At 36.9% G+C, this 263,984-nt stretch overlaps 1 protein-coding gene across 3 annotated transcripts; it reads left to right on the forward strand.

Annotated features, from left to right (window-relative positions):
• Positions 1-9,971: 9,971 nt before the first annotated feature.
• Positions 9,972-196,523, forward strand: PARP8 (poly(ADP-ribose) polymerase family member 8). Of its 3 annotated transcripts, none has more exons than XM_032145541.2 (27): positions 9,972-10,561; positions 11,584-11,685; positions 12,600-12,654; positions 99,521-99,558; positions 109,372-109,461; positions 110,021-110,091; positions 111,556-111,633; positions 112,879-112,973; positions 126,110-126,170; positions 126,598-126,688; positions 136,477-136,543; positions 142,132-142,257; positions 142,763-143,327; positions 144,893-144,943; positions 145,049-145,144; positions 169,722-169,814; positions 175,614-175,739; positions 176,740-176,805; positions 179,330-179,397; positions 181,158-181,206; positions 182,330-182,442; positions 182,679-182,751; positions 184,273-184,342; positions 187,144-187,217; positions 188,348-188,417; positions 189,294-189,378; positions 196,319-196,523. In XM_032145541.2, exons 2-27 carry the CDS (start codon positions 11,595-11,597, stop codon positions 196,419-196,421), a joined length of 2,565 nt encoding a protein of 854 aa, XP_032001432.1. In that variant the 5' UTR covers positions 9,972-10,561; positions 11,584-11,594; the 3' UTR covers positions 196,422-196,523. The 3 variants fall into 3 exon arrangements, with proteins under 3 accessions (XP_032001432.1, XP_032001431.1, XP_032001433.1); XM_032145540.2 differs by lacking the exon at positions 9,972-10,561 and adding an exon at positions 11,246-11,496; XM_032145542.2 differs by lacking the exons at positions 9,972-10,561; positions 175,614-175,739 and adding an exon at positions 11,246-11,496.
• Positions 196,524-263,984: the final 67,461 nt, after the last annotated feature.

Below are 263,984 nucleotides of genomic sequence, written 5' to 3' on the forward strand. Positions count from 1 at the left end.
TTTCTTTCTTTCTTTCTTGCCTTCTCTCTCCTTCTTTCTCTTTCCCTCCCTCCTTCCTTCTTCCCTCCCTCCTTGGACTGACTTGACTTTCTTTCTCTCTTTTCTTTTCTTTTTCTTTTTTTTCTTTCTTTCTCTTTCCTTCCTTTCTTTCTCTTTCTTTCTTACTCATTTTCTTTCTGTCTTTCTCTTTCTTTTCCTTCCTTCCTTCCCTCCCTCCCTCCCTGGACTTACTTTCTTTCTCCTTCCTTCCTTCCTTTTTCTTTTTCTTTCCATTCTTTCCCTCCTTTCCTTCTTTCTTTCTTTCCTTTCTTCCTCCCTTCCTTCCTTCCTTCCTCATTTCCTTCCTCCCTTCTCTCTTTCATGAATAAACTTTTCTCTCTATATATTCATAGATTTGGAAGCAATGTGAAAACCTATTTAGTTCATGCCTCTGGTATTAAGCAGGACCACACCTAAAATAACCTAGACAGAAAAGAAAAAATATGGCTAGGGCTGCCAACCTTTTTGTTGGAAGCTTGCTAATGTCAACATTACGGAGGCTGGTGTGCCAGGTGGTATGAGGAAATAGACTTGTACTATATAAAATATATGAGCTACTGGCACAGATTTAAAGTGGTGCTGCTGTTGTGGCCACACCTGGCCCTGATGGAATCAAGCTTAGATTGGGCCTGGCATAATTCTAGGGTAAACTGTAGGATAAGATTGCTTTGCTAGGACAGTTAATAACTTCCCTAGAACTGCAAGCATTTAATATAAAGTGACTATGCCACCTTCTGCCAAGTTTGCCATGCAAAACTATTGTTGAAGAATGCTAGCCAGCAGATATTGATCAAGTCATGTCATGCCTTCCCTTTCAAAATCTTTCAGTGGCTAAGAAATTCGGATTACTGTGTTTAATTTTTTTTTTTTTCTTTTGAGACGGACTCTTGCTCTGTCGCTCAGGCTGGAGTGCAGAGGCACGATCTCAGTTCACTGCAACTTCTGCCTCCTAGGTTCAAGTGATTCTCCTGCCTCAGCCTCCCGAGTAGCTGGGACTACAGGCACACCACCATGCCCAGCTAATTTTTGTATTTTAAGTAGAGACGGGTTTTCGCCATGTTAGCCAGGCTTGTCTCAAACTCCTGACCTCAGGTGATCCACCCACCTCGGCCTCCCAAAGTGCTAGGATTACAGGGGTGAGCCACTGCGCCCAGCCTGTGCTTAACACTGTCCCTTCATGATTTGATTTCCAGGTACCTTTATAGCCTCATCTATGGCAATATTCCTGTCCCCTTCATGCTTTTATATGGTGGCATGGCAAATATTTAATGGTCAGCTCTCTGGCAACAGAACAGAAGCCTTGCTTTGTACTGGTTCCAATTTCTGTGGTGTAAATGCTCTCACCATGGCTGACACCCACCTACCAATGTGAAATCCCTGAGTGTGAGGTTGGGAAGGGAAGTGCATGTGTGTTCTTGCAAGTACATGTGAGCCAGCTGCAGCACACCACCGTCTCTATGCCTCCCCACTACCTAGAATGTTCTTTACTTTCTCCACACCTACTCTTCCTTCCATACTCAGCAACTCTGACACCCCCAGACCTCCAACCCCAATTCAATCTGAGTTCTACGCCTCTTGTCTGTGTTTTATTTTGCACCTTGGAAGGTTTTGATCTTTCTTTCTTTTAACAAGTACGTATTGGGTGCACTCTGTGTTTCACACATTGGCTTACGTCTGGGAGAAACACTGCTGAAGAGAGCAAATTACTCAGGCTTCAAGCACATTTGCTTAGCCTCTTACAAAGGCAGACAAACAGTAAATGTGGTAAGTGCTATAACTGGGCTAACAACAGAGGACGGGCACCAACATGGAGCATAGCCTGCAACTATAATTATTGCACTGAGAGAGTAAAATTAGAAGAAATCCGAACTGTGAGGAACAAAATCATCCTTTTTTTTAAATATGATTCACCCTCAAAAAGATGAGTGGCTATGCCAGATCCAGCCTAGGGAAATGCAGTGAATTGGTGTAACGAAGGACTTTTTAATCAGACTAGCAGTAGACCAGTGAGAGATATTGCCTTCACCTTTCCCACATGCTGCCCCTCGACACAGGAATGGGTACTTGACTTGGGCTCAGCAAATCTTACTACCTCATCCACTTGGCAACAGTGCTTGTCCCAAAGATAGGCCCTTGATCCAAAGTGGGTAGCGAATGGTATCATTTTTACCCTGAGATTAATATTTAGAGTATGGAGAAAAAAAAGTTATCCTTCCCCCGCTGAGTTTACTAAACTGGAATGTCACAGATTTGGGATTACCAAAGGACAATTTTCTCTGTTACTTAAAAGAAACTGCCTGCCAGGCAGGGTGGCTCACACCTGTAATCGCAGCACTTTGGGAGGCCGAGGCTGGCAGATCACAAGATCAAGAGATTGAGATCATCCTGGCCGACACGGTGAAACCCCATCTCTACTAACAATACAAAAATTAGCTGAGCACGGTGGCAGGTGCCTGTACTCCCAGCTACTCGGGAGGCTGAGGCAGGAGAATCGCTTGAACCCGGGAGGCAGAGGTTGCAGTCAGCCGAGATTGTGCCACTGCACTCCAGCCTGGTGACAGAGCAAGGCTCCATCCCAAAAAAAAAAAAAAGAAAAGAAACTGCCAAACAGAAATGGAAAAGAGAAAGTTCTGCTTGAGTTCCCTGTTCAGTTCCCTGAGTCCCTGGGTCCTCCAGCTCTTGCTTTGTCTGCTAGGCCATCCAAGCATGCTTTACCATTGTAGCAGTCAAGAAACTGTATCTTGTCTTTGTTGGTTTGAGTTACAGTTATGTCATGCAACCAAATGTTTTCTGACAAATACAGTGACCCTGGATGAGGCCTCAAGGAGGCAAGACTGGATTGTGACTGCCAATTAAGAAAATGTACCTCCTGGGAGGCACTTGTTCTGCTATTCCTTCAAGCTTCTCTCTCTGCCTTAAATCTGTCTGCATTCCCAGATGTCACCAAGCCCATGGGGCTTACAAGCAGAAATAAGAGGAAGTCCCTATGCAGGGACTTACCATTTACTTGAAACAAATGAATCCAAAAAACGTGATAGAAAACTACCAGCTAAACTGGGGAAACAAAGGAGGCATTAGTCAATTGTATAGAAGGGTAAGGAGAGAATAAAAGTGGCTCCTTAATAATAATTAATTCTTTTTATTTATTTATTTATTTTTTTTGAGACAGAGTCTTGCTCTGTCACCCAGGCTGTTGTGCAGTGGTGCGATCTCGGCTCACTGCAAGCTCCGCCTCCCAAGTTCACTCCATTCTCTTGCCTCAGCCTCCCGAGTAGCTGGGACTACAGGCACCCACCACCACGACCGGCTAATTTTTTGTATTTTTAGTAGAGACGGGTTTTCACCGTGTTAGCCAGGATGGTCTGAATCTCCTGACCTTGTGATCCGCCTGCCTCGGCCCCCCAAAGTGCTGGGATTACAGGCGTGAGCCACCGCGCCTGGCCAATAATAATTAATTCTTATTAAGCAACTTAGATATTTCTTTTTGTCTGTGTTTATCTCATTTAATTCTCTTCTACAACTATAAAGAGATAGAAGCCTTTGTTCTCCTCATTCTTCAGATGAGAAAACTGAGGTTTTATGTAGTAAGAAATTGTGTAGCTTGCCCAAGTTCACATATCTAGGAGTTGCAGTCCATTTTACTCCAGTAAAAGTCGGAAGTTGAGTCTGTTTACTCCAAATCCCAGTCTCCACAAGCCTTTCTTGAGATAAATGTTAAAATTGTTTGACAATTAATATCACAAAGAAAAATAATACAGAAGTTCTTACCTGAATTTTAAAAATATATTTTTGAAATTACATGGAATCCTATTCCTAAGTAAGCACTGCAAAAATCAACCAACCAACTAAACAAACTCAAATGTTTAGTCAATTAAAACTTTGTGGGGCCAGGCACAGAGGCTCACACCTATAATCCCAGCCCTTTGGGAAGCAAAGGCAGGAGGATCACTTGAGCCCAGGAGTTTGAGAACAGCCTGGGCAACATAGTTGGACCCTGTCTCTACAAAATTTTTTTTTAAAACTGGGCATGGTGGCCTGCGCCTGTAGCTATTTGGGAGGCTGAGGTGGGAAGATGACTTGAACCCAGGAGATAGAGGCTGCAGTGAGCCATGATTGTGCCACTGCACTCCAGCCTGGGTGACAGTAGGAGACCCTGTCTCAAAAAACAAAAACAAAAACCACCTTGTGAAATGTCATAGTAGGCATATTACAGGCTTAAAATTATTAAGAGAGAAATTTATTTAACTTTATTTAATCTATCTTCCTTCAAACTTACTTGGACCTAGATCCATTTTGGGAGAAAACCTCACTACATAATATGAAATTAACATCCTATAAAACACTCTTGGGGAAATGCTTCTCTTTTGTAAAGAAAACACGAAACTTTGAAAGTGAGTGCAAATTAAAATCAATCAATCAATGCATGTATACTATGTGCCTCCAACCTACTAAGCGTTGTTCTATGGGCTATTTAGGGGCAGTGAAAACAAAGAATTAGTAGCAGGCAGAATTCAAGTCTCAAGGAATTTAAAAACTACAGCAATAAAAGACAATAATTAAGACTCCCTCTTGTGCATTACAGATGCTCCTCAACTTATGATAGGGTCATGTCCCAGTAAACTCATCATAAGTTGAAAATATCAAAAGGAGAAAATGCATCTAATATACAAACGTACTGAGCATCGTTTAGCCTTGCCTACCTTAATTGTGCTCAGAATACTTCCATTTGCCTATAGTTGGGCAAAATCATCTAATACCAAGCCTATTTTATAATTAAGTGTTGAATATATCATGTAATTTTTGAATACTGTACTGAAAATGAAAAACAGAATGACCATATGGGCACTTGAAGTAAGGTTTTCACTGAATGTGTATTGCTTTGACACCACTGTAAAGTTATAAAATCTAAAGTCGAGCTATCATAAGTTGCGGACCATTCGTGTGTTAAGACAGTCTCTATGGTAACCTCTTCCATGGTTACAAAGATCAATAAAAACAGTTCCTGCCTGCAAGGAACTTATAGTCTAGAAATGGGGAGTTCAAGGATGAGGGAAGATTAGTGAGTTGGAAAAATCAAGACAGATTTTTTTGAATAAGGTGGCATTTGGTCTGGAGTTGGCTTAAAAATTTTTTTTCTTTTCTTTTTCTTTCTTTTTTTTCATTTTTATTTTTTGAGACGGAGTCTCCTCTGTCACCCAGGCTGGAGTGCAATGGCGTGATCTCGGTTCACTGCAAACTCCGTCTCCCGGGTTCAAGTGATTCTCCTGCCTCAGCCTCCCGAGTAACTGGGATTACAGTGGCCCACCACCAGGCCCAGCTAATTTTTGTATTTTTAGTAAAGACGGGGTCTCGTCACATTGACCAGGCTGGTCTCGAACTCCTGAACTCAGTGATTTGCCCGCCTCGGCCTTCCAAAGTGTATTTTTTTTATTTTCTAACAAATAAAAATGTAAGGCTTTTGTGTAAGTAAAGAGTATCTATAACAGAAAATGAATTGCTATCTAGGATATGTACAAACTTCCTACAAATAAATAATACAAACAAAAAAATTCAATTAAGAAATAGAGGAAATGACAGGCAATCATACAGAGGCTATACAAACTATCAATAAACACTTGAAAAAATGCTCAATATCACTAATAATCAGGGAACTACAGACAAAAACAAGATGAATACTTTACACCTAGCTGGTTAGAAAAAAAATTAAAGACGAATGGTATATACTGTTGGGAATGTTGCAGGGAATTAGGTATTCTCAAAAACAGTGGAGTATAAAATAATAAAGTAAATTTGAGAGCAATTTGCTTGTATCTATCAAATTTTTAAATTGCCAGTTCCCTGTGATCCAGTCAATTCACTTCCCAAAGAAACTGCTGAAACTGTGCAAAAAGTTGTGCATTTGTTGTAAATTGTTGTAATCACAAAACATTTTGCAAAAGCCATCATGACTGCAGAAGTATGGTTAACACTTATTATAGTGCATTCATTCAATATCATTCTCTGCAGTGGCTAAACAGAATGAGCTAGATCTCTTTCCATGACAAAGAAAAAAGCTCTTCAAGACAAGTAGAAAAATTAAGTTGTGGCCAGGCGCAGTGGCTCATGCGTGTAATCCCAGCACTTTGGGAGGCCGAGTGGGATGGATCACGAGGTCAGGAGATGGAGATCATCCTGGCAAACATGGTGAAACCCCGTCTCTACTAAAATACAAAAAAACTAGCAGGGTGTGGTGGTGCATGCCTGTAGTACCAGCTACTTGGGAGGCTGAGGCAAGGGAATTGCTTGAACCTGGGAGGTGGAGGTTGCAGTGAGCTGAGATCATGCCACTGCACTCCAGCCTGGCAACACAGCAAAACTCCATCTAAAAAAAAAAAAAAAATCAAGTTGTAAAACAATATATATTATGTAGTTCCATTAAATTATTATTTTTTGAGACAGAGTCACTGTGTCACCCAGGCTGGAGTGCAGTGGCCCGATCTTGGCTCACTGCAACCTCCACCTCCTGAGTTCAAGCAATTCTTATGTCCCAGCCTCCTGAGTAGCTGGGACTACAGGTATATGCCACCACACCCGGCTAATTTTTGTATTTTTAGTAGAAACGAGGTTTCGCCACATTACCCAGGCTGGTCTTGCACTCCTGACCTCAAGCAATCCACCCAACTTGGCCTCCCAAAGTGCTGGGATTACAGGCATGAGCTACCATGACCAGCCTAAATTAAAATTTATATATATAAATCTGTCAACATGTGTACATCTGTGTGAAGATATGAGAATGCAATAATGCAAGACATTCCCACACAATTATTAACACTAGTTACCTCTGCGATGAAGAGTGGAATTAGGGGTCAGGATAGGAAAGAATTTTCACATTTTACTTTATGTACTAATATATGTCTTAAATCATTTGCGCTGAGAATATATTCATATAGTATTTATGTACTTTCTAAGAAAAAGAAAAAGAGGTATTCAAAAGAAGGAATTAATATGAATGAGTACAAGCTAAGAATGAGTTTGCTTGCATGGCACAGTGAGGCACCTCATCTAATTCTGGTCTAGAATGCTTCTAGGTAGAAAGGGGAATTAAAATTTTACAGGAAAAATGGATCTAAATTAAAGTGAAATTTGGAACTAGAAAGAAGAGTTAAGGTTTCATGCTGTAGCTTTAGTATTACTTAGGTTAGTTAAGATCCTAGAAAGGGCCATAAAACCTCAACACCACCCCTGTGCTGTCACATTTGACCTTAGTAACCTAACGGGGGTATGGTAAGAACCAAAGTGTGACAAATTCCACAAAACATCACCTAAAGTTCTCCTTCAGCTTGTCAAGTTTATTCAAAGTTGACTTTGGTTTCTCACAGTAGACCTATCAGAAGAGGTCAGAAAAGTAGGATTAGTTTCCAAAGGCAGCTTTTTTTTTTTCTTTTTTAAGAAACAGGGTCTCCCTCTGTCATCTCAACTAGAGTGCAGTGGTGTAGTTACAGTACACTGCAGCCTCAAACTCCTGTGCTCAAGGGATCCTCCCAAGTAGCTAGCACTACAGGTATTCATCCACACGCCCAGCTAATTTTTATTTTATTTTTTGTAGAGACAGGGGTCTTGCAGTATTGCCAAGGCTGGTTTTGAACTCCTGACCTCAAGCAACCCTCCCACCTCAGCCTCCCAAAGTGCTGGGATTACAGGCATGAGCCACCACGCCGGCCAAGCAGCTTTATAAGGAAAGAATTGCACACGTCCCTTTACTTAGAAGAAGGTAGTTGGGCCCTTAGGAGGCATTTTGAATTTTATGGATTTCTTTCCATTACAGAACCACCGCAAGGAGAAGCTGTATCAATCTAATAATTAGAAAGAACTTTTCAGATCATCTTCCTTCCAGTGGCTCTCCATTTTTCTCAGATGAAATCCCACTTCCTCACCCTTGTTTAAAGGCCCTTTGTGGTGTCTTCTCACAGCAATGCCTCGGCCCCTACCTTGTCCCTCCTTCACTGATTCTGCCACAAAAGCAAACTGTCCCAGTGCTGTTTCCACATCCCAACAAGGATGGTAGGCATTCCCATGGGCATTTATCACAGATGACACTATCATGCATTTGGCAAAGAAGGCTGTTTCCCTTTTTGCTAATCCTGCCTCCCATCCTCTTCTTAAAAACCATGGAATAGCAGAGGCCAGGCTTGTACTTTTCTTAAGACTGTACTAATGGCTGGGTCATTTGGGAAAGGAAGTTGAATGCAAGAAAGGGAAATATAACTGCCACTAGCAGAGGCTATTTTGAGAGTCCATAGGCGTTAGCCCTCCTCAAAATCCATCACAGGGCTTCTTGTTGGCATCACTCCTGGCCTGCAGCCATTGGCGGGGCAGTTTACTTCCTAGTGTGGCTTCTGTACATATTTATTCCTTTAAGTTCAATTCAATTGCTGAAAGGTTTGGAGAGAGAAAAAAGTTTCTTGTAGTCCATGTCTCACCTTAGATGAATTAACCCCTTTGAGCCTGTTTCCTCTTTTGTAAAATAAGAAAAATAACAGCTAGTATATACTGTTATTGTGAATATTAAAAGAGTTACTATATGTAAAGCTTTTAGAACAGTTTCTACCAGTTCTGGATAAATGTTAATGAATTCTGGATAAGTTCTGGATAAATATTAATAATAGGTTCTGGATAAATGTTAGTTATTAATACCCACATCACATTATTGAACTTAATGCCGCATGTCCATTACCTTACACTTCCGCAGCTGGGCCTTTTGGCACAGGCAAAAAATTTATATTTTTCGCTAATAAATTATATCTGTTGGCTTAGAATCATTATTCTAAACTGGTGGAATTTTTTCAGTAGAGTCTATCATCCAACATGTAGATTATTATCTTCAATTTAGTTTGGGATACCACCTGAGTTCTCCCTCACTGTAAATATTGATTTTATTTATTTAACAAATTGGTGAAGGGCCTCTTATGTGCCACGTTCCTGAATGCATGTGTGTGTGTGTTGTATGCTCATGAGTGTTTAAGGAGAGAGAGAACTGTTTCATCTCAAAGGTGCATATAGTTTTTGATAAGGGAAGTATGTTGAGCACACGTAATATAAACGTAAATATTCGGAGATGGAGCAAGGTAAAGAAAGGATCCTGGATGTGGGCTGACTTACTTTGAGCAAATTGCTCCATAAGGATCTAGCCTGGAAGATCCTTGGAAGGATCTAGGTTGGTATAGTTTTTAATTAGAGAAATTTATCTTGCAGAAATACATACTAGATAGAAAGGTTAGTTTTTATTTTTTAATCTTACTCCTTCACATGTAAAAACATTTATTAAATATGTCACACCTTAAGGGCATGAACAGGGTGAGGTTAGCTTTGTTTAACCAAAACAGGGCAGCCCGCGAAGCTTAAAAAAAAATCAAATATAGGACAAGTCACAAGAAGGTCTATTTTAAGGAGTGAGTAGTAAACTAAGAGCTGATCCGGACAAAAAAATATTTGGTAGCTTTAAAACTATTTCACGTTTATTTGTAGTAAGGGTTCTACTTGGAAGATGCAAGCCTTGTGGCTAGATAACTATAAAATAAATTCTTGTGAGTTAATAGACTTTCAGCCTTTCAGAGAAGTTAAAACACATAATGGAAGAAGAAATACTCATGATTCTCAGTGGTGATGTGGAAGAGAAGAAAGCGTTTTTGGCAGCCAAAGGGCCTACACAAAGCAACATATCCAGGAGGGACACAGGGCTTGAACCTGTCCTCCCCTGAACAGGAAGCATTTCAGGAGAGGACTGAGCAGAAGATATAGCCTGTTGTGACTGGGACTTTACTACATCAAAGGCTGCAGTGGATCTCGATAATGCAGAATGTTTCCTTTTATAACTCATAGTGAATATGACTGGACAACGAAACTATTCTGTAATTTCTTTCCTGAAAGATAAAGGAGTTAGAACATAGAATCTTTCATTGATTCTACAGAATCTTAAGACTCCTTCAGGGATGGCAGTCATTCCTACCGTGCTGAACATCATGTTGTCCCGGTCAGAATCAGAACTAAATTGATTCAGGGTCTGAAACAGTGGGCACTTATGCTGATAAGAAAGCTGATGAGACAGGGTAATGAAAAGAGGCTGCAAGAAATGACCATTCATGCATTCAGCCAACATTTAGGCCACCCTCCTGTATTCCAGGCACTGTACATGGCACTGAGAATGCAAAGCAAAAGGAGTCATGGTCTCCTGGCGGGAGCCTTCTCAGCGGAGAAAAGATCAACAAGAAAAGTGTCTGCTGGAGACCTCTCCTAGGGCATAAACCACTACAGAGGTGGCGCAGCTACGTCAGCCTGAGGTGTCCTTAGGCAGAACAGAAAGTGAGAATCAGAGCAGTATCTCATTTCTCAACACCTGGATTGTAGCTTTCCCTTGACTGACTGTCAAAGGAGGTGGTTTTAAAAATCAAGCCAAACAGGTTTCCATCTTTTAGGAAGACCCTGGAACGTGCCAGTTGATTCTGACCATTTCTCATGAACAGAAACACCTAGGAAGGGAGAACTGGTGAGTCTTTTCAAGAGGAGGCAGTCCCTCAAAAGGGGCTGTGTTTCGTAAACGGCGCCCCAAAAGGGCTGAACTACTGCGATCTGGAGGAAAAAGAGCCACTGAGGGAAGTGGAGGGTGCACGTCTGGAGTAATTTCAAGGCTTTTTCCGTGTTATGTGATGTGGCAACAAGGAAAGATTTGTTCGCTTTATTATTTTTTTAATTTTTAAAGATTTTCTTTTCCCCCCTTTTTCCCCTCCCAGCCACTCCGGTTTGGGTTTGCCACAAGACTCCTAATTCCTTTAGAAAGTGGAGTCGAATTCATAAAAGTGATGGGGGAGGGGCGCGGAGAGGGAAGGCTGGGAGCCCCCAGGGAGTCTTCACTAGAACCCACACTGCCGCTCAGCTCCCGGCGCCAGTGGAGGTCGGGGTAGGGAGACGCCGCTCCCGCCCGGGATGGCCGATACTCTGCGAGCCCCGGCGGCCCGCGGCCGGGCCGGGTGACTAGGCGGCGGGCGCGGAGGGTCTGCGGCGGGCGGGCGGCGCTGCAGCAGCCTGGGCACGGCTGCCGCCGCCCGCGGGCGCGAGTGTGCGCGGGTGTGGAAGGCCGGCGTGCGGGCCGTGAGGGGTGTGCGCGCGTGAGCCGGAGCGGGGCTCGCCCCTCGCCGGCGCCCGCCGCCCAGCCGGTGATTGCTCTCCGGCCTTCCCCGGCACCCTCGGCCCCCCACGGCCGTTGGTCCGGGCGGGGGAGGGAGAAAGTGAGACTCGGTGTCATCACCATCCATTGTCAGAAGGGGAGGAAATTGGAATCCAGCAGCGGCGAGCAGCAGCTGGGCGGTCACATCTGGGAATGCAAAGCCGACCTCCCCCTCCTCCTCCTCCTCCTCCACCTCCTCCTCTCACCCAGGATCACTTCCGAAACCACTTCGCCTTCAGCCCCTGCCTCGGCCAGAGGTTTCATTTTTAACTGAATATTTACGAAAGCTGGAAGCGTGCGAGGGGGGTGGGGTGGGGTGGAAATAGCGGCTGCTTCTTTTCCAGGGATTTATTTAATGGGGATGTGTTCAAGGCAAGAGCGAATTCAGAAGGATATCGACGTCGTGATCCAGAAGTCCAGAGCTGAGAAGGACTGCCTGTTTGCAGGTGAGTTCTTGCTTTTCCAGAACCTCGGACCCAGCGCCCCCTTCCCAATTTTCTGACCGCGACGTGTGTGGCTGGGGGTGGGGTGGAGGGTTGCACGTCCCCATTCTGGGGTTCATTTGGCAACAGCTGCTGCAACGAGCGCGGGAGCCAAAAGGGGGAGGGGGCGCCAGCCTCTCCCCTTCCCCTCCCCCTGCCCCCAAGTCTGGGGCAGCCACCAGCTTTGAGGGCAGAACCCGCGTGGCCCGAGCGGGGGTCTAGGCGAAGGGGCAATGCGTGGTATTTCCAGCCCCGCGTAGTGCCCGAAGCCTCCAAGCACGCTTCCTGGGTTCCAGCAGCGGCGGCAGAGCGGGGTTGGTTGGACCCGCCGGGTTTGCGCAATGGGCTGAGTGGCGGCGGCCGGGAATGGAGCCCGCTGCGCTGCGCTGCGCTGCGTTCGTAAGCTGCGCCCGGCGCCGAGGACCCCCGGGGGTAGCGCTCGGCCCATCTCCGGCCCCTTCGGCTCCCTCTAGTCCCCTCCGACTGGCAAAGAGAAGGGATTCCTCGGATTCCCAAGGCACCCAGCGCTCCTGCCTAGGGGTCGCCTTTCGTCCATTTTGCTCCCCCGGGACAGAGATCGGATTTTGCTTTCGCTGCCGCGAGCCCGGCGGGGGCTGCTTCCGGCCTCCCCGACCGGGAAATTCCCGCCGTTGCCATGGCACCCGGCACTTGTTGCGGGGGGCGGCCTCTAGCTGCACCCAGTAGGGGGCGCGCCGCATCCCCTCGGACGCGGCGCGGAGGGACCTCGCGGCCCTCCAGCCCTCGCCTCCCGCCCGGCCTGGCCTCCCCTGACACCACCACACGGGGGGCCCAAGTCCTGATCGGGGTTAAAACAAATCCACTCCAGGGGTAGCTTTTGACAGGACTTTCTGTTTCAGATTTCAGATACTCAGACTCCACCTTTACTTTTACCTACGTTGGCGGCCCCAGAAGGTATTTATGTGTATAGAGTTGCTTCATTTCCTGTTCATACTCTTGTGTTTCCTTTGTTCTTAGCGTGTTCCGTGTTCGGGTATTTTGGTTGCTTGTTCGTTTGATTATTGTGGCTTTTCTTTACCTACTACCCAAGCCTGACGTCCTTTGGTTTTAAATAGCAGGGGGAGGGGAATCAATGTTTGATTCAGGTGTTTCGAAGACCACGCCACAGACAATGAGCAGAACTCTTCATGTTGAAACTGTTCTGCTACAGTACTAGATTGCTCTCAGGCGATTTGGGGTTGATACGGGCAAGCCGGTGCAAAACTGGAATACTGGATATGAAGTGAAATGTATAAAAGACATAAAATGTCACAAAATAGTTTGATCAGAAGTGTTGATTTTCCTGGTGAGTTGGGGCTGCGTGTTTCCATGTTTTCTGAAGGTTCACATAAGCATGCAGCCTGCCAATTCTCTGTACATTTTTTTTTCAGTGAGTGGTATTTCGGTTTTCACGTATAGTTTGTAAGAAAGAAATTGGAGACTTATATGTAGCTGGAGTGGATGACTTCTTTCTTTTGGGGGAAGAATGAGAGATGCACATTTCGTTAATAAATTGTGAACAACTTGAAACAAACCCAAATCCAATTTTGAATTTAGGAAGCAGAGTTAAAATGAAAGGTAGCCATTCAAATACCATGCCTTGCTGCCTTCACTTGTTAAGTTAGGATTTTCTTCCTTTTAGCCCTTTAGGGACACAGTAGTTTAGAAGAGCAGTAGCCACAAAGGAGAAGTATCAGATTTAGCTTAGAGGGAATTCCTTAGACCAGCCCTGCTGTTAAGACTTGACATTCAGTATTGTTTGATCACATTCCAAAATATATCTTAGCTAATGGAAACATTTATAAACATATAAATTGCAAAAGAAGCTTTGTTGTGTACATACATTTTTAAAAGCTTGAAATTGATGTAAACTTTTAAAAACACGTAGGATCTGTATTACATTTTACATCTCAAAACAAATTTAATTAAAGTGAATATCACTCCAGTATATACAGTATGCCTAAGCCCCAGAATTGGCACATTGATTTACTAGTTGAAAATATAACAGTGAATCACCAAACTTCAGTGTATACTTTTTTGGGAGAGAATGAAATTACAGTGTTTCTTAATTTACTGTAATGTCATCTTTGTAATTATGAATAATTCAATGAGAGGAGACTTGGTTGATTAACTTAACGCTGGTCCTACACATTATATCTAAAGGATCTTCGAATATGACTAATATCCTCTTGGATTATTTTAACAGTTAAAGTATACAAAGTGGCCCATTAAAAGCAGAGTTGACTTTTCACCATTGCTGTTTTTCTGGTGAGACATGTGGACAGGAAGGACAGGTGGGCTTTTCAACTAACTAGCTTTCTGATTTTTAATAAGATACCTCAGTTCTTTTACTTATCTGTAAAATCAAAGGGTAAATCATATGCTTAATCACTAAGATATGTTAGATACTGCAGTTAAGATTCTTTATCAGCAAATTATTGAACTCTAGTGTTAACATAGCTAGAGGTGGAAAAGGGAGCAAGGCCAGGTGTTGGGATAAGTAATTAACTAATCGAGATAGCATCAATTTTCACCATAGGAACAAGTACCATGGTTGCTCTTAAAGTAAGAGATGTTTCCTATTTTATGTAATTTTATTAAGGGATAGTGTTTTCTTTTGTCACTGATTTAAATGTACCTGGATGTTTCTCAGCCATTTGGCTAAGATCGAGCGCAAGTATACCTGGGCCTTTTATATCTAATCTAATGTAGACCAGCCTGTTAAAAGAGAAAGACAATTGGTTAAACTGCTGATGTGTTGCTTTGTCTTCTCAAAAGCTTGTTCTATAATACAATATGTAAAAAGTTGTTACAGTGTAGTAACCGTAGATAATCCCTTTATGATTTGGACCTAATGGGGAAGACCTTTTATTTTCTGAAAATAACGTATTTGTTTTCATTACTGACATTATAAACCAATATTTATTAATCTATTTCTCATCCTGACATTTCAGTCAGACTCTTAAAATAATCTTGCTGTATTTTGATTTAATGTGCTTATCAACTTGTAATATTGAATTAATAGTGTCATTTTAGGTGAACTAGACTTCACTGAAGGAGGTGGGAGCCTTATGGAGAGAGAGTATATGATTATCTCTATTTGTATTTAATTACCATTTCATCAAACCATTAAGAACATATTTCAAGAATAATTTTAATTCAAGTTGTAGATAAAACTTACTATACCATTTTCTTTTTGATGCTTTCCAAGAATGAGATACATGGTATTTTAAAGACAAAGATTGATCTTACATGTTACTATTAAAAAAAATACAATAATTTTGTCCTACATTTATACTTTTAATTTTTCTGTGGTAGAAAGGTTCATGGAATTATATCCTTGCTTTTGGATGTGCAAACTGAGGCTCAGAGAGTTTAAGACACATAGTCACTTTCACCAATTAAATGATGAAGCTACCATGTAAACCTGTTCCGTCACACTCCTGAGACCTCCTTCTCCATTAGTGTTTTCAAGCTTTTTGAGCATGCAGACAATTTACCATCAAAAAATTATGTAGAGACATACTTGAGAGTTACAGTTTAAAGAAAAACAAGGTGTAATTATTTGGTTATTAGTAGCATTTACATATGCTTGAAAACTTGTGCTGTATATACGGTAAGATTAATTTATTCTAACAATGATCTTGATAATCCCCCTGATTCCCAGACTCCTTGGAATAGCTCCACAGCTATCAGTGGTTCTGCCATAGGTTCAGAGCCTTCCCGGTACTGCCTTCTTATTTGAGAGGTGTGCTAAGAACTATAAAGTAGAGGCTTCAATTGTATACAATTTGGAAGTTTAGCCAAAAGTCATTTCTTCCCTATACTTTGTCATGCTTATCTCCTGTCTCTGTTTTACTGATTAGCAATAAACTCCTTAAAACCCAAAGGTTTGTGCTTCTGTTCCTTTCACTTGCAGTCAGACATGGAGTTAGTGGTAGAAGAAACAGAAGGGGTAACCTGCGTGGTGACAGCTACTGAGGGGATGGATAGGAAAGCAGGCTGAGTCCCTGGGGCCAGTGGTTACCAAAGCCAAGGAGAGAGCAAGGGGAGCCCAGTGGGCCTGGCCATGGACTGCTCTGGAATTCCGAGTGTGAACTTTCAGCCAGGAATGTATTGTGAAAATATTACTGTGAGGTTTTAAAAGTACACAAATAAGAATTGTTTTTTGTAACAAAAAAAAAGTTAGAAAAAGAAATATGCCAAAAAGAAGAAAGTAAAAAATACATGACTTCTGTCTTCTGTTAACATATTAAAATTTATTCTTTTAGATTTTTATGTGTCTATATACATATAAAATATATATGCATCCCCAAATTGTATTATACTCTTTTGAGACCTCACATTTTTTTCACCCAAGAATATAACATTAATTTCTTTCGTTTAGAAAAGACATGAGACTAAAGAATGTTCATTAAGTTGAGAGTTTCCCAATCAAGGAGTATGACTCTGTATAATAATAAAGCTAATGTTTTATTAGAAATTATTATAAAATTAGAAATTTAATATTTGGCAGGATGTGAGTTGCCTGCATATGTACACCTTTTATTATATGACACTCTTTTGTGTGGTCATGGATATATTGGCATCTTTTGAAGTGTATCCTTTTTGTTTCAGGAGCTTCTGTCTAGATAAATAGCAAGTGTGACACTGATAATAGTAATCGAATATTCCTCAAAGCACAGGCTCCTTCCTCTTTCTCCTGAGCCTTTGCACATGCTGCCTGGAAAACTCACCTATAACCTGCTTTCCATCCTCTCCTTTGGTTTATCCCTGCTCAGCCCTCTTTGTTGAGATATTTGCTAAGCCAGATTCTCTGAGAAGCCTTTCCTGGCATCTTCGTCTGTATAATTCTGCTAGGTGTTTCTAAAACCATGTTGTTACAGTATATTGTAATCGCCCATTTATGTCTGTCTGACTTTGAGCCTCTTGGAGATGGGAATTCTCTCCTATGCTTTGCAGTTTCCCCAGCCCCTAGCACACTGTCTAGCCCAGTATTCCTTCTCAGTAAGTAGGTGTTGAATGACTTACAAAATGAATGCTAAAAGATCTGGCAGACAAGAAGGAATTTCCTAGCCTAAATGACCAGATGTGGAGAAGATGCTCAAACACTTCGGGGTCCCCAATCTGGTGATGTCACTTGCAGTGGAATTTCATATGAATCCAGTGTGACAGAAGTTGCCTAGTCAAGTTATAAGTCCTCTTCTCTGGGTCACATGTTCAAATACTTTTAGGGGACAGATAATGCAATATTTAAGATAGTAGGGAGTGATGAGGACTGTGGCACACTGGAGAGTTTGGACTCCAGGAGTAATTAATTCAGTTGAAAAAATCAATAGCACTCTGTTGATCAAGCAAACTTTCTAGGGGCCCTAATCCACCTGGGCCCACAGTGTGTAACTCCACAGCTCATGGGATGCCATCAAGAGAGACAATCTACTTGATTGCTAAAGGGCCTTTGTTTTCTTTGGAGTTCCCCAGAAAGGAGAAGTGTATGTGTGTGCAGGGGTGAGGAGGGGGAGGGTGAAGAAGCAATACTATCCCCTTAGAAAGGTTTGTCAGTTTTCATTATGAAAGATCAAACGTGCCCACTCCAGAAATCTTGGCATATACAGTTATTTTGAAGCCATTCAGTGTTCTTCAAGATGTCACAATGAAAAGAAGGATGATTTTTTAAATAAAAAATTAACATGTTTCTCTTGGCAATGGGACTTTCTCACCATACTTTTATGTTACATCACTTATTATATATTCAAAATATTGATTTTTTTTTAAAGTGTGTTGCTTGGAGCCCTGGGAACCTGCCTCAGGAGCTGGGGTGGCTGTGGGGATGTAGTGTGAAGGGAGCTGAATGAGTTAGTGAGAATCTGGGTCTTCATATCTTTTTTAAAATTGCAGCTGCTTTTTTCTGTTCTGTATAACAACTCTTTTTGAAAACAGTTTCACTGTTGAGTTTTAAAACCACTGACCTAAAATAACCACCAATTTAACATAAGTATAACTTTATTGAGTTTTTTTTGTATTAAAAAAAATTAAACTCCATTTTCTTCATGGATTAAGGTGATCCTACCCGTGATATTTATTAAGCATCGTCTCTGCTGTTCTCTTTGCTTGCCTTGCTTTATCCCGTGTTTCCAAAAAACACAATTAGGTATTTTGTCAGCTGTTTTACGTTTTATAGCAGGAAAAACAGAGGCTTGGGTGATTTAAGTAAGTTACAGTTAGTAAGAGCCATAGGATACATTTCAGTGTAAGTCAATGTTTATGTAAGACTTAGGGACATTGGTTGAATTGGCATGACTAGAATAGTTGGGAATGTTTGGGAATGGGGAGACATTGCTAATGGGATGTCTGCCAGGGGCAATACTGAAAATCTACTGGTTGGCAAAGGTAGTGCCTGAGCCCAGTGCTAACCATAATAGTTGGAAAGTTATGTACGTTGGCTGTGGAATCCTTATGCAAATATTTGGCCAATCCATCTAAATTTCCCATCATTTCTCTCTGCAGCATTTTTAAAAAGACATATAGCTGAAATTTTATCAATCTTAAAAATATTTTGTAATTCTCTGCCCAGGTTTGCGTTTGGGTAGATTGTGCTGTAGAAGATATATCTTGCTTTAAGATAGCTGCCACTGATTAGTTTATTTTAGTCTATTTTAATCAACTTATTGCCTTGTAATCTTTCCTTTTTCATTCTCTAAATTTCTGAAATTCCATCTTTCATGTTCCCCAGGAAAGACTAGTAAGATGTGTTTTTATCAATAAGACTTACTATCCTCATTTCACCATGATGTAATTTGGGCTTTCTGTTCCAAGTTATCCTACTTGAATGTTAGACACTTCCACCTGAATATTTGTCATTTTCACCTCAACCCCAGCACATCAAAACAGTCCCTTCTCACCTCTTTAAAAGAAGCTTCTGTCTCCAGCCTTTTCCTAGTCAGTATCACATCTTTTGAGCCAGGTATGGGGAGGTTTCAGATTTCACCTCAAGTCTTCCTCTTCTGGTTGCTGAAGCTCCGCCAACCTCTACTTTGAAACATTGTTGGCCTCTTCATCCCATCCCATGTCAACATTTAGCCCATGCCCTGTTGGCTTTGACTTAGATCAATCACCTTAACCCAGTGTCTTAAAATTCTTGATTTTGAGTTTCTTATCCATCCAGTTTATTTACACCTGAACTCTTTAAGCATGAAATTAATCATTCATCTGTTCAGAAGCCTTCAAATGTGACCACAGCTTTTTCCATATAGACCTAAAACTTACATTCTTGGCCTTTGAGAGCTGCCTTCCCTATCCACTGATACATGTTTCTCATGCTTCCTAACACCTACATGCTTCTGTTTGCTTAGTGACCACCCCCCGCCCACTCATCAGCAGTTTGTATTAATTTAGTGTAAAGCTGTGTAAAGTTTATTGATTGATAACATCTGTGTCAAGATCATGGTTTTTATCACAAAGAGCAGTTCATTGTATTTTTTCCTTGCCCACGAATGGCATCTCTGTTCATTAGAATACATAACGTTTTATGCGTAGGAGAATAGAGTGAGAATATGAGTAGAACAAAGTAAGAATGAGAGGAGCGGATAGTGAAATTTGAGGATAGGATGAGAATGTAAATAGATTTGTATGTATCCAAGATTAATAACCATGACGATAAAAGTCTTGAATGTTATTTATTTGCATATGAGTGATATTTCAGTTTGTGGCTGATACCTTCTTGGTATTAAATGGAAGATGACAAATCATTCAATATTAATTTTAGAGGGAGACATCTATTGAAACCTTTGTGCAGTCAGGTCAAGTTTCTGTGTACAAAAATTAGCAGAGAGGTTGCTGCTGGTTGACTTCCCCTAGAATAGTGTCTTTCTGAACATTTTGAAATGTAGATTGAAAAGGTGGATTTGTCAACTAACTCTGAAGTGCTGTAGTTATTTGTGTTTTCATCATTGTTTTATTGTTTACTTTATTTTTGAGATGGAGTTTTCGCTTTTGTTGCCCAGGCTGGAGTGCAGTGGTGTGATCTTGGCTCACTGCAACCTCCGCCCCCGGGTTCAAGCGATTCTCCTGTCTCAGTCTCTCAAGTAACTGGGATTACAGGCACGCACCACCAGGGCCGGCTGATTTTTTTGTATTTTTAGTCGAGACGGGAATTCACCATATTGGCCAGGTTGATCTCGAACTCAGGTGACCTCAGGTGATCTGCCTGCCTCGGCCTCCCAAAGTGTTGGGATTACGGGCGTGAGCCAGCCACGGCGCCTGGCCTGTTATATTGTTTAAAAAACAAGTACAGGTTGTTATTATCCAAGAATTGTTGATAGAATATATACCGTATTTGAAGTGTAGAACTGAGGCAGACGCTGATTAATATAACTAGTTCACATTTGTTAGCCTTTCACATCAGTGAAGGAATAAAGTACAGACAAAAATGGAAAACAAACCAGGAAAAAAAAAATTGTTAAGCACAGAGCTGCTTAAAAGAGTGATGTCACATTAAAAAAAAAGTCGCAGAAATAAGTCAGTGTTTTGTTTAGAGACTAGAACTCCAACTCCTAGCCAACTGCCTAGAATATAGTAAATATTTTCTAGTTTCTTAAATGACTAGCAATATTCCTACATTATGTGATTGCATTTCCCAAACTGTTTAATTAGATGTTAGATTTGTAGCCAAATATGTCTAGGAAATGCTTAAACAATTTAAAACAGTTTTAATGATTGGCTTTTTAGAACGTTATATATTAGTGTGCTTTATGCATATCCAAGAGGTGAGTGAAGTATTTGGGGTTTTTCAGACTTACTTGATTACAGATCTGGAGTATCTCAAAACGGTTGTTTTGTGGAAAACACTTTGGCAAACTCTGAGTCTTATTCATTAAAAATAGTTTTTGGGTAAACAACAGTGTAATAGAAATGGAAATTACTGATTCATATTGAGCCATGAAGAATTTATTTTCAGCAATTTTTATAGAAGTTGCTTTATGACAAAGAAAGCTTTGGTTAACCGGCATTTGGCATTTCATGCCCCTAACTTTTCTACATAAGGATGTATTTCTCTGGTTCTCTCACTCTCTCACTAGTTACACTGAATTCATTTATGATAAGGGCTCTCAACCATTCTTATTCATCAAGGCCCTGAAGTTGGCAGAGCCCTCTCTGGTACCTGATTAGAAGTCCGTCTTCCATCTCATAGGGAAGTGTTAGAGGTGGATAATGATTCTGTGTAGCAGAAGTAGTCATTATGTCCTCTTAAATTCTGTCACATTGACTGCAGTAGAGCTTCTTAGTGAGCAGTTTATGATGGAGTGTACTTTCGGAGAAGCTCGTGGTGGGGGAAATCTGGAATTTATCTAAATATTTCATTTCTTTGATAAATTACATTAAAAAATCAATGAGAGTATCTATTTGGTGAAATCATTTTCCTCCATGTGACCAAATGAGAAATTTAGTGAAAGATTTAAAATCATTTCTCAGACTTTTTCCACATTAGTCGGGAAGCAAACCCCTTTTTTAAGGCAATGTCAGTTATTAAGCTTCAGGGAACCACATGCCACTTTAGGTAACACATGATTGGAGAGATAGAGGAGTGAAGTCCCTGCTTTAAAGTGTACTGCTGTGGACACCGTAATATATATATATTTAAAATGGTTCATGTTAAGAGTAGGTATATTTCTGTCTAAATACTCTGTAGCTTTTGTGATTCAGGGAAGTGAGTGGAGCCTCACAGGCACAAGAATCTAGTAAATTCTAGGTTTCTTGTGTGGAAATCAGTGTGCAAAATCTTAACTGAGTGAATTCTTGATTGTTGGTATCACATTTGTTGGTCTGTATGTATCTGTGTCATTGATCTCCTTAAGAAGAGACTCGTAGATATTGACTGGGAGACCCAAGCTGAATGCTAAAATCTGCTCCATGGATATAAGCTGATGCAGTCATCATTCCTCATTAAAATGCATCACAGCTAGATATGCAGCCAAAAAAAAAAAAAAAGTTAGTCCCTCCAGCTGAAAAGCGGTCATTACTTTATTATCACCACAGAATTTGAAATGATTTCTGTAGTTAACAGTCAGATTTTATTTTTAGTTAACTAAGACAAAGTTTGAATAATTCACTGTGAGACAAATTCTTTCTTGATTCTTCTTTTTGGAGCAGTCCATCTTTATGGGAAAACCAGCCTAGAATGGTGATTTCAGTTTCACTTAGGTGATTTCAATGAGAATTGTATTTGGCTCAGAAATGATGAGACTGGGGCCAAGAAAAATTTTAAACTTGTTTTTTTGTAATCATATTACTAGTTTGATTTCATATGAACTTCCTTTGTTGACTTTCTGTGCCATTAATTTAAAATTTGCAGTATCCTCAATATTTGATGTCTTATATGTACAGAATCCTTTCCAGCTGTAAGTCGTTGCCAAGTAAAAAATTTAGTATGGCAATAGTTTTCATAAGAGGTTTTTTAAAACAGAAAAATGTTGACATTGCCAGCCTCTGGGTTGCATTTAGGGATATGCTACATTTCAAAGGTATCTTTCTGAAAGCAAAGACTTTTTCAACATCTGAGTATTCTGATTTACAGAAATAAAAAAAAAAAACCCTGTACATTACACAAGCATACAAATTTGAATCAGGAAAATATAAAATTAGCTGATTGTTTTTATTCAGTAAAAGTGCCTTGGCACAGAACTAAAATTGATAACTTATGGTTTTAGCATGTAGATAAGTACATGAGAGTAAATCACATTTTTATATGAATAGAAATATCAACTTTACTCATATATAGATTATAAAACTATACTAAACAAAAGGTAATTATTTACTATTACAAAAATTATTAAGAACCATTACAAAAATTCTCTGCCTACTAATTTTCAATCACCATAGAAATACAATATTTAATAATGCTGCTGTAGTACTTACACAAAACATATTAAGGAATTGATATTATATTTCTGTGTTTGAATATTGAGCTTAAACATAAAACTTGTTTGAAATGTGTTTGTGTGTGTCTCTCTCACACACACATAACATGTACATACCTGAAACTCATACTATAATTGCAACACATCTTAAGCTTTTCCTTTTAAACATACCAAGATAACATTCTAAAATGAAGAATATCTATGTCTCTCTTCGTACTCTCTATGTATATACAATTGCTATAAACATATCTTCATATTCATATTTGATATATATATAGGTACATATATATGGATAGATAAATATAGATATATAAGAGAGAAATGGAGATTAGAGATCTATGTTTGCCATAAATCACACTTGTTAACATAAACTATCTGATTAAACTGATGTTTTGTGGCCCAAGACCTGAGACATGCAAAACTACTCTTACCAGATAGAATTTTCTAAAAGCTGAGAGCTCATTCTCCAGGAGCTGGCCAAGGACCAGTCCTAAAGGCAGACCTTTCTTGGAAATGTAGAGTCTGAAAAAACAAGGCCTGCTGAGTTAACCCTTTCCTATACATATGCAGACAGTGTTCAGCACAGGGCCTGACAGAAGTCAGTGTTTGTCATTATTATTCATAGCATTAGCCCAATTCTTGTTGTGAGCAACATGAACAAGGAGACTAAGGGGGAAAAAAATGCCCTTTTGTAGGGTGACCACCCTAACTGATTTGAAAGTCTACAATTTTTTCAGTTTAAAATGGTATTTATTTGTAACATGTACTATTATTGAATAACAATTTCTAATAAAAAACTACACTAGTTTTCTGCCCATGGAGAAGCCACCTTTTTATTCCTTTACTTTCTTAATAAACTTGCTTTCACTTAAAAAAAAAAATCTACCCTATATATACACAAAAGTTAAAAAGCAGCAATAGTGTACACTGATCAATATAAATGCATGCAGTTTTCTTTTCTTCAGTGTACAAAGTCCAAGTCTAAACCTTTATAATTTTTAGAGTCTAGCGATTCTCCAGGCTCCATACTTTTTGTTATTATCAGACGCCAGCATTAATTGCTTTTCCTTTCTCCTGTTTTGGGTTCCTGATCTTCGCTTGTGTCTTTAAAACAGATTATTTTCTTTAGATTTGAAAGTTTGGGTTTTTGTCTTCATTTCTTATGTGTTTAGCCTTGTATTTCCCTTTCTTTAGTTGAATTGTGTTATTGAAAATTAAATAATTTCTCTGTGAAGTCAAAAAAATCCTGTTTCAGGGTGAGCTCTAGAGCCTTTCTCTTGGGCCACCCTCCCATATCTTTAGAAAGCCTGTGTGTGTTCTGATACATTTGGCAATTTCTACTGGCTTTTCTTATATTGTCTGACCCTTTTTTATTTCAGTGGTGCATCCTGGTTTTACCCAACAGGCAAGTGGTGACTCCAATGCAGGTGACGCAGAGGTGACACTAGAATGAAGTGAAATATTCTGTTGAGGGCTAAGTTCATGTTTTTGCTGACAGTGGCAGATAAATGTCATGGCTTCCCCCTGCATAGTGCTTAGGAAGTTTCTTTTGATATGCGTTTTAGATAAAACATAAAACCGTAATCAAGAAAATGCAATAACGGAAGAAATGCTTACTTGAGTAACTAATGTGAGTTAGGCAAAGAAGATACAAATACTTCCCATTTCCTCCTTCTAAATTATGGTCAAATTGTCCTCAGCAAATCTCTCATTGTCTCCACGTAAAAGATATAGAGAACCCGTTAGAAAAATGTGGCTGGAACAACTGTATACATACAGCCTGAATGAACTGCTTTATGATTTATATGTTTGAGGAAGGTGTCTGTTTGATATTTTAAATTAAGTTTGAACTGTCATAAACAGAAAGCTGTGCAGATTCTGTGGGAGAGGATACTGGGGTACCAGATACTCATTGCTAGGCTCTCCACTCTGCCTTCTTCAGTACTCTGGATCGGTGCCCTTTATTCGTTTTTTTCACAACTTCCTCCCCTTTGCTCACGTTCTTTACAAGCTTCCAGGATTTTTAAATTTAATTTTATTTTTTTCCGCAATGGCTCTCATGGCTGTTGGTACAGTTGCTATAAAAGGCAAGGTGGGGAACAGACGGGTGAATGAGCACAGAGGTCATTTGTAAACCGTTTGTGGTTAATGCTCCTCTATTTACTATCTGTCTCTCTCAGTGTCTCTGGGTGTGTGTCTGCTTACAACATAAAATATATGCACACAAATCTCCAATTTTTCTAGAGAAACTATTAACACAGTTAAAATCTGAAGGAAATCTGTCTTTTAAAGGAAATACGAATTAGCAAATAAAAGAGTTGATACCCCCCAACTCTCATTCCCCAAAGCTTGCTTAAGTGTATGGTTTGCACACACCATAAATGAAAACATTGCTGGCTCATAAGTATGCTTCACTTTCATAAGCCTTCCAAACGTTAGTAACTTAGCCCTCTCCTTATTAAGGGTTAGTCTGTAAGTGATGCTGGAAGCCATGTGGTAAGAAAGAGGATAGAAGTATAAAATCAGACTAAAGTAAGAAAGTAAAATCTGGCATATTTGGCATAGATCCATTCAGCTTTGTATACTTTGTTAGGACCCGAGGGCATGCCTGATTTTCATAAAATCGATGCACTGTTATTAAAACAAACAGGTGAAAATCACTTTTGTTACCCTACTTGACAAGGCATCTGACTACCTTAAGTGTGTTAGAATTTTGCAAGTGGTTAAGATTTTATGCTTATGAATTCAAAAGGATAGACTTTAGTTATCTTAAAAACTAATTTATGTAGATATTTTCCCTAATAATGTAGCACAAATGGGTTTTATTTCCAACTAAAAAGAGTATTTATTACCATGGATATAACTAGAAGAATCATACAAATATATGTAATTCCATTAGAAAATATTTTTCTTAAAATTTTAAATGACAAGAACTTAATCTTAAATATCTGTTTTATTTTGAAAAATTGTTTTCATAAGATACAATTGAGCAATTGATATTTGTTCTCCCAGTATCTGAAGATTTTTTTGGTCTTCTTTTGTTTTTTGGCCCTAAAATTAGGTGAATTCAGCTTTGGGTCTATTTCATCCATTCTGGAAGGTTCCTTGGGTCACTGATCTGAGGCATTCTTGATGCGGTTAGGAATTCTAAGCATTATTTTTTTTTAGATCCTGTTTATTTAAAATGAAAAAGATTAGCATGAGGGATGGTAACATTCCTTTTTGATATCTGTAGCAGCAAGTTTTCTTATGATTCATTATTATTCTTCTTACGGCTTTAAATCATCTAGGAACTTCATATAAAATTTGATTCCAGTTTCAACTAGTTGTGGAGCATTTGATCCAAAATAAAATGGAAGTCCTCTCTGAAGTTGTAGAGGAGACTCAAGAATCAGAACACGGTTTCTTCCAACCTGAAGTTCTTTAAACTATGAGTTGAAGGACTAGGTAAAAAAGCAAATATCATTTAGTGTGATCATTAATGCACATGAGTCATTATTCCATGTGGTTGCTGTCGACTGCTCAGAGGCACTTCAAGCCCTAATCTCTACTTTGTCCTGTCTCCCTACACCCTGTTCTACTTTTTCAGCTTGTTGCTTGTAATATGTGAATGGAAATAAAATAATCAAGCTTGTTAGAATTGTGTTCATAATGACACAAAAGACCTGAGAGAGTGTAAGAACGTATAGAACATCCAAAATAAGATATATTTTTGGTTGGTTTAAAACCTTTTTGTTTGTTTCGTTTTCTCCTGTGCTTAATGTATAGTTACTATTATTTCATATCCTTTGACTTACAGGTTTGGCTACAATGCAGTGTGAATATTGCACATGGGACCATTTGTCATATTGGCAGATGGCAATACATAGATGGATAGAATTTTGCTGTTTGATCAAAGCTGTGCCATTGGAAACTTGTTTTCCCAAGTATGGGTACATTCTCCACTTTTCCTGAGTGGAGAAACCTAGATCTGAGCAAAAAGCGTGAATCAATACACCTTGGGAGGCAGGGTGTCAAATATTTGATGCCATTTCCTTTGCTTGTAAATCGTTCATTTCATTTGACTATAAATAAAAAGGACTTCTACCAAGAACATGAAACTAACATTTTGCCAAGCTAAATTTTAATGAATTCATTTGGACTTTTTTATAATCACTTAATATTTTCAGTTCATGTGCTAATATTAACTCTACTTACTGGAGAGAAAGCAATGGTATTCAATATGATAACTATCTTGTTACTGCAGAAATGTAGAAGTTTGACATTTTAAGTATCAAATATTTTAAGTTAAAAAAAATTACCAGTGTCCCACAGCACAGAGAGAGAATATATGCTTGCTTGCGTCCCTTTAATCTTTCCCCTGTAAAATTAAGCCTAGGGGCCTTACACTATTTTAAATTTTCAAAATTAGGTCATGTAAATGTTGTGTCAGATTTCCAATTCATAAGTAGTATCCTTATGAATACTGAATAGTGAAGATAGGGTACATTTATATCCTACTGATTGCTTAGCTGTGGACCAGAGGTGAACAGAGAATGAATGGTATTTTCACAGGTTAGTAAACTGTTTTCCTATGATCTCTTATATACAAGTGTGATTAACTTTTTTTTCCCCCTTCCTGAACTAATATAGGAACATATGGTCTAATAAGTATGAGTACATTTGGGGAGGGCAGGATAGAATGCTTGAAATTAGGACTGACTCAAAAAAATGCCTTGGTCTCGGTATTTGTGGATTAGGAGGAGGAAGGGCTGAAAAGGAACCTTAAAAGCATTAGAATGGTAGAATACAGATTAGCAGCAACACTCAGCTCCATCATGAAGAGAATGAGATGAGTTCCCATGGTTAATGCAGCAGGGGCTCTAATTGAAAGCCCTCTACCTAGGAAATGATTTAAATCCTTTTATCCTAACTGGATTGTGAGCGTTTTATTTACTTTGAGGAAGTTGTTTAACCCTTTTTGTAGATTCCATCAATATTCAGAGTAATGTAAATACATTTTCCCTTTGGCTATTTGACAAGGACATTGAGGATTAATTAAGTTTAAAAGAAAGTAGTGCAGTTAACTCCCAGGAGACAGAGGGAGATGTTTATCATTTTTCTCCTCATTCGTTCCTTATTCATTCATTTTACAAATGTTTGTTGAATAGTAATTATAATGAAGACACTGTACCAGCTTCCTGAATTGGGAATACAAAGATGAAGGATGAGCGTGACTTCTGCCCTCATTATGTTATGTGTTCATATTTTCTCTTTAAAATTCTCATTATAATATGAGTAATTGTGCAGGGATTTAATATTGCCCATCTCAGCAATAGTTGATCTTTGATTAACATCTCACTGACACATACTTTCACTGTGTATATTTATTTTTCCTTTCTAAATTTAGAACTACTCTTTATCTTCTACTGTAAGAGATATACAACATACTTTTGTTTTTTTCTATATTGTAATCAGTGCAGTTTTTTTAACCAAGAAAAAACACAAGTTCTAATAGCAAACAAATAAACTCCCTACACATTACCTTCTCCATTAAAGTATGTTTTATGCCACATGCAGAATTTTAACATTATATAGTTATTTGTGAAAATATAACTAAGTAGAAATTTTAAGAAAGAAAGCCTCTAATATTCATATCTTAGCACTTAAGAAGCACATATTATTCTGCAGATTGAATTAAAATGTCAGTTACCAAGATATGAACTTAGACATTTTCAGTAAGCATTTATAGGCTATTCTAGTAGAAAACTGTACACAATTTCCTATGAGGCTGGTGAAGGTTTCTTAGCTTAAGTGGCTTTGTCCTGATCCTTGGATTTTATTAAATAATATTTGAATGAACAGTTTTGACTAACAGCCTGAAAATATTAATCTTTCATCTCAGTCTGAGCAAGTGAAAGTAGATAAATTCATATTGTATGTCTGATTCTCTTTGGGTTTGAAAAGAAATAAAGACTCTACTTCTAAATTAGCATAGAAAAGAGGAGAATTTCTCTTGATTTATTTCTCAGTTTGGGTTTGTGCTTTTGAAAAAGGAAAATAATGGTCCTGAAATCAGTAGCCTTTGTCTTTGCCAAAAAATGAGGACATGTTGATCTTAGGGGGGCTGATTATATAAAACAATAGAAATGTAGTCTTAGATGAAAATCTGTAAAGATGTAAGAATGCTGAACTAACATGAAAATCAGGGGCTGAAAAAATGCTGGATTGAGAATAATGTGATAATGAAGGTTTTATATATATTCGTAGATATAAAATATATTCATATATTCTCTGCAACATACATAATGTCATAAAAAGGATAAAATGCCTAAGTCTAGTCTCGACAGAGCACCAGCTTAAATCACATGAGCCTATCAGAGAACTTATGACAATATTTAGGGCTAAACTGATGTTACTGGTGAACTAGTATCTGGAATGATTTCCATAACTCACTTAACTTGCATATTGATACTGTGGACTTTAAAAAATAATTATCAGGATGGCTACTCGGAAGCCAGGAGCTTAGGGAAGTGTCACAGCTGGTATATATTTGTATTCCTGCCTCATGTCCGTTTCCCCGAAGTGGTGTGTGGGGTATGAGGGATTACGGTGTATTTGTAGGTGATGTGCCTGAAAGGCTATCAGGGGACTTCTGGTTCTGCTTCAGTTCTGTTTTGTGGAGACGGTCAAGTGATTTAAGGTCTCTTGCTTCAGCCGTCCCGCTTAGAAAACAGTTGCTTGAGACTACTTCGCCGTAAGCTCCTTTTTTTTTTTTTTTTTTTTAAAGAAATGCAGATTTTATGATATTCCTGATCATTCTCTTTGCATTTAGTTTTAAAATGTTATTTGCAGGTGATAAGTAAGCCAGGATTTCTGGAATGCCAGGGCACTGTCCCCACACGTGGAAAACTGCACAAAAGCCTGTGTGTCTTGATATTCCCACATGTCAGGATGCCTTCATTTGCTAATGACAGAATACCCAACTCAGACTGGATTAAATAAAAGGGGATTTTCTTGCTTATTTAACTCTAGATTCAGTGGTAAATGGGTTTCTGGGTTCATTGGTTTGGGGCCTAACAATGTCTTCAAGGACATGGTTTCTTTTCAGCAGTCAGCTTTTGCCTTCCTGTGAGCTAGCATTGTTTCCCACGGGATTGCAAGGCAGCTGCATACAACTACTGCAGTTCTTCCTTTTCCATATCCAGAGAGGGGACATCCTTTCAGAAGCTGATTATTTTAGGTGTAAGTTCCATGTCCCATCCCCAGAGGCGGGTAAACTTAGTGATTCCCAAATGAACTATCCTGAGGAAGATATGGTATAGTATTGAATAGCAGGAACGTTTTTTATTTTTATAGAGATAGGGTCTCTTTCTGTAGCCCAAGCTGGAGTACTGTCTTAGTCTGTTTTCATGCTGCTGATAAAGACATACCCATGACTGGGCAATTTACAAAAGAAAGAGGTTTAATTGGACTTACAGTTCCATGTGGCTGGGGAAGCCTCACAATCATGGCAGAAGGCAAGGAGGAGCAAGTCACATCTTACATGGATGGCAGCAAACTCTCACAAGAACAGCATGGGAAAGACCTGCCCCCATGATTCAATTACTTCCCACTGGGTCCCTCCCACAACACATGGAAATTCAAGATGAGATTTGGATAGGGACACAGCCAAACCATTCTGCCCTGGGCCCCTCCCAAATCTCATGTCCTCACATTTCAAAACCAATCATGCCTTCCCAACAGTCCCCCAAAGTCTTAACTCATTTCAGCATTAACTCAAAAGTCCAGTCCAAAGTCTCATCCAAGACATGGAAAGTCCCTTCCACCTGTGAGCCTGTAAAATCAAAAGCAAATTAGTTACTTCCTAGATGCATTGCGGGTACAGGCGTTGAGTAAATACAGTCATTCCAAGTGGGAGACATTGGCCAAAGCAAACGGGCTACAGACCCCCCACAAGTCCAAAATTCAGCAGGACAATTAAATCTTAAAACTCCAAAATGATCTCCTTTGACTCCATGTCTCACATCCAGGTTACACTAATGCAAGAGGTGGGTTCCCATGGTCTTGGGCAGCTCCACCCCTGTGACTTTGCAGGGTGTAGCCCCCCTCCTGGCTGCTTTCACAGGCTGGTGTTTAGTGTCTGCACGGCTTTTCCAGGCACATGGTGCAAGCTGTCAGTGGATCTACCATTCTGGGGTCTGGAGGACAGTGGCCCACTTCTCACAACTCCACTAGGCGGTGCCCCAGTAAGGACTCTGTGTGGGGGCTCTGACTCCACATTTCCCTTCCACACTGCCCTAGCAGAGGTTCTCCATGAGAGCCCTGCCCTTTACAGCATACTTTTGCCTGGGCATCCAGGCATTTCCATACATCCTCTCAAATCTAGACAGAGGTTTCCAAACCTCAACTTGACTTCTGTGCACCTGCAGGCTCAACACTAGATGGAAGCCGCCAAGGCTTGGAGCTTCCACCTTCTGAAGTAACAGCCCAAGCTATACCTTGGGTCCTTTTAGTCGGGGCTGGAGTGGCTGGGACGCAGGGCATGGAGTCCCTAGGCTGCACACAGCATGGAGACCCTGGGCCTGGACCATGAAACCATTTTCTCCTAGGCTTCTGGGCCTGTGATGGGAGGGGCTGCCGTGAAGACCTCTGACATGCCCTGGAGACATTTTCCCCATTGTCTCCGGGATTAACATTCGGCTTCTAGTTACTTATGCAAATTTCTGCAGCCAGCTTGAATTTCTCCTCAGAAAATGGGTTTTTCTTTTCTATCACATTGTCAGGCAGCAAATTTTCTGAACTTTTATGCTCTGCTTCCCTTATAAAACTGAATGCCTTTAACAGTACCCAGGTCACATCTTGAATGCTTTGCTGCTTACAAATTTCTTCCATCAGATACCCTAAATCATCTCTCTCAAGTTTAAAGTTCCACAAACCTTTAGGGCAGGGGCAAAATGCTGCCAGTCCTTTGCTAAAACGTAACAAGAGTCACCTTCGCTCCAGTCCCCAACAAGTTTCTCATCTCCATCTCAGACCACCTTAGCCTGGACTTTATTGTCCATATTGCTATCAGGTTTTTGGTCAAAGCCATTCAACAAGTCTCTAGGAAGTTCCAAACTTTCCCACATTTTTCTATCTTCTTCTGAGCCCTCCAAACTGTTCCAGCCTCTGCCTGTTACCCAGTTTCAAAGTCGCTTCCACATTTTTGGGTATCTTTTCAGCAGCCCCCACTCTCTACTGGTACCAATTTACTGTAGTAGTCTGTTTTCACACTGCTGATAAAGACCACCCCAGACTGGGCAATTTACAAAAGAAAGAGGTTTAATTGAACTTACAGTTTCACGTGGCTAGGGAAGCCTCACAGTCATGGTGGAAGGCAAGGAGGAGCAAGTCACGTCTTACGTAGATGGCAGTAGGCAAAGAGACTTGTGCAGGAAAACTCCCCTGTGTAATAACTATCAGATCTCTTGAGAGTTACTCACTGTCACGAAAGCAGCACCGGAAAGAACTGCCCCCATGGTTCATTTACCTCCCACAGGGTCCCTCTCACAGCACGTGGAAATTCAAGATGAGATTTGGATAGGGACACAGCCAAACCATATCAAGTACAATCTTGCCTCATTGTAGCCTCCTGGGCTCAAATGATCATCCCACCTCAATCTTACAAGTAGCTGGGACTACAGGTGTGTGACACCACACTGGCTGTGTTTTAATTTATGTAGACATGATGTCTTGCTCTGTTGCCCAGGCTTGTCTGGAAGTCCTAGGCTCAAGGGATCCTCCTGCCTTGGCTTCCCAAAGCTCTAGATTACAGGTGTGAGCCACTGTACCTGGCTAGCAGGAAAATTTCTAAGAAATAGATATTGGTGCAATAACCACAAAGCCGACCAGAGAGAGTTTTTCCGTTTCCATTCTATAACTCATTTTTTTACTCGACCTTGGAAAACTAGGGAGTAGTTGGAGTTAAGTAAGTAAATGTACTTTACTGTATAAGAATACTTCACTCGGACACACAGCATCTGCAACACACAAGTCAGCTCAGACTTCAGTAACTGCTATTAGTATTTCTCTCATGAACCTCACAGATCCCTGGTGAGCAGGCATTGCATAAGAAGAAACTTCACAAGAGATAGAGATTCGCTGGGAAACATACCAGAATATGTCATAATGAATAATCTCCTTCCAATGCATATGGTGGGGATAATGATATATAAATATTTTAATTTTTTGGACAATATTCTATAATTCATTTAGAACTTATATGGTATTATTGATGTAGGTTTCAAACTCACATATATGGCTTAAAGTATATACTAATTTGATAGAAATTCAAAGTCAGATAATTCTCATCTTTGTATAAGAATTATGAAAGTTCTCAATTAACATTAACATAAGACCTAGAAAGTAAGTCTAGCTTGACTCTTGAAGTATTATAGTATTTAAATTCTTTACTGAAAGAAAACCTGCCACTTACCTATGATGAGTGGTTATATACATTTTGTGCCTTTTATTATATAGCCTTGTCAGTTTAGAAAATTAAGAACATTATGATGTATTATTGGTTGAGCGGTAGCCCAAGCTACTCAGATGAGAAAATGATGGTTTGAGCGCACTTGATCTTGGACAGATAGTATCACTGAGAACTGCTTGCTTGTTTGTGCCAGAAAATGGGCTGGCGTTTTGAGAAGATGTTTAAATATGAATGATTTTTTTTTTTTTTTTTGATGAGTTATTTAGGGCACGCTACAGTGTTCCTGGGGGCTCTTAAGCTGCTGTTTTGACCCTGTGGCTTTCTGGGAAAGAGATCCTTAATCCACCTGTTATTTGAGGTGTGATTTTCTAGGAATGGGCCCTTTGAAACTGTAAACTGTGTTCTCTGTCCTTTTTTCCACACCATCCACTCTTGTTAGCTGTCACAGCTTTGATTTTCTTGGCCAACATGGAAGTTTTCTACATTTACTAACTGTAGCCTAGGCTATGCTGCAAAAACCAAATAGCTGTGAAATTCTACTGAGGTTTATTTCTTATTCTTATTCTCTGTATCCATCTTCAGCTGGTTGAGGCCTCTGCCCCATTTAATCACTTGGGGAGTCAGATTGAAGAACCACCATCTTGTATGTACATCTGGAAACACTCCCTCTTTAATCTCCATTTCAGGGAAGGAGGGAAAATGGGGAATTCTATTTGGGTCTTTTACTACCTCAGCCCAAAAGTGACACACATCGCTTCCTCTCACGTTTCATGGACTCACGTTAGTCATGTATACCTGACTGTAAGGGTTGCAGTGAAGAGGAGTGAAAGGAATATTTGGTGAACATTATCACCCATGCTGTATTTTTCTATGACTCAGAAAATGTTGCAGTTTCTGAACACTTCGTGCGGTTGGTGGGATCTAATTCATTTTCTTGTCTTCCTCCTCAGTTGGTAGAAGGGTCTCTTGGAATCCACAGATCTAGGTAACTTCTAAATGAGGCATAGGTCCCACCATGCACCTGGATTGCAGATGTTTTCTATTGGAGGGCTCTTTTGGAAATACTATCATTCCAGCCCAAGGCTGCTGGGACTGGCATTTTTGGAAACATTCCACTGTACCTCACATCCATTCTTGGTTCCTACTCAATAGCTAAAGCTCTTTGATCATCCATCTATTTCTGTTCTCTCATTCCCTTGCTCTTCTACTTCTCTGTGAACCCAAAGGGACAAGGGAGACTTTTCTCTCCTCTGCAACATGGGAAACAATCCAGTAGACAAACTCCAGCTTTTTGGTTTGAGCCTTAGGTGAAGATTGGGCTGTGCTTGAGGCCATTCTTCTTCCTGCAGCTTCTCAGGAGGGCTCCTCCTAAGTTCATACCCCTTTTCCTTACAACTAGAAGCTAGGATCAGTGAATTATGTATGATAGTAAAAAGGTTAAGGGATTCCTACTGGATGGTCTCCATTTCTTTTTGGAAGAAGGTAGAGGAATTAGAGAACTTAAGAAGAGTAGAAAAAATTAGAAAAGCCACTGTGAAGAGGTATGGAGGAGGAAGAGAGATCCCTAGTGCTGCTTTATTTTTCATCCTGTGCAAAATTCTCTTTTAAAGTTCTATTTTGCTGTGCCACCGTCTCTCTCTTCCCTCTTGCTGGTCTTTACCAAACTCTTGGTTATTTTCCCTCCTTTTTTGAGGACTTTGATGCCGAGTTTGAAGTCTTCCAACTAACGCTATTAACTTCCTCTCAATTTTACCTCTTCCTTTTTTAGCTGTGTTCCATCATTTGCCAATGGCAGCTCGGCTTCTTTGTTCTTTTATTCTTTTATTGAACCCATCTAGCAAAACTATGCCTAAAGATCTATTCACCTAGTCCAATCCTATGCCAAGACTGATAGCATTTCTGGAGATAGAAACTCAACGGTGGCAATTGATATTCTTAAATGCATGATTTCCATCCCCAAACAAACGCTCATATATCAGACACTACGTACATGGTATAAATAATGTTAAATAGTGGGAAACAAACACTCTGTTTCTTTGTTCAGTTCTCTCCCCTATTATCCATAGTAGTTTTCTATGCTGTTTCTACTTCCCTTCTCTACATTTCTCAAATTTCTTATTTCTCTACCTTCTTCAAAATGACATCGAAATTCATATAGAAGTCAGTATCCAAAAGGTAGCAGCTCTTTCTACTTCTTGCCAGATACCTACAACCCTAACATGTCCTCATCATCGTTTCTTCCTTTATTCAAATCTCACTGGAAAGGAGGCTCTGGCTGAGGCCTGACACCGCAAATCCATTGCATGACTTACCTTTCACTTACTTTTTTCTCACTAACTTCTTTCTGTCTTGAAAAACATACAAAATTCGATAAACATACAAGTAAAACCTCTCTGGTTTCCCCATTTGCCCTTTGCTCCTCTTTTCCTCCCCTCCAAAACCAGATTCTCAGATGGAAGTGTTTAGGTTCTTTTCTGTCCATCCTCAGGTTTTCTCTTCAGCCTCACAGCAGTCTGCCAGTGCCTCCAGGACTCCACTGAAGCAGCTTTCATTTTACTTCACTAGTGGAATGTCATGCCCTCCTTTTGGAAGTGCGGTCCTCTCTTGGCTGCTGTGATGAAATCCTGGTTTTTGCCTCACATCTCTGATTCCTAGGCCCCTTTTATAGAACTCCACTTGCTATTTAAATAATTTAAATGACAGTGTAATTTAATGACACCTTCTGTTTCCTCGTCTTTACCCACTCCATACACCCGGAAATCTCTATCAACCTTGTGTTGGTTAGACCACATCCCAGAGATCCCCCAAATTCCTGACCCCTTGTAACTCTGTTGTTCTTCTGTAATCTGTGTTTCAGCTCAGATCTATGTTCTGTGTATCCACTGCCTACTAGACATCACAAACTGGACAGTTTAAGAATCTTCAAACTCAGCATATTAAAAATGAAACTCATCATCTACCGACCTTTCAAGTTTCTCATGCCAGTGCCTGACTCCACTAGTTCCCCATATTACCCATGTCAAAAACCTGGTGGCACCTAAGATGTCTTCATCTCCCACGGCCCTTACTTACAATTAATGACCACATTCTTAATGATTTTAACTATTTGTTATCATATCAGTCAAATGATACTGAATGGTGGCTACTTTCCATTCCAACTTCCTCTACCTTAATTCCAACCACCACCACCATTTCTTACTTTGACTATTCAAAAGCCTTTTCCAGATTAGTCTCTCTTTATCCAGTTTTGCTTCATTCTATTGCATTCAACCCATAGCAAAATTATCTTTATTGAATATAAATCTGATCATATTACTTCATCTGCTTAAAGCCCTTCCTTGTTATTCTGTTGACCGCAGAGTGAAATCTAAAATCTTTGTCATGTCATTCAAAAGTGTCTTTGTGATCTGGCATCTCTTGACCTTTCCTGCCTTAACTCACTAATCTCTATCATATTATTTATAATTTTTAATATATTTTTATTTTGCATTGTATATTCTTGTTTATTTCAGTGGAAGTCTTCCCTAAGACTCTTAAAATTAAACATCTCCTCTAGGAGCTATCATAGCCCCTAATACTTAGTCATCTGGGGATAGTGATCACATGATTAAAAGTTTCTGTTTATGACTTTGTCTTTTTTATTCTTTAAAGGCAGAAAGAAGCTTTTTTTTGTCTTCTTTCTTAGCACAGTGTTTTTTTTTTCTTCTTTCTTAGTACAGTGTCTGACTTAAAGAAGTACTCAGTCAAGGCTTTTGAATGAAGGAATGAATACTCTTGGGACTTCTTTTAGACAACCCTACCTGTGAGAATTCTCTTTGTCCCTATGGTTTCTTTTTCTTGATTTCATAGCCTGGTAAAAAAATAATAACTTTTTTCCCTCTAATCCGTTGGACTAAATCTTACTCTCTTAAATTTCAGCTTCAGTAGTCCCACCCGGCTCATCATTCCCCTGTCTTTGAGGCACTCTGTACCTCCTTGGCACTTGTGTTTTCTGTTACAGCACTTAAAACAATTATTTATGTATAATTATTGGTTTTCCTGCCTGTATTCATTCATCTCTTCACTGAGAGAAACTTCAACAGAGAGTTCTTTGAAGCAGGACTTTATATTTTTTTGTCTGTGTTTCCAAATGATGAGCTCAGGAAAGGAGCTCTTAACATTTTCATGGTAAGGGTGTTGAGGACCTCCCTTAGGAATTCTTCATATAAGTTAAACATCAAAGTTCTCAAAATGATTACCAAACTAAAATGCCAAAGGAAGATTTTTAAGCCAAGTTATCAGTTGATAACTGAAAGGAGTATTTTAAATGCTTTTTTTCTTGCCTTAATTATTTATACCAACTGGCCATAGATTCCCCTACCAATTTTTAAATGGCCTGCCTCAAGTAAAGTTTGAATTAGCATGGGAATTAGCTACTATGGCTCAGCCTTTTCTTACCCTTAATACTGCAGGTCAGAGGATTCCCAGGCATAGAATGAATGACATTTAGCCAGTGTTTTGAATCTAAGCCTTGTTCTGAAGCCCTTAGGAAATTAAACCTCTCCAGGTGTTGCTGGTTGTGTCCATTGTCTTAGGAGGTCAGACCCTATCTCAAGATAGAACATAACATTTATAGAAGCATAAGTTCAATTTAGCATCTAGGGCAATATAGACTAATTCTAAGGTTTTTAAATTATATTCATGTCTACATTGCCCGTGATTTCAGAGTTATGCATACTTGTTATGACAATGCAGAAGGATATAAAGAAAGTAAAACTGCCTATAATTTAAGCACTTTATATAATTTATGTTAATCTATTACATACATTAATTATATAATTAAATCACACAAATCAATCATGTAAATTAAATTATGTAAATTAATCATTTGAATTATATAATGTAATCGTATAATCACATCATATAAATTAATTATATAATTAAGCTATGTGGATTAATTATATGATTGAGTTATGTGGATTAATTGTATGATTAAATTATATAATCAATTATTAGTTTATATTAATTTATATAATTATAAGCACCCAAAGATAATGTGTTAACAATTTGATATATGTCCTTTCCCTTTTTTCTGTACACACACACACACACACACACACACACACACACACATTTGCTTTCTCTCACTCTCACACTTTTATTTATTATGTATAAAGAAGGATTATCCTAAACCCCTAAATGGTGTCTTGCAAGTAGACTTTTTACTTAACAGTAACAGTAAATAATTGTCTACACCCTCTTTCTGTACCATTCTTTATGTTTTAAACACCTATTTGTGAACATTTTATGTTGCTTCCAGTATCCTGCAATGAACAAGGATCCTTGTACTTATATATTTTTGTACTTGTCTATTTACTCATACTATATTACTAGAAGTGAAAATTCTGTGTTGTGACACATGTTGTGAAATTGCCCTTATGGAAGTGACATCAACTCCTGCCAGCACTCTCATGAGTTAGTGTGGGATATTAGAATTCTTTTTAATTCCTTGTCAGTTCCATAGTCACAAAGTTGAATTTCCTTATAGTTTTAAATTGCATTTATTTGATAATTGATTTGTTAATTTAATTTGCATTTATTTAATTTGCATGTATTTGATAATGGATTTAAACATGTTTTTATGTTTACTTTATTTTCCTAGGTTTAATTAACATTTACTAAAGGGGTCTTGTAACCACATTTCTTGTGAAAGGGTTTCAGCCCTGCTTTTATAAATTTTGTGGCATTTCCTTAGGGTGGCTTTAAGAACCTCAGTTTTAACTGAACCTGACAGTGCAAATTGAGATATTACCTTCTAGAAACTGGAATCACATGTACCTGGCTGCATTGGTCTGGGTTCTCTAGAAGGACGGAACTAATAGATGTATATATGAAGTGGAGTTTATTAAGGAATATTGACTCACACTATCACAAGGTGAAATCCCACAATAGGCTGTCTGCAAGCTGAGGAGCAAGGAAGCCAGTCTGAGTCTCAAAACCTCAAAAGTAAGGAAGCCAACAGTGCAGCCTTCAGTCTGTGCCTGAAAGCCTGAGAGCCCTTGGCATATCACTGGTGTAAGTCCAAGAGTCCAAAAGCTGAAGAACTCGGAGTCTAATGTTCTAGTCTGATGTTCGAGGGCAGGAAGCATCCAGCACAGGAGAAAGATGAAGGCTGGAAGACTCAGCAAGTCGGCTTTGTTCTAGCCGTGCTAGATGGTGATTAGATGGTGCCCACCCAGATTGAGTCAGGTGGGTCCGCCTCTCCCAGTCCACTGACTTAAATGTTCATCTCCTTTGACAACCCCCTCACAGACACACCCAAGAACAATACTTTGCATCCTTCAATCCAATCAAGTTGACACTTAATATTAACCATCATACTGGCTATGTAGAATCTATGAAGTAATCAGCTCCCAAGTGTAGAAATGGAGTGAGAATATTGCATTGTAGCAAGTGCCTTGGTAATAATACTGAACTGTCAGTCATCATGTAGATCTGAACCATAGGTGTCACCATTACCTGATGTAGCACACCCAATGCTTAGAAAATTACTAAAGTAACAACCTAGTGCAGGTTCATGCTTAGTCATTCAGGCCTCCTAAATTAATGAACTAGGTTGTAAATGATTGTTGGAGTCTGACCAGCTTACCTAATTGAGTATTTATTAGACACACTTCATAAAAGCCGTAATTTGTACTAATGTGCACTAATTAATGATTATTGTCAATAAAAGGGCAAAACAGTTATATAAACTAATCTTTTGTGGCTCTTTTAAAAAATAAATATGGTCATTTATATCCTGTGATTATTTTTCAATTTCATTCTAATATTTGCATCCTTGCTTCATTGTATAGTTCAGTAATGGACTATTTCTAAATTTTTTTCTAATAATAAATTATTTCAATTTAAAAATAACTCATCAGATGTGGAGTTATTATTCCTTGAAGCACTGCAATTTGATTTACATTTGGATATGCAAAGTTCAAGCTTTAGTGTACGTGAACAATGTTTTTGTGATTTAGAGCTGCTATGGGAATTATAAATTTCAAAATTTTTCACTTGGACGAATTCAAAATCATTCTCCACTATGCATATCTTGATATATTTGAGTTGAATTTACTGTTAATTTTTTAACAAAGACATGATTTTGAGGCTAAAGAAATATATGCTCTTTATTGTTAGGAATTATGTAAATCTTAAAATTTAAATCGGTACACCAACACTGTGAAATGTATAATTTAATGTATAATTTAATGCTTATAAAGGAGAGAGTAAACATTTTGCTTTTAATCAAGAAAAGAGAAACAGTTACATCTAATTAATCTTAGATACATAATGTAGCCTAGGATTAAGGCGAGTCAAACTATACCATAGCTCTTTCTGTGGGTTAATCTATCTTTCATTAGTGTATCATCACTTTTTAGACTGTTTGGGCTGTTTTACAGAAATAGCAAAAAGAAAATACATTAAATCAGAATTTATTTAATCTTTACCTAGGTGAAAGCTAAAAGTTTTATGCTAAGTTTAGTGTAAACTTGAGTAACTGAAAAATTGTCCCAAGTTTTAAATTAAATTTGGCCATCCAAGGTACCATAGTTTATTGTATGTGGAAGTATACATTAAATTTCTTGAATAATCCTCATTCAAGAAGCCCATAATCTTTGTTTGGAAAGATAAAAATGATAAGGCAGCCATAATTATATTATCTAAACACAAAGTAGGATCCTGTTACCCACCAGTAACTTCTCTTGCTCTTTCCCTCTGCAACAGCGTTTCATGCTCTTCATTTTCCCTTTGCTGTGATATCTGTCCTTTGTCCTTAATACTCTGATAGGCCACCTTCTATTTTGCATCTTCATTTTGAAAAGTCTTTTTTTCCTTTGACTTAACTGACATCACTTTCTCCTAGTTCTGTTTGTTTCACCCCACCCCTCATCACTTCTCAGGTTTCTGTGTTTCTCTATTTGTACTTCTTTATCTGCTTGCCCTCTAATCTGTTGCTTCTTTCTTAATTGACTGTAGCTTTTGGAATTTCCTTTTTTACAAATGTACCTGCCGTCAGCCCCTCAGGACTTAACCTTCTTATCTCTGTGCCCTTGGATTTAACTGTTCTTGCCTTGGGTGTTCTTATTCTCCTTTATGGTAGTGACACCCAACACCAGCTGCCACTCAGCTAGGACATTAAGAAGAATGAGTCTGTGCCGGGCGGGGTGGCTCATGCCTGTAATCCCAGCACTTTGGGAGGCCGAGGCGGGTGGATCACGAGGTCAGGAGATCGAGACCATCCTGGCCAACATAGTGAAACTCTGTCTCTATTCAAATGCAGAAATTAGCGGGGCATGCCTATAATCCCAGCTACTCAGGAGGCTGAGGCGGGAGAATCGCTTGAACCAGGGAGTTGGAGCTTGCAGTGAGCCGAGACTGTGCCACAGCACTCCAACCTGGCAACAGGGCGAGACTCCATCTCGAAAAAAAAAAAAAAAAGAATGAGTCTGAAAACAAGTTCATATCCTTCGGAATAGAAAATTCTCAAGTGTTTGGAAAGTTATTGAATGACTAGAATGCCAGAATCTTATCTGAAAATCCTATCTCATATTTTAAATCCTGCGCAGCAGGATTTTAAAGAACAAAATTAGTACTTAAATCAGTATGTTCATAAATTAAGAGGCTTATCAATTTCAGAAAGAATCCAAATTATATTTATCGTTATCTTTTCTTTTTCGTAAAATTATTTTCAGACAAGATCTTGCTCTGTCATCCAGGCAGGAGTGCAGTGGCACGATCATGGCTTACTGCAGTCTTGAACTCCTGGGCGTAAGCAATCCTCCTGCCTTGGCCTCCTGAGTAGCTGTGAGTGTAGGCACATGCCATCACGCCTGGCTCATTTTTAAATGTTTTGTAGAGGCAGGGTCTCCCTTTGTTGTCCAGGCTGGCCTTGAACTCATGGCCTTAAGAAGTCCTCCTACCTCGGCCTCCCAAAATGTTGATAGTAATAGATGGAGGATATTCAAAGCTATATCTTTTAAGTAAGTAATATTCTCATTTGTCTTCAATAATGTGTTTCAGCATATGGCATATACACTGTTGTTACTTTAGTCAACTTTACTAATAATGAAAATAACCCCTGTGCTGGTCCAGTGGCACCACTTCCTTTTTCATCTCCTTTGTATTCTTCAGGTTATATCTTCAGTGTCAGGAAGAAAAGCCTTCTGTCTCTTTCTCTCTCCTTGTGATTAGGTTAAATCTCCTTATTGGAGTTTTCTCAGACCATTGCAACTGCAGTTTTACACATTTAGATTCATGCGCATCCATGTGAAGAGACCACCAAACAGGCTTTGTGTGAGCAACATGGCTGTTTATTTCACCTGGGTGCAGGCGGGCTGAGTCCGAAAAGAGAGTCAGCGAAGGGAGATAAGGGTGGGGCCATTTTATAGGATTTGGGTAGATAAAGGAAAATTACAGTCAAAGGGGGTTTGTTCTCTGGCGGGCAGGAGTGGGGGTCGCAAGGTGCTCAGTGGGGGAGCTTTTTGAGCCAGGATGAGCCAGGAAAAGGACTTTCACAAGGTAATGTCATCACTTAAGGCAAGGACCGGCCTTTTTCACTTCTTTCATGGTGGAATATCATCAGTTAAGGCAAGGACCGGCCATTTACATTTCTTTCGTGGTGGAATGTCATCAGTTAAGGCGGGGCAGGGCATATTCACTTCTTTTGTGATTCTTCAGTTACTTCAGGCCATCTGGGCGTATATACCTGCAAGTCACAGGGGATGCGATGGCTTGGCTTGGGCTCAGAGGCCTGACAGATATATGACTATGGAAGATATGACCTTCATGAGGACTTTTGGTGTCATGGATGTAGATGGGTGCTCATGGAATATTTCTCAATTGAATGCACGAGTTAATAAATGAATGAGTTTGGGCTTCACAATTAAATTGGAGGTTTAGATAAGAAAACCTCAGAGAACAAAACATGTATAATATTTCCTAATTGATTTATGTGTCTACCACTCTGGCAGATGATGAATTCAACATGACCTTTGTACTTGAAGTGTTCATGTTAATCTAAAGCATTCCTTATTGTTTTCAGGGCTACCTGAGAATCCTAGAAGATTTATGAATATTATAATTTGAAATACTTAGGAATGAATTTCTCCCCCAGCAGTTTCTTCATATCCCCTTCTTATTCCTTAGCATCTTTTTACTTCTTATTACTGTGATAAAATGACCCTGTGCTTTATATAAAGCCAGAACTTATACCTGAGAGTTTTAAATGCAGCAGAATCTCAGTGGAAATAGGATGATACAATTTTTTTTTTCCCCCAAAGCACAGTGGAGAGCAGGAAAAAAGCCAAGGGCCACTACCCAATAAAAGAATAATCAGTCTTTTATCCTGATGAGATAGTACCTTTATCCCTTCTCTTAAGGGATTGAGAACCCACTGGAAAAATTAAAAGTGAACCAGAAAAATCTCAAAAGGAAGCCATGGGACCAGTGGTTCCTTGAAAGTGTTCAGGGAATGAAAAGGATTAGAAGAGTAGATGTTTAATAAACTATGCCAGCCAAAATGATCTTTAACTTTGAATTAGTTAGCAAAAATGTACCAAATAAATGTATTCAAGACCTGTTTCCCTTCCCCTATGGAAGAGTTAGAGCAGGATTTTACCTTGTTTTACAAAAAAGAAAAGTTTATTTTGAAAAAAATTCCAACCTTGCCTCCTCTGAACTATAGTGAAAAGATAATTTTCCGCATCCCTTTGTTCAGGAAATGAGGACACAGTGGTGTCATTGGGTTTTGATTGTCCTCTTGGAAAAGGTTCAAACCTGTCCTACAGTCATGATGACTTCAGTTCCATTTAAGTGGGGTCCTGTCTCTCTCACTCTCCACCGACTGTACCTTCACTATAACATGGCCTTATATAGATAGTTTTGAGTAAGTGTGTGTTAAATAACCGTCCAAGTGAATGGAAAATTGAGAAGGGCCTCCAGCACTGGAGCATGGAAAGGAGCACTGGGTTCATTGACTCTTTGGATTTCTCCCTTGTTACGTAAGTCCGTTCCCTAAAGGACGTGGATCTTGACAGTATTGGAATCTTCAGAAATAATCGCAATACCAGAAGTTATTTAAGATTTTACCATTTTCAAAGTACTTGTATGTAACACTTTCATATGTTTTTGTTTGCTAGCTACCTCAGTTTCCCTGTTGGCTTGAGCAGATTAGTGTAGAGAGGTGGTGAGATCAGAGGAAACAGGTTTACTCAGCCATCTTCATTACCATATTATCACTGGCTTGAGGCTCCTCCCACATGCATTCCTAAAGAGGCTATTGCGGGTCACCCAAATTATTTACAGCCATCTATATTATCAGTATATTGAAAACACAAGTGTGCTGTATGGAATAAATCTTAGGCTTGAATGTGATTATACGGGCCTCTTTTGAAATGCAGATTCAGATCTATTGAAAGATCTGAGATGGGCCAAGATGTGATGGACATATTTTTAGTAAGCTCCTAAAAGTGAGCTGATGCTGCGGCGGGACTATGGACCATATTTTGAGTATCAACATCAAGTTGCTAGGGCATAAGAGGTCTCGGTGCAGCTGAGGCCCATTGGTTTCTACTCTGCCTGACACATTGTTGACAGGATAACATCGTCACCCACTGGATGAGTAAAAGTTCCATTAACTTGCAAAAAGGATAGATAGCATGACTCATGGAACCTGTCTTCTTTTAAAGTTAGTGAAGTAAACTAGATTAAATAGTCATCCATTTTTAAAAGTCCAAATATTAGGCATTCTGGTGAGAAACATTAGTCTTTGATGGTTCACTTGTTCAAGAAAATAGTGGGATTTAAGTCTTAAATCATTACTTGTCCTCTTTCCCTTATACCAAGGCCCAGAAGTGCCAGAATCGACTTCTGGAAAAAGTAATTGCACTGGTTTAGGGGTGAAAAGGTAGTATTTTTTATCTGTTGCCACTATGCTGAAAAGTGAACTTATCTTTAAATGGTTTTCCTCTTTGAAATTCTCTGAGAGGATAAAGCTGCTCTGTAGCGAAAATCAAATTTCATCTAACTATTGATTATTCTGTAGATAACTTCATTTACAGTTGGGAGACAAGATAATAAGTTTAAAGATAAAAACTTCTTTCCTTGAGTAGCCTGTGGTTTCTAATCGTAAATTTTTGTTTGATCCCACTATTGTGGGTCACCCAAATTATTTACAGCCATCTATATTATCAATATAATGAAAACACAAGTGTGCTCTATGGAATAAATCTGTAATGCAGTGAAATTGGAGACTTGATTTGATCAACTACAAGGAAATAAACATACTGTGATCTAAATTTACTAAACAATGCTTTAAGGCAAGTATTTAAATTAGTAAGAATTGGATTGGTTTTCTCTTATTTTAACTGTGTTTGCAGTCTCTTGACTATTGCTTATATTTAATAACTGAATATTTGTGTTGGGGCATAATTACTCAAAATTACGTTTTCCTTCCTGTGAATACAATATTAATGTAGTAATGCTAACTCAGCTACTCTTTCATAAATTTCCATGTCTTTTTTTAATCTGGCAAAAGCCTTCTCTCAGGATAATCATTATGCTCGGTAATCGTCACCGTCATACTTGAAGTAGTTAATAGATAATCCTCCAAGCAGCACTCCAGATCCATCTGAGTACCCATTAAAACACTTCTTGATGCTATTGGAGTTTTCTGAATTTCTTTATCTGTGAGACAATGGAAATTCTACAGAGAATTTCTTCTATTAGAATGTATATTCAAATCTTACATTGTTTGAGTACCCTCTTCTAATTTGAAATATGGTTTCCAGATGTGAATTGACTTTACAGATTTTTAATCTTGGAGTCCTTAATGAACACAGATTAAAGATTTGACAGCCCACGTTGTTGACTCCCTCTCCACTCATTTCTTTTTCTTAAAAGAATGATAAAATGGAAGGGGTTTCATATAGTTATTGTTAATAATAGGAGACTGTTCTGGTAGTGGCTATAAGGATATGTATAAGTGGATGGATTGAAGAAACATTTACTGCAAAATTGTCAGGAATTGGTGTTGATTGGATGTGTGGGATACGGATCATGGTACATCAATAAAACAAAGCTCAAAGCATAGTGAATTTGGTAGTCTGGGAATAAAGTTTTTAATTCTTCAAACAAAAAGAAAATGCTTTTTATCTGGATTCTCTTTATAAATGTTTATTTGCTCTCCTTTGCATAGTTTTCATAAGTGGCATGCAATATATATGGATTTCTAATTATGTAACTCCATTTACAGTTTGAATAACTATTGTAGAAGTGACTTTGGCTAATAAGATTGGCTCTTTTAAAATCTGGAAAATTCATGAGGTTGTTAAAGAGATAAAGTTAGTTTGGAAAGGCCATTTAAAGAATGTTGATTAATATATACAAAATAAACTATTTGCTTTTCTGCATAGATATAGCTACATCCTCCAAAAATCTTGCTTCACTCAAGGGGCTTCAGATAGGGTACCTGCTGAGTTTTTTGTTGTTGTTCGTCAGTAACATGGTTATATACAAGCATTTAGAAATTCTTCGTTTCTTATTTAGAACCTAAGATCCTTTTGTATCATAATTTTGTTTTAAAAACTTCAAGAATTTGACCTAGTTCTTATAGTTCTGACTCACAAAAATAATGGGCGTAATTGGGGAGTTATGATTGTTTTAGCTTGGAAACATAAACTATTACATTCTTCTTGTTTTGACAACTGACCTTCTTAATAAAATGACATGAAGTTTTCCTGCAGAATATGTAATTTAAAAACTGATGAAAATGTATTCCTATTTCCTTGTACTATTTATGTAAGTATTCGTTTGCTTTTTCCTTAGAAATAAAAGGAACATCTTCTCTTAACTTTTAAAAAATAACATTTAACATCAATTAAATCTTTTTTAATTTCACTAAGAAAGGACAATAAATTAAGTTTTTTTAAAAAAAGATAAGTATTACATCACAGTTGATCACATAATTGCAGTTATTTACTTATCATGTGACAATAAATAACTTGATCTGTGATCCCTGATAAAGCATAACAGTAGAAAAATCCTTTGATGGGATAAATATGTTTCTGTTTTACAGGTGACCTCTGGAAACTACCACCTTTAAACTCACACCTGCCTGGAGAGTTGAAAGTAGTCTGAAATGACGATTTTCAGGGCTTCTCATTTTGTTATGTGATTTTCTAAGGCATTTTTATTTTCTAAAAAGTATTTTAAATTCATTCTAAGTCAAAATGCCCTGATTCACTCAAAACTTAGAACTTAGAAGATGAGGCTCTTGCTTTTGACATCTTAGTCTTAGCACTGCTAGAAAATGTATAAAATCTATAATTCCATTGCTGCAACACTGCTCTTTCCCTCCACTTAGATTCATTTTCTACTTACTTTAACAAACATAGTAGAAATTGTGTTTTTTAATTAGTGTAGTGTCAGCCTTCTTTAATTCTCCTGTAGAGGTAATTGAGGTATCACATAGTACTTAGTGCAAAAACAACCATTAGGTGAACACGTCCGTTACACAGAAGAGGAAGTGGTGAGGAAAATATCTGTCTTTAATTCTCCTATCGTTCCTTAAGTGCTTCCTCTGTGCTGGGCACATGGCCGTAGTGGTGACAGGGCTGCCTGGAACCCTGTCCTCATGGAGCTTGGCATCTAAGTGGGACCAGCAGACAGAGAGTTGTACAAACAGACCAGATAATTACAGAAGATAAAAAATGTTATAGGCCAGGTGATGTGGCTCATGCCTGTAATCCCAGCACTTTGGGAGGCTGAGGCGGGAGTATCACTTGAGCCCAAGAGCTTAAGACCAGCCTGGGCAACATGGCGAAACCTAATCTCTACAGAAAACACAAACAATAGAGGGGTGTGGCGGCCTGCACCGTAAGTCCCAGCTACTTGGGAGGCGGAGGCGGAGGCGGGGAGATCGCTTGAGCCCAAGAAATTGAGGCTAAATGAGCCATGATCACACCACTCCACTCCAGCCTGGCTGACAGAGTGAGACTGTGTCACACACACACACACACACACAAAAGTCTTATAAAGGCAGATTAACATGATGATATCATAAACACTGGTAAATGCTATTTCTGATTAAGAAATAATTTGTCTTTCATTTATTTTGTATGGATATGAGAGATGATATTTGAACTGTCCTGCTCGATGAGATCATTTCTTGGAGGTCTCCTTGGAGGGGTTTGATTTCTTCCTTGAAGGATTCATGATTATTATTACTGCCACAGCTTATTCATCATTCCACACATATTTATTGAGGGCCTGATATATTTCAGCCTCTATTCTCGCCTGGGAGAACAAAGCTGTGAAATCCCCTGATCTCAGTGAATTTGCCATGTGTTCTCTACTGTTTTAATAAAACCCACTTTCCAGGCCCTTCAGTTGTATAATGGTCTAACTTTATACATTCGTTTTCCAACCTGGGCAGCATAGGGAGACCCTATCCCTACAAAAAATTTAAAAGTTAGCCAGGTGTGGTGGTGTGCACCTGTGGTCCCAGCTACTCTGGAGGCTGAGGTGGGAGGATTGTTTGAGCCCAGGAGGTCGAGGCTGCAGTGATCACTGCACGCTAGCCTGGGTGATAAAATGAGACCCTGTTTTTTTGTTTTTGTTTTTGTTTTTTTAAATTTCATTCTTCCAACATGAATTTTCCATATTTAAACATGATTTGTAGGAGAAAGTACCTACTATATACAGCAAGATATAAAATTTAATTGATTACTTATTATGATCTATTTTATTGTTGCTAATCTTTTGAGGTGTATTTAACATTTGTTTAGCTTGTTTTCTTAATTCACATTCAGTCTTTTTTTGCAGTAAGAAATTGTCCAGCTTGTGCACTAGCAGAGAGTTTGCCAAATCTGCCTTAAGCTGGAGAGTTTAGCTTCCTTTACCCTTTGAAACTTGAGGCACATCTAAGTCCTGAGAGATGTGATATTTATTACTTCTTGTGGCTAGCTCTTGTGTATAGATATCCTCACAATTTTCCTTGGTATATGTAGATCCTGGTCACCAATCTGACAGTCAAAAAGGCCACTTAACTATCTTCTGTCAGGACATAATCAGAAAATGTTGTTGATTTTTCTGCCGTCTTTGAAAAACTGCTCTGACCAAAATATAATTACCTAAGTGAGCATGTGCTGACTTACCTTATTTGAATCTTCACTCCTTATATGCTCACCTCTAAACACTTGCAGTGATAATTTTAACATTTGATTTCTGAAAGTGATTTCTTTACTCTGCCCTCCCCCAAATGGTAGCCACTAGCCAAAAGGGGCTTTTGAGCAGTTAAAATGTGACTGGATTGAGATGTGCTGTAAGCGTTAAAGTACACACTGGATTTGAAAGACTTAGTGTAATAAAAAGAATGTAACATATCTCATGAACATTGTCATATTGATTGTATATTGGAATGATAGTGTTTTGGCTATATGGCACTAAATAAAGTAAATTATTAAAACTGATTTCATCTACTCTTTACCTTTTTAATGTGACAATTTAAAATTACCAATGTGGCTTGCAATATATTTCTTTTGGACAGTACTGCTTTAAAATAGGAATGCATATGGAATGTTCAAAATGGTTTTGGAAGCCTGGATTCGTTGATCTATTTGAAGAGTTGCAAGATTACTCTAGAGCAGTGTAATGTGTAAATTTAGAACTACTTCATGATCAATAATTTACTTCCTTGTAAAGCAAGTGAAAGCTTTAATATTGCATGTGGGAGGAATATGACATTTACAAATGGGCAAATTTCAAACTGGACAAAGCAGTGTCTTCATTGCCATCCAGATTATCTGCTCAATATAGATTGAAATTTTAAAAGTAAGTACTTTTATTACTTTCAAAAATAGTTTACTGTTTAAAACAGTTGCTCTGTCTTAGGCAGGATGGCTCAAGAGAATATGTGATTTTAGGAGTAAAAGATAAAAAGAACATGTTAATGCTTTTTGGTCAAACATCTAGAAACTATTTTCTGTAATATCTGGCTCTGCTATGAAGACAAGAGGTGAGCCAGGTTGCTGACAAAAGTTGGTGGACAAAAAAATGGGGATAGAAGTATATTATTTCAAGTCACCAAGGTGCAAAACAGTTGAAAGATTAAAAATAATAGTGTCTATATTATATATAAACAATGTGAAGGTGGTAAAATAAGAAGATATAAATGATATGGAGAAAACCAGAGAGGAGCTAAAACTAAATAAATTTAAAAGGAATTGATGGGGCCAGTGTGGTGGCTCACACCTGTAATCCCACTTTGGGAGGCCAAGGCATGTGAATCACTTGAGGCTAGGAGTTCGAGACCAGCCTGGCCAATATGGTGAAACCCCATCTTTACTAAAAATACAACAATTAGCTGGGCATGGTGGCGTGTGCCTGTAATCCCAGCTACTCGGGAGGCTGAGGCATGAGAGTCTCTTGAACTAGGAGGTGAAGGTTGCAGTGAGCCTGATTGAGCCACTGCACTCCAGCCTAGGTGACACAACAAGACTCTGTTTCCAAAAAAAAAAAAGGGGTTGATGGGTCTGGGCTAGGACTTGACTTTCATCATAAACTACTTATACAATTTGATTTGTTGCCAGTTGCCTGCATTTCCTTGATATATATTTTTAATTTGGTCTAGGGCAGTGTTTTTAAAAATCTGCTTCAGGATTAGGCTGCATTAGAATTATTGAAGTGCACAGAAAAATGCAAATTTCTAAATCCCACTGCAGAACAACTGAATCACATTTTCTGGGTGCAGTGCTTGGAAATCTGTGTTTTAACTTGCCTCTCAGTGGAATCTTGAGAACATTAAAGTGTGAGAACCTTTATAAGGTATGTCAGAATATATCTGGTTAAGTTTTTTTTATTTGACGTGTGATTACATGTAAAGTATTTCAGCAATGAGTAAAATGAATGTGCAGTACAAGTTCATAGCGATTGGTATAACATACAGCTCTAACCAGCCACGCACAGCATAATATTGGGATTTACAAAGTACTTTTTTATTGCTGATTGGGACCAACTATTTCTGTGTCAGTAGTTAAGATGTTGGCAATGTACTTTCCAGTCTTCAGGCTTAAGCGAGTCTTTTCTTCCTATTTTGTAATTGCAACATTATATACAGCACATAGGAATATTAACCCTAAATGAAACAGGTCTTTTTTTTTTTTTTTTTTTTACAGTGGTGGTGGAGTATGCAGTGATTCTATCAGTGATGGTATCTTTGTCTCAGCCAGGTTACACTGTGCTGCAAAATACACACTGTTTCTATTACATATATATATATATATATATATATATACACACACACACATATATATATATATTTTTTTTTTTTTTTGAGATGGAGTTTCGTTCTATCGCCCAGACTGGAGTGCAGTGGTGAGATTCTGGCTCACCACAACCTCCGCCTCCCGGGTTCAAGCAATTCTCCTGCCTCAGCCTCCTGAGTAGCTGGAACTACAGGCATGCGCCACCATGCTCAGCTAATTTTTGTATTTCTTTTAGTAGAGATGGGGTTTCACCATATTGGCCAGGCTGGTCTCGAACTCCTGACCTCAAGTGATCCACTTGCCTCGGCCTCCCAAAGTGCTGGGATTACAGGTGTGAGCCATCATGCCCGGCCTTTGCTTCTATGATATTTTGACAACAGATAATAGAAAACCTGGACTCAAGCTGGCTTAAATATGAAGGACATTTATTATCTCAAATGACTAGAAGACAGCAGCAGTAAGCTGTAGTCAGGGCAAAAATCAGGGGCTTAAGCGATGTCGTCAGGAACCTGGTTATGCAGGCCTTGTCCTAAGGCTTACTTTGCTCTTGTTTTCAAGATGACTGCGGTTCACAATAGACACTGTGTTTGCCTCCTTGTTCAGGTTCAACAGCAGGTATAAGAAGAAATCTGTCACCCAAGCCAGGAATTCAGATCCTCTCCTTTATTCTCATTGGACCTAGGGATGGGACTGTATTACTTTAAGTCCTGAAAAAGAGAGAAGTGTATACCTTTAAAAAAAAAAAAAAAACAGGATTTTGTTTCTTTCCAGAAAGGAAGAGGCACACTGTAGGCAACAACATTGCTTACCGTAAAAAAGTTTTAATATATTTCACTGACAGGTAGTACTGCTAACTTTTAAAATAAGTAAGGCAAACTTTATGCATAGACAAAATAGAAATGTGATAATGACATGTAATACTTGATGAGTACTTACTATATGTTGGCATCATTTTGAATTGTTCTACATATAAAAACTATTAAATTAGTACAGTATAAAAACTTTTAAAATTACTTAGTACATTAGTTAACTAAATTAAGTACTCTTGCTACCTCCACTTTATGGATTAGGAAACTGGCACACAGATTAAGTGACTTGTCTGAGGTAACATGGATAGGAAGTGGCAGACAGGGATTTGAACTGTCAGACCGGCTCCAGAGCCCACTCTCGTAACTGCTACCGTATGACTGACTCAGTTGATGCTCAGTGGGGTTGATCACTATGAGTGAGTGTGGCCTTTAAGAGGTGATTGTCATAGTGTTCATAATCAAGATTATTGTTATAATCCTTTGCTTGCTGGTGGTTGGAACAGCTTTCATAGATACTATATTAAATTTAAATCAGCTGGGTGTGGTTGGCTGATGCCTGTAATCCTAGTGTTTTGGGAAGCCAAGCCACGAAGATTGTTCAGGCTAGGAGTTTGAGACCAGCCTGGGGAACATATTGAGACCCTCATCTCTACAAAAAGTTAAAAAATTAGCCAGATGTGATGGTGCCTGCCTATAGTCTTAGCTACTCAGGAAGCTGAGGCCAGAGGATCACCTGGGCCCAGTATTCAGTGAACTGTGATCACACCACTGCACTCCAGCCTGGGTGACAGAGTGAGACTCTGTCCCCGAAAAAAAAAAAAGAAAAAAAAAAAGAAGAAACAGAGTGATTACTGGGCCATAGTACGGAGGTAATAATAGTAGTAGTAGTGGTGTGCAGGCAATAATAATAATAACACCAACCTATATTCCTATTATAAACCTGTTTGGATGGACTTATATTTATGGTTTCCACAGTATTAAGGTGATTATTTTAAATTTCCTGAGGCCATGTATTCATACATAAAATGATAAATAAAAACAGCATCTGTGCTTTTAATCATTTCATGGTCTGGTTAAAGAAATCAAACATGTAAACAGATAGCTGCAATAGAAAATAGTAACTACTGAAATAAAGGAAGAAGCTAGCCTCAACAGAGGAGTTCTGCTGGTTTTCGGGGGGGGGAAATGTTTGGGAAAGTTTTCAAGAAGAAAGATTTTGAAAGATGAGTGGGTAGACCTGAGCAGGAGAATTAGATACAACATTTCAGGAAAAGTGAACAACATATGCAAATGCACTGAAAACTGAAGAGCTTGTGTTGTGTGGGTAATGTAAGTACTTTATTATGTCCTAAAAAAAGGACCATGAAGAAGGTAGTAGGAGCTTAGGTTACGCAAATACTTCTGGAATATTTAAATTATTAAGATTTGCTGAATTTTAAATCTTTGAGATATATTTGTTTGGATTTGGGCAAGAGAAGTATTTTTAACCTTCAACATCTTGATTTTTAGTTTAGATATAGGACCTGTATTAATTCAAGGCCCTGATGCTCAGTAAAACAGATCAATTAGGAATCATTAGTTACATTGCGATTTCTTCACTGCATATACATAAAAGAACTCTTTAGTAATACTGGGTGTGTTTCAAAGTACTGGAGTGTGTTATTTGAAGAATTTCATTAATGAATTGGTTTTATATTTGAAATGAAGACCCAATTTAAACACATGTATTGAGTACAGCATACCAGAAACACAAATCTATTCCATAAAACATGATGTGTATCTACTCAAGCCATTGGATGACCTTATGTCAATTTCATTGTAGTAGAATTGTCCACCTTCTATGGTTGTTTCAAGTTAGGATAGGCACTTATCTTACTGTTTTATAACTACAACTCTTTGAGATAGTTTCTTTTTATTTTGTTTATTCTCAAAAAATTCAAGCATACAGAAAAATAATGTATTGAAAATAATATCCTCACTTTTGAGATTAAGTAGGTTTTTTTTTTCATATTTTAGATGTCTTTTTCTTTAAGAAGTGTTACAGATGTAGTAAAACCCACGCTCTCATCACTTCAGCTCCCTTTCTCTCTTCAGGATATCCCTGTCCTGAAGTTGTTAAAGACCATTTCTGAGTACATTTTTATGCTTTGATTACACATGTATTCATAAACAACACGTGATATTGCCTTGAGTGTGCATTTTAATTTTTACATCAACCCTTTTGCATTGTATATTTTCTTGCAAATTGCATTTTTACTACTTTTTTGAGATTTGTCTAAGACTTTCATGTAGATCTAGTTCATTCAATTTGCTACTTTTATGTATCCATTCTCCATATGGAGGGTCAGTTAGGTTTTCACCCATTTATCATGCACAGTCCTTCAGTAAGAATCTTTGTGTCTCCTTGTGTACTTGTGCTAGACTCTCTTGAGGGTAGGTTTTAAAATGGACTCGTTGGATTAAGATATACTCATGCTTAACAATTGCTTTCTAAATTGGTTCTATCAAATTATACTCGAGGCAGAAAGCTACTGTTTCCCCCATTCTTGCCAATAACTGATGTTATATTTTAAAATTGGTATCAGTGTTAAATGTTAAATCATATCCCATTGTTATTTTAATTTGTACCTACTGATTATTAGTGAGTTTGGGTTTTTTCAGTTTATTGAAAGTTTGGAATTTTATTTCTGTGACGTTTCATATGCTTTTACGTATATTTTATTGAGTTTTAAATATTTTTTTCTGAGTAATTTTTAGGAAACCTTTATGTTTTTCAGATGGTTGGTTTTTGGGATGTAGAAATTTTCATGTCTGGTATCAACTTTTCTAGCCTGAAAAATTATTTAATTCTCTTCCTGTCCCATTTGACTGTAGCTGGAGCCTTTTGATTGTAAACTTCTTAGGATTGTTAATGTCAGAAACAAGCCTACTTAACAGTAATTTTAGTGATTAAGATTTTAACAGCTCCTGGCCGGGCGCGGTGGCTCACGCTTGTAATCCCAGCACTTTGGGAGGCCGAGGCGGGCGGATCACGAGGTCAGGAGATCGAGACCACGGTGAAACCCCGTCTCTACTAAAAATACAAAAAAAATTAGCCGGGCGTGGTGGCGGGCGCCTGTAGTCCCAGCTACTCGGAGAGGCTGAGGCAGGAGAATGGCGTGAACCCAGGAGGCGGAGCTTGCAGTGAGCCGAGATCGCACCACTGCACTCCAGCCTGGGCGACAGAGCGAGACTCCATCTCAAAAAAAAAAAAAAAAAAGATTTTAACAGCTCAAAAGTTTGGATTTGAGTTCAAGATCTTCATCATTTTGGGTAGTTATTTATTTTATTTTTTGTTTTTGCATTTAAGACTATTTTCGCAGCAAATTATACCTGTAATTGAGTAGTTATGTAGTCTTTCCAATTTCTGAATAGGAATAACAGTATGTTATAATACACATAAGCACACAGTCACATGTACAAACACCACAGAGCTTGGGACAGTATCCACAATAGTTTGAAGTAATAATAAGAAGAAAGAGAATAGCACCAAGTATGTTCATTTTTTGAAAACAGATACCTTTTACCAGAGTGCTTTTACTTAAGTAAAACTTGGTTAATTTGAGCATTACCTAATTCAGATTCTAATAGTGCATTATGATGCTAGCATACAGTGATTGATTTCTGTAATTTTCATATACTGGCATGCATATATCTTGCTTATGAAATCATTACTCAAGGGTTTCACAATTTACACAAAAATCTATATAGCTGCCTTTTTATTGGGTAGTCTTGTTTAAGTGTTAGATTTGCATATATTTATGTAGCTCACTAAATCAATATGTTCTTTGTAAACTGATATAAAACCTTTTTTGTGCACATAAGAACATTTACTGATTTAATAAATCAGACGCTTGTCAGACGTGCATCAGTGTAAATTGTTGTTTATATATAACGTAAGCATAATTCTTTAGATAGAGTATATAATTCGTCATTCAATTAACATAAATATATATGCAGTCAGTAGTTTATCTCCCAAGGTTCAACTCCTGCAGGAAAGAAACTCCCTTTGATACATAGAAATTAAAACGTTTAATGATTTTACTAAAGTGCTTTTGCATTCTGTAGAGCTTTAAATTTAGATTTTTTATTTTTTATACTCATTTCACAGCAACAATTAAGTAGACTTGACAGCTACCTAGAATTCATAATTTTTTTCTCAAAAACAGTGGGAAATTTGTGAAGGTTTGATTAAAATTCTTAAGTCATTAAAGCTAACCTTTTAAAATCTGAATGTAATTAATTGAATAATTTGAAGATTTACCCTTTGGAAGATATTCCAAGGAGATATGAGATAGAGAGATAGAGATAGGGGAGACAGAGAGAGAGAGAAAGAGAGAGAGAGAGAGAGAGAGAGAGAGAAAATGCCAGTATTATCCTGCTTCTATTGGCATACAGTTGCCTGATCTCCTCTTGTTTTCTATGGGGAGTTAGGCAAAAATTTATGTATTTCTTCAAGTAAGCACATATTTGATTACAAAACCAAAGAGTACTAAGAGTCTTATATCAACCGTATTTAACGTATTTTAAAACAATATGCTTGAGTTGCACTTTATTGACATAAGTTTTAGACAGTTTCTATTGAATGCTTGTTATATTAGTGAGTATTTATCTTTCTTAGATTTTCTTACCACACAGTGTCTCACCATAGCCACTTCAGAATTTTTGGTTGCATCACTAATCGGCATATTACAATGACTGTACTGTTACACCATAAGTGTATATTTTTTCCTTCTACTTTTTATTTTTCCTAGAGTTAAAAATTGCTTATGATTTTTTCCATTAGCTTGTATTTTGCTGTGTATCCATTATTGTTTTTTCCCTAATAATTTAAGAACATTAGTCATGGTTCTCAATAATTTTCCTAAATAGTCTAACACATCAAATAAATTATCAATAACGAATTAGTTTTGCCTTCTCCTCCACCCTAGAGACCTTCCCAGAGCTCTCCTTTGTTCTTGAGTCTGAACCATATTCTTTGAGAGTATGATGCACATCTGTTGTCGTGTGTCATATTCTCTTTTCTGGATGCCGTATTCTTCTTGTTTTCTTGAAACATAACATTCTTTGTAAAGAAAACTTTATTCTTTGTAAAGAAAAGTTGTATCAAAGGTCATTTTTCTTTTTTTTAATCTCTGCATGTCTAAAATACCTTTATTTTACCCTCATTTTAATTAAGAGAGTGAGAGGGTATGGAATTCTGTGTTAGAACTCATTGTCCCTCATAATTTTGAAGATTGCTCAATATCCTACTACTGTGCAGTGTTGCTGGTTAATCTAGTGTTTTTCTAATTTCTTTGTATGTAACTTGCCTTTGTATATCTTTGAAGTTTATCATATCTCTTTTTCATCCCTGAAGTTCTGAAATTTCACATTGATATCACTTGATGTAGACTTATAAAAAATATCTATCAGGCTTGGTGTTTACTGCAAAGCCCTTCACTGTGGAGACTCCTGTCTTAGGAAATTTTTAAAAAATTATTATTATTTTTTAGAGACAGTGTCTTACTCCCATCAACCAGGCTGGAGTGCAGTGGCATAATCATAGCTCACTGCAGCTTCAAACTCCTGGGCTCAAGCAATTCTCCTGCTTCAAGCCTCCCAAGTAGCCAGGACTACAGGCACTTGCCACCATGCCTGGCTGATTTTTTATTTGTTATTTTGTAGAGATGGGAGTCTCAATATGTTGTCCAGGCTGGTCTTGAACTCCTGGCCTCAAGCAATCTTCCCACCTCAGCCTCCTAAATTGCTAAGAATACCAGTATTAGCCACCATGCCAGGCCAGGACATTTTCTTGTATTATGTCTTTGATAATATTCTCTTACCTCCTTCTACTCCTTTTTTGGGGTCTACCATTGAAACTCCTGTAGTGATACTCAGTTTCTTATGTTTACTTTCCTATTTTCCACCTCTTCATCTCTTTATTCTGCTTTTTCAAGATTTCTTCATTTTTATGTTCCAACCATTTTGTTGCATTTTTGTTTTGACATCATATTTTAAATTTCCAAAGGCTCTTTTTAAATTTTCATTTTTTTCTTTTTCTTTTGAAAATGCTTTTCAGAGCATTTTGTTCTTGTTTCATGTGCCAAGTATATTCTGGTTATCTATATTTCTTTTTTTTTTTGAGACGGAGTCTCGCTCTGTCACCCAGGCTGGAGTGCAGTGGCGCGATCTCGGCTCACTGCAAGCTCCGCCTCCCGGGTTCACGCCATTCTCCTGTAGCTGGGACTACAGGCGCCCGCCACCACGCCCGGCTAATTTTTTGTATTTTTAGTAGAGACGGGGTTTCACCGTGTTAGCCAGGATGGTCTCGATCTCCTGACCTCATGATCTGCCCGCCTCGGCCTCTCAAAATGCTGGGATTACAGGCGTGAGCCACCGCGCCCGGCTATATTTCTTTTAAGTAAATTTAAGTTTCTTCTGTTCCTTTCATTGCTTCTGTTTCCTCCAAGTGTCATTTTTGTATTTGTTCTTGTCTTTCATATTCATGTTGTAGGCTTTTCTCAATTCTCAAATGTCTACTGATCTTTCAACTGTCTATTCACATTTAAGAGTAAGGTAGTGGGAAACATATTTTAATAATAATGTAAGCATCATGGTAGGAGATAATCAGTAAAATTCTTGAGTGCAGTAGCCACAGGCTTACAGTGTCTTCACTCTGACTCATCCAGAGATGAAATTTGCTCGTTCCACAAAAAAATGCCAGTGTTATTAAGCCCTGGTACTGTTGCAAAAATATAAAAAGGAGAAAAGAAAAAGACCAAGGAACCAAAAGAGAGATAAATAGACAAATGGATGGATGGACTGAGTGTACGTGGTGTACGTGTGTGTGTATGTGTGTGTGTGTTGGGGTGGAGAGACTGAGAATATGAGGTAGAAAGAGTATATATACACACACATATATATGTATGTTTGAGATGTTTGTGAAATGTGCTTAATGACCCTTTAATAAAGAGAAACTTTGTTTAGATTTTGGACAGGGAAAATTCATATTAGTAATTTTCTTCTGGGGCTAGTTATTGTGCTTTCACTTTATTACATCTTTGTGCTCCTGATGTATTTTCTCAGTTATTTAAAGGTGATGAAACAAGCACCTTCCATTAGTTCATTACTTAATGCACATTTCTGCTACCGTTATCATAGGGAGATCCATTTGCATGTCTGGTTTAATCTGAAATAGAAATTGATTTTTTTTGTACTTTCATGGATCTTTTCTTAGAATCCATCTCCCACTGACTTTTATCTGTATTTTGAGGTAAGTTTTGAGGCAATGGTTGCTTTTGCCTTAGAACTTTATCAGCAATAGTAATAAGTATTCACATGCTTCATGCTTCTTATTTATATCTTTTTTTATTTAGAAGGAAATCTTTAAAATATTTTTTTTTAATTAAATAAACCTTTTTTATTTAGAAGAATCAGAGATTAGAATGGGTTCAACACCTGATAGTATCATGGTACTTAGATCTTACTGGGTCCTGCTAATTCTCATTTCTGGTCTGGTAGGAACCTTTTTAAAGAGAAATAAGGATCAGCTTGTTTTTGTATGGATGCTCTTTTGTTGTGTGAATTTTCTTGGACTTCATTCTCCCTTTTCAAAGTATCAATATTTAAATATAACAGATTTAGCAGTGTAACTCTGGTGTAGACTTTTGAAAAAGAACACAATTTTTGTTTCTGTGTCTGCAACCTACATATATGATTGAAAATTTTTATATCTAACAGGTTCTGCTTTTGATGACCTGTTACCTAGCCGCAGTGTGTCTGTTTCTATCTGTAGCTATATAACTGTCAATCATTTATCCATATCTATGTCTCTATCTGTATATAAACACATATACATATGTGCCTGTGCATACAATCAAATGTGTATATTTGAATGCTTTCCTAGCCTCAGCATATATTAGTGTGTTTAACTACCTTGTGGTGAATTGTTTGTTGCTACTGGTCGTCTGTAAAATGGCATCTTGATTCCTCCTGTGATAAACGCAATTACGTTATTATGAAACTTTCCTCTCTCGTTTTACCTCCTCAGAGCTTGGGAATTAGGCCAATTGTAGAGCTAAGTCTTCTGACAGTCTTGCTGTTTTAAATATTGTTGTCTATCAGCCATGCATTACTACCTTTTTCCATGCAAAGGGAACACCAGTGTTGTTCAAGAAATCATACCTTAGTGAAAATGCATGGCCCTCTCTCCAGCTCAGGAATAAAAGCCTATTAGTTTAATTCAGTCATGTGACTTGTCCCTCTGGCCTGCCTTCTCCCTCCTGCCCTAACTGATTGATTCAGGGCTGTCTAGGAACTTCTCTCTGGCCTCTGAAATGTGAGGAGTTTGCTCTGTGGCTTCTGAGGCTGACTTTCATTCTCATGTCTGGATGTGATGTTGGGACTGCAGCACCGATCATGTGGGCCACACAGGAAGTTAGCCCCAACCCTCCTGCCCATAATCCAACATACATTTCTGCACTTATATAAGAAAATCAAGGTCCTTATTTTTAAAGTCAATTCGGTGTAGGTTTTTGACAGTTGCAGCCAAAAGCATTATTGCTGGGACACATCACTGCTTTACCTTTTATTTCTGTTTTCCATAGTGATTATTAACATCTGTTAACTTCTCTTTTCCCTTTTAAGCTAGTAGAGTAAATCATAAGCCAGGCTATTTATCTAGCATTACTGTGGTAATAATAAATCTTCTGAGAAACAAAAATTTAAATGATTTTTCTGCAAAGTTGATTTATCTGCATCCTGAAGGACCTCATTACCTCTTCCATTTCTGACAGATATTTATGGTGCAATATAATTTTCTTCTGTATCAATTTTAAGAGTAGTAAGTTTTATTAATCTTCACTTTATTCAAAGTGATTTGAAATAGATTACAAAGTGAAATGGCAGAAACTAAATTATGTTATGTCCAAAATAATAAGAACAGCATATGCTGACCTTTGGCTGTTGGTTACCATTTTGTAGGTTTCTCCCAGGATTATATATTTAGAAATAGATATTTGGCATTTTATACTTTAAAAAACCCAACTTCTGGGAAATCTTCTGTTTCTCTACAATAATATGTACTGTTTTGTGGAGCACCTATAGTACAACAAAATGAATTGTTCCTGTTTTTCATGCTTCGATTATTGTACTGTTGATGGCAGAAACTAACAGGAGCTTTTTAGAATCTATTCAACTTCATGTTGTTTTGATGTTAATATCAGACAACATTTTATTGTAAGAAATGTACAAAATAGTAAAAGTTGCAAAGATTCTTGGCAAAACAAGTGACCAGATTTTTAAATTATTGTAGTTCATGATTTCCTCATTCACTCATTCAGTAAGCACTGAGGACCAGGCTCTGCAGGCCACCGTGAATATAGAAGAGTCCCTGTCCTGAAGGCATTCACAGAGCAGGGATGAGATAAGGCAGCAAACATTCTAATATAATGTCATAAGTGACAAGATAAGTGCAGGGAGCCACGGAGCATGTAGGATGAGAAAGAGACAAGTATGGATCTGGTGGGGAGAAGGAGAAAGATATTTTGGTATAAGGACTGTTTACAACAGGAAAGGAGGAACAAGGTCTTTTTTTTTTTTAAGTTTTGTTGCTAATATTAGGCTCGATTTTATTGTGTTTAGTAGATTTTTTTAAATTATTTATGTTAGTGGCATGAGGTAAAGTATTATAATAAACTCAATGCAGAGATGTAATAATAACAACTAAAATTTATTCAGTGTTTCTGTGGCAATTAAAAGAGTGAGTATAAGTGCCAGATGGCTTGACTTTCAAAACCACTCATGTCAGATATTTGCTGTGTTATTAGGTTTCGGTATATTAATTGTGCTTTGTTTTCCACATTTATAAAATGGCTGTGAGAGTCATCTATATGTCATAGATCTGTGGTGATGTTTCAATAAGTTAATTATCCAAAGGACTTACAAGAGTGCTTGCTCATATTGAGTGCTCAATAAACATTAGCTATTATGATGATGATGATGATGATGATGATGATGAGACAGGGTCTCACTCCGTTGCCCAGGCTGGAGTGCAGTGGTGCAATCTTGGTTCATCACAACCTTGGCCTCCTGGGCTCAAGCAGTCCTCCCACCTCAGCCCTCCAAGTAGTTAGGACTACAGGCAAGTGCCACTATGCCTGGCTAATTTTGGTATTTTTTGTAGAGATGGGGTTTTGCCTTGTTGCCCAGACTGACCTTGAACTCCTGGGCTCATGTGATCTGCTCCCCTGTGCCTCCCATAGTGCTGGGATTACAGGCATGAACTATCACACCCAGCTATTATTATTATTTGGATAATCTCATTTAATTTTTTCATTAATCTGATAATATAATGTGGTAGACAGAATAATGGCCACCAAGATGTCCACATCCTAATCCTGGAACTTGTGAACATATTACCTTACACGGCCAAAAGGAATTTGCCAATATGATTAAATTAAGATTTTGAGATGGGGGGATTACCTTGATAATTATGTTGAGCCCAGTGTCATCACGTGGATCCTTAGAAGAGGCAGGTGAGTCAGAGAAGGAGATGGGATGAAGGAAGCAGAGGGATAGAGTCAGAGATCTGAAGATGCTGTGCTGCAGCCTAGCAAGGTGGAAGGAACCATGAGGCAAGGAATGTGGGCAGATTCTCGAACCTGGAAACAAAAGGAAATGGATTTTCTCCTGGAGCTCCTGGCAGGAATGTGGCCCCCCTGACATCTTGATTCTTGTCTGGTTGAACCCATTTAATTGGAATTCTGACCTGTAGATCTGTAAGATGACACATTTGTGGCATTTTAAGCCACTGGCGATTTTTCTTTTCTTTTCTTTCTTTTTCCTTTTTTTTTTTTTTCCCAGAATTCATCAAGCACAAAGTTTATTTTGAGGGTATCTGAGTCTGGTTTTCAGAACAATGCCTAACCCATGTTGGAAAGAGCCCCACATTTTCTTCTCTGTTAAGACTTTTTGGAACTCAATACCTTACACACAACAGCTCACCAACACCGATTGCTGCTTGGCTCAAGATAGACAAATAAATTCAAGCTAGGGAGAAGGGATAGGAAATAAGACATTGAAATTCTATCACTATCTTTCCATAATCCTCTTAGAACAGAATTACAGTTTTTCTTTTCTATTTTTTTAACCATTTATTTATTTAATTTTCTGTTTTATTTTACTTTAAGTTCTGGGATACATGTGCTGAACATGCAGGTTTGTTACATAGGTATACATGTGCCATGGTGGTTTGCTGCGCCTATCAACCCATCATCTAGGTTTTAAGCCCCACATGCATTAGGTAGCCACTGATTTTTCACAGTATCAATAGAAAACAAATGCAAATAGGCATTATTTCCATGTCACAAAGGAAGGCATGTGTTCTGGGGGATTAAGTTATTGCCAAGACTATTGGAAACTGTGGGGTGTGCACAGGGCTGTGGACTGATAGGCTTTATGAAGGAAGCAGTCACCCAGAGAAGGAACCAGGGCCTTACAACTCTATGTGCAGCCTTCCAAGCAGCCCCTGATTTTAGCCTCCCTCCTGCAGCTGACTGTGTGTACAAGACTGGGGCTTTTCCAGGGTCTTTAAGGCAGCCACTGCTTCTGTTATCCTTAGCTGTCATTCCTGTAAGAAGCCCACCACTAGCTTTTCCACACTGTTGATCACTTCACGTTTTTCTAGCCCCTTGTCTTTTTCTAAAAGTGGTAGAAATCTGTCTTCCATGGATTCCTCTTTCATTCTTGCTGTCTTTGTGAATTTATGCTTTTTTTTCCCCTTCATTTTCTGTAATTTTAGTAAGAGTTCATCAGGAAACAGTCATCAGTGGCCAGCTAACTATTCCCAACTCAAGCAACATATCAATTTTTGACCCATGGCAGTGCCTCCTCTCACTTCAGCACTCTCAGAAGACTGCTGCAAACAGTGACATAAATTCACCCAACATGACCGCAGTGCAAAAGCGTCTCACGTGGTCTTTATGAAAGCACCCACAGTTATAGCTCTTTAGTAACCTTTCCATACAGTAGAACAGTAGGTAGGAGGCAAAATGCCCCTCCACACTCTGTCAAAATATGTATGATGGATATGTTTCATATTTTGGATAAGTTCCTATGAATTCACCTATGTTTTTATAACTGTTCTAGGAATTTATTTATACTTTCATGAGCTCCTTCCTCATATTTGAGGAGAGAAGGGAAATTGTAGTGCATACTTTTTGCGGGGGGTTGTGTATGTCAGAGTGTCATGGTATTCATGAGGATCTACTATAAAAGCTTGTGATTACTGCACATAAAGATGACCAAAATTGGTCATTTAATAACTAACAGATAACATGATTAATCAAAATTTTAAAATTTGTGTTTTTAAACAATTATTTTTCAGACCTCTACACCACAGACAGTAGTAACAAGGGGAACACGTAAATATTGAGAGAATATAAAAAACTTTAGTGTTTAAATTATAATACATAGTATATTTACTTTTTAACTTATGTTAGCAAATTTCTATGCTTGTATGAAATTGGCAGCTGAAACTACTATATTTTTTACAAACAGTTATGTCCAGAGCTTCTGTCTCCTTGTTCAGTCTCAAGAATAATATAACCTTTGTTTTTAAATGCTACCTTCTTCGTGCATAATGGGTAAAGATAAACACTATATTGGATCCTTATTTGAAGTGTTCAGTTCCCAGCTTTCTCATTGTAGTTCCATTCCTCTTTAACTCCCACTTGGACAAAGTACATATGAATGAATAAAACTGATGTTGTAGCAAGAATCCCAAATTTACTATGCTTTATCGAAATGAGTAATTCTTTCCAAAAACTTGCTGTGATTCAAATGATCATGTTATATCCCCATGTTTCCACATAGAGGCTGAGAATTGTTAACTTGGAACCTTCTATGGAGAAGGGAAGAGGCTGGTTATTCCTTACATTAGAATACAAAGGAAGTTAAATTACAAAGGAAGATGACTATGATGTGGCGTACAGTTTTACAAGTGAGATAATTATATGATATAGGGTAGTTCTGATTGTCAGAGAACAAAGTTCCAACAAATTGAGTTTAATGATCTAATTGGCTTTTATTAGTGATTCATGGATTGGGTGGCTTCTCCTCTGTGAAATAGGAAGGTGCTCTGCTGAGCTGAGCAGAGGGAGCTGGCTTTACAGGCAGAAAAGGACTGAATTAAGAACAAAAAGCAGATTGATTGTTTCAAAGTTACTTTCCCTACAGGGTAAAAACAGAGGGGATTTCTTTATCATGCTGGCTCAGGTAGACTAGGCCCTTTTCTGTTGGAATCTCCTATTTTATTTTGAAAACTGGCCCATTTTAAAATTCAGCTTATGAGACAGCTAGCATGAATTGACTCCATTCTGGTTTTGTCTGGTCTTTGGGCTTAGTGCAGGAGCTTAGTCCAAAACAGTGGCCTGTGGTAGGAAATTTCTTTAACATGGTTTAATACCTGTGTCAATACAGTGAATATTATCTTTAATCTGCTCAACAAAGGGTTTGATGATTAAATGAGCTAATGCCTACATAACATTAAGAGTCTCAGATTAAAAGAGTGGTAAAATATTTAGTTTCTTCCTACTAGTGAATGTAAGCTGTGTTTCGAATAAACATACTGTAAGTTTAGTATGTGTTTTATATGTATTCTGTCCATTAATTCATTTAACAAATGCTGATTGCACACCGATTATGTATCAGCCACTGTTCAGTGTGTTTACAATGCTGTGTTTACAGCAATGAACAAGGCAAGGTAGGCAGGGGAAAGAATCTGTAGAGCATATTAAATAATTTGGATTTTATTCTAACTATGAAGGAAGCCATTGGAAGATTTAATGTAGGAAAGTTACATAATTTGTAAATATATACTGAATTATATAATTTGTAAATAGAAGACTCTGTATTCTCTGCATGCAATGGATTATTTGGAGAAACAAAGGAAGTTAACAGTCTGGGAGGAGGCTATTAAAGGAGTCCAGGGGAAAGATGATGGTGGCTTGAGTTGGGGTTAAAAAAGGGGAAATGCAAAGCTGCAGCCTCAGAAAGTAGTGTCCATGAGACTTACGATGGAATGGACAGATATGGGGGTAAAGAAAAGAAAGGAACCAATCATGAGAATAATGTTTTTGGCCTGAGCGAGTATGTAGATGCTAAAGATAGAGAAGTATGGGAAGAACAGATTTCAGGAGTGGGGAATCAGCAGGTCAAATCGGAAGTTAGATTTCTAGTCTGGAGTTCAAGTGTGAGGTTAGTGTATAGGGAAGGTAGATTTGGGTTTCATTGCAATAGAGATGGCATTTAAAGTCCAAGAGGAGATGATACAATATCTGTGCAAGTAGAGAAAAAGGTCCCAGGACTGAATCCTGGAATATTCCCATAATTTAGAGGCTAAGCAAGAAGATGGGTTCTGCAGTTGAAACTAAGGAAGGACTATAGGCATAGAAACTAAGAGAGATGATGGTGTCATAGAAGCCAACAAAAGTGTTTTGATAAAACAACGAATCTTTGCCCGTCAAATTTTGAAAGTAATACAGGTAAGTTGACCTCATTACTTCCTTCTCTTCATGAAGCAATTTTGCATAATCATTAACTACTCAATGCTACTGAGAGTTCAGCTGTGACAGGGAGAGAGAAGTGACTGATGGATTTAGGATCATGGAGGTTGTTGATTATCCTCACAAGCAGAAGCCCAGTTTGATTGGTTTAAAAGGAAAATGGAAACTAAAAAAATGGAAGTAGCGAGTATGGGGACTCTTCAAGAAACGTTCGTAGGAAGTAGAACAGAGAAACAGGTTGGTAGCTTGGAAAAATTATACTAGGTTATATCAGAAAATAGATTATACTGGAGTGCTGATTATACTAGAGTATGTTTGGAAGCTAATGGAAATGATCTAAGAAATAAGGGGAATTTTTAAAAATTTCACAAGTGAAGTTGAAGAGGTGAGAATATAATCATCAAGGAATTACACACTTGTGACCAGTTGAAAATTCATATTCTGGGAGTTTGACATTAGGTAAGAGCTTTGATAAAACAATTTTAGCGTGAAATTATTAAACAATACAGGTAAATTAACCTTATAACTTCTTTCTAAGAAGCAATCTTGCATAATGACTTCTTGATAAAAATTGTAAATGTCTTATTGACTAAATAGAAACTGCTTTTAAAACCATGGAGAAAGCATATGTACACACACATGTGTGTGTATGTATGTGTGTATGCGTGTGTGTGTGTGTATATATATATAATTATATATGTAATTTTTCCCCCTGAAAATATGTCAACAGTAATTTGGTTCAGTTTTTTTTCAGCTCCCACATATGAGTGAGAATATGTAGTCTTTGCCTTTCTGTGTCTGGCTTATTTTACTTAGCATAATGTCCCCCAGTTCCATCCATGTTATTGCAAATGACATGATTTCCTTCTATTTTATGGCTGAATAGTTTCCCATTATGTATCTGTACCACATTTTCTTTATGCATTTGTCTATTGATGGACACTTAGGTTGCTTCCATATCTTGGCTATTGCGAATAGTGCTTCAGTAAGCATGGGAGTGCAGATAGCTTTTTGACATACTGATGTTCTTTCTTTTGAGTATATACCCAGCAGTGGAATCGCTGGATCATATGGTATCTGTATTTTTAGTTTTCTGAGTAACCTCTGTACTCTTCCATGGTGGCTGTACTAATTCCCACCAACAATGTACCAGGGGTCCCCTTTCTCCGCATGCTCACCAGCATTAATTATTGCCTGTCTTTTCAATAGAAGCCATTTTAAGTGGGGTGAGATGGTAACTCATTGTAGTTTTGGGTTGCATTTCTCTGATTATTAGGGATGTTGAGCATTTTTTTACATACCTTTTGGCCATTTATATGTTGTCTTTTCAGAAATGTCTATTCAGACCTTTTACCCATTTTTAAATTGGATTATTTGACTTTCTTTATTGAGTTGTTTAAGCTCCTTATATATTCTGGATATTAATCCCTTGTCAGATGGGTAGTTTGCAGATATTTTCTTGCAAATATTTTCTCCCATTCTGTTGGTTGTCTCTTCACTTTGTTGATTGTTTGCTTTGTTGTACAGACACTTTTTAGCTTGATATAATCCCATTTATTCACTTTTGCTTTGGTTACCTATGCTTTTGGTTACCTATGCTTAAGAAACCTTTGCCCAGAACAATGTTCTGGAGTGTTTCTCAGTGTTTTCTTCTAGTAGTTTCATAGTTTCAGGTCTTAGATTTAAGTCTTTAATTCATTTCAATTAGATTTTTGTGTATGGCAAGAGATAGGGATCTAGTTTTATTTTTCTGCATATAGATATCCAGTTTTCTCAGCAACATTTATTGCAGAGACTGTCCTTACCTCAATGTATGTTCTTGGCACCTTTGTCAAAAATAAGTTGACTGTTAATGCATGGATTTATTTCTGGGTTCCCTATTCCATCCAAATATTGGCGGTGTTTTTGGCTCCTGTGTTGTAGATTTTAAGAGGAATCATGTTAAAATGTGTGGCTTCCTTTTTCTTTTAGAAGTTTGGTAGTTTAAAAGAATAAGGAGAGAAATTATAAAAAGAAATATTTTCACAGCTTCTCCAGAGAAAGAATACCCGTTGGTAACAAAACACACAGTACATCTTCAGAAATGATTTTCATTATGACAAGTCAAAGCCTATCCTAGATTAGTTTTATGCTGTTAATTGAACTTCTAAAAGACTTAAGAGAACCTGTAGTATCTTGTCAGGTATAATTGTTATAAAGCATTAAATCCTCAGGCAAAATTTAAAAAAAAGTCTGACATGCTTCTATCCTTGTTCTGAGTCCCACCAACCACAATATATTAATTTTCATTGGTGGAGAACCTTTCAAAAGCAATATGTTTAGGAAATCTTCCTTCATTGCTTCTTATATAATGGAAGCATCCTTATATTGTTGTTGCATTGCTTACATGAAAAGAGACATTTGATTTATCACTGTCAAGATCTAACTCATGGCAGCAGTTTGCATTCAGTGGGGATTTGGGAAGTCGTATGTTTTGGGCCCCTCTTACCTCCTTATGTGTGTTCTCAGTTCTTAAAGCTGCACATCACAGTTTGTTGGCAATTATAACAGCAAAAAGCTGGTGATAACATCACCCTGAATAAGAAGTGTTTACCTTCTGCTTTAGGTTTTTCAGGCCTGGTTTGATCACTCTATTCAGCGACCCTCAGTCTCCTTTCAGCTCACCTCTTTCTTATGATCCTGTTTCTGACAAAAGGGAAGAATGGAAGAAGAAGGTGGCAGAGACATCTGCCAGCTGCCTCTGAAAGGAAGATCTCAGAAGCTGTTGCAGAATACTTTTGCTTGTACCATACTGGCCAGAACTTAATTATATCATAATTCTTTAGAGCAGAGGAGCCTGGGATATAGAGTCCTGATTCAGTGCACCATATTCTAAGCTAAACATCAGGTTTCTATAGAAAAAGATGTAAATAAATATTGGGGTCAACTAATAGTATCTGCCATACCATCCAACTCCTGACGCCACAAAAGCCTGCATTTCCATGAAATACACCGTGCTTTTGAGCTGACCTTTGCTCCTCCTCTTCCCCTCACCGTAACTGTTTGACATGGAATCTTTGAAAATGGGAAAGTGGCCTCTCTTCTTTCAGACCAACCTGTGCTAGGTTGCAAGTCTTACTGAGCAGAACACAACTTAGATAGCCACTTCCTGGGAAACCTTCAGCTTGGAGCCCTTGTGCTCCAAGTCTGCAGGGCCATACATGACAGGCCTATTTCTTTGTTCTGATACATCTCATGTGTCCTCTGCCACATGTCGGGAGAAGAGTCGTCTAATGATCTAATTAAAATAATTGTGTGTGTGTGTGTTTTTTTTTTTTTAACCTTCCTTAGGGGGTGTGTATGAAATATTTCTGAGATGGGATAAAGTATTTCCAGTCATCTTATAGCCTTCAGTGTGAAACTTTCCAATGGCAGCATTTCTGATCTTAAGAAAAGTCTGTCTCACCTGCATACAGCTTTCATTAGGAGGCTGCAGCTGTGAGTGCTTCCTCTGAGAAAACATGTCATTTAAACACCAATGGGTGCAGGAGACTACAGTTTCATCCCCCATCACCCCAGGTAGAGTTTGTAATGCTACCATATTTGAGATGATTTATTGGCATATAAAAATTAGCCAGCTATTTAAGAAGCATTAAGTTATTGTGCCTTCTGTTGTAGTCCATGTATTCTGTAATTTATCTCAGAGTTCAGAACTGACAGAGTTGAGAGAGAGAATATTCAATTCAGTGAATCTTCCCCTCCCATTTTTTTCTTAATTCCAAAAGTCAAGGACCTGTGACTTACTAAATAACCGATTGTATTGTTCTGCGCCTTTCATTTCTGTGGCTGATTAATTCAAGTGGATGGAGTATAGCTGCAACAGCCTCAACTGTCAGAATGAGATTGATGATGTTCTGTGGCTGAACCTGTCTCCCTTTTGGTAACTCTTTATATTTTATTTTTAAACATACTAGTGTCTTATTTAGCTAGAAAAGGTGAGTGAATTAATAAAAGAGCTTTCTCATTAGTAGGAAAAAGTTCTTATTGGTTGGTAAGAACTCATGCCTTTGTACGCAAAATGTAATGATTAAAAAAACTGCTAAAGCAATTCTGATTTTTTCTGTCTTCTTTTTACAGGTAATTCTTGTAAGATACTCTGTTCTTCTTTTTATATTTTATGTTCTCCTGTATCTATATCATGCCCTAAAAATGTTGTAGCTTTGTAATAATATTAAGAAACATGACTAAGTAGATGAACCAAATTTTATTTTGTGTGCCCAAGCTGTTCCCTTTTTTTGTGTGTCCAATTAAAATATGTTACAGTTTTCTTAGTGAATGTTTTATTATAATATTTGAAGGATGAGGGACAGCTGGACTGAACAGTTGTTTTTGAGAAAGTTTTAAGGCTTATGGAGATCTGCTTTAAAATTATATATAGTTGTTTTTCTTTGCCATTCATTTCTCATTTGTGTCACTGCCACTGAAAACCGAAGTTCGATAGTTAAGGAAAGAGTTTTCCAAGTAAATATTCAGGCATTTTATAATAAGCCAAATGTATGACTAAGGTAAAAGATATGGTATATACTTCTAAGTGTTTACTAATCCCTCTCCCCTTGGGCACAGCTGTGTTCCACTTCCCAGCTTCCCTAGTAGTTTGCAGTACAGGATGAAGCCTTAGCCAATAGTGGGACACAACAGTCAGTCAGCCTGGGTCCCTCGGTGACTGTATGGAGCTGAGTCCCCCACTCTTCTTCATATAATATGATGTGTACAAGAAGTCAGCCTGTATTATGTTAAGTTTTTGAAATCTAGGTTTATTATAGTATTTACCTAATGTTATGTAAGAATTGTTCCAAAAAACTATCTGCTTCTCAGACCGTTGGGCCGTGGAATCCAACTGTGTGCCCTGGAGGAAATAGAAATGGGATTTGGTGAAGATCGAGTGTTGTCTCTGACAGATACTTTGTTAAAATGTTCATGTGTGGATGTTATATGTACTTAAAGATTCTATGCATCTGGTATGATTCCGGCTCTCTCCTCACCCTGTAATGTGATGCGAGTTGTGTACTCACTAGGAGTGTTTGGGATAGTCCAGCATCAAGAAGATACTTCAGTTCACTCTACATTATGAATCTTTCTGCAGCAGATAATTAACTTCTCTAATTGTGTTGTTTTATAGCCTCCTTACTGGAGTGATCTGTAATGTGGCTTGGCAGCAGTGAACAGTTATCAGATGCCATTTGAAATGATTTGCTGATTAAAGATGAGAGTTATTAAATCTTGCCCAGCCTTTTCACTTGGTGAATGTTAAAATGTATTCTTGCCTCTTACATATGATAATAGCTTTTCCTTTACATGCAAATATTAGTAGTAAGCTAAACATTTCTTTTATGTTGAGAATCAACTTTTAGATGACTTGAATGATAAATTTTTGATAAATTAAAAAATATTTATAATTGTGTACATCAAAAGTCTCATGTTTTACAAAACTCACTCCAGAATTCCAGAGTGAAGTCCTGTCTTTCTTAGGAAGCAATGGAAAGGTATTAAATCTCTCTCAAGCATTTAATTCATTGTATTCTCTACTAGGTCTAGATTGTTGTCTCTCAGTTTCTAAATTAAACAGTTGCCTTCTCAAGACTTTGGTGATGATGATTATGATGATGGCAATTACAGTATTAATATGACTGAGTGTTTGGATATCAAAGATGAGAAGAGGCCTTTCTTTTCTAAAAGAAGTGATTTTTTTTGTGTGTGGTTGATTTGTATTTAATTTCATTTAGGTAGGTTTGGTTCTGGATGAATACAGATTTTTGTGCTAATTGTGTCACCTTCTTATTCTGTGACATTAGATAAACCTCCTAACCTCTTTTTACAATTAGAGGAAAAACTAAGTTCTTGCAGGTATGTAGAAAGAACATCAAAAGACAAAACTAAGTGACAAAAAAGGAAACATAAGAAAAAAGTATGTATTAGTGAGGAATATTTTCAGATTTCGCCAAACAGGCTTTTTACTATTCTTTATTAGATTAAAAAAAATTCTTTTAGGAGGAAGGTGAGAATTATTAAAAAGTTTTCTACTTGGCCAAAGTTTTAAATTCGTGAGTCATTGAAATTATTTTCTAAAATTTGTTGATGAGAAATTTAGTTTTCCTTTTAAATATTAAGTAGAGAATTTGAAATCCTCCAGGAGAAATTATTCTCTTTAGGCAAACATTCATTTTTAAATTAAAAAAAAATCGTTTTCACAAAGAGGGTCTTGCTACATTCCCCAGGCTTGACTCAAACTCCTGGGCTTAAGTGGTCCACCCTACTCGGCCTCCTGAGTAGTTGGGACTACAGGCATCCCCTCCTTCAGACATCTAACTGTAAAATGACGTGCCTATAAATATTCTTCAGGACCAGCTGTAGAAATTCTTGAAAATACGATTGTCTGTTTACATGATATGCCTTTCCTTTCTGCTTTTGGAATGAACAAATAAATATAGCTCAGTGAAATTATATTATATATGTGAAAATTGATTCTTTACTTTTACCTACCTCATTAAGCATGCAAATTGCTAAGTTTTCAGTAGATGCATTTAAAATAAATTATAGCTAATCAAATGTGTTGCTTTATTTCCTTTTAAATGACACAGTGTATGTGCCAGCACAGCAAAAGAAAAAAAAATCAGTTTGGTTATTCTTTACTGAAAGCAGAAGTTGATTGGTTCAGGGAAAAAAATTGCAGCTACATGAATTGATATGTAGATGAGTTTCCACAATTTGTCAGAAATGGCTGCTTATGATGTATGGTGAAATGTAAGATAATTCTTTCCTCTTCTGCCATCTGTCTACAATTTATTCTTTTATTAAGGAATGTATTATAATTATGTTATTTGGTTTTTTTTTTGGTAAAAGCAATACATATTACAATTTTGACTATATTATGATGCTCTCTTTTTATTGGTTTTTGTTTCAGTAGCTTTGGGGGTACAAGTGGTTTTTTTTTTTTGCATGGATGAATTACGCAGTGGTGAATTCTGAGATTTAAGTGCACCTGTCACCCGAGTAGTCTACATTGTACCTACTGTGTAGTTTTTTATCCCTAGATCCCTTCCTCCCTCCCACTCTGAGTCTCAAAAATCCGTTATATCACTCTGTTTGCCTTTGCATACTCATAGCTTAGCTCCCACTTCTAAGTGAAAATGTATGGTTTTTGGTTTTCCACTCCTGAGTTACTTCACTTAGAATATGGCCTCCAGTGCCATATATGTTGCTGTAGAGCACATTATTTTGTCCCTTTTTAGTGGCTGAGTAGTATCCCATTGTGTGTGTATGTGTATATACATATATACACATATATGTATGTATACTATATATGTATATATATATATGTGTATGTATCTATCTATCTATATATATATATAAAACACATATTCTTTATGCACTCATTAGTCGATGGGCACTTAGATTGGTTGCACAATATATTATGATACTCTTTAATATATTTTATTTAACATTTGTATTGTTTTAAAGTACTTAAATGCCTTTTAATTTTTGTCGATGTAATAGTTTAATACCAGTAAAATAAATTTCATTATTTTCATGAACCATCTTACATGTTTGTGTTGCATCAAATGACGGCTAATGTCTAAAGTAAGAAAAGGCAATTAGTGAATTATTCATCTGTACTTTTAGCAAGATACTTAGTTATACACAGGTTCAAATAAAAATCTTATGTTTAAATCCTCACTTTTAATCTGGGAAAATATTGGCTAAATATTGCTCCCTGACATGAATGCATGTTCGGTCAGGGTATCTGTGAAATTCAAACATATTTCATGTGTTCACTGCTAATATGGCTGTTAATTAAAGCAAAATTAGTGGGCTAGCTAACAGAAGTTAAAAGATTTTTTTTTTTTAATTTGCTGATTGTTTTTTTCGTGGCAAACAGTTTCCATTACTTATACAGCATCCAACACTTGTGCTCAGGCAACTGTCTGTAGTTTAGTTAAATTGCAATAGAAGTAGATCTGCTGGATCTTAAGATAGTCTTTCTAAAATATAATCCGTATGTTCTTCTCTGTTGGTTTTTGTGTTTCGAAATGACACTGCTAATGTTGGCATTATCAGCTTGTAAGCAATACTGCTTAGATAGTATACAAAGTTTGTTTTTCTAATTTTATGCATATACACAAGATTTCCTTCAAATCGTGACCGGAGACACATCCTGTAGAGCCTGAGCTGTTTATGGTTATGCTACCTACTCCTATGGTATTGTGGTGCCTCATTTTTGAAAGCTGACAACTTGATTGCTTTATATGTGGTTATTCCACAGCTTATGCCATGTTGTTACAAGTCATCCTCCTCCCTACTTATTTTTTTTTAATTTTTAAATTTTTTTATTTTAGCTGTGTGTCAAACAGACCCGGGTTTGAAGCTTCACTTTAATTCCCTTAGTAGCACAGTGACTTTGGGAGCATTTCTAAACTTGGGAGTCTGTTTCCTCGACTATACAGTAACAGTGAATTTATGGTATTTTATTTAATGACGTCATTAAGTGCTTAGTACAAAAAAGGTGTTCAGTAAAAATCTATCCAATGGAGGATGTATGTGTAATCTAGTTCATTAGCTACTTTTCAAGCTTTACTTTTTTTCCCCCATTTTACAAATATGTTTTTATTGATAGGGGGACCTCAGATCTGATCACGAACTCTAAGAGGGGAAGCTACTTTTTCTTGCTTAGCCACATGATTAGCATCGCTAACCACTGTAAAGCATATTGTATATTGCCAATGATGTCTCAATTAAAAATCCACTGGGAACAAAGCCCCATTTAACAAAGTTGGCTTGAGCACAGCAATGATTGAGGAAATTCCTTTACTCCAGTGTGGGAAATCCCACAAGGGAGCTGTTTTGCACACTGGTCTCATGTAGACTTGCTGGCTCCTGAATATTCTCTGAGAAGGGCAAAACCACCGGGAATTGTGCAGGCTGGTCATATGCAAGTACAAAGGAGACTGCCTAGGGCCTGTCACCTGTGGATCATCTCTCTTCTCATGCTACAGGCCATTCTGCTTGCCTCTAAAGGAAGACTCCTTTATTTGGTAGGTTGGGTGGAAATACTGTAGAGGAAATTTGTATTTTAGAATAACACATCTCTCTGTTTCCTATATTAATTCTTTTTGTGGAAATAACCCAAAGATTGTGTCATTAGAAACTACTCTCTCATTTGAGGACTAGGCCATCTCATGCTATCTGGTAAAGATGACATTTATAGTCATAAATCAAAACCATCTGAGATTTTCCAGGGTCTTTTTGAAGGTTGTGAGAAAAACACAGGCAATTCCTTTGTATAGTAGTATTTTGTGAGGTACAGGGCATAGCTCTGATAATAGTTTTTGGTAATCATTTTATCTTTAGTTTTCTACCTATCAGTGGGCTATAGTATTTTTATGATTTCCTTCACCCTTCTTTAGATGAACATTTGAGATACTTCCTTGTACTAAGAACTGCAGGCACATTTAGACACGTTGTGAGTCAGACCTGGCTTTTGCGTGCCAACTACTCCCTTCTGTTGTTGGAGTGTACCCAGTCCCCGTTCCTGCTCCCACTTCCCACCCGGACTTGGTGTTCTTTTGAAAAGATGGACATGGATCCACTCAAACTTTGTGCCTGTTTTCATATTTTTGTTCTTTGTTTAAGTACTATGTCAACTGCTTTGAATCAGCTTTTGGCCAGAGTACGTGTGGACTATATTGTTCAAAAGTAAAATACTTCTGTTAATGTACATGGCTTGTAGGCTTGTTTTTAGTTAGTTTTGACAGAATGTGTGAAGGTCAGTTATGGTCTATACCTTCCACTGTGCCAGGGGCTACATAGAGAAATAAAATATAATAACTGCTAAAGGGAGGCTTGGATTCTACATTTAATTTGGAGCTATAAGGCTGAAAAAGTGAAAATTTTGAAGAATGAGGATGGTATATGCAAATTCCCCAATTATTTTCTTTTACTCATCCACATATTTTTGTCCTATTATCGCATCCTGCAGGAAACTTTCCTGGTACCCTTTGGCAAGTTATGGGCCCTTATGTGATGCCACAGTACATGGTGTTGTCCGACTTCAGAGTTGAAAATTACAACTATAATTTTCATTTATTTGGGTGATATTTTAATTGTGTTTTCTCTTGCTGGACTAGAAACTTCTGAATTCAAGGCCCCTGTCTATTTTTACTTTCAACCTGTGTTGGCACAGAGTGGGTCTTCAATAATCATTTACTCCATAATTGGTTGAATGAATGTGTGAGTTCCAACTACTAATGATTGGTGAGAGTTAATTTTTGAATTCAGAATTCTTGCCAGTGCCAAGACCTTGGGAGTGCCAGCACTGATTACTTCTGTGTCATTTTTCAAGGTAGAAGTAAATGATGGCTTAAGTATTTCCTATCAATTCTAATGAATATTTCTAAGGCGTTACCCTGTTCCCTTTATTAATTGACAACATCCAATGCAGAAGCTTCATTGATATTGTAATTTTAGAGTTAGGTATAAGTGATGAATTAATGCTATTGCAATTAGACTGACTTGAATTTATCTGTGATTAGCTCATAAAAATGATTCTGTTGATCTTAACATTTTGAGTTTTGAGAAGGTTTTAATAGCATTTTGATTTATTTTTATACAGTCTTTTAAAATTGACATCATTTTCATTTTTTTGTCTCTATGACATTCGGAGTGCAACTTAATTTGCAGTTTATCTATCAATCTATCTATTGTTATGGTGGGCCCTTGTTTTCACAGGAATCCACACTTTTAAATTAAGGTCCCATAGTTTCCTCAGTTCCTAAAGAACTACACAGAATTTTTTTTTTTTTGGCACCCGAATAAGTCAGTTACTGCTCTCCCAGAATTCGTTGTCTTTCCTTTCCTTTTTTGAGACTACTTGATATTAGAAATACGTCCCAAAGAGAAAGCGAAACTAATATTTTAATATTTTTTTTTTTTTTTTTTTTTTTTTGAGACGGAGTCTCGCTCTGTCGCCCAGGCTGGAATGCAGTGGCACAATCTCGGCTCACTGCAAGCTCCGCCTCCCGGGTTCACGCCATTCTCCTGCCTCAGCCTCTCCGAGTAGCTGGGACTACAGGCGCCCGCCACCACGCCCGGCTAATTTTTTGTATTTTTAGTAGAGACGGGGTTTCACCGTGGTCTCGATCTCCTGACCTCGTGATCCGCCCGCCTCGGCCTCCCAAAGTGCTGGGATTACAAGCGTGAGCCACCGCGCCCGGCCAATATTTTAATATTTAAAGTATTTTAATATCAAGGAAGTTCGCTGTTTTTGAGTTGATAGCTTCTCCATCAAAGTTTAAAATGTTGCATAATTTATAAAGTATTATTTTGATGTCACTCTTAAAATGAAATTGTATATTAAATATTTTAGACTAAGTTTTTCCGTATTTTATATTGGAGATATATATGTACCTGAAAAATACTTAAAAATGTGATGAGACAAATCAAAGATGTTTGTTGACGTTGAAAAAGGCAACTTATTAGCTCATTTTTATTGGAACTGACTGACAGTTAAACATTTTTTCTCATAAATTTACTTAGATATGTGATAATTTTATGGTCCAGTCTTATGGAACATATTAGTCTGCAGTTGTTCAAAATTGCTCCTCTTCTAAAGTGAAAATCTCATTCACCTAACAAAATAAAACTAGATAAATTTTTGCTGTCATACTGCTTTGATGACTATGAACTAAGTAAAAGTAGTTTTTAATAGGGTCATCTCATTGTTATAGGAACTCTGGATAACTAATCAATTTGCAAAAGTAATGCCAAATGGAGTGAAATATGCCTCCTTTCACAGAAGTTGCTTTGCTAAGGAAAGAGCATACAGGGGAAAAAACTTTTTCTTCACACTTGGCTGTTTAATACATTGCATGATTGTTTTAAGTTGATTTCTGATGAGTTGCTAAATATGCTGTACAAATTGAATTAAACAATTGTTGAAATGATAAAATGTAATGAAAGGTATTTGGACCAAAGGAGAACTACGTTCTGGACCAAGTGCTGTGTAACTAGGACAAATTGATAGACCTCTCTGGGCCTTAATATTCTTGCCTGTAAAATAAAAGGAACAGATAGATGGTCCATTTTGTAACTCTAGGTCTGTGAGTGTTCTGGGAATAAATTTTGTTTTTCTTGCCGTTCAGAAAGCTTACTCTTTCTGAGCTATTTCTTTTCAGTTAGGTGTGAATATCTCCTCAGGCATCTTCCATCCATCTCTTCAAGATTAGCTGTCCCAAATGTTTTTCCTTCTTTACTGATAAATTTGGACTCCTTCTTGACACTGATGACAGCTTCAGTATCCTTCTTGTCACCTTGCAGACTTTAAACATAAAAATACTCATTGGTTTTAAAAGGAAAAAAAGTATACATTAGGACTATGAAGCTTGGCCTTGAAACATTTTCTATCTTTTATTAAATGTCGGTTAGCTGAACAGAATTCATTTTGCAATGCAGAATGAGAAAAGAAGGGAGGTATATGCATTTGAGAATGCAAGCATTGTCAAATAAACATTTTAAATGCTTTCTTAAAGTGAGCACGTACAGAAATACATTAAGATATTAGAAAGTGTTTTTGCTTTTGTACTACTAATTAGGAAGCACCTTGTATAGTTCCTCTTCTAAAATTGAAGTAGATTTTAAAAAAACCATGTAATTTAATTGAGCTCTCAGTTCAGATTGTAGGAGAATTTTAAAAGGATTTGGTTTTGTCTAAATTTTGTCAATTTTTTTTGTTCATCTGTATAATTTTATAAGTGTCAAACTGTATTAGTCCGTTTTCATGCTGCTATGAAGAAATACCCAAGACAGGGTAATTTATAAAGGAAAGAGGTTTAATTGGCTCAAAGTTCAACAGGCCTGGGAAGGCCTCAGGAAATTTACAATTATGGCAGAAGGGGAAGCAACCATGTCCTTCTTCACATGATAGTAGGAGGGAAAAGTGCTGAGCAAAAGGGGGAAAAGCCCTTTGTAAAACCATCAGATCTCAAGAGAACTCACTCACTATTATGAGAACAGCAGCATCAGGTTAACCGCCTCCATGATTAAATTACCTCCCACTGGGTCCCTCCTATGACACGTGGGGATTATGGGAACTGCATTCAAGATGAGATTTGGATGTGGACACAGCCAAACCATTTCACAAACCAATTCTTATTTCTTAAAAAGAGCTGATATGATGCAACTGAATGTATTATGTGCTAATATGAACCAGTACATTAGTTGATGGAATATTTATTGAAAATCAGAGATTATTGAGATATTTTTGTTATATTTTAAGTGATTTCCTTTGAATATAATTTTATACTTTTTGAATAAGAATAAGTTGTTTTGTTAATAATGATCAAAGGTGGGGGTTAAATAGATGAAGAAATTACTGCATAAACTTAGGCATATTAATCAGAAGACAAGGAAGTAATGTACAAGGGCAGATTACCCAGTGAAGTTTGGCTCACACGGGGCAGTAACTTTACACTGTTGACTGTATGTTCAGGAATACTTTGAGCAAGAAAGATTAGATCTTGTCACAAACTAATCGGAAGTTTCTTGCCATAAGCAAAAAAGGTCAGTGCGAAAAATCACAAGAGGCTGAGTGACGTAGAGGAAAATGTCAGAAAACCTGGCTCTGCTTCTGGTTCCACATGGAATTGAATGAGTCTCTTTAAATTTATGTTTGTTCATCTGTAAAATAAGGGATGTGCAACTGGGTGATTTCTGACTTCTGTTCCAACCTAACACTCTGTAAAATCAAGATCACGTGTACATTTTTTTCCAAATTTCCAAAATTTTTATTCTTTGGCCTTTAGAGAGTGAAATCAAACATCTCTCAATTTTGAATTTCTTTTTTTCAATTGAGTTCTCTTTAGCTCTTCTGCCCAAAAGAATGAGTGTGTTGGTCTGTTGGACTTGAGTCAAATGAAAATGTAAAATAGGAAATTCATAGCAGTGTGCATTTGCTTGTATAGGTCTGGCTCATCTAAATCTGGGAAATATGGTAGAGTTTAAATTTATTTATATGCTAAAGAAGAAAGATGTGCTTGTACCCTGAGTAAAGGGTCGCTAAACAGCTTTTTGTTATTTCCATTGTAAAGATATTTTCATCCTGATCGTAGTATGATGGGAAATGTTATTTTTTTGGAGGCAGTCCTTGGGAAAGCATGAGATATAGGACTCAACACTTAGGTATATATTTATAGATTTCTTACTATACTCAGTCATGCATTTGCTTAATTACAGAACTTAGTCTCATGAGTAATCTTCTTAGGTATTAAAACTTGAAATATATAGGTTGGATACAGTTCTTTATCCAGAATTTCTGATTCTTAAAAGCTCTGAAAATTCAAGCCAAGTTATTTTGTAAATTTGCTCCAAACATATTTAGCAGTAAACCTATTTGAACAGACATGAGATTATATAAAGTTTGCCCTCTCTATAAATATCCCATACATTTGCCACATAGTGGGAGTGTTCATGCATCTCCCTACGGATATGTTATTGTTTTTAATGACACGGTTTCTCACTGAGGGTTTTGTGTAAAATATGCCCTCGATTACTTTTCTTAAAAAAGGAAATTTCTGAAATTTGAAGTACATTTGGGCACCAGGGTTTCATATCACAAACTGATGGTAATTAAAGATTCAGATAATGACAATCTTCATCATCATAAATTTTCCCAAAGAATTAGTATGTGAACATGAGAACATTGGTTTCTTACTCATTATCACTGGCAGTAGAAATACAATACAATACATAGTAATTTAGTGAGTGGTTCTAAGAAAGGTTGGAATTAGAATCTGGAAAAATGAACTACATACAATATGGAAGGGAACCTTAACAAGCACAAAACATATGATAGTATTATCTGTAGAAATTACTGTATATTACTTGTAATTTTTAAAACCAGTTTTCTGTTTAAGTTACAAATGCAAACAACATTTTGTAATATTTGCTAAAAATGTTCAATGAAAGTCTGAATAGAAATAGTAGATATACCGACTGATATTTGCATAAAAAACTAATTAAAGCACTTCTTTGGAAACATTCAGTATATAGTTGACTAATTTGGCTTTGAGAACAAAGTAGTAAAAGTTGTTATTTTAATGATAATGTAAATGACATGCACTAGCTTTGACTGAGCAGATTGTATTTTTTTCTTTTTTTCCTTTTTTTTTTTTTTTTTTCTGAGATGGAGTCGTGCTCTGTGGTCCAAGCTGGAGTGCAGTGGCGCGATCTCGTCTCACTGCAAGCTCCTCCACCCGGGTTCACGCCATTCTCCTGCCTCAGCCTCCCAAGTGGCTGGAACTACAGGCGCCCGCCACCATGCTCGGCTAATTTTTTGTGTTTTTATTAGAGACAGGGTTTCACTGTGTTGGCCAGGATGGTCTCCATCTCCTGACCTCATGATCCGCTAGCCTTGGCCTCCCAAAGTTCAGGGGTTACAGGCGTGAGCCACCGCGTGCAGCCGTATCTTTTAACTGTAGGAAATGAAACTGTGAATAGTTTTCACATAACAGTGCTTTTTTATTTCTCATCTGTGGTCATAGATGGCTTTACAAATGGGTGAAAGGCCGGGCGCGGTGGCTCATGCCTGTAATCCCAGCACTTTGAAAGGCCAAAGCGGGTGGATTGCCTGAGGTCAGGAGTTTGAGAACAGTCTGGCCAACGTGGTGAAACCCAGTCTTTACTAAAAATACAAAAAAATTAGCCAGGCATGGTGTCGTGTGCCTATAATACCAGCTACTCGCCAGGGGAATTACTTGAACCAGGGAGGTGGTAGTTGCAGTGAGCCGAGATCGCGCCACACCGCACTCCAGCCTGGGCGACAGGCTCAAAAAAACAAAAAAACCAAACCAAAAAAAAAAGTGGGCGAAAAACTTGCTCTGACCTAACAGATGGTGCCTATTGGAGTCTCTGATGGGCAGCTTGACTTTTAAAAACTGAAAATTCAAACTGTTAGTACCAATAGTTTTTTAAAAATACTTTTTTCTCTTAAAAAATCTTTTTCATTTTAGAATTCTTGATGAAGTAGTTTTTTAAATCCTCCTAAATGATTTCTTGATTTATTGACTTTAGCTAAATACCTTTAAATTATCAAATTTGAAAAACTACATGAAGCTATAGATAGCAGTATTTATGTCAACTAAACTATACTCAGGGACAGAAATCGTGGTTGAATAATTTAGAAAATAGTTATTCAGTTATTGACTCACAACCTCACAATTTGTTGTATTAAATTGTATAAAAGGGCAATTTTTCTATATATATGGTAGAATCTAATGTTTTTATATCATATTCAAACTTTTTTTTTTTGTCATGTGAGGCTTCATTTTAGTATTTAATATGATTATTTCTTTCTTACCAAGCCAGATTCCCTACAGTTTCTTACAGATCTGGTTTCTCCACTTGTCCATCTTTTCCTTTAATCTGTAGTACTTACTTGTTTCTGGTATGTTCTCAAATACTGCACATTTCCCTCCAAAAGCATAACTTAAGTTGTCTTGTCTTATGTATAGCATTTCCTTATTTTCTTCATACTGTGAACAGTAACTGATAACTTTACTAATGAGGAAGATGAATTTAAGTGACATACTTTGTTATGAAAAATACTTTTGGAAGCATTTAGAAAATCCTATGATTTAGTGTTGTTAAATATAAACATATTGAAAGAGTGATAAAAAGGCTTTTAACATTGAGCTCCATCTTCCTTTTTTATGGAGGTTTTATTTCAGATGCCATTTGGATGTTTATCTTCTTGTCGGTATATGTGAAATCTGTATTTTATTATGGATCTCTTTTTTGGGGGTAGGATGAGCGTTGGGAAATCTGATGAAGGAAATTTTATCTTTTCCTTCTCTTCATGATTCCCCAGACCTTTTCAGAAAAAGAAAGGGGAAAAGGAGAAGGAAAGGTTTGTGTGATGGTGTAGGAGTGTCCAGTTCTTCATTTGCTTTGGGCTGTCTCTGGAGGACTAAAGTCATGAAGATTAAAGTCATGATAGTCATATATTTAGTCCTTCATGATAACAAAGGGCAGGATGTAGGTGAATGCTTTGCTGGAAAAGACATAATCATTTCAAACAAATTAATTTGTCAGTAATATATTTATTGGTATATAAAATTGAGTCTCTTTTCCTTTTTTACGTCTTTAGAGCTATATAATTCTCATCTAAATTGCAGATGTCTCCGGGATGGCTAATATATATTTTCTATCTCAAATTGATTGATCAAATAAATGTTTAGTGCTCTCTCTTGCTGTCTGCTTTTCCCTGAAGTCTATACCCTGAGAAATTTCTTCATTGACTTATCTGCAGCCAAAGGTATGTTTATTTTTAGAGATAGAGAAGTGAATTTTTCATGAGTTTTGGAGTTTTCTCATTTTCTTCAGTGAATTCATAGTGCCAAAATCAAGGAGGCCAAGACATGGATTTACTCTTTAACCTGTGGTGCCTAGAAAGGGAAGCTGAGACGGTGGAATATTTATGCCCATCCTAAAATTCAAATCATAACAATTAATATTAAAATATGCAGAATAATATATAGTTATAATATCTAGTAATAACATTACTATAATAGAAATTCATCGTGGGCAATGTAGGGTATGTAGTGACTGGAATAACATTTTTGTAAGATAGATTGATGCTTGCTTCTCTTGTGTATTAGTACTGTACTATAATAGGATTCTGGTGTACTTTTGTTTGGCTTCTGGGTGGCTCCCCCAACAGAACATATTTTAAACACATTCGCATGGCCTACAAATATTGACATTTCAAGACTTTGAAGCGCCCTTTGCTGCTTGTTCAGATTTTATAATCAATGTTGCAAATATCAAGTGTAATATTTTCATGATTTTGGGCTTGTTGAATTATAGATAAATGCACTTGAATGCTCTGCACATAATGTATACATGGACAATGTGATTCCTTTGTTCTAATTTTACGTTATATGGTACAATCAAATTCTCTTAGAATGATTTGTTTCATGCAGACACATCGTAGGCCAAATTCTAACCCTTAAAATATTATATATGCTGAAAATCTGTTTCTGTGAGTGAAAGACAAGTTTATCCATCTCTCCTAAAATCAGACTTATAAACAGACTTAAGTTAATTGGATTCAGGTTGTTTATCTACGATAAGACATAAAATACTTCTTATTCTACCATTTTTAAGAGTCACTCAATGTCCCTGACAAGGGAGCTATACATATATTTTGAACATCTCTTAGGATGCAACCTGCATAATATTGAGCATCTGGGACACAACAGTGAATAAGATACATAGAGAAATACAATCTAGTGGGAGAAAGAAGTGTTAATCTGATATTCATCCAAATTACAACTAAGAAAAATTTTAGGGGGGGGTTGGTATAGGGCTCTATGAAGGGGATTTAACCTTATCTAGGTCAAGTAGGGCAGTGGGGGTGGAAGCTGGGGGAGGGCTTAAGGAAGTAAAAATGTAAACTAATACCTGAAGGATGAGTAGGATCAAGCCAGGAGATCTAGGGGATTCCCCTCCCTTTTATTAGTGAATGTATTCCTATTTGAAAGATGGAATTTATGTTTTGAATTAAATCTAGTGGTTTCCCCCTGTAAATATGTTTGATTACTATTAATAAAATTAATTCCCAAAAAATTAGAAAGAAAAGGAAGGCAAACACCATCAACAATAACAACAATCAATGAACCTAGAAACCTCCCCCCACCCACCGAAAGCATACCCTGCAAAAAAAGTTAAAATTATAAATCCATATAGAGAGTAATTTGTGACACATTGATTTATGTCCGTAGAGACACTTTTTTGTGCATCTGTATGCATTTGAGTATGCATTGTTCTTAACAGAGATGGGGTTATAGCCTCATTAAGCCAGTTTTATATCTCTTTTAGTGGCTGCAGCATCTTTGTAATGGTGCAGCATCTTTGTAATGGATATGCTATTACTTAACCAATGCCTATTTGTGAACATTTTAGTTACCTCTAACTTTTCAAAACCCAGAAGTATTTTAAGCAAAGTCTGCTGTGTTTACAAAGTTGACCTAATCAGTTCAGCACCTAAATTAATCTGAAATAAGGAGACATTTATTTATGGATTCCAAAGATTCTTTGCTTATGTTTGCATACTAAATAAAGATGGTTCAAATGAGCATTGGAGGTACAGGCATTTAGCTTACTGAGATACATATTCTTTTTTTTTTTTTTTTTTTTGAGACGGAGTCTCGCTCTGTCGCCCAGGCTGGAGTGCAGTGGCGCAATCTCGGCTCACTGCAAGCACCGCCTCCCGGGTTCACGCCATTCTCCTGCCTCAGCCTCTCCTAGTAGCTGGGACTACAGGCGCCCACCACCACGCCCGGCTAATTATTTTTTGTATTTTTAGTAGAGATGGGGTTTCACTGTGGTCTCGATCTCCTGACCTCGTGATCTGCCCACCTCGGCCTCCCAAAGTGCTGGTGAGCCACCGCGCCTGGCCTGAGATACATATTCTTTAGCAGACAAAATTTATTTGTAATGCCATGAACAAGAATCACTTACATTATTACCAGTTTTCTATAACTTATGCCCATCATTCCAATGGAAAAACACCCAAGATCTTTTTTGCCCATTTTCAAGGTTTTTACAGTTTTTCCTTTAGAGTTTCTCTCCTGTGATCATAAATAATTTCCAAAGGTAATTCTTCATCCAAAACCAACCAAACAAAAAACCTGCAGTGAGAGTATTCATTAACCATATAGGCTTCCTGGAGTTTGCAAATCTAGAACCATGATCTGTTGAGCAGCTACTGATCAAGGGAATAAAATTAACTTTTCCTCTGAAATTTTCATAAGAAAGATGGGATTTGACTTTAAAAAGTGCTTTCTTGAGGCTAGAAAAGCAAAATGAAGAAACACTCTCCACCTGATTTTTATCTTCAGTACTTATGTATATAATTGGTGAATTTCTTTCTGGTTGAGGCTCTCAAAATTTGCTAAGATTCCCGTTTGCCAGAAAGTGACCTTCCTCACCATCTGTAAGTCTGGGAACCTATCAGCTAGTTCTTAGGCCAGTTTTCTTGGGAGGGGTGTGTAGGCATTTATTCCACATATAAAGTCATTCCTTGTTCCTTAATAGTTGCTTGCTATTCCTGATTAAATGAAAATTATTTTAAATATGATACTCCAAGGATAGCCTTGGTTATCAAATAGAGTTATCCAATGACATTCTGGTAATAAAAGAAGCGAGATTCTTATTCAACCTGTGAAAATAACTATATTTGCCATGAGAATAAGGGCACTGATTAGGAGTTTCTGAATTCTGGAGTGATTAGTGAGAATCATATGCTGTTTTAAAATGTTTATTTTAGTTTAGAAAAGCAGTGTCCACAAAATTCAGAATTAAATATAGCTTAAAAAGAACTTCTTCATATATATGTTAGAAAATAGAATATTAAAACAGTATTGACAGTATCTAGACAAATAGCCACAATTGAATGTCCCTCACCGGTTATTTAAATCTTATGTAGTTCCTGTTTCATTGGATCTTGGGTCAACATTCTGTCTTCTGCTTCCATATGAAAAATCTACATTTAGAGCTTAGTTTGGGCGTATATTCAAAATTGGCATTGTAATCATAACTGTCTTGTTAAACTGCCACCTTTACTTTGGTAAAACCATACACACAGCTGTCTTAGATTTTTGTAACTGAGGCTTTTAGTTACATATTCATTGGCTTAAGAATGAGTTGCATTTGCTAACTAAATACTTACTAATCAAAATATGTCATCAAAATATGTCAGATTTAAGCACAGTGCCCTTATAATTCAAATAATTATACTTTACACAATCTTGTGAGAACAAAACATTTTCTGAAAGCTTCATGAATAGTGAAAGGCTAATAGATTTTAGGAACCACTTAGAGATACCATTCTGGAATCTATAAAAGTATTACTATTGCCCTCTCTAGTTGCCGTTCTCCCAAAAGGCTGCATCCAAAAAGAAACAAGAAAAGCAGTGGGTAGGACTAGGGCTTTCCAAATGCAGCTTTACATACATATAGTATTTAAACAAAGTAATGAATCAGTGCCTGTGAAGGCCTGAAATAGCATGTAACCACTAGGGGAAAAATTGTTAAATCATGAAGAAAATGACTTTATCTTCGGCGAGCAGAAAAAAACTAAAACCTGTGCGCTTGCAGTTTTTTCTTGTGTAATGTATAAATGTCTAATTTATTACAATTGTTTTTAGGTCATGACCTAAAATTTATTCTATAAAATTTATGAATATTACTTGAAACGCTAAACAAATCACTAGTGTGTATTCACTACATTAAAATAATCAGGTAAAAATCATAAGATTAAATCAAAGCTATATGTTTACATTCAGTTTTTAATGCAAATAGCTTATAGATGCTTACATTGAAACATCTCAAGCACTTTAATAGGTCTGCCTAAAATTAGGATGATTTCAGTTGTAAGAAACAAAAATATTTGTTTTGGCTTAAACCAACGGTGTCTAATCTTTTGGCTTCCCTGGGCCACAGTGGAAGAAGAAGGATTGTCTTGTGCCACATATAAAATACACTAATGCTAAAGATAGCTGATAAGCTAAAAACAAAAAACAGAAAATAGCGAAAAAACCTCATAATGTTTTAAGAAAGTTTACGAATTTGTGTTGAGTTGCATTCAAAGCCATCCTGGACGCATGTGGGCCATGGCTTGGATGAGCTTGGCTTAAACAGTAAAAAGGATAGTTATTTGTTCATGTAATAAAAAATTTATTATTGATAATGAGACGTAGGCTTAGTTTACATCAGGGCTCTCCCTCTGTCTCTGACATTTTCTAAGCTCCACATTTTTCTGTATCAAGAACATTCCTAGACTGGCTTGCTTGTGGGTGTGAGAAGGCTAACCAGCAGAGACCAGAGCTGTCTGCTTCCTCATTCACATCTAGGAGGAGCAAGAGACTTCCCACAAGTATTGAATCAAAATCCCAAGCTCTACTCTGAATGGAGCCCCCTGAACCAACAACCATTGAGGCCAAAGTATAGGACACAGGCTAGGTAACTCCTCTTTCCTTCCATTGCAGGGGGATCTGTTATCCTAATGGCTTATCCAGTCATTCAGTCTTCCTCTCCACCTGGGAGAAGGGACTCTCCTCATGAAAACCTTAGGGCTTCCATATGAAGAGGGAGAGGAAAGAGTGGAATGGATATTGAGGAGGCCTTTGGATGTCCATTACAGATTTATTCTGCTTTTACTCATTCCTTAATTTTTTTTGTGGGGGGATGGGGGTGGGGAGGGAGTTGAGAAATCATTTTTGTTGATCATCTCCTCGCTACATAAGCTGCATTCTTCCATATATCATCTTCCTTGTAATCCTCTTCACAACACCAGGGGAGTAGATATTATCAATCCAAATAAGCAGAAAGGAGTTAGCCAATTTAATTTTCTGAGGTTTATATTGTAGTAAAGGCAAAATTTAATTCAAGCTTATCATATACTAAAGTCTGTGCTCTTTCTCCTGGTTGTAAAATAATTCTTATTTACACAATAATTTTGTAAGGAAGGTTATTTAGACTTGGAAGATCAATGGGTATATATATATATATATATTTTTTTTTTGAAACAGAGTCTTGCTCTGTCGCCCAGGCTGGAGTGAGGTGGCATGATCTCGGATCTCGGCTCACTGCAACCTCCACCTCCCAGGTTCAAGCAATTCTCTGCCTCAGTCTCCCGAGTAGCTGGGATTACAGGCACCTGCCACCACGCCTGGCTAATTTTTTTGTATTTTTAGTAGAGACAGGGTTTCACCATCTTGGCCAGGCTGGTCTTGAAATCCTGACCTTGTGACCCACCCGCCTTGGCCTCCCAAAGTGCTGGGATTACAGGCGTGAGCTACTGTGCCTGGCCTGGGTTTATATATTCTTAGTAAGCATTCATTCTGCATATATTTATAATGTTCCCACTATGTGCTAGGTAGATGGTAGGTGCTGGAAATACAACGGGAAGAAAACAGATGCCTTCTACTCTATGGATTTAGCAGGGGAAGCAAATATTAATAAGTCATGCAATCAGCCATATTTGCAAACTGTGTAGCTGCTCCGTAGTAAGATCTGATCAAGTCTGGGAAAGGTCATCAAAGTTTTTTCTTAGGAGATGACATCTGAATTGAGAACTGAAGGATGAGACTGAGTTAACCAGGTCAAAAGGAGGAGGAGGGGAGAGAGAATTCCAGGCAGAGGGAACACAACATGCTCAAGAACTGAAAGGAGTCTTTTTTGTTGGAGCATAGAGAGAACACAGAACAGTGAGGCAAGACAAAGATGAGACGCGTAGATAGGGAAGGTCTTGCGGGGGCTTTAGGTGCTATTAAAATTGTGTTTGAGCATGGCATGGCAGCTCATGTCTGTAATCCCAGCATTTTAGGAGTTGCCTGAGGCCAAGAGTTTGGGACCAGCCTGGGCAACATACTGAGACCTCATCTCTACACTAAATTTTTTTAAAACTTAGCCAGGCATGATGACTTGGGTCTGTAGTTCTAGCTACTTGGGAGGCTGAGGTGGGAGGATTACTTGTTCCCAGATAGTCGAGGCTGCAGTGAACCGTGATTGCGCCACTGCTCTCCAGCCTGGGCGATAGAGTGAGACCTTTTCTCAAAAAAAAAAGAAAAAAAAAAAGATTACATATTTGATATTCCACAACAAATTAACTTGGAAAGAACTTATTTTATTTGCCTTAAATATTTAAGATGCTGACGGTTGTATCATACTATCGAAGTTCTCTCTAAGTATTTATAGTGTTTGTTCCCTTTCCTTGACAAAGCCTTAATTCAGCTATAGAGTTATTCAGTCATATTTAGTTTTTCCCTCTTGGTATGCTGTGCAGATCATTTATAGCCTCTTTAAACTTTTTATGATCACTTAAAACTTGAACTTAGATATAAAACAGTGAAGGTAAAAACATCTACATGTTAGTGAATATTTATCAAAAGAATACTGAATTAGTTATAGTTACAAAGTGTTCAGTAAAGAAAAGCTCAGATATTAAACTTTTGGGATGCAATATGGAAATAATATTTATATAATTAATTTAATCGAGGTGTTAGTGTTTGATGACTTGACATGCTCTATCTACTATTCATATTTTATTGGCATTGTATTTTTGTCCTTTTATTTGTAGTCGTGAGTAAAGAAAAAGAAGCACAGCTTTATTTAAATATGTTGTTGTCTTTTGCATGGAACTAAGGTGGTGTAAAAAGCCATTTTTCTCACTTGCTTTTTAAAATATCATTAATAAAGCATGCATCAATGTTACTAATCAATGTCAGACTTAGTTCTCTCAGGTTCCTCCCTGTTGAGAAAATAGCTTACTTAGAAGTCCAAACATTTAACTTATAGTGTAATATTTAAGCATAGAAGTTGCTGACTTGGCCACTTCCCTAAAAATCAAACAAACAAAAACATTACTTTTGATCCTGTTACTTCACTTGCTGAAAGTATAACTTAAAAAATTACAAGATAAGTTTTGAAAATAGGAAAATATATTATTGAGAAACTGACTTAATGTTTGTTGGGCAAGAGTCTTCATCCTTTTACCTTAGGAAAGGGTAATAGGTAATTTATTTCATAGGTGAGAAAGATGTGTTTCTTTTCTTTTCTTTTTTTTTTGAGGTGGAATTTCATTCTTGTTGCCCAGGCTGGGTGCAATAGTGTGATCTCAGCTCACTGCAACCTCCGCCTCCCGGGTTCAAGTGATTCTCCTGCCTCAGCCTTCTAGTAGCTGACATTACAGGTGCACACAACCACACCTGGCTAATTTTTTCTGTTTTTAGTAGAGACAGGGTTTTGCCATATTGGCCAGGCTGGTCTCGAGCTCTAGAACTCAGGTGATCCGCCCGCCTTGGCCTCCCAAAGTGCCGGGATTACAGACGTGAGCTACCGCCCCGTCTGCGTTTTATTTTCTAGAATGAGAACTTAGTGTTCTTGTCTTCATGTTGAGTGGTTCCGAAGAAGGGAGGGGGCAGATATTGTGTGCAGTAGTTCATATAATCCTATTTTTGGCAATTTGGCTTAAAAACAAATACATTTATTTATTTTAAATAATGCTACCATTAATATCTTTGTGGCTAGTTTTTTTTTCCCCACTCACATAGTTACATATGTTTGATAGATTTCAAATTGTGAAATTGTTAGATTAAATTAGTAGAACAAAGCCCCAAATGGAGTGTGGGTTTATGAGTTCTGTGCAGCAAGTAGATGGATTAATCTTAGATTACAAGGACAGATAGTTCCTTCTTCCTGGGTACAAGGAGAGGAGTATGAGCTTGTGGGTGGTGGGTGGGAGACAGAATAGAGGGAATGCCTTGAGGAAGTAACCATATGATAATCTCTGTTAATGTGGAAAGAAAGCATTTTGATGAGAGTGAAAGGGTAGGTTGTTATAGGGTGTTGGAAAGCTGTGAAAATTTGCAAAAACAACTAAGAAGAAAAAGTAAGGGGGTTTGTTAAGAATGGGTTTCTCAGGTTACTGAGCAGAGTTGTTAATAGATGGTACTGAGAACCACGTGTCTGTAGGGCACCAGGCCCCTTAGTTTCATTGTCCTTTCCAGCAGCATTCAGAGCCCAGGTCCAGGAGCTGAGCATGGCAAATAGGACCTAATCTGCAGTTTGGAGCTGGTAGGATCAGGTAGTCTGCAGGGGCAAGGTAGGGGCTGCACATTGAAGGAGTTGAAGATGCTGTGGAGAGAGCAGTTAGGTATCTAAAATCATGGGAAGATGAAAATGAAGCTCAGAGGGACTGGTAAAGACACAAAGAGTGAATGCATTGTTTAAGGATGTTAGAAGTAGGAGGAAAGGAGTGAGAGCTGGAAAATTATAAAATTGTGGTTAGAAAGTGGGACATGGGGGTTTGAGATTTTAGAAGGGGAGCCATTCACTCCAAATCAAGCTTCAAGGTATAGCCATTTGGAGATTTGGTGAGCTAGAGGTAAGAGAAACGAGGCCATGAAACTACATGCAGCTTAACGTTGTCCAAATGGATGGGAGTGATGTCAAGATTTTTGGTAAAGAGGAAAAGAAGGTCCTAGAGCTCCCCAACCCTGGATGAATGACAAAAACATTGTAGCTCATAGTGGTGAAGAATGAGGATGCTGTAGCTGATTGACCTGCACAATTTGAAAATGTTTTTGGAGGGTGAAATGATGATGAACATGAAAATGAATGTTTTGGGAACTGAATGGCATTAAAGTAGCAAAGGTGAGCTTCTAGCATGCCCCAAATTACCTTCTAGCTTGAGACACTAAAGTTGGGTCTGGAGGTGGGTAGTGGGACAGCATCTCTTTCACTCTGCAGCGCTTGAAGAGTAAGGAAGACAGAATTAATAGGTGCTGTAGTGAATTTTCTTCTAGAAAGCTCCAGTATGTCTGAGGGTGAGATGTGGTCTCAGGTTTCAACTGCTGACTTGCAAGTGAACAAAGACTGAGACCTAACCAGGCACGATGGCTCACATCTGTAATCCCAGAGCTTTGGGAGGCTTGAGGCCATTGCATTCCAGCCTAGGTGACAAAGTGAAACCTTGTCTCCAAAACACAAATAAATAAATAAAATTAAAAATTAATTGATTAAATAAAATTGAGCTCTGTACTCCAAAGCATCTTAGCTAGGGTAGAGGATTGTTTGTTACGTGCAGTTTTTTGTTTCTGCCTTTTGCTTTTTCTTATTTAAATTCTTAAAGTGTGATCTAGCTGGAAGGGATAAATGATACGAGGATGTAGTTTATTGGATAAATTGTTTTAAATATTAGTGGGTAAGTAAAAAGGTAATGTGCAATAAAATACTGGTTTTTACTTGTTCTGTCAAAACCTCTGGGTGTTGTTGAAAAAGCATGAACTGAGGATCCAGGAGTTTTACGTTACAGATGGCAGTTATGGGCCCTGCTTGTAAAATCAGATAATGAATTGGTGCATCGAAAAAGTCTTTTAAGTCTAAAATTCTTTCATGTTCAAGCCTAAGTTCCAATCTTTATTACATAAGAACTACCATCTTCCACTGCTTTTGAAACTCTTCTTAGATCCATGAACTTGGGAGTTCAGACCAAACTCTATCTGTTCTCAGCTCATTGCAGACATTTCAGAAGGAAAAGGATGGTAATGGAGTGTAGATACAAGAATGACCTTATTAAATGGTTTCAATTATAGGACTAAACAAATATATGAACAGAATACAGGATTAGGTAGATACAGAACAACTGACGGCTGCTCTGGGAACTCCTTTAGAAGTTGTTGGCTATTGGGAGATGTCTTTGGTTGGGCCAGATGCTTTCAGAGGAAAAAGAGGTGAAAGTAACCATTTTGTTAGAAAATTATTGAGGTGCAATAAAATAATTTTTAGATTCTGGTTTCAAAGTTGTGACTTTAAGAAACACTCATCACACTTGTTCATATAATATATACCAAACACATATTTGACTGACCTGAGTTTCTCTGGCAAAGCACCTCAATGTAATTAATTGTTAAGTCAGCATATCCCAAAATTCTGAAGCCTTTTTTTTTTCTCTGAATAGGAATTCAGAGCTTGCTCCAGGGATGTGAGGACAAAAGATGAGTATGACTTTTAAAAGGAATTCAGAACTTGCTCTAGATTTTGCTTTCTTCTCATGTCCACCTTCTTTCACTTTCACTTACGCTTCTTGACATATTTTCTGCCTGCTACATGGTATTTATTATGTACAGCACGTACTAACAGTATTCTGCAATCTACTTAAGCTTTGCTCTTTCCACATCTTTTTGGTACTACCCATTAGATCCTTGGGCCAATCATCCATGTCTGTTTGTACTAGATTGTTTCCCTTAGACCTCTGTAAGCCACAAAGTGAAACTGATCAGGATTTTACAGTCCTGGTGATTTTCCTTCTGGTATACCACTGAGAAAATGCTGTCGCACAAGGGGCTGATGAATCATTTTGCAGGATTTCTGTTTGCTATTTTCTATTTGAAAAATTAGGTATGGTCACGAACATGAGAATGTTTCCTAATATCATGAGGACAATACGACCATAAAATAAAATAATCAGTGTTGGTTTGGGTCTCAGATAAATGTAATATATTGTACTTTTTAGCAAATTGAGTTCCCCAGAGAACACTCATTCATGTAAGTTTCACTCCTATAAATTTTAATTGCTTGTACTGGAAGCTGACTAAAATTACTCAGCACCTGCTGTTATGTGTCTGGCATTGTCCTGGGGTCCTTGCACCTGTTAAGCCATTAAATCATCACAGCAGGCTCTTAAGGTAGGTATGGATTCTTCCATTTTACTAAATAGAGATTGAGTCTGTGAGTGTTTAACTAACTTTTCTTATGCCTCCCAGCTAGTAAGCCTCAAAGCTGCATTGGACTTCTATTTGTCTGTCTCGAACTACAACAGGCCCTCTAACTGAAGGTAGACAAAGGAATGAATTAAGGCCTCATTTTGGATTCAGACATTGATTTAGATGAAAAATGAAGCCAGTTGCCACTGGTTGAGATGGTAGGCTGATGGGAATTAATTCGGCTTAGTACTGAGTATAATCTCTGGCATTGTATAATCTCTGGCATTGCCAAGCTTCTGTCACATAGCACTGCCAGATCAGAAGGGTGCCTTGATCATCAGTTTTATTTCTACATAGTACCATTCGACAGTATAAAGGAATGGATCACAGGAAAATGAATTCATATGGGGTCATAGTGTACATTTCCCCCAGCTTGTTTGGGGCACCATTGTCATGGATATTTTATTTTCTAATGTTTGGCATGTTGATTCAGGGCCATGATTTCCAAAGCTGCTCTATTGGCTGGGGTCCAGCATCTGCCATTTGTTCCTGCATTCTTATTCCCAATACATACGTTTTCACTGATATTTGCTCATATTTTACTACTATGATAGCTTCTTAATCTGTTCTCTCTTTTCTTCAGTCTGTCCTAAATATTAGCTATCAGAGTACATTGTTCAAAATACTAATCTACCTGGAAATACTATTATGCTTCATACTCTCTGATTCCATTTATATATTATTCTTGAAATGATAAAAAATTTAGAGCTAGGGAACTGGTTAGTGGCTGTTGGACTTAAGGATGCTTAGGTGAAGGGAGATGGATATGTCTCTAAAAAAGGTAGCACAAGGGAAATTTTTGTGTGATCAAATAATTCTGTATTTTGTTTGCTGTAATGGGTATGTGATGCACATGTGATAAAATAAAATAGAACTATACTCAAACTTTGCACTAATGTCAATTTCTAGGATTTGATATTCTACTGTAGGTACATAACATGTAAGCAATGGAGGAAACTGGGTAATATACATGACACTTTTGTACAGTTTTTTCAACTTTATGTGAGTCTATATTATATAAAAAGTTAAAAAAGAAATACTACTGTGCTTTAAAATGTTCAAGTTCCTTTGTCTGTCATATTTATGTATCATATTCTCTGGTTCCCTCTAAATTAACCATCCAGAGGTGTTGCCTCTGATACATATATTTTTTTCTGTTTAAATCTTACTTGGCGTTAACACAATGTTTGGCTCATACCAGGTTACCAAAAAGTGCTCCTTGAATTAATACTGGGATTAATGGTTTTAATCCCAGTGCTTTAGAAGGCTGAGGCAGGAAGATCACTTGAGGCCAGATGTTTGAGACCAGCCTGGGCAATATAGCGAGACCCCTGTCTCTATCAAAAATAAAATAAATTAGCTGTATGTGGTGGTGCAAATCTGTTGTCCAATCTACCCAGGAGGCTGCAGGGGGCAGTTGCTTGACCCCAGGAGTTTGAGGTTACAGTGAGCTATGATTATGCCATTGTACTCCAGCCTGGGCAACAGAGCAAGACCTCATCTCTAAAAAAAATTATTTTTAAATTGAAAAAATTTGCTCTATGAAATAAAAATGTATCAAACTTGGTCTGATTACTAATCATACTTCTTTTCTTCTCATCTACTTATTCAGTTGTAGTTTTTTTTGTTTTTTGTTTTTTGTCTCTGCCTAATCTCTTTCCAAGGACTGAGCAGCATGCCAGGGATTTGACTGGCGGAGTTGGGAACTCTTTTCAAGGACTTAAGACTCAAATGTCATAAGGGCAAGATAAGCCAGGGAACCCAGAGTATAAGCTATGCTGACTCATGTTCATCCATTCATTCAAATTTATTGAGATTTGTGTTATAGCTCAGTATATGATCTATCTTGATATTCTGAAGTTATAGTGTTCTATGAAAATCAGTTTCAAATATTCTGTGTCTTTAATTTTTTTTTCTTTTTGGTCTGGTTCTGTTAATTACTCAAATTATGATTGTTGAGTTGTTCATTTTTCCTCTATTTCTGTCAGGTTTTGCTTCATATATTATGAAGCTTTGTTATTAGGTACATACACATTTATGATTGGTATGCCTTCTTCCTGATGAACTGACACATTTATCATTACGAATGATCTCTTTATATCTTTAGTCCTCAGTCTTCTGATGCTTATTGTTTGCATGGTATATCTTTTCCATTGTTTACTTTAAATCTGTATGTGTCTCTATATTTAATATGGATTTCTTAAAGATAGCATAGACCTTGCTTTTTTATCTATTCTGGTAATCTTTTCCTTTTATTCAATGTGTCTTATTCCATTAACATTCAATGCAGTTATTGATATGATTAGATTCAGGCTCTATTTACTTTTTGTTTTCTATTTGTTCCTTCTGTTTTTTGTTCCTCCTTTCCTGCTTTCTTTTGGATTAAATGATCCAAAATGATTTTTAGAATTATTGTGTAATATATCTGTTAGCTTTTTAAGCAGTTTGTGTGTGTGTATGTGTACATGCTATAGGGATATTTCCTTAACTTTTCTGATAGTTATTATTTAGGGTTAATATATCATTTTACATCATATGTAAGGATTTTGCAACTTCATTTTACGTAATATGCAAGGACCTTCCAACTGTTTAAGACCATCCTACCCCTCCCTGTTACAATGCTGTAATCATATGTATGTGAAGTGCTATAATTTTACTTTTTAACAGTCAAATGTATTTTTAAAACATTAAAAAAATAGTGTTTTATATTTACTGTTTTCGGTGCTTTTCATTCTTTTGACTTTCCGTCTGGTATTATTCATCCAGAAGAGCTTTGTTTAGGACTTCTTATACTGCAGGTCTCCTGGGGACCAATTTTCCAATTTTCTTTTATCTGAAAGTTGTCTTACTTTTCCTTTGTTTTTGGTGGATACGTGTATATAATATATGGGCTGAATAGAGAATTCTGGCTGGACAATTGTCTCTTCCCCTCCCCAAAAGTCAACACTGGTTCTTATCACTGTTTCCTTGTGTGTAATGTGTCGTTTTATTTTTCTCTGACTTCTTTTAGAATGTTTCCTTACATTTGGTTTTAAGCAGTTTGACTGCATGTACCTGGGTGTAATTGCTTTGTGCTTTCCTGTTTCAGATTTTCTGAGCTGCTTTATTCAACACATCCTTGTCTTTCACTCAAATTGGGAAATTTTCAGCTCTTCTTGATATTTTCTGCATCTTTCTTCAGACTTCTAAAACTCTAATATACAAATGTTTGCTCTTTTGCTAGTGCCCCATAAGTCCCTGATAGTCAGTTTTTGTTTGTTTCTGTCTTCTTCAGATTGGTTTTTCCTTTACATCCTTAAGTATACTTATGATAACTGTTTTAACATTGTGGTCGGCTAACTTGGACCTTCTTTTCTCTTGAAAATAGGTTACATTTTTCTATTTGTACATATATTAAGTGATTTCTGATTATATTGGATTCACCCTGTGAATGATGCTTTGAGTAGATTCTGTCTTCTGTATGTTCCTTTAAAGATAATTAGTTTTTTTTTGTCTTAACAGGCAGATAATTGGCTGAACGCAAATTAAAATTTGACCTTTCTGTGGCAGGTGGCAGCTTCACTGATGCAGTCAGATAGCGAATGTTAAACATGGGCTGTGTGTCATGCACCAAAGTAAATGATGACACTGCAAATATAAATAGACGTAGATCTTAACCCCATAGGGCTTGCTATCTATTTGACAGAGATAGAAAAATGAACAGATAAATATGTTCAATTTTCATATGTCATATGAGATTAGTACATAGAGGCAGCGGGGTTACTGAGAAGGGAGTTGTGCAATTGTTAAAATATAATTTAAAAATTATTTTGAAACAACTCAATCCTTATGAAAATAGAAAAAAGTTTATATATACGTGTATGTGTGTGCATGATGAACGATTGATAATATTACTTATACTTCCATTATATTTTGTTAATACTTTTAGAAAAAAATCAACATTATCAAAAGTACTTCATATTTTGGGGAAACTATTAAAAATGTTTAAATTCTTGGGTGCTGTACTAAATAAGAGAAATACTTTTTTGGTAAGAAAAGATGATTTGATGAAATCTGAGCAAAGAAAACAAATGATCATGTAATAGGAAAAATAGACCTTGCTGAAATAAAAGACCTGTCTATACTAAAAGAAATATCCCTGCTGGAAGAAAGATATTTCAAAACTACTAGACTAAGACCTATTTAGACTAATGGAAAGTATGTTTTAAAAACCTGTAAGTTTCTTATGGCGGATATAAAAGTGGTTTTCTAATCTGTTTTGGAAGTTTCCTGTTTATACTTATATCGTATAACTGAATGGGTAACATGGGTTTGGTTTGTCTTTTATAAAAGCCTACCTTAGCAGTAACTTGAGCCTTTTTGTTTTGTTTTAACAGTGTATCCTACTCAGTACATGTATCTGAAGATTACCCAGGTATGCTTTTCTCGTTTTATTACAGATATTCATATCAGGGTTCCTTTGAATATTTTTTTTCTTCTGGAGATGTAAAACGCATATAAATATATCGAGTGGTGAAACATTGGTAGAGGAAGCCTTAAAGCTATAGAAGAATTCTGCTTCCCACAGAATTCTTAAAGCTATAGAAGAATTCTGCTTACATGTACTGTAAGAAGTACATGTCTTACTCTGAGACACAGTGCAGAATCAAAATAATTTCCCAATGAAAAGTTCTTTAAAGATCCCTGTGATAGTTCCAGCCTGTACATTTACATCATTACAATTAAAATAAAGAGATCAATGGTCTAATGGTTAGTTTTGAACATCATTTGGCCTTTCATAATGTAAAAATAATAGGTAACACTTATTTGTTTCAGTCAGTTTTCTAAGTGTGTGTGTGTATCTATTTTTTCTTTTTAGTATTAAAAAATAGTAATTAGTTCATAGTTTGGCATGGAGATAATGTGAAACTTACTTGTTTAGCATTTAAGTATTTTCTGCGGCAGTTTGCATTAAGCATTTAACCATTTTATAAGATTGTTACATTTGAAAATACTTTCTTAAATCACAAACTTCCTTACAATTATTTTGCTATGCTCTCCATATGTTTTAAGCATAGTATTCTATAAAACTATTGTACAGTTATACAATGAAGTTATTCATTAAGGCTATGCCTATTTTTAATAGTAATACAAAAAGTGTTCTAGAGAAATTTTACTGGAAGAACCCATACAAGAAGTATTTATAAGAAAAATACTTTTTGTAGATGGTTGTGCAATCAGCCGTGTCTGATAGTGTAGCATGTTTTTAATGCTATGTTTGCCAAGTATGTTATGAAAATAAAAGCCCACTATTTATTGTAAATATAAAAATTAATGTGCTTTTCATCTGAGGCAGATCATAGAGATGTCAGCCATGAGAGGTACAGGACTTTAAGTCAAGGTAATAGAAATAATAGTACAAATTAAAGCCCAAGTTGAAGACACTAAGTGAATTAATCTGTAGCACAGGATGTGTGGTAGAAGATGCCTTCAGTAAATCAATTGGGCCAAGTGTTTAGCTCCCTCTTGTGGCCAAGAGGTATTACTTGGGCTTTTTTTCACTTTACGGGAGCCCCACCTGGAAATGCCAATATACAAACACTGAAATTCTAAAAAAAAAGTATTGATTATCATTTGTGCTCTTTTTACTGAATTCTCTAACTGGAGCAAGTTTGCAATGAATTTTCAATATAACTTCATTTCCAAAAGGAAGGAGTGTAAGTATATTTAATCTGTTTGGTGAAAGTAGGTTGTTATGCTGCAATAAAATAACGATCACAGAAGACAGAGATTAGTGCATTCTGGTTTAAATACTGGGGCAGAATTTTCAGTTGGCTGATGTAACCAGTATATCAAAATACACTGTCCAGTGCACAGTATACCAAGTATTTGCACATACATAATTTCATTTGATTCTCAATGCCAGTCTGTATGAAAGGCAGAACAGGGCAGTTTATAAGTAAATTCATACTTAGAGAAGTGTGCTGAGAGATGGTAAGTATTAAATAACATTTTCCTAAAACATGTAGTTTGGTGATAAAATCAAGTCTGTAATTCAGTTCTGATTCCCGTTGCCTCTGGGGAAGTAGTGTTAGTATTTTTATGGAGCTTTCTTCACAGTGAACATTAATATAATAATGTTTTCCCTGTTATTAAATTTTAATCCACATTTATTTGTACTAAGAGTTGTTGGTTAATATGCTTGACTTTTTAGGTAGACATCTTGTTTTATAACTTACGTGTTTGTTCTTCCTTTCCAACATTTATACCTGTTCTTATTGGCATTGGAATAATTTTTAATAATAGATATGAAAGTTGGCAGCTTTGTCCCTTTTCTCAAAATTAGTGAGCATACTTCCAGTTGTTTTCAGAAAGGAAATTACTCTTTTTCTCATTTACCAAGCTTTTTTTTAAAAAAATGAATATTAAATCTTTATCAAACTATTGTTTGGCATCTGTTGAGGTGTCATATATACTTTTTCCTTTAAACAATAAAGTAGCAAATTATATTAGCAAATAACTCAATGTTGATCTATGAGAATTATGTGTTTTGTCATATACTTTAATATTAAAGACCTTAAGTTGCTGAAGGAATTAAACAACTCTGAGCATTTACTAGAACTTGCAAACAAATCTGTCTGAGCTTTTTAGGGATGGTTCTGGGGCAGTTGTCTTATTTTTCTGTCGTGATTATTATCTCTTCTGTTTTCCTATTTCTTAGTCATTTTAAAATATGTCTTCTTACTGAAAGTTTCTATGTTGGTGAAATGTCCAAATTTTTTAGCAAAAGTATAGTATTTGGTCCGTAATTGTAAAAATCTTCCATGTCTCTGGTTATTTCTCCTGGCCCATTTTTATTGTTCATATTTGTTCTTGTTCTTCCCTCCACTGGTTTGTCTTCCAAATAGTTTGCCCGTTTAAAAGATTCTTTCAGACAAATAGCTCTCTTTAATGTTGCATTCAATTTCTAAATGCAGTAATCTCGATACTACATTTATGAATTCCTCCTAATAATATACCTTAGGCTTTCCCTCCGCCTACTTTTCTTGGATTATTTGGATCAGTTATTAAGTAATCATCTAAGTTTGAACATATGAAATTTTCTTTGCTCTATGAAAATATATCAGTATTATCCTCCAAAGTCAAGATTACATCATTCTAGCTTATGTCCCTAGGAACAGATTTGTCCTTTTATAATTGTGATCTATTAATTAACTTGTGCCATCTATTGAAATTTATTTCATAGTTTTAGTGAAATGAAAATTTAGAGGGCCTTTGTTGAGTCAGCATACATAATAGCATGTATATAAATGAAATACTAAATGATATGTTGACTGTTCATGATTAAGTGAAGAAATAGAGAGGCCTTCTGATTTACTTGTACTTCTTTGTGGATTTTATACTGAAGACAGTTTTTTTTTAATGTCAGAGAATGAATTACACAATAGTTGTGTATATTACAAGTCACAGGTTGGCTCTGCTATAATGGCAGAGTTCTTTAATTTTCTCTTTCCACTTTTAATTAGGAAGACTTACCTACTGTTGGGAGTGGACTGTCTTATCCCTAGTAGAGGAATGAAGGGATACTTTCTGGATCCTCTAGCACCTGTGAGTCCAAAGAGTCTTGACCTACATGATATACTTGAGCATTAGGTATAGCTTGTGAATAAACCTCTTAAGTGAGAATTAGAATCCTATACAGTCTATATCAAATTATAGCCCCCAAAACATAATTGTTTTTATACCTAATAAGCATTTACATTTTATAAGATATTGCAACTTTTTAGTGACAATACTTTCCACATTTAAAAAAGCACATGGTATAGTGACAAAGCATTGATTTTTGGATTCAGGCAGATTCAAGTTTTACCACTCACTAGTATATAGTTAGTTAATAGTATTTAATTTCTCTGAGCCTTAGTTTCCTAGTATTTAAAATAGGGATAATAATTGACTGCTATAGGGGATGCGGTGAAATTATGTAGAAAATTCAGCAAAAATATCCAGAATGTAACATGAAATCAATATAATTATTTTTTAGAGTTATAATTATTATTTATCTTAAGTTACATCAGTGAGGGATGGAATGACTTGACTTAAATGATGCTGTATTTGGAGCAGAATAAAAGCAACAGTTTAAGAAATACTTTTCCACAGTTCTATTCATCTCTCCCCAAGTCCCAAGTGTTCATGAAAGTTCTGGTAATGCTTTGCATAGTGTTAGAGAAGTGAAGAGACAATATGTTGCTGTTAACAGCTTTAACAAAGATCTGTAGGTCCTCTATAAAACATACGCATTAAAAATCTAACTGTCCTCATAGGTTTTCAGAAAAAAAAAAAAAAAGGGAGCTTAGAAGTCAAGATGGAGAATTCCAGTGAAGGAATTTGAGTTTGAAAACATTCATACATGTATGTATATGTGTATATATATATATATACACACACATACATACATACATATATTTTATTATACTTTAAGTTCTAGGGTACATGTGCACAACGTGCAGGTTCGTTACATATGTATGCATGTGCCATGTTGGTGTGCTGCACCCATTACCTCGTCATTTAGCATTAGGTATATCTCCTAATGCTGTCCCTCCCCTCTCCCCCCACCACCCCACAACAGGCCCCAGTGTGTGATGTTCCCCTTCCTGTGTCCAAGTGTTCTCATTGTTCAATTCCCACCTATGAGTAAGAACATGTGGTGTTTGTTTTTTTGTCCTTGCGATAGTTTGCTGAGAATGATGGTTTCCAGCTTCATCCATGTCCCTGCAAAGGACATGAACTCATCATTTTTTATGGCTACATAGTATTCCATGGTGTATATGTGCCACATTTTCTTAATCCAGTCTGTCATTGATGGACATTTGGGTTGGTTCCAAGTCTTTGCTATTGTGAATAGTGCCACAATAAACATACGTATGCATGTGTCTTTATAGCAGCATGATTTATAATCCTTTGGGTATATACCCAGTAATGGGATGGCTGGGTCAAATGGTATTTCTAGTTCTAGATCCCTGAGGAATTGCCACACTATCTTCCACAGTGGTTGAATTAGTTTACAGTCCCACCGACAGTGTAAAAGTGTTCCTAATTTTGCACATCCTCTGCAGCACTTGATGTTTCCTGACTTTTTAATGATGGCCATTCTAACTGGTGTGAGATGGTATCTCATTGTGGTTTTGATTTGCATTTCTCTGATGGCCAGTGATGATGAGCATTTTTTCATGTGTTTTTTGGCTGCATAAATGTCTTTTTTTGAGAAGTGTCTGTTCATATCCTTTGCCCATTTGTTGATGGGGTTATTTTTTTCTTGTAAATTTGTTTGAGTTCTTTGTAGATTCTGAATATTAGCCCTTTGTCAGATGAGTAGATTGCAAACACTTTCTCCCATTCTGTAGGTTGCCTGTTCACTCTGAGGGTAGTTTCTTTTGCTGTGCAGAAGCTCTTTAGTTTAATTAGATCCCATTTGTCAATTTTGGCTTTTGTTGCCATTGCTTTTGGTGTTTTAGACATGAAGTCCTTGCCCATGCCTATGTCCTGAATGGTATTGCCTAGGTTTTCTTCTATGGTTTTTATGGTGTTAGGTCTAACATGTAAGTTTTTAATCCATCTTGAATTAATTTTTGCATAAGGTGTAAGAAAGGGATCCATTCTACATATGGCTAGCCAGTTTTCCCAGCACCATTTGTTAAATAGGGAATCCTTTCCCCATTTTTCATTTTTGTCAGGTTTGTCAAAGATCAGATGGTTGTAGATGTGTGGTATTATTTCTGAGGGCTCTGTTCTGTTCCATTGGTCTATATCTCTGTTTTGGTACCAGTACCATACTGTTTTGGTTGCTGTAGCCTTATAGTATAGTTTGAAGTCAGGTAGTCTTGATGCCTCCAGCTTTGTTCTTTTTGCTTAGGATTGACTTGGCAATGCGGGTTCTTTTTTGGTTCCATATGAACTTTAAAGTAGTTTTTTCCAATTCTGTGAAGAAAGTCATTGATAGCTTGATGGGGATGGCATTGAATCTATAAACTACCTTGGGCAGTATGGCTATTTTCACGATATTGATTCTTCCTATCCACGAGCATGGAATGTTCTTCCGTTTGTTTGTATCCTCTTTTATTTTGTTCTGCAGTGGTTTGTAGTTCTCCCTGAAGAGATCCTTCACATCCCTTGTAAGTTGGATTCCTAGGTATTTTATTCTCTTTGAAGCAATTGTGAATGGGAGTTCACTCATGATTTGGCTCTGTGTTTGTCTGTTATTGGTGTATAAGAATGCTTGTGATTTTTGGCCAGGCACGGTGGCTCAAGCCTGTAATCCCAGCACTTTGGGAGGCCAAGGAGGGCGGATCACGAAGTCAGGAGATCGAGACCATCCTGGCTAACACGGTGAAACCTCGTCTCTACTAAAAATACAAAAAATTAGCCGGGTGTGGTGGCGGGCACCTGTAATCCCAGCTACTCGGGAGGCTGAGGCAGGAGAATGGCGTGAACCCGGGAGGTGGAGCTTGCAGTGAGCCGAGATCGCGCCAGTGCACTCCAGCCTGGGGGACAGAGAAAGACTCCGTCTCAAAAAAAAAAAAAAAAAAAAAAAGAATGCTTGTGATTTTTGCACATTGATTTTGTATCCTGAGACTTTGCTGAAGTTGCTTATCAGCTTAAGGAGATTTTGGGCTGAGACGATGGGGTTTTCTAGATATACGATCATGTCATCTTCAAACAGGGGCAATTTGACTTCCTCTTTTCCTAATTGAATACCCTTTATTTCTTTCTCCTGCTTGATTTCCCTGGCCAGAACTTCCAATGCTATGTTGAATAGGAGTGGTGAGAGAGGGCATCCCTGTCTTGTGCCAGTTTTCAAAGGGAATGCTTCCAGTTTTTGGCCATTCAGTATGATATTGGCTGTGGGTTTGTCATAAATAGTTCTTATTATTTTGAGATACATCCCATTCTTATTCTGTCACTGACTCATTCTGTTACTTTAAGTCCTTTCTTTAACCCTTTTTACGCTCCTCATTCTCCTCTAAACAAATATGTTATTTTTACAAATATCAAAATAATTTGAGGAAGATTTAGAAGTAATTAAGCAACAACAAAGAGCCAACAGAATGGATTCATACAGATGGGGTGATCATCAAAGATCATGATAAAACCTCTCATTTTATAGCTAAAACTGTGGCTTAGGCTAAAGGAGATCAATAGCTAGTTGGCAGTAGTGTCTAGATTTTTCTAAATCTTAAAATATTTAATTGTCAAATAAAGATTGAATATATTCAAGGTATACAACATGATTATTTGATATATGTATACATGTGTAGTGATTGCCACGATCAAATTAATTAACATATCCATCACCACCCATGTTATACATTAGGCCCCAGAACTTGTTCATTTTATAGCTTTAACTGAAAGTTTGTACCCTTTAGCTAACATCTCGCTGTGTCCCCCAAACCCTGGCCACCATTGTTCTTATTCTCTGCTTATACTAGTTGAACTTATTTAGATTCCATATAGAAGTGAAATCATGCAGTATTTATCTTTCTGTGTTGTCTGGCTTATTTCACTTGGCATAACGTCCTCCATGTTCATCCATGTTGTTTCAGATGGCAGGATTTCATTCTTTTTCAGTTGCTGAATGTAATATTCTGTTGTATGTGTGTACCTCAGTTTCTTTATGCAACCATCCATTGATGAACACTTAAGTTGTTTCCACTTCTTAGCTATTGTGAATAATGCCACAATGAACATGGTGGTGGAGATACCGCTTCAAGATACTGGTTCCATTTCCTCTGGATCTCAAAAGGATTGCTAAAATGGGTAAAGTAGAAGAAATAGATAAATTCCTAGAGACATGCAACCTATCAAGACTGAATCATAAAAAAAAAAACAAAAACAGGCCAATAATCAGTAAGGAGATCAAATTAACAATCAAAAATCTTCCAAAAAGAGAACAGAGTGCTTTGAATTCAGAGTGAAGTGAATTCTTTCAAATAATTGAACCAGTTTCTAGATCTGATGTGCTTTCTTTCCTGTTCTATGTTTCTGATCATGAATTGGGTCTATCTCTGTGATCTGATCCAGCCTATTATGTAATAATGGCAATTTAATAAATAATGTCATAAAACCTGGAAACCTTTTTATTTGGGGCAAATTAAGCCAAAATAAGAAATTACATGTGTTCTAATGCCGGAACACTAATCAAAATACAAACTATACAAAATCTTTCAGAAAATATGTTTGAAGGCATAATGCTGTCTAGCCTGTGCAACTTATAGTTACCAAATTATATTCTCTTGAATCAAATCTCACTGTCTCCCAATGTTGACACTTTATGTAAGCCATTTTGATAGAAAATCCTTTCTATTTAGTTATTCACTCCCCTGTTTTCTTAAACATAATGTCTTAATTTACTTGCCTCTTGGTGTTTTAGTAAAATCTTCGTCATTCCATGATACTGTGAAATTGCATGATGCTATCCATCTGATGGATTCTTCTGGATCTTCCCTTCTACTTGGTGGCCAGCTTTTGCTTCTGTTGTTCTAATGCTGCCTTCGAATATGCTTTTTCTCCTAAATGTTAGCTCCAGGGAATCTATTGTGCACAGGGAAAACAGATAATTAGGTTTTATATTACGTAGCAACCGACTTCAAATCAGTGAGACTCTGAGTGAGGGTTTAAGACATAATAAAAAAAAATTGACTCTAATAGGCATTTTTGATACTTACTGAAAGTATGAGGTTACTGGCAGAAGAGACTCTAGATAAGTGATCAAAGTCTCAACTAATGAGATAATAATTAAGTTTATATTAAACCAGTTTCTTAATCTGTGGTCCCACTCGATAAGCATGAAAACCTCACATCCTCCATGAAAATATTGGAAAACTAAATAAAGCAAAATCTGTGATTGCACTAATCCAAATAATGAGGCAAACATCTTTTGTCTCAAATCTAATTCATATCCACTCTTGCTTAGCTCCCTGACTGTTAAAGCCTCAGGTCTGTTGAGAATCTTTTGCAGCTAACCTGTACATACAGATCACTATCATTCACTCATTACTTGAGGCTAAGAATGCTACAGATGTTTCTTTGGAAATAATGACTTAGAGATGTATTAATTAAAAATTGTGTTCTCATTGTACCGACACAATATTATGAAAACTGGACTCAAAAATATCTTTTAATGTGCATTCCCTGTGTCATAAGAACAACTAATTTCTCCTAGCAGAAATTGATCCATTCTTCTATTATGTGTTCGTGTTATTTTATACTATTTAGTAGGTCATTGATGGGTGCATTATAGGACCATTATTAATGAATTGATGAAGTGTGGGTGAAAAAGCTCTTCTGAGAGATGCCTTGCAATCATCAATGGGCAAAGAAAAATAAATACCTAAGAATTGTATTACCATATACTTGGAGACCTGTATTCATTAGGGAAAGAGTGCTAAACTCATAAAAGTGTTATTTTTTTAAAGAGGAAACAAATAGTGAATAAGAAATTTAAGGACCCTGTGGACTAATTTAGTGTTTTGTGCACTCAACTCGTATAATGCATTTAGCTAATTTAATTCATGGAAGAATGATAATTATGAGACTTTATCAATTTAAAAATATGTATTAGAGCAATATGGAAGGTATGATTTACAACAAAGTCTTCAGCTCAAATTTTTGAATGATTTGATAATGAATCTTTCCTTATTTTTATTTTTTATTTTAGAAATGGGGGTTTCACCATGTTGGCCAGGCTGGTGTCAAACTCCTGACCTTGAATGACCCGCCTGCCTAGGCCTCCCAAAGAGCTGGGACTACAGGTGTGAGCCACTGCACCTGGCCCACTAATAAATTTTTTTTTATTGCAACAAATGCTCTTCTTTAGTTTTCTCTCTGCACTCACTAACCCTGCTTCCTATAGTAGACGCTGATATTGGGAAGGACCCTGTCCAGTGAGTTAAGGCACCCAGTTGCATCCAAACAATTCATTGCCATAAGGGATATTAGAGATGTACCTGGATAGTCTATTCAAAATCTGTATTTCACCAGGAGATACAAATGTCTTTAAAGAGACTATTTACAATTATTTCACACATAAATTTGCAATTTACTTTATCATATTTTTTGAGTTTAACCAAACAGTAGTGTGTGCTTTATGAGAGTTGGAACTAAAGTGATATGCATATAAATTAGCTATTATTTTTGTAAAGGATGTATTTTTTAAACTTATGCCTTTAATTATCTTTTTTTTTTTTTTTTGCAGATAATACATATGTGTCAAGTTCAGAGAATGATGAAGATGTGCTAGTTACCACAGAGCCAATACCAGTAATTTTTCATAGAATAGCAACAGGTAATAGTAGTAGTATTTTTTATACTAGGTTAATTTTTTAAATTGCATTATCCTTGTTTGTTTGTTTGCTTGTTTCATTTAGCCAGTAACAGGTATTTATCTTCCGTATCTATAAATCCAGTCTCCATACAAATTTTCTATCTAAAGTATATTTTTTAACAATTTTGTAAATGCATAAATTTAAAGTAGTTGTAAAAAAATTCTGTGTAAATGTATTATGCTGACATTGCTGTTGTAAAAATATTTTCCTACATAGTGACAGACTGAATATTTTAAAACCACACTTACAGCAATGAAGGTACCATGAAATATAGAGTGAGAGCTGAAGGAATTTGTAAAGTGGTGGTTTAGTTTAATCACATCTTTCTGCACAGTGAAAAATCAGAATAGCTTGCGTATCGTGTAACTCTTCAACATGACATGATTTCAAAATATCCCTTAATTCTTTTTCAAAGAAGATGGAATCACCTAAAGGGTGGTTTTATACCAAAACTTATGAATGCTTGGTAAATAGCATACTAAGTACCATAATATTTTTTTAATTATAACTTTCTTTCAGAATTAAGAAAAACGAATGACATTAACTGTTGCTTATCAATAAAATCCAAATTACAAAAGGAAAATGGGGAGGTATGTAAATTATATTTTTTGTTTTCTTGGAACAGTATAGATATATTTAAAATTTACTGGGTATTTATAGTTAATAGCATCATTAGTGAGACTAAAATGGTATATGGTGAATGAAACTCAAGCTAATGGCTCAGGGGTGTTTGGTATGGTAGGAAGTGGCCTAAAATTAACTCTGAGAAGAAAGTTCCGTTTAAAATCATAGAAAGAAATGTCTGGTTTAAATCTAAATAAAATGTATATAAAGCTTAATTATTCTGTATTCTTTCATCAAGCACTGTAATTAGCTGAGGAACATTATGTAACTGATATATATATATATAGCACATGGCTATACGTAATTTTGATGAGATCCTTAAAATTTTAAAAGATGATTTCTTTAGCCAAAGTAACACTGAGGTTGTACATAGTCTTATTTTCTGTCAGTATTTAAAAACACAAACTCATCTTTTGTCTCCGTTTCCAAAGACTTTACTTGAATCTATAAATAAATATCAGGATATTAAACAAACAAAATGAGTGCAATGGGACCAGCAATTCTTTGCTTTCAAAATTATGCATTTGATCCAACCTGCCTCTTCCTGTTAGTGTTGCCCCATTCATTGTTTCCTTCTTTATCCACATTGAGAATTATTGGTTGAACAAAAGGATTGCTGAAACTAGAAATGGTTAGAATCTTATAAAGCCCAAATTTCCTTTTGCATATTTTTTTGTTTGTTTGTTTTCCTTAAGAACTTGAAATTCAGTGTAGAAGTTTCGGGAGGGTTACAAAACACTGGATGAATGGATTCCTGTGTCCAAATACCTACATTTCTCCTGTGTTAATAGGGCCAGTGATAGGAATACCCCCATGAATTTTCATTGTTTGTACTTCAGACACATGGCAGATGTGGCTCAGTTAATTAGAAACTCAAACTTCAAGTTGAAGCATATTAAATTAAATACCCTTTTGAAATCTGAATTCTGAAACAAATAATTTCTGTATATCAAAATTCTCATAATATGTTTCATATTTATTTTCATAATTTGATTATATATTAGTGCATTTAAAGTTTCTTTTTTTCATACCATTGTTTAGAGTTGGCAGGGGAAGTGAGAACAGCCTGGGACAAATAATGCTGAGGAGGTTTTTAATAAAACTGAATTAGTATAAGCTTGCCAAATGTTTTATCAGAGCAAAACTGAAGGTATAATTGATTATACATAAGTTTTTAATATACATCAAATATTGAATTGTGCATTTCCTATAAAATCAGTGAAAGAGAACTTTTAAAACAGATGTGCTGCTGAATACACTTACAAAGCCATTTGTCTCCCACTACCTTTTGTTTTGGGATTTTACTGCACCAAGAATGTTTTATATATAAAATCCATAATATATGCTCAAGACCTGCCTATTATAGTCACTTGCTATTTTAGAAAGGTAAAATAATTTGACCATTAAATTGTTTTCTTTATTATTTTAAGGAGTCAAGACAGAATAGTACAGTGGAGGAAGATTCTGAAGGTGACAATGATTCTGAAGAATTTTATTACGGAGGGCAGGTAAGGAAACCTGGTCTTCCAAATACCTAGTCCTAAAGTTCTAATAGCCATGTTGTCCTAGTGGTAATCTGTGCCTGAGAGTTAAGGGACCTGTGTGTTGTTCAGGGTTCTGTAACTAACTAGAAAATCTATATAATTTATCTTTGTACATTTTCTACCTATTTTTAGAAATTAAGGTTCCCCTGCAGTCCTTTTAATTGTAATCATTTATTTACGTTGAAGTCATCTTAATTCATTACAGAAATTTTGCAGATAGTATTTTATTATGCTTTTGACGTGAATTTCTTAAGCATGTTGTGTTCGGTCACTATTCTGAGATAATGACACTTGTAATAAAAGTGTATATTGTTAGTTTTAAATAGAAGCTGGTTAACCTTTATTAAATTTGATGGGCCCAAATTACTGAGCATCTTCATCATTTGTTTATTTGTATTCACTGCCATTGAATTCTTGGTGTTGAAAAATTGTTATGAAGAATCATCATAATTTAAATATATGAGAATAGCCTAGCCACATATATAAAAGAACTCATCAGAATTTTTCAGGATAATGTTAAAATTTAAAACTGAGCAATTGATTTTAGGGTGTGGCTGTATAATATGTGGTTCTGTTTCTATAAACTCCTTGAGCAAATGTGCTTTATGAGTTGGATAGTATAATGGGAGGGTAATATGTTAAAGAAGGACATTAAAGCCAAAATTATGTAAAAGAATGCAAGTGAATTTATTTATTCAGAATGAAAAATCAGTAATTTGTCAGTCAAGCATGTGCAAGGCTACAGAGAGATGGATGTAATAAAACGGGTTTTCCTGTCTCCAGGAATGCTTTTCCAGCAATGAGATAGTTTTCCCAATGAAATGATTCCTTTACCAGTATAACATTTTAACATTACACAAAATCATTCCTGTTTGATTTTTGTTTGCACACCTAATTCTTACAGAGGGGAAGTAAATGCTTTTCTTAAGTCTTGATGTTCATTCTAGAAGTTTTTTAGATTATCTGCCAGACACTTCACTAGTTTTTTACATTTGCTTTTTCTTTGTATTAATATAAACTAACTTTAAGTTCCAACCGTAATCAATTTTTCTGGTCATATGTGAACCTAAGGATATTAGTGAATATATTACTTTAATGAAGCTAAAAATGCCCATGGCAAAACGCACAGGGAGACCTGTCTCAAAAGGTTGCTTAAGTTTTTGATTCTCTTCACTTCTGAGACACTTTTAAATTATCCCTTTTCATTAGGTGAACTATGATGGGGAACTGCACAAGCACCCACAACTGGAAGCTGATTTGTCAGCAGTTAGAGAGCTATATGGGCCACATGCAGTTTCTCTCAGGTAAATAAGTATCACTGGTGAATAAAATTAAAGTTTTATGGTAAGTCATTGAAATTTACTTTTGGAGTAATTTAAATTAAAGGAAAAATTTGGGGTTTTAATTGTATTTTAAAGTGTTTTAGAAAGAGTCTACTGTTTATCCTTATACAAAATGACATATTTATGGCTATTTTTTGATACATGTGGTTTAAGATTACATTGATTGCATTAAAAATTATTTTGGAGAGTTAGTTTGAAGACATATCAATCTTAAGTAGTGTCATAATTAATTCCTAGAACAGATTTGGCCAGGTGGGCCCATGCTGTTATCGTAAATCATGGCCACATGCTTGTGAAGGATAAAAGTAAATGATGCCTACCCACTGGTATCCAAATTACATTGTCATCTGGTCCCTAAAAAAAAAAAAAAAAAAGATGTAACTTTGCACAGTACTTGTTTGAATGATAATGTATTTTATTCTGTAGTTACCTAATATATTATTTGGTGATAAATTTACACATCATTTTTATTGCTTTTAATAATTCAGAAGACCCCACCATCCTTACTTTTCTTTTTTCTCCTTAATGTAAGAAAAAGCTTTTTCTGCCACCATAATAGTTTCCAGGAGTCAGCTCTGGTTATTTCAGATTTCCATTCTTTGCCTACAGTGTAGTCTCGAAGTCTCCATGGAATTCCAGACCCCTTTCATAGCCTGACCTCAGTATGGCCCCTTTATGCACCCAGACTACCCAGATATGTCATATTCCCTCTTCACGTTGGGCATTTGCATAACAATTCTTTGATCAAGGAATGCGTCTCTTCAAATCCCACTGCTGTCTCTATTTAAGCCCCAGTCCATGGGTCAGCTTCTCTCTGAGCCTTCTTGGAATCTCCAGTGCAGATAAGTTACTCTGTTCTCTGGATTCCCATCACATTTGGCTCTTAACCTTGCTTATTATTTGTCTCATGTCTTTTAATTACTTGGCTTACGTCTCTCCCTCTAGACTGAATTCAGTGAATGGTTGGGCAGTGCTTTTTCTCGTTCATTTTGTTTTGGTTTGGTTTTTAATTCTTCATGTATTCTGGTACCTAGTGTAGCATGGGACATGCACGAAATATAGGCTCCCGGCTTCCTGATGGTTTTCAGTGGCACCATCTGAAAAAAGACATTCACATTATCTGGTTGTAACTTCTTCAATGGACATATGCATATTTTGAGAGGGCAAACAAATAATTTTAATTGGGAAGTACAGCACAGCTGTAATTTATAATTGCCAAACATTTTATTTTAACTGCAGAAACAGAAACTCCCTACCATCTGCAGCCTAAGATAAACTGGGATTGTGTACCCAGACTGTCTCTGTTCTATTCATGTAGGTATATTAGGCTACAATTGAGTGAAAGTGTTGGGATTATATTTGGAAAAGCAAGTCTTTGCAAACTTCAAAGTTTTAGCAAATTAGCTGCAATAATTTCACATTGATCTCTGTTATGGCTCCAGATTAGATAATATGCATATTTATAAGTGTTATAGAATGAATATATGAAGAAGGCAATTGGGACTATCAATACATAGTCCAAAACAATGGCTGTCTTTTTTTCTTTATTTTTTTTTAACAGTAATTGAACTTTGCTTGAAAGCTTAAAACTTTAATTTTAAGCACAATAATCTACATCTCTATATACACCAAAATATGTCTATGGGATATAACTAACAATCATAATACAACATAGACTTCAACTTCTTTTTATTTGAAATATATATTTTGCTTGCTGGGCGCAGTGGCTCATGCCTGTAATCCTAGCACTTTGGGAGGCCGAGGCAGGCAGATCCCCTGAGGTTGGGAGTTTGAGACCAGCCTGACCAACATGGAGAAACCCCCTCTCTACTAACAATACAAAATTAGCCGGGCATGGTGGCAGGTGCCTGTAAACCCAGCTACTCGAGAAGGCTGAGGCAGAACAATCACTTGAAATCAGGAGGCGGAGGTTGCAGTGAGCCGAGATCGTGGCATTGCACTCCAGCCTGGGCAACAAGAGCGAAACTCTTGTCACAAAAAAAAAAAAAAAAAGAAAGAAAGGAAGAAATATTTTTGTTTAGTGGACAACTTTAGCACATGTTGATTTCTTCTATAGTTAAATATTTTTCTAAAACATCGTTCCATGCTGTCTAGGCCTCAGTCATATTGCCATGTATAGATGAAGGTCTTTTTTTGTTTCTTCACCAAGCATTTGTTAAGTACCTATGACAGTCTGTATTAGTATTTTCTATTATTAATTAAGTTAGTGATAATTGTTAGCTGCTGAAATTAGATTAAAAAATATTTGGAAATTCAGTCAAATGAAGTATCTAAAGTCGTATCAGTATTTTGAATTTTTTCCCCTTACCTTTTTCACTTGTAATAGTTTTGATCCAGTTTAAATCTTAATGAATGTATGCCATGTTCCTGCCTGCTCTAGATTTTCTCTAGCTGTAGAGGATATTTCCATAATAAATAACTTCCTATAGTCTTCATGGTACAAGGGTGAATCACAGCAGGACTAGTTTGATTTACTTAAATGGGAATGAATTTACTGTCTAGTCTCAAATACTTTAGGCTTGGATTCAAGGGAAAAGAGGTGGGTAGTTAGGCAGAAGGTCTTGAAATCATCTTCCTTGCAAAGTTCTAAGTGTGTTGAAAACAGACTGTTCTAATTAGCTGTTCTTTTACTTAATTGGGGCTTACAAGAACTTAATGAAGTTTGAAGAGCAAAAGTAACTCAATATGCACAACAGGCTATTAGGAGTAATTTTTTTTTTTAAAGCAACGTCTAATGAGAAAGGCAGCTAACCACATCTACATTCTCTGTAAGAGATGGAAGTAACTGAGATTGCCTAGGCAAAATCCTGAGATTGTTGAGGCAAAACTCTCTTAAAGAAGGCTGAAAGAAGGTGTAGAAAAAGTGAGTGATGATAGATATATTACTGAAGTAGGTAATGACAATTCTACCTCGCCATACTATCCAAAAGCCTACTACTGGCTGTTGAATCATACATGTAAACATTGATGATAATTCTGATTTATAGTCTTTTGTATAGGAAGTGAGTTAGGTCTCGGGGCAACATGAACTTTATGATCAGTCTGAATAAGTCTCATCTTGAATCATTCAACAAAACGCATTTTATGTTTTTCATTGTAAATGCACCTCCCTATATATTTATGAAAATAAAATTGATCAGTGTCACTGGAAAATAAATTGAAATTAGTATTTTTAGAAAGGGAATTACAGATCAGAAAATTCATATTTGTTTAGGAAAGAAATGATTCTGATAGTTTCTTTGTGAAATTTAAAACTTCCATTTAATATAAAATATTCTTTGCCTTATGATCATGCCATCTTTCATTTAGAAAATTTAAGTCGTATTAGTAATAGTCTAACCTTTTTATTGTGACTAATGCTTGATGTAGGCTGGAAGCTTCTAAAATTGTGACTGTTCTATTGTGACTGTTCTATTGTGAATAGTCAACTGTTGTGACTATTTCGATCACTTTTTGTGTACAGACAATTGTAATTGGGCCTTTTGAGGGTAACGTTTGGGAAACGAGCATTCTGAGGATTTGGGGTGGCTTGAGGAACCTATATCACGTTACTCATATCCACCAAACATATATCTCCTTTAAAAAACAAAAATGGTAAATGAAAGGAAAGAAAAAAGTGCATACCTCAGAATGCACTGCTTTAAATTCTCTGGATTTCTGGATTCTCATTTGTAGTGGCCACTAGGACTGCTTACATATCTTCTGGTTCTCCTGTTCTGTCTTATGGTAGGATTGTATTTCCTTGCACTCTTTAATGTTAGGCATGGATATATCACTAATTTTGGCCAGTCATATGTGAGCTAAGTGCTAGTGTGTTAGTTCCCATGTCCCCTCAGCTCTGCTTCCTTGGGCCCCTTAGTGACGACAGTGAGCTGCCCCTCCCTAACCCCCAATTCTATATTAACAATAAGGTAGGAGTGAGATATAAATCTTTTTTCGTTTTGAGCCACTGAGATTTTGAGAATGCTTATTACCACAACATACCTTAGCCTACATAGATGTATATCATTCATCAAAAAAAGATCTTGGATTGAATGTTTTGTAATCTCCTATCATATTGAGTCTTCACCCTCTGCCTCCAAGCCAAAGAATAAAAACAGTCTGACTCTGAAAATCAGGGAAGTGATGACAGGAGGCACAGAGGGGAAAGGAAGGAGAGAGCATTTTCCCAAAACATGGGGACATAATCTAGGTGTAAGCTTCAAGTGCTTAGATCCTAGACTCTAACCACTACTCCCAACGCAAGGGCTTTCTCCTAGCAAAACTGAGGATTTTTAAGCTGACTGCAGAGTTGTAGCAGTTGTTTATACTGTACCTCTTATGCACAATTTTACATGAGCTTCCTTTCTTATCTGGATCTAATTTTTAAATTTTTCTCAGCCCTGTTGTTCTTTAGAGAAATTTATAGCTACCTTGGATACAGTCTTGCAAATGCTTTAATCTGCCAGAATTTCTTCCTGACTACTGAGTTTGCATATTTCTTGGCCCATTCACAAACATCTCTCCCACGCTGGGCAAAAACCACACATTGAGTAGGCATGCAGAGATAGACATGCAAGCTGTTGAGTTTCAGATGACATGGGAAGGTGTATGTATCTTCACAAAATATCTGTCTTCTCAAAATATAACCATCCAGTTGTTGAAAGAAGAAATAAGCAAGTAGCAATAGAGGCTTACTTCCTAGGAACATGTGGTAGAGTTGCATGCATGCATGTGTGTGTATATACATAATATATATATATGTGTGTGTGTGTGTGTGTTCCCTCACAGTTAATAAGGGAAGGCTAGATATCTGAAATATATTTTCATAACCAACACAGTGACTGCTGATTTTGATCAGGTTGCATTATAAAACATCATAACAGTGTAAAGAATAAGCTAAAGTTTTATAGATAAAAGAGGACCAACATAGATGCTCCAACATTTAATCTATTGCAAGTGTGTATGTGAGTGTCTCATGAGTGAGGATATTGTCTTGAGTAGTTCCATTAAAAATAGAACAAATTGCTAAGAATTCTAACACAGTGGCTCAAAAGTCCATATTCATTGAGAAAAAAAACTTTATACTTATATGTTTAAATGAACTAAGTCACATTTAAATATCCAAAATCAAATTACCAGATTTCAGGAAATGTAGATTAAAAGAGTAGCTCACCCTGAATTTAAGTGTCACTACATGTCGGGAAAGAACATTTGTGGAGGCATTCTTTTCACACCAGGATGAAGCAATTTCATTAGATCATTTTTATATTGTTTCCCTCATGTTATTCGAATTCATCAATTTGATGTGATCTTTTCACGGTGAATAAATATAGGCAGCGTGTGAAATTATTTTGAGTTATTATATACCGAATACTGCATTCAGGACACAATCAGATATCTAGCTTCACAATTCAAGTTGTAGTCATATTTTAAGCATTCAACTTGATTCTGCATTTGCTATTCATGAGATCCTGGGCCACTGAAAGTTATTCAGATATAGAAGTAATCCTGATGACTGGGTCGCTGCATCTGGACAAACTGTAATCATGCTTTGTAATCTCTCAGTGGGAAATATGAAATTACTGGCATTATATAAAAAGGGCATCACAACGGAAATGGGTTTGCATATACACAGCGTCATTTGTGAGTTCTTTGAAATCTGGCATACAAAGACAAAAGTATAACTATTTATAGATCTACACCTGCAGAATCCAGTTAATTGCAAACCTTTAGGGCCTCTGCCTCCTTAAAATTCTTTATTCATGCTCTGCTATGGTGAAGAAGAGGAACACTTGCAACCTTTTATTTCCTTTTTTTGGAGTGTTAGAAATTGGGAAGATACTTTTAACCAAAACGTCATTTAAGAAATCATATACAAAATACTTAGAAATTCACAAGAGGTTATGCACATTCTGATTATTCCTTTATGGTAAATTCTGTTGAAGTAATCTGAAAAACTATTTATGGAGAAAACAGTTGTAGATAAGGGTTGTACTGATTTTTTTTTAATCTTCCTGCCTGTAAACATACCAGTGTTTTGCCAATGTAAATAAGTTCAAAAGAAAAAAAACAGTTGTTTTCCTCCATAAAATTGGCAAAGATGGGAGAAAAAAAATGTCTGATGATGATGAGAATGTAGGAAAAGGTCACTGTGATAACCTGGCTGGTGTAATTAGAAGTTGCTATAACCATTTAAAACAGTAATTAAACAACATACATCAAGAATCCCAAATATGGTTACGATGTTTATTTAACCCAGTAATTCAAGAAGTGATTCTAAGAGAAGACAGATGCACATAGATTTTTTTTACCCAGTTGCTGTTTACCAATATTTATAGTGTAAAAAAATAAAAAGGAAGTATTTTATTATACAATTATGTATAAAATTGTAAAATTTTACATTATAAAATTTTATATTATACAAAATCCATAATTTTATATTATATTTTATATTATAAAATTATGTATTGTATTATATAAAATATAATGCAATATGGGAAAAACAGCTGATGATAGAAGTGAAAGAACAGAACCACAATCTTTATATATTACACTGTATAATTCTTGTATACATGGAAGAGACTGGAATGAGATATAAGCAAAAAGAATCATCTCCGTATGGTGATAAGACAGATTATTTTTGTGCATTTAAAAATTTGTCACATTTTATATAATGAGCCTGTATTACCTTTTTAATCAGAAAAAGTAGGCATATGTTTTTAGAAAATACATAACATTTTTCATAAAATAAGTTTACACACAATTTAGAGTTGATATATAAGTACTGTTTTTACTGTTGATTTTCCTGTTTCTATTTTCTTAAAAATATCATTTTAGCTTCCGTGCTTTTTTGGTAATCTGCTTGTCAGTATATTTGCAACATTTCCCCCAGGATATGAATATTTTTGTATCGACTCCTTCACTAATGGGCAATTTTTTCTCCTGTCAACATGCTATAGTTTACTTAACTGTTTCCTTATTATTCTATATCTATTTTCTCAATTTCTGCTCTTACACACATGGCTGTAGGTAAGACTTTGAATATATTTGTTATTATTCTCTTAGGATTAACTTCTGTGAGCGAAGTGTGGTTGTAGACAGGGCCCCTTCACACTCCTGAAACTTTTCTTGAACATCATTCATCATCTTTCCTCATCATTCAGTTTAGTGGCTCTTTCTTTTTACATGCCTCACAGTTTTATTTACTAAATATTTGCCAGTGTTCAGGGTCATTCAAATTATGACCACTGGGCTGTGAGGTTGGTTTTGAACAGATCTGTGAACTATAAACGGTTTTGCTTTTTAGAAGGGTTGGAGAAAGAAAGAGAGAAGGAAAGAAGGAAAGAAAGAGAGAAGGAAAGAAGGAAAGAAAGAAAGAAAAAGAAAGAAAGAGAAAGAAAGAAAAGGAAAGAGAGAAAGAAAGAAAGAAAAGGAAAGGAAGAAAGGAGAGAGGGAGGAAGGAAGGGAGGAAGAGGAAAGAAAGAAAGAGAAAGAAAGAAAGAGAAAAGAAAGAAAGGAGAAAGAAAACGAAAGAAGGAAAGAAAGAGAAAGAAAGAAAAGAAAAGAAAAGCTGGATGCAGCAGAGACTGTATGTGGCATGAAAATCCTAAAATATTTACTGTCTTCACCTTCACAGAAAATGCTTGCTGTACACTGAACTAGAGGCAGACATGAAAGTGTTCATTTGCTTGGCCCTTATTCTTGTCATAGTTTCTGTATACTTTCTTATCGAAATTTGCACAGAATCTTATCCTTTCAGATTAATGTTTATCATGTAGTACAGACATTATTGATGCTTTGACGGTTTTTAAAAATTAATTCCTATGTAAATATTTATTCATTTATTTATGTAATCTATAAAAATATTACCATGAATAAAAAGTGCAATTTCCTTAAAAATGGAAATGTGCTCTCTCTCTCTCTCTCTATATATATATATACACACACACATATATACACACATATATATAATAAATGTATTCATTTATTTATTTTTTGAGATGGAGTTTTGCTCTTGTTGCCCAAGCTGGAGTGCAATGGCACGATCTTGGCTCACTGCAACCTCCACCTCCTGGGTTCAAGCAATTCTCCTTCCTCAGCCTCCCGAGTAGCTGAGACTATAGGCATTTGCCACCATGCCTGGCTAATTTTGTATTTTCAGTCTCAAACTCCTGACCTCAAGTGATCCACCCACCTCGGCCTCCCAAAGTGCTGGGATTACAGGCATGAGCCACTGCGCCCGACCAATGGTTTAATATATTTTTAAGGAGAGGACTGAGAAAGCACACAGGCTACCTTATATTTGGATATGCTGACATTATTTTGGTCATAGATATCAAAAAGCAAACAAATCCCCCACATTCCTTTTCTCATTAAATTACATAAAACCATTTAATCAGTACAAATTTCTTCTCTGAACCCTATAAAAGGGATTATATCCTATTACTTGAGTAGTCGATAGATAGAAATTTTTATTTAGTGCCAGATACTATGCTTTACACAATTTTTAAAATTTTATTTTTAATTGACACATAATAATTGTACAGATTTGTGGTTTACAGTGTGATGTTTCAATACATATATACATTGTGTAATGGTCAAATGATGGTGTTTAGTATATCCATCACCACAAACATTGATCTTTTTGTGGTGAGAAGGTGAGAACATCAAGAATCCTTTCTTCTGGTTAATTTGGAATATATATTATACTAGTGTTTACCATAGTCATTCTACTGTGCTATAACTTATTTCTCCTATTGAACTGTAATTTTGTACCCGTTGACCAATTTCTCCTCCTCATCATCTTTCCCTTTATGCTTCCCAACCTCTGGTAATCTACTCTGTACTACAATGAGATCAGCTTTTTTTAGATTCTGCAAATGACTTACATCATGCAGTGTTTGTCTTTCTTTTCCTGGCTTACTTTACTTACCACAGTGTCCTCCAGGTTCATCCAGTTGCTGCAAATGACAGGATTTCCTTCATTTCTTATGGCTGAGCAGTATTTTATTGTGTGTGTGTACCACATTTCATTATCCATTCATCTGTTAATGGACACTTAGGTTAATTCTGCATCTTGGCCATTGCGAATAGTGTTGCAGTATACATGGGGACACAGATATCTCTTGGACAGACTGATTTCATTTCGTTTGGTTCAATGTCCAATCGTGGAACTGCTGGGTCACATGGTGGTTCTATTTTTAATTTTTTGAGGAACCTTCATGTGTTTTCCATAATGGCTATACCACTTTACATTCCCACCAGCAGTGCAAAAGGATTCCCTTTTCTCCACATCCACATCAGCATTTTTTATTTTTTAATCTTTTTGCTAACAGCCGTTCTAATTGGAGTGAAGTGGTATCTCACTGTGGTTTTGATTTGCATTGCCCTGATGATTAGTGATGTTGAACATTTTTTCATGTACCCGTTGGCCATTTGTATGTCTTTTGAGAAATGCACATTCGGGTCTTTTGCCTTTTATTTTTATTTTTATTTTTGAGACAGAGTCTTACTCTGTCACCCAGGCTGGAGTGCAATAATGCGATCTTGGCTCACTGCAACCTCTGCCGACTGGGTTCAAGCGATTCTCATGCCTCAGCCTCCCGAGTAGCTGGGACTACAGGCGTGTGCCACCATAACTGGCTAATTTTTTTGAATTTTTATTAGAGACGGGGTTTCGCCATGTTGGCTGGGCTGGTCTCGAACTCCTGACCCAGTAGACCTGCCCGGCTTGACCTCCCAAAATGCTGGGATTACAGGCATGAGCCACCACACCTGGACTTTTGCCACTTTTAAAATCAGATTCTTTGTTTGTCTTTGTTCTTGAACTGTTTGAGTTCCTTATATATTCTTGATATAAACCCCTCGTGGGATGCATGGCTTGCAGTTATATTTTCACCCATTCTGTAGGTTGTCTCTTGACTGTGTTGATTGTTTCCTTTTCAGTTTGATGTAATCCCATTTGCCCATTTTTGCTTGCGTTATTAGTGCTTTTGAATTCTTATTCAGGAAATCCATGGCCAGACAAATGCCATGAAGCATTTTCCCTGTTTTCTTCCAGTAATTTTATATTTTTGGGTCTTACATTTAAATCTTTAATCCACTTTAAGTTGATTTTTGTATATGAAGATAGGGGTCTAGTTTCATTTTTTTGCATGCGCAGGGACAGTTTTCCCAGCACCGTTTATTGAAGAGACTGCCCTTTCCTCAAGGTGTGTTCTCGGAGCCTTTGTTGAAAAATCAGTTGGTTCTAAGTGTATGGATGTATTTCTGTGTTCTCTGTTCTGTTTCACTGGTCTCCATGTCTATTTTTACACCGGTCCCATGCTGTTTTGGTTACTATAGCTTTGTAAAGTAGTGTGATATCTCCAGCTTTGTTCTTTTTGCTCAGTGCCTTGGCTATTTGGAATCTTTTGTGCTTTCATGTGAATTTTAGAATTTTTTTTCTGTTCCTGTAAAGGATGTCATTGATATTTTGACAGGGATTGCATTGAATCTGTAGGTTGCTTTGGCTGGAGTATGGATGTTTTAATAATATTCTTCCATCCATAAACAAGCAATTATCTTTTCATTTTTTGTGTCCTGTTGAATTTATTTCATTAATTTTTTATTTTTTGTTGTAGAAATCTTTCACCTCCTTGGTTTAATTTATTCCTATATATTTTATTTTTCATAGCTGTTGTAAATAGGATTTTTCATTTATTTTTCAGATAGTTCATTATTGGTGTACAGAAACTACTGATTTTTTTGTGTGTTGATTTTGTATCCCACAATTTTACTAAATTTGTTTATTAGTTTTACAGTTTTTTTGGTGGAGCCTTTAGAGTTTTATATATATATGATCATGTCATCCACAAACAGGAACAATTTGACGTCCTCTTTTTAAATTGGATATCCTTTATTTCTTTCTCTTGCCTGATTGCTCTGGCTAGGACATCCGGTACTGGGTTGAATAAGAGTGGTGAAGGTGGGCATCCTTGTCTTGTTCCATATTTTTGAGGAAAAGCATTGAGCTTTTCCTTATTCAATGTGATGTCAGCTGTAGTTTTATAAATTTGGCTTCTATTGTGTTATGTTCCTTCTATAGCTAATTTGTTGAGAGTTTTCATCATGAAGTGATGTTGAATTTTATCAAATGCTTTTTGTCTGTTGAAATGATCATAACATTTTCTTCATGATTCCATTAATGTGATGTATCACGTTTATTGATTTGCATATGTTGAATCATCTTGCACTCTCTAGGATGAATCCTACTTGCTCATGGTGTATGATTTTTTTAACGGGCTATTGAATTCAGTTTGCTAGTATTTTGTTGAGGATTTTTGCATCTGTGTTCATCAGGAATATTGGCTTGTAGTTTTCTTTTTTGTTGTTGTTTCCTTGTCTGGTTTTGGTATCAGGGTAGTGCTGGCCTCATAAAACAAGTTTGGAAGAATTCCTTCCTCTTCAGATTTTTAGAATAGTTTGAAAATAGTTTGCAAAGCACAGATGTTATGATGCTTTGATGGTCTTTAAAAAGGAATACCTATGCGAATCATTTTTATCCCTTTCTTTATGTAACATTTAAAGATATTACCACGAAAGAATAAGAGTATAATTTCATAAAAGTTGAAAATGTGCTCAATGTTTTAATGTATTTTTAAAGGAGAGAATGGAGAAAGCACAGAGGCTACTTTATATTCTAATATGCTTTGGTTTTTTGTCATTTATATTAGAAAGAAAAAGATCCCGTAGATTCCTTTATTCATTAAATCACATAAAATTTTTCAATCATTAAAAGTTTCTTCTCTGAACTCTATAAAAGTGCCACAATTATGTATTATAATTCTATTACTTGAATACATAATAGACATAAATTTTTAGTGAGTACTTAACTATATGCCAGATACCATACTTTACACAGTTTTAGAGTTGGACATATATTCACTTCCTGACTTCCCCACTAACTTATTTTTCATTTGGCAACTTTTTTCCCATCTTTAAATCTTAGTTTTCTCATCTGCAAAATGAATATTGAAATATTATCCACCTCACAAGGCTGTGATGAGGACCTAATGAGATCATCCATTAATGCTTGACCTGGTTTCCAACACAAAGTGCTAGTTTCTTGAATATTAACTAAAATACATGTATTCAAGTCTCAGCTCTGCTATAGAGTGATGATTGATAAGTTACTTCAGTACTCTGGGCCTCAATTTATGCATCTGTAAAGCGGAGATGGCAGTAGTACCTTAGGTGTTTTGTGAGTACTGTATTAAATTATTACATGTATGTAAGATCTTTGGAACAATTTCTGGCATATCAGTGCTGAGTAAATATTGGCCATTAACTTTTATCATTTCAGTTATTTCTGTGGTTTTTATCTCTCACTATGCATAGCATTTGTAACTTCAGAATTTTATAAGAATATCAAAAATACAGATGTGTATATATGGAGAATATTCAAACTTGTTTTTATATTCTTTAATTTGCTTAAGAAGTATGCTGGTTTGTGACAGTACCTGTGCTGTACAAAAGTTGTTCTTCATAATTCCTTCCTGTAGAATATACTACAGTTCCTTTTTTTTTTTTTTTTTTAATATCAGACTTTTAGAGCTGCCCGTCGAAACACTGACATTTAAGTGGCAGAACACTTGGATTGGTTTCTGAACCACTGATGCCTAACTAGAAGGAAAAATTATGTGCGCATTATTGTGTGTCTTCCCTATACTCCTTCCTCGTGTCATAAACTCCTTTCTTGTCTTCAGAAGCAGCTCCTTATCCTCAGAGAGTGTAGTGAAAACAAAGCGGTCATATGGGAAGATTGACTATTTGCCACAGAAAACAGGGAATATTTAAAACTGTGAACCAAGCAACTCTTGATTTTATGTATGCATGTGCGTGTACAAGACAATAGAAAGATATCTGTGGTATAAACAGAAAAATGACAGGCCAACTAGATTATTAATTATTTCATATCCACAGTTAGATGTGAGCTATTTGTCAAAATCAAGGATGAGAATTAGTGATTTAAAATTTTAAATAAAGTAACCTAACACACACCATCTTTTAAGCATCATTAAAATGAAAAAAAAAATGTTAATTTTTGCTTTCAGGGAATATGGAGCCATTGATGATGTAGATATTGATCTGCATATTGATGTTAGCTTTCTTGATGTAAGTATCAATTTTATGTAATATGAATGGTGCATTTAAAATACATTTATTTTATTTTTTGAGGAAATTTAATTTTCAGTTGTCTTATAATACTATTAGTTACATATTGACTGTTAAGGTGCTTTGTGAAGAATTGCTGTGACTTGTCAAAGAAGCGGCGATTTTATAAACATATATATTTGCATTGGTTTTTCTAATGGTCTCTGAAATTTATGGGCTTTTGCAATACGTTATATTTTAAGTGTTCATTTTTAGTTCTCATACATAGAAGGCCAATATTTTCACACAACAGTGGGTTTTGAGATAACTTATAGGCCTTCAGGTTATATGCATTTTGTGAACACAAGTTTTAAAAGTTTGTGTGTTTTTTTTTTTCATTTTGAACTCTAAAAGATGATTAATTCATCTTTTAAATATATTTGTGCAGGAGGAGATTGCTGTGGCTTGGGAAGTAATTCGAACAGAACCTATAATTGTTCGACTACACTGTTCACTTACACAGTATTTAAATGGCCCAGGTTAGTTTTATTTCTTTATTTATTATTTTGAATATTAATTAGCTGTGCACTATGCCTTAAGCAAAATGCGTGTTCATTTGTCAGTTCTGAGCAAGAGTGCTAAATATCTTGATAATGGTATTTAAAGAAGCTTGCATTCTAAGAAAGATGGTTTATTGCCAATATAACTTATGGAAACAGAAACATAACATTTCGTTTTATAGATTTTAAGAAACTGACAAGTTTCTGAGACACAAACATTTAAAAAACCCAAAAGAGTACTTGGCATGTAGTAGAAACTCAGTAAATATATATATTTTGGGTTTTCCTTGGATATAATTATTTCTCTCTTTGATTCTGAGATTCAATTTTAATGCAATATATTTCCGTCTTTGAACATGGAGATTATAATAGTGTATTTGTTTGCTGAATCTTTAAGGAACAGTGTTGCTATCATATTTCAGCTGATAGCTGTTTACAACAAAGGACCCTATCATAAGTCTTGCCAAAATTTACTTGGTAAAATGGTTTTTCCTACCTACTACCACACACACACACACACACACACACACACACACACACACACACACACACACACACACACACACACACACACACACACACACACACACACACACAGAGACACACACGCATGCATGCACATACACGCATGCACACACACACAATTGTATCTACTTATATTGTTCCAGTTATCTAGTGTTAACTTAAAAAAAAATCTTAAAACTTAGTGGCTTAAAAAAACTTATCTCTCACTATTCTTTGGGCACTTCTTGCTTTCAGTCTCCCATGATTTGCAGTCATGTGTGGGTGGGGCTGGGGCCAAATCAAGGCCTCACTGGGTTGGATACACACGATGCTGGACGTTCAAATGGCTAGCAGTTGATGCAGGTGTCATCTCGGGACTCACTTGAAGCTTTTGGCTAGAGTGCCTGTCCGACACATAGCTTCTTCATGTGGTTTGGACTTCTTGTAACATGGTGACTGGGATGCAAATGCAAGTGTTGCAAGAGACAGGATGTAGAAGCTACTGGGAAAAGACATAGTGAGTCTTTCATTGTATTCTGTTGATCACAGCAGTTGAAGAGCCCACCCAGAATCAAGGGACAGGAACATAGACAGCACCTTGTGAAATCATGGGCATCTTTACTCTGACACACATGTTACTATGATGTCTGCATGTTTTTCCTTTAGGCATATCAGGGAATATACATCTACTGTTTGTTTTCACATAGGAAACATAGTTGTTCTTTCACATTTATAAAATACAGGAAAATCTTTCATTTTTAAAGTTAGTCACTTGTTTTCTGTCTTTGCATAATACATTCTATTTAAATTAATTAATGCATAATATAAATTACATATTCTAACTGATTTAATGCTGGACAAGAAAAAATAAATGTTTAAAATATTTTTATTCTGATAATTTCAGACATATAAATATGTAATAAGAAAAGGAATTTCTCAATTCTTGTAATGAGAAAGCTAAATGGCATGGTGTTTTCTCTGTTTTCTATGTGCATATGATTTATTTTTATAAAGTTGACAATGAGTTTTATAAATAGCTATGCACCTTAATGTTAAGTCATGAGACTGTCTTCAAGTCATTAAATAAGCCATAAGGGAATAATTTGTAATGTATGGAGAATATTTCAGCCTATAGTTGTATGTGTTCTTGCTCCTTCCCCACATATTCTGCCATATGGCTAACTTTTTTCTCATTTTAGTGATTTGAAATGTACTAATTTGATTTTATTTTAATGGTGGTTAAAAGAAAAGGAAATCCTTATGTCTGAACTTTGTTTAGGATTAGGAATGAAATTGGGCTGGTTAATCTCTACTCACCCAAACCCCATCTGTGTAAGATGATACTGAAGCATGCTTTTATGTAATCTTACCTCTGATACTTATTTTTTGATATAATCTTGAATGTAAGGGAGATATTTTTCCTTCACAATATCTCTTTAAAGATTTTTTACATTGGCATGGTTTTATAAATATTTTAACACTCACTTTAACTCATGGTTAGATTATTTTAATGTTCAGTACAACTCCTTTAGCGTCACAACTCATCTGCTCTTTCTTTCATCTGTATTGGTTGATTTATATATTTAACAATTTGGAACCCAAGGAAACCCGAGGGTTATGTTTTCTTTTTTCATACCTGATAATGACTTTTTGTTTTGTGAATGAGACAAACTTGTCCAAGTAAAATTAGCGAGGTCATGATAGTTCTCCTCCTACAAAAAACAAAAATGCTTTAGAAACTTCTCATTTTGTGTCTGAAGTATTTTAACTTTTTTTATTTGCAAGAAATTTGTTTTGATTTGTTTGTGTTTTGCTGTGTACTTTTTGGACTGTTTTTTTCTTCTTCTCCTTGATACTATTTTTTCTATATTTATTTCTATATGGTATACCTGAGTCTTAATTCACCTCAAGTACATTTTATGTAATTATTGATTATTCCTTCTTTACCTGCTAATCCCAATATGCTGGTTGGATCTAACTCTTTTGTCCTCCATGTTTTTCATTTCTCTAATTCTTTCATCCTTCATATCTGAAAACCTTATATGTTTTTTCCAATCTATCTTCTGCTCCACTGAGTGAATTGTTTTCGTGATTTCATCTTAAATTTAATGTTCCCATTGTATTTTTAATTTGGCCGCATTCTTTACTGATTCCGTATTATTTCCTCTTTATCACCAGTCGCTTTCGTTTTATTTGTTTGGTGTTGTTTTGAATTTTGTGAATATAAATCAGTAATTGTCAAAGATTTATTATTTTATTCCTGTAGATGGAGTTTTATTTTCCTCAATATTATATTACAAGCAAGAGTGGAAATTGTTCTTCTTTTGGAAATTAGTGTGATGTGTGAACAATTTCTCCCATTAGGAAGAAGAAAGAAAGAGAATTCCACACTGACCCTACTTTAGAGTCGGCAGGTCTGAGATCTGCCCGCTGGAGGGGAGGGCTGCGAGCTCTGCTAGTGCTACACCCTGTTCCCCTTGGTCCCCTTCCCCAGGTCTTGCTCCCATCCCCATTTCTGCGCCCTTGGCTGCTAACAGCTCCACTTGAGACCCTCAGTAGCTTGTCCTTAAACAAATAAGCTTTCTCTTTCCTGGGGAGTGCAGGTAAGTACTTGGCAGTTTTTTTTATCTTCCCTTCACTCTTTAGGTGTCACTAGTGTGAGGGTACTGTGGCCTAGCTACTCTGTTTCAAGTCTGTACAAATTCTAAGTTGTAATGCATGCTCCAGTTTTACCTACAAGATGGGGTGGAAACTAGAACTTTCCCCGGATTTGTACCCTTGCTTGGCTTTTTCTCTTTTCCTATCTACCCCCCTCTCACTTGTTCTTATTGCTTCCTCCTGAGAACAATTCCGAATACATTATTTGCCCCTTGTCTGCACTCAGGGTCTGCTTCTGAGAGAACTTGACCTAAGGATGGTGGGTCCAGGGTCAAGAAGAAGGCAGCATCTGCTGAGGGAGGAAGCCCTGCCAGACCAATCCGGCGTGTCCTCTCTGCCTTAGGGTTCATTTGCTCCCTATTTTGAGAGGTGTCAGCAGTGGTTGACTTGTATTATAGCATCTATCTCTTTCATAGAATGGAGAGTTTTGCATCCATCCTGTAGGGCCCCTTAAGATTGATTCCATTTGCTCTGTTTGTGCAAAATTTGCTGGGCATTTCTCACGTGGGGATGACATTACTCCAAGTTTCTGGTCTTTTCACTGGTTTTCTCCTATTTCTGTTAGGCACTGGTTATGATTGTGTTTGTGCAAAAGTATTCACTCACATTACCATTTTACTAGTAAACTCCCTAAGAGATTTTTTTTCTTGTTGAAAATTTGAGGAAAATATGATTGAAAATGTGCAGTAATGTATAATATATGAATAGAACTGGAGACAGTGTTACTAAAAAGGAATCTTTAACTTATAATTCCAGGAGAATAATTAGGTTTTATTCTAGCCTATGATTAGGATTATTGCTAGCAAATAAAAAAGAAATTATTTATGAAGAGTGTTTGTGCTGTGCCCATAATGCCTCTGCCTGTCACAGAATACCATTATTTCAGTTTCCATCTGTAAAGAAGTTACCACCTTATTAAGGTTAAGCAGATGAACCGCCCAATCTCAGTATCCCATTTTACGGTGTGTTGCCTGGGACCACTCCCAATATCTGATACTACATCAGTTAGAATCCAATCAGAAAACAAACCACTCTAGTATCTCAGGTAAAAAAAATAAACATAAGGAGTTAGTTAATCCAGTGGCTAAAAAGTTGGGAAGGAAAACAGGATGGTGAAGCTCATCAGAGAGTGGTAGCAGGAGACCACTAGGGAAGATGACAGCAAGAGATCACTACAGTCGCTTGGGGCTGGAATGACACTGGGAAAGGGATGGTATGTGGCAGAATCCAAATATCAGGGAAATCTTACAGGTTCTGGAACCATGTCAGGAGTTGCTCTGTAGGAGTTAGGGCCACAGAAATAGCACATGTCTGGTAAAGAGCTGCAACCATGGAGAAGATATGGCAACTGCTAAAAGATGCCCACACAAGACAGAGAGGAGAGGAGAAAGAAAGAGAGATAAGGGAATAGGAGGGAAAAGAGAGAAAAGGGAAGGGGAGATGGGGAAGGGAGATGGGGTAGAAGGGAGGAAAGAAGAAGGGAAATAATACCTTGATTCTCTTTCTCTTTCTCTTCCTCAAGTCCAACCAGTGCTTCCATTGGTCAAACCTAACCGGAAGGTAGTTGGCAAGGGACCTGTGGAAATGCAGCCTAAAGGTGGACTTGAGAGCAAACAAAACACAATGGCCTATGTGTATATCCTTGTCAAATGCATAGTGCTGTTAGACATTTTTTAATTTACATAAATGCTATCGTGCTCTAGATTTTATTCTCTTAACCACTTCTGTTGCTAAGATAGCAACAGAATTGTTGGCCCTGTTGCTGTATGTATACTAATATATACTACAGTATAGATCCACTACAATTTACATATTTGCTTTCTTAGTAATGGCCACCTACATTGTGTTCAGATCCCTGATGCCATAATCAGTGCTGCAAAGAATGTCCTTAAAGAACTTATTTCATGGACTTTATGACAGTTAACTTATGAAGAGTGGAATTTTCATGGGTTGGTCTAATCTGAGCTGAGAGCACATACTCATCATCATTTCAATTGCATGGCTCTACTTACTCATCAGAATTTCTCCAAGTATCTGTTAACCATTTAGAATTTACCTTCTCTATGTTGCTTTGTCAAACCTTTATTTTTCTAATGTGTTTCCTGTCTCTGAATTTTATTATTGTTTATCTTACAAATCCCTTTAGTATGTTAGCTGTTGATAGCTAGTGGGTTCAATTCATGCAAAAGTCTTTTACAGTGATATTTATGAAAAGTTGATATTTTATGCTTTTATGAAAACTTTTTGAAATAACAAAATTCAGTGATTTAAAAAGAGTGTTTGCAATGTGTCTTTGAAAGGTATCAGCATTTATAGTAAAATGAAGTTGCAAAAATGTATGGCTAATTCAAGATTTAGACTGACCTACTTAACAGTTCTTTTTGAAAAGGATTTATTCCTACATTTTGGAAATGTATAAATAACAGTTATTTAAACATCAATATTTGGCTACAGCTAATCTGACAGTATATCTGTGAGAGAACAGGAGTGATATGAATTGAAGACATATACCTCCTTATCCACTTTGAAACTGAAGATAAGGATTATTTGTATTGTATATGGGGAAATATAATTTAAAGATATGATATAATTTATCACTTTTATGATAATGTGTATTTTCTGGAATTACTGATATAGAGATGCAGTTTTTCATCTCAAGGACAAAGCTGTTTTTAGTTGAAAATCATAAACAACTAACCTTACTTTAAAATGATTTCTGTGCATATCATCTCATTATTGGTACCTCTGTGCTTGCATGATCAGTGCATTAGAATAATTTCCACATATCTTGGGCAGCCCTCACTTCCTAACTGCAGTTATATGAGAGATAAGAAAACATTGAATAACTTTGACCTTTTTTTAAAACATGAAAATATATCACTAGTACTTTCTGTCAAGTTCTTACTTTTTTCTTATAAAAGAACATTTATTTGTAGTTCCTAGTTTTATGTATCAGTACAGTTCTGGGGATTTTTGTTGTTGTTGTTTTTTGTTTGCTTTTTTTGCTTAGGTCACTAATTTTAGCTCTGTTTATTCCTGAGTACTTATTTGCATAATTAGACTTTTGTAGTTCATTTTATTTTCTAACTCATTATTGATTATCAAGAAAGTATTAATTTTTAAAAATATTGTTAAAAATTAACTTAAAAAGTTTTAAATTTACAGAAAAATTGCAGCTAGTACAGAGGTCCCATACACTCCACACCCCTGTTTCTCTGTTATTAACATCTTTCATTAGTATATTAATATTATTATTACATTTATTTTAATAATAATATGTGTTTTAGAACTTGAATTTTGGAATATTTTATGAATCACAAATTATGAATTTTGGAAATTTTAGAATTTTATGAACTCTTTTAGTATATTCCAAAATTATAGGTCATTTAGATTTTATGCTACTGAGTCAATGTTTGAAATTTATATTTTTCTAGAAAATTTATTTTGGTAAATATTAACACTTTCTAGTCATGCATAGTATGATTAAGTTTTGGTGTTTGTATTAATTTATAGGAATAATTTGTACGTTCTGGATAAACATTTGTGTCTAGTATTATATAACCCTTCTTTCTCTCTTTCTACGTTATGTATCATACCCAGTTTTCTCTGGTAAAGGCATTAGTTCTAGTGCATTTCGGATTTTTCTACATTTTTATAGCTAGATCTCTTTTGTTTCTCTGCCCTCATCTTCCCACTTTTTCTGTCTGCCTCTGAAGAGACTGTGTCTTCTTAAATCTTCTTAGAGAAAATACAGTGCTTTCTCATTTAATTCCACTGAGGTTTTCAAGATGTTAGAATGCTTTTATTCACTTTTGAATTTTGATAGCCATGGGTTTGGGATAAGTGGGATTGGAGTGGTGTTTACTCTATACCTTACTCTTTGTACAAGAATTAGGGACTTCTTAGAAAACGAACTAATTTTTTGGTGATACAAACACCCACTTTCCTTGACTGATGGAGCATTTGTGTCCCAGAGTAGTGGCCAACAGGGGATACCATTTGGCTTACAATGTAGAGCATGTGTGATCTGAGAAGTTCCTATGAGCAACACAGTCATTGCTCTAATTATCTGCTGCCCCACCTCTTGCTGTGAATGGCACTATCTAAGCTCCTATGTGTCATCTCATTTGCACACTAGTTTCTGTTCCCTTTCACATAATTAGGACACCATCTCAGCAATTCAGTTCTCCTCCTCCTTCCTGTACTATTCATTTCTCTTTTTCTCTTAGAAGATTCACATCAGCAAATATTTCTCTTGTCTTAAAAAAAAAAAAAAACTCTCTTGACTTCAAATCCCTCTTCAGTTGGGACCCTAATACTCTGCTTCTTTTGACTGTTAATTTCCTTGATTAGAGTTGTCTCTATTAGCTTACTTCATTTTCTTTTTTCTTTTCTCTCTTTGAATCCACTCAAGTCAGGTTTTGGTCCCATCATTTCTCAAACACTGCTCTTGTCAATGTCATCAGTAACTTCATTCTTGCCAAATGACTCATAACCTATTTGAGTTCTCATCTTAATTGACTTAGCAGTATTTCATAACAGTTGTTTACCTCCTCCTTGAAAATCTTTTTTTTTTTTTTTTTTTTTTTTCCAGATAGGTTGTTGCTCTGTTACCCAGCTCACTGCAGCCTCAACCTCCCACCTCAGCCTCCTAAGTAGCTGGGACTACAGGCATATGCCACCATGCCTGGCTAATTTTTTTTTTTTTTTTTTTTAAATAGAGATGGAGTCTCCCTATGTTTTCAAGACTGGTCCTGAACTCCTGGGCTCAAGCAATTCACCTGCCTGAGCCTCCCAAAGTATTGGGGTTACAGTCATGAGCCACCATGCCTGGCCTGAAAAACTTCTTTGAATTTGTGTCTAGATAGCAGCACTCTGGAATCTTCCATCCGCTTGGCCATTCCTCCCCAGCCTTCTTTGCTGAGCTGGGCTCGGGGCCTAATCCTCAGACTTTCTCTCTCCTCCACCTACATAGACTCACTGAGTGGTTTCTCATCCAGCCTCATGCCTTTAAATATATATATATATACTCTGACTGTTCCAAATTTATATCTTTAGTACATTCCTCTCACCTTTAATGCCTAAATGCTGGGCTTCTCCAATTGCCTTCTTGACGTTTCCATTTTAGTATCAAATAAGCATCTCAAATTTAAAGTATTTGGTCAAATAACTAGTCTTATCTGCCTTTTCAAACCTGTTTCTCCTGCAGTCTTTCACATTGTAGGAATTGGTAAATTTCATCCCTCTGGTTGCTCAGACCATAATCTTTGGATTCATCCTTAACTCTTCTTTTTTTCACACCTCAAATCCAGTCCACCCGCAAAATCTGTCCACTCTCCTAGAAGTGTGAATCCAAAATGTTCTTCACCTCCATGGACGCAAGTTCTGTATATCTTGCCTCACTTGTTGCAGTAAGTTCCTGACTGGTTTTCCTGTTTTCCCCTTTACTCTTTGACCAGTTGATCCTGCACAGCTCCTCCAGGTTCCTTCCCTGCTCTCATCTCCTGACATGAGACCTTGTTCAGTCCTCTCCCCACACTGTTCTCCAGCTGTTCCTAGGATATTTCAGCATATTTTCTCTTCAGAGGCTTTGCCTTTGTTCTTTGCTCTGGCTGGGACATTTTCTTCCTGGTTGTTCTTATCTAACATTTAAACCTCAACCCACATAGCCTGCAGCCCATATATTTTTCCCCATGTTTTCTCCAGAGCCTTTATTGCCATCTAGCATTGTATCTACTTTTCTATCTGTTTTTCATCTTCCTCCTCCCACTGGACTTCAGACTTCATGGGTGCAGGGATCTTCATGGGTGTGTTTTTACTCTTCCGTCCGAAATGACTAGAGCAATGAGTGCAAGAGATACTCTTAAACCAGTGAATGATGAAAAATGAGCGACTTTTCTGAGAGAAGTTATTAATTTAATTAGCATAATTACTGATTTAAAGAAATATATGTATATATGTGTTTTTATATATTTAGTTACCGATTTAAACATATATTTTTATATGTTTAGTTATATATTTAGTTTAGTATTTTTATACATTTAGTTACCGATTTAAACATATATATATTTGTATATATGTATGTATGTTATATGTACATATATATATACAAACATATATATATATATACCTGGTAAAAGTACAAACCACGTGAAAAGGAAATCTCCTGTGCCTTCTCATCTCCCATTGTTTTATTCTAAAAATGATGTATGTAGATGCAAACATGTTGTCTTTCTTCCACTTAAAAAATAATGCACTAACTGTCCTACATGTGGCCAGTTCAGCTGTTGCTTACTTTGGAGATCATTCTTTCTTACATTTACATATATTATACATTATACTGTATATTATTATACAATATTAGTGTATGATATATATTATACATTATATTATTATAATGTATAATATATCTTATACATTAATATATAATGGCCAATAATGATCTCCTATGTGCATATAGCATAAATAGCATTGTTTAGGACTGCATGTACACTGTTTTTAAATGTGTATATGCACATATATAATGCAGTTTCAGCCTTTTTCTGGCTGATGGTTGAGTTCCAGTTTCAAGTCAATATGTAACTGTGATCCTTTTTCCTTTCCAGTGCCCACTGTTGATGTCTTTCAGATTTCCACAAAAGAGCGATTTGGATTGGGACATCAGCTGAAAAAGTAAGTTTGCTAAAGTGCAAAAAATAAATTTCTACCAAAGAGAACTGAGTTCTCATTTTGTTCATTAAAGCAAACAAAAACCTTCTATTCAATAAGAACTTTTTGAAGCAAGCCCCTCAAGAGAGGAAGTCATCATGATGCTAAGAGCTGCGTTGATCATTTATTAGCAAGGCTCACTTTTCCACCTGGGCTAGTCCTACTGCTTTGCCAGTCCACTCTCTTTCCTCCAGCACCCTGCACTCTACCTGGGGAGGCTGACCTGTGTGGACACAGGCTCTGAGTCCCGAACATGACCAGGAGAGGGAGGAGGGAGAGTAAGATGGAAGTACTTACTGCTCTGGTTTCCTTCCTAGGAGGTCATCCTGAGCCGACCAGTCCTTCCACCGAAGCCTGCTGCTCGGCTCCAGGCTGCAACGTGTACATGACTTTCTCTCTTACTGGGCTCTATTGAGGGCTCCCACTGCTCATTCCTTGGGGCCCGGAGGTGGTATCAGTTTAGCAGCCACCAGCCCTGGACTCCTGCACTATCCCTACTTGCCATTCCTACCGCTTTGAAACACTGGTTTTTTAACTAAACACTTTATTTCCTGTGTGGACCTTGATTTTGTTTTATGATCTTGAAGTCTATTTTATATAAAAATCTATTTTTAAAAAACAGAAAAAGAAAACACTGATAAAGCCAGGATACAGTGGCACCAGAAAGAAAAAAATGGCATCTTAGAAGTAAATAGAGAACACTGATGAATTACAGACATAAGAATTGATTCTCAGATTTTTCTAAAATCAGATGATCGCTGATGTGATCTAAGGCACAGACCTTTGGGACCCACTGGCCTGTGTTTTGGTATACATCCAGAGGGCTTGTTGTGGTTTTCCCTGAAGAAAATAACGACACCATCCACATGGTCTCCTTCACCAGCCTTCCACATAGAGGGAATACAGCTTTCTCTTTAGACATAGAGTCTAGATGAGCCTTGATTTCATAAGAAGACATAAAGCCACCCCATTTGAACTGAATTTTAAAATTTAGGCATGTACCTCAGTTTGCCATGGTCAGAATATAAACAATAACTTCTATACTTAATATCAGCTTTAAGAATTTGTGTTTATGGAGAATTCCCAGAGGATTATTCTTCCAAATCTGCAAATTTAGCTTAAATGTAAATTTGTCAAGAAAGACCATTAGATAATTGTATGCTTAAAGCCTGGTTTAGGCCTTTCATAATGATGTAGTCTATATGATCACTTTTATTTTAATGGATTTAAATTTGGCATCACATGTGGGCTTCATACTGAGCAATATTCTAAGAGAAAACATATTGAAACTATGTTTGATATATGAAATAGAGAACTTACTGAGGTCATTTTGCCTGATGTAGGAAGCCACATATATGATATCTAGGATTTTGTACGTATTACAGAGCTCTAGAATTTTCTCAAGTTTTTATGACTTAAATTGAGGCAGCACTACTCAAATGTGAGTTGTGTGCCTACCACATTTGAAAGGAAAAAACATTCCTATAAATTCCCAGTGTTGAGTTCAAAGATATGCAAATATAAAATTAGATAATAAACCCTTAATGTTTAGAATTCTGCCTCTCTAAGACTAAATTCAATTTACAATGTGTGTTTAGCACATTATGTAATGTAGTGTTCTCTTATGAGGACTCACAGGATAAATTTTCTCAGTTTTCCATTCTAGGGTTAGGTGTGCTTTCCCAGGACACTTGCTTGTGTTTTGTGATTGGATTTTGTTTCCTGCATTGTGCCCAGATCCTGCATGTCTTGGAGATGAGCCTGGAGCCTACCTCCATGATGAGCATGGATGGCATTATCCAAGTTGGGTACCATTTCACCTTGACACATGTTTTTATACTATGGTTTTTTTCCTCACTCAATTTCCTCCCTTGTTTTTATACTGTTCTACTTTGTGTACTTTTGCAAGCCACTTACGAACTTTTATTTTTAAGTGGCATGGAGCTGATCAAAATAAGATAAGATTTACAAAAGTACACAGGTCTAGGAATAAATGGCTTCTGGGTACATTACATAGGCTCAGCAAAAGAAATTGTGGATATAATCCCAACTCTGAGAAATTAAAGAAAGCTATGTGCCTTTTTCACTGTTTAAGTATCTAGTAACATATATAACATATTTAGTTAATATCCCTATCCAAGTGATTAATGTTTTCAAAGAGTTACTTGCTTTTAGGGATAAATATTAGCTATGTGGAAAGTTTGTTAATATAGATTAGAATTTTTTTATGATCCTTGAGAAATTTTGGTCTGATATGTTTGTTTCCCTAATTATAAATAATTAGATCTGGCTATGATCCTTAAGGTCACTGCCAGCCTAAAATCCCATAATTTTAACAATCTAATTTCATCCTCACAATAATTTATAAAAAGAAACTAAATATAAAGAGATTATTTTCTTAGAAACATACAGCAAGTTAGGAAGGCAAATTTAAAATCTAGGCCCCTTGTTATCAGTTGGTTTTCAGTAAATAAAAGACATTCTTATTTAGTGAATAACTTTTTCACAGGAAAATTTTTTTCTGGTGGTTTCAGACAGCAGAATAATCTTATCAACAATAGCAACAGCAAAGGCTTATGCAGTACTTATTATATGTCATGCACTATTCTAAGTGTTTAACATATAATAAGACATTTAATCTTTACAACAATTCTGTGAAACAGGCCTTGTTACTCTCATATTTCCTAGATGATGTAACTGAAGCCCAGAGAGGTTGAGCAGCCTGTTCACAATCACACAGCGAGAAAGTGATAGAGTCAGAATTTGACTCCAAACCAGTCCTTATGACCCATAAACTAATCTGCCTCTCATATAATCCTAGATATTCCTTTGCTTGAGATGAGACATGGAATATGTGTTTGGCATTGAATGAATATTGAGAGAATGTGAAGTCAAAATAGCCTAAAAGAAAAAATATTTACGTATTTTCTCATGGCTGACCTGACACAGATATCACAGATATAGTGGTTGGTCTTGTATAGGGCATCCTATCATTCAAAGGCTCTGCATATCACAGACAATGGAAATAATCTTCGACTTTTGTATGACTTTATGTTGAGTCGGCACTGATCAAACCTTAGTTGTGTTTAAGGGGGGAAAATATTGCAGATCTTCAGTTTTCCCTTAAATTTATGTGCAACATAAAATTAGGTATAAATTTTTCGTATGTAGAGCTCCACATTTGTAAAATGAAATTCAATTTACAACTTAAAAGTGCAAATCAAAATAAAATACTTGAAATTCAAATTAATACCATTAATTTGGTTTATGATATTATTTTGCTAAAGCTGTTTCACCACCACAATTAGAATATAATACTGACTGCTCTAGTGCAAGTTTTTTGAAATCAACATGTAAAACAGTGTGATGTCATCCCTATGTACTTGCTTTTGTCCACTGCCCTGGAACCTTTGTTCACATAGTTGGCCGTGACATCATCTGCTCTTGACGCAATGCAAATGTATACTTTACCTTGAAATTTTTTTCTTTTTTTCCCTACCATCAGCCAATCACTGGCAATGGTAGTAGTGCCTTTTGGTGCCAGCACAATAGTAAACACAAACTCAGATGTAAATATTGAAGTCCCTTCATGGCTCTCTATTATGAGGAGGTGGTTGTTATACCAAATGTGCTCATATGTATACTCCAGATTACCCCTGAAATTAAACACAACATTGAACGTCTTTTAGAAAACAATTTCTTTTGCATCCAAGAACAACTAGGTACCTGGGTATTCAAGTTTAAGAATTACTGATTTTAGATGTTGAATCACACTTTGAAACCTAATGTAATATATAAGTGGGAAAATTTTTAGCCATTTTGACCTGTTTGTTTTTTTGTTCCACTTAGCTTATCAAGATTAGGCAAGCACTTGCCATCTTTCTTAGAGAATGGTGCACAGGAGTAGCAATTTTTTATGGGAAGAAAATCTGCTTAATACAAAGGGTTATGTCAGTGGAAATTTCAGATTAGGTAGAGGGAGAAATGATGATCTTATTATTACATTTAAATCCTGCTGAAATTTTGGGTAAAAAAAAATTCAAACATGAATAAAATGTTTCTCGTGCTGACTGAGCGAATTTACTGTGAATTTGGAATCATGGCATCACTTATTGCAGTTTTATTCCCCTATGCTCACCACTTCCACTGCTAAAAGGACCCCAAAATAATTGAGTATGTAACTGTTTATTCTTCTGAATTTATCAAAACTAGCAGAAAAAAGCCTAAGTGATATACTTTCTGGCTATCTGAGTTAGTTTGTTAAGACCTGAAGGATCCTGAGAACTTAGTAACTGGCGTTGTGCTAAGAGTCACATCTGTCCCTTTTGAATAACATGTGTTATACATATCAAAATCCATATTTGATAATATACGTACTACTACTCTGTCACTTGTATCTATGCTAACTTGGGCAGATTTCATTTTCTTATTTGTGAAATGTGTGGAATAACAGCTACTTGCTGGGGGTACTCTGAAAATTAGAGGGAAAAATGTGCATATAACATTTCTGTTTTACTCCGTGACATATTGTAAGTGGGAAACAAATATTGGTATCATTTTCCTGATCCCAAAGCAATGTGCTAGAAATAACTGAAAAGAGCATGAAAAACAGACAATCCTGAAGTTATTTTTGAAGAAAAAAAAACACATTTAATTTATTGCATGCTTGATGTTTAATTGTAAAATTTCATGTCTACTTAAGTATTAGTGTTGAGGGCCACTGCCATGTGGAAAATGGAGATACAGAGAAGCCATCCAAGCCCAGGACCTTTCCCAGATAAGAACACTGTGTCCAAGTCCGCAGTTGACATTCCGGAATTCTTTACCATAAAGCACTGATGGAGTGATTTTGACATAGAAAATATCGAGATTAGGAGTTACCAACATTCTGCCTTATGATACTAACTAAACAAATTTAAGGATACCCAGTTTTTAAAATTTAGTATAGTATATTCAAAGGTGAACAGGCTGTGTTGAAGATATAATTTGCTGACCACATATTTCTACATAGAGCCAGTTCTGCGTGTTTTCTTTTTATGTATGATTTTATAGCTTTGCTTTCCTTTTCATGAAGAAGATATCGAAGCAAGTCAAGTAAAAAGAAAATGGCTTTACTTCTATCTTAATAAATAGCATTATAATTAGTAACAAAAATTTTCTTAAAAGTTGATTTTCTAGCACCAAAAAAAAATTTAGATTTTTTTGCCACTTCAGCTCAAGTTGTTGATCCTGAAGGCCATCTTTATAATTCTGTTTATATCTTTATTCTTCTATCATTTGAATTAGCATATCCTGGTAATATTGTAATTTAATTATTTAAATAATAATCATTATCATTTACTGTGATATAACTAGTCACAGTAAAGTTCTGGTAATTCGCTATATGATGCTTTCCTACATATGAAAAATCTTGTATGATTCTAAATTAGCATCTCACTGATTTCTGTGTGTTTGCTTTTATTTGATAAATGCATTTTCTACATAATAAATACAGTAACATTAATTGAAATTGCCTTGGAATGGTGATAACAGAATGACCTTTGGATTGACAGAATCATGCAGACATTTGTTACGCAGCAGTGGAAACAGAGCAAGGAAAAATCCAATTGCCTGCACAATAAAAAGTTGTCAGAGAAGAAAGTGAAGTCTCCCCTGCATTTATTTTCTACTTTGCGCAGGTTGGTGACAGGCAACTTCGTTATTGTCTTACTAAATGCTGAGTGTGTGATGTAGTTCATGCTTAAGGCATTCTTTCTATAGTGTTGGCATCTGTTTATTTTCTTTATAACCTCTAAGAAAAGACTGAGTTAGATGCATTCCATCAAAAACATATTCATTTCTATGTTTAGAGATTTATTGATATTTATTTAACATTGGTTACATTTGCTAAAATTACATTCTTTGCTTTCTAATCACCTAGAGTTTTTCCTACCAAAATTAGTTTCATTATAGGGCTTTGGGATAGATAGGAGGGAAAAAATATCTTAGAACCTTTTTTTTTGCTTTTCAGGAAAAATGGGATTCAAGTCCCTTTGATTTCAGTTTTAACTGGGTAGGCTATATTAAAATGAGGTGGTAGAATATTTATTAGCGCAGTCAAGTTGAGTTTGAGCATGACAAGCTTTCTTCGTGGTCTGCCATACCTGTGATTTGCCCTGTATTAACTGTTGTTCAATTTTGAAGGTCGCCAAGTTATCCTCCCCCTGGTTGTGGCAAAAGCAAATCCAAATTGAAATCTGAGCAGGACGGAATCTCCAAAACGCATAAGCTGCTGCGGAGGACTTGTTCCAGCACAGTCAAGACTGATGATGTGTGTGTCACAAAGTCACACAGGACCTTTGGCCGCTCCTTGTCCAGCGATCCCAGGGCTGAGCAGGCTATGACAGCAATTAAATCGCACAAACTTTTGAATCGTCCTTGCCCTGCAGCTGTGAAGTCAGAGGAATGCCTCACTCTAAAGTCGCATAAACTATTGACTCGATCTTGTTCTGGAGATCCGCGATGTGAGCACAACACAAACTTGAAGCCCCACAAACTGTTAAGCAGGTCTTACTCTAGTAATCTCAGAGTGGAAGAATTGTATGGACTGAAAAATCACAAATTGCTCAGCAAGTCCTACTCCAGTGCCCCCAAGTCATCCAAAACGGAGATTTTCAAGGAACCTAACGCAGAGGGCAGGAGGCTCTCTCTTACCTCAGGGCTTATTGGTATCCTAACACCATCTTCATCTTCATCTTCTCAGCTTGCTGTGCGTAAATATTTTCATCTTGAGTTCTTAAATGTTAGCTGAGGTGCAGTAGAATTTTTTTTTCTTATAAGATCTGGTGGAGAAAAGAAGCAAAACTTTGTTTTAATTTACCTTTTTTTAAATCTTTTTGGATATTGTTTTGCATGCCATACATTTGCAACTGGCCACTGAAATGTAAGCTTTGGTTCTGAAAAAAAAAAAAAAAAAATGTAGCTATTCATTTGAAGTCCAGTTCAAATTCTTGTCATGGTAACAAATGCTACTAAAAACAGAAGGAAATGCATTGGATTCACAAAGCCCTTACTTATTAAATAAGCATATAATTTTAATGTTTCATTAAGTAGGTGTATGTAATCTCTGGTCTTCTCACATGAATGGTGGAGGACCACATTTTTCTTGTGGTTAAATTAAGAATAATTCCCTTTCAATTATATATAAGAACACTTTGCCCATGCATGTTTTTACCTGTGGAGAGAGGCAACATTTACCACTTTAAGAGCCTCACTTAAAGTTGTTCTTCGTGTCCATTTTATACTGAAGTCACTTTATGCTGGAGCCGTTTTTCGGGGACATGGGACCAGGAGATGACTTTAATAATTTAAGTCCTTTTGATGCTATTTATCAAGAGTAACTCTTACACAAAATTTATCACTAGCATGATTGGCATGATGGCCAAGTACATGCTAGTGATAAATTCATAGATGTATCTTATGTATATTATTAACATATTCAAAATAGTTGATGAAAAGTTTTGTTTCCTTTTGCTAAATACATATGTGTGTATGTTGGGGGTGTGTGTTTAGCTCTAACCATTAATGTGTAAACACTCAGCAAGAGATGAAATTGAAAAAAGTAAGATTTGTTTCAGGAAAGTAATGTTATTCTTATATAGGTTTATTTCTAAAATTAAATTATAAACTATACTGTATATTTATTTTCTGAAAAGTTGAGTATGTTGTCAATTTCATGTGAGCATCCTAGAAGTCCATTCCTACTCAAACATACGTTTTAAGGGCACAGAGCAAATAATGTAGAATAACTGCACAGTGGAATGTTTCCCATGTTAGCTTCATCCAAGAAAGATCATTTCAGACATTCTGTAAAAGAAAATGCCTTAATAACCTCCGATATGGCTAAGCATAATACATAGTTTTCTGTTACAACACTTTCAGTAGCTAATATTTCTTTGGAGGAATAATTGTATCTGATTGTCAAATAAGACTGAAGTCCCCTAATGAAGAGGTATGAGCATTTGCTGATTAGTAACAGACAAATGAGTTTTTGTGATCATATAAAGATGCCAGTAATTTTTGCTAGAGGATCAGCAGCTAAGAGTGCTGTTCATTTACTGTAGGCAAAAATTGCATTAGTAATGGTAGAAAGGGTATTTATAATAGAGTGAATAAAAAAGTTTTTAATTTTGATGTCATCAGTGACTCAATTCATATTTCATGTGATCTTAGATCACTTTTGTATTCACTATTGCAAAGAGTAAAAGGCTGTAATTTATACATTTTTAAATTTATAAAAATTATTATTATTTTTTTTTACTTTGCTTTTTATAGCCAAATGGTGCAAAATGCATTCCAATACGAGACCGTGGCTTCCTGGTGCAGGTATGAGCCAAAACTCTATCCATTGTAGAAACATTTTAGTTCTTACTGGGTTTTTAAATCATTTATGAGCTTGTCTTAATTATTTTTCCTTACTGTTTTATTCAGACAATTGAGTTTGCTGAGCAGCGGATCCCTGTATTAAATGAATACTGTGTAGTTTGTGATGAGCCACATGTGTTTCAAAATGGCCCTATGCTTAGGGTAAGTTCTTGCTGATAGAATGTTAGTGTTGGTTTAGAATATAGAAATATAGAAAAGGTTTGAAATATAAAAATAAGTAAATAAATGCAGTTTAAAGCAAATACTCTTTATTGAGCAAATTATTTACATATAATTTTGACAAAATGAATTAGTATTACTTCTAAAGTAGCCTGTGAAAGAGCAGTTAGTTTGATATTAGGAAAATGTTTCTTATTATATTTTTACATGTGTTTATCTAACAGCTATTTATCCATCTACCCCTATATCAACATTAAGCATCTTAAATTGTGGAATTTTGAAGAACCAGTGTTTACAAGGTTATGTGACAAGGATGCTTAGGCAGTGTCCCTTCAAAACTCCACAATTTAAGATGCTGAATATGTGAGAGGAGAGTCTTGGTCCTATGCCAGTTAAAAGAGGTACACAGTAGTAGAGAGAGGATCAGAATGAAGATTTCCAAAGACGCTAACATCCTGACACATTTGGGACATTATCAAAGGAGTATGAAAATAAGAGTCGTTGTATACGTGCATTTTGGAGAGAACGATTTGATTTTAAAATGATTTTTTTTGCGATTTTTATTGCTAAAATATAACATATAAATCACTACTTAAAGTATACAATCAGTGGTTTTTCATATATTCACAATATTATATAACCATTACCGCTATTTAATTCCAGAAAATGGAATTTCCATTATCCCCAAAAGAAATATTCTGTTACCAGTCACTCCCAATTTCCGCCTCCTATCGTCCCCTGGCAATTATGAACCTGTTTTCTGTTTCTATGGATTTGGTCATTCTGGATATTTGATATGAATGGAATTGTACAGTATGTGGGCTTTTGTTTCTGACTTCTTTCACTTATCATAATGTTTTCAAGGCCCATCCATATAGCATATGTCAGTACTTTTATTTCTTTTTATGGCAGAATAATATACATTTTATGCATATACCACATTTGTTTATCCATTCATCAGTCGATAGAATTGCTAGAACATATGTTAACTCTGTTTAACTTTTTGAGGAACAGCCAAACCTGTTTCAACAGTGGCTGCATAATTTTACATTTCCACTGGCAATGTATGACAGTTCCAGTCTCTATACATCTTCCCCACGTATTATTCTCTATTTAGTATTATTTTTAATAATTATAGCCATGCTAGTATGTGTGAAGCGGTTTTTTTTTGTTGTTTTTTTGTTTTTGTTTTTGTTTTTTGTTTTTTTTTCTTTTGAGATGGAGTCTCGCTCTCTCGCCCAGGCTAGAGTGCAGTGGTGCGATCTCGGCTCACTGCAAGCTTCGCCTTCTGGGTTCATGCCATTCTCCTGCCTCAGCCTCCCAAGTAGCTGGGACTACAGGTGCCCACCACCAGACCCGGCTGATTTTTTGTATTTTTTTAGTAGAGACAGAGTTTCACTGTTTTGTCCAGGTTGGTCTCGATCTCCTGACCTTGTGATCCACCAGCCTCGGCCTCCCAAAGTGTTGGAATTACAGGTGTGAGCCACCGCGCCCGGCCAAAGTAGTTAGTTTCTTATTGTGGTTTTCTTATGCACTTCCCTGATGACTGACTAAAAGATACTAAAATATTTTGATTTTCTGCTAAAAAATTTTGAGCATCTTTTCATGTGCTTATTGGCCATTTGCATGTCTTTGGAGAAATGCCTGTTTAAACCCTTTTCATGTTTTTAAATTGGGTTATTTGTATTCTTATTCGTGAGTTGTAAGAGTTCTTCATGTATTCTGAATACTTTATCCTTACCACATATATGATTTGCAATTATTTTCTTCTATTTTGTAGTTTGTCATTTCATTTTTTAATAGTAATCTTTGACACACATGTTTTTAATTTTGATGGTCTTATTTATCAATTTTTTCTTTTGTTACCTGTGTTTTTGATGTTGCATCTAAAAAGTAATTGCCTAATTCAAAGTCACACAGTGCGCTTATGTTTCCCTCTAAGAATTTCATGATTTATGTCTTACATTTAAGTCACAATACTTTTTGAGTTAATTTTTGTATATGGTGTTAGGTTGGGGTCCAAAGTCATTCTTTTGCATGTAGATACCCAGTTGTCTCAGCACCATTCTTTGAAAAGACTGTTTTTTTTCTACTGAATGATCTTGGCACCCTTGTTGAAAATTATTTGACTATAGATGTTTTGGTTTATTTCTAGACTTGAGAGTCTTTTTCCACTGATCTGCATGTCTGTCCTTAGGCCAGTACCACATTGTCTTGATTAATGTTGCTTTATAGTAAGTTTGAAATCAAGAGGCACAAATCCTCTTTGTTTGTGTTTTATAAGATTGTTGACTGTTTGGGGTCTCTTGCATTTCTCTATCAGTTCTGTGGTTCATTTGTCCATTTCTGCAAAAAGGCAGTTGGAATTTTGATAGGGTTGCATTGGAATTGTAAATCGGTTTGAAGACTATTGCCATTGGCTATAGACTGGATGTGTTCCCCCTGAAATTCATACATTGAAATCCTAACTCCCATGTGATGGTGTTAGGAGATGGGTTGTTTGGAAGGCGATTAGGTCATGAGGGTGGTTAGGAGATGGGTTGTTTGGAAGGCGATTAGGTCGTGAGGGTGGTGCCCTCATGAACAGGAATAGTGCCTTTATAATAGAGCACAAAGAGCTCTCTCACTCCTCTACCATGAAAGGACACAGCAAGAAGATCAATTTGTGGCCTTACTGTCACTCTGGTCTATGAATCAGCAGATGGGCCCTCATCAGGCACTGAATCTCCTGACATCTTTATCTTCCCAGACTTCAAAACTGTGAGAAATAAATATTTGTTGTTATAAGCCATCCAGCCTATGGTATTCGATTACAGCAGCCGGAATAGACCAAGACATCATCTTAACAATATTAACCTTTCCGATTCGTATACACCAGATCGTTTTATTTATTTAGGCTTTTAAAATTTTATTTCAATGCTATTTTGTAGTTTTCAGCATTCAAGTCTTACACTTCCTTGGACAAGTTTGTTTTTAAGCATTTTATTATTTTTGATGTTACTGTAAATTAAGTTGCTTTATTCCATTTTCAGAAAGTTCTTTGCTATTATAAAGAAATAGAAGTTATTTTTCCATGTTAATCTTTTATACTGCAACATTGCTGAACTTATTTATTAGCTCTATTAAGTTATTTTTGGATTCTTTGTTTCTCTATATAAAATTATGTCTCTTGCAAATAGAGTTTCACTTTTTCCTTTTTAATCGGGATGACTTTTATTACTTTTCCTTATCTAATGTGCTTGACTAGAACCTTCAATACAAGACTGATTAGAAGTGGCAAGAAAAGAAATTTTTATCTTGTGATTTAGGGGGAAGATGTTCAGCCTTTCACTGTTACTTGGGGATTTTTCATAGATGCCACTTACCAGGTTGAGAATAATCGCCTTCTAGTCCTAGTTGTTAGGTGGTTTTATAATCATGAAAGCATTTTTGTCAGTTTTTGTTTTTCTGTGTCTCTTGATATTACTATATTTTTCTTTTATTCTATTAATATGGTGTATTACACTGATTTTTTGTAAGCACTAACAACTATCTGGGCCTGGAGATTTCTGTTTTAGATTTTTTTTTTTTTTTTTTGAGACAGGGGTCTTACTCTGTCAGTCATGTTGGAGTGCAGTGGTGCAAACATGGCTCACTGCAACCTCAACCTTCTGGTCTTAAGTGATCCTCCCACCTCAGCCTCCTGAGTAGCTGGGACTACAGGTACATGCCACCATGCCCAGCTAAGTTTTAAAATTTTTTGTAGAAATGGGGTGTCACCATGTTGCCCAGGCTGGTCTTGAACTCCTGGGCTCAAGGAATCCTCCTGCCTTAGCCTCTCAAAGTGTTAGGATTACAGGTGTGAGCCCTCACACCTGGTGAAAAATTTTTAATTTATGAATTCAATTTCTTTATTAGTTATAGGGCTATCCAAATTATCTTTTTTTTTTTTTTTTTTTTGAGATGGAGTTTTGCTTTTGTTGCCCTGGCATGATCTCGGCTCACTGCAACCTCTGCCTCCCAGGTTCAAGCCTCAGCCTCCGAGTAGCTGGGATTACAGGCATGCACCACCACACCCGACTAATTTTGTATTTTTATTAGAGACGGGGTTTCTCCGTGTTGGTCAGTCTGGTCTCAAACTCCTGACCTCAGGTGATCCGCCTGCCTCAGCCTTCCAAAGTAATGGGATTACAGGCGTGAGCCACCATGCTCAGCCTCAAATTATCTATTTTATTTTGGGTGAAATGTGATAGTTTGTGCTTTTAGAGGAATTGGTCCATTTTGTCTCAGATGTCAAATTTGTGTCAGTAATTTATTAGTATTCTCTTATTATCCTTTTGATGTCTGCAGAGTTTTAGTGATACTCTTTATTTCATTCCTGATGTTGAACATTTGTATCATCTCTCTGTCAGTCCTGCTACAGGCTTGTGGATTTTAGTTACTTTTCAAAGAACAGGTTCTTCGTTTCATTGAATTTCTCTTATTTTATCTTTCAGATTCATTTATTCTTTGTTACCATTATGAAAGTGGGGGTATTGAAGGCTCTGACTATTATTGTTGAATTGTTTTTACCTTCAGTTCTTTCAATATTTGATTCATGTATTTTGGGAAATCTATTGCTGGATACATATATGTTTATAAGTGTTTTATCCTCTTGATGTTTTGACTCTTTTTTCATGTTCTTCTTTGTCTCTTATAGCAATTTTTGTCTTCAAGTCTATTTTGTCTGATTAGTGTAACCACTGCAGCTCTCTATTGGTTATTATTTGCATGGAATATCTTTTTTCATGCTTATGTTTTTATCCTATTAATGTCTTTAAAACTAAAGTGAATCTCTTGTTGATAGCAAATTGTGGATCTTGGTTTTAAATCCTTGCTAATCTTTTTACTTAAACATAATTACTAATAAGGAAAGACTTCTGCTATTTTGCTATTCATTTTCTATTTGTATTATATCTATTTTGTTCCTCTGCTTCTCCCTTACTGCCTTCTTTTGTGTGTTTAATAGGTATTTTCTAGTGTACCATTTTAATTCCCAAGTTGTAGCTTTTCAGTTTGTTTTCTTAGTGATTGCTCTAGGGATTACAATTAACATCCTAATTTCTAAAAATCTAGTTTGGATTAATACCAACTTGATTTTTTTTAAATAAGAGACAGATCTTGCTCTGCCCTCTAGACCGGAGTACAGTGGTGCTGATCATAGCTCACTGAAGCCTCCAACTTCTGGGCTTCAGTGATCTTCCTGCTTGCGTCACCTCGCAAGTAACCAGGACTGGAGGCACAAGCCACTATGCCTGGCTAATCTTTAAAAAAGGTTTTGTAGAGATGGTATTTCACTATGTTGAGCAGGCTAGTCTTGAAGTCCTGGCCTCAGGTGATTCTCCCTCCTCCCAAAGTACTGAGATTATAGGCATGAGCTGCTGTACCCAGCCTTAATAATATATAAAAACTTTGCTCCTACATAGTTTCAACTCCACTCCCAGAATGGAAGTACGTGTAAATGCTGTTATATATAAATATGTAAGTTATATCTTTATGTTATGTGCTCATCAACATAAATTTATGATTATTGCTTTATGCAGTTGTTTTCCAAACCAGAAAAAATCAGGAAAAAAAAATCAAAGTCAAATGTATCAATGTATTATATCTATGTTTAAAATTTAAAAAAATATATATTTGTGTGCAGTCCTTTGTATTTACCTGTATGTATGGTTACCTTTACCCAAGCTCTTTATCTCTTTGTGTGTACTATATAGTGTCCTTTCCATTTTAATCTGAAAAACTCCCTTCATTAATTCCTGTGGGAAATCTCTGCAAATGATGAACTCTGTTGGTTTTTACATGGGAGTGTTTTAATTTCTCCTTTATTGTTTAAAGGATAGTTATGCTGGATATAGAATTCATGGTTGAAAATTTCTGTGTGTGGTGGAGGAGGATTTGTGCTGTTTTCAGCATTTTGAGTATGGCATCCTGCTGCCTTTGGGTATTTGTGGTTTCCCATGAAAAATGACCTGTTTTCTTGTTGAGGATTCCTTATTATGTGATGAATTGCTTCTCTCACTGATTTTGAGATTTCTTCTTTGTCTTTGGTTTTTGGCATCTGGATTTTGATGTGTCTAAGTGCCTCTTTAAATTTGTCCTATTTGGAGTTAATTGGGTTTCTTGGAAGTGTAGATTAATTGTTTTCTAATGAATTCGAGATGTTATAAGCCATATTTATTCAAATATTCCTCTTGCAATTTTTCTCTCCTCTTTCCTTCTGGAATTTCCATTATCTGTATGTATGCTTGATGGTGCCCCATAGATCTCTTACACTTTGTTTATTTTTTTTCATTTTATTATTCTTCCTCTTCGTTAGATTAGTTAATCTCAATGGACCTATCTTCAAGTTCACGGATTCTTTTTTCTGCTTGCTCAAATCTGATTTTTTATTTCAGTAATTGTACTTTTCAACTCCAGAGTTTGTTTTATTTTTATAAATTCTATAAATTGATACTCTCTGTTTGTTGACATTGTCTTTTCTTCATTTATTTAGATATGGTATTCTTTAGCTCTTGAACGTTTTAAGTATAGCCAGTTTAAAGTTTGTGTCTAGTAAATTTTACATCTGTGCTTTCCTTGGGCCCCTTCCTATTAGTTGCTTTTTACCCTGTGAATAGGTCTTACTTTCTTATTTCTTTGCATGCCTTTTTTATTTTTTTTATTGAAAACTGGACATTTTAAGTATAATAATGCTGGAACTCTGGGATTTAGATCTCCGCCAAACTGTTTTGGCAGGCCTTAGCCTTCATTCCTGCTTGTACAGAGTGTTAAGATCAGCCAGAGGTGAGATTTAAGGCCTTCTAAAGTCTTTCTTGAGCATGCACACAGTCATGGGCAAGCATATGGCCTTCTGGATTTCCAGGAATATATGTGAGTTTTTCATAGTCCTTATGAACATCTCTTTTCCCAATCCTTTCTTCTAAGCTTTTTGATTATTCTGTTGTTTGCCTCAGTTGTTATCTGTTGCCTCACACAACTAAAACGCTTACTGTAAATGTTTTCAATTCCCACTCCAGGTAATGGTTTAGTACTGGGTGAGTTCCAAGTCAGGCAGAAATAAAGACAAGTGTTTTCAGCGTGTCTTCCAGAGAACTATCAGACAGCTCTTTGTGAATCTGTTCCATTCTGCTCCCTCTATTATTGGAAATACAGGGTATTGTTTTTTTGTTTTGTTTTTTTTTTTTTGAGACGGAGACTAGCTCTGTCGCCCAGGCTGGAGTGCAGTGGCGCAATCTCGGATCACTGCAAGCTCCGCCTCCTGGGTTCACGCCATTCTCCTGCCTCAGCCTCTCCGAGTAGCTGGGACTACAGGCGCCCGCCACCACGCCCGGCTAATTTTTTTGTATTTTTAATAGAGACGGGGTTTCACCGTGGTCTCGATCTCCTGACCTCGTGATCCGCCAGCCTCGGCCTCCCAAAGTGCTGGGATTACAAGCGTGAGCCACCGCGCCTGGCCTACAGGGTATTGTTTTTAAGGCTACCACTGAGCTGGCGAATGGAAGATTGGATTAGGGTAAATTTAACTCTTTTCCCATTTGCCCCAACAATACTTGCCAGCAGCACTCGCAGCTACAGTGTTTACCCCGAGATAACTTTGCCATGAAATCTGTCGCTTTTATTATTATTTCTGCATGGCTCTAGTATATCTACTTTGGAAACAAAATACATCATTCTACTTATAGCATTTTGGTTTTAGTAGTGGTATTTCCATTTACAAAATATAGTAGTAATTCCTGATCACTGAAAATGTCAGATCCTAGAAAATACAGCATTTGTACACGTAATGTTAACATTGTTCTGGAACGCTGTTGGCTGAGGATTCATTTGATGAATCTGATTTTTCAGAAATAGACGATTCTAATGGTTCAGACGATTCTGATGTTAGTTCTGTTTAGAAATAGCTCCGAGAACAGTTTTTATATTTTATTTTCACATTGATTGAAAATCAGATTTGCTTCAGCCTCAAAGAGTGCGTTTATATAGAATTAAATAAGTGCTGGCAACGAGCTGCACCTTTTCTTTTTTTTTTCCAAAACGGAAAAAAGGTTAAATGTCACAAGTTTTACTGTTCTTACCAAGATTCAGCTGTTGATCCTGAGTAAGTACTCCTTGGGTTGCTGCAAGTTTTAAAATTAATTTCCAGAATACCAAAAGAGTTGACTCAGGCCGTTTTTGCCAGTTTCTTTTAAAGATTTTATAGAAAGGAGGAAGTTTGGGTTCCTCACTCAGCTTTTTTGCTGATATCATTCCTTATTTCAAAGTTTTAAACAAGCAAGTTCCTTGTACCATATCTGCATAGTAAGGTCCAGCTTTTGAGTTAAGAAATAATAAAATATAGATAAATATGAAAATAATGATTGAGCTAATATCTATCATAGTTAACAGAAGAAAGATTATTGAGGGTTGTGTGCCAGGCACTGTGGGTAGATATTTGGCATATTTTTTTTTATTTGATCATCACACAACTCTTGTGGTTTAGGTACTTTTGCTTTCATACTGCAAATAGGGAGACTAAGATTTATAGAGGTTAAGCAGTTTGTTAAACACCACCCAGAAAATATAGGTAGAAGTTTGACTTTGAACCTAATTCTCTCTGACTTTAAAACTGCATCACAAACATTTAATTTAATATTTGATAAGTAGAAGGCACCATGCTAGATTCTGTTACACTTTTTAAAAGAAACCTGTCTTGCCTTTTGGAATATATGTTTGAAAAGATAAAACACAAAATTTGGAAAGCAATAATTTTATTAGAACTTTTCTGTATTTCAAGATTTATACTTTCATAAAAACGTGTCTTGTAGCCATTTAAGAACACAATCATCTGTCAGATATTTTATTTGCTTAAGGGAAACAATCCGTGTACTATTTTTTTGCCAGTCAACTTTTCTCTCAGAGATACGTTATTCTGAAACTAAAATCAACTAAATCAGCATTTAATTATGAAATAACTGCAATTTTGTCATTTCCATTTGTTACAGGGAAATGTGTCCTTATGATGAGAATAGGGGGATTTCTCTGGTCATCTCAACCTGCCCCACTTAGATGCTATGTTTTCACTTTGTCAGTGCTCACCTGTTGATATTGATCTATTGCTTGTTCGGCAATTGCATTGCCATTTCTACCACAAAAGATAATAGTAATGTCATCAAAAGTAAATGCTTTTTGCATGTTTTTTATGTGATCTGGGTGTTCAAAGTTCTTTATGTGGATTTTCAAGTGTAATCCTCTTAATAACTCTCTGAGGTATATATTATTACTATTCTCACTTTATGGTGAGGAAAATAGTAATTTGTTCAGTGTGACTGTGCTAGTAAGTAATAGAGATAGTATTCTAATACTGACAGAATGGCACCAGGCAGAAGTTCTTACTCTTGATTTGTGGACTTGAATTGACTACATTTATGTTCCGGAAATGTACCACACACATTGTTGGGAATTCACTGTTTGTGGTTTAATTGTGGGCAGTTCATTCCTATAGTAAGTAGTGGAAATACTATAGTTACTATTAGTATTCTTGGTGTCTCACTCCAAATTTTGTTTGACTTTATCTATATCTGCAGCAATGAATTTTGCTGTAATTTTTCTAAAAGTGGCTGTGCTTTTTTATAAGCAAGAGAGAAAACATTTTCTAAATAAATACAGATGATTATCAGATGGTTTATTGTTGCTGTGATGCCGACTGATACCTAAGGAAATCAGAAAACTTTCATAAATAGTAAGATAAGTGACATAGGAAATCAGATCAGGAAATGAAAATTAAAGAAACTTTTCATGTTGAAAGGAAGAGAGATAGACACGGGAAGAACTACCTCTTGATTTTGTGAAACAGATATTTTACCTAAGTTGGTCCCACTCATTTTTTTTCTATATCTTACTTGTATTTACACTGCAATATATTTTGCTATAAATTCAAGAGTAATGTATAAAAATAATATATAATTTCTTATGGGATATTAACCAATTAACTGATTCATTGACCATTATTGAGCCCATCTGACACATTACAGTCTGTAGTAAGTCCCAGAGACATAAAGAGAGTAAGTTATAACCCACTGGTGATTAAACAGGTTAAATAAAACTCAGGTTTCTATAGAATTCTATGCCCGTTCTATTTTATTACATTTACATTTGTTAGATCTCGCTTTCCAAACTTAGACTGTCCCATGTTTTTTTTTTCTTTAAGCCTGATTGTTTTTTAGATGACATAAATCCTCTTTAACCTTTATTCTCCAAAAGTCCTAAAATTTTAGTCACTGCTTTTATACTATCTGTCACTCCATTCAGTGGTCTAGGTTAGCATGTCACACTTTCTGCAATACAGGGAACTAAACTACTTTCTTAGAAACTCCCTGCTGCTCCTTCTTTGCTTTTGTTTACAAAAATTATAAATGTCACTCTCAGATTTGAGTCCTGACACATAACATTTTGCATCTGCGTAACTCTCACATTAACATCACAAGAATTGTTCAGGAAGCCCTGGATTTTCAATTTAAAAGTGTCATTTATACTCTCATCACAAAACCAAACCAAAACCAAATGCATAGTTCTCTCCATTGTGGAATCAACTAGAGTGTTAATGCAGCAAAGTGTTTTAGAGATGCTTTTTAAATGTAGTTTGTGTCTTCAGGTTGTTTTTGAAAAATAGTAAAACAAGGACTTATTGTCAGAAATGCCAGTTTTATCAGCCTCTAAATTCCTAATGACCTTTTCTGTTATACTCACCTTAATCACCTCAATCGGGGATTGGTATAATGGTGTGAACTGCTGAACTCTGCTAGAGAAAACCGTATGGTTATGTGAATAACAGTTCCTGCAAAGCTGGGCTTCTGTCTTTCATACTTGGCAATCATTCTATGTGTCCTTGATTAATAGACTTTCTCATTTCCCACATCAACATGTGATATGAGAATTATGATCTCATTCTCTTCTCCTATCATGTGAAATGTCCTGGATTACTTGCTCTGAGTGGTTTGATGAGGCATGAGATTCTAGTCTGCTGATTCCCAAATATGTTTGCCATGTCTGTCACTCACTTAGAGTAATGCTCATTCTTACTGAAGGAAAGCCCACTGAGAAACCTGAGAATCTATATTTTTGTGTATCCAGCATTAAACAGATGTTTGTAACTAAGGTTCTTATTTTCCAAGTGAAATTAACAACACCCAGTTATAACTTGGTACAGTTTTAGGTGTTAACCAAAAAATGACTGAGGCAGGTCTCAGTCAATAAAGATTTATTTAGCCACGGTTGAGGATGGGAGATCCAGGGAGATCAAAAACATGTCTGTGACTCTTTTCCAAAGGGGATTTTGGGAACTTCAGTATTTAAAGGGGAAAGAGCAAGCAGGAGGGAAGAAGAGGAAGGGCAGGCAGTGAGGCAAATGGTTGCATTCTTGTGAGGCTCTGATTAGCCTCAGTAAATCTACATTTTATATGTGAAAAGAGGGAGTAGAGGAAAAAGTTATGTATTAATCACAGGGTAGGCACAAGGATGTCTCTGGTCTTGGTCCTTGCTCTCGCCCTGTGAAGATAAGCTAATAATTGACATTGTCAGGACGAGATTCAGCAGAACTTGGTTTTAGGGCTAGTTTATAGTGGGTATGTCTCCTGAAAGATTTGGGGGCTTCAAGGAATTTCCTTGTGAGGGAGGCCATCTGGGGAGATGTGTGACGTTCTGTTGTTGTGGAAACCTGTCTCATGGGTGAGGCTATGACAGGGAGCTGTGAAATTACAGCTATCAGTTTGGAAACAAAAGGAAAGCAGTGTGGCCTGACTCAGTTCCCAAACGTAACTTTCCCTTTGGCATAGTGAGCTTGGGAGTCCCAAGATTTGATTCTGTTTTCTTTCACAAAGACATTCCCATGAAAATTCATGAGAAACTGGGCATGAGGATAAACCTAGGTCTGTCCCATTTTACTTTCTAAGAGTAAAACAGGTAGGTCTGCTTGTATTTAGACCTGACTTTAATATTTGAAGAATGGATGAAAAAGCACAACCTATTAAAACCCTCCCCTAACCTTCAACATGGAAGTTCAGATATCAGCTTCTGAAATACTAACTAAAATAATAATTATGCCAAAAAACTTTTAGTTCAAAAATATGGTTTAAAAAAAAATCCAAACTGAATAGAAATTAGTTTTAATACTCAAATAACATCTTTAGTTTTATGAGACAAACAGAGACTACTGCGTGTTTAAGCCTAATTAGACCTGATCCTGTATCTTACTGTGGATCTGCCTTAATTGCTGTGGGATTCTCTCTCCCTTAATGGACAGTACACCTTTCCTCACCCTGAATGTGGGGCTTGACCACAAACAGAACCCAAAGCATTGACTATAAAACTGTAAATACAGAGAATGAAAGGCTTCTAAGTTTGTAGTTCTAGAAGATATTCATCTAATTATTCTTGCATTTTTTCAATACCGGTTTTTAAATAGGAATTTATGTTTACTCTGCTTATTTCATTTTTAGTAAGAAAAATTGCAGCAATAATTTTAAACAGTGGATAAACAAATAAAAATGCTACTTCATAATATGCTTCAAAGAAAACTATTTTTTATTAAATACTTATCTTTGTATACACATTGAGTTAAGGCAGTAGAGCTAGCTTCTCCAGGTTCCCTCGTACTGTTAATACTTAAACCGCTTTCCATACCTCAAGGATATTTTTTAAACCTTATCTCACTTGGTATTTTTATCAACTTGAGAGCTAGATATTATTTTTATTCCCATTTTATAGATAGGAAAACTGAACTGTACACATGTGCTCCAACAGGAACAAGCTCCACTTTTCTCTGTTTTATATATTGGACTTATGTGAAATATTTTGTTGAAACAAAAAGACCATGGCAAAAATATTTGAAAACCACCGATCTACACCATGCTTTTCGCTACATAAATACATAGCTAGATTCTTTAGAGTTGTATTATTTCTATTACCAGTAGAGGGTAATTTAAATGCATGGAAAACATAAATTTCTTAAAATACAGTTAGGTTCTAAAATATTCTTCAGGGCTTAAAACATTTTTTGAAACATGTTTTTATTGATCACATTTAAATTGCTTTGATTCAAATAAAGTAAAAAATGTATTCATTTTTGTTGAAAACTTCTAAAATATATCTTATTTTAGGAACATATATAAATATGTTCTTCATGCTTTTAAATCGTGCCTAATGAATATTTTATAGCAAATATGTACATGTTGATAATAGAGGGAATTGGTATGGTTTTACGGTCTAAATTAGAGTGGTTAATTGCTTCCAGGCAATATAATATAATATTAAGAATAGGTAGTATTTTACAAATTGGGACCAATAGTCTTTTTGTAAACTCAGAATGAATTAATAAGTAATATAACACTTGGTTTTATTTAGGCATACATACTTTGTATTAAATTATGTACAATAAAACATAGCAATACATTTAACTGGTAATAGCTCTTAAAATGACTATGTGCATTTTGAATTGATGCTAGCATTTTCTGTGTAAATAACATAGTCATAGAATTTGTCAGGGTGGAGGATTGGGTGGGAATAGGATAAGGCTAGCCCACAATGTAACTATTTGTGTGTCTTTAAGGGAGTGCTTCAGTTTCTCTTCCTTGAATAAGATGTTTCTTCTGTGAGCAAAAGAGACATCTAATCACTTCGTATAATTTGAGAACTTTCTGTTAGTGCAGCATCTTGTGTTGACACTTTGAACTTCTCGGAAATAAAGTGTGAATAAACAAGGAAAAGGGAGAATTACTACTCTACAAAAAATAAATATACAAACACCTCAAAACTAAAGTCATTTACGTCTTGCATCTTAAATACTACTTGAACCTTCTAGTAAAAATGAACAAGAGATACAGAATTGTTGTTTTAAAAATTTACTAGCATTTACTTAGTATGGTGCATGGTATATAAATTAATCACATTATGACGTTTGTAGTTTCTGTGTTAAAAAGGAAAGATAAAATTATTTTTATAAGAACATATTCCTTACTTTTACTTCTTGTTTTTTAGTATGATGGCAAAGTGTTTTGGTTTTTGTTTCCAAAAAGTAGATTTTCTAGGGTGCCTGATTTCTGTCTGATTTCCCTCTTCAAACTATTGGAGTAGCAGAATATACCTAGAAATCTGCCTTATTCACTTGAGTATGGAAGAGGGTTACTTTTAAACCAAAAACATGCAGGAAAGAAAAGTGTTTCCATAAAGTAATAAAATCATAGCTTCGTCCTGAGGAATGCAGGTGTGTTATTTAAAATAATGAGTCAGTTGACAAGTCAATAAAGTTGATTTAGAACTTTCAAGATTGGAATATAAACAGACCGGGGTTGGGGGACATTGAAACAGAAATGCAGAAAAAGTCTTTATAATAAGCACTGAAATTTTGCTTGTTTGTTATTCGTGATAGGAAATAGAGAGGTCTCGGTGAAATTGCCAAAAATCACTTGCGACAAAGCAGAATGACACATGAATACCTAGGATTGGTGACAAAGTGTGTTGATAGAGATTTATAATAATAACTGTGTCTATCGCGTTTTTCCTTTTCTTTGAAACTTTTCCTGGGTTGAAAATTACTTGAAATTTCAATCTCGTGTAGTAAGATATTTTATTTCATTTTATTTCCATTGGGTGTTTTTTATTATTCTTATACTTTAAGTTCTAGGGTACATGTGCACGAAGTGCAGGGTTGTTACCTATGTATACATGTGCCATGTTGGTTTGCTGCACCCATTAACTCATCATCTACATTAGGTATATCTCCTAATGCTATCCCTCCCCCATCCCCCCACCCTGTGACAAGCCCCAGTGTGTGATGTTCCCCGCCCTGTGTCCATGTGTTCTCATTGTTCACTTCCCACCTATGAGTGAGAACATGCGGTGTTTGGCTTTCTGTCTTTGCGATAGTTTGCCCAGAATGATGATTTCCAGATTCATCCATGTCATTACAAAGGACATGAACTCATCCTTTTTTATGGCTGCATAGTATTCCATGGTGTATCTGTGCCACATTTTCTTAATCCAGTCTATCATTGTTGGACATTTGGGTTCTTTCCAAGTCTTTGCTATTGTGAATAGTGCCACAATAAACATACGTATGCATGTGTCTTTATAGCAGCATGATTTATAGTCCTTTGGGTATATACCCAGTAATGGGATGGCTGGGTCAAATGGTATTTCTAGTTCTAAATCCCTGAGGAATCACCACACTGACTTCCAAAATGGTTGAACTAGTTTACAGTCCCACCAACAGTGTAAAAGTGTTCCTGTTTCTCCACATCCTCTCCAGCACCTGTTGTTTCCTGACTTTTTAATGATCACCATTCTAACTGGTGTGAGATGGTATGTCATTGTGGTTTTGATTTGCATGTCTCTTATGGCCAGTGATGATGAGCATTTTTTCATGTGTTTTTTGGCTGCATAAATGTCTTCTTTTGAGAAGTGTCTGTTCATGTCCTTTGCCCACTTTTTGATGGGGTTGTTTGTTTTTTTCTTGTAAATTTGTTTGAGTTCATTGTAGATTCTGGATTTTAGCCCTTTGTCAGATGAGTAGGTTGTGAAAATTTTCTCCCATTGTGTAGGTTGCCTGTTCACTCTGATGGTAGTTTCTTTTGCTGTGCAGAAGCTCTTTAGTATAATTAGATCCCATTTGTCAATTTTGGCTTTTGTTGCCATTGCTTTTGGTGTTTTAGACATGAAGTCCTTGCCCATGCCTATATACTGAATGGTAATGCCTAGATTTTCTTCTAGGGTTTTTATGGTTTTAGGTCTAACATGTAAGTCTTTAATCCATCTTGAATTAATTTTTGCATAAGGTGTAAGGAAGGGATCCAGTTTCAGCTTTCTACATATGGCTAGCCAGTTTTCCCAGCACCATTTATTAAATAGGGAATCCTTTTCCCATTGCTTGTTTTTGTCAGGTTTGTCAAAGATCAGATAGTTGTAGATATGCAGCATCATTTCTGAGGGCTCTGTTCTAGTCCATTGATCTATATCTCTGTTTTGGTACCAGTACCATGCTGTTTTGGTTACTGTAGCCTTGTAGTATAGTTTGAAGTCAGGTAGCGTGATGCCTCCAGCTTTGTTCTTTTGGCTTAGGATTGTCTTGGGGATGTGGGCTCTTTTTGGTTCCATATGAACTTTTAAGTAGTTTTTTCCAATTCTGTGAAGAAAGTCATTGGTAGCTTGATCGGGATGGCATTGAATCTATAAATTACCTTGGTCAGTATGGCTATTTTCACGATATTGATTCTTCCAACCCATGAGCATGGAATGTTCTTCCATTTGTTTGTATCCTCTTTTATTTCATTGAGCAGTGGTTTGTAGTTCTCCTTGAAGAGGTCCTTCACATCCCTTGTAAGTTGGATTCCTAGGTATTTTATTCTCTTTGAAGCAATTATGAATGGGAGTTCACTCATGATTTGGCTCTCTGTTGGTCTGTTATTGGTGTATAAGAATGCTTGTGACTTTTGTACGTTGATTTTGTATCTTGAGACTTTGCTGAAGTTGCTTATCAGCTTAAGGAGATTTTGGGCTGAGACAATGGGGTTTTCTAGATATACAATCATGTCATCTGCAAACAGGGACAATTTGACTTCCTCTTTTCCTAATTGAATACCCTTTATTTCCTTTTCCTGCCTAATTGCCCTGGCCAGAACTTCCAACACCATGTTGAATAGGAGTGGTGAAAGAGGGCATCCCTGTCTTGTGCCAGTTTTCAAAGGGAATGCTTCCAGTTTTTGCCCATTCAGTATGATATTGGCTGTGGGTTTGTCATACATAGCTCTTATTATTTTGAGATACATCCCATCAATACCTAATTTATTGAGAGTTTTTAGCATGAAGGGCTGTTGAATTTTGTCAAAGGCCTTTTCTGCATCTATTGAGATAATCATGTGGTTTTTGTCTTTGGTTCTGTTTATATGCTGGATTACATTTACTGATTTGCGTATGTTGAACCAGCCTTGCATCCCAGGGATGAAGCCCACTTGATCATGGTGGATAAGCTTTTTGATGTGCTGCTGGATTCGGTTTGCCAGTATTTTATTTTATTTTTTTTATTTTTTTTATTTTTTTTTGAGACGGAGTCTTGCTCTGTCCCCCAGGCTGGAGTGCAGTGGCGCATCTCGGCTCACTGCAAGCTCCGCCTCCCAGGTTCACGCCATTCTCCTGCCTCAGCCTCCCGAGTAGCTGGGACTACAGGCGCCCGCCAACATGCCCGGCTAATTTTTTTGTATTTTTAGTAGAGACGGGGTTTCACCGTGTTAGTCAGGATGGTCTCGATCTCCTGACCTCGTGATCCGCCCGCCTCGGCCTCCCAAAGTGCTGGGATTACAGGCTTGAGCCACCGCGCCCGGCCGCCAGTATTTTACTGAGGATTTCTGCATCAATGTACATCAAGGATATTGGTCTAAAATTCTCTTTTTTTATCGTGTCTCTGCCCGGCTTTGGTATCAGGATGATGCTGGCCTCATAAAATGAGTCAGGGAGGATTCCCTGTTTTTCTATTGATTGGAATAGTTTCAGAAGGAATGGTACCAGTTCCTTCTTGTACCTCTGGTGGAATTCGGCTGTGAATCCATCTGGTCCTGGACTCTTTTTGGTTGGTAAGCTATTGATTATTGCCAAAATTTCAGAGCCTGTTATTGGTCTATTCAGAGATTCAGCTTCTTCCTGGTTTAGTCTTGGGAGGGTGTATGTGTCGAGGAATTTATCCATTTCTTCTAGATTTTCTAGTTTATTTGCGTAGAGGTGTTTGTAGTATTCTTTGATGGTAGTTTGTATTTCTGTGGGATGGGTGGTGATATCCCCTTTATCATTTTTTATTGCATCTGTTTGATTCTTCTCTCTTTTCTTTTTATTAGTCTTGCTCGTGGTCCATCAATTTTGTTAATCTTTTCAAAAAACCAGCTCCTGGATTCATTAATTTTTTGAAGGGTTTTTTTGTGTCTCTATTTCCTTCAGTTCTGCTCTGATTTTAGTTATTTCTTGCCTTCTGCTAGCTTTTGAATGTGTTTGCTCTTGCTTTTCTAGTTCTTTTAATTGTGATGTTAAGGTGTCAATTTTGGATCTTTCCTGCTTTCTCTTGTGGGCATTTAGTGCTATAAATTTCCCTCTACACACTGCTTTGAATGTGTCCCAGAGATTCTGGTATGTTGTGTCTTTGTTCTCGTTGGTTTCAAAGAACATCTTTATTTCCACCTTCATTTCATTATGTACCCAGTAGTCATTCAGGAGCAGATTGTTCATTTTCCATGTAGTTGAGCAGTTTGAGTGAGTTTGTTAATCCTGAGTTCTAGTTTGATTGCACTGTGGTCTGCGAGACAGTTTGTTGTGATTTCTGTTCTTTTACATTTGCTGAGGAGTGCTTTACTTCCAACTATGTGGTCAATTTTGGAATAGGTGTGGTATGGTGCTGAAAAGAATGTATATTCTGTTGATTTGGGGTGGAGAGTTCTGTAGATGTCTATTAGGTCCGATTGGTGCAGAGCTGAGTTCAATTCCTGGGTATCCTTGTTAACTTTCTGTCTCATTGATCTGTCTAATGTTGACAGTGGGGTGTTAAAGTCTCCCATTATTATTGTGTGGGAGTCTAAGTCTCTTTGTAGGTCCTTCAGGACTTGCTTTATGAATCTGGGTGCTCCTGTATTGGGTGCATATATATTTAGGATAGTTATCTCTTGTTGTTGAATTGATCTCTTTACCATTATGTAATAGCCTTCTTTGTCTCTTTTGATCTTTGTCGGTTTAAAGTCTGTTTTATCAGAGACTAGGATTGCAACCCCTGCCTTTTTTTGTTTTCCATTTGCTTGGTAGATCTTCCTCCATCCTTTTATTTTGAGCCTATGTGTGTCTCTGCTCGTGAAATGGGTTTCCTGAATACAGCACACTGATGGGTCTTGACTCTTTATCCAATTTGCCATTCTATGTCTTTTAATTGGAGCGTTTAGTCCATTTACATTTAAAGTTAATATTGTTATGTGTGAATCTGATCCTGTCATTATGGTGTTAGCTGGTTATTTTGCTCATTAGTTGATGCAGTTTCTTCCTAGCCTTGATGGTCTTTACAGTTTGGCATGATTTTGCAGTGGCTGGTATTGGTTGTTCCTTTCCATGTTTAGTGCTTCCTTCAGGAGCTCTTTTAGGGCAGGCCTAGTGGTGACAAAATCTCTCAGCATTTGCTTGTCTGTAAAGTGTTTTATTTCTCTTTCACTTATAAAGCTTAGTTTGGCTGGATGTGAAATTCTGGGTTGAAAATTCTTTTCTTTAAGAATGTTGAATATTGGCCCCCACTCTGTTCTGGCTTGTAGAGTTTCTGCCGAGAGATCCGCTGTTAGTCTCATGGGCTTCCCTTTGTGGGTAACCCGACCTTTTTCTCTGGCTGCCGTTAACATTTTTTCCTTCATTTCAACTTTGGTGAATCTGATAATTATGTGTCTTGGAGTTGCTCTTCTCGAGGAGTATCTTTGTGACGTTCTCTGTATTTCCTGAATCTGAATGTTGGCCTGCCTTGCAAGATTGGGGAAGCTCTTCTGGATAATATCTTGCAGAGTTTTTTCCAACTTGGTTCCTTTCTCCCCGTCACTTTCAGTTACACCAATGAGACGTAGATTTGGTCTTTTCACATAGTCCCATATTTCTTGGAGGCTTTGTTCATTTCTTTTTATTCTTTTTTCTCTAAACTTCCCTTCTTGCTTCATTTCATTCATTTCATCTTCCATCGCTGATACCCTTTCTTTCAGTTGATCACATTGGCTCCTGAGGCTTCTGCATTCTTCATGTAGTTCTCAAGCCTTGGCTTTCAGCTCTATCAGCTCCTTTAAGCACTTCTCTGTACTGGTTATTCTAGTTATACATTCATCTAATTTTTTTTTCAAAGTTTTTAACTTCTTTGCCATTGGTTTGAATTTCCTCCTGTAGCTCGGAGTAGTTTGATCATCTGAAGCCTTCTTCTTTCAACTCGTCAAAGTCATTCTCCGTCCAGCTTTGTTCCCTTGCTGGTGAGGAACTGTGTTCCTTTGGAGGAGGAGAGGCACTCTGCTTTTTAGAGTTTCCTGTTTTTCTGCTCTGTTTTTTCCCCATCTTTGTGGTTTTATCTACTTTTGGTCTTTGATGATGGTGATGTACAGATGGATTTTTGGTGGGGATGTCCTTTCTGTTAGTTTTCCTTCTAACAGACAGGACCCTCAGCTGCAGGTCTGTTGGAGTTTGCTAGAGGTCCACTCCAGACACTGTTTGCCTGGGTATCAACAGCGGTGGCCACAGAACAGCAGATTTTCTTGAACCGCGAATGCTGCTGTCTGATCATTCCTCTGGAAGTTTTGTCTCAGAGGAGTACCTGGCCGTGTGAGGTGTCAGTCTGCCCCTAATGGGGGATGCCAACAGTTAGGCTGCTCAGGGGTCAGGGACCCACTTGAGGAGGCAGTCTGCCCGTTCTCAGATCTCCAGCTCTGTGCTGGGAGAACCACTACTCTCTTCAAAGCTGTCAGACAGGGACATTTAAGTCTGCAGAGGTTACTGCTGATTTTTTGTTTGTGCCTTGCCCCCAGAGGTGGAGCCTACAGAGGCAGGCAGGCCTCCTTGAGCTGTGGTGGGCTCCACCCAGTTCCAGCTTCCCAGCTACTTTGTTTACCTAAGCAAGCCTGGGCAATGGCGGGCGCCCCTCCCCCAGCCTCGCTGCTGCCTGGCAGTTTGATCCCAGACTGCTGTGCTAGGGATCAGCAAGACTCCATGGGCATAGGACCCTCTGAGCCAGGTGCAGGATATAATCTCCTGGTGTGCCGTTTTTAAAGCCCATCGGAAAAGCACAGCATTAGGGTGGGAATGACCCGATTTTCCAGGTGCCGTCTGTCACCCCTTTCTTTGACTAGGAAAGGGAACTCCCTGACCCCTTGCACTTCCCAAGTGAGGCAATGCCTCGCCCTGCTTGGGCTTGCGCATGGTGGGCTGCACACACTGTCCTGCGCCCACTGTCTGGCACTCCCTAGTGAGGTGGACCCAGTACCTCAGATGGAAATGCAGAAATCACCCATCTTCTGCGTCGCTCATGCTGGGAGCTGTAGACCGGAGCTGTTCCTATTCGGCCATCTTGGTTCCACCCCTATTCTGTGTCACATTTTCTTAATCCAGTCTGTCATTGATGGACATTTGAGTTGGTTCCAAGTCTTTCCTATTGTGAATAGCGCTGCAGTAAACATACATGTGCATTTGTCTCTATAGTCGCATGATTTATAATCATTTGGGTATATGCCCAGTAACGGGATCGCTGAGTCAAATGGTATTTCTAGTTCTAGATCCTTGAGGAATCGCCACACTGTCTTCCACAGTGGTTGAACTAGTTTACACTCCCACCAACAGTGTAAAAACATTCCAGTTTCTCCACATCCTCTCCAGCACCTTTTGTTTCCTGACTTTTTAATGGTCTTAAACGCCTTTCTAACTGGTATGAGATGGTATCTCCTCATTGTGGTTTAGATTTGCATTTCTCTGATGACCAGTGATGATGAGCATTTTTTCATGTGTCTGTTGGCTGCATAAATGTCTTCTTTTGAAAAGTGTCTGTTCATATCCTTTGCCCACTTTTTGATAGGGTTGTTTGATTTTTTCCTGTAAGTTTGTTTAAGTTCTTTGTAGATTCTGGATATTAGCCCTTTGTCAGATAGGTAGATTGCAAAAATTTTCTCCCATTCTGTAGGTTGCCTATTCTACTCTGATGGTAGTTTCTTTTGCTGTACAGAAGCTCTTTAGTTTAATTAGATCCCATTTGTCAATTTTGGCTTTTGTTGCCATTGCTTTTGGTGTTTTAGTCATGAAGTCCTTGCCCATGCCTATGTCCTGAATGGTATTGCCTAGGTTTTCTTCTAGGGTTTTTATGGTTTTAGGTGTAACATTGAAGTCTTTAATCCATCTTGAATTAATTTTTGTATAAGATGTAAGGAAGGGATCCAGTTTCAGCTTTCTACATACGGCTAGCCAGTTTTCCCAGCACTATTTATTAAATAAGGAATCCTTTCCCCATTTCTTGTTTTTGTCAGGTTTGTCAAAGATCAGATGGTTGTAGATGTGTGGTATTATTTCTGAGGGCTCTGTTCTGTTCCATTGGTCTATATCTCTGTTCTGGTACCACTACCATGCTGTTTTGGTTACTGTAGCCTTGTAGTATAGTTTGAAGTCAGGTAGTGTGATGCCTCCAGCTTTGTTCTTTTGGCTTAGGATTGTCTTGGCAATGCGGGCTCTTTTTTGGTTCCATATGAACTTTAAAGTAGTTTTTTCCAATTCTGTGAAGAAAGGCATTGGTAGCTTGATGAGGATGGCATTGAATCTATAAATTATCTTGGGCAGTATGGCTATTTTCACGATATTGATTCTTCCTATCCATGAGCATGGAATGTTCTTCCATTTGTGTCCTTTTTTATTTCGTTGAGCAGTGGTTTGTAGTTCTCCTTGAAGAGGTTCTTCACATCCCTTGTAAGTTGGATTTCTAGATATTTTATTCTCTTTGAAGCAATTGTGAATGAGAGTTCACTCATAATTTGGCTCTCTGTTTGTGTGTTATTGATATATAAGAATGCTTGTGATTTTTGCACATTGATTTTGTATCCTGAGACTTTGCTGAAGTTGCTCATCAGCTTAAGGAGATTTTGGGCTGAGACGATGGGGTTTTCTAAATATACAATAATGTCATCTGCAAACAGGGACTATTTGACTTCCTCTTTTCCTAATTGGATACCCGTTATTTCTTTCTCCTGCTTGATTGCCCTGGCCAGAACTTCCAACACTATGTTGAATAGGAGTGGTGAGAGAGGCCATCCCTGTCTTGTGCCAGTTTTCAAAGGGAATGCTTCCAGTTTTTGCCCATTCAGTATGATACTTGCTGTGGGTTTGTTATAAATAGCTCTTATTATTTTGAGATACACAATTTGGTACTGAAAAAGTAATGTCTATTGTTATATTCCCTGGAATGTGTGTGTATATGTACACGGACACACACAAATACACAAATATACATATTTAGACGTTCACAAAGTAAGCATAGTTCAAGGTTCAGATAAAAACTAGTCATAACTCATGTCAGTAAATGAGCCTTTGGGATTGATGGATTTTAATCATATAAATGTGATGGTTGTTCTAAAGGAATATTGTTAAAAACAAAGGGCCCTTTGTGTCACTGTTTACTTCCTCAGTAGTTGATACAAGAATAAATTCCCAAGGCCTTTCATGATATCTAAGGTTTATCTTCTCCTTGGATTCTTGTTTGTGTACTGTTTCGTTGTACTGAAGCACCAGAATAGCATTTGACACTATCGTAAATATGCAGTAAGTGGTTGCCACTCTTATTTCAGATCATACCATGCTCTAAGCCCCAGAAAATGGACAAAAGAAGCAACATAATATCCATGGGGAAAACTGAGGGTAAAGCATATACACATATAGTTACACAAAAAAATTGGAGAAGATTAAAAATAAACACTCAAGTTAAAGGAAAAGTTGTTGAAATTGAACAGTTTGCTCTATGTATATCTAAATATATATTGCAGAGTGTATAGCTTGAGTCTGGATAAAGAACTTTCTCTACTTCCTCTCATGGTTCTGAAGTTTCTGAAAATGGAATCAAATGCACTTTTAAGTCTGACAAAGGAAATATATAGATTCATTTTTTTCCCTAAAATTCTTTTTGGAGCAAAGTCAACCAGAAAGCTTTGTAATTGGTCAGGCTTTCTATCTATAAAGCCACGCATATGGGCCCATTCCAAACATAAATGATGTTCGGAATGGGGCCATACATCCCCACTGGTTAAGCAGTAGACCAAGTTGGCCTCTGAAAGAAGTGAGCATACGAGCAGTGGCACTAACAAATGCCTTTTGTCTGCTGTGCAGAGGCACCGTGGATTGCATTGTGTTAGGCTTCATCAGCTACCTAATGCAATGTAACTTGGGAGATAAGATAAATCAGAGGGATGACACTATATTAGATTTGAAAGATGAGAGCTCTTCCAAAGTAATTGTAGAGTGTATATTTCAGTGCTGTTGACTTCATGAGGTTATTGAAATCAAAACTGTTTGCAACGAAACGAGTCTTTCAAGAACAGAATCATGCTATTTTTTTTTTTTCAAACAAAATTTCCTAGGAAAAAGTGGAATTCTCCTTTGTATGTTTGTTTTATACCGCTTTCATATTTAAGCTCATTATTGTTGTGTCACCAGCTTAGGTATTTACATTTTCTGTGCATCTCATGTGCAAATGTATATGAAAGTGTGAGAGATAAATTTTCCTATTTAAGGATCTTTTTACTGCTAAATTGTTCTGAGTGTGTCTAAAACTAACTGAAAAGAACCTTTTTTATAATATTTTTTACTCTATATTAGTAAATGACTCTTTACTGTTACCTAAATTTAAGAATTTATTTCTTATTAAAGTGGTATGATTTCCTTTTTAAAAAACACTAAAACTTTGCATTTTCTATTTATTATGTGAAATGTCATGAATTTAATTTTGATATTGAGAGTTGGAAAAAAGTTTCGTGACTGATTCCCTTTTCTTTTGTAGCCTACTGTGTGTGAACGGGAGCTGTGTGTGTTTGCTTTTCAAACCCTGGGAGTAATGAATGAAGCTGCTGATGAAATCGCAACTGGAGCTCAGGTATAACACAGGATACTAATTATTTCTTATTTTGCTTTGAAAAATTTGTTCCAGTCCACTGGTTATCTTCATTCTGCTATTCTTTGGGGAAAATATTTGATAACTTCTAGTTAAGTGGCAAATTGGCATTTGATTTTTTTTGTAGGTAAACTAAATGTTATCTCTCCATCTAATGTGTGTTTTGTCATTTTGTGATTGCCAAGGAGAGAAACTAAACCAACTTTCCATTGCATGAAAAATAATTCTAATTTCTTCTTACATGGTGAAGTGGGGAAACTGAAACCCTCGTGCATGCTTTACGTAAAATGTATTTATAAAGATAACTGCCATAAAATGGAAGCCAATTTATTTTTACAACTTAGGTGGAAAGATGATAGGCAGAGTATGTAGTAGAAAGAGAACATTCAGTTTTACAGAGCAGTGTTTAGGAGATAGGAAGAAAAGCAATTCCATCAAAATTTCAAGGTTTTTTTTTTTTTTTTTTTTTCCCACTTAAAGAACCTGACTAAACTACTAATTCATCTATAAGAAAAAAAATCAAAGAAAACTCTAAAAAATTAATGAACATTAGTTAAGAGAGGTTAGACCAACCACATACAGAAACATATTCAGTGCTATAAATGTTTTAACAAAATATAGTATTGGCAAAGAATAGTATGGCAGATCAATGGCAGATTATCCCCCAAATGAATCAAATTATGAATAAATTTAATGTATGTTAAAGTAGGTTTCATCTCCTCACTTACTGAAGAGTTATTTAGTAAGTGAAGTAGAAACAAATGGCCTGTAACGGGGAAAAATTGGTTTAGTGCTTTACCTTACACTGTGTGCAAAAACAAATTTCAGATAGCTTGACGAATACCTAATTTTAAAAACTTATTTACTAATACAAACTATGGGTGAGTAAAATTGAACATGCACGACCTGAGGCAGTTTATCAGGCTTATGAAGGCACAACAGTTAAATAATACAGATAGTAGCCTAGAGCTTAGGAATGTACACACCCCTTAGCCTAGTCGTTTTAATTAACTAAAACTATTTTGCATCCACCTGATGAAATATTTAGGGCAATATTTTTCATATAATTGAATTATAAATGAAACAAATAATACAAACAATAGAATGTTGGTCTTATATGATATGAAAAAAATGATTCCATGATTAAAATAAATTTCCAAACTATAGCTTCGTATTTCCCCCACACACAACATGCACACATTTGCATATTAACGGTTCTGAGCATCCCTAAAACTAAGAAAATAGCTAGCCTATACTTAGAGGGTTACTAAAATATATCTGACTATGGAGAGCCTTTTTCTTTTCCATCCTTCTTTTTTAAATGTGAAAGTTTTTCTTGTCCCTTGGAAATAATATTGCTAAAAGGAAAAAAAAAGGTACTTTAATATGTATGGTATTTATAGCTATGTAAAAATAATTAAAACCTTAAAGGGGTATGTTGTATGAATATGCTCACATGTATATTTATATTAATTTATGTATGTGCATATATGTTAAAAATTCTTCAAGTAGTATACTTAAAATTCACACATTTTACCGTATGCAAGTTTCCCTTTAAAAAAGAAATTAAAGGCTAGAAATAGTAAATTATAAATTAGAAGGAAAAGTAATATGCTAGCAGTATGGTATGTTGATAGAATAATAGTCAGCCTTTTAAAATCATTGTTACATCTTAAAATTAATGGTTTTGAATAGAAGTGAATTTCAAATTATATAATGATTGATACAAAGCACATGTATTTGATCAGCTCAATTTAGTGATGTATATCTAAAAATCAATATCAAAAGATCAGAAAGTTTAGTAATTCTACCCCAAAGACAGCATTTTTTTCATACTCTAGTTCTCAAAACAGGTGCCCCAGTATTCTGTCATAATCCTAACGAATACAGGGAAATCACTTCTTTTTCTAAACAAAAAGAAACCACCTCAGGGTGTCATTGCCTCAGTTTACCCCCGCATTTTAAGTGGTGCTCTGGGGGCTGCAAAGACATTCCTCAGGACCACTGCAGGGGACTCGCCTGGACCAACAGTGCCCTGTGGTCCTAGCAGCTGCTGTTCCAGCGCCCCAAATACTACTTCAACAGAATAGTTCCATTTTATTTGTTTAGATATTGGGCTCACATCTAAGATTTTTTTTAAATTACTATTGCAATATTGGACAATGATTGGTTTATGATTCTGAATCTGCTTCCTTTTTTAGACTACACTGTATACCCATAGGCTATTCCTGTAGGTGCCTTTCTTAGTCACATGGACTTCCAGTTAGTAAAAGACTAATGACTAAAGACTAATGACCTAATTTGTCTCATTTGCAAGAGCTTGGAGGCCTTTCTTTCATGCCTGAAAGGGGTGTGTGTGGGGAGGGTTGCTCTGCCAGTTGAATTGTGTGATGTAGTGTCCTTTGGAGGCACCTGATTCTGTAAATTCACAGACCTTTTTATCTTCACTTATCAAATGTCCTAATTTTTCTTGCTTAAACCTAATATTTCTTTGCATTTCCATCCTAAGTATCTTAGTCAACTGCCAAATTGCTTCTTCAATTATATCATTCAGTCAAAGAAGGCAGATGTATATGTGTAACTTGTTGTCTATAGCACGCATCATATATACTAAGATTCTATTTAGAATCTTTAATTTTAAATGTTGGGAGTGGGGAAATATATCATTTAGGACAAAATAAAAAAAAAAGAAGTCATAGTTGTGTGCTCTCTTTTATTTTTTATTTTATTTTCTTTCTTTTCTCCCCCCACAACCCCGCCCCCCGCGAGAGAGCGTCTTTCTGTCACCCAGGCCAGAGTGCATTGGTGCAGTCTCAGTCATTGTAACCTCTGCCTCATGGGTTCAAGCGATTCTCCTGCCTCAGCCTCTCTAGTAACTGGGATAACAGGTCCACGCCACTGCACCCAGCTAATTTTTGTATTTTTTTGTGGAGACAGGATTTGGCCATCTTGGCCACGCTGGTCTCGAACTCCTGACCTCAAGGGATCCTCCCGCCTCAGCCGCCTGAAGTGCTTGGATTACAGGCATGAGCCACCATGCCCAGCCTCTCTTACATTTTTATTTTTATTTATTTCTTGGAGACAAGGTCTCACTGTGTTGTCCAGGCTGGTCTTGAACTCCTGGGCTCAAGTGATCCTCCCACCCCCGCCTCCCAAAATGCTGGGATTACAGGCGTGAGCCACCACACCCAGCCTTTTATTTTTTAAAGTGGATGTTTTAGTCCATGAGATAACTAGAAAAATTAAGATATGCAAAGGAATATAAATCCAAATTGTATTATAAATGCTTTTCTTCTTAAAAAGTCTAATTCTAGCTTCTGTAACAGATAAACCATAAAATCACGGCAGCTTAACATGGTAGCATTTTGTCATTCATGCACTCCAATTAGAATGTTTGATGGGCCACTTTCTGTGTGGTGACTGGGGGGACTGGACCCCTCCGATCGTGTGGCCTTGCTGTCTTTACTGTATGCCATGTAGTAGAGAAAGTGAGGAAGGCGTACCTTTCTTTGTATCACTGGGGGCACTGGACCCCTCCGATCGTGTGGCCCTGCTGTCTTTACTATATGCCATGTAGTAGAGAAAGTGAGGAAGGCGTACCTTTCTTGGCATCAGCTCAGCCCCTTTCCACTGATGATCTGGTGAAAGCCAGTGGTAAGACCTTATTCAGACGAGAAGGTGAAAATGTCCCTTGCTGAGCAGCTGCTTCCAGGTATTAGCACTGTGTCCTGGAAGTGAGCAAGGAGTTGGAAACTTTGGTGCATCCCATGTAATTGAGTCACAGTAGTTACACTTTTTTTTGAAGTTAGGCTAGGACATATATTAACAGAAATATCCTACCAATTAAGTTTACTACCCATTATTACATTATAATTTACTTAAATATACTAGTAAAAATATTGGTCAAAAATGCATGGACTTTTATAAAACTTCAATTACATAGTAGGACATAATTTTTAAAGGGTTTTAATGAGAGCATACCCATCTGTGTCATTCCCCTCCTCCCTACAAGGTCTCAGAAAAGGCCATTTTTTATCTTTTTTTTTTTTTTTTTTTTGAGACGAAGTTTTGCTCGTCACCCAGGCTGGAGTGCAGTGGTGCAATCTTGGCTCACTGCAACCTCCACCTCCTGGGTTCAAGCAGTTCTCCTGCCTCAGCCACCCGAGTAGCTGGCACTGCAGGCACCTGCCACCATGCCCGGCTAATTTTTTGTATTTTTAGTAGAGATGGGGTTTCACCACATTGGCCAGGCTGGTCTCGAACCCCTGACCTCAGGCGATCCTCCCTCCTTGGCCTCCCAAAGTGCTAGGATTACAGGCGTGAGCCACTGCGCCCGACAAGGCTATTTTATCTTACTGATTCTTCTTTGTCAGTTCTTGTTTGGGTTTTCATTAGAGACCAGATAATGCTGAAAACAATCTGTATCAGGGTTAACGTGCATCTCTAGGGTAGAAGGAATGTGAGGGTGGAAGAGGAAGGCAAAAAGGAGGGTTTTATTATGTCCTTATTATGTTTATTGCTTGGACTATAACTTCTTGCATATATCTCTATATATGTATGCATGTATTTACATACGCACACATAAGTGAAATAGTGTGTCAGGAACATTAGCTGTTTCCATTCTAATGTCTTCTGAGTGTGTCTTGTGGATATGCATGTCTATGTACTCGGGGCATGTTATGTCTGGTGTCTTGAGCGTTGCTGATTATTTTAGGTCACTTGAAATTGGGTGTGTGTGTTTTGTGAGTACCCACACAACATAGTGAGCTCTGCTGTCATTAGGTCACAATACTCCTCTCTTAAAAGCAGGAGAATCAAAAATTGGCCCCCTCTTAACTGTGCATTTTTTAAATGCCTGTCTAAAGACTTTCTAGAAATAGCTTTCCCTATAAAGATATATATATATATATATGCTTCCTTATTAAGTAATTTGTGTTCACACTGTAGATATGTCTGTTCAGGTGAACTCCGACCATTTAGACAGTATCAGTTTTCTTTATTCAGTGGCCAGAATATATTGTTTTGGGGACTGGAAAGGGGAGCCATGCTATCCAACTGCTATATAGTACTGCCTCTTAGTAGATTGTGCAGAAGAATCATAGGATAACAGGAATAAAGCCACTGTCTTTAGCCAATCAAAGGTCATTAGTGGACTTGGATAGAGGAGAATAGGAAGAGGCAAGATGTTGTCAGGCAATTAGCTATTCCTGGAGCATGCCAAAGTCTTTTCCTGCACATGGGGCTTCCTTCCCCTGGAACAGCTTCTCCCCAGATGGTCGCATGTCTCCCTCCTGACCCCATACAGGTCTCTGTTGAGATTCACCACCATTCCTAGCCACTCTAAAACAGTGTCCCTTTCTGTATTATTCTCTAGTGCCTACTTTATTTTTTTATAACATTTAACAGTATCAGAAATTCTCTTGAAGCATCTATTTGCTTAACTGATATTTTATTTTGTATCTTCTCCCTTAGACTGTCAGCTGCACCAGTCTGTCTTGTGCCTTGTCGTACCATAGGGTCTAGAACAATACTAGCATAAAATGTGTGCCCTTGAAAAAGAGATATTAAGTTGTAAGTAATGAGAGGCAGCACACGTTTGTTATTTTGAATTGTTGGTAAAGTTTGGTCAAATGTGGTCTCAAGTCTTGAATTACGCATTTGAGAGATTGGTAGCAGTCCTGATCTTCCTCATTAACTTATGCTACCTTGAGAGGGAGAAACAATGGCAAAGCACTGGATAAAACCTGGAGGGTAGTAACTATCTTATGTGTATATTTCAAGGTGGTAGATCTACTAGTATCCATGTGTAGGTCTGCGTTGGAATCTCCTAGAAAAGTTGTGATTTTCGAGCCATATCCTTCTGTGGTAGACCCTAATGACCCTCAGATGCTGGCCTTCAACCCCAGGGTAAGTTGTTATCCTGGCACACCAATCACAAAGTTTTCTTTAACAATAACACCAACATTGAGATTGTAGTCTCATTAGCTTTCCTCTTTCTATCTAAATCTCTATCTCATCAAGCATATCCATGAGTATTTTAATTTCATCATGTATTTTTGGGGATTCTGACTTATGTAACCTCATTTTGATTTTAAAGATCATGGGTGAAGGGACAAGTTTTCCTTTCTTTTCTGCATTTTCACTTCAACCCTCCTTTCCTCTTTCCCTTCTTCCTCCCCAGCTGTCTGAAGGTTAGTGAAAAGTTTAGTTCATACTGTTAATGGACCTGCCTTTCTTAAGGAAGCAGTTTTATAAATGTTCCTGAAGATAAGGCAGAATCCTTTTGAAAGTACAGAACTTTCAAATTGCATAAGAGCTGAAATTGTGTCAGTTTCTATTACTACTAAGCTTGAAATAATTTTATAGAAACAACTGTATACAATTTTCTTGAAGAACTTTATTTCTTCATAAATGGCAACAGCGCACATATTTAGATCTTGCTTGAAAATGAATTGTCAGCTACGTGACTGTATGCTATCATTTGCATACTGTCAGCCATACTCTTGTTAACAATATTCAACTCAAAATAAAATAAAAGCAATTGTGAGATTTGAAGTGGGTTTTTGTATTTTAGAAGGATTCTATGTTGACTTTATTCATTATGGCTTAGTGTTTTCGTGGTGAAAGCCTGAATCAGGAGCCCCATAACTTTTTTGTGTTTCTAGATTTTTTCCCCCATGGCTTATAGAAGGATTGGCATGGTTTTCTTTGTTTCTTTTCTCTGACTGAAGTCCTGGAGCCATTTTATTATAGTCTTCCCTTTTATGTACACAAAACAGTCATTGCTTTCAAATTGACCCCAATGGAAAATTCACATATGGAAATAATATATTTCTCTAGTGATATACAGACTTGCAACAGCTTATAAGCAAATGCTGTTTTTTAACATCACTTTTTCATTAAACAGAAAAAGAACTATGATCGAGTAATGAAAGCACTGGATAGCATAACTTCTATCAGAGAAATGACACAAGTAAGTATGTCATCTGGTCTTGTGCAGTGTATTTTTAAAATGTCTGAGAGTTCTAGCTATGTAGTGAAATGTAGACTTCTCTATTATACAGGGTATAATTAAAATCATTTAAAAATTTGTGCGGTATTAAGATGTTTTAATTAAATCACATCAGTGTACTAGCATGTAACACTGTGACTTCAGGAAAGTGGATAATTATAAGATAATTGTACTCCTAATACTCTGCCCTCAAACTCGGGCAAGAGCTTGGGTACATGTAGGTATGTCGGGATATTTTAAGGCAAAGGTCAAATCTGGTACCATCTTCCTAGACTGTCAATTTTAATTGATGGTAGCAATTTCAAAACATTATTTGAGTATTAAAATAAAAACAGAAATGTTCTTTAAAATGGAAATTTTCCATAAATATTTTATATAATGCAAAATCCCAGAACCACTTTGGAAGATGCCAGCCTCCCTGAGAGTATGGGTTTATGTTTTTGGTCATTAAGGGAGGCCTTGGTGGAAATAGTTTGATGAGCACGGATCGGGGTTTGTTAGGAGAATCTAACACATCCCTGGGCTATAGTCCAGCACTTGGAAAAGCACACACTGTTGAATTATTGAGACCTTTCCACTGCCAAAGACTTGGAGAGAGGTTTAAAACTCATCATTGTAAGTAGAAATTAATAATCCGAGATTGACAACACACATTATGTGTGCAGCTTGCATGTAGTGGTTTCAAGGATTGCACTGCCCTAGAGACCCTTGCAGGCTTATAATGAGTATTACCCTGGGTCCTTTATTTTCTCTGGGGAGGGAATAGGGGAACCCTCCTGTCCCAGGGCCCACTAAGCTGCTATGCTGCTTTCTCCCCGCCCCCACCAACCCCCAGAGTTATCTCTACTCCTCTGTAGGAAGACAGTACTCAAAAAGTACATTTTTGCATTTCCATTTTGATTCTTGATTCTTCTGATCATCATTTATTCATGTAGTCAAATATTCATTCATTCACTCAATAAATAGTGTGTGTCTGGCAAAGAGTAAACAAGAGATCCTTTAATTCACAAATGTTATTATTTGCTTAAAAAATCACCATCCCTTCGGGTTGTTTTGCTATGCCAGTACCTTTCTATATTATCCGAATTCTTTCTCAGACAAGCACTCCTTATTTGTATAGGGAAAGAAAACAATAAAATGTATTTCCACCTAGGGGAAAAAAAGAACATATTGGAATATCTTATACAAAGTCATATAAACATTTTTAGTCATGAAAAAGACTTTGGTATAAGGTATTTATACTATACCCTAGACCTTGATTATTTTTGGATTTAAAAATAGCTACAAACTCTGACTCTGGAATCAGCTCTCTGCCAAAAATTGCTTTCTTTATTCTGGGTCATGTGTAAGTTATTTTAATAGAAGGGAACGTAGACGACTGAGCGTCAGTCTAGGAAGTTAAGAGGCCAAAATTGTATAACTGGCTCATCAATGAATGTGGCCTGTGACCTTGGGCAAGTTGCTTAATTGCTTGGTGCTTCACTGTCAAGGTGGAAGTAGTAATGCTGCACCCTCTTTTGGTGTGTACTTCATAGGGAAGCTTTTAGGTTTTATTGTGTCAAATTCTTTAAACCTTTCTGAATAAATACAACATTATACTGTGCTGTTTTCTAGAATGTACTGTCCTATACATAGCCCTAAATTGTCACAGAGAGATTGCTCTTCGTTCTGTGAAATGATTGTCTGGGTAAATCCCATTAAATACTTTTTACAGAAGGCTTCATCTTAGGTAAATTGTGTCCAATTTTTCAATGTAAAGATCTATACCTAAGTCTGGACTCTGAGATATGAGCATTAGTAGTGGCCCTCACAAGCTTTGCTTTCATATTAGTTATTGGTTAAAATGGTCATTGTGAAAGAGAAACTTTACAGGACACTTGTAAAGGTGGCACGACAGATTTATTCAGAGCACTGCAGTGGGGGAGAGAGACTGCAGCATAAACTGAGCTCAACTTCAACTAAAACAAAGGTGATCCAGGTTTTTAAAGGCAGGGGAGAGGAAGCAAAAGGCACTACAAGTAAGTGAAAAGGCAAGGAAAAGAAGATGGGACTAGGGGAGTTATGTAAAAATGGAAAGTTACAGAAGGGGATAAGTGGAGAATTACCAAAAATGGTTTGGCAAAGTGGGTTGGTACAATATACATTTTGTGGTTTGGCAGCATCACGTTTTCTTGAGCAGAAACTCAACAGGGGGCTGGAGAGTGGCCATCTTTAGGGATATAGCCTAGTGTAAATGGAAGCCAGGCTAAAATCTGGACAAGTCTTTTAACACAGTGTTTGGGCAAGTCATTTTGGTGGCATGAAAGTTCACAGTTCCCATCATCTTGGGAGAAAAGACTAGGGCAATTGTTGTTGTTCCCATGTTAAGTCCACAAATTTTTAAGTCTTACTAGATTAGGCATATTGTTTGGTCTGATTTTCCTTTTGTGAAAATGGAAAAATGAATTTTTATGAAAAATCAAGAAGTATAATGACTTTTTTTCAGGCACCGTATCTGGAAATCAAGAAGCAGATGGATAAACAGGACCCCCTTGCTCATCCCTTACTGCAATGGTATAAAATTTTAGTTTTCCTCTTAATTAAAACAGTATCCTTTTCTACTGCTTGCTTTAAGGAAAAAAAAAAACAAACCTGTCTTACAAGCCCTGCAATGCCACCGTTCTACAAGCTTATGAGACCTGGTGATTTTACAACCTAAGAGTCCTTAATGACTCTCACTTTAATTAAAACTTGTACATCACAAGGGGTAGAGAATGCTGTCACATGCACTACCAGGGATAAATAGTGCATTTGACAGCAGTTTGCCTATAGTTTTAAAAGATGTGATTAACTAGATTATGTGGCAAAAGCATTTTGGTTCATTTAATTTTCTAGTTCAGTGAGGACTAAGTGATCAAACTCAGTGTTTCAACCTTTATTATTGAAATCTTTCTAATCTAAAATAAATGTTTTATATTTTGCTCCCTTAACAAGGGCAGTATAAATATGATTAACTCTTTGCTTGCTCAGTGCAGAAGATGCACAGTTTCAGAGTGAGCCTGGTGAGGGAGGTAGTGTTATCCCAGCATGAATTCTAGAAGGAGGGCTAGACTATGAAGAGGAGAGAAGTCACCTTGCTGTGATGCCCATTTCAAATCATTTGCCCTCTTCTACTTCTAATAATTTCCTCTCTTGTTTCTCATTTGCAAAATGAAGACACTAGTTTCTACTCAGCATCCCTTATAAGGGTTTTATACACGTCTCTTTGAATTAACTTTGAAAACTCCAACTCCGTGAGATTTACCATACAGTAATACAAATGTAAGGCTTATAAGAGATTGAGATGAATGAGCACTTATACCGTGCTATGACCAGGAAGTTTTAAAAAAATATGTAAAGGTGGGCAGATGCAAAAGAATCTGGCTTCCTCAAGATTCTGATTACTTAACTTTCACTTCATTAAAATTTTATAATACACATTTAATTTAGTCTAACAAGATTATAACAAAAATTAGGTATGGAAGCCTTCCTTCTTTGTATCTGTTATCATCTGTTACTAAATTCTGACACAATTAAGTACAATAATACTAAATTTCCATTGTAACCTTTAAATTTTTCTCATTATTATATTCAGATTGAAGGTAAAAATTGCATATATCTAGTTGCTTTCTTTTTTTCCTTGTAGTCAGATGGTTAACTTTTAATTCTTGTGATCATTTCCTTCAGCTTGTTAGTCACTCTTCTTTCAAGATGAAGAGAGTCTACCCAAACTTATTATTTTGTGTGCTTATAGAGCAGTTCCTTTCAGATGCTTGAATTTAATTTTTTTCAACTGCAGTGTCTACGTATGTTGGATTTTGTATGTAAACCATTGTATATATATCAGCTCAAAGAGATCCTCAAATATTTAAAGAAAAAAAATCTTCATAAGAACTTATCCTTAATTTAAGCAATGTAAGAGAGGAATAAAAGAAGCAGATCCATGACTCACTGCTCATATTTGTATTTGGATTATCATTATTTGAAAGTACATTCAGAAATATTCAAATGTTCATTTTGCTGATGCTTGAGGTTGTGCTTATTAAAAACTACGTCTTAAGTTTTAGGGAACAACTTCCTAGTATGTTTTCTCAGATTAAAATATTACCTTTTTTGTTACATAAGCTCTTTAAATTGTTTCAGGAGACAAACCTAGATTATGCAACTAAATGAAATTATTTCCAAGTTTAGTTTATGACACAGCAAAAATAATTTTTAATCACTTGCCAACTAAGAAAAAGAACTGTAAATATATTTGGCATATGTTTGTGACTAATGGATCATTTTAATTTCAGGGTTATATCAAGTAATAGATCACATATTGTGAAACTGCCAGTTAACAGGGTAAGTTGGTTTTTTTTTTTTTTACATATGCATACAGAAATGGGAGGAGTACTTATCAGTTGGGAGAACCTACCTTGTAATTTTTAGCCAGCCTCTCCAAGAATTGAAGTAAACCTAGGTTAAATCTAATTCTTTAGTTTGAAATAGCCATTGTTCACTGGCTCCAAACCTTTCCAAGATAACAAATTCAAATTCAGTCTGCTGTCCTGACTTTTTAAGTGAATAAAAACATCAATATGAAATCATTTAGTTATTCCACAAGCAATTGAAAAATATTATATGGAGATTGACCAGAAAGAAGTTAATGTGCTTTGTAATCATCGTCAGCTTCATGTTGGCACATTTCCACTTTTCTACAGCTGAGAAGCTATTGACCTCAGACAACTTATTTATCAGCCTAGAAAGCTTAAAAAATAATAATTTGTAAAAAGCTAATAGACTCTGGATTTCAGTTGTGATCATCACCTAAGAGCTGTACCTAAAAATCTCATTTTTGCCATCTGTGAATCTCTAAATGTAGATTCCTATGCATTATATTCCTGTATAACTATATTCCTAAGAGAAAGGGAAACACTTAGAAGATGTTATCAAGCTATTAATCCAAAAGATTCTGCTTTCATTTCTCTCCCTGACCAAGGAGGAGACTATATTTGAATGTAGGCAAAAATTCTCAATTTTATAAATATATGCAAATAAAGTATCATAATAATTTTTGCAGTTTTATAAACTTTTCTTTTCTGCTTAGCAAACTCCAGAGTATTTCCCCAGTTGAACAGCTAGTATATACTTAGGGACTCAATAATAAAAGTGTTAAAAGAAATGTAATTAAGAAGGCAGATCTGCTTAAACATGATTGCATACTGTATTCCAAAGCTTTGGATTGTCTGTTTCCTGTTCCTTTCCCATTTGCCCAAAGAATTGTTCTTCATATTTGCAATTCCATGTGACTTATCACTTATGTAGACTTTTAAAAACATTATACAAATTAGCTTGCTAATGTGGTTAGTGTAAAATTACTATAGTTTGGAAGTGGGAATTCTTAAACCAGTAAAATTTGAAATTGTGATCAGCCTGAATATATGTTGTTTTACATGTTTTTGTTTGTCTTTATTTTAAACGGCAGCAATTGAAGTTTATGCATACTCCACATCAGTTCCTTCTTCTCAGCAGTCCACCAGCCAAAGAATCCAATTTTAGAGCTGCTAAAAAACTCTTTGGAAGCACCTTTGCATTTCAGTGAGTAAGGCTTAATGTTAATGGGGGTGTGCCCCACCCAGTTTTCCAGAAATGTATGGGGGAGATCACTGTCTTTCAGTAAATGGTCATTCAATAGATGGTCATGTAGTCAACTACATAATACTTGATTTGGCAATCCAGAACCTTCAGAAGGCACCATGACTTATTATGTTTTGACCACTTTGAAGATAATTAATTTTCTTGTTTTGCTTTTTCCTTTCCATCTGTTTCTTTAGTGGCTCACACATTGAAAACTGGCACTCCATCCTGAGGAATGGCCTGGTTGTTGCTTCTAATACACGATTGCAGGTAAATTTTCTGAGTGCTTTAACAAGACTTCATTCTTCTTCAGAATTGAGATTCAGTAAGCAACCCTGTTGTTAGGTTTAACTTGCAAAAGAGGAAGCATGTGAGTCAAACATTATATGGAATTTCTAGTAGGCATAGTAGAACTGAAGCAGAACTGATCTATACACAATGATGTAAACATAAAATGGATCACACAATGAAAAGAAAGAGAAAGGATGGGTGCAGTCGCTCACACCTGTAATCCCAGCACTTTGGGAAGCTGAGGCAGGCAGATCGCTTGAGGCCAGTAGTTTGAGACCAGCCTGGCCAACATGGCAAAACCCCGTCTCTATTAAAAATACAAAAAAAAAAAAAAAATTTATCCAGGTGCGGTAGCACACACCTACAATCGAAGCTAATTTGGAGGCTGAGGCAAGAGAATAATTTGAACCCGGGAGATGAAGGTGAAGGTGGCAGTGAGCTGAGATCACACCACTGTACCTCAGCCTGGGTGACAGAGCAAGACTGTCTCAACAACAAAAAAAGAAAAAAAAAAAAAGGAAAAGAAAAGAGAGTGTAATTCCCTCTGAGAAAACAGTAAAACAAATCCACTTTTTACTTAAGTAGAAAAACATTATCATGCACAAAGTAAAATCATACAGACATTCTGTTAATTCAGTGTACATTTCTAGAGTACTGGGCCTCAATATGAATGCTTTTAGAGAATAAAATGTAGAAATAAGTGGAGATTGCATGCCAGAGAGCCGTCTGATACCTGATTTTCCGCCTCCAGGACAGTACTTGGTGTTAGCAGGATATCATGGCTGTCATCTTCATCTTTATTTATGCCTTTCATCCTGTACATTTCACTTCACTCTCATGCAGCTGAATTTTTTTTCATCTGACAGCATAAAGACATAAGGAAATGAGATGCTTAACCCAGACACTTGAGCTAGATCTCATATTATGATGACATTTTAGATGATTCAATTAAATGTTATATGTGTTTAGTATTCAATTTATACTAATAGTGTGTGAGGGACCAGAACACAGATAATAAGAAAGAAGTTTAGTTGATCTGAGTATAGTTTCAGTTAATGAAACTTATGTAACCTGGAAAATGTAACAAAGGATAAGAACAGGATGACAGATAGTGTTATTTAGTGAAAATCTGAGCAGAATGCTTTGTTTATACACTAACATATAAATCCTAACCAGAATGCCAAGTTTAGTTTCTAAAATTTTAGATCTATTAAAATAAAGGCCTACTAGTGTACTTTATAATAAGTGATTGCCTTTATTAATGGTAGGATGGAAAATACTTATCAAGAATCTTTTTCCTCTGGATATCATTATTCTTACATAAACTGAGTTTTAAGCACGAAGATATTAGTACTGTTTTCAAATTAGACCTTGGAATAGAAGCTCTGTCATTTTTTTGTAAGACTGAATGTTCTGACATGAAACTGATTGCTTTGTCAAATATTAACATTTAAACCATGAACAGACCTCTCTCTCTCTCTCCCACTCTTCCCATCTAAGCTCCATGGTGCAATGTATGGAAGTGGAATCTATCTTAGTCCAATGTCAAGCATATCATTTGGTTACTCAGGTAATCCTGTATGTCATTTCTAAAGTCAAATTTATTAGGTTTTAATTTTCTTATTGTTTATACTCTATTCACAGCTTTCTATTGTGCCTTATTAGATATATTTTTATTAAATTTATTTGCTAAATGTTGAAAGCAAAAACAAAGCCCAGTGTCAAGATGAATTTATAATACTCTCCCTAGTGTACAAGGTGGAATATATGTTTCATCAATTTAAAAAAATATTTAATATTCCTTACATTTATTCCTTCCACAAATGAATATTGAGACTATAGTATAGGGAAAGCACTATGTAGGGCACTGAGAAGTACACATACATAATACCTTTAAGTGTAATTCTCTATCATGCTAATTTCTTATCTTTGTATTATTTTATTCATAAAGAAGCTTTGAACATTATGGAAACATCAGAAGTAGAAAAACACCCTCAAAATCATCTTTCTTGTTAACAACTTTTTGTAGATTTGGTGAGATTGTGGGAAAAAATACTTTGGAATAAATTGGCTCCTGTGCAGGAGCCTGGTGAATTCAAAATGTAGAAAGAACGATCACCAAATTGTTAGTATTACTTATCCTTGGTGGAATTGGTGATGTTTTCTTCTTTGCACTTAAAAAATTTTTGGAATATTTTACAATGATCAGTATGATTCATATAACAACTAACCTATTCTGGTTTAAATATAAAATAATTATGCTCATTGTATAAATTCAAGCTACACAGAATTTTTGAAGTAGCAGATGAAAATTTTCTCTCCTTTACTGCAGCTTCTGTGTTCTGTGTATGTTCCTTCACACTTTCAAGTGGTTTTATATACATATAACTGCATATGTAATTAGTTTTGCTTGTGTGCTCATGCGTGTGTGTGTGTGTGATTATGTGATCACATTACACGTTTTAGGAGATGTCATTCACATGGTGCCTGAATGGTGAGTCTTAATATCCTCATATTATAGGAAAGGATACTTAGAGAGGTCTGATAACTAGGTGAACGTTAAAGAGAACTACCTAATTTATTTACCAAAGTTCATGTTCTTCCAGCTGTAACAAGTTGTTTCTCAATGTTAGGAAACTTGGAACGCTCGAAACCAGATTTATAGTTAGAAATAATAAAAGAAAACAGCAACATTGATAAATCGTAAAATGCTGATGAAAAGAAAACTTTAAAAAATGAGAAGGTTGCATGTTAACAAAAAAAGAAAAATTAGAAATATATGAAAAATTAAAACATAATTATTCAAGTAACTATTGCTGTTCAACAAAGCACCTTAACCTTAGGGCAAAATAACAGCTTCATTATGCTCATAGATTCTTTGGGGCAGGAATCTAGGATGGAACCTGGCTAAGTGATTCTTTAGCCCCTTGAAGTATCCACTGAATGCCACTCAGCTGATGGATGGGCTGCGCCGGCAGGCCTGAGACAGCCTGACTCATATTCAAGAGTTGGGGAATTAGACTCCATCTCTTGTTAGCAAAGAAATACTGTTTCAGTGATCTCTGAAAATACAATATGCCAAAATAACACTAAGAAAATAAATACCAGGAAGTGTAAGATACTGTAGAGATAGGAAATGGAGTTACAAAGAAGAAATCTATTAAAATCAGACTCTAAATCTTGCTAAAACAGTACAAAATAAAAAGCTACGAAACCAGCTGAAATAAATAAATACATTCTCAGCATAAAGAAAAAACACAGCAAATCATCAAGTACTGTGATTTTCTGTTTTTTATACTGGTATATAGACTCCTTCGATGGGTACATGGAAAGAATTGTGGAAAGGTACAAACCGTGTGAATGGATGTAAAAATTTGTCTGTGTATATGTGCTTTTGTCTGGAGAGGGAGTACATACCTTTCCTCAAATTCTTGAAGGGCTCTTGATCTAAAACAAATGTAAGAATCACTACAGTAAGATGACGTAGCATCTGTAGTTGATTTTGAGGGCTGAAAGTGTAGGGGTAAGAGAACAGGACAGCTTCTCTGCATATATACCCTTTGCTTTTTGTTCAGAATTGGCATTTGAAATCCAACGCCTTCTCCTTAACCTGTCCCCATCCACCCCTGCACCTTTTTGGAAGGCCTGGAAAAGTTGGATAAATGTACTTTGCAAGTTTGTAAACAGGCTTTTCCCCTTCTCATTAAGCCATTTGCTGACACAACTACAAAAATCAACACCTATCTCAACTTCTGGTGTCACAGTAGATGAACACTTTCTAATAAAGTGTAGATACAAATCTACCTATTCTAAAGCAGATTTGTATTTTAGTTCTGCTTTTCTAAATTATTCACAGTAAGAAATTATGGCATTTACAGAGTAAGCTAAAATTTGTGAATATTACAGACAAAAAAATTTATATAATTTGTCTTAATTAGAAGAAATGTTAAACTCTGCATAGAATTTAAGAACAAATAACAACAGAAGTTCAGTTGTAAAGTAAAAATATTTTTCTGACATTGTTCACATTTCCCACCCTTTATTTTCTCCTTCTCCTAGACAGATAGTAGGAATGAAAGTTAGGTGCTAAAAGCCTTTTAAAATCAAGTTTTAAGAATTTTTAAATTATATTAATTTTATGCAGAAGAATTTTCGATCCTTGCTTTCAATGCAAAAAAATAACTTTCCCAGGACTTCCCAAACCCACTGATCTTCCACCTCAGGTGCTAAGGGCACAGCCCTCTGTTACTGTCTCTAGCCTAATGTGATCAAACCTTTACCTAGAATGGAACTTTGCATAGTAGGTGGATTGTACTTTGAGCTGCATCAGACAGCTTTGTCCCTAAATTACTATTTTGCTGATGTTTTCAGGGATGAACAAGAAACAGAAGGTGTCAGCCAAGGACGAGCCAGCTTCAAGCAGTAAAAGCAGCAATGCAACACAGGTGTTGTAGTGACTTTAGTGACTGCTTATGATAGTGAACTGTGGCCTCATTAGCCAGCAGAGCATGGAAAAATAGGCTTTTTAAGTCTGAAAAATTATTTAATGTGGTCATTACTTACAAAGGAATAAAACTCACTCTGAAATGCAGTAACTGAATTGCCTCTATACAAGAATTAATAACAGATATTTATTTATCTCCCACTATAATACCAGATACTCCTAGGCAGTGGAGTGTAGTGATGGCCAAAAGTAGACACATACTCCGTGTCTTAGAGCCTACATCCTACTGAGGGGTATAAGTAAATTAAATACATATTTAGATAGATAGAATGCTAGATATTATGAAGAAAAATAAATCAGAGAAATAAGACGTTTAATGCTGTCAGGTGGAAGAGGGATCTGGTATGAATGTTAAATGGGATGGTCAGGAAAGGATACTCTGAGAAGGTGACATTTGAGTCAAGACCTCCAGATGATGAGTGCATGAGCCATGTGACTCTAGGAGAAAGAACATTCTGGGCAGAGAGTAGAATGACCACCAATCCCATGTTGTTTCAGAGAAAACAAGTATATTCTGGGAAAATTAAAAATTCATCTGATAAGTAGTGTGACTTTAAATTAAAAAAAAAAAGAGTATAGCTAATCTAATATCTGAAAACAAAAAACCAAAAACATCCCAGATTTTCTACATGAAATGTTTCTGTAACCTCTGTGACCTAGTAAATGATGCTATTAAAAAATGGGTTGGTTTTGGAGTAGATGATCTGAAATAATTGATTTTGATATTTGAAAAGATCATGCAAATTTAATTTTGTTTACCTTGAAATAAAGAGGCCAAGCTTTTAGTAAAAATAAATTTGAGTTCTAATTCCATGTTGTGAGGTTATTGAACCCTAATTTAGCATTTTTCAGTTCACTTATCTCAAGAATAATTTAGCAATGATGATGTACAGAAATTAAATAAAAATAACAATATTAAGAGAGTGCAAGGAAATTGATGCTAGTCTAGATAGGCTTTTTTTTTTTTTTTTTTTTTACCTGGAGCCATCTTAGTGACTATTACTTTTTAATGATGAACAGCTTTTTTCACAAAGTGTTGCATTCTAAGTTTTAATTGTTTTTGGAATTTAGTCACAGAAAAAAGGACAGCAATCCCAATTCCTGCAAAGCCGTAACTTAAAATGCATAGCCTTATGTGAAGGTAAGTTGAAAGTTTTACAAACCTCATAGTGTTAGTTCCTAGCTCATCTATAATTAAAAATATAAGTATGTTTACAGAGTGCTTATGGTGGAATAGGGAAAGCATTATTCCTTATGATCATCTCAAAGGGCACAAATGCAAAAACGGGTACCGTAGAGATCATAAAGGTTCAAACCAAATTGCAGAATTGGCAAGAATTCAGACAGTGATATATTTTATTTCTGGCAGATATTTCCAGAATGGTAATTATATCTTCCTGATCAAGTAATGCTTATCTCTTTAATGTGCTACCTTCCTCTTAAAGTTGGTATTTGAATGTATAATACGTGATACGATGAAAAATGTGAAAGATGAACCAAGCACTGAGAAGATAACCTATTAGGTCTTTCTGTTCCTACACTGAAATTATTATATTATTCTGTACTCAGGACAGAAAAATTGATGGGTGATTTGCAAGATGATATACTTTTCTTTGTTCTTGCTTTAAAACATGACTTTGGCTAAAAATTCATTTTTTTCTTCTTGTGTTAGGAGTTTTAGTAGCTACTGTCTTTTAAGTTTTCAACACACAGTAGTTGTATAGGACATGAACTTGCTGTCTACATAGTTCTTAAGTCAGGACCTGTCTGCTTTTGATAATACTTAGATGAGTCCCTTTTTATTGTTATACCCGTTGTTATTGAAATTATAAAGTTGTTACATGGCCTTTCACTGTTTTTATCTATATTTCTTCATAGACAGTCTAAACAATTTTTATGTGTTCATTAGTGCTTGTCTTTTTGCTTTAGATTTCAAAGAGAAGAGATACATAGATTCGGAATGGACTAAGATTCCTTTAGAATAAAGTAGTTCTTTAATTTTATTTTCCACTTACAGTGATCACCTCACCGGACCTGCACAAACATGGAGAGATATGGGTTGTCCCCAATACTGACCATGTCTGCACACGATTCTTTTTTGTGTAAGTGGAAATGCTCAAATTTGTATATTACTGTCTTTGCCACAAATGGGTTAGTGGTGACTGAATTATCGTTTGGTCTCTTTAGCTGCCAAAATATAACAGGTAATTGAGTTTAACATCAACTAATGTTTTTGTTTTATTTTCAATAAGCCATTAAAAAAATCTAAATAATTTTTAAATGCTGTTAACTTAGAAGAGCTCATGAAAAACACCTGTTAACTTACAACTAAAAAAACATCATCTTAGTCGGGCTTGGTGGCCCACACCTGTAATCCCAACACTTTGAGAAGCCGAGGCAGGTGGGTCACCTAAGGTCAGGAGTTTGAGACCAGCCTGGCTAACATGGTGAAACCCTATGTCTACTAAAAATACAAAAATTAGCTGGGCGTGGTGGTGCATGCCTGTAGTCCCAGCTACTGGGGCTGAGGCAGGAGAATCGCTTGAACCCGAAACGTGGAAGTTGCAGTGAGCCAAGATAGCACCACTGCACTCCAGCCTGGGTGACAGAGGGAGAATCTGTCTCAAAAAAAAAAAAAAAAAAAAGAAAAGAAAAAAAGAAAAAGAAAGAAAGAAAAAAGAAAATCATCATCTCTGTCTCTCTAGCCATCTCTCTGTGTGTATATATGTATACATGTGTTTATACACCTCCATACACACATATACTTTTGTTAATTTTAAAAATTTAGAACTGAGATGAAGAATACGACAATGAAAAGGTCTGTGCTATAAAAGATTGATCTACATTCCATATAATACAGGCTGGAAATGCAGTACATGTCGATGTGGGGTTTTTTTTGGCACGGCTGTATCGTAAGAGTTGCATTAAAATATAAAATCATTATTTTTCATTCCTAAATAATGGGTGCAGTAGACCAGTCTAATTTTCACTCTACCCTTGGCTTCCAACCTGTTTCCCATGCTGTTCCCACCTTATCCATGATCTTGTCACAGAAAGGATTTCAGAGCAGAGTTGAATATATCTGTTTTGTACTTTATGTAGTTTTCTTAAAAGAAACTGAAAAATGGAACTGTTAAGGTTGCTTCAGTATACTGTATATCCTTAGTACCCTGTGCATTTAGCATTGGATCTGTTGGCTTGTTGACAGACTATTCACAGTGAAACTTACGAGCTTCCTGGTTTTCTTTTGGATGTTTTGAAAACTGTGATCGTTCTTACGATAGATATTTACTGGCTATAGATTTCTTTCTTAACAGTGAGGTAGCAGTGAGTATAGGAGAAAGAGCCCGCTTTTGATCAGATAGTTTGAATCCTGGCTGAATAGTAATTAGTAAAGTGATATTGCCTGGTTGTATAACACATCTAAGCTTCATCAGTAAAATGATAATAACATACCTGTATCAGTCAGAATCCAAACAGGAAACAGATGACCCATGAAAAATATGTTTGGGTCATCCACAATTAGATTATTTACAAGGGTATGATTATAAGGAAACCACAGGTCCAGTGTGGTAACCTGGATCTGTTAACACCAGAGCTGTTATACATTCCCAGGTACAAAAGGACACAGACAGGAAGCAGTCCTGCTGGGAAGCCCCATTGGCCAAACCCTGCCAGAAGCTAGAGAACAATGAAGCTTATGGAGAAAGTCCTTACAGGTCAGGCTCCTGGGGCAGAACAAAGGCAGAGAAAGACTCCAAGACGATCCTGGGGGTTCCTAGAGAAGCTAACTGCACGCAGTGCCTGTAAAGTTTATTATGAGGATTAATTTAGCACAATGCAGGTCTTGGCCACTGAACGTCTTACTAAATATTTTTTTCTCTCTTCTTTGTTAACTATCTTGATTGTTATCCACTATTAAATGCTTGGCCTTCCAAAAAGAAGCCTTCAGTCACCAAGTTATTTCACTGAGAAATCTTGAGATTTTGGCTGAAAAGTAACTCCCGAGTACTTTCCTTAGCCTGTCATCTAATTAGTTCATCTACTCCTTCTGCATCTTGCTAAAATTCAAATTAATTGAGCCAAATAAACAGCCTTAGATATTTAAATAGGCAGTACCATTTTTAGTATTATTTCTTTTGAACTTTTAGATAAATTATACATAAAGCCTATCTGTAGGGATATACATGTTGCAGGGGGTGTTTACTGGAGAAAAGAATTTCTGTATTTCATAAGCAAAAATTGAGGATAAATCATGTGAAGAAAAGAGAAGTACACTCAGATACTTCCTAAATAATACAAGGAAAAATTTCATATTATCATATTAAGATAATTTTCATTGCTTTATGAACACAAATGAGATTTCATCCTTTCTGCACCCTCAGGAGAGAAGAGACTCATTAAGGGAAATTGATAAATTCAAAACACATCAAAAGGGGAATCTGTTTCATTAATGTACATTCTAATTACAACCATCAGTTCCTTTCTGTATAAAATGATCACAGAGTTCTACTAGTAGTGAGCCTCCCTAATGCGTGGTAACACCTAGAAGAAGAATAAATCGATGAGAATGAAGATAAGACAAAAACTCAATTTCTGTTCTTTTTATTTTAATTTTTTGATACATTATGTGATCCTGGATGTTAGAAGCTTTGCCTAATGACTAGGATATGAGTTAACATGGTTACCTTTTTAAAAAATCTATTATCAGGTAACAATATTAAAAATTAAAATAACTCCCATGCTAATCTGATTCCCACAGTTGAGTTGATAAAACAGTCACATAGTATGCTAATCACATGTTTTCCAGCAAGTAAGCAGCACAGAATGAGAGAGAAATTGGAGGGAAATTTTAGGGAACAGGCTGGTGTATCGGAAAAAAAAATGGAAGTAAAAATTTAAAGGAAGATATCAATTAAAAAAAAGAAAAAGAGAATTAGAAGTTCAAAAAATTTTTGTTGGAAAATTCCAAAATGAAGAAACTTAATTAAATATAAGTGCTCCAGGCAAAATGTAATAGTTCAGATGTTATGAACAGATCCAAGCCAATTCCTAGTTTCTAGAAGCTGTGAGTAAAGCTTGATTACATGACTAACCTTGAAACGCATGTGTACTAGGACATTAAGACCCATATGTAGAAATTAGGAAGCTATTTTCAAAAGGGCTGGAGATGTGAATGTAGGAGTGAATAAAATGCTCACGTTATAACTGCTTGATGAGTATTTGCCGTCAAAAAGGGCTAATACCTCAAAATCAATATACAAATAGGAACCCATTATTTAAATTCCCTGGCCAACATCTCACCATCTCCAATCTGTGCAGTAATTTTATACATCAAAGAGACTCGAAACTTGAGCTGAAGTTTTCCATTTCTTTTTCCTTGCTCACTGTAGTCATCAGTTCCCAAGTTTATCTCTTCACAATTTTGTCCCAATGCCTTTATTCCCATGGATATATTATTCTCTCCCCTAGAGTATATCAAAAGGTTATTAGTTCTCCCTGCTTCTACTTTCTTCATCACTCTTAGCCTCCTTTGTGCAATGCAAGACTCATTAAACATTCCCATTATTACACTAGTGATATACCTCTTTAGTATTCAGAAATTGAAGATAAGCCAAAAAAAGGAGAAAATTTTCCATATTATCCCCATTTAGAGTTAACTAGGATTAATCTTTTGGTGTACAGCCTACATTCCTATGCATCTAAAATTCTAAGATCATACTATTTCTACCATATTAATTTCCCTAAAGCAGTGTTTTGATTAGTCACTGCCCAGACAGGCTGATAGTTAAATAGAAGCATGGCATTCTCCAACATACAGAGTCGCGTCTACCTTACTTCAGTTACATGCACAAACCACTGATTAAGTGAAATTCTTGTCCAAGCTGTTTCTTAAAAACAACTTGGAGTTGCATTTCCCACTATTGTGCCTTTGCTCAGTCAATCCAAATGCCTTGGCCTTCTTACCGGCTAGACCATTAGCCTATTTTTCAAGGCTCATTCAAACATGCTCTTTTCCTTGGCACCTCCCATTCTGAAATGATACTGTCTTTTCTCTGAATTCTGCTCACCCTATGTTTGGACAGCTCAGGCTGCCTTGTCCTTTTTCTAATTTGTAGAGATGAGGTCTTGGCTGTGTTACTGAGGTGGATCTCAAACTCCTGGACTCAAGTGATCCTCCCACCAAGTTGTCAATAATCTCAAAAGTTTTTATTTATGAAATGTCCTGACATACCTAAGAAATTTCCAGGCAGCTAAGTTTCATCTAATATCCTAGTTTCTATTATTTTTAAAGCAAATTGGTTAATTTTTCGTTAAAATTTTAGTAATCTTTTTACACTCCTGAGAATATGAATAAGTCTTGTCTCCTTTTAGACGTTTTCATTTTTCATTCTACCAAAACCCAGTCAAATGTATCATCTCCCTAGTGGTATCATTCATGTTCTATTTCTTTTAAATTCTGTTGCTTTCCAGACATAAAAGAACTTTACTCTTAAATCATAAATAGCTGTGACATGTTCTGTATACCCTATTGTAATAACTACTCTAATGCCACTAGCAACTTCTGTATCTAAGCCTTGCCAGTTGCCCAAATTAAATGGATGTTTGATTTTTCTGGATTATTATATATGCATCAAATTTAAAACGCCTGAATGCCTTTGGTCAACTTTGTCCTTCAACACACAACTGTTGTGCTTCCTGTGGGTTTCCTAGACAGTAGAAAAATATGCATTTTATTTAATACTTTAAAGCATACTGTCTCTCTCTTTCTCTCTCTCTGTCTGTAGTTCTCACTCTTGCCTTCACTCCCACTTTTGCTCTCTGCTCTCTCTTCCTCTGTGCTCTTTCAGTCTTAAATTATTATAGTTTATTCAAAGAATTTGAGTCTCATATCTTCTCCACTAACTTCTAATGCTTTTTAAGTGTCAGGGTACATATAATATTTGGGTAGACAAACCCTTCTATCTGACTGAAAAGAGTGATGGGGGAGTGATGGGGCAAGACTGGAGAGGAAGTCTGTATTTGAATGACGAAGGAACTCGTATTGCCAATAACTTGGATTTTGTTCTGTAAGTGAGATAGAGGCCATTTTTCTATCACTTTTGCAGGGTGGAGAGTAGATCTTGTAGGACAGATGATGGGGATAAGTGTAGAGACAGAGAGATCAGTTATAATGTTATAACAACATTCTAGGTCAGTTTTTCTTACCACAAAAAGAAATGTGTTTGACATTGTGACTTAGAAAAAAATAATTCCTTCTATCTGTAGTAAAGTCAATGTTCTCTATTTGATTCGATTCAATTCGATTCTATCTTAGTCACTTAAAATGCTGTTCTAGACAACCTAAATTAATTTAAAAACCCACTAGTTATACACAATCTGCAACTTGAAAACCACTCATTTAGATGAATGACAATGGAGGCCTAAACAAAGGTAGAGAGAAGATTTAAGAAAATGGAAGCAAGACAGCTTGGTGATTAATTGGGTTTAGGCACAAAGAACAGCCAAGAATGACTAAAGGTTTTGTGTTGCCGGATGACGGTACATCAAATTGAGATACGGATAGCATAAAAAGTAGCAGTCCTAGGGTCAAAAAATAAGTGCTTTGAATATACTGGATTTGTGTTATCTGTAGGAAAGTTATATAGAGAGAAAAATTTAAGAATCGGAGGTAGAGCTTTAGGAATTAGCATGTAGGTGATAGTTAAAACTTGAAAGGGGCTGAAATCATTGATTTTGCATATCATGAGAAGAGAGAAAACTGAGGTGTGATTCATATATAAAATCATCATTGAAATGAGAGGCCAAGGAAGAGGATGCAATAAAAGTGATGGAGAATTAATCTCAGTAACAGAGCGCTTACTGTCCTGAGAAAATATCTGTAATTGGGCTGTGTACCACATATCCCATTCTTTTTCTTAGGGTAATGTTTCACCGTGAGGTGTCATTTCCATGTATATGTAAGTTGAAACTTGCTAAGTATTATCTAAAACAGTGATAAGAATTAGCCAAATAGACAACCTTGGGTCATTTAGTTAAGAATTTAGACTTGGTACAAATGCAGTTATCAGTTGATGGTTAAGCAGTGGATTACATAAGGAGCCAAGTTCTCTCTGCTGTATGTCATCTTTTCATTTTCCTGTATCTTGCTATTTCAGGAAAAGATAGTGGCTAGTATTAATCTTTGAGACACTGTGCTTATATCCTTGGTTATCTGTTTTCAAGTAATTACCACTTTTCTAAAGCTTCTGTCTTGAAGCCATTTTTATGAAGTAAAATTAATTTGTCACTTGTTCCCCTCTGAATATGATCATGAAAGCTTGAAAATTCATTCTTAGGAAATTCTTATTGCCCAAGTAACTTTATTTAAGAAAAATGAATTACCATCTACAATGTAATTATTTCTTTTTAAAGAACTTAGTAATTGCTGTTCTTTAATATTATATTTTCCCTTCTACTCCTAAAGTAAACTTAGCAGGCTTGCATTCTTTTGTGAAGTGCCAGCATAAATAAGAATATGTTACAGTCAGACTAAATAGTGCAATCAGTGATAAGAAAAAGGGCAGCACTGATTATGGCTGAATAATTATTAGAAGGCAGGCATGGCAAAGAAGCAGTGGTAGAAAGTGAAGTGTCATCAGTCAGAAAATAAAGAAATGATCGAAGTAGGAGTAGAGTTAAGAAGTCTGGAATCTTAGCAACATAAAGTTGAAGCTGTTATATTTTTTTATAGTAGACTTCATAGCAGCTGCTATGGGAAATGCCTACAAGGCCAAAGACGCTGAGAAGCTTCTTGCAGCTCAGACAGTCTTTTATGCGGGGATGAAAAAAAAATGGAAGAAAGGGGAAAATTTAGGCATGACATAGAATGGGCTGTTCTGTGTTTTGCAATGGGAACACGTTGTTAAATACACCTGAAAACCGTATAATTTGCTTTTGATTCTCTTGGGCTATATTTTAGGTATCAAATAGCATTTCTAAGCTGTTTTAAATGCTGCCATCTTTTAAAATGTTTTTATCTTTTTATATTTTGTATTTCAGCTATGAAGACGGCCAAGTGGGAGATGCAAATATTAATACACAAGAAGGAGGCATTCACAAAGAGATCCTCCGAGTAATTGGTAATCAAACTGCTACTGGTTAAAGGACCACCATTTAATTAACATGATTTGAAAGCCTTCCTCGGGTTCAAAGCTGGATTTTGAACTGAAGATTATAAAATTATTTATTGTTATTATAAACAAAATTAACCCTTTGAATACTGATTTTTTTTCTTAGTATTTCTAAGTATCTCATTAAATACCTAAAATGGTATAAGATTTATCAATTGTAGGGTTATGGAATCTAGTAATAAAATTTCAACAGCACTTAAGCTGAAGTTTGGGTTGCTCACACAATAAACAGATTGAAAAAACTGTTTTGTGCTGATATTTTTATACTAAACTCTTTAACTCGATATTTGGTATTATATACCGACATTTTAGGTTACCAAAATAGAATTGAGAACATTTTATAATGGCATCTAAATCTATCAGATACTTTGCAATAAGTATACTGTTTGCACATTCTGATGTGCTATATCATTAGTAGTATGGGCATTCTAATGTTTTGGAAGGAATGTTCCCTATTCTTCTATTTTTCTTCATAAAAAAACAAGTAGGTCTTAGAAGCAGTGCTTTGCTTGAAAGTATGTAATATACACATCTATACACTCATGCATCAAAATGTGTGGTTGTGAATATATTTGTGTATATTCACACGTATGTTTTGACCAGAAAGATGGCTTAGCTTCACAATTCTATCCTCATTTAATGGAAGGAAGATAATATTTAGTAAGCAATAAATTTGGACATAAATCAAGATGCGAGCCAGATTTACCACCATTCATTCACTGAAAATATTTGCAGACAATTTTTCTGTTTGTCTGAAGAAATTCAGCTCTTTTAAAATGTTATCTAAAAGTCACAATTTGGGGAACATACATGGCCTGGTAGACCGAATCTATATTCAAATGATTATGTATTTAAAAGAAAGACCTCGGAATTTAAAGGAACCATATATATTTTTTATTTACTACAAGAAAACATTATACAATTTTATTTATGCCACACCAGCATTTTTATATTTGTTCATCTAATACCTCTGCTTATTTTTTTCATATTGAGAAAGAACACAAACTTTGATGCTTCTTTTATATTAAAAGACCACAAATAAGTTTATAGAGAACAGTAACACCAGCTCTCAGCGTTTCCTTTTCAAGAGTCATATTTCATCAAAATCATTTCTTATTCTTTGAGTCCTAGAGTTCTTATTCATCAAGTTTTAATTGACAGTGTTTATTTTCCCACATGTTGTCTTTGGAACAAGGCCATTCATGAAAGCAGTTTAATTAGTGAGTCTGCCACTCTATTCAAACCCTGAATCAAAGCTCTATCTGATTTTAATTTATGTAAAAAAAAATAAAAATGTATAGTCATTTGCAAGTATAATGTGATAACTGCTGTGTTTATTTCCTTTGTCTGGCATAAAAGGTGAGAAAAAGGTCATACATGTTGTTAAGGGTTGCAGTTTAGGAAGTATTTTCTAATCATTTGTTTTGTTATATTGCAAATAATTGATATGCCACTTATTTCTGCAAGAAAAAACAGGCTTGAAGTGGTTGGGATATTAATCATTTTGATAGTATCTACTTAAAGCATTGATCTGTTTTGACTTGTGGCTCTGAACTCTGGGCTAGGGCAAAGATATAATATCCTATCCAGTGTTTTATGACCACTTATTTGAAGATTAGTGTGGGACATGAGGACCTTGCTATTTTTTTGCCAAGACATCGCAAGTCTCCCAAATCACTTTAACTGTGTTTTTAAAACATTTTTAAGCAACATAATTATTTTTTGAAATTAATCTATACATTAGACAGTCTATACATGACAAACATGAAGATCTAATACCAAGATTTGGGAGACGGGATCTTGGAACTCCATCTGTTTGACGACTAGGACCACTGAGGCACCTCCAATAAACTCTGTAGAGTGCCTCCAGCATAATTTAAAAGCCACCGACCTAATCCATTATGGCTTTACTTAATATTGGAGTGATCTGTAAAGAATATAGTATTGGAGTCTGAACTGGAACAGTAACTTGTAGGACTCAAGAAAGACTGTTTAAGGAAAGTTGGCATAAAAAAACTGTTTCTGTTGACTTAAGAGTAGGTTCACCTATCTGAGGAAATTAAGTAGTTGATAGTTTAATGCTAGGTATCTTTTATGATAATAAAGTAAGATGTCTTCTTATGACAGTTAATTGAGTTGTATCATGATGTAGAATGACAGATTTTGTTTCAAACAACTGCATCAGAACCTTTGTAAGCAAATATTCTAAGGAGAATCAATCTTATTTTTTAATTGAACTTTTTGAAATCGGGGATACTATAATAACGGATAAAGATGATTTTCTGTATTTCTAAAGAATCTAATTTCAATTACTACCATTAACATATAAATGTGCTTCCAAAATCCAAGCAGGTCCATACAATTTGGAGATTTGAACACTGTTATTATGCTTTAATTCAATCATTCATTAAAATATTATCTATTCACTTATTTGATGATTCCGAACATTTGATATTGTATTGTGTTTTTATAATTATTTGAAATCTGTTCACCAATGCTTTGTAATGGTTTTATTAATTGTGTAGCCATTGCTACTTAGATAGTAACCCACCGAGCAAAGGCAGTCATTTATTTTCATCCTTGAAGTAGGGGAAGAAAATTATTAATTTATTAGTTCTACTTTTTCCTGCATTGCTGATTTTATAAACATTTTACTATGAATAATCGGTTAAAAGAAGAAAACGAACATTTGAGAACAGAAAAAAGTAATAATATACAAATAATCTAGTGCTATAAAATGCATTATAGTAAGACACTTTTGGTGTCTTCGAGTGCACTATGTTGGAATAAATTTTATACTTGTTGCTCAGTAAATCTCAGTCATATGTTGGGTTTAAAGCTGTTTTTTTTTTTTATTTATTTAAAGTTTAATTTTAAAAGTGCCACATTGTAAAAGTTACTGTTAAGTACTATGTAAAAAACCAACCCAAGCTATTGTTAATGCTCTGAATGTTTTTCTTTGAATATTTCAGTTTAGAGAAGAAATTCCTTCATTTTTCTCCCCTTTGCTAAAAGAAAGAAAATCTATAATATGTAAGTCTATAAATCTTTAAATAACTGAAAGAATTTTAGCAGTACTTTGTATAATAAAAATATTTTTTAAACCATAACTTGCCTTAGAGCATGGGGTTTCAGAAAGTTTTAACGAAAAACTCATCATCCTCATTAAAGAGTCTGGATAACTTCATCAGATGGTAATTTAATATGTCATGAAGGGGCCACTCAGCATTGGGTCATCTACCATCTAAATAAATATGGATTTCATGGTGGCATTTGAAGCACATTTTGCAAACATTATGATGTTCTATTGTCTTGCTGAATTCTTTATTATAACACTACCTCAAGACAAATGATAAACTGTTGGTAAGGTAAATTGGGTTTTCAATGTCAGGAACAAATAAAATTTTGCAAATAGAAGTCATTAAATAATTCAACAGGAAGACCATACTGGACACAGATGTTGTCAGTTACTTCTGGACAATGTGGTAACATGGATATTTCAGTCACTGGTAACAATGTCAGGGTTAACACCCAATGAGTTATTTGAAACAATTTGGGTTGCAAAATTTGAAATTAATTAGTCTATTTTGAGATCGATTTTCTACATGGGCCAATTTTATGTCCATTACCTAAAGCCACAATCTCCCACTCTAAAGAGTTAAAGGATGAAAACACCCAACTGCTACACTGGAATGGCAGACTGAATATTCAAGCATTTTGGCATTTAATGCCTGCTAAATTTTTGTGTGATTATATATAGATTTGATGTATATTATTACCCAGTAAATTCTTCTTGGGAATTTTGTATACATTATGGAATATTAGGATAAGTTTTTGTAGGTCAGAAGAATTTCAAGTAGTTTTTAGACAAAACATATCCATGAGTGTGAAAAAAGCTGTGTTGACGAATAGATTACATTTCACATTTACCAGCAAGTCAGTAAAAAATAGTGCTTATTTACATAGTCAATATAATTTAATGTTCTAAAAATAATATCTTCGATCTGCCCAATATTTAATGTATCATTTGAGATTTTTAAAAATGCAGCCACTCCTTTATGTAAACATTAAGATATGCCTATGTTTCTTTAACTATACAGCCTCTTTACAATAAATTTCTTGATTTTTGTGCACAGAATAGTATTGCAACCTGCTGTTTAGCCTTTGGTGCCTTAGAATTATTATAAATATTTAACAATATGTACATAATGTAAATACTGCCAAGAGATCAGTAAGGCCAAATATTTTCTCTGTTCACTTTTTATTGCTCTTGCTTTCTATTGCTACTCAAGCCTCTTTTATCCAGCTTTGTAATAGTTCCAACATTGTAGCCAATGTAAATGTTTACTTTCAATAAATCTGAATTTGTTCAACAAGTACGGTATATGTGGGCAGTATTTTGAAAACTCAGTTAGGCTTTAGATTCTCCTGTTGATGAATCTTGCTTCTAGGGACTATGTATTTGAAGGTCTCAAGAAACTCTAAAAATGATGTTGCCTTTTTTGTTTTTAAAGTGAGGGAAAAAAAGAAAGTCTTTTCAGTATTCCCCCATGTACTTTCAACAGATTTAAATTGATTGTATGAGTGCCGTTTTAATTTCAAATTCTGTCAAGAAGTATAGCATTGAAACAAAAGATTCTTGTATGTTTGTACGTGTGTCAGTTTGTAACATCTGGCCATAATATCTAAAGGAGTATTTCAAATGAAATGTCCTGAATTGTCTAAGCATTTTTGACCTGATAAGTAATCAGAAAATGATTTTTAAAGCACCACTTTTTATAAAATACATCTTATTAACTGAATAAGATCTTAGTCCATAAATAAATATGGTCCTGTAAACCCATTAATAGTAAAAAATTATGAGCTTACTGGATATTCTTACAATAAGTAAAATAATTTTTTATTCATGATATATTCATAACTGAGAAGTTTTAGATAGCAAACTTCTTTTGTTAGACTTGATTTCAGTTACTCTAGAAATACTTGTTGGGAGTCTAGTATGCATTTTTGACAGTAAGTATAAGGAGTAGAGAACATTAGATTTTGTCTTGCCCTTAAGGAACCTTCAATTTTTTTGTGAAAAGAAAGCAAACACATTTGGAAATAATTCTAGAATAGTACAAGATGAACAATGCAGAATGGAAAAGACAAATGCAAGCAAAACTTGGGGGAAAGAACAAACCATTGCATTCACTGAAATGAAAACTGCACCCTTAATATCTTGAATCCTTAAATTAGTACTAATGAGTAATGTTGTTAATATTATTAATTTCCATTTACTTATTCACCAGACACTTCACAACTCTAAAACAAAATCAAATATTCTCTTGGCCCTTGTACTGACTGTCAAGATGCATCCTAGGCTCTTAGAAGTATTTCTAGAGTGATTGGAATCAAGACATATACTTTGTTGTTGATAATACATATATTAGCACTTAATTTTTTGTTGATTTTTTAAATTTTTAATGATGTTTGTTACTCCTATGACACTTATCTGTCCTCCTCATGGAAGCTGGCCAGAGCACAGTTCTAACTCTCCAGTTAACTTAATTTACCTTTCCTAGTCCCCCCACTTTTAATGACCACTAGCTAGCCTGATAAAATCACCTGTGCTTTTAAAAACCATACAGGCTGCTTTATTGGAAAGCCAATGTTAAGAATTACTTAAAGTGTCTGAATTTATTTGGCCTCTCTTTCTGTTCCCAACTTCTGGGTCGCTCTTTTTAATTATTTCAAATAACGGTGACTTGTAACATGGATCTAACAAGACTGATCTTTTCAAAGATATCCAACATATATATAGTTTAAAAAATCATGTATTCTTCATTTTCAGATAGATCAAAGTTTTGATTAAACAGTTTTTACTTTATATAGCACTTTATAATTTAGAAAGCACTTTCACATAGATTGTCTTATTTTCTCTTAAAAATAAGACAATGTAGAATGTACTTAGTAGGTATCCTGGTATCACGGATGAGAAGCTAATCACTTTCCAAATAGGTCACTACGCTCCAAAGCTAGCATCAGGGATTCTGAGTCTCATCTCTGAGCTTTCTAATAAACCAGGTTTGTTACTGCTGAGATCCCATCATGGCGAAACTCATAGCAAAGGTAAGAATTATAGGAGACTAGTGAGAAGAGTCAATGAAGAGAGAGTGCTGACTGCCTTCAAGAGCTGTATCAGGGAAACCTGAAATACCATTGTATAGGCTGGGTGGGATTTTATTCTGGAGAGCTTGGAAGGAAAGAAGTCTGCACTGGATGTAATTGGCAATGGAAAAATCATTGTCAGCCCTTGGGTGAGTGACATGAAAGGGGGGGTTTAGAAGCATGTTGGCAGCTGTATGCAGAAAGGATTTCTGAGAGGGAGGCAGAAAGCAAGAAGAAATATTATATATCTCTTGTAGTAATTCTGGCAGGATTGAAGGCTTAGAGAAGAAGAACTGAGAAAAAGGATGGATATAAGAAACTAAGAATATTTAGGAAAAAGCTGTAGGAAACGAGATCCAATTTATAATATAAATTGAGAATAATTTCCTTCTTGATTTTTTATTGGAGATCGATTAAGATTCTCCCATAGCATTTAGTATTCCGAGAAGGACTGACTGAAGACAAATGACTTGGCTATGCTGGCTCTACACTAAGAAGTCTGTGAGCACATATTCAGCCATGTGAAGGGAAAGAAGAGAGGAGTATTCTGAATCACATGGAGACATGTTTGAGAACAAATCTCCCCTACACCTGTAAAACCAGGCTTACTGAATACTGAGATCTGTAAGAGAATGGTTGCAGTAGTGCAGTAAATCTCATGTCTGTTTTAACGTGATTTATTATTTCCAAGATCTATCCGTGTGTGTGTGTGTGTGTGTGCACGCGCGCGCGTGTGTGTGTCTGTGTGAGAGAGAGAGAGAGATGCGTTTTAGCCTGGGGAACACTTAGGACTCACCACCCAGAATGGTGGCATCCTATTCTTTACACTCAACTTGAAAGACACAACCCACTATGAATGGCTCCAACTCCGACCCGTAGTCTGATGAGTCTGATGACATTTAAATCTGCAGCTCGTTTGTATCTTTCCCTTGAGCTTCAAAATTACATGATCAAATACCTCCAAACAAAAATCTCTTCCGGAATGTTCCCGGGACACCTCAAACAAACTCTAACCAATGTCCCCACCCCCCACCATTCTACTCCTCTTCTTGCACTGTTATCATTGAACCAAAGAATGGCCACACCTTCCACCTGTTTGGCCAAGTGAGAAGATAAATTATCCCCTATCCTCTTCCCTTTCACCCAGTCCCATCCTCCAATAAATAGCTAAGCCTTGTTAATTTTTCTTGTTGAGTGTCTTGTGTTCGACAATCTCGTTCTCTCCTGTGACTTCTTTTGCTAACATTCATGTAGGTTATAGCAATATCCTTCAGGCAGCTTTCCTTGACTGAATCCAGTACCCTTTACCGGGAACAAATTCAGCTAGCACATAGTACACTTATGATTGGTAAAATACTGAATGCCTCTGTATGTTAGTAAATAGACATCCAGTCCCATATTGCCCAGATGCAGCAACAAAAATGTTAGCTTAACACACAGAGGACCTTTCTCCTGTACTTTGCCCCCTGCTAAATAGGCTATGACTGGCTCTACCTCCTTCCTGACCCTTCGCTCTCTCTTAATGCTGAAGCTAAAGTGATCTTACTGAAATGAAAATCCAATTTTGTAATTCCTTTGCTTAAAATCCCTTCAATATCTCCGAATTTCTCACTCAGTAAAAATTTCTCACCAAACCTTTCACACATGACCCTTCATGGTCAAGCCCCTGCTTCCCTCTCATCCCTCTCCAGCCTCATTTTCCACCACCACCTTACACTCAGCATTGCAACCCCACTGAATTCTTGGCAGTTCCAAGAACAGCCCATTGCCTCCCACCTCTCACTTGCTTTTTCTTTCTGCCCCGGTCACCATTTCCAATTTATACTTCTTTTGACTCTCAACTTATTCCCAGTCTAGACCAAATGGTCCTTCTGGATCTTTTCCAAGTATCTGGCCATAGTTCATCTATTTCACTTAGCACACAGTGTTGAAAAGGTTTATTGATTTGCCTGCTTTTTCCCCCCCCGGCTACTCTTCCTCCATGCCACCATGCACAGATTATTTCCAGTACCAACTAAATGTTTGGGACTTAAGTGGGTGTACACATGCACAATATTACAAATGTCTATCTGAGAAAAACAGTCTTCAAATAAAGTGGCATTAAAGCTGAAAATCTTAGATATGTCTTCTATTGGTATATACTAGATTCATACATCTAAATAAATACCTGTGGTGGGTACATGTCAAGCCAAGGCCATCACTGTTCTGATCACCATCATCACTATCATCCTGGGCATCATTTCCAGCTGTATCACCTGCAGGAAAATGTAGGAATCTCATACTGTTGGCAACATCTACACTCTCTCTTACTCTTGAAGTATATATTTTCATTTTAACTTTAGAGCAAGCAATACCTGGATTGGAAGGTCGCTTTGAGGGCCCAGAATGAAACATAAAACTAGATACTTACAAATATATAATTTAATGTCAGTAATTTGCATAACCAAAGGATCATTGCTTTGCTAAATAATTACCTTAAATAATGAGCTTCCCTAACATACTTGAGTTCATTTACAGGTCATTAACTACTTGACGTACAAGAAAGAGAGCTACTTTAAGCTATAGTACTAATATTCATTACCAGTAATAATAAATCAGTGATGGAATTAAGCACATCTATAACTATAAGTCAATGGGAAAATAAAGTTTCTTCCAAGGGAATTGCATTCTTCTAACATAGTATAAATTGTAACTAACCTGAATTTTATTACACATTTTTCTCTGTCAACATCCAACTTAATTTTTGCAGCCCTGAAATTGGGAATATTTCTATTCTTTATGTGTTTCCTGGTTAACTTCTGGGATACACATTTCTTAATAGTTGTAGGCTTACAACATAGTCAATTTTCTAGTTCTAATAACAGCAGCTCAGGAGTGGAATAGTTTTCTGTAGTGTATTATTTGGATTCTTTTTCTTCGAGTTGCTGCCTGTTGCAAATCTACCCGTAATTCAAGGTCAAGTTCATGTACTCCTGAGTACATGAATACTTGTACTTTTCATCTAGCCATAAAAGATCTCTCTCTGCTCCAAATACCTGAAACATTTTGTAGCTCTCCTGGAGCACTGATTTATAGCTATCACTATTTCTAGGGCTTTTTTTGTAAAAAATTCCGTTCCTGAACATAACGCTCTACCACCACTAACAATTTCTCTCTGTTAATGTTACGCTTAATTCTGTAAGTTTAACCTGTTAAATATTCAGCGTTTAACTTTTTAAAACCTTGTAATTAAATAGCATTTTACATTTCAGTTAGTATTGAAGGAAGTGACACAGTGAGTCCAGACACTGAACTGAAGGCAACCACAGTCTCTTCACTTCTTTGATAATGTCTCCACTTCTACACCACCAGGATGATTTGTAGGGAGTAACAGGGCAGAGCTACCATTGAGCCCCATACTATAACAATTTAATGAATAACAGATCCACCACTTTTGTTTCATCCTTTCTATGGGAGTTTTCTTAAATTTTGGGGGGTAAAATCGTCTGGTTTCTCATTGGACCTGAGGCAAGATATTAAGTTGCATATTGACACTCAGAAAACATCTGACAGATGCACAGGTTACCTTTTAATATATGGAAGTTTAAAAAATATATGTACAAGCAAACATTAAATTTCATAAGCATATTGATTTAGTTTTATAATTGATGTCATCCATTTATAGAGATTGGGCATGCTATTTTAGCTTGCATTTTGAGGGTTTGGAAGAGTGTGCTAGCACATTTTCCCATCAAAATAGCAGTGACAATTTCTTACTATTTTATTTCTGTCCAAGGCACCACCATCCAAAGTCACAAGGTTGAAAACCATTTCCTTGCCTTCCCCATCCACTCAGCCCCCAGGAACTGTGAAGTATCTATCCAAGATACCCCTGACTTCCCTGGACTGGTACAGTATTTGTCAGCTCTGATATTTTCAGTTATTTATTCAAAAGACATTTTTAGTCCATGATATGTACGAAGCTCTAACTAGTATTCTCTAAAAGCTCATCTTTCAAAAAGTAGTTCTTGCCTTAAAAAGAATCTTCAGTCTATAAAAGAGTATATATGAGAAGCAGTTACAATCCAGTATGATGCATGATGTTGTAGGGTAGGTACATGGAAGGAAACCTCTCACTGAGCCTTAAAAACCTTGTCAAGGTACCATCCCGTGCAATAAATCCTGTGGCTGTCATTGCTATAAAGACCACACATCCTTGTATGTAAGCCCTTTATGAAGAAACTAAACTGTTCTCCATCTTTTTTAAAATGTGTGACAAAATCACTTCATATACCTTTTATTTTCAGTCAAGCCAGGGTTCCCACTAATTCCAAATCTACAAACTATAGACTCTCTTAATTCTACGCCTTTCCTCACTCTGTTTCCCTTTTATTTGAATCATTCTACCCATTCTCACTGTCAGAAGAGTTGATTTTAATTCTCCTTCCTTAAAATCTCAAAGGAAATCCAACTTCCTGTCTGAAGCCCCTCACCAGGCACAATCTTTCTTCCTTGCAGTCTCATAGCTATTAACGCAAATGTATCTTGGGTCTGGGGGACATCTGCTGTGAGTAACAGCACCAGCATTTCTTCCACAAGCCTGGAAGCTCCTATGGGTAAGAAACTGTATATTTTTACTTCCTGGTGTCCACCACCACCCCAAGTAAGTAGTATGTTATCAGCAAGTATGTTGGACTGAATAAACTTTAAAAACATAATTTGAAAACTCTGTAGGCAAAGTAGTATTATTGCATGCCATCATCACATTCTTATGTGGTTTCTGCCCTTCCACACCAATGGTACCAAAGTAATCTGAGGACAGATAATATATCTAAACTCTGTTTTACAAATTGAATACAGCAAAATTTCTGCCTTTTGTACAGAAAAAAGGAAAAAACGTCAAACCTCAACCCGAGATCCTGATTGTTCTTCATGTTTCCTATTTTGCCTTGGACATACAACTGTCTGATGCCTTCCTCACAGCAAAGCTTGGCCTGGCCTGGTTGAAATTAACATGTTTGGTGGCTACAGAAGTGAGAGTCAAAAGGAGAAGCTAAACCCTGAGACTCCTTTTCTGGAGAGCTGTACGGCCTCCAGTCTCTGCTGACTCCTGCCCTCATCTGCACTGGCACCAACTTCCTGTTTTAGCTTCCTTTATGAAAGTCTCAAGAGACTCACCAAAATGGATATTTCAGTCTGTGTGTGGCTACTTTTTCTTCTGCAAGTGAATAAAGAAAGAGTCTTGCGACGGGGTCCCCAACCCAAGAGGCTGAAGTTTTCTTGGAGAATAAAACTTTTGGAGTTTTCTGAGGGCATGATTGGAGAAGCCCTCGGAAATCCCTAGAAGAGCAGCCATGTATTTTCCTTTGCTGATGTGAGGTGAGAAGCTGAGGGAGGGTAGAAGCCTGAATTTTATTCGTCACACAGGCAACAGAGGAGGAAAGCCCAGGTCAAAAACAGCAGTGAGAGGGACAGAGATGGAGCACATGGGGGCCTCTGGGATAATCTGGGCACCCTTTGAAACCAAGAAGAGTATCAAGAGAAATTCATTTCTCAGCCCTCTACTTAGAAGCCCCATAGGAACCCTGACTCTATTCCACGCTTATTTTTCATGCTACTTTGTACAAATATTCAATTTTTGTTTAAATGCTTAGTAACTTGCTTGGTTGTCTTCAAAGCTCTGCTGCTTTTATTCCTTTGAAATTGTCTAGTTATTCAAGTCAAAAAAAATTACATGTTTATTTTTCTGTGATGTTTCATTTTATTTATCTGTATAAATAAGCTTTTTCCTCAGCATGACTATAACCACACGTCTACCCACACCCTCACCTCCACAACTGCCCTGCAAGCATCTGTGTTGTTGACACATTTTCAAAAACATCAGTCTGGAAGGTGACAAGGTAAAAGGTTGGCCCATATTGGATTGTGACACTGTTGACAAGGTGTCACCATATCAGGAGTTGCAGACAAAAGGCAAGCAGTGTGAGCACAGCTTAGGAATCTAGCAACCAGCGTGATTTTCTACGTGACCACCAATAGACCCCACAACAACGGAGAAATCAAAGTGAAAAGGTTTAAAGGCAGTGACAGCGGCTGACGTTTAATAAAGGTGGCAAAGACAAGAAGTAAAATATTAAGTTCAGGCTACAAGATAGCAACTTCTCTTCACAATGGAACTATCTAGTGTATTCAGTTTGTCAAAGAAAACCTGTAATTCACTTATTCGCCTTCTGTTTTCCTGGAAGGTGTAGAATGGGGTGCTGGGCACAGAGTATGCATGAGATACCCTAATTAATTACACAGTTTTTTTCTAAGATTTTTCAGCCCTACATGATTTGATCCCTCCCATCAATCCAACCTTATCTCCTATCACCTCTCCCTCTCAACTCACTGAATTGAATCATTTTCCTTTTTTCTATATGTCCTCTCAACACAACATGGGCCCATTCACTCTCAGGAGGCTTCCGAGTCATCTTCCTTGCTTAGAGGGTCCTCTTCCTCTGTCCTCCAGGTACCAGGTTTCTGTAAATACCTGCAGGCCCAAGCTAAGGTCCGCCCCCTCCATGTATTCTTTTTAAACTGTAACCTCTATTGTTTAGAGAGGCATTGTGAGTTTTTATTTTCTCTCCCTAATATTTTATAAAGTCCTACATGGAAAGAAATATCATTTATAGTTTAGATTTTTGCAAAGGTCAGCATACAGCAAGAACTCAATAAATAATTATTGAACGAGCAAACTGAATTGACCAGCTAATTGAATGTTAAGAGAATGAGAAAGTTAGGATTTGAGGAAGACTGGATATGTAGCCAAAAAATGTCTATAATAAAAACATTTAGTCATTCCTACTTCTCTGCCCACACAGCACTCATGTATACTTCTGCTTAAAGTTTTCTCACAAATGTAACTGTTCATACAATGATGTCTCTTTGTGTTTTGTGAGATCAAAGCACTGGAGTTATTCACCTGTGTCTTGTGCTTTAGCCCAGGGCCTGATACAGACAAGGCACTCAATATACCTTGATAAATGAGCTAGTTACCCAGTGAAAAAATAAATTAAGTGAAAACAAGATCAAATTTGGAGGCCTCTAAGCAATACCTACTCACATCTATAAGGAGATTATGTCATGTATTGAAATTACTCCTGTGGGCCCCAGGAGAAACATATCCTTGGACTGAAAAGGATAGTTAGGATGTGGATGCTTGGAGGAAGGAGCGGGCAGTGTTCTAAGTAATGAGACCTACCTGAAAGCCTTCATGAGAGTGGAAACCTTTAAAGTGTGCAAGCTTTTGGAAAGGGTATGGTTTCCATTCATTCTATTCCTTTTTGGTGCCAGGATTTGTGTCATCTTACTCTAGCGCACTATGTTTACTTTGAATTTGCCTTTCTCATCACTGGTGGCTTCCCTTGTTGTCTCCACTCTCCTCTTGAACTCCAATTATCTCGAAATGCAAACTGAAGGTGGACAGAGAATGAGAGATCCGGGAGTCAGCCTAAAGGCCAGGATGCTGGGCGAAGGGCTCATTTCTCCTGACTGAATGAATCAGGGATGAAAATTAGGGCATGTTCTAATAGGATATAATAAGCAACTTGAAGCATTTCACTACATCTGAATAATTTTTAAAAATGGGAATAGCTACTGTGGCCCAGGTACTGTGCTAGGCACTGGGGGGATGCAAAGGTGAAGGTGCCTCAATCCTTGCCCTTCAGCAGTGTGCAAACTCTGCAGTGCTTTTAAATAAGGATGATGATGATGATGACCAACACTATGTACAAGGCATTGTTCTCACCATTCCACATGCCTTAGTTCATTTAATATTTAAAATAATCTTTTAGGTGTATACCATTATTATCCCCTTTTTATGTATTAGAAGACCAATGCAAAAAGACAGCAATTTGCCCTAGGTTACATATTCAGTGAACAGTGGAATCAAAGCCATCCAATTCTATCTCACATTTTTAACTGCTCTGTGATTTTGTCTCCCTCACCCTCTGCTCAGCACCGTTCCAAGCACAGAATCCACATGCCAAAATGTTTACTGAACTGAATCATTTTGTATGCAGTGTTCATACAATCTCCCCATCCATGTTTTTTGAACTAATTTCGGCATTTAGAATGGCTCAGAAAAAGACATTGGCCAGGGAGAAAATCTTTATAGGAGTAAGAGGAACAGCTGCTAATCTAAATGCTACTCATAACACTTAGAGAGTTTGCCAACAAGTTCAACAGAATCTTGGAAATGTCTGCTCCAGAAAAGGTTGCGATCAATTCCAATGCCCATCTCATGCCCAGATTGCACAAGGGAAATCCAATGATCTTCTCACAGAATGTTGAATGCAACATCTGCAAGAAGGGCTATTGGGACAGGCTCTGTCCTGCAAAATACAACAGAATGAAACCTGGAAATCGTCACAACAATTTACATCACCTGGAATACAGTGACACTGATAATCCTCAAGACTATGAAGCTTTGGAATGATATCAGATTTACGGGGCCTAAAGCAAAACACCAGAGAAAATTCAATATGTATAGAGAACTCAAATGCCCACAAGGGAAGTGAAAGCTATGTTCTGCTTATTTGATATCATGTGATAAAACTGCCATTCAAAGTGTCTTCCTGTGAAGCAGTTTGTCAGAGTTGTGGAAAGAACCGTGAGATCAAAATGATTATTTATTTTCTACCTGTTTCATTTCTCTATTAAGGTAATAAGATGTATACCAGCCACTTATCATGTGCAATTGCCACAAAAGGAGTTAGGAATACAGAAATGAAATAGAATGAAATCTCAGACTGTTTCGTGAAGGCCGAGAAAATGTTTCTGATTTTTCACCACGGTTCCAATCCTGGGCATTTTTGCCTTAAAATCCATTCTGCACTCTTCCTCTGCTGTGCTCTGTGCCACTGCGAGATACAAACCTACAGATGACACTTCTCAGGCTTTTTTAATTGCAGGCTTCCAAATTAACTAATAACAATAGAAAGGACAAATTGATTGAAGAACAGGAGAAAGGAGCAGCCAGGGTGTTTCTCCCTCAGTTTGCTCCTGCGATGGCCTCTCCGATAGAAGCTCTTTCTCTCACATGGTTTCAGGTGGCTTTCAAAGGCTAGTAGCCTTCACAGGCAGGTAGTCATGGTTCCAGTTTATGAAGGGCGACCACAGTTCCTGGGTTCTCGCAGCATCACCTCTTTCAGCTTCTCCAGTTGGAATGCTGCTGGTTTCCTATTATTAACTTCTGGCTGCTTCCATGGGCCCTGTTTGGATTCTAGTCTCCTCCATCACCTGAATTACCAATACTCCACTTTAAACCCCCTCTGTTGTAAATATTCAAAATACTTCCTATTTTAGACCCTGATTAAGATAACTGCTGTATTTCCTGTGCCTAGAACAGAGTCTACCACATGTTTATTTGTGAGTCTACCACACACACACACATATATAATTTTTTTTTCTTTTTGAGACAGTCTCACTCTGTCACCCAGGCTGGAGTGCAGGGGTGCAATCTTGGCTCACTGCAACCTCTGCCTCCCAGGTTCAAGCGAGTCTCCTGCCTCAGTCTCTCAAGTAGCTGGGATTACAGGTGCAGCCACCATGCCCGGCTAATTTTTGTATTTTTATTAGGGATGGGGTTTTGCCATGTTGGCCAGGCTGGTCTCAAACTCCTGACCTCAAGTGATCCATCTGCCTCTGCCTCCCAAAGTGCTAGGATTACAGGTGTGAGCCACCACACCCTGCCCTAACACATATTTAAATGAACAAATAGATAAATGGGGTGAAATAGTTGTACAGATTATTATAATATATATACATTATACATGATTAAATGGATATGCACTACAGGAACACAGAAGAAAAAAATTCTTGGTGTGTTTGAGAACTTAGGAAAATCTGAATTTTGAAGAAGAAATTTTCAGGTGAACAACAAGCAATGCTTTTCAAGTATCAGAAAACATGAGTCAGAGCAAAAAGACAAAAAAGAGAAAGGTATGAGAGCTCGGGACCCTACTCAGTATTTCCTCACAAGTAGGATATAAAATTACTGTCTGAGTATTATGGGAGTTAAATTAAAAGTTGATCAGGTTTAGACTACAAAAGAATTCATGTCAACCTAAGGAGTTTAGATTTATCATGCAGAATTATTGAAAAATTACTAACAAGGAAATTACATAAGCACACACAAAAAACCCTGATATCCATCATATGCCCATTCTAAAAGCAAAACAAGCATTTTATAATCATTGAATGTCCACTATTTTATTTTGTGTCACAAAAAAAACAACTTGGGGAAATATCTTATCTAGTTAAAATGATTTTCAATGGTAATGGATATTTCAGTTTGAAGATGCTTTTATAAATACTAATTAGTTAATATTCTCAGATTTTATAAGATTCTATTACAATAAACATCAACCACCTTTTGTTTTGTTTTTAACCACTGATGCATCATCTTATAATGTCAGAGTTGTGCTTCTTAAACAGGCTGCCAGATGGCTGCAATATGATGGTCACCTAAAACTCCACAAGAATGTCATCTACAGACTAAAATTATAGAGAAATTGGGAAAGCAGATGACAGGTTATTAGGAAGCCTTGTTTTTACAACTGTGTTAATCTGGAAGCTTTGTTAAGTTTACCTTATAGACCCAATTACTGGAAGGAATACCTGACTTATTGCCTGTGCATATGGAGGAGTGGTAGCCAATAATGGTAACTTGGATTTGTGAAGCACAGAGATTGTAGCACTACCTACTTTGAAAGATTTTTAAAAATATTTTATTACCATTTGAATTTTAGATATGATTGGCTTAAATGCCTAGGTCAATGCGTTGTGGAAATCCACAGCCTTACTCAAGATTTCTGTAGACTGTTCATGTAAAGACATCTCCTTCACCTCCTGGACCCTGATGTATACAATTTCTGTGCTGTTAAATCCTTTCAGCCACCTGTCCCTGGGGTCTCCTCACTGGCTCCTGATCAGCTATACATGCCACTATATTTCAGCTTCCTCACTAGAATACTTAATAAGGAATTTAAATAATACAACTTCCAGCTTCTTAAATGAATGTATCTTTATTCTAGCTTATCTACCATGTCCCATCTTAACTCAAATGAGGACAAAACTTCTCAAAGGAGTTAATTCAGCATATGGCATCAACGTAAGTCACTGTATCATTGGGGATATTACCATGGTTTAAATATCTTTAGGTCCTGGATCCCCTGAGAATCTGATGAAAGCATTTGACTGTCACTTCAAAGAAATCCACATGGGGAACAAATTGTGCATACAATATTGGGAAGTTATGGACCTTTCTAAAGTCCAACCATAAACCAACTTTGTGAGGTCCATGGATCCATGTTGGATAGGAAACTTGCACTGCTACTCCAGAAGGAGTGTACACCATCACCCTAACCCCACTTGGTTGCTATGCTATCTGGAAATGCTTGTGCAAAAGCATTAATACAAAATGAAGGATACGTTTGCTGGTGACAAACTCTCTTAGTGTTCCTTTATCTGAGAATGTCATTCATGACTTGTTTCCAGTGGATATCCAAGGATTCTGGGTTAAGAGTTCCCTTTTTTCAGCACTTGAAAATGTTTGCTACTTCCATGTGGCTTCACGACTCCTGATAAGAAGTCCATTGTTGTTCAAATTGCTTTTCCCTACAGATCGGGTGTCATTTCTCTTGAGCTACTTTAAAGACTTTTTGCCTTTGCTTTTCGGAAGTTCAATTGTGATATATCTTGTACTGATTTCTTTGGGTTTACTTCACTTCTGGTGTCTATAGGTTTATGTCATTTGCCAAATTTGAGAGATTTTCAGCCATTATTTCTTTGAGTACTTTTTCAACCCTGCCATCTTCTTTCTCTCTTCAGAGACCCACAATGACATGAACGTGAGATCTTTTTTATAGTCTCTTGGGTCCCTGAGGCATTGTTCATTTTTCCATTTTATTTTCTCTGTTATTCAGATTGGATCTTTCCTATTGTTCTATCTTTCAGGTCACTGATCCTTTCCTCTGTGCCCTCCATTCTGCTGTTAATATTTTTATTTCAGTTTTGTATTTCAGGTCTAAAATTTCCTTTTGGTTCTTTTTTAAATATCTTCTATTTCTGTGCTAAGACTTTCTATTTCTTTGTGACAGTTTCTATTTCTTCATTTGTTTCAAACATGTTCATAAGTACTCAGTGAAGCATTTTTATAATTGCTTGTTTAAAATTCTACTCTCTCTGCCGTCTAGATGTTGACATCTGTCTTTTTTCATTCAGTTTGAGATATTCCTGGTTCTTGTATGAGAAATGATTTTTAATTGAAACATAGATATTTTGGGTGTTAAGTCATAAGGTTCTGGATTTAGCTAAAGCTTCTATTTTACTTTTAGCTGTTTCTGCCCCTCCCCCTACCCCCCCCCCAAATCTTTGGCTGGGGAATGAGGGGTGCTACCTATTTAGTGCCAGGTCTGATAGAAATTCAGGTTGCCCACTCAGTCTCCATAGAGACTTGAGCAGGTGGACTTCTAGCTACTGTTGGATAGGCAGGTAGTTCTGGCTCTCACTAGGCCTCCACAGATGCCTCCCTGGCTGAGAGGGACAATAGTGCCTTGCTACTGCTTTCCATATAACCTTCAGTGAAACCACCATGGAGGGGTGTTTTCCTCACCATTACTGGGCCATAATGGAAGCCCTGACTCTACTATGTATCCTTGGATGCCACTCATGTCTGAAAGTACCCTTTTCAGACATGAAGTAGAAAGGGTACTTCATGTCTGCCAGATGAGAATGAAGTATAGGCTCCCCACAAGGTCTGTGGCTTGTGCCTGTCAAGGATAGAGTGATTATTATCTAAAACTTCTCTTTCATGCTAAGCTGCATTTTTCTTGGTCCTTTGACTACAGAGAACAGGCTCTTGTTTGGGCTTCATTTGTCTGTGTCTGTTGATGTTTCCAGGTTACTAGCTTTTTCAGCTCCCAAACCAGAATAGACAAGAAAAAAAACAAATCCTAGAGAACTCACCACTATTTTGTCACTTGAGTTCCCAGGTCACTAGCCAGTCTGCCATCTTTTGTCCACCTTTCATAGACTTCTTATGTTTGTTTTATGGATAATGGTTTTTAGCTGTACTTAGCAGAGAAATAGGGAAAACAGGTCTACTTCATCTTCCTAGAAGTGGAAGTCCACTGATTTCTCATTTTTTTAAGATTCTTGTTTTTATTCTTTCATGAATGTTCTCCTTAAGATCTTTATGTTTCTAACTATTGAATTATCATTGCTATTTTTTATTTCATTACCTATTTATTGTTTAAGACTATTAACAATGCCATATTGGTGCAAATATTTTACCAGCTTTTTGATGCACCTGAATTTCAATTATAATGTTGATATATGAAAGTTTTAATATTTATGTAGTCAAATCCATCGTGATTTTTCCCTTACATAAAGCTTCAAAAGTCTCTCCTTCTCAAAATATCAGATAAACAGTTGTCCATATTTTCTTTTAGATTTTAAAAATGACTTTATCATTTTCTTTTACTTTTCACAGTTTCATCTATCTAAAATTAATTTTGGCATATTGTCTCAGGAGTGAAAATTTTTTGACTATGATTTTAGGAAAGGAATTCCTGACTGCATTAAAGACTTGACAACGTTTCCCAATGTCCTAAATCCAGTACAAGATCTTGATGCAACAACAAGAGACCATGACATTTACTTCCCACATGGACTAACATAAGTACTTTCTAAACATGCATCTACATTCACCTCAGATCATGATGGGGATGATAGGGAAGTAGACTTGCCTGAGCTTTCAATCATGTGCTTTAGCACCATAGGAAAATGGACAAGCTGAGAAGCCTGTGTGAATGACAAATGATGAGTGATGCTGTGATCTGGACTATTTGAGGATATTGGTTGAGGCATCGTGCCACATCACCTGTTATTCGACATACCATTCCAAGCTCAGCAACAGAAGGTAGCTCTGCTGAAATATTAATGAAGTGGTTTGTTTCAAGCACCTTGATTCAATTTCAAGCAAGATTTGGAAGACAGGTGCATATTATGGCTCCTTTGGTTTCTCTGACAAGTGTTAGTCTGTATTAAGAACAGTAGTCTGTATTAGTCTGTATTAGGCCTGAACCTAGGTCATTGCCACTTATTTGGAAGCCAGGGGACTCTATGACCATTTCCCAGATGCCAATGGACTAGTGTGGTGCTGTCATCTTGACACACCAGAAAGAGATTCCTAGTAGCAGGCATAGCACTGAAATAAACCTCTTAGAGCTCCCTGCCATGGCTTGTTCCCTGGCCCCTCACCCCACCCTTTTTTTTTTTTTCTCTGAGACAGAGTCTTGCACTGTTGCCCAGGCTGGAGTGCAGTGGCATGATCTCGGCTCACTGCAAGCTCCACCTCCTGGGTTCATGCCATTCTCCTGCCTCAGCCTCCCGAGTAGCTGGAACTACAGGTGCCCACCACCACGCCTGGCTAATTTTATGTACTTTTAGTAGAGACAGGATTTCACCGAGTTAGCCAGGATGGTCTCGATCTCCTGACCTTGTGATCTGCCCGCTTCGGCCTCCCGAAGTGCTGGGATTACAGGCCTCACCCCACCTTTTGTGCTTCTAACCTTCACTAAAGCCACAGACTGAGTAAAACAACAGTTCTTCTGTGCTTAATGCATCAAGTAAAGAAGAGAGAACTCATAACTCTGTATCAACTAGAGTAACTCAGAAATGGAGTCACAAAAGGAAATCTCATTGTTGAAGTAAGATAAAAAGCTATATTAATATTAATTATGACAGATATAAAGACTTCATAGAAATATGGAAGAGATTTCTGGGATAAATATGTAAAAAAAAATCAAGATGCAAAATAATGTGCTCACCATATTAGGAAATAAACTCAAAGTATGGTAGTAGTAACTTGCAAGTGATTTTTGTTTCTATTTGTTTCTATACCTTATGTAATATTGAGCATTTAGAAGATATCCTAAAATTTCATTTTTACAATTTTTATTAATTAAGGAAGGGGAATGTTACAGAAGAGAGAGTTACCTCGGTGTCTGTTCTTTGTTGTTGTTCCCCGGAGTTACAGACCAGCTGATTTTAGAGCAGGGCTTACGTGAGCTAGTTCTCTGGCAATAAAATATTGTTTTATTGAAGGTTGCCTCATCATTGCCTGGATTTTTATCGCTACACAACCCAAGAGTGGATTAAAAATAAATCAAATGTTATATGGCTTTATAAATTTCAGTGTTATTTTATAAGCAAAGCCCAGATTGAGGAGACTACAAGATAAAAGAGCTTCGGCTACTTCCCAAAGCAGCCCCTCTGCTGCTGTCTCTGAGCTGTGTGAAAGATGTTTAAAACCAATGAAACAAGAAAGTATCCATATTGTGCACATGTACCCTAAAACCTAAAGTATTAAAAAAAAAAAGAATGTATATATGTGCGTATATACAGATAAGAATGTAGGCCGGGCTTGGTGGCTCACACCTGTAATCCCAGCACTTTGGGAGGCTGAGGCAGGCGATCATGAGGTCAGGAGTTTGAGAGCAGCCTGGCCAATATGGTGAAATCCCATCTCTACTAAAATTACAAAAAACAAAATTAGCCAAGCATCATGGCGCATGATGGGACTACTCGGGAGGCTGAGGCAGAAGAATCGCTTGAACCCAGGAGGTGGAGGTTGCAGTGAGCCGTGATTGCATCACTGCACTCCAGCCTGGGCAACAGAGTGAGTAAGACTCCGTCTCAAAAAAAAAAAAAAGTTTGTATGTATATACAGATAAGTATGTATGTATATACAGATACAGCTAAGTATATATGTATATCTGTATACAGTGTTCAAATAACTCAATAAGGTCAAGTTTGCAAATCATGTTGTTTAAGTTTTTTACAACATTAAATATTTGTCTCTTAAAAAAAAAAAAGGAAGTATCAGCAGGGGAGATTTGTTTCCTTGGGGTGTCCTTTTCACAGAGGCAATTGCCAGGAAACTCAGTAGACAGAATTTCTTTGGGGCCAATTTCTTGGCCTTCAACCATGCCAAGAATTAGTTGGGAAGAAAACTCCAGAAGGATTCTATTCTCTAGAAGGCAAATTTTGGTGCAGACCAAAGGCAAATCTATGGCCACTGTGTATCTCCGGGGCAAGAGAGTTTCATGCTTCACAGAAGAAACAGCAAGCACAAGTATTGTTTGCAAGTTGGGAACAGAAACTATATAAATAGTTGCAAAAGAAAAAAAGGAACTTCATAAGTAGTACATAAAAATGAAGATGAACACAGGTGCTGCCCCAACACACACACACACAACACACACACACACATACACACACACCCTCAAGGCAGGGTGGGTGGGGGTTATAAACATATTTGGCAAACAGAAAGGAAAAGCCTCCTGGAACGAAAGGAAGGTTAAACAATGTATAAAAAAAGAACAGAAGCTGAAAGAGTAGGGGTGAAGGAATGGGAGAAAAAATGTTTGACATCAAGTCCCAGTCATGTTCCCAGGTCTCTGGATAGATATTGATCCACTCTCTCTGAAAATCAACTCATGCAGACTTTTCTAGTACCTCTTGAAGAATCTGTATGTATACGTGGACAGAATCTTAAATATGAAGGCTATATGTTTATTTAGTATTTATCGAGCAAATACCCTATTTGTTACAAGTCTTTGTTAGGCAAAAGTCTTGAAGTTCTTTAAAAAGACTTGTGAATATTGGTGTGTGAACTGATGGCACTGAACTGATGCCTACAGAACACCCGATCCTTCCAGAAGAAAGAGAAGACAAAAGATTGGCAGCAACTCAAAAAGAAAGACTTCACATCCCTGTGTCTTACTTGGTGCTCCTGAGTGCATTATTATTGTCATCATATGTCACTGTTAAGATAAGGAGTCTCACAGACTTGCCCAAGGCCACAGGCTAAAACAACTGAGCTAGGAATTAGAACACAAGTTCTCTGCTTCCTTGAGCTCAAGTCAGGTTTAATGTATATACACTTAGTTGCATAAATACCATACAGAAAAACCACTCTGGTTTCATTGCTCCAGTCTCTACCCCAAAGGGGGACAGTCCTCTGGTACCGATCATTGGACACCAATGACAGAACACAACAAATTCTCACCTCTGTGTTGTGTCAGCTTCCACTGAGGTCATCTTAATTCTATAGCCAGTCCTTTCTTCTTATGTTCCCTGATGGGTAATTTACATGGCAAACCAGAGGCTCTTATTAAAAATATGCACACAATTTTTTCCAGTAAAACTACACAATGTATTTTTAGTTTAGAAAAATGAAAAGGCTGACATAAATTTTCCAAACCAGTATTTATCTAGGAAACATTCACCTATGTATTTTTTTTTCTGCTTGCCTCATTATTTTTCCATATTAAAGTAATCCCTAAATGCCAGCAGGATTCTAGTATGTGTCATTATTCACCTGACACTTTCTTCTTGTTGGGACGTTCTATTTGCATGCAATTGCATTATTCTACTGTTGGTGTCTCTATCAGATTCTGCAAGTGTTAATGTTGTATCTGCTACAATAACATTCAAATAATAAAAATAAATAGTGGAGGCTTGAAGCTCTAAAAGTAATCAAAGAGATACTTCTATTACAATCTGTTTTCCCCTTCAAATACATTCATATTTATTTTGGCCTGAAGTGAGTTTCACAGAGAGTGGATAGAAGCAAAAGAAATGATTGCATTTAGGGAAGTTTTTGTCCATGCAGTTTCTCCAATTTCTACTTTTATTTCATTCTTCTTTCCTTTTTATTTCTTTTTATCAATTTTCTCTCAACAAGGTATTATTTGTAATACTTTGAAAGTATCATTTGCAGTATATTGAAAAGGCAAAGTTGACAAATATGTTTGTTTTCATAAAATTGATTTTTTTCTTGCCTAGGTTTCCATGAGTTGAATTTCTAACGCAGCACCGTTCCTCTTATCATTCTCTCCGCCATTTGCTCAGAAAAAAAGAGAAATAAAGGCTACATTTTCAGATTTAAAAATGCGTCATAGGTGTTCTCCTGAATCAAGAGCCTGAGGCCAAGCCTGGAGCAGCTTAAGGGTGGAGCCAGCACTTTCAGGTTGAGTCATTCCCAACACGTGCCCCTGTGGGGACCTCCTCAGATTGTCTCGTGGGCACATGGCTTTGTACAGTTTTGAGAATTTGGATGTGGGGAGCATACAAAAGAAACTTGAGATAATGGTGACAAGTGGATTGGCTCAGCATGCAGCAAATATTTGAAAGGAAAGAGAACAGTGGTAGAAGGTTTAACGTTCAGTTCAGAGCGTCCCTATGGAAACACTTACATGTCACTCTAAAGATGACCTTAAACTCTACAAGCTTGGCATGGAGTACATAAAAATGACCACATATTATAACAAATTACAAAGGTTCTTAAAGAGTTTAGTTTCTCTCTACATAGAATACATTTCTTACAATATTGTACCCAGAAACTGCATGTTGAAATTCTAGAAATTTTGCCTGTCTTAGAACTGCAGGTTCTTTCTACATTTCATGTAGAGTGGTGGCAATAAACTCTGCCTTTTGTTTAGTTTCTGTTTAATTAATTGAAACAATGTTTATATTTACTCCTCACTCTCCTTACACAGTCTAAAAGTAAATGTCCAACTTACGTATTTTTATTTCCCAGAGCAAATCAATTGGGCTACCTTGGGTTTCGAATACCACTTTAGTGTTTGTTGTTGTTGGCTTTGATTCATACTTCTTATCAGTTTCCAAGTAGAGACATCACTGCTGAAAGATCAACTGAAAAGTGCTATCTTTGTCTTCTTTCTTATCTAATTTGGCTTATCTCCATGATATATCTGGTCTCTCTAAACCAACAGTTCTCAAAGTGTGATCCAAGCACCTGTCTGGGTCCCTGAACACCTTTCAGGAGTCTGTAGGGTCAAAATTATTTACATAATACTACTAAGATGTCATTTGCCTTTTGTACTCTCATGCTCTTTTGAACCTACTGTGGCATTGCCCAGAGGCTGAAAGGTGTGTGATAACTCAGATCAACTGATTTCATTCGTATCAGCTCAAATGCAGAGCAGATAGGAAAATCCAGCTGTGTTCTTCTCAGTCAGGCATTAAAGAAATTTGCAAATAGGTAAAACAATGCCACTCTTCTATCTTTTATTTGGAAAATAGTTATTTTTCTTTAAACTATCTTATTTATGTTAATATAGAACAGTTTATTGGCATGATTTTGAAATGAATAAATTAATAAATATTTTAAAATTTTCAGTCATGTTCTTCTTAGGTAAACATAAAAAAATAAAACCCACAAGAGCCAAAGCTTTTTTGAATCATCAATAATTTGGAACACGTTAAAGTGCAACCAAAAGTTGGTGAACTGTTGCTGTTTCCTCTACCCTCATTTAATTCCTTATTTCTCTATTTTGCCTTTGAGTGACTGAATCTTATTTATGAGGCATACGTTACGTCTTTTTCTTTTGTTTTATTCACAGACCCAGATACGTCCCCCACCCACTACCACCCGCAGGCTCCCTCATAGAGCTCACCCACAGGGGTTTAACCAACTCATTTATGCTCAGCAGAATATGACACTGGAAGAAAATGAAGGAAAAGGGCTAGTGTAATAGAAAGAGCACTAGATGTAGTTAGCAAGTGTGGGCTCTGGTCCCTCCACCAGAGACACAAATTAATGTCCCTTTTCTGTAAAATGAGAGAAAAGATGAGTTATTTTAAAACTGCATACCACAGAGCTTTAGGACTCTGAAAATGTGACATTCCAGTGGGTAAGTGAAGTGACTGAGTGGGTAACTCCATCCTCCCCCAATTCAACTAAGCAGAGCCACTTCTATGCCATCTTATGTACCTGTGTTCAGAGTAAGACCTCATTTGATGAAAGAAAGTTTGCATTAAAAAGTTTGGAAGTCACCTGTTCAGGTGATTCCTGAGGGCCCTTTTGGCCATAACTTGACAGAGAGCATTGGCTCCTCATAAGAAAATGTGTTATTCCTACTAAGACAATGTGATTTTTTTTTGTTGCTGTTCTGTACTTTGTGAGTTAAGGAAGGACCTCAAATGAATTTGAGATGGAAGCCATGCACAGATCTTATGTGAAAAGGACTCAGAGAGAATTTTCCTGTGCTCTATTTGTGATCAGTGTTTCTTCAACATTTGAATACAGCCCTCTAACCTGAATCTCACTCCAACACTTGGCTGTACTCTCCTTAATGGGACCACTAATTTCCAAAAGCAATTTTACTTTGATGTGATAGAACATGATTGAGTAACAAATTCAGGAGCTTGTCAGAAGTGGTTTCTTTTCTCCACTGGAGTTTATGAAACGTTTGCTTTGCTGTTGAGATTGGGAATGAAAAAAAGAAAACTGTAAGATCTAAAAAAGCTATTGAAGTAGAGGAATCAAAGCAATAAAATATTGCAGTCAAGCAGTTTTTTTATTTTTACTTTAAGGAGTCTTTCGTGTATAGCATTTCAGTTTTCTTTTCCTCAACTCAATAAAATATTTAGACAAGATGTTCTCTCCATTTGACAACTTAAAAAACTGAGGCATAGAGATGTGGAACAACCCGTGTAGATTCACTAGCAATAAAGAGACAGCCATATTGCAAGGATTTTTTTAATTTTTTATTATTATACTTTAGGTTTTAGGGTACATGTGCACAATGTGCAGGTTTGTTACATATGTATCCATGTGCCATGTTGTTTTGCTGCACCCATTAACTCGTCATTTAGCATTAGGTATATCTCCTAATGCTGTCCCTCCCCCCTCCCCCCACCCCACAACAGTCCCCCGAGTGTGATGTTCCCCTTCCTGTGTCCATGAGTTCTCATTGTTCAATTCCCACCTATGAGTGAGAACATGCGGGGTGTTTGGTTTTTTGTCCTTGCGATAGTTTACTGAGAATGATGTTTTCCAGTTTCATCCATGTCCCTACAAAGGACATGAACTCATCATTTTTTATGGCTGCATAGTATTCCATGGTGTATATGTGCCACATTTTCTTAATCCAGTCTATCATTGTTGGACATTTGGGTTCTTTCCAAGTCTTTGCTATTGTGAATAGTGCTGCAATAAACATACGTGTGCATGTGTCTTTATAGCAGCATGATTTATAGTCCTTTGGGTATATACCCAGTAGTGGGATGGCTGGGTCAAATGGTATTTCTAGTTCTAGATCCCTGAGGAATCGCCACACTGACTTCCACAATGGTTGAACTAGTTTACAGTCCCACCAACAATGTAAAAGTGTTCCTATTTCTCCACATCCTCTCCAGCACCTGTTGTTTCGTGACTTTTTAATGATGGCCATTCTAACTGGTGTGAGATGGTATCTCACTGTGGTTTTGATTTGCATTTCTCTGATGGCCAGTGATGATGAGCATTTTTTCATGTGTTTTTTGGCTGCATAAATGTCTTCTTTTGAGAAGTGTCTGTTCATGTCCTTTGCCCACTTTTTGATAGGGTTATTTGTTTTTTTCTTGTAAATTTGTTTGAGTTCATTGTAGATTCTGGATATTAGCCCTTTGTCAGATGAGTAGGTTGCAAAAATTTTCTCCCATTCTGTAGGTTGCCTGTTCACTCTGATGGTAGTTTCTTTTGCTGTGCAGAAGCTCTTGAGTTTAATTAGATCCCATTTGTCAATGTTGGCTTTTGTTGCCATTGCTTTTGGTGTTTTAGACATGAAGTCCTAATGCAAGGATTTTGACTCATCACCTGGGTTCCTTGTTTTACATTCAGGAGAGTGGATTTCTTTCCAGTTCTAGGAAGTGTTCTAGGAATATATTTTTACATAAGGAAGTATTTCCTGGAGAAACAATTCTCTTAGGTAGAACGTGTCAGTTTTCATCTCTGGCCCACTTTTCATCTTCTTCTCCAGGAATCTATCTCCCTCCTCCCTCTCTTTTCTTGTATAAGCATTTTATATATTCTATGTGAAATAAGCTTCAAGTAAGCTATAATTACCATTTTCATGAGAGAACAGCTATCCATTTTCACTTCAATTTTATAGGTTTGATTATACTTTGAAATGCTCTAGCATTTTCAAATATTTATAGTTTTAAAATGTAAAGAAAAATGCGTGATCCTATTGTCATAAGTTTACCATGGAAGGAGGCAAAACAGGGACATTCTATGCTGATTTCAATTCCAGGTAAATTATTGTTTGAATTCAATTTCTCTGGAATTAGGAAACCTATCATTTAAACGCCTAGCTTTTGAGACCCTTTTAAAGCCAGTCACAATTTTGTTAAAAACAAAATCATAAGGTTTAAAAATCTTCAATGGAAAATGATTTACAAAGATTTTAAAAGATTTTTCTCATCAGTCACAGTGATGCCTCTTTCAAAATGTGCTTTCTAATCCAGTTCTGTCCAAATTTATGACCTACTCTATAGTTTGATTCTCCTATCATTCAATGAGTGCTCAGTTTTTTCACTTGGATCGTGAAAACAAGAAAACGTGAAAGAGCAACAGCACTATGGAATTCAGAATCCACACTGTTTGCTGTTCCACAGAAACTGGAATGAGTTTGTCATGTCCTGCATTTACTGATGACCTTAATGAAATCACTTGATGAAACTCATGTTACCACAGTCAGTTATTTTGAGGGTATTTTGGGAGTTTTTTGTTTGTTTCTTTGGACCAGTTCTATAGTGAACTAAATTAATTAATTAATGTCAGCTCTTTCTGCTCCAAGTTACATATAACCCATTTTTGTATGCTTATCTGGGAATAATTCATTATTCACTTAGCTTGGAGCAGATATAATGTACTCATCTTAGTCATCAGAAATATGCCCTACTTGGAGAAATTTTCCATTTACTTTATTTCTCAAATCCACAGACCACTTTGAAAAGTCCTTATCTATAAACAACAGCGGGGAGCAGTTTCACACTCTAAGAATTCATCACAAGCCCCTGGAGAATTTGACATATCTTTATGCATCTAACTTCTCTGTCTGAAGTAAATTTCAGCATAAACCCTTACTTGGTGAAATGAAATTCATCCAACCATTTATTTGCATAGTTTGGAGATTATAACAACACTGATGGTTCTATTTTGAAAGGAAAAAATATAGTCTCAATTGCTGATTGGACACAAAACAAAACAAAACTACTTCAAGTGTTGCAAATTCTTAGAAGTGTCTAGATTTGGAATGGAAATGAATTACTGCTTCCCTTTTACAGCTTTATCTTGATTTCCCAGTTTTATTTTCTCTTTTCACTCCTCTCCTTCACAGAATTCCTACCTTCCTTTGGCCAATCTGCTGCTTTATGTCAGGCATCACCCTTTCTTTCCACATTACTCCTCTTCCTCATTGTTCTAAGGAAATGCAGTCCAGAGAATGAAAAGATGAGGTGCATCCAACTGAATATTCCATCAATTGAAAAGGTCACAAGAAAAATGTTTCTTGCTTTAGAGAAGTAGAGTTTTAAATAAGACTTTTGCTTTCCTATGTTTTTGGTGAAATCTTCACTTGGTAGCAACAATGGATGTTGGCCAGTGGGGTCTCATTTTTCTCTCCATATAAACACTGGGATGTTAAATCTGGGATGTAGCAAGAGTGGTGTTATCACAGGAACCTGGAAGAGCTTTTCCCTTTGTCCTAGGATGAAGTAGCACTCTTCTGTATCCTGGAGGGCACCGTGTATTCCGTGCTACTGTTCTGATTTGTTTTGATTTATGTAATAATAATAATAATATTTTGGAATGAAGTAACTCAAGTGGAAGCCATTGACAACACTTCAGCTTATTGGCTTCTATATTTGGAAAGAAACATTCACTCTTAATCAGAGGAAGAAGCTAGATCAAAAGTAGCTATCCGCTAGGTTTGGTGTTATATAAGTCAGGGCTTTACAGAGAAACAGAATCAATAAGGAGTGTGTGTGTGTGTGTGTGTGTGTGTGTGTGTGTGTGTAGAGAAAGGGAGAGAGAGAGATTGATTTCTTTTAAGAAATTGGCTCACATGAATGTGAGGGCTGGCAAGTCCAAAACGTACAAGGCAGGCTGGCAGGCTGGCAGGCTGGAGACCTCAAGAAGAACTGATATTGTAGTCCTGAGTCCAAAGACAGACTGAGGCAGAAATCCTTCTCTCTTCAAAGGACCTCTTAAGGCCTTCAATTGATTGGAGGGCAATCTGCTTTACTGAAAGTCTACTGATGTAAATTTTAGGCATATCTAAAATATACCTTCACAGCAACATCTAGACTGGCATTTGACCAAACAACTGGGCATCATAGCCTAGCCAAGTTGACATAAATATAACATTAGCCATCAAAAGTGGATTTTACAATACAGTGGTGGCAACTCATTGTGACACTCTGTCCAAGGGCACCACTCATGTTCTTGCTGTAAGTTAACCACTGCTAAGCACCTAATAAAGGGAGCAATGTCAGACAATCTGTTGTCTGACATGTTAATGTGGAAATAATTGGTACCATAATGATCTCTTCTACATGCACTAGCTACATAATGCATCCAGGAAGGATACACAAAGAATGGATATGCCTACTAAATGCTCGCTTCTTGTAGGCACAGAACCACACAACACAGCCTCCTACATTAGTCTGGCTTTTTGAATCCATTGTGTATAACTGAAGACGTGATTTCTGCCACATCATCATTTTAAAGTAGCGGATTCACATTTTCAAAATAGGGGGCTTCTGAACCCTTCCTTCAAATGAAATATTTGGAAGTATAGCAATGAAATGGAGCACCAACCATGCCCTGGTGCAAGTGGATTCTTCACAATGGGGCCTCACTGTCTCCCCACCATTTTAAAACACCATACTGTAAAAACAGGGAAAGACCTTGTTTTCCTGTACTTCACATACTGGCAATATCAAATCTTCAGAACCAAACCACACACAAAAAAGCAAACTTTTCTCTGATAATTTGAAACCATTATTGTAAAACTTCTGCTTTATAAACCCACACGTCATTGTTTCAGCCATCATGTGTGGCCTCACTGGTCGCAATTTATTCTTCTATCCTTCACCAAGCCCAATTAGGTGCCTTCTCAGGCCATCACATGTTGTGGTGGTAAACAAACCTCTTACTTGGAAAGTAAGGCTACAAATGAGGTAGCCTCTTGGGTCTTCCACTCTCTGACTAAAAGGAAGCGATAGTTTCAGGGAAACATGATGAGAAGAGAAATGGCAGAGGAGACACAGGTGGGAGTTCACTAGACAGAGTCACAGCATGGTGATGGTTGTTTGTGTTGAAAATAATGAGTCAAAACTAATTTAATTTATAGTCAGTAGCCTCTCTTTAAGAGAGCAAAGGAGTACATTAGAAAGCTTCCAAGTAGATGAGTTAACATTAAAAAAAAAAGTTTTTAGTGTACAGTACGGGTAAAAGTCAGTATGAGAAAACTTCATTTACATAAAACTCAGATTGCTAATTAAATAATGCACTTATTTATATGATCATTTTACGATCATCTCGAAAAATGATTTCTTTTTCCAGTTAAAGCTCAATTTCAGCACTTGAAACACTGTGATGTTTATTTTTCAGGGGACCTTTCACTGTGGTTATGGAAAAACAAGTACATATAAATAATGCACTTATTTATATGATCATTTTACAATCATCTAGAAGAATGATGTATTTTTCCGCTCAAGTTCAATTTCAGAACTTGAAACACTGTGCTGTTCATCTTTGAGGAGGACCTTTTACTGTAGTTACAGAAAAACAAGCACATTTAATTTGTAACTAAAATAAAGAAGACAACAACTATAATAGTCATTATTTAACAGTTACCAAGTGCTTCCTCTGGGTCAGGGACTGATCTAAGTATTTCACAGTAATGAATTATTTAACCCTCCCACAACCCTCTGAGGTACATAATATTCTTCCCCATTTTGCAGCTCAAGAAACAGAAGCATAGGAAGTTTGGTAATTTAAGACTGTATTGCCGATACATGGAAAGACAGGATGAACATGCAGCCAGTCTGGCAAGAAACTCCACGCTTAGGCACTCGATGGCATGGAGTACGCTGCACCCCGTGTTTTCTCAGTGAAGCCTGTGGATGAAACGGTTCTTAGTCACTGAAGGAGCATGGACAGGTGGTAGAAAGGTAAGAAGGATTACACAATGAGAAATAGCAAAAGCCCTCAAGGAGAAAGGTGCAAGAAAGAGTGCAGAAAAGACTTCCTGGGCTGAATTGAGGTGTTCATGGGGCGTTACAGCAAGGAGTTGGGAGAACGATGATAGAGACAGCCAGTTGAGGCAGGATCTCCAGTCAAGAGTCCAAATTTGACACTGAAATCCAATAGGACGAATGGAATCCACTGGAGGCTCATGAGTATGAGAAGTTTATAATGGAAATGACTCGGGAGAAATAAATAATCTTGGGAAGTTGGTACCATAGAGTGAGGAGAAGTTGATATGAGGAAAGATTTGGACTATGCTAATGTTGTCCCCGAATGCTGTTTGCCGAAGAACACAGGTTAAGGTTTACATGCTTTCCTAGCAGATCAGTGAGGTGCATTTCCCGTACCATCACCAAGGGGTCCCAGGGCGTCTCAGGAAATTCATAGGGGAACAGCGAATATTTTAAATTTTCAAGGGAAGCAAGACCATATCTATCAGACGCAAGCAAATTATTAGCTTAAAAACATTCACAGTTGTATCACTGAATTGTACTATATTCCTCTTAATATCATATCTTCGAAAAGTTGAGTTTTCTTAAGGACATTGTGATAAAAAGCAAGCAGCATGCAGAATTCAATTTAAAAGAGGAAATAAAGGTGGCGGTGTCCAATCTGCTTACAAGGTTTGAGAAGCTGTGAAGTGCCCAAGAGGTGCACACATGCAACCCATTAGTAAATGGTATTGGTTAAGGATGAAATAAAGTAAAATTGTTTCTAGTATATGTGTGCACACATATGAAAATATTTTTTGAGACACCAAAGGGTACCATCTTAGTCTGTTTGGGCTGCCATAACAAAATAACATAGATTGGGTGGCTTCTAAACAACAGAACTTTATTTCTCACAGTTCTGAAAACTGAGAAGTCCAAGATCAAGAAGGCACCAGCAGATCAAGTACCTGGTGAGGGTGTGCTTTCTAGTTCATAGATGGCACCTTCTTCCTGTGTGCTCATATGATAGAAGGGGGAACAAACTCTCTGGGGCTTGCTTTGTGAGGGCACTAATCCCATTCATGACAGCTCTTCCCTCACAACGTAATCACCTGTCTCCCATACCATCACTTTTACAATAAGGGTTTCAATATATACATTTTGGGGAGACTCAAACATTCAGAACATAGCAGGAACCATGAACTGAGAAAGTGTGCAAATTTCTATCCAAGAGATCATGACTGCATTTACTACCTGCTACCAGTTGAAGAATGAGTTTCAAAATGTGCTAAATCTCTAGTTTTTTCAACTGTCTGTGTAGGAAAGAGAAAGTGCATGCATGAAAGAGAGAGAAATAGGAGTTTTGCATGCATTTTGACTGTATAACATTCCTATTTAAAAAAAAGAACATTTAAGTTTTAAAAGCATAGTGACATTTAATCTCACTTCAAAATCTCCTTCTCTTTCCTTATCTAGTTTGTCCCACCTTGGTAGAAATGATTTTGCTATCAAATCAGAAACCTAAGCATAATCCTTTATTCTTATCTCTTTGTTACCCTTCACAGTGAACTTATCACTGAGTCTTGTTGCTTCTGCCTTCAACATATATCTCAAGTTCATCCATTTTTCTCTGGTCCCATGGCTCTTTGCCCAAACCACCCTCCTTCCTCCCCTAGACCTTGACGACCTCAACAGCCTCCCACATGTCTTTCTGCATCCTTCCTTCCCCTCTTTCTGTTCTCAGCAAAACAGCCTCAAATAATCTTTTGAAAATATAAACAATCAGGTTATTCCCTTACTTGAAATCTTTGGTAACTTCTCATTTCATCTTATGCTAAAAAAAAGAAAATCTAAGCTACTTACCATGGCTTAGACAAATCCTACGTAATTTCTTCTTCTCTATCTCTGTGACCTCACCTAGATCTGCATCACATCCTCGATTCCATGCATCAGCCCACTGTCTTCTTTCAGTTTCCCAAAGACACTGTGCTCGTCTCCCAGTTTTTATACCTCTTTCTGGAACACATCTAACCATCATCATCAATGTGTCTGACTTCTTTAATTCTTCAGGCAGCAACTTAACTGTGCCTTCCTCAACAAAACTCCCTCTGACCACACTGCCTTACATAGAACCCCTCCATATATTCTTAAGCAGAAATACTCTCCTGGCCTGAACTAGTCACAGTTTTTATTTATAGTTGTCCATTTGCTTCTTTATTGCTTGTCTGGCTCCACTAAAACTGGAATGCTCTACTAGGGTAGGTGGTGGGTCTTTGCATTCAGCAGTGTATACCCAGTATCTAGCAGTGCCTTTCACAGTATCTCTGGCATTATAAATGAATGAGGAAATGGGAGAGGCACCTCCTCCATCAGATGTGGGGGTTGGGGTGTAGGAGTTGTCACTTGATATACACCCATTTGATGTATATTGGCTATTTTATCTAGCCTGGGTTCCTGGTCTTTGCCCCCAGATCACCTGCAGAATGGAATTTTATTTTATTTTATTTTTTTATTTTATTTTTATTATACTTTAAGTTTTAGGGTTCATGTGCACAACGTGCAGGTTAGTTACATATGTATACATGTGTCATGTTGGTGTGCTGCACCCAGTAACTCATCATTTAACATTAGGTATATCTCCTAATGCTATCCCTCCCCCATCCGCCCACCCCACAACAGGCCCCAGAGTGTGATGTTCCCCTTCCTGTGTCCATGTGTTCTCATTGTTCAATTCCCACCTATGAGTGAGAACATGCAGTGTTTGGTTTTTTGTCCTTGCGACAGTTTGCTGAGAATGGTTTCCAGCTTCATTCATGTCGCTGCAAAGGACATGAACGCATCCTTTTTTATGGCTGCATAGTATTCCATGGTGTATATGTGCCACATTTTCTTAATCCAGTCTATCGTTGTTGGACATTTGGATTGGTTCCAAGTCTTTGCTATTGTGAATAGTGCCGCAATAAACATACGTGTGCATGTGTCTTTATAGCAGCATGATTTATAATCCTTTGGGTAGATACCCAGTAATGGGATGGCTGGGTCAAATGGTATTTCAACTTCTAGATCCCCGAGGAATCGCCACACTGACTTCCACAGTGGTTGAACTAGTTTACAGTCCCACCAACAGCGTAAAAGTGTTCCTATTTCTCCACATCCTCTCCAGCACCTGTTGTTTCCTGACTTTTTAATGATTGCCATTCTAACTCGTGTGAGATGGTATCTCATTGTGGTTTTGATTTGCATTTCTCTGATGACCAGTGATGATGAGTATTTTTTCATGTGTCTGTTGGCTGCATAAATGTCTTCTTTTGAGAAGTGTCTGTTCATATCCTTCGCCCACTTGTTGATGGGGTTGTTTGTTTTTTTCTTGTAAATTTGTTTGAGTTCATTGTAGATTCTGGATATTAGCCCTTTGTCAGCAGAATAGAATTTTAAAGTAACCCAATATGGCTGTAAGATTAAGTTGAATTTAAGGACACAGATAAGGAAGCACAGTACTTTTTCTTCCCCCTCTGAATAACTCTCCAAATCCCCTAACTTTTTGAGTACATAATACGTTAAGGTTTCAGATTGTTTTCCTTGGATTACTCTTTTTCCTGTCCTAAGAATATGGCTATTTTAATACTTCCTAAATGATTTGAATATTTACCTTTTATACAAGATTTCCTGAGCAACTCTTTTTCCTATGTTAAAAATTATATCCTGGCCTATCTATTTATAGAATTTGTGGCAATAATGTTCACATGAATGAAATAAGAGCAAGATTTCTCATGCTATCTGCTACATACAGCATGGAAGATGTTGCAAAGCAATATTTCAGTTTTCTGAAAATAAATCTTATCTTCCAACCATCTACTCTATTAAAAATGTTATTATGGTTCAAAATCCAGGGGAAAGAACTTTATTTGGTTCCTGAAAATAAGAAATTTGTACATAAATGCATTTTAACAGTCAGAAAGGAATTTTGAAAGAACACTAATTTGCCCTGCATGTTTGTTATTCCTTTTAATTTTTAAAAATCTTAGTGAAATTTGTGTATGTTACATCAGTTTAACATTTTGCAAGTATGAAATATTTATTTATTAAACACAAGGGGGTCAGACTCTATAGTAAACACCAAAGAAAAAACAAAACCACCTAAGACCTGGTTCCCACCTGCTGAGAGTTTACACTCTAACTGGGAAGGTTAGACATGTATATACACAGCTATACTATGATGTCCTTTGGAATATAATTTATTCTCACAGAACACATAATAAGCAATGCTGAGATAGGAGGGGTTTCTTTTAATTCTTTTAATTAATGAAAATGCCATGGAAAATATGGGACGCTTACTAGTCCTTGAAGAGTAGATTTCTCTATACGTAGAATTAAAAAAAAAAAAAAGTATTCTATAGAGAAGGAATGTGCCAAGAATCAGAGCTATCCTTGGAAAATATTACAAATGGTTGAAGACAAGAAGCAAATTTTAGAGGTCTCTATTAGTGGCCTAAGCTGGAGGATGGTCCAAATAATGACCCTTTATCTGCAACTGACATCCACCTCAAACATCAGGGATACATTTGGTGTAATGATGCCCTGGTGGTCATGGCCCCCTCATTTTTCCCACTCCTGCTCAGCAGAACAACACTGAGCCCTTATCTGACACTCTCCCACTCAGAAAAAAGGGAGCAAATGGATGCATCTTAATAACTTCTTCAACATAAAAGATTCAGTAGGGAAGACACTGGCTTTTCCCTCTGCCTCTTGCTGATAGACTATTGGCCTGGTCCAGGTTGCTCTGTGATGAGTAAAGTCCCAAGAAGAGAAGGTCCCTGAGCAGATAACCAGAGTTTCAGTGACACAGTATCGACCAAGTGTTTACCTTAATAGCTTTACCCAGAAGAATCTTGGATCAGCATCTCTTGGTGGGTACTCCCACTTATCCTTTGAGAAGATTGTTCCGATTAGGGAAAATTGTTTCAGAGGAAGGGATAAATTCAAGTGAAGCTGGCAACAGAACCTAGGACTGCTGATTGCAACTTTTACTTTAGGTCTGATACAATTTTGTCTTCTATTTTACTTAAAATACTTTAGATTTAGTAGAAAGCTGAAGGTTTAATATTTCATAAAGATCATCCAAAATTCAAAATAGACTCTCCACAAAATAAAGAATGGTAAATAGTATTGTGTTTATGCCCTTCAGTGTTCAGTTGGAGGATTCAATTTAATCTAAAAAATGCAATTAAAATGCAAGTGCTTTATGCTCAGTTTAAGTCAATAGGCAGTTGATGTCATTATGCAGAAGGTAACATAAAAATAGCTGTGGAGGATGTAAAGAGTTTAATGCATGGTCTCTGCCATCACTTGGAAAAGGAGATATAATCTCAGGAAATACAAAATATATAAGGCAATATGTAAGCACTAAGTTAAGAGATTCAGCAATTTAAATTTAAAGATTGAAAGCCTCATTTTCATTGCAAATTACATAATTGCATTTTCATGTTTTACAACAAATGAGTTGAATTTCTCTCCAAATTGTTCTTCTCTTGGAGAAACTACTTGGCTTGAGAAAGCCTATCCCCAAGGCCAGAGCCAGGCACCTCAGATGAGAGCTTTGCTGTTCTGTAGCAGCACGGCCCTGCATGTGTCTTCTGGGTTGGGGGGACTGAAAGAGGTCTGATTCGATTAATAAATGGAATATGCCATTTATATGAATAACTAATTTGGAGATCAAGGGAAGATTTTCTCTTTTCTAGAACTATGAAAATGAGTTACTGTGTTTTGTCAGTAAATAAATGAGAGAATTAATTTACAGGAAATTACACATTGGTGTATAAAATTACACTTGGATATTTGAAGTATTTGGACAAGAAGAAGAGCTATGGCTCAAATGTGTTGTTCAAAGACAAGAATTCTAAGGTAGGTTTTGCACAGTGGAGAAGGTGTGGCAGAAGGCTACCTTTTATTACCTAACTTTCAGTCAGTATGGGCGTGGGGTATTTTCTCTGATATGCAAGAGATCTAAACCGTGCAAACTATTCTATTATTATAAATTCAAATTATTAAATGGATGAGGTTTTCTGGGTGAACTGTCCAATTATTATTTTAAATATTGAGAGGCTAATTTATGCAGTAAGGTGTGAGCTTGAACTCATGTTCAGCTCATTGGTGGATATTCAGGATTATCTGACAAGTTGAAAAAATGGGTGGCATCTATTCATTTACATTTGTTGATTATCACAGGAGCAAGTTTTTGTGCAGCAAAAAAGAAAGGGAGGGAATTGGGATGGGCATCATAATATCTGACCCAGATATGTGTCTCACAACGAGTCTGTTACGGTTAAGTAGCAGGTCAGACATGAGCAGGGCAGAAGAGGGCTGCCCCCGGCCCACAGGCACACATCGGGAATGTCGGGCGACTATCAGGTGATGGTCAGGCTGTTGTTAACTGTCTCTGTAAGATAATAATTGGTCACAGCTGGTTCTAGGGAAAGGCAGGCTCCTAACAGATGAAACACCTGAAACCGGTGATCAGCAGCTTCCTGATAAGATCTCAGGAGTTGGGAAAGTGTGCTCAAGTATGTGCATACAGATGGCCCGCCCCAAAGGAAGACTCAGGGGAGAAGTAAAGCAAGACCCCGGAAGTATGCTGAGGTACAAAACCCCAAGTTAAAAGGTCCAACTGCGCACTTGTCTTTCAAGTTGCCCACTTGGCCCTCTTCCAAGTGTACTTTCCTTCCAAAAGTTTTTTTTTAATAAACTTTCATTCCTGCTCTAAAACTTGCCTTGATCTCTCCTTCTGCCGTATGCCTTTCAGTCAAATTCTTTCTTCTGAGGAGGCAAGAATTGAGGTTGCCGCAGAATTGAGGTTGCCACGGATAACAAGTCGCACTGTCCATTTCCCCTTCTTTGAAATCTACTCTTCCCCTGGAGGTAGATGTCCTGTAGATATTTTGTATAATAGAATCCCTTTGAACCTGGAGTAGACATCCTACTTAAGATGGGTCATTTTGATTTTCTTTCCTGTTAATCTGGAATTGAAGAAATTCCAGAACACTCAGGAAGTCTCTGCATGGAACTCAATCATATAAACAGTTACACTGTAGTCACAGCAATAGAGTCTGCCAAGTAAAAAGAAAGCAGGAAAAGCTGGGTCAGGAGAGGGATAAAGAAGAGTGATACTGATACACTAGAAACCTGAGGTCACGAGAGGTACACCTATGGTTGCCGGTGACAAAGGGTAACCTAGAGAGGAGGAAGGTAGTTTTGTATTTAACATGGAACCACCCTGAGGAGACACCAGTACTCTAACGGAGGGCACAGTGAGTGGTGGCAGTGTTCAAGAACACCTGGAAGTGACTGAGGATCAGGTCAGTAGATAACAAAAGGAAAATGGTGCTGACAGACTGATGGATGAGTATCACCTAGAGACCTCAAGATACAACTAGATAAGATTTGGATCCGGCCGGGTGCGGTGGCTCACGCCTGTAATCCCTGCACTTTGGGAGGCCAAGGCAGGTGGATCACGAGGTCAGGAGTTTGAGACCAGCCTGGCCAACATGATGAAACCCTGTCTCTGCTAAAAATACAAAAATTAGCCAGGTGTGGTGGCAGGCACCTGTAGTCCCAGCTACTCAGGAGGCTGAGGCAGGAGGGTCACTTGAAACCAGAAGGCAGAGGTTGCAGTGAGCCAAAATTGCACCACTGTACTCCAGCCTGTGCAACAAGAATGAAACTCTGTCTCAAAAACAAAAACAAAAACAAACAAACAAAAAGATTTGCATCCACGAGATGAGGATGGTAGTGAGCCCCTGAACATTAGCTAACTCTTATAGTATTATAGTGATCCCTTTAGTACTAATAATTAGTTAGGCTTAAGGAACCTTGCAGTCATGTAAGAGAAAAGGACTGTATTCCAGGGCAATTGCTTTCAAATAGTAGCAAAAGAATACAGCACAGTGGTAGCTTTACATTCAGATGCACTACTCTGAAATAAGTGTCTGGGTCAAATGGTATTTCTAGTTCTAGATCCCTGAGGAATAGCCACACTGACTTCCACAATGGTTGAACTAGTTTACAGTCCCACCAACAGTGTAAAAGTGTTCCTATTTCTCCACATCCTCTCCAGCACCTGTTGTTTCCTGATTTTTTAATGATGGCCATTCTAACTGGTGTGAGATGGTATCTCACTGTGGTTTTGATTTGCATTTCTCTGATGGCCAGTGATGATGAGCATTTCTTCATGTGTTTTTTGGCTGCATAAATGTCTTCTTTTGAGAAGTGTCTGTTCATGTCCTTCACCCACTTTTTGATGGGGTTGTTTTTTTTTTTCTTGTAAATTTGTTGGAGTTCATTGTAGATTCTGGATATTAGCCCTTTATCAGATGAGTAGGTTGCAAAAATTTTCTCCCATTCTGTAGGTTGCTTGTTCACTCTGATGGTAGTTTCTTTTGCTGTGCAGAAGCTCTTTAGTTTAATTAGATCCCATTTGTCAATTTTGGCTTTCGTTGCCATTGCTTTTGGTGTTTTAGACATGAAGGGGTATATACCCAAAGGACTATAAATCATGCTGCTATAAAGACACATGCACACGGATGTTTATTGCGGCACTATTCACATTAGCAAAGAGTTGGAACCAACCCAAATGTCCAACAACGATAGACTGGATTAAGAAAATGTGGCATATATACACCATGGAATACTATGCAGCCATAAAAAATGATGAGTTCATGTCCTTTGTAGGGACATGGATGAAACTGGAAAATATCATTCTCAGTAAACTATCGCAAGGACAAAAAACCAAACACCGCATATTCTCACTCATAGGTGGGAATTGAACAATGAGAACTCATGGACACAGGAAGGGGAACATCACACTCCGGGGACTGTTGTGGGGTTGGGGGAGGGGGGAGGGATAGCATTAGGAGATATACCTAATGCTAAATGACGAGTTAATGGGTGCAGGAAATCAACATGGCACATGGATACATATGTAACAAACCTGCACATTGTGCACATGTACCCTAAAACCTAAAGTATAATAATAATAATAATAAATAAAAAATAAAAATTAAAAAAAAAAAGAAATAAGTGTCACTCAATGGCCAGGTGGCCTTGGCTAAATCAGTCACCTTCTTGGGACCTCATTTGCTCATTTATAAAGTGAAGCATCTGAGCAAGTTGATTTGATTCATGTGATTTTTTTTCTTGGTCTGAAGTCAGTATTTTGTGAAGCTATGACTATGTTTCATTTGTTCTCCTCCTCCTTCAAAAACATTCACAAACAATATTTTGGAGTAGATAATTCATTACGTTTTTCCCTATGCTTAGAGTTTTTGTCTATATGTATTTTATTATAAATCAACATTTGTTTCAATCTTTCTTATAACCTGAAGTACAAATGAGCAACTTTCTTAAGACAAAATTTCAAAAGAGCAGGTTTTTTTTGTTTTTTGCAAGAATTTAAAAAGAAGTGTGCTGAAATGAATCTTTCCCCTATGAAGTATGGGACCCAAAAGTCATTATAAACATGTCTCTGGTACACGTCAGTGGCTCAGCATTGGAAAGAAGCAATTTAGCTATTGTCAAAAATCTGATTTGTGTTTGTTGAAGTATTCCAGGAGCCCCGTGTATGGAAACCTTCCTGAAGCTCTGACCAGCAGCAGCATTGCACCAATAGAGGCCTGGAAAGTGAAAAGCTGGTGAGAGCAGTGGAAGAAGGAGGATAATTAATGCACCTAAATCTTTGACAGGTAATGGAACATTATGTTTTCATAAATCTGAGTGTGGTAGAGGAGTCGAAAGAAAAAAAGTGGACGCACAGAAATGCAGACACAAGATTTCTACTGGAGAAACAAAATTCCTTATAGGCTATCCTATAAGGCATTAGGAGGACAGTCTAGGACTAGCCCTAGGAAAACCTTGAAGGAGACAAAGGGTGTTTGAGATTATCTCCATTATGCTTTAAAAACTAGACAACTTATTTTCTGCGATATAATTTGTGCGTATTAAAGTGCCATCTGAAGGCATGAATGAGGCTTGAAAATGAATTGTGAAATTACAACCTCTACTATAGAATCAGAGTTGTTCAATATTTTTGAATTACTCTTTTTGCTAGCACCACAATCTCTATACATTCTGTAGAAATATGGAGACGTAATGACAGCTTAAGCACTAAGTGTACTAGGTTAGTAGGTGATGGAAGACAGGGAGACAGAGAAAGGAAAGAGAAGGGGAAAGAAGAAAAATTTTAGAATACTAAAAAGGCATCAGGAATGCTGCTGGAAACATTTATAAATGTTATTTAATTTTTTTCCCATTAAAAAAGACTACATTGAATGCTGATAATAAAATGGAATAAATGTTATTTCTTTGGGAGAAGAGTGGAGGTTTTTAAACAATGTTATTAAATGTCAGGGGAGGCAATATAGCGTATCAGTGAAGGCCATGGATGTAGGTGTCTGGGAGGTGTGGGTTTGAATTCAAGATGCTGCACTTGCTAGTCACTCAAAGCATCAGTTTCCTTGTCATCAAAGTGACCCTAGTGACATCTAGTTTTTATAGGCTGCTGGTCCCAGAGTAAGCATTCTTTACCCATTATCTCATTTTATCCTTACAATTGATATCTGAGGTAGATATTGTTATGCCCATTTTGCCGAAGAGGCACCTCTTGCTAAAAGTAACAGCTGGCCAGTGGCAGGAAACCCAGGTTTTATGACTCCAAGTCTAGAGCACCTTGACTTACCTGCGATTTTGACCAGAGAAGTCAGAACAAAAACAGGCAGAATGAAAGTGGCATGCCACTGCCATGTTCTTCAGGGCCCAGGTGTCCTCTCGGAGCTGGTAGTACTATGTCAGGAAATAGAGGCCCTTGAGTGAGGCCTTCCTCTTCTTGCCACTCCATTCAAATTGACCTGTGAGCTAGTCCCTGAGCATGTGCTGTCTATTGTGGCAAACTGGAGGTGGGACTTCATGTCACGACACTATCCTATAATAATAGCCTCATCTCAGGCCATGGCAATGATTCAAAATAAATTCAGAAGTTCTTGAAATCTCCCAAGCTTTGCTCCTTATTTTCCACACACAAGGTTATTCTTCAACCCACACAGTCAATCAAGAGGCATAGTTAACTGACACCATATTTGCTGCTGCTATTGTCTGCTTGAGGCACGTGGCCCTGGGAAGCAGGCCTTTGGGCCAGGCTGGACTCCTACTTATAACTGTTTTCCAGCACTGGGTTTTCAGAGTGGTTTTCTCCTCCTCAGTCAATTAGTATTTATTATCCCCTATAAACTCATCACTAAGGTAACAGAAAAACATTAAAAAGCCATTATCTTGAGATAAAGGACTTTATATAGAGTTCCCAAATGAAGGTTGGGGTGGAGGGTAGGGGGTGAATTGATTATTTCCAACCATAATGACTGCTTGTTGCTCTCTTTCAACTAGTTTTTAACCTATAGAACTGATTCAAGCAAGTTGTAGATATTGCAGCAACATAGAATGCTATTAAACAGAGGAAAATATAAGGCATCAATAAAGAATGAGTTTGAATTCGCTTTCTAGCCTTCCAAACCTGCTAACAGACAGAACAAGCAGAATTTTAAAAGGCTCGTCACTGAAACCATAACTTAAAACATAACACGTATATTCTAGTGTTTGATCCACTCATAAGTAGTTGTACAGTCTTAGATGAGTCACTTGACCTCTCTGAATCCTAGTATTCTTTTCTCTAAAATAAATGAAGCATAATGTGTGAGAAATTATATACCTGTTTCTTTCAGCTGGAACCTTGAGCTTCTGGGCCCCCTCTCCTAGAAATATATTAATTTTAATTGTTATGGCAGGTGGGTAGACTAGGCTGTTGCTGCAATCTCTGGTCTTTACTGAAGTTTCAGGTCTCTGCAAGTTGGAGGGGGCGACTTTGGGCTCCACAGCAGGGAAGGACCAAGGGCCAAAGGCCCCACCACTGGCCTGTGAAATATCCCCTAAACTGACAGACATCAGACTACATAAGAGTTTAGACACTTATAATAATTACAGGTTAATAAAAATGGATTCAGAACTAGAGAGCTTTACTCCCTGTTCTGACACTAATTTGACTTACTACTTTAGACAAGCTACTTACACTGCCAATTTTACATTTTCCCCCTTGGTCAAAAGGGAAGAATCATATTGATTCTAATTATTTTATCAGACTGTTGTGAGGATCACCCTCACCCCCACCCGTTCATTGTACCCAGATATAAAATACCTTCAACATCTGTGGGGTTTGTGGTGGCAGATCTCATTTATCCAGAATAGATATGTCACTCACTAGCCTTTCTGCATGATTATTCTTAAAGAACAACTCTTAGCTTGCCTCTTCCCTATTTTAAAACCTTCTATGGCTCCCATTCTTGATGAAGGTAATCTGAAAAACCCAAAACGTCACAAGCCAGGTGATATGGTTTGGCTGTGTCCCCACCCATATCTCATCTTGAATTGTAGCTCCCATAATTCCCATGTGTTGTGGGAGGGACCCAATGGGAGACAATTGAATAATGTGGGTGGTTTTCCCCATACTGTCCTTGTGGTAGTGAATAAGTCTCATAGACCTGATGGTTTTATAAAGGGAAATCCCTTTCACTTGGCTCTCATTCTCTCTCCTGCCTGCAACCGCATAGGAAGTGCCTTTCGCTTTCCGCCGTAATTGGAGGCCTCCCAACCACGTGGAGCTGTTAGTCTATTAAACCTCTTTTTCTTTATAAATTACCCAGTCTCCGGTATGTCTTTATCAGCAGTGTAAAAACGGACTAACACATCTGGTTACTGACAAGGTCATAGAGACCAGTTAGACTCAACATTTGCCAGCTCTGTCATCCTCAACTTTGGACAAACAAGTCCTCCGGACTCCCTTTTTTCCACTCCTATTTCTTCAGACACTTCCACGAGAGGCTGCCAATGATCTATCAGATCAGTGTGGGCTTCTAATCCCTTCCCATTGTCTTCCCACATCTGTTCTCCAATGAAGAGTTGCCCACCTGATCCGGTGCAGCCGCTGCCTCCAACTGTCAATCAGTCTCTTCTTGAGTATCCATTTCCATTGCATCAACTCTGCTTCTCAGTCCATATGACCACCGGCACCCTGATTCTTCTTCCTATGGTGGCTGCAGTCACAATGCTGAAGTCCTGGGATACTATCTAAAGTCCTCGGCAGTCTGATCCCAATCTGCTCCAGCTGCGTTGCCTAGTTCTCCCCATGGGAACTTGGTGTTCGGGGCAAAATTTCTTTCTTAACTTCAGACATCCTTCCTGCTTAGAGTAACCTCTACTCTATCATCCCTTTTATACCTTTTTAAGCTTTGTCATCTTTCAAGCTTTAATCAAAACCTCACCTGCTCCAAGAAGCCTTTCCTGACCCCCTCATTGAAACTCAGTAGCCTTTTCTCTCAACAGCAGTAATTTTATTCCTTGCATTCTACGTATAACACTGAAATGCTGTCAGAACTGTTGTTTGTTTGTTTGCTTGAGACAGTGTCTTACCCTGTCACCCAGGCTGGGGTGCAGGGGTGTGATCATAGCTCACTGTAGCTTCCAACTCCTGGGCTCAAGAAATCCTCCTGCCTCAGCCTGCTGAGTAGCTGGAACTACAGACACATGTCACTGTGCCTGGCTAATATTTTAAAAAAACCGTTGGTAGAGACAGGGTCTCACTACATAGCCCAGGATGGTCTTGAACTCCCGGCCTTAAGGGATCCTCCCCCCTTGGCCTATTAAATTGTTGGGATTATAGGCATGAGAATACTGCAACTGACCAGAGCTGATTTTTGAAGTCAGGACTCAGTCCTAGTACAGTCTTTGCAAATCTTACTGTTTAAATAATGTCTTGAACTCATTTTTCTAGAAGTCCTACTAAAATACATATTACTTGTGGCAAAATGTTGGATACTAACAATATTACTACTCCTTCAGGTCCTGGTGGGGGATGAAAGGATTTGGTGAAATCCTACATTCACCAAATACCTAGTGAGCATTAATTATGTATCAGCACCATGCTGAGATTTGGTGGTAACAGAGAAGATGCTGTTCCTGTCCCATGGGTCTTACATCTGTGTAGGAGAGAGGGATATTAAAAGCAAACAAAAAACCCCACCTACCAAATAACTCTTATGTCACAACAATTTTGCTAAGTGTCATGGAGGAAAACTATAGTGTATCAGAGGGTATATTAAGTAGAATCTAATCTGAATTTGGCAGTAAAACGTGTCCTCTATGGGAAGTGGCATGACCTCAGATTGAAAAGGTGAGGAAGAATTAGCCAGGTAGAAATGAGATGAGACCATTGCCCAGTGAGAAAAGAGCCCCTGCAGGGTACTGGGGTGGGAAGGAGCATGGGGACTGGGGTAACAGAAAGAAGCTGTCTGGACAGAACAGGGTGATCTACAAACGGAGTGATGGGGATGCGGCTCCACAGACTAGCAGCCAGTGGCTGGATCATGGAGGTCTTTTAGGCCATGACATAATTTTGATTTTAATCCTAAAAGTGAGGTGACACACATGCCTGATTTTAAGGAATGCTATAATCATATTGAGGTTTTTTTAAAAAGATAAATCCCAAGAAGAAAGGTTTTGGGGTGATGTAAAAATTAAACTAGATGCATTCTTTAACAAAAGAGGGATTCATAGGAGAGAAAGTTGGGGCAATATGAATATCTGACTTCCCCCATTAAACATGTCTACCAGAGCTGGCCTTTACAGTGGCCCACTCTCAGGTTCATTCCTGCTGTAAAGTTCCCAAGTAAATTCCTGCTGTAAAGTTCCAAGTTCCTGCTGTAAACTTCCTGCTGTAAACTTCTCAAGGTAAGGAAGACTCATGCTGAGGCAGCAGACTGCTACAGTTTACCCAGTCAGACTCTCTCTGATTCTCATGGAGAGAAGAGTGTGACAACGGGCAGGTAGAAAGAAAGATTGTGACTTGGTCCTCTCACCTTCATGAAGCTGGACAAGTAGCAGTTACCCTCTTGCCCACCAGTAAAGAAATAGAACTGATTATTCTATAGATGGTATCTTTTTTTTTTTTTTCTCAGTATCACACTAATCAACTCCCTGTGGCTGTGATGATGAGAGATGCTAAACTGCTGAAATGGCAGACTTTCAGAGGAGATAAAATTGAGCACCTGCTCTTAGGTCCATAAATAACTGAGGGTTATTTTCCCTGGGGACTCAGATGCTGGTCCTAACGTTCCCACCAAATGTTAATGTAGTCATTACACTGTGTCTGATTGAATTACCATTGTAATTTCAGGAGAAAAGCTTTGGTTTGGCCAGAGCAAAAAGTGTACTTTAAGAAGCACTAGTTTACACCTGAATTAGGTTTTGTGGCTGAACATCTAGGAATTCACAAAATCCAGAAAAAAAAATCTGGCTTTAGTTGTTCACCGTTTTTGTACTTGAATATGCCTAACCTAAAATCTGCTTTGTTGTTGTCAAACCAGCATGGGTCCATAATTATTATCAATTTTACTATTCATAATAAAATAAGCATTATTGAAAAATAACCATGTCTAAAACTGTACTAACTGCCAATCCTCTTCCACCTGATAGCTTTTTAAGAATTGACCTTGCCCATCTACTTTTCTAATGAAATAATTGCAGCATCACTTCTTTGCTAGGTAACATAGGACATATTTGGTGATCCTGTCTGCACGTGGAAGGACTTTCTCTTCTATAGCTATGAAGTATTCTCTCTTCTGGTGGCCTTTGACATAAGTATCATAAATCTACCAATTATCAGAAGTGTGTGACGTTGCCCAGTTTCCAAATCTTCCTTAAATGCTTGTCCACAGAAATATTTGAACAATTGAATAACACTCTACTTTCCATGAAGACGTTCCAGAATCATAAAGACAAGCCCTGGGCTCTTTGATATTACTCTTTACTTGAAAGTGACCTTACTGTGATAGGCTGATGCCTAGCACCTAGCAGTTATCATCTAGAGTTCCTAAGAGCTTTTCCCAATATCTTTCTTTCATCTTTCATTTCCACTTCGTTTGAGATTTCCCAGCCTCACTATCACTCTCACCACCTCTCATCTGCCATGTGGAAAAGATACTTCATTGGCGTTCCTACTTCCCTGCTCAATCACATGCAAAGTTCACCCTGAGTCATAGTTGTTAATGGCTCCCCCCTGCCTTTTGTACTTGTTTCAAATTCTGCAACGCAGACTTCAAAGCCCCCCAGTTAACTGGCTCCCATTGAACCATCTTCTACAGTGCCTCAAAGGAACTCTTATTCTTTCATCAGTCTGGTTTTCCCATTGCATCTGCCCCTCACACTCCCAACACATACATATAACTCATATTCATTTCAGCTACATGAATTAATGAATAATATGTCCCTCCATGCAATGTTCTCTTTCCCTTCATTTCACTACTTCAAATAAAAACTCACTGCACATATTTAATGTATATTTGGACATATGTATACACCTGGATACCATCACCATAATCAAGGCAATAAGCACATCTATCACTTCCAAAATTTCCTTGTGTCTCTTTGCTTTTTAACTTAACTCTATTTACTTTGTAAGAGCACTTAACATGAGGTCTGCTCTCTTAACAACTTTTAAGTGCATACCACTGTATTGTTAACTATAGACACTACAGCAGATATCTAGAAGTTATTTATCCTGTAAGGCCATTAATATCTTACATTTTATTTCTTTAACTTTATACCCAGCTGATAACTCAGTTACTTTCAGAATTCCAAGTTTGATCCACTTTCTTTCAAAATTTTGAAGGCTTTACTCTACCATGTTCTAGCTTCTAGTTTTACTTCTGGGAAGTCTAATGTCATTTTGATTCTCGATCATTTATACAGGACATACTTTTATTCTCTTTGGAAGCTTTAAGATCTGTTTTCCCATTAACTGAAATGTCATCATATCATGACTTGATATGAGTCATTTCTCACTTATGATGCTAGGCTCTGAGAAAGCCCATTCAAGATGGAAACTTGTGCCTTTTAATTCAGAAATATTTATTATTTTTGTTATCATTATAACCATTACTAAATTTTCTATATTCTATTTTTATTCTGAAAGTCCTGCTATTTGGATACTGGACATCTTACAATGATCCTCTAAATCATGTATTTGGACTCTTCTATTTTCAACCTACCTGTTTTTGGTTTTACTTTTTGAAATATATCTTCAATATTGTCTTCAAAAATTACATACAATTTTTTAACAGGTATCACATTTTTTGTTTTTCAAGAGTTATTTTGTCTTGTGATTTGCTTATTTCTTTTGTATAAATTTATGTTATTCAATAGATGTAATACTTTATATGTGCAGTGGGGTTTTGTATATCAATTATACCTCAATAAAGTTTTAAAAAAAGAAACTAGAAAAAATATAGTTGACCTTTGAACAATGTAGGAGATTGGGAGGCTTACCCCCTGTGCAGTTGAAAATCCACATATAGGCTGGGTGCGGTGGCTCAAGCCTGTAATCCCAGCACTTTGGGAGGCCGAGGCAGGCGGATCATGAGGTCAGGAGATCGAGACCATCCTGGCTAACACAGTGAAACCCCGTCTCTACTAAAAATACAAAAAATTAGCTGGGCGTGGTGGTGGGCGCCTGTAGTCCCAGCTACTTGGGAGGCTGAGGCAGGAGAATGGCGTGAACCCGGGAGGCGGAGCTTGCAGTGAGCCAAGGTCGTGCCACTGCACTCCAGCCTGGGCGACAGAGCAAGACTCCATCTAAAAAAAAAAAAAAAAAAAAAAAAAAAAAAAAAAAAAAAAAAAAAAAAGAAAATCCACATATAACTTTGTACTACCCCAAAACTTAACTACTAATAGCCTACTGTTGACTGGAAGGCTTAGCCATAACATGAACAGTCTATTAACACATTTTGTATGTTATATGTATTATATACTGTATTCTTAAAATAGGCTAGAAAAAAGAAAGTGTTATTTAGAATATCATAAGGAAGAGAAAACACATTTTTACATTACTGTATTGTATTTATCTATACTGTAAGTTTATGTTGCCTATTTACAAGATAAATTGTCTATTTGCAATGGCAGGCAACCACAGCTGTAAATCTTATCTATGGTACCTATCAAGCAATCCAACTTTTCCTAGTAAAGTCATTACTTTTCTCTGCTTCTTGGGAGCACTTCTAGCATCACTAGAGGTACTTCGTATGGGTCCTATGGTGTTATTCAAGGTTTATGGTATTACACTATACATGAAAAATACACCAGAATCACAAGAGATCACTTTTCACTGTGATTCGCATTTTACTGGAGAGATGAACTGCTCACAGGGAGATGATGAGCATCACATGGCATTTTAAGAGGATACTTGGGAACACTTGAGCTCATGGCAAAAGCAACAGGAGGTGGCCACAAAATTATTACAGTAGTACAGTATGTACTACAGTTAATTTTATACAGTTATGATTTAATAATACTCCATCTTTATGTTTCTTTACATTTCTCTTGACTGTGAATGGCATCATGTACAGTCTGTGTGCATAAGTTTTAATAAATTTTAACTTTTGTAATGGATCTGTGCATGTTTTATGGTAATAAATGATAAAGTAGACTAATATCTATGTATAATTTACACATCGATGTCACACATAAGGTTTTCTTGTTTTTTTTTCTATATTTTTAGCCAATGCAGTTTGTTTGCAAGTTTTTTCAAATTGTCACAAATCTCCAAAAAATTTCCAATATATTTATCTAAAAAAATGTGTATAAGGGGATTCATGCCATTCAAACCTGTGTTGTTCAAGGGTTAACTGTAGAGACCATAATGGTCTAAAAAACACCTAACTTTCCATGTACTCATGAGTAGCTATTTGAAGATTTACTCCTTTTTAAAATTGAGGTATTGATTTTTTAAGTAATTCAGTTGTAGGAGTTTCTTATATATTTTGAAAATTAACTCCTTGTCATATATATGGTTTGCAAATGTTTTCTCCCATTCCTCATGTCAGCTGGTTCCTTTGCTGTGCAGAATCTTATTAGTTTTATATTGTCCCACTTAGTTATTTTCGTTTTTGTCTTCTGTGCTTTCAGTGTCCTGTCTATGAAATCATTGTCAAAACCCATGTCGTGAAGGTTTTAGGTTTTATGTTTAAGTCTTTCATCCATTTTGAGTTGATTTTTGTATAAGGGTTCAGTTTTATTATTTTGCGTGTGCATTATTTTATATGTATATTCTTTTTCAGTTTCCTCAGCACCATTTGTTGATGAGACTATGCTTTCCTCATTGCATATTCTTTGTACCCTTGTCAAAGACCAGTTGACCATATATGCAATAGTTTATTTTGGGCTTTCTATTCATTTCCTTTGGTCTATACGCATGTCTTAATGCCAGTACCATACTATTTTGATTACTGTAGAATTGTAATATATTTTGCAGTCATTATGTGTGATGCCTCCAATGAGCTAAGGTCATGAATAGACATGTCCAAAGAAGATGCGTTAGTCCATTTTCACACTGATATAAAGAACTTACTGATGCTGGGTAATTTATAAAGGAAAGAGGTTTCATTGACTCACATTTCTGTATGGCTGGGGAGGCCTGAGGTCATGTACAATGATGGTAGAAAGGAAAGCAGGCATGTCTTACATGGTGGCAGGTGAGAGAGAGCGTGTGAAGGAGGAACATTTGAACACTTATAAAACTATCAGATCACGTGAGAGCCCACTCACTATCACAAGAACAGTATGGGAGAAACTGCTCCTATGATCCAATCACCTCCCACCATGTCTCTCCCTTGAAACATGGGGACTGTGGGGATTACAATTCGAGATGAGATTTGGGTGGGGACACAGAACCAAACCATATCAGAAGATATACAAACAGCCAAGAGGTATGTGAAAAGTCATTAACATTATTAATCATCAGGGAAAGGCAAATCAAAACCATGATGAGATATCTCCTAACACCTGCCAGTATGGCTATTATCAAAAAACCAAAAGAAAACAAGTGATGGTGATGAGATGAAGAAATTTGAACTTTTGCATATCGTTGGTGGGAATGCAAAATCGTACAGCTGCTGTGGAAAACAGTATGAGATTTCTCAAAAAAATAAAAATAGAACTACCATATGATACAGCAATCCTGCTTCTGTGTATTTACCCAGAAGAATAGAAATGATCTCAAAGAATATTAGCACTCTTTTGTTCATTGCCTTACACAATATTCAAGATGTGAAAACAACCTGAATGTCTATTGACAGATGACTGGATAAAGAAAATGTAGCATATAAATAGAATGGAATACTATTCAGTCTCAAAAAACAAGAAACTTCTGTTATATTCAACAATATGAGGGGTGTAGCCAAGATGGCCAAGTAGGAACAGCTCCGGTCTACAGCTCCCAGCCTGAGCGACGCAGAAGATGGGTGATTTCTGCATTTCCATATGAGGTACTGGGTTCATCTCACTAGGGAGTGCCAAACAGTGGGTGCAGGAGAGTTGGTGCAGCCGACCGTGCATGAGCCGATGCAGGGCGAGGCATTGCCTCACTTGAGAAGTGCAAGGGGTCAGGGAGTTCCTTTTCCTAGTCAAAGAAAGGGGTGACAGACAGCACCTGGAAAATCAGGTCACTCCCACCCTAATACTGTGCTTTTCCAACGGGCTTGGAAAACGGCACACCAGGAGATTGTGTCCTGCACTGGGATCGGAGGGTCCTATGCCCACGGAGTCTCGATGATTGCTAGCACAGCAGTCTGAGATCAAACTGCAAGGCAGTAGCGAGGCTGGGGGAGGGGCACCCACCATTGCCCAGGCTTGCTTAGGTAAACAAAGCAGCCAGGAAACTGGAACTGGATGGAGCCCACCACAGCTCAAGGGGGCCTGCCTGCCTCTATAGGCTCCACCTGTGGGGGCAGGGCACAGACAAACAAAAAGTCAGCAGTAACCTCTGCAGATTTAAATGTCCCTGTCTGACAGCTTTGAAGAGAGTAGTGGTTCTCCCAGCATGCAGCTGGAGATCTGAGAACAGACAGACTGCCTCCTAAAGTGGGTCCCTCACCCCTGAGCAGCCTAACTGGGAGGCACTCTCCAGTGGGGACAGACTGAGACCTCACTCAGCTGGGTACTCCTCTGAGACAAAAATTCCAGAGGAGCGATCAGACAGCTGAATTTGCGGTTCACGAAAATCCACTGCTCTGCAACCACTGCTGCTGACACCCAGCCAAACAGTGTCTGGAGTGGACCTCTAGCAAACTCCAGAAGACCTGCAGCTGAGGGTTCTGTCTGTTAGAAGGAAAACTAACAAACAGAAAGGACACCCACACCAAAAACCCATCTGTACATCACCATCATCAAAGACCAAAAGTAGAAAAAACTACAAAGATAGGGAGAAAACAGAGCAGAAATAATGGAAACTCTAAAAAGCAAAGCGCCTCGCCTCCTCCAAAGGAACACAGTTCCTCACCAGCAATGGGACAAAGCTGGACAGAGAATGACTTTGACGAGTTGAGAGAAGAAGGCTTCAGACGATCAAACTACTCCGAGCTACAGGAGGAAATTCAACCCAATGGCAAAGAAGTTAAAAACTTTGAAAAAAAAATAGATGAATGTATAACTAAAATAACCATTGCAGAGAAGTGCTTGAAGGAGCTGATGAAGCTGAAAGCCAAGTTTTGAGAACTACGTGAAGAATGCAGAAGCCTCAGTAGCCATTGCAATCAACTGGAAGAAAGGGTATCAGTGATAGATGATCAAATGAATGAAATGAAGCGAGAAAGGAAGTTTAGAGAAAAAAGAATAAAAATAAAAGAACAAAGCCTCCAAGAAATATGGGACTATGTGAAAAGACCAAACCTACGTCTGATTGGTGTACCTGAAAGTGATGAGGAGAATGGAAGCAAGTTGGAAAACACTCTGCAAGATATTATCCAGGAGAACTTCCCCAATCTAGCAAGGCAGGCCAACATTCAGATTCAGGAAACACAGAGAATGCCACAAAGATACTCTTTGAGAAGAGCAACCCCAAGACACATAATTGTTAAGATTCACCAAAGTTGAAATGAAGGAAAAAATGTTAAGGGCAGCCAGAGAGAAAGGTCGGGTTACCCACAAAGGGAAGCCCATCAGACTAAGAGCTGATCTCTCGGCAGAAACTCTACAAGCCAGAAGAAAGTGGGGGCTGATATTCAACATTCTTAAAGAAAAGAATTTTCAACCCAGAATTTCATATCCAGCCAAACTAAGCTTCATAAGTGAAGGAGAAATAAAATACTTTACAGACAAGCAAACGCTGAGTGATTTTGTCACCACCAGGCCTGCCCTAAAAGAGCTCCTGAAGGAAGTGCTAAACATGGGAAGGAACAACCGGTACCAGCCACTGCAAAAACATGCCAAATTGTAAAGACCATCAAGGCTAGGAAGAAACTGCATCAACTAACGAGCAAAATAACCAGCTAACACCATAATGACAGGATCAAATTCACACATGACATTATTAACTTTAAGTGTAAATGGGCTAAATGCTCCAATTAAAAGACACAGACTGGCAAATTGGATAAGGAGTCAAGACCCATCAGTGTGCTGTATTCAGGAAACCCATCTCACGTGCAGAGACACACATAGACTCAAAATAAAAGGATGGAGGAAGAGCTACCAAGCAAATGGAAAACAAAAAAAGGCAGGGGTTGCAATCCTAGTCTCTGATAAAATAGACTTTAAACCAACAAAGATCAAAAGAGACAAAGAAGGACATTACATCATGGCAAAGAGATCAATTCAACAAGAAGAGCTAACTATCCTAAATATATATGCACCCAATACAGGAGCACCCAGATTCATAAAGCAAGTCCTGAGTGACCTACAAAGAGACTTAGACTCCCACACAATAATAATGGGAGATTTTAACACCTCACTGTCAACATTAGACAGATCAACGAGACAGAAAGTTAACAAGGATATCCAGGAATTGAACTCAGCTCTGCACCAAGCAGACCTAATAGACATCTACAGAACTCTCCACCCCAAATCAACAGAATATACATTTTTTTCAGCACCACAGCACACCTATTCCAAAATTGACCACATAGTTGGAAGTAAAGCTCTCCTCAGCAAATGTAAAAGAACAGAAATCATAAAAAACTGTCTCTCAGACCACAGTGCAATCAAACTAGAACTCAGGATTAAGAAACTCACTCAAAACCACTCAACTACATGGAAACTGAACAACCTGCTCCTGAATGCCTACTGGGTACATAACGAAATGAAGGCAGAAATAAAGATGTTCTTTGAAACCAACGAGAACAAAGACACAACATACCAGAATCTCTGGGGCACATTCAAAGCAGTGTGTAGAGGGAAATTTATAGCACTAAATGTCCACAAGAGAAAGCAGGAAAGATCCAAAATTGACACCCTAACATCACAATTAAAATAATTAGCAAAGCAAGAGCAAATACATTCAAAAGCTAGCAGAAGGCAAGAAATAACTAAAATCAGAGCAGAACTGAAGGAAATAGAGACACAAAAAACCCTTCAAAAAATTAATGAATCCAGGAGTTGGTTTTTTGAAAAGATCAACAAAATTGATAGACCACTAGCAAGACTAATAAAGAAGAAAAGAGAGAAGAATCAAATAAATGCAATAAAAAATGATAAAGGGGATATCACCACCGATCCCACAGAAATACAAACTACCATCAGAGAATACTACAAACACCTCTACACAAATAAACTAGAAAATCTAGAAGAAATGGATAAATTCCTGGACAAATACACCCTCCCAAGATTAAACCAGGAAGAAGTTGAATCTCTGAATAGACCAATAACAGGCTCTGAAATTGTGGCAATAATCAATAGCTTACCATCCAAAAAGAGTCCAGGACCTGATGGATTCACAGCCGTAGTCTACCAGAGGTACAAGGAGGAACTGGTACCATTCTTCTGAAACTATTCCAATGAATATAAAAAGAGGGAATACTCCCTAACACATTTTATGAGGCCAGCATCATCGTGATACCAAAGCCTGGCAGAGACACAATAAAAAAAGAGAATTTCAGACCAATATCCTTGATGCGAAAATCTTCAATAAAATACTGGCAAACCAAATCCAGCAGCACATCAAAAAGCATATCCACCATGATCAAGTGGGCTTCATCCCTGGGATGCAGGGCTCATTCAACATATGCAAATCAATAAATGTAATCCAACATATAAACAGAACCAAAGACAAAAACCACATGATTATCTCAATAGATACAGAAAAGGCCTTTGACAAAATTCAACAACCTTCATGCTAAAAACTCTCAATAAATTAGGTATTGATGGGACATATCTCAAAATAAATAAGAGCTATCTATGACAAACCCACAGCCAACACCATACTGAATGGCCAAAAACTGGAAGCATTTCCTTGGAAAACTGGCACAAGACAGGGATGCCCTCTCTCACCACTCCTATTCAACATAGTGTTGGAAGTTCTGGCCAGGGCAATCAGGCAGGAAAAGGAAATAAAGGGTATTCAATTAGAAAAAGAGGAAGTCAAATTGTCCCTGTTTGCAGATGACATGATTGTATATCCAGAAAACCCTATCGTCTCAGGCCAAAATCTCCTTAAGCTGATAAGCAATTTCACCAAAGTCTCAGGATACAAAATCAATGTGCAAAAATCACAAGCATTCTTGTACACCAATAACAGGCAAACAGAGAGTCAAATCATGAGTGAACTCCCATTCACAATTGCTTCATAGAGAATAAAATACCTAGGAATCCAACTTACAAGGGACATGAAGGACCTCTTCAAGGAGACCTACAAACCACTGCTCAATGAAATAAAAGAGGATACAAACAAATGGAAGAACATTCCATGCTCATGGGTTGGAAGAATCAATATCGTGAAAATGGCCATACTGCCCAAGGTAATTTATAGATTCAATGCCATCCCGATCAAGCTACCAATGACTTTCTTCACAGAATTGGAAAAAACTACTTTAAAGTTCATATGGAACAAAAAAAGAGCTCACATCATCAAGTCAATCCTAAGCCAAAAGAACAAAGCTGGAGGCATCATGCTACCTGACTTCAAACTATACTACAAGGCTACAGTAACCAAAACAGCATGGTACTGGTACCAAAACAGAGACATAGATCAATGGAACAGAACAGAGCCCTCAGAAATAATGCTGCATATCTACAACTATCTGATCTTTGACAAACCTGACAAAAACAAGCAACGGGAAAAGGATTCCCTATTTAATAAATGATGCTGGGAAAACTGGCTAGCCATATGTAGAAAGTTGAAACTGGATCTCTTCCTTACACCTTATACAAAAATTAATTCAAGATGGATTAAAGACTTACAGTTAGACCTAAAACCATAAAAACCCTAGAAGAAAACCTAGGCAATACCATTCAGGACATAGGCATGGGCAAGGACTTCATGTCTAAAACACCAAAAGCAATGGCAACAAAAGCCAAAATTGACAAATGGGATCTGATTAAACTAAAGAGCTTCTGCACAGCAAAAGAAACTACCATCAGAGTGAACAGGCAACCTACACAATGGGAGAAAATTTTCACAACCTACTAATCTGACAAAGGGCTAATATTCAGAATCTACAATGAACTCCAACAAATTTACAAGAAAAAAACAAACAACCCCATCATAAAGTGGGCGAAGGACATGAACAGACACTTCTGAAAAGAAGACATTTATGCAGCCAAAAAACACATGAAAAAATACTCATCATCACTGGCCATCAGAGAAATACATCTCAAAACCACAATGAGATACCATCTCACACCAGTTAGAATGGCAATCATTAAAAAGTCAGGAAACAACAGGTGCTGGAGAGGATGTGTAGAAATAGGAACACTTTTACACTGTTGGTGGGACTGTAAACTAGTTCAACCATTGTGGAAGTCAGTGTGCCGACTCCTCAGGGATCTAGAACTAGAAATACCATTTGACCCAGCCATCCCATTACTGGGTATATACCCAAAGGACTATAAATCATGCTGGTATAAAGACACGTGCACACGTATGTTTATTGTGGCACTATTCACAATAGCAAAGACTTGGAACCAACCCAAATGTCCAACAACGATAGACTGGATTAAGAAAATGTGGCATATGTACACCATGGAATAGTATGCAGCCATAAAAAATCATGAGTTCATGTCCTTTGTAGGGACATGGATGAACCCGGAAACCATCATTCTCAGTAAACTATCACAAGGACAAAAAACCAAACACCGCATGTTCTCACTCATAGGTGGGAATTGAAAAATGAGAACACATGGACACAGGAAGGGGAACATCACACTCCAGGGAGTGTTGTGAGGTGAGGGGAGGGGGGAGGGACAGCATTAGGAAATATACCGAATGCTAAATGACCAGTTAATGGGTGCAGCACACCAACATGGCACATGGATACATAAGTAAAAAACCTGCACATTGTGCACATGTACCCTAAAACTTAAAGTATAATAGTAAAAAAAAAAGAAGACATTTGGGCAGACAATAGATACATGAAAAAATGCTCATCATCACTGGCCATCAGAAAAATGCAAATCAAAACCACAATGAGATACTATCTCACACCAGTTAGAATGGCGATCATGAAAAAGTCAGGAAACAACAGGTGCTGGAGAGGATGTGGAGAAATAGGAACGCTTTTACACTGCTGGTGGGACTGTAAACTAGTTCAGTCATTGTGGAAGACAGTGTGGCAATTCCTCAAGGATCTAGAACTAGAAATACCATTTGACCCAGCTATCCCATTACTGGATATTTACCCCAAGGATTATAAATCATGCTGCTATAAAGACACATGGACACATATGTTTATTGCGGCACTATTCACAATAGCAAAGACTTGGAACCAACCCAAATGTCCATCAATGGTAGACTGGATTAAGAAAATGTGGCACATATACACCATGGAATACTATGCAGCCATAAAAAAGGATGAGTTCATGTCCTTTGTAGGGACATGGATGAAGCTGGAAACCATCATTCTGAGAAAACTATTGCAAGGTCAGAAAACCAGACACCGCATGTTCTCACTCATAGGTGGGAATTGAACAATAAGAACACTTGGACACCGGGTGGAGAACATCGCACACCAGAGTGTGTCATGGAGTGGGGGAGGGGGAAGGGATAGCATTAAGAGAAATGCCTAATGTAAATGATGAGTTAATGGGTGCAGCACACCAACATGGCACATGTATACATATGTAACAAACCTGCACGTTGTACACATGTACCCTAAAACTTAAAGTATTAATAATAATAATAAAACACATAACAAAAATAAAGAAAACAATATGAATAAATCTTCTTTCTCTTTTTCCTCCTCATCTCCTTCTTCCTCCTCCCCCATTTCTCCTCCTCCTCCTCCTCCTTCTCCTCCTTCTCCTTCTTCTTCTCCATCTTCTTCTCCTTCTTCTTCTTCTGACAGGATCTCACTCTGTTGCCCAGGCTGGAGTGTAGTGGCACAGTCACAGCTCACAGCAGCCCCTACCTCCTGGACTCAGCAGTCACAGCTGCTTGAGGACTTTAGACTCCCAACTAGCTGGGACCACAGGCATGTGCTACCATGCTCAACTAATTTTTAAAATTTTTGTAGAGATGAAGTCTCACTATGTTGCCCAGGCTGGTCTCAATTTCCTGGGCTCCAGCAATCCTCCTGTCCTAGACTCCTAAATTGTCGATATTTCTGGCATTGAGCCACTGGTCCTGGCCAGTATATGGATACATCTTGAGAACATTACACTAAGTGAAATAAGCCAGTCACAGAAAAACAAATACTGTGCTGTTTTATTCTTCATATATGTGATATCTAAAATAGTCAAATTCGTTGCCAAGGGCTAAGTAGGGGGGAAATGGGAAGTTACTAATCGATGGGCATAAAGTTTCAGTCAAGCAAGAGGAGTAAGTTCTAGGGATATGCTGCCTGACATGGTACCTATAGTCAACAATAATGTATAGTTCATGTAAAAATGTGTTAAGAAGGTAAATCTAATGTTAAATGTCCACAATAAAATCAAATTAAAGAAAGTTTACTCCAATAAAATAAGGAAATAAACCAAAATGAGAAAAAATCAGATGCAAGACATGGAATAGTGTCACCAAACAACAGCTCCAGCAGGCCTGCAGTATGATCAGAATGAATTACTAAGGAAGTTATCTAAAAACGTCTTCAATTCAAAGACCAATATGCATTTGGCTGCATTTTTTAAAGCTAAAATACATACAACTAGAACCAGCTTATTTTTATTGCTCCATAAACTAGCATGGGACTACGCATTTCCTATGAATTTACAGATAAAATGTGACAAATGGCAAACTCTAAACATAAAAACAAACAAACAAAAATTAGTAAAGCTAAACACCGTTTCAACCTTATTTTTACAAATGCAAGTTATTTCCCTCAATTCGACATAGAGTTTTTGTTTGCTTGTTTCCCCCAACACGTTTGGCTGTATAAGCTCATTCCACACTGCAGGCCCACAATTAATGCTATGACATGACCAAGTGAGCCTTTGTCACTTGCTCACTCTGTCCCTCTACTATGGTCCTGCCTCTGACCCTCTTCCTCCTATTAGTGTCTACAGATTTCTCCCTCTGCTAATACCTGCCCTCTGCAATTCCTCTACACCAGGAAAAGTGTTTGGAATGTCAACAATTTACACATCCCAGGAGCACATCTTTGACAAGAATCAGACTATTCCCTCCTACCCTCTTCTTCCCCCAAGAGAAGACAGATCCTTCCAAAAATTGGTGCTACTACTTAAATTTCAACATTTCAAGAGTTCCTCTGGCTGTTATTCTCAAAACTCTTGGGAAAGTAGAGTTGTCGGAATGATTAGAAACCTTGTCAATAGAAATTACATCAGTTTCTTTTTAATCTCTTGATCAGTGAAAAAACAAACAAATAATGCAAGGAATTGTGGGTTTGGCTGTCTTCAAGAGGACTTAATGTAGACAGATCTGATTACCTTAAAAACCATCCTGTCTCTTACTTTATCTTTAGTGAGTTTGTCATGTTGATCGATTAGATGAATTTAGCCAAGGGCTGCAGCATCAACTTAATTTCATTTTGTTATACTGTCAATTAAGGGGTGTCTTTACTTTTTAAATAAATATAGTATGGTTTAGTTTGAGATTTCAATTTGGGATAATTTATACCTGTTTAGGATAACTTATACCTGTTTATGTGCCAATGAGGTAGGTACTCTTTAGCTTTTGCTAGATGGGGTGATTTTTAATGATATCAGGTGTTGGTGTTGCAATTAATTTTCTATTAGTAAATACAATGGAATCTTCTTCCTTGGCAGAAAATTAAGTTAAAAAACAGTTGGAAGTTCAATACTGTGTGGCTCAATATAATATATGTCAGTATTATTTTGAAGAGTTACCACCCTTCAGTAACTGTTGAACTCAGAGTCAAAAAGCCTTCTTTGGTTAGAAACTCAATATGTAACATTAAGAAAATCATTTAACTTTTCTAGATATCAACTTCTTAGCAGTAAAACGAAAGGGTTGGACAGAATTATCTCTAAGACCAATTTCTAGAAACACCTGATTTTACACTTTCTATTCTTATGATTGAAAAAAAGTGATAAAAATAAGAAAGTTAAAAAGTCTTACTTGAAAAGTGAATACAAGTGACTGGCCTCAAATTCATCATCAAGGTAAAAATGATTCATGTGTTGCCTGAGGAAATTATTATGATTCAGAAAAAAATATGGCTGGCTAGGCGGCTCATGCCTGTAATCCCAGCACTTTGGGAGGCTGAGGCAGGCAGATCATGAAGTCAAGAGATCGAGACCATCCTGGCCAACATGGTGAAATCCTGTCTCTACAAAAATACAAAAATTAGCTGGGTGTAGTGGCGCATGCTTGTAGTCCCAGCTACTCGGAGGCTGAGGCAGGAGAATCACTTGAAGCCAGGAGGCAGAGGTTGAAGTGAGCCGAGATCGCATCACTGTATTCCAGCCTGGTGACAGAACGAGACTCTGTCTCAAAAAAAAAAAAAGAAAAAAATGTGAAATGAAAGGGATCTACTTCCAAATTGTTTTCCTTTTGGGTATCATTACAAGTTTTGAATCTTATAGTTCTTATTAATATAATATTGGGCTCATACTTATGTAGTAATTTAGTTTCCTAATCCTCATCCATTGTTTATCAATAAAAGCTATTACATGTAGAGGCTTATCATGAGCTCTTTTAGGAACATTTTCCAATTTAATTCTCATATCTATATGAATATAGTATTGTCACCAATATATTGAGGAGTAAAATGAAGCAAAGTGAGCTTGGATAATTGTTCAAGATCATAAAATTAGCTAATGACAGATTTTTTAATCTGGAACCATCAGACTTCACAGCCATCCTGTTAACCATGGTATTACCCTGCTTTTATTTCTCCATAAATGTTCTACTAAATGTGCTACAACTTTCTCCTTTTTCTAGTCACTGTCTTATGGACTGAATGTTCACGTTCTCCCCAAATGTACATGTTGAAACACCGCCCGTTGTGATAGTGTTAGGAGGTAGGGCCTTTCGGAGGTGATTAGACTTAGATGAGGTCATGAGGGAAGAGACGTCGTGAATAGGTTTAGTATCCTTATAAGAGTCCCTAGAGTGTTTGCTTCTCTATGCTGTCCATTACGTGAGGACACAACAAGTCCATAGTCTGCAGCCAGGAAGAGAGCCCTCACCAGAACCTGACCATGCTGGCACCCTCTTCTCAGACTTTCAGCCTCCAGAACTGTAAAAAATTAAATTTCTGCTATTTATAAGCCACCCAGACTATGGTAATTTGTTATAGCAGCCTGACCTGACTGGGATATTCTGTAAAACGCTGGCAAACTCTTTTTTCTTCTGAGCAACATTCTCACTGTTGCAAAAAAAAAAAAAAGGGCCCTGCCATTTAAACACAAATGAAAATGTTAACCATAGAATAAAGATATTTCTTTGCCATTTATATAAATCCAAGATCTTGTGAAACAAGCAGAAAATTAAATCAAAAGACTCACTCGACATTGTTTCTTTAAATGGTTTTTGTTTTTTTTTCATGAACCACAGGAAGCTACTTTATTAGGTACAGAGTCAATGGTGAGTTAGAGATCAGTAAGTTTGCAGGAGATACAGGTTACTTCCCCACTCAAACCATTAAAACAATGCAGTATCTAGTTCCAAAAGAAAAGATGTTATCTCATAGCCAGTTGACAAATTTTACTGGTACCATTCAAGTGAATAAACAACAATAACTAAATCTTAGTTTTTATGTAATCCATGTGTTATGGGTTAAATCATGTCCCTCCAAAATGATAGGGCGGAGTCCTAACTCCCAGTACCTCAAATGTGACTTTATTTGAGATGGAGTCTTTGCAGTACAATTAATTTAAAAGTTTTCTAGGTCATGGACTAAATTTGGAAAATGACAAGATTTTAAGTAGCTACTGCTTTAAGATTTAGTACCATACTTTCTATTATCCCAAAATAGTTTGTTCTTAACCTTTACCTTCTACCTCTGAATATGTTATAAACAGTCCACTTACATTTTCAAAATTAACAGCTATCATGAGTACATTAAAAGGGCACCATTGTGAAGTTCGTTTTATGTTTCTTTCCATTAAAATGTATTATTTTCAACATCTTGCTGTTTTACTTCTTTTCCCTGGTGTGGAACACAATTACCACCATATTCTTATGAGTGCTTTAAAGCCCTCTTTCCAGCTGAAAGCCACACTATATTGTTAACTGCAAGAGGTCCAATAACATTTTCCCAAACATGTTGTGACTGTCACCACTGGAGAGAAAGGCTTTTAGGGAAAAATGTGGAGTTGTTATGCAGCACATTCCTTTCTTTCTTTTATGCTTTCCTAATTTCAGGTAATTATTGAGTTTAAGTTTATTAGCTAATTGTATACATGCTGTGGTATTCAAGTACTTTCATTTATGTGGTTGACTTTAACTAGAGTTTTCTTTCATATAGGTATTTTCTTCAGATTTGGGAGGTGAAACTCTAATTGTGGTACTTGGAAGCCTAGTGTGACTCTAACTAGAAGTTAATCAGTTGCATTTATTAGAGAATTCTTCCATGCAACTTGAGGAATTATAATAATTTTTCTATACTAGGATATCATCCAGTGAGTGCTACACTGAGATGCCTACAAACCATGGACATTGTTTTGCCTGTAACACTGGGGACAAAGTCAGGAACAAAAACTTGAACCACTTGAATCAAATAAATGGGTTCTGGTTCAATATTGTGGTGATGTTTGAACATTTCTAGTTCTGCTCCTCTCAATCGTTTCAGAAAACATATAACTGGTTTCAGTTAAAATTAATTTCTTGGGCACATACTTGAAAAACCCTTAGCTTAGTTTGAATTGACTTATTGATCACTAAAAAAGAGATTTTATAAATTGAATTTAATTTCCCTGGTACCTTCAGCAAAGTTTCGTGGCATCCCTTGTTTTGAGTTCAAAGTGCCATTTGGTGTAAAGCCCTGTGTGAATAGATCTCTTTGGTAGGGATGAAAGTTTACCAGCAAGATTAAATCTTGTTCATTAATTCTCAAAATTGTCCTTGGACTAAATAATTGCCAGTGCTTTTCCTAGGATTTCATTTAAAGGTTGGTCATCTGACAAAGTATACTTCCAAGACCACATCCTGGCAGCTGAGAGAAACCACTCAAAAGCAGCCCAGGGGTCCTGACCAAGGTCAGGTGAGAGAACACAGTGATTTCAGACATATGGGACAACCTATGGTTCTTCTTCTTCTTCTTCTTTTCTGCTTTATACTGGATCTACAATATATTGCATGAAATGATTTATTTATTTTCAATTAAAACATTGTTTTTGAGTTGAGGTCTTGCTCTGTTGCCCAGGCTGGAGTGCAGTGGTATGATCATCACTCATTACAGCCTTGAACTCAAGAGATCCTCCCACCTTAGCCTCCTGAGGAGCTGGGATTACAGATGCATGCCACTGAGCCTGGCTAATTTTGTACATTTTTTGTAGAGATGGGGTCTCACTTTGTTGCCCAGGCTGGTCTTGAACTCCTGGCCTTAAGAAATTATCTCACCTTGGCTTCCAGAAGCACTGATATTACAGGCATGAGCCATTGTACATGCCTGCATGTATTTGAAACTTACAATTTGATCAGAAGCCCACCCGTTATTCCCAAAAGATTCCTCATGCCTGTCTGTCATTCTCCCTCCCAATTCTCTACCTGCCCCATTCCCAGGAAACCAACAATTTGCTTTCTGCCATGATAGATCAAATTTTCTCGAAGTTTATATTGATGGGGCTCAGGGCATGCCACCCCCAAATATGGTATGTTGGCATTTGAAAAAATAGCAAAAGCAAGAAAGTCACTCTCAACTTCCCCTCGCTCTTCCTCTCCTGAAGTAGGCCATAAAACTCAGATGATCTTTTCCTAAAGTAGGTCATGAAACTCTCATTCTAGAGATGCGACTCCTATATTTCATATCCAGAGGAAAGATACATCCTTATCCTTGAAAATACAGAGATACCAAGAAGAATCTGAACAAACAGGCCCAAGATCCCCCTAGTTGATCACCATTAGGTCATACCCCTTTGCTCAATCATACTTCCGCACAATTGTCCACTGTTCCTCAAACCTAAGCCTAAAAAATACACACATTTCCCTATTTCTTTGAATCTCAAGGCTCCCACACCACATTATTAAATAAATTTGTATGATTTTTCTCTTGCTAACCTGCATTTTTGCTATAGGAGCCTCAGCCGTGAACATCGTGATGCATGAGGAAAAGATGTTACCTTTTATCCCTGACGATAAAAATGGAATCATACAGTATATATTCCTTTTTGTTTGGCCTTTTTGTCACTCAGAATAATTAGCTTGAATTTCACTCATGTTATTGAGTGCATTAAGAGTGCTTTTATTGCTGAATCACATTCAACTCTATGGATATACCATGATTTGTTTATTCATTTAGCTATTGATGGAAGCCAGAAAGAAAATGAGCACCTTAGCCCTACAACCACAAGGAAATAAATTCCATTAACAACCTGAATGAGCTTGAACTAGAAATCTTGAGCCTTAGATAAGTTTGCACACATCAACACCTTTTTTTCAGTCTGGTGAGACTCTAAGCAGAGAGGTAGAAGGGAACACAGAGTATTCAAGGGAACCGAAAGAATGCTCTGGCTAGAGTGCAGCTACTCAAAAGGAGAAGGAACTAGGATTAGGCTAGAGATGTAGTCAGACCCTGTAAATTTTTTTTTTTTTGAGCATTGAGATCTCAGGAATGGTTTTTAATGGGTGTTTGGGGATGGAGGAGAGGGTGGAGTGACTTAACATGATGAGACTTAGTTGGAGAGGGCAACAGTGAATATGGAAACCAGTAATAAACGCAGTGCTGCAGTCCCAGGAAAAGAAGTTGGCAGTATGAATTTGGGTAGTAACAGTGGAAGCTAGAAGTGAACAAATTTGTGAAATATTTAGGAAGAACTTTGGAGACAACCAGCCACATGGGGGTATTGGGTAGAGAGTTGCACGTACTGATTCAAAATACTCTTTTCAGAGCCCGCATCGCCAAGTCAATCTTAAGCCAAAAGAACAAAGCTGGAGGCATCACGCTACCTGATTTCAAACTATACTACAAGGCTACAGTCACCAAAACAGCATGGTACTGGTACCACAACAGAGACATAGATCAATGGAACAGAACAGAGCCCTCAGAAATGATGCCGCATATCTACAACTATCTGATCTTTGACAAACCTGACAAAAACAAGAAATGGGGAAAGAATTCCCTATTTAATAAATGGTGCTGGGAAAACTGGCTAGCCGTATGTAGAAAGCTGAAACTGGTTAACTTCCTTACACCTTATACAAAAATTAATTCAAGATGGATTAAAGACTTAAATTGTAGACCTAAAACCATTAAAATCCTACAAGAAAACCTAGGCAATACCATTCAGGACATAGGAGTGGGCAAGGACTTCATGTCTAAAACACCAAAAGCAATGGCAATAAAAGCCAAAATTGACAAATGGGATCTAATTAAACTAAAGAGCTTCTGCACAGCAAAAGAAACTACCATCAGAGTGAACAGGCAACCTACAGAATGGGAGAACATTTTTGCAACCTACTCATCTGACAAAGGGCTAATATCCAGAATCTACAATGAACTCAAACAAATTTACAAGAAAAAAACAAATAACCCTATCAAAAAGTGGGCAAAGGACATGAACAGACACTTCTCAAAAGAAGACATTTATGCAGCCAAAAAACACATGAAGAAATGCTCATCATCGCTGGCCATCAGAGAAATGCAAATCAAAACCACAGTGAGATACCATCT

This window comes from Hylobates moloch, unplaced genomic scaffold (assembly GCF_009828535.3).
Source record: "Hylobates moloch isolate HMO894 unplaced genomic scaffold, HMol_V3 SCAFFOLD_23, whole genome shotgun sequence".
NCBI classification, from domain to species: domain Eukaryota; kingdom Metazoa; phylum Chordata; class Mammalia; order Primates; family Hylobatidae; genus Hylobates; species Hylobates moloch.

Excerpts from the sequence above, each read along its gene's own strand:
- PARP8 (XM_032145541.2), top strand. The coding sequence starts at position 11,595 with ATGGGGATGTGTTCAAGGCAAGAGCGAATTCAGAAGGATATCGACGTC. Across the intron at positions 144,944-145,048 it reads ACCGTGGCTTCCTGGTGCAG|ACAATTGAGTTTGCTGAGCA; the intron begins GTATGAGCCAAA and ends TGTTTTATTCAG. Across the intron at positions 184,343-187,143 it reads CATATCATTTGGTTACTCAG|GGATGAACAAGAAACAGAAG; the intron begins GTAATCCTGTAT and ends TGATGTTTTCAG.